The sequence below is a fragment of the Pangasianodon hypophthalmus genome, chromosome 14, assembly GCF_027358585.1.
Source record: "Pangasianodon hypophthalmus isolate fPanHyp1 chromosome 14, fPanHyp1.pri, whole genome shotgun sequence".
Classification (NCBI taxonomy): Eukaryota; Metazoa; Chordata; class Actinopteri; order Siluriformes; family Pangasiidae; genus Pangasianodon; species Pangasianodon hypophthalmus.
The window spans coordinates 21,226,446-21,470,238 of record NC_069723.1 but is presented as its reverse complement, the minus strand read 5'-3'; the positions used below and the strand labels follow the sequence as shown (position 1 = coordinate 21,470,238).

The window sequence follows — 243,793 nt, the reverse complement described above, 5'->3', positions numbered from 1 at the left end:
AACGAAGCTACAGCCAGCTACAGCAAAAGAACCTTGGATTAAGCCCCACCCAAAAGAAGAATCTGTAGAAACATAAGAGTGCAGTTACCAAGATTCCCATCTGGATTACAAGTAACAAGTTCCTTCCCTAACAACCCCAAATTTTATGCCACTGTCTAAAATGTAATAATGTTAATTGATTAGTGGACAGGCCAATGAATCTGATAGGAAAGGCCCTTTAGGACCTAATTCAAACTTGACATTGCACAAATGTGTGTATGAGGTATGATAGTATGTGTGTGAAGGAGCATGACCCTACTTTCACACTGGCCAGCGATAAAACGTCAGCCAACCGTTAATTTTGTATGTACATGAGCAACATGAGCTGAAATTTCAGAAACAACAGCAAGCGATACAGCGACATTGTGACAAGTGACAGTTCTATGTAAAATAGGCATGATGCAATATAGCAACAAATCCAAACGATTGGCTTGAATGTATCCTCGGACCAATCCTATGGCACGAGTGCTTTGACGCTTTTTACTTTCGCACTCACAACTTTAGTTCCCATTTACTGTTTGACACACCAAGATGGAAGAAAAACCTATAACCATGAATTTTACCATATTTTGTCATATATGACTTTTCATCAAACGTGTACCGAGACATTACAAAGAAAAGTCACGCTTGGAAGGAATTAGTAGAGCTTGTTGGTGCCACTGGTGAGTACACGTTGCTAGGACAGTCAGCTTGCTTTGCTAATCTGCTAATCTACTAGCCAGTGCACAACCACAAGCAACAACCGTAGCATGCTCTAAAGTGACAAACTAAAGCGTCACAAGCGACTTATCTCTTTGGACAGATATTTTGAGACATGTATCTGTGCAGCCCATAGCCAGCTCCAAAAAGACGGTACAGCTCCAAATGTGTGGTACAGCTCGATTCTGTATGCTATCTTCCCTAACCATAACCCCCACCCATCTAGCTCTGATAATAAAGATAATTTCCCTTATGATCTCCATGTTTTAATAAATCTCTGAAACATTCATTCACACTTGTGTGTTTTGTGTTCTTGAGTTGCTGGGTTTGAGTTGCTGGTATGTATATATATATATATATATATATATATATATATACATTATATATATATATATGAAATGTGCTAATAAGTAAAAAAAATACTGACTTCACCATTATAAAAGAATATTTCACAACAACATCATCACATTTCAGCTTGTTTTTATTTCATATCAGTCACAGGGCATTTCTAACAAATCTTTTCTAACAAAACTCAAGCCTATGTATTTGATCAGCTAAAGAAAGCATTGCATTTCTGAGCTCATCCATGTGGTTCCATGTGCCTGAAAGCTAGGAACAAGAACCAAGTGCAATTTCAGCAACAATTTGTTAAAATGATAATACTTTTATATCATTTTTTATAATACTAATAATTTTTTTTAGCGGTAAAGGTTCATAAAATATGGATGTGCAAATAGCATGTGTCATAATAAATCCACAACACAGTTACAAAGTGAAACAAGAAAAATGCTGCATTGCACAAAGAACCTAAAATGGATGACATCAACGAGTAAAACAATTGACTCAAAAGACTAGCAGACGAATATGCTGACTAGCTAACTTCTAAAAACATTTATCATTCCATGAGATTGCCTGTTTATCATAGTCTACTAAGAAAGATTCCTGTTAGCTAAGCAAGAATGGTAGCTAACTAGCTTAATTAGCTCACTACTATCTGGCTGGTTTTAAGTAGGTCTTGTTACCCTTGTACTGAAAAGACAAAAATTAGCTGGCTGATCTAGTTACCAACTAAATGATATCAGCTATGTATTAAAAAAAAAAAAGTCATCATATCACTTAGCAGCATTCAAGCTTGAGAATTGTCTTGGTGTTGTCTTTTAAGTTGGTTGGAAACTATGTGCCGATTTGATGACTGTTCTTAGCTGTCTAGCTAGCTTGCTATTTTTAAAAAATATTCATAGGGTTTTGAACCCCATTGGAATAGTCAAACAGGAGTTTCAATAAAGTATATGCAGGTTTGCAGGAAACCTGAAAATTTTCTAAAGTTCTAAGTTTGCCTGTGGTCTTTGGAGATTAATTCGAGACTTACAAGCTGAGACAAGTTGGGATTTTCCTGAGGACGACACAGTGGAACAGGACCTTGTGTCGTCTGTAGGCTTTAACAAGCAAAACCACAGTCATGATGCCATTGCTTTATTGCCTTCTAATTTCAAGTAGATATTTTACCCAAACTGTCCAACTGTGATCCCTCAGCATCCACTCCATGGAGATGTACAGCATTTCTGGGATCCGCAGCATCCGTAAAGCCCTGGTGCACACCTTAACTTTCTACCAGCATCACAAAGGTTCCTGTCTAAATTCCTGAGCCTGAGGTGAGTACACTTCAACCTCCGTCAGGGTCTAGAGGTCCTGGAGACTCTAGCAGCCACACAGCACCATGTTCAACTGGGACCTCATCCGGGTTTGGCTTCACTCAATCTGGAGAAATTCTTTGACTGGTCCCTGGCCGTCTATAATGCTCCTGAAGAGTCATGTAAAGTGTCAGAGGTACTTTGACATCAAGGAGTTTGAGAACATCCTAATCCGCCAAATCCCGCTGCGCACTCTGAGATGCACTGAGTTCACCTCGTCTATAAAACCAGTGCTTACCAATCTACTGCCCTGGTACAGGAACTGTCTATAGGTGAGCCAAATGGAGGAACCATTCCATATTAACATAGCTACCTACAAATGAAATGCTCCCTGCTTTAGGTGGTAGTGTGAATTTCCAGCTCCTTTTTGTTACTCTACATATAGAAACTCTCTCTGGATCTCAGTACCTGTCATGACACCATAGATGAGGAGCTGCTGGAGGTGGTCACCATTTGTAGCAACCTCACCTACCTAGAGGTCTTCCTCGATATCACCTTCTTGGAGAATTCTCCAAAACCGCCTTGCCCTTGACACCATAAAGGTACATTTAGCCTGTGAATGTTCGCAATTATGTTATATTCACTGTATAGTACATCAGTTCTTTTAGCATTGTACATACTCAGTGCACAAACCAAAGCTGTGTCTCAATTTTCTGACTGTTCCAGTTGTGTGAAGCAATGGACTGACCTGAACCAGTATGCAATGTAGAACGAAAAGGGACAGGCTGTAAATCTGCAACTGTCAAATACAACCTGCGCATGCAGAGCAGCATTAGCATTCAGTAGCGTTACACTGAATATTGAAAGGATAATGTGTGCTGAATGCAGACAGCTTTTTCGTGTAAATATCAGTGTTGCTATGTTACAGGTGCAGTTCAACATCATCAGATATGACAACGCTGAGGAGGATGAGATGCTGGAGCTGGTGTTATCTCACTCCAGGCCACTCATTGACTCACAGCTCATCTACTCTGCCATGACTTATCCCATGATTTAATGTCAGAGAGGCATAACGTTCCAGCTTATGGAGGCTGAGACACTGTGATTTACAATACAACTGATGGAGCATATAAAAACTGTTGTGCAGCCTGTTTATCTCTTGTTCACCCCTCAACTTTCACACTAACATCAAATTTTCCATTTTATAGGAAGACTTTATATAGCCTTTAGATATTGCATTAAAATGGCCAAAACCAGTGCAGCATTCAAGAATGATTTATTTGCTATTTTATAGTTTTACACTCTGCAAACGAGTGGTTTATTCCTTCAGAAGTCGTGAATGGTGATTGGCTGACGGAGCTGAGTGCAGATCACTTCGTCTATGTACAGCGAGTTTGATTTGACCTGGATCTCCTCCTCCAGGAGCAGCTGGCTTCTGGTCAGGGCCCTGAGCTCCATCTCTGACTCGGAGAGACCCTCTTTCAGCCTGTGATGCACAGAAACAAAGAGTGTGAGGGTTTGGGGGTAAAAATTCACTTCACACATGGAATAAAACACTTGGGGGTGTGCTGTTATAGGAAAATAATCAGTAACAGTAGTGTGATGTGGAGTTACCGTTACCATTGATTGATTCTTCTCCTATTACAGCACGTCCTGAAGTGTTTTATTCCTTTTCTACCACAGCAATTTGGCAACAAGTACAAGTTTTCATTTATTAATGACACTTCAATGGTTTGTAGTTATGTTTAATGTAGTGGAACGTTCGTTAAAAAGTGCAAACTCCTATCCTTCAGTTTTTACCGTCTGACGGCTACAAAGTGCTGACACTGGAGACTCCTTCCTTAAACGCTAAATAAACATCTCCTAACAGAAAACATCACCAAATCAACAATTATACATTTTTTTTCTTAAATCACACTTTATTATTTGTTTATTATTAGACTTAGATTATGTAGATCATCCACTGTACAAGTCCCTGTGAATGAGCTGTTACTATAGACATGGTTTTAAATATAAATCTGAAATACAGCAGGTTTATATATCTTATAAATTTATTAATTTATACTAATTTATTAATGAATGTCACATCATATTTTTTATCAGTTTATAGTTACATTTAATGCCAAACTTCCATGAACCAAGTTAGTTCCTCTTATCACTTATATACATTATAAACACCATTAACTGTTATAAAGCACTGACACTGGAGACTCCTTCCACAGATGTTTTTAATCTGTTTATTATTAGCCTTAGATTATGTTAAGTTTCTATCATACAGGGCTATGTGAATGAGCTGTTACTATAGAAACAATATTAGAACAACTGCATTAATTTTGAACTGTGATTTGCAGTTGCGTTATCGTCAGAGCTGCTGTTATGGAAAATTAATCAACACCTTCACCAGCTCTGTGGTATGAGGCTATTTAAAATTCACAAAGTCACCAGTCTAACTCATCAAACTTGGATCAGCAGTTTACACAATAGCTGTGCATTTCAGAAAGCTGTGAATCTGCCACTGAGCTACCACGCTACACAGTAAAGCGCTCAGTGAGTTCCTCTGTCTTTCACCTGGTGATGTGGCTCGTGAGCTGCTGCACTTCAGAGAGCAGGCGTGTGTGAGCGTGATCGTTGCACAGCTCAACTCTGGGTCGCTGACTGCGTGCATGCAGCCGTGTCTGCGCCACCTTTAGCGGCCCTTCTTTATCAGCAACGGCCACTTTCAGAGCATCGAGGTTCTGTTCCTGACTCGCAATCTCCGCAAGCAGCTTTAAAAGACAGGAAACAGGAAGCAGTACTGTTGGTTATTATTTAATTCGCATAATAATCAGTGTTTAGCTTTAAGCAACGGTGTGATCATACTCAACATAGATAAGAAAATATTTTAGATTTCTATGAAAAAAAAATGTTTAACATTTGTTTATTGTGTGCAGTCATAGCTACCTACTAACAGTAGTTACTTTGAACTATTTTGCAACGTCAATTGAGGTTTAAAGGTTTTGGAAGAGCTTGCACTTTAATTTTATAAAGGCTTCCCCCAAAACAGACTTTTTAAAATCCGGTTATATTCTCTATTAAGTCTCCTGTTTTGTCCTGTATTCATGTAATGAGAATAATAAGAAGAAGAACAAATAAGGTTATGAGAATCATACATAATGAAACAAATTAAAAGTTAACGAGCCGTAAGTTAAATTAAAAGATGCGTAATGTGTGCGGGCTGATGTGCACCTTGCTCAGCTGATCTTCCAGCTCCGCTTTAGCACCTCTGGTCTCGTGTATGCGCAGTGTCAGGGCCGAGCCGGTGGCCTCGTGCTGCCTCCGCATGTCTGCCGCCGTCTGCACCAGCAGGTTCTCCACCAGCGCCCGCAGAGACGCCGAGTTATTCCTCTCCTTCTCCGCCTTGCCGATGTTCACGTCGGAGAACGTCTCCCATTCCTGAGGAGTCACGGCGAGTCTGGAAAAAAAAAAAAAGGAATCAGTGATGGAAGAAATGGCAAAAGCAACATATCACAATACTTAAAGATGCATAACAGTTTTTCTTTGCTAATTAATCGCCATAATTAAGTGCCATAGTGCATAATGCATTTACAAGACTGAATACAAGGTTGTTAACAAAGTTAAGCCTTTTAAAAAAGTTTAATTGTAAGTAAGGAATAAAACACTTGGGGGCATGCTGTGATGGGAAAACAATCAACAGCAGAATGTTGTGATGGAGCAGAGTTACTGTTACCACCCCAAAGTTGATTATTTTCCAACAACAGCATCTCCCGAAGTGTTTTATTCCTTTTCTACCAGCAGTTTGGCAACAAGTAAAATTTTTCATTTATTAACGAACGCCACGTCAACATTTCAGTTATGACAGTTAAACAAACAGTTATGTTTAATGTAGTGAGACGCTCGTGAAAAAAGGACAAACTCTTATCCTTCAGCTTTTACTATCTGAAGGCTATAAAGCGCTGACACTGGAGACTCCTTCCATAAATGCTAAATAAACGTCTCCTAACAGAAAACACTTTATTATGACACTTTATTATTTGTTTTTTTTTATTATTAGACTTAGATTATACAGATCATCCACCATACAATTTCCTGTGAATGAGCTGTTACTCTTTTTAAATGGTTTTAAATATAAACCTGAATTACAGAGGTACTACTATTGGAACTGCTGTTATAGAAAATTAATCAACACCTTCTGACCAATCAGATTTGAGAATTCAACAGCGCTGTGGTATATAAAAAAACTATAATACATAAAATATGATATTAACATAATAAATTAATATGAGATACTTGTTACTGTGCGGTTCTATTCTGCTGTTTACTATAAAACAGTTACTAAAAATTTAAATAAAAAAAAATTTAAAGTAAAATGCAGTTCATGAGTGTTTTTTAAAAATACAGACAATACCATATTATCCTAAAATAAAGCCTTACTCCACAGAATGTTCTTGCAGGCTGCTGATTTTATATTCAGTTGTACAGAACATTAATTTCTAAAGCATTCTGACAAGGACAAGTTAGTGTAGTGAATATAAATTCTCCGTAGGTCTTTACCCTCCATCAGCACACTGTCCCGCTCCAGCCTGCTCCTCAACGCTCGCTGCGGTGCTGCTGAGCAGGGAGCAGAAATCATCGATGCGTTCGGCCTGGAATTTATCCCGCAGATCTTTCTCCAGGTAGTATTTGGCTGAGCGGTTGAGTCTGGAATGAGAGCGAGCAAACAGAAATACAGCTTCAACCGCCATTCTCCATTCAGGTTCATCCATATTCGTACACAACTGCAGAACACGAGACGTTAAAGTAAAAAAAAAAAGGTTAGTAAAGATTAATTTTTCTTATTTTTGTGGACCAGGCATGCTTGTTCACCTGATCTGCTCAATGATCTGCTCCAGAGTGCGCTGGAGGAGAGCCATCACTCCCTCAATCACGTCCTTCTCCTTCAGGAGCTCCTTCTCCACCTCGTCATGGACCAGGTCTATCTCCACCCGCTTCTGCCTGAGGAACGCTCACAGATATCAACATTCTCAGAGTGGACAACTAGCTGAACGGTGAGTTATTTGATTGCGAGCAGTGATTTGTAAAAACGTACGTTTGAACTTCCTCGCAAGTTGGATTAGCGTCTCACCTCTCGTTCAGACAGTCCAGAGTGGCTTGGAGAGGCTCAGAGCAGCTCCTCAGAGCTCTCTCTACTCGGTTCTTTATAGTCTGGAGCAACTCGATCTCCTGCACCATCTCGTGCAGTTTCTGCTCCAGCTCCTGCCTCCAGAACTTAATATCTTTGAGTCTCTTCTCTGAGAGTAACACACACATACACACACACGCCCCATTAGATATCAGACAGCATCGCCCAGCAGCTCTATAGTAAAATAAGCTTTGATTGCTTTCATGGCACAGTTACCCAGCCTGTTGTTAGCATCCTGCTGCATGCGTCTCACCGACTTCTCGCTGTCCTCTATCAGCCTCTTACACTCGGCCGTGAGTCGCTCTGAGCGTGCTCGCTCGGCCTCTGCGCTCCTGAAGTGGACGTAGTTCGCATGTTTCCACTCAGAAGGCAGAAACTTAGGAGGTGCTTTTAATACCTGAGACATTACACTGTGAAAAAAAAGGAGATCTCATGACAAAATGGTTTCTGTTGCTGGAAAGTTCATAAATATATAAATAATAATAATTAAAAAAAACTCCTAATAAACAACCAAATATTGTACATATTTTAATGATGATTTCTTTTCTTTTTTTCTTTTTTTTTTCTGACTGGACACTGGACTTCACTGGACACTGTTTAAAATAGTGAAGGCTGTTTATTTACTATTTTTACAGAATAATTGAAGCAGGAACAGAGAAAACACTGATGACTGCGACTGTTTATAATAATCCGGTCTTGCCAGATTAAGTTTTTCTGATTGTTAGTCTGATTCATGGTTAATAATGTGGCGATTTTTATAATCATATTATAATCAAGAACTCATAAAGTTTAAAAGAGGATTAAAAGGATTAAAGGATTAAAAGAAACAGTTTACAGTTGGTAGTATTTATTGATTCAAGTTTAATTTTAATTCAAGGTGTCTTGCATCACTTCATTTTAAATTATAAATATCTTGATGCCTGATTAATATATTAATATCTTATTAAAACCTTGACCTGGGATTAGTTTTAATTCAGGATGGATTCTCCAGTTTAAGAAGGTAGACAGTGAGAGTGTTATTAGTGTGATCAATAATTACTGATACTTTTGAGTAAAAACAAGCTTTTTTTTTTCTTTTTTCCTTTTTTTTTTTTGTTTTCAGCAATCCATCTAATATACAGTATGCTTTTTTTTTTTTTTTTTTGAAATTGAAGCCACCTCAGCTACATGATTAAAATAAATCCCTACTTTAAATTGAAAGTAATGGAATTAAAATGGTAAGTTTTTAGCAGTAAGACAATATTTAATCCTGGTTTTAGTTTTAAAGGATGGCTTAAACCCTGCAACCCTGATTACTGATAAATACATTAAAGTGTAGTCAGACTGGATTACAGAGATAACCTGATTTACAGTGTAAATTTTGTTGGTTCATGTTTTTAATGAAAAGTTCAGGTTATAATCACTGTAAGCCTGAGATCAACAAATCCTAGGGTTAGGATTAGGATACAATTCCTTCCTGATTTGAGTTTATTTGAGCCAGAAGGCTAACTTGCTTGAAAACATTAGTAAGAACTTGCAATTAATTGACATTTAGTTAGTTAAAATGACTAACTACACAAAACTAACATTATATATGACATTCTTTAGGATTAAATTCACCTACCTGGATGATTAAAGTGTGTAAAAGTAGCTTAATTCTGTAAATATCCAGGCGCTAATCCGAGCCCACCTTTAACTCAGCCAGGAAACAAACGGTTGCCATAGCAACATCACTGTCCGCTCCGGATGGGGGCGGGACCACAAAACGGTTGCTGTGGAAACCAGTGTCACTCACGGGCATGGGGGCGGAGTTACGACAAACTAACGTCCGCCTACAATGTTTTTATTTTTTAGCCATTTAAAAAGAAATATATTAATATAGAATTAGGAATTAAATTATGCCAAAAATAAAAATTACTCATAAGCATGAAACATATTTCAGCATGTTGTTATGTATTCTCGCACATCTAGAAAACAGCTTAGTTTATACAGATAAAGAAATGTGAGTTATAATTTATATCTTTTGTACAATATAAATTATAAATACAGTTAAATGTCAACAAATCAGTCTAGTCATATATTCAAATAACCCTACACATTATGTATAACCAAAACATCTGTAATAATGTGGACACATCTGGCACATCTGGCTTGACACAACATACTAATAAACACAGAAATAAAAGTAATACAAGTAAAATAATTCTCAGCCAATAACAGCATATATCATAACATAACATAACGTTACGCATTGTACAAACTACACATTTTGTGTCAGTGAAATCAGTGCAAAATAATATTTTTCTACATTACATTCTTCCTTTGTAACAGATTTAAATAAATGTGACAAACTAATAATAACACTGATGACAGGGATTACAGTATATCATTAAAATGGAGCTGAAAAAAAAAGCAGTTAAGACACCTTAAAAATCTTACACTCTCTACAAAGCTATATAAATAAAATGTACTCCTCAAAATTGTTCCAAATTAAAGTTTTCTTTTAGACTCTGTGTACAAGGTTTAAAGAAATTTTTATAGGCTTGTAGTTAAAATAATTATAGGGCCAACAAATATCACTGGGAAAAAGGCAGCACAGGAAAAGTTAAGACACAAAGGCAAAGAAGAAAGAAGAAAACCGGATCAATTTGAAAAAAAAAAAAGAAAGTTTTATGCTCGGATAAAATTGCACTTGCTTAATAAATTCTTCAGGTTTTTTTTATACGATGCAGAAGGAGCATCCAACACTGATCAACTTCAAAATGGCTCCTTCATGTGGTCCTAACTGGCCAAAGCCTGGTCGAGTTTGTTAATATTCTCAAGTAAGAATCCCTCTTCAATCGCTGCTCGTGACTCGTGAACCTACAAGATAAAATGTGGAGGTTAACCCAAAACTATTTAAAGTACTATGAAGATTACTTTTCATATAGAAGTATTTACAAGTGCTTATGTACTCACTTTGAAGGGTTCACTAATACCCACAATGCACTGCAGGTTACTACTGTAGTAGCACAGTACACAGTCCCCACCTAGAACCGGGATTTCCTCCTTGCTCACATAAACCTGTAAACAACAAAAACAAAAAAAGCAGATAGATTTATTATAAATTCATCATCACAGTATAAGTATTGATTGCTTGTGGCAGATTTGCACCATGTTACCTGGATGAGCTCATTACTGAGGGCCACCTGGTCATCTTTTACCCAGGTATAGGTGATGTAGTCAGAAATGCTCTGGAATCCAACCTGAAAAGAGAGAGAGAGAGAGAGAATCTTCCTTAAAAAACACAAGTGCTTTAACAGGTTAATTGTTAATTGTTAACAAAATTAACAATTCATTTTTAAGCGTGTATAAAACTCCACCCTGTGCCCAAACCTTAGAAAAGTCTGTGTATCACTTTAAAATTCACAAATTCAGTTCTCAGTCTGATCTTTAGTGGGTTTTTTAGTAGAGATGGCACCGATCTGATACCCAGCATCAGCACTGAGGTTTATATGATTAAAAAACGGTGGATCGGATATCAGAGATATCGGATAAGCGATCCTATAAAAAAATATCGGATAAGCGATCCTATAAAAAAATATCGGATAAGTGATCCTATTAAAAGATGGTGAAAAAAATCAATTCCAAAAGACTGGAATTGATTTTGGAAAAGAAATCAATTTCGAAAAGATTTTGGAAATGTTTACATATAAAGAGGCTTTTTTTGGTTTTCTATTGTTAGGATTGATTTTTTATTATATTTATATTTTATACCATGCTATTATATTTAAAGTGTAAGTGATGTTTGTGTGGAAGAGTTTAAGTGTGAAGTGCTTCAGTATAAATAAATAAATAAATAAGCAAACATTCATTTCAAAGCTTAGTAATTTTTTTTTTTAAAAAAAGCAATATCAGATGGGTACTGATACTCAAGATTTCAGTATCAGTATCGATATCTCCTACTGCCTTTCATCTCATCTTTCAAATTAATCAAACAGATCTTTTCTATCTGAGCAACTGACATGTTGGCTCAAAAATGAATAAAGCTCATCCGTCACTCCTCCAAACACGAGTTGTCGATCCTGACCTTATAAAGGCCAATCCAATCCCAGGCGCTGGATGAAAACTGCTCCAGAGGGCTGTAGGTCACCAAAGCGTCCAGGTCTGCACTCCATTCACCCTCAGCACACACATGCACCAGTGGAGTCTCGTATACCTTCCTCAGCTGCAGGGTTAAAAAAAAAACATACGCACATTATTATATACTGGCATACTTCATAAAAATAATGGTATAAAATAGATATTACACACAATAATTAACTATTTATCTTTGTTCTAACATGTATCACATTACAAGTATATTTTTAAATGATGACTTTTTTTCCTCAAAATGATTGACATCTACAAAATATTTTAAAATAAAATACAAATTGGAATTCTGGAAAAAACATTATTATTATTATTTTTCTTTTACTTTTACCTTTTTTACTTAACTTTCACAATACAAACATTTTCTCTGAGTATGTAGCTATATTTAAGCCCATTACCATGCAAAAAAAAGCATGTTCAACACAAAAGACAAAATATTAATTGTAAGAGTGATGATAAAAAAAGGTAAAAACATGTTTCAGTAAAACACAATGTGGACACAATGTCCTTGTATGTTTGAGTTCAAAATCTCACTACATGCATGTGTAATTTTGGTGCATTTTCCTGAAGGGTGCCAATACTTCTAAACAGCACCGTAGATCATTATAGAGATATAAAGACGCAGCATTACCTCCAGTCTGAAGATGCCAGTGACGGGTTTATGGTCACTGATGCTGTACTCCATGTTGCTGGTGTAAGTGTCCTGCACTAAATTGAGAGGAAATTCATCCAATGGCTCCTCAAGCTGTTTCTGCTTCTGCTCTTCGTCATCATCACCATCATCATCACGCTCTTTATCTGCATTCTCGGGTGGAGGTTTGGGGTTCATGCGCCACAGGATCCGATCGCACCATGCGGGCTTCCGCTTTTTTGCACTGGTCAGTCACATGAGTATCGAGAAGAGAAGAGTGTGAGCTGTGAAGAGCTGCTGCTGATCTTACTGACTGTTTACATCGCTCTACTCTTTCCTAAAAAGCCGTATAGGGCCACATTTTTTAAAATAATCTCTGTATTTTGGGTGAATACGTTATCTAGCGGTGCACCTGTTGTGATATCCAATCAAACTGGCTCATATCATTCCCTTTAAATCCAGGTTTACATTAGTGACTCAGCACGGTGACATTTTTGTAAGGAAATACAGTACATACAATTTAATTTTACTGGAACAAATGTGAGTTGTGTCTTCTTGTATGCTTTTATGGGTGTTTAGTCTAACACAGCAATTATTGTGTCAATGGAGGACTAGTGGTTAGGCCACAGCGCTCTCACCGCTGTGGCCCGGGTTCGATTCCCGGCCAGGGAGCCAACCCCAGCCAGTGGGGCTGCGTGCAACAGTGCACTCTCAGTGCCAGTCCCACGCCCGGATAAAATTGGGGAGGGTTGCGTCAGGAAGGGCTTCCGTTAAAACTGTGCCAAATCAAATACGTGGGCCAATGAGCTGCTGTGGCCACCCCTAACAGGAGCAGCTGAAAGACGAACAACAACAGTCTAACAGAGCAATTATATCGGGTAATTCCTAGTCTCTATGACAAATACGTCGCCTCTGCGTTTACATTTTGAAATTTTATGCATTTCCTTATGTCTGTGCTTAGAGGGGATCTTGACTGAAATACCATTACAGCAATTTTAGACTGAAGTAGGTTACAATTCCACTGATTTTCTATTACTATTACTCCATCAACGTGCACAAAAATAGCGAACAGGTGAGGAAAGGGAAAAACTCACACTCATCCACATTAAAAAGGCCAGCATTGTTCTACCACATTATACTTTAGTCCACATGAAACCAAAGCCCAGAGTGCCAAGGTCACACAGGTCATACACTGTATATCCCCTTGCTGTTATCAAGATAACAGGCTTACCTTTAGTTATGCAGCCAGTTGTATCATTACTGAAAAGCACTAAATTGTAATGGATTAAAGACACACACACACAACTAAACAGGCTACAGACTAGCATGTAGTGTGTATGCACAGTTAATTACACACACACACAAGTGCTACTAATATAATGCATGATTATTAAGTAATCACTGAGGATAAAATACAAGAAAAGAGGTGAAGTGGCATTTTTGATGTAATGCATCTAATATTAGTCAAGTCAAGATATTACCTTTATAATATATAATATAATTTCAAGCTATTATATCAGTCAAGATATTACCTTCCTAGAACAGGAATAAAATAAGTTAAAAAGAAATAAATAATATACATTTAAAAAGGGACAAACAAACAAACAAATAAAATTTTAAAAAGAATAATAAACAAACAAAATAAATAATATTTTAAAAAGGGATATACAGTATAAATATTTTTAAAGAGGAATAAAAAAAGAAATTAATTAAATATGTACTTTAGTATTTTCTTACTAACTTACGTACTTGATTGCTTAATTAATGAATTAATCCTCACCACTTTAACTTTAGATTTATAATTTAACACTGAATCAGGCAAATTGTTACAGTATGTTATTAACACCATTCCCTTTCATACTTTATACTTCACCTCTTTTATTCAGGTTATACCTACTTATATAATTTATACTTTTCATATTACAATTTCACACTATTATTATAAGTATTAGTATAATTGTCTTATGCACCCATTAATCACGTAACACACAATGAGATTGTTAGCACAGTAATGTTACAGTAAGGGAGAGATCACATGATGCTTTGTAACATGGCGTATTATATACTAATGTAGCTAGTTTAGTATGAGGAGACTTTCAGCTCTGACCAATTGGAACTGTGCACTGTGTCCATCAGTCAGAGTGAAAGTGGACTTCAGAAAAGAGTGTTAGTGAAGAGGGTTGCCTGTGAGGGAGTTTATTTAAAAATGCAACTCTTACATTAGACCAAACCAAGCCGTCTGTAGCCTGTGAGCATAAGAGAGGACAAACCTGAGTAACTGTAATGTGATATTGCTGTAACACACTACAGAGGCGCTCACGTTACACCCACCTCGAGTCATATTTATCAGAGTTCAAGTCGAATTTGTAGGTAGGCTGAAAATCAAGGGGTCCTTCCTCAAACTGCTGCAGTCTGGGAATCTTCTTCTTCATCATAGTCAGCTGAAGAGACAAAACGAGGATTACAAGGCAAGTCAAAATACTAAACGTGTCACACGTGTCTGTTTCTTCGGGAACAGAACCATGCCTCGGTATCTACCTGGTCTTTAGACCAGAGCAGGTTGAAATTCTTGCTGTTGATGCAATTGCGAATGAAGTGCATCCCATGGTCTTCAATACGAAAATTCAAGTCTCCAAACCAGAAGAGGAGCCTACGAACAGAGCAGCATTATTAGCAACTTCATGACAACAGGGTATGGCGCTATGGGGCACTAATCATTTAATCGAATCCAGTTTAGACCTGGTATTAACTTCCACATGGGTGCATTGTCAGGGAAGCATACAGCCAGTTAATATTTGAAGTGTGAATGCCGGTGCATCTGCAACAAAAAGAACAAAAACCTCTCCCACAATGCTCGTTCAAGTTAGTGATTAATGTGCATGCTGCTGTTTCTGCTGTTTATTTGAGAAATTGAGAATCATAGCAGTAAAGCCCAGTTTAACTAAAACTACTGGTGTCTGCTTAATTTTTGACCACATAACATTATATCTGCTGACATTATCAGTTATTCTACAGGGCTGTTGAATTCTCCAATCTGATTGGTCAGAAGGTGTTGATTAATTTTCTATAACTGCAGCTCTTATAATTATTCCAGCTGCATGTGTTACATTAATGCGCTTGTAATATGTTATCATGTCTAGGTGAATAATACATGGATTAAAATGTGTAAAGAAAACTATAAAATCGTTGATATGGTGAAGTTTTGTGTAAGGAGACATTTATTTAATGTAAGTGCCTTGTTCGGTGGACGTTTCACAATATTAAACGTAACTACAAATGGATAAAAAGTACAGAAATAAGAAGGTTGTAATTGCTGTGGTATGAGGAATAATCAACTTATAAATAATCAACTTCTAGGTGGTAACAGCAACTCAGCTTCATCACACCACCTTATTGGTTGATTATTTTCCTATAAGAGCACAACCCCAAGTGTTTTACTCCTCACATATCACAGCTGGGCATCGGTATCAGTGATTTCTCATTTTGAACAGGCCCTGTTATATACAGCATGCTTTGCATCATACTCACTGCACATTACTGTGCACTCACTTGTGGTCTAAAACAGATGGAGTGTTTTTGCCATCAAACGTCTGGGAGTTGAGAATGTGCTCAAATTCCTCCACTCTTTCAGAGGCGTTATGGATGTGGGCTGCCAGGTGACAGTTGAGGAAGCAGAGCGAATGACCATAGAAAGAGAGACGGATGCTCACCCCTCCTTTATTACCCTGAGCAGGAAGGAGATAGTGATAGTTAAATTTATAAAATGAGTATCATTATGTTTAGTTTATGGAAAATTCCTAAACAGTTTTCGAACACAGTCTGATATTAGATCTCTGAGAATCAACTGATTTTTCATTTTAATAATGGTGAAAGCTGTGTGTGTGGACACCCCATTTGTCCTTATTTTCTTTCATTCAAGTAAATGATGAGCAGTATCACAAATCACAAAGTAACATGGCATGAATTTAAAAAAAAAAAAAGTCAATGGATCAGATCACAAATCCAATCTGATGACCAATCCAGGCTGAAATCTGTTTAATACAGATACTCTGCATCCCATCCCTTCAAGCATTAACCAATATTGTAGCCAAATATGAGCAAAATATGAGTAGGAATGAAAATGAAAAATCCCAGACACAGGTAATAGTGTCCAGGGGAAAATATAAAATACAGGTTTCTGAATTGGAAGAGCATCTCTTTAAACCCTTACAGAACAGAAATATCCTGTGATATAGTGAGAAATACTGTGCAATATGTTTACTAATACACACTTACCCAGTATCCATAGATCCCAGTGCGAGTGTATGTGGTCCGGATGTCTCTGATAAAGGGGACGTGCTCTAACTTAGAAAAGAACAGCAGAAGCAGACCCTGCATCCTCACAGAGGACACCTGAGGAAAGAAAGAGAGACATCATCTGCCATTCATTCAGCTTTAAAATACTGCAGCCCTGATCACATTACTGGTAAGAGATCAGGTCCAGATCAGTGGGGAAATTGTCACTGATATAAAAAGGTTTAAAGACGTTCCTGTTCAGACAGCATCCAGATTAATACCTTATTTTCACCACACTTACCTCCACTGCACTTTGCCTTTGTCACCAGCCTGACTAGATCACTCTAGGTCCTGAACAAGCTCTCATTTGTCTCTCTTTTTCAGGTTATTTATCCTTGCAGATTCTCTAAAAGCTAGGTGTATCACTGTGCCTTAAATGGTTTGCACAGTTTGCAAGTCTATTTGGATAAAATGTCTTCTAAATGTAATTGTAAATGTAACTGGGGTGAATATTACAACTGAGAAAATCCTAAAAGTTTTCAGAAGATATGAAAATTGATAGGAGCAGTTATAGAGGCAAAAAAAGATGAGCATACGTTTTATTAGAAAATATTTATATTATGTTCAAAAAAGAACTTGCCTATTTTTGTACTAATATCATTTTGATTATTTCAGTAATAATATTTGAACCCACTGTACATTATTTGACCATTTTTCATAATAAAGGAAAATCTGTGAAAATGTCTTGTTGGTATAAATTACTTTTAATGTATTCTTTATTTTGTCTTAGTGGTGTGCAAACATCTGCACATGTCGATTGATGTAATTCCATTATATCAGGCATTCCTTCCATGTTACTCAAAACACTCTGCTGCCCACCTCATTACCCTCCATCTCAACATCCAATTACTCCTGATCTTATAAATCTTCGCTGTCTTCCCATCAAGGCTCATTTAGATGATAAAGTTCTCCTCTGCGTCTTCAAAGCACATGAACAGGTCTTCTCCTATCTCTCTGACCTGTATTACTGGACACTTTCTCCTGTTCTCTCTGTTCCTCCACTGTCTGTTGGATGTTGGGCTTTCTATCGTTTGCCAGCTTAACTCTGGAATACTCTGCCTCCCTATATCAGACCCAAAACTCATGTGCTCATCACAGCTTTCTCATAGTTCTCGTCTCATTCTATCTATGTGTTGCGTTTTGTCTCCCTATTCTAACCTGTTATGTGCGGAAAGACGCAAACAAATTAAACGGAATAATGCTGATAAGTCTGTAGAACCTCAATATTGGTTTGGTTTATCTGTTATACTAGTTGGGACTGAGTAGAAATAAAAGAAGTCGTACTTTAATATAGCCCAGAGGACTCAACGTGTTCATGAACAAGCAGCTCCATGAATCTCCAAAAGCCAGATCTGTGACGAACTTCAGAGGTGCTGCTCTCACTTCCTGTAAACTGGGAAAGAAAAACAGAACAGCAACAGTGGCTTAGACAAACACCTTTGTATATACGAGGAATTCAGAGAATCTAAACTTCAATCCAATCTCCTGCCTTTGCTTGAACTTGGTGCCGTGACCCGGATGCCACATTTCTGGTGAGTAATGCCATTACAAGAGAAATAAACTGGTCCAGTGGTTTCACTGTCATAGCCAACATTAGCCTTGTAGGCTTTTAAATGGAAAATTGTACACTTCACTTTTTAATCATGTTTGAAATATGAAAAAGCCTTTTATGTAAGAACATTTGAGAACATTTGAGTGCGAAAAGCCCGTCAGCACCAACCCGATCACATAGAGGTCTGCTTTCTTCGGGGCATTAAGCTGCAACAGGGACGCGATGTCATCAGGAGGCTCTGCTGTAGCCACATTCCACGTGACCATGAAGAGCCTGGAGGGGAAAAAAAAGGATATAAAGAAATGAATTAGAAGAACGTAGAAGAAAAGAACACAGCAATTCAATTAACCTTCGTCAAATCTTAATGCTCTAATTTATAACACAGCATAATTACACCACTTTTCCACAAGTCTTACCTGACCCGCTGACCTGCTGTGATTAACAAAAAGCACTTCAACTAATCAGCAAATCAAATACAGAGCAGTGCGTAGTGTATATTTTTAGTCTGTACATTAGCACCATTTCATTCGCACAATCACTCAAACACACAATTCATGATCACTAACATCAGTAGCACAACACGATGAAAAAGTCTTCAGCAGTCTGGCTCTTATTCAAAACCAATTTAAATTTGCGTTAACGAGCAAAATGCAGAACAGAAATCAACAAATGATTTCAGAGTTAGAGAAAGAGGAAATCTGCAGGTATCCTTTTTTTAAATACTTTCTTAAAATGTAACGCAAGACCAATATTCCAGCGATGTACCAAACATAAAAAAAAACCCTTACACTTAAGATAAACTGTAATGTGTTGGTGCTTATTTTGACTTGAACTTTTCTGTGAGTACAAGGAACTAGGAAAGCTTTTTCATTTAAGGAATATAGCACAGGTTAGACCCTATCTACAAAAAACTGATCCCACGCGTTTTGTTTCTTCACCCAGATTACCGTAATTGCAAAATCCATCAATGTGTAGCTTTTGCCATATTATACTTTTATAATATTATATTCTTTTATAATACTTTAGTTTCTTTATCATTTATACATTATTATGCTTTCATTTAATCAATACTTTTGAAAGTCATTTTTCATTTATGCATTATGAGCTCTTATTACATTTTATATTATTATGCTTTCTTTTACAATATTTTAATTTTTTATTTTTTATTTTTTTATTTTTGCATTTTTGTTCCACTTTCAGTTTTGAAATCGATTTTTATTCCACTCACATCGGACACATTTATGTTGTGTTTTTGTTTGTGCATCTATGTCACACATAAAAACAATAAAAATCACTTTCTATATGCTGTGACCTTTGTTTAAAATCAATGTACCACCTACAAAGATGCCAGGGTTGGGCAACCTGTAGTTGCACAGCAAAGTGTTTATACAGTAACGACAGTCATGAATAATTACAGACATGAAAAGCATGAATAAGTTTATTCACTGCCTCACTGTCACGTCACGTTTTCATGAACTGCGCTGTAATTACAGCTGGACAAACTGCTGCACATTTGGCTGTTAGGTTTTGTGATTAAAATGCAGTGACTGTCGTGTGGGAACTGGTGAAGTGTTTATCGAACTTCTTGCTGTAATCTGCTGCTCTTGCAACATGTTGTGTGTCAATTCAGAGCAACTGCAAAGCATTGTGAGCACTTAGATTGCTAAAAACTCACTTTAACTTACTGGCTGCTAATGAGTTTTGTCTTTTGAGAAATTAGGAGAGTTATTTACTTTTTGTTCACTTGTCAGTAAATTAATTTTAATATTAATATTAAGTTTGCTTGCTTGTTTTAGCTCACTATAAACCTGTGTGTATCTTCACTCCAGCTGTGCTTGCATTGTTACAACCCCGGGTATGCAAATAAAAGGCAAATCTTTCTCTCTCTCTTTCCATGCTGTTGAATGGGATGTTAAAATACGCAGGATTCATTTGTTGAACTGAAAAAAACTGCACCAAGTACAAATTTTACATTTTCTCAGTGTGGATGAAACTCAAAGAGGCCAGTTCAGAGGTTCTTAATTTTTTTGTCATCAGGCACACCTTTAACTCAGCACATTTATTTTTCTGAACATAATCCAACTATTCAAATATTATTAGCCTCTTGATTTAAATGTGTATGAAAATAGTTTAGCTATTTATTGAGCCATGGAGTTTTTCTTTCCTGAACAGTCTGCCAACAGAACACATTAAGTCCAAGCTGACATTATTTCTATTTTCTATTTTTGATTTATTGAGGTGTGGATTTAACCCATTCCGTGAAAGTGAGCAGTCAGACTGTTTAATAACTATATATTATTTTGTGATTTTCACCACTGTAACTAAATTAAAAAGAAAATAAATAAATAAATCACACACATCCTGGCTATGATTTGGACCCCACTTTCAGAAACACCAGAAACAGAGAAAACAGAGAGCTTTCACAGATTTTTTTAGTCCCTTCGACACCAGGAACTTGACCAATGGGCGTTCCAGAGCACTAAATGTAACTATAAACTGATATAAAGTATGATGTGTTGTTCATTAATAAATTAAAATTGTAATCATAGGCAAACTGGTGTGATATACGAGGAATAAAACACTTCAGGACATGCTGTTATAGGAAAATAATCAACTTAAGGGTTGTAAGAGTAACTCATCACACCATCCCATCCATGATTATTTTCCTATAACAGAATGTTCCCAGGTGTTTTATTCCTTACTCATGAAGGCTAGTATTATACAGTACTGTTAATGTTCTATAAACAAAGCTTGTATATATGAAGACTTAACTACTTATTAATTAAATAAAGCTAATAAGTGTACGTGAACATATACAGAAAATACACATACCTAAAAGGCATTCTTTACAATGCACAAAAAAAATAATAATAATAATTAAAAAAAGATTAGGTTCTGGTCACCAGGAATGATAAAAACAAGCATCATCACTCTTTCACATTATGTTTTACTTGCATCACCGAACATTAAAGACGACATGTGACCATGTGACCCTGTGAATGAAGCCAGCGCACATCGACCGTGTTACACAACCTGCATGGTGTTCCCATAAACCACACTTCACCCCTCTAAACAACAGCTTAATCCACTTGTTCTGCCTGGTGTGTGCTGAGAAACATAATCCTAATCCTCTGCAGCTTTCTTTTAGGCCAGAATGAAAGAGTTTAGTGTTCACACTGTGAATCCAGAGAGGGGATTACTGCAAAAGACGTTCATGAGACACAACGGCACTCAGACACGTGACACAACTATGTTCACGACATATTACTATACAATAACAGCGTTTACATCCGTAATCACTTCCAGTGTGACTGCAGCACAATTATTCAACTCTGAGCCACATTTAATGACTGAGGATCATCATATTTATATATCAAGAGCATTTTTAGCCCCAAACTAGAAATATAAGACTCAGAGACATGCTGTTATAGGAAAAAACATCAGCAACAGGCCCGGTGTAAGCAGAGTCACTGTAACCACCTTGTAGTTTTTTATTTTCCAATAACAGCCCAAGATCCCAAAGCGTTTTATTCCTCTTATTCTAAGTCCATCTCCAGAAAAGTCCAGCACAGTCGGGTCACTTTAACAAACATTCATCCGACTCCATCTATCACTGCTTTAATAAATTAATTAATTCATTTAAAAAAAAAACACACTAAAAATATATATTTTTTGTAGCAATTGTAGCATTTAGCTAGTTTTTTATCATTTGTCTTGTTTTTTACTGCCATGTAATTATTAATAATTCAATTATTGTACCTTTATTCGATTGTTACCCACATTTTTATTATATATTTGTATATTTACAGATTACTATCTTCTATATTTGTTTTATTTATTGTTTTAATATTATAATATTACTTATTATTATTATTAAAATTATTATTATTATTATTATTGTTGTTGTTGTTGCTGTTGGTGGCAACAATAATAATAATAATAATAGTAATAATAATGATGATGATAATAACAATAATACACTTACTGAATATTTTTAAACTTTATAATATGACTTGAGAGAGGGATAAATCGCCAGACTGTGGCTGAAACATACAGAAACACGGTAAAAACAGATAAATGAACCTGAAAGTGTCGATGTTGTGCCTCTTCTGCTCCAGTCTGAGAGAGTTCAGTGCTTTTAAAGTTTCCTGCTCCATCTCATCACCTGAAAACACAAAAAAACTGAAAAATCAACTTAATAATAATAACAATAATAAAAACAACAACAATAATAGTAGTAATAATAATAATAATAATAATAACAATAACAATAATAAACAAATAAACAAACAAACAAAAATATAAAAATTCCTTGATAAGGAGAGCAATTTGGACAACTTTGATAAAAAAAAAGTAATGCATACAACTCTAATAAAAATATATTAAACACATTTATTAATTAATTTATTTTTTTGTAAATATTCTTTTGCTGGTCACTTACTGGATTAAAACATCTTCTAAAAACAGAAGCAAGAGCCATACCACTGCATTATACTGTACACAGTACATTTAACTCCAAATATACACTCTGTGCTGTACTTTACTGAAATGTAAACTCTAAACCTGTCTAAAATTTACGTTAAATTTTAATCTAATAAAATTAAGCTTAAGTGTCCTGAACTGAAAACAGGATGCGGTTAATGACAGGAAGAAAAAACACAGTTAACTGCTAGTGCGTCTTACCCACCTAGCACCTAGCAACAAATTTAAAATAAAAGATAATAGAAATAAAATTTTGACACACAAATAATTACCATAAAATACAGAATAATTCCGCATCCAGTCCCTCCACAGCCTGCAGGTCTTTACTCCACTGGTTTAGGACTGTAGTAAACTCTTTAACCGCACCGCCCACTTCCTCACTGTTTACAGTCGGACGCTATCGGCTCACTCCTAAATCGCGCGCTGCTCCCTATATACATGCACTATAGTAGGGAGAACGTAACGGATTCTACAGGCTACCTAGTGCACTTCATTTACTATAGTGATGCATTTAGAATTCAACCTGCGGTTACACTCATAGAGGAAATAGTGAAAAGTTTTCAGCAAAATGGCCACCCAATTTCAAAATAAGAGTCCAAAGATTACGTGGGGTCATTGAAATAAATTAGTAAAAGTATTTAAATAATTATATAGCAAACGAACATTTCGAGGTATATTTAATTATTTACATTTAATAACACTTGGGATCCTGCTCTTATAGAAAAATAATTAACTAACCACCCCATATCCCCAAGTGTCTTATTCTTCTTCTCGTTTTCTATTCTTCTTCTTTTAACATTTACGCTGCAATTTAACTCTTTTAACTAGAGGCCAAAAAAATTGAGTTTCTGCCTGTTTTGGGGTGCCCATGTTCAGCATTAATTTTTTTTATTTATTTTTTTTTTTTTGTGATGTCACACTCCACAGTAGTGGTTAATGGCTCATATGAAAGTAGACGGCTTTAAGAGTTTGCAGTTTTTCATAAGTATTTCTTTTCACCTAGCCTACTTGGTTTAAATATTATAATTTTATTGTGGCAGTTGTATTGTAGCAGTGATATTGTTGGAGAGGTGTGAGTTGTTCCCCCATCAGGGGGCTCACACCCCTCACATTTCCCATCGCCAGATAGACACAGAGTCACGATACTCTACACACAGGAACCCAACAGTGTCCTGACTAATCTTATAACAGACTTGTGGCAATAAAATGATTTATTTGTTTAGACTGAGTAAGTCTATTTCCATTCCGCTGGCGAAATAAAATGCCAGTGTACTGCTAGAAAAGGTTAAGCTTTGTATGATTTATTTATTGCTCAATTAAATTTTAAGTAACCCCTTCACATTCCTATCACGAAATTTACATTACTTTTTGGAATTTTTGGTGAGACTCACTTACACAAAATTGTACCACTCTTTTTCTAGTATAATAAGCAAAGATTTTGTTTTATTTGGTGTTCTGTAGACCAGAGACGAGACAAAACCCTTCTTGAGGGATTATCAAAGACTAGCTAGGCTAGACTGCTGTGTCAAAATTTAGCCATGATACGTGTTTTTTAAGCATGACCAATTTACTCAGGTGGAAAGGCAAAATGAAAAGTGACATAACCAACAAAACCGCACTTGCTTTGCATGCAGCCCAGATTCACTCACATTATGAGGCAAAACGAAGTGTCACAAAAAAAAAAAATCAACATTTCATTTCCAAACCTAACCATTTCAGCGTGTTCATGCACACGAGCGGTGATGTGCAGTCACAATGGCATGTGCCTTGCAAATGTATTTGATGAATTTCTTGCACATGTTGCTGGTTTTTACATCCGTTTTGGTGCAGACCTGGGGTCAAAATTATAACCAGCGTTCCCAGGTCTCAGCAACATTCCCATCCCAGATCCTTAAAAAAACTGCACAAAGACACCTGAAACTATCCCAGAAAATTCAGGCTGTAAAAGTATTTTCTCAGTACTTGCATGGGAACAGCAGTATCTGGTGGTTTATCATTGCCTAGTGCAGACATTATCCACTCCATAATCCCTCATTCCTTCTTCTCATCTTTATAATAAGTGTATCTTATACACTGTCCGCACTTACACTTTCCCTTTGCTTGTCATAGTCTACATTTGGAGAAACTGATTTTATTTAATTCTGATTATTTGCTTTAAAACAAGATCTTGGCCGAAGACTATTTCAAGCTAGCAACACGTCCATCCTGGTTCTGCCTCCTTCATACACGGCTAGTCCTCTACTTTCCTAATATGGTCAGTATTTCCTGTTCTTGCCCATCTTCCACTGTATTTGTATGAAAAGTCTGTTTAAACTCACAATAAAGCGTCTGCATTTTTGAACGGTGTATTTCCTAGTCAGGTTTTAGTTCCTAGTTTCTGCTTGTCATATTTCTCTGTTCTAGTTTTTTACTTATTTCTCTTTCACTCGGGTATTGTTGTTTTTTTTTTTTTTTCATTTCTCTGCATGATGTACTTGGATGAACATTAAAGGTGCAATAGTGGATTTTTTTAGTCTATACTAGAAATCATTATGAATCAAATTTTGTGTGTTTATAGTGTTATGAGTGTTATAAGGCTTGGCTTTCGAGCAGCTGAATGGCCTAGTGCTTAGCTAATGATACTAACATGCCACGCTAATACCGGCGCTTAGAGCACATAGGAGCTTAAGAAAAAAGACAGCGACTAGCCGAATTTTGTGCGTTTATAGTAGTGCAAGTTGTCTTAGGAGCAGGTGAATGTCCAAGTGCACATGAAAGTGATGTCATGATGTCAGTCCTTGCTAATGCCAACTCTACTCGAACCGCCGTAGGTTCTGGGGGCGGAGCTTGATGTACATTTGTGGGAATGGGGGTGGGGGGTAAAAAAATCCTTCAACTCTTATTCGACTCCACATACTTTTAGAGACCTTGCCAAATTTGGACAACGCACCTTGAATACACACTCTTCATATATGCATTTGCATTCCTTTTTCCTTTAAACAATATACTGCAGCATCGCTGCACCTGTAAACCAGGCACTAACTTGCATACCCTGCGCCGCCGTGGTTGCTCGTTAACGTGACGTTTAATGTCCTTGTTTTGTAAGACTAAGTCTTTACTGGTAGTAAACAAATGTATCAGTGTTTGTGTGGTTGTTTTCCCAGGATATTTCAGCTCTGTGGCTAACCACCAACCAAAGCATGTCTTTGTGCAATAAGTGTGCCAATAAAAGACCAAAAGTTTAACCACGCTTCCTAGTCAAGCTTCTTTCTCGTCAATGTCACAATGCACCATATTCCTCCACACCAAGACATTTCAGCTTCTTTTCTTTCCATCTACACACATCCTACTATCCTCCTATCATATATCACCTCTTTGTCCTTGTGAAGATGTTTAGCACAGAAGCTGATTGTCCAAAATCCCCCTAAACCTCATTCCTTTATGACTCACAGCCCTTGAGGCAGATTCAGATTAACTGTCCGTGTAACCAGACAGCGATCTGAGACAGCACCACATTCCAAGTGTGTGCATCATTACAAACCTGTAATCCTGTAAACAACCGTGCACGTTTTCTACATTTCTTTGTTTTGCTTTGTCCTGTTTTCAATACATACCTGCTAAATTCATGGTTGTCGCCATGTAATAGTTTAAGTCTAGGAGTTCTGTCCCCGCATCATAGCACTCAGTGTGTGTGTGTGTGTGTGTGTGTGTGTGCTGCTATCAGGACATGTCCTCACGTGCATCACGGTAGATTTCTGAATAGCTTAACACTCCAAATAGTAACATTCAGAACACAAACAACTGATTAGCTTCTTCTTCTTGTTAAAAGCTGCATCCTAGCAGGAAAAACCTTCAGCAAAAAAAAAAATCTACAGTGCTGGTGCTTCTTTCAGAACCTGCTTTAAATGTTAATAATGCTGAAAAAAATGCACCAAATGTTGATTAGAATACAGAATGGAATTATGTACAGTATATTTCAAGAATATTATTAATATTTGTGTACTAGGGATCATACTATGTGTCACTTCTGGTGTAAAATGTGCAAACCCAAGGTTCTAATTCGTGTCCACTGCAGTTCAAGACTTTAACGAAGTTCTTTTATATTTTGTCACGTTTTCTTTTGAAACATTTTCTTTTTCAGTCCAGATGTCCTCCTAAATGACAGTTAACAAAAACAAAAAAAAAAAACACTGGTCTTAAGCTTTAAGTATTGGACTGAGTTTAAGCTTTAACCTGGATTAGATCGAAGTTAATTAAAGTTTATTGTTCTATCGACACCCAACATTTAAACCCTGTTTTAAAATAAACAGGATTGAACAGAATCCATCATTTAATCCTGGCTTCAGTCTTACAATAATCATAGATTAACTTTAATTGCTGCATTTGTTCTCAGTCAGAGATTTTTATTTTAATGTTGGTTTGCATAAATTTTAGAAATGCCACTATAGGTTAGCTCAAGGTTTCCCCAAGAGTTACATAAACTGCAAGACAAAAAAGAATGTCACTTCCCAATTTTGAAGGATGTTTAATTAAAAAAAAATAGTATACTATAAAATACTAGTACACTAGAGAAGGAAAAGCATGACTCATCAAGGAAAAAAGGAAGCAGTACTACATATTTACTACTATACATAATTTTTAGTTGCTTTAGTTATTACTGTAACTATAATTACTAATATGACTCAATATCTGTTGCAATACACTTATGCAGGAACGAGATTTGCGTCAAACTGTCTCAGTCTCTATTATTAACTAATCTATTCATTTTCAAGCTAAATACAGTGTACATTATATGCTGCAATATAGGGGCAATTGTTGCTGTAAATATTACTTCAGATCCTGTGCATTACATTCTTTCCATCTAATCTTGTCCACTAAAAGGCTTAAATTAAGATTATTGAAGATGGGTAGTGCAGGTGAAAACGTTGTCTGAGAACCACAGGATTAGACAGATTGTGGAAAACAAACACAAGGAAATTATATCGAAGTGATTTTTTCATGAGAAGTGTTTCTTAAAAATGATCTTAAGAGGAGCATCATAGAGGGACAGAAGTTCATTAGAATAAATCCCAAATCAGAGATTAAGGTTTTAATTGGAAAATTTGGTAAATTATGTGGTTCAGCACAACGTAAAGATACTCAGAATAAAAATTTAGATCAACAAATACTTATTTAAAACTTTAAACTAAATTGTTTAACATGTTGCAATGTAGTTAATCCTAAATCTTCCCACTGAAGCTCATCCTGTGTAAGATTTCTGTCCCTGAGTGGTTAAGTGATCCCAGACCTGACCACATGTTGAAAAAATGCCCGAGATGCAATTTTTTCGTAGTTTACTTTGCAAAGCCGCAAAAAGTCCAGCAGCGTATTCCACCTCTCTGCCTCCATGTGCTATCTTGAATAACGGAGGAGTCAGCATGAGTTACAAAACTGTCCACTTTACAAAATTTAGCTTCAAAACAGTGTTACCTCTCACTGAGGTCATTACATGCCATGTTTTTCTCTGTTGTTCTTTTGTTTGAATGGGAAGAGAGGAAGTGGTCGTGGTACTTTTTCATGAATCACAGTTACTGTCTAGAGGTATAATGGTGATGCTGATGCACCTTTTATCATAACCATCCCGTATACAGTATCAGTGGAGTCACTTTTCATAGAGTTTATGAACAACCTGCATTTAAGCCTGTGATTTATTATCATTTATTCATCTAAAAGCATATAGTTCAGTAACTACAGTGAAATTAATTTATAATTACAAGACTGGGGAATGTAAATCTGCCATTTTAAGGGGTTAATATAAGACATATATAACAGTTGCAGTGTTTTGTAGCTCAAACTTTTTTTTTTTTTTGCCATTTCTGTGTATTAACCCCTGACCCACTAATCCTGGATTAGTGACACAACAGCAACGCTTACTCAAAGCGGCGTGGCAATGCATCACAGTCATGAGGTGCAACTCTGTCTGGAAATGTTACTAATGGATGTGAAGATGGCATCATGATCAGTCTCTAAGGAACGTCTGTCTAAATTAAGCAGAAGGGTATTCACAGACAATCAGAAATGTGGTCTGGTTTATTTCAGCTTCAGGTATCTAAGCAATAAAACGCTTAGGAGTGTGCTGTTACAGGAAAATAATCAAATACAGAGTAGTGTGATAAAGCAGAGCTACTGCTACCACCCAGGAGTTCATTATTTTCCTAAAACAACACATCCTGCAGTGTTTTATTCCTCTACCTTTTAGAACATGTCATACTTTTTATCTGTTTATAGTTACATTTAATGTTGTGGGACTCCAGCAAGACAAGATAATTCATGTTATTAATTATGTTGTAGCAGCAAAGTCCTCTGTTCTGAAAACTCTCCTGCGGCGGAAAGTTTAAAGTTGCAGTTTTAACTGTTACAAAGTGCTGACACTGGAGACTCCTTACATAAATGATAAAATAGATGTTTTATAAAGGGCTCCTGAATGGCACAATAGAAATGCGTTTGAATCCCAACAATGTAGCCAAGGGCACTAAATTAGCCATTCTCTCTAGGCAGGTGGGAGGGGCATATTCTCTCTCCCCTGTCAATCACAGCGACAATAGCCAATCACAGGCATCTGTGAGCTCATGTATGTAGAAGAGGGTAGATAGTGCTTTCCTCTGAGTGTGTTCTGTGAGCAGCGATTCTAGAAGATGCAGTAGGCATCACAGGAAGCATGTGTTAGCCTTCACCCTCTCCAGGTGGTAGCTGTCGTGTGATAGGAGAGAGCCAACTGGTGGGTGGGAATTGGCAGGTGACTATATTGGAGAAAAAAATGGGGGAAACTGAAAAAAAAAAATTAAAATAAAAAAAAAACATCTCCTGGCAGAAAACTTCACCGTATCAATGATCATTCATGTATTATTAATCTGTTTATGTGCCGTTTACGTCCCTGTGTGTTGTTACTATAAAATGATAACACTTTACAGATGCACCATTGTCAGAGCTGCCGTTATAGGAAATTAATCAACACCTTCTGACTAATGTGGTATAAATAAATATGACAACATAGTTTCTTCTAAATTCTAATAAACTATAATTATGAGCAAGACTCATGTTTTGTGAGCAATATGAAATCATTCAGTAAACTTCAGTGATATAATTGTACATTCTTTTCGAAGAATCTTTTATAAACCACAGAAGTGCTGCTGCCTGCACTTTTCAGACTAGAAGGAAGTCCCCAGGGTACTTTTACATGAATCATGACATGTTAGTGCCGGAGAGGTGGGAGAGCACTCAGGTCAATATAAAGGCCCTCCAGACACAGTCACTCACAGAGGCACACAGTGCAGAAAACATGGAGATTCTAGTTGTAGCTGTACTATTAGTGACTGTGGGACAGTCGTTTACCAAACCCGTTCCTGCAAACAAGACGGACACTTGGCTATTAGGAGAGGTGAGAGAAACATTTTGAAAGATGGCAAATACATTTGTTCTTTTAGTCTTTTAGTCAGTGGGGTGCAATAATATCTGGGCAAGTGAAAATATCTTTTACATATTATATATATATATATATATACATATATATATATATATATATATATATATATATATATATATATATATATATATATATATATTATGTTTAGTTGTTTGAATCTTAGTGATGGAAGAAGGCTAACAAATATTTAACTGTAAATTGTTCCAGATCCAGAAATGCGTGAATGTATGCCTAATTTCTAGAAACTTTTTTATCACTTTGAGGATTGAAATTGTCTTGGCAGATAATTTTGCTTATTTCTAGAAATAAAGCCTTAAAAATGATCAAGCTTGAAATAACAAGAAAAAAATGTCTAGAAATAGGTTTAATATTCTGTCAGAATTAGAAATGTTACCAGAATTTGTCTGTATTCAAAGCTGATACGTACTAGCATTAAATATTTGTCAGGGTCCCCCCATCGCTAATTTAAAAACAAGAAGAAAAGAAACTTTTTTAAATTTAACACTTATCTATTTTATCTGTTTTGATTGTATATTTCTGTAAATGTATTTTTTTTTCCTCTACCTAGAGTACATTCTTAATTGTTTTTTGTTTTCAATTTACTATTTGCTATTTTATTTACTGATTATTCATAATATTTTTTAAATGATGCTTTATTTTATTATACATTCTAAATTTGTTTTTAATGTTTTAATATTATTCCTTTACTTTCTTTGATTTTTAACTGTCTCTTAACTCTTGTTTCTCTTTTACATGACATGTGTAAAGCACTTTGTGTTACATTTTAAATATATGCTATAAAAAAATATGCTATAAAATTGTATTATTAATATTATAAAGCCATATAAATGTTTTATAGGAGGCATTGCATCTGATATGAAAGGTTGCTATATCTATATACATCACTTCTATAAAAATATGGTCCATGTTTACATTTTCTCTTTATTTCTCTTTATTTGTCCTGTGTTCGTGTTTAGCGATATCTCAGACGGTTCTACGGCATGCAACCCGGCCTGCTGGGAAACCCCAAATCTTCAGATGTGATGACTGAGAAGATCCGCGCCATGCAGTCATTCTTCAAGCTGGAGGTCACTGGGAAGCTGGACGACAACACACTGGAGGTCATGAAGAAGGCCAGATGTGGTGTGCCAGAAGTAGCAGAGTACAATCTCTTCCCCAGGAAGCCCAAATGGCAGAACACGCTTGTGACATTCAGGTTGGTCTTGTTTTTGGTAAATTTGTATTGTTTTGCTGTTTTGTGTATGATTTTTTTTTCAACAGTTATCCATTATCGCACAGGGTAACAAACTACACTCCTGACCTGGAGAAGGAGGATGTGGATCGAGCCATTCATAATGCCCTGAAGGTCTGGAGTGTTGTGACTCCTCTGAAGTTCAAGCGGCTGCGTGAAGGAATCGCCGACATCATGATCAGCTTCGGGAGACGAGGTAGACTCACGTCACGAGGATTCAGTTCCATCACAGAAATGTTATAACATTCTCAGACCTTTTTTCATTTGTCATGTTTTGGTGTGGTTTAAATGACAGAACATGGAGATCACAACCCCTTCGACGGCCCTGAGGGACTCCTCGCCCATGCTTACCCACCAGGAATAGGCATCGGTGGAGACACACACTTTGATGAGGATGAAATATGGACAAAAGATTCACATGGTAACGTACAGTCCTTGTTAAAATCTGAGTCCATTAATTTGTTTTTTATTACACAGTTATACCACAGCGCTGCTGAATTCTCGTTTCTGATTGGTTAGAAGGTGTTAAGTAATTTTCTGTAACATTAGCACTGACACAAGTTCTGGCTGAAAGGCAAATCACAGGTCTATATTAATGCATTCATTCTAATATGCTATTGTTTCTATAGTAACCGCTCATTCACAGGGACTTGTATAGCAGGCAGTCCATATAATCTAAGACCAATAATAAATAGATTTAAGGACGTAATGTTATATAAGGATGAAAAGCATATAACTGTTCATATGGTGAGGTTTTCTGCAGGGAAATATTTATTTAACATTAATGGAAGGAGTCTCCAGCGTCAGCACTTTGTAAAATTCAGTACGTTTTCCACCAAAGTCTTCAGAACAGAAGGCTTTATGGTCTACGTTCTTTCTCTTGGTAACATAATAATAATTAATAAAATAATATAATTGTATAAAATATTTCGGGATGTTCTGTCAGTGGAAGATAATCAACTTTGAGGTGGTAACAGGAACTCCACTTCCATCACACCACCCTGTTGTTGATTATGTTCCTATTACAGCATGCCTCCAAGTGTTATTACTTACTTATTAAAAGAGACTACAACATCTTGAAGATAGACAAAGGTTCTACCAAGCTAACTTTTTTTCTGAATAGTGCAGTTCTAGGATCCTTTGGTTCTAAGAATGTTCAATCTGGATGATGTGAGAACATTTTATATAACAGTTAGCTCCGGTCCACTAATTTGATTGGTCGAGTGGCATTCCAAGAGTGCCTATATTTCCTATAACCGCACTGGGATGTTCCACTGTGTGTATCACTCGGCTCATCTGTGTTTGCCATGAAAAATTTCACTTCCTAGTTTGAAACGATTACTACAATAATGTAAGTGACATTTTCAGTGGACATGGCAGACGATATATTTTTCTTAAATATAACTTCTGACTGAAAATTTGAAAGCTAATTTCACTAGAAGCACCTTTAACAGGAATGTACAAATCAATGTGAGCCAGGTAGCCAGCTAGCTGATGGGCTGTAAAGTGAGTGAAGCTTCTTCAGGATCTATTTCCTCTAGCGGAGCAAAATTAAACAAAATATTTGGCCATATTAATTTCTTGTTTATAGAACTGTTGTATAAAAGCAATATCACACTGGCAATCATGCTGTTATACTAAACATCGGCGTTATTCAAACTGTTACTACATTTACTACGGGCAAATCAGGGTGTCTGCACGTTGGCATGGTAACACACAACACACGCAACATTTTCACAGAACTGTTGTATAAATGCAGGGGGGCATGGTGGCTTAGTGGTTAGCCTCGCCCCTCCAGGGTTGGAGGTTCAATTCCTGCCTCCACCCTGCGTGCGTGGAGTTTGTTCTCCCTGTGTTTTGGGGGTTTCCTCCAGGTACTACAGTTTCCTCCCTAGTCCAAAGACATGTATCTTAAGCTGATTGGCATCCTTAAATTGTCCATAGTGTGCAAGTGTGTGTGATATTGCCCTGCGATGGGTTGGCACCCCGTCCAGCGTGTCCCCCGCCCTGTGCCCCGAGTCCCCCTGAGATAGACTCCAGGCTCCCTGCAACCCTGTGTAGGATAAGCAGTACAGAAAATGGATGAATGGATGGATGTATATGGATAAGAACAATATCATTCTCAGAATTGCGCTTTTATACTGAATATCAGTATAAAATATATTCAGTAAAATAAAATAATATTCAGTACAACAGCACTCTTGCTCTTACGGTATTGCTTAATTATATAACACTTATAAATGTTCCTACAATGTCGCTGCAAGATTTTTGGTTTCCATAACGTTTTTGTCTATCTGGGAATGCTGTGTGAGTAATAACAATGTGGAGTATAAATAATATATCAAAATGAAAATGCTTATTTGTTGTGGACTTTTAGATGCTACTGTAGTATAACTTGTGATATGGTGGTGCAGTGGGTAGTGTTGCTGCCTCACAGCTCCAGGGGCCTCAGTTTGATCCTGAGTTCGAGTTACTGTCTGTGTGAACTTTTGCATGTTCTCTTCCCAAAAACATGCTAGTAGGTGTATTTGGCTTCACTGAATTGCCTCTAGGTGTGAAAGAGCATGTGAATGTGTGTACATGGTGAGCTGCGATGGACTAGTGTCCTATTCAGGGTGTATTCCCGGCTTGTATACCCAGTGCTCCTAGGATAGCCTCCAGATCCACTACAGTGATATAAAGTTGATTGAATAAATGAAAGAATCAATGAACAGATCTACTGTGACTACATCATAAAAAAAGATGCATTTAAATGAGAAGTGTTAATGAGTTCCTCTGACTTCTCTTGCAGCATATAACCTGTTCTTGGTAGCGGCTCATGAATTCGGTCACGCTCTCGGCATGGCTCATTCTAATGATCCTGGCTCGCTGATGTACCCGGTTTACTCGTACACCAGTGGGTTCCCTCTGTCTGAAGATGACATCAAAGGCATACAAGAACTCTATGGTAAATACAAGAGACTGGTGGCTACGATACAACAAATGGAACAGTATACAATATACATTTCTTTTGATTTTGATTGCACGTCAATCCAGATGTAACCATTTTTTGTGTTTCTGGCTGATTCACAGGCCCCAACCCAGATCACAAGAAGGTCAAACCCCAGCCTGAGGCTCCAAAAAAGTGTGACCCTGAGTTAAGCATCGATGCCGTGACAGAGCTCCGTGGAGAGGTGCTCATTTTCAAAGACAGGTGCTTAACGATGAAGACTTTCTTCAGTGATTCTGTCTCACTCCAACTAATGACTTCATCACTGCACCACTAGTTTTTAACCCAACCCTAAATTTAAATGTGTTTCTACTCCTCTTGGCAGATATTTCTGGCGTGTACACCCACAGTTCACTGAACCTGAACTCGCACTCATTCAATCCACATGGCCTCAACTCCCAAAGAAAGTAAACGCAGCTTATGAGAACTCAGAGAAAGACATCGTCATCATATTCAGTGGTTTGTGTTTCTTTTCACATAACGTACTTAATGTGTTGTCACTGTTCATGATGATAAAATTATAATTACAGTATATTATATTTGCACCCCATTGGACACACACTTCAGCTATTTTCGCTTCTAAATGCCAAAAATAAATAAATAAATAAATAAATAAAAGCACAGTTCAATTAATTTATTTAGCACCATTAGCTGAGTGAGCCAGCTATCTAAACATGGCACTGAATAACACTGTTCTGCCTAGCTAGCAAATGTTACACTAATGCACATTATGTATTAGTACACATTATGTACTAATGCACTAGCTAACATTATGCTAGATATAGAATGCTAACTAACATTAAGCTAACTGTCATGTAAACCAGGTTCGATAGTAAGCTAGTAAATATTAGGCTAACAGTTAAGTAATTAAAACCGTAACCCAGGCTTGCTAGTAAGCTAGTTAACAATAGGCTATGTTCACTAGCAAGCTAGTTAACATTATGCTAACTTTTATGCAACTAAAGTCATTAGCAAGGTTCGCTAGTAGGCTAGCTAACATTAAGCTAATTATTATAAAATTAAAATCACCTCCCTAGCAAGCTATCTAACACTGGACTAGCCGTTATACTGAGTTAATTAGCCAAGTTCACTAGCAAGCTATCTAACAAAATACAAGCTATTATATAAAAAAGGACTAACTAATGGTCAACAGCAAGTTGGCTAATGTTTGGCAAGCTATCATGTAAATAAGACCAAGCACTAGCTAACATTGGGGGAAACTATTTTATAATTAAAACCATTAGCCAGGTTCGTTAGCAACCTAGCTAACAAAAGGCTAAATATTGTTCTGCATAATAGTGGGCAAGTTGCTAGCTAGTGCTAGCCTTCATGGTCCCAGATTATGCAATGGAGGGCGAAAGAGCTACAACTGGCCTCTGTCTTGTAATAACTCAATGTAGTATTAGTATTATTATTAATATTATGTATATCTGTATATCATAGTATTATTAATATTATTGTTATACTCATGTTTATTGGATTTTCAAGGTATCAGAATGTGGGCCCTTAACGGTTACACCCTGGTGCCAGGCTACCCAAAATACATCCACACTCTGGGACTCCCTAAATCCATCCGCAAAATAGATGCTGCGGTTTACATTTCTGACACGGGCAAGACTCTGCTCTTCACTGACGAGGAGTACTGGAGGTGAACTGAATTTCTTATCTTACATTCACACCAAGGCGTTATTAAATGTCAAACTCAAAAAACAGTGCGTGCAGAATGTGGAGCTCACTGAGTTTGATTTCATCCACAGTTACAATGAACAGAGTGGCACCATGGATCACGGATACCCCAGGTCCATAAAGGACGACTTTCCTGGGATGCAAGAGAGAGACGGGGACGAGGTGGACGAGGTGGATGCTGCCACCTACAAGAATGGTAAGGGCGGCTTTTTCATGCTATACGTAGCTCAAAGTGTGTTTGGTATGGGATATGAAATAAAACACGACCGGGGTGTGCTGTTATAGGTTATAATCACTGACAGGGTAATGAAAGGGAGTTACTGTTACCATGCTGACATTTTCCTATAACAGGAGTGTTTTATTCCTCTTATACCACAACAATTTGTCAGTATTTACAACAATTATTAAAGAATGTCACATCATAATTTTAACTGTTTATAGTTACATTTAATGTTGAAGAACATCCATGAGAGGAGTTAGTTCATGTTATCACTTCCCACGTTTTCTCCATTCAATTAAAAAAAGAAGAAGAGAAAGAAAAAACACAGCTTGTCATGTTACAGGCCAATCAAAAATACCTATTTTTCTCTCTGTGCTTCATTTTAAACAGGATACTTGTACTTGTACCATGAGAACCTGCAGTATGAGTACAGCTACAATAGACGGAAAGTCGTACGCATGATGAAAGCCAATGACCTGCTGAACTGCTGAGCTCTTACAGTGCACATGTCTCAAAACATTTACTTTATTACTTACTTTTTAAAACAAAGTGTGATAGTTCATTTTTTTATTTGTGAATTTGTAACTACTGAGCTGGTTCGGTTAAAAAAGTAGCAGTTCTGATTATTTATGCATGTATTTATAGTTTGGTGAAATTGTACCTAAGGGCAGTGTTCATAACGCTACATAACACCAATATAATCCCTTTATGACAGGTGTCAGGTGTCATCAAGACCTCTTTTCACTTGTCTCTGGTGTAGTATGTACATTTGACATCATAATTGGCAAAAGCGCTGTTTATAACAATTGACATAAGTCATCAGATGTCATATTGTCAGTTTAGATGTCACCTAACTCAGGTTTTATGTCAACTTGATGTCATAATTCACAAAAGAAGTATAGCAATTAACATAAACCTATATAGATCTTATTCCAGATAAAGGCTTATTCCAACAGGTGTGTGGTGTTATAAAGACTGTTTTTGTCAATTATGATGCCATTTGTGTCAGGTGTTATAACAACCTGACATCATCATTGACAAAAACAGTCTTTATGACAATTAATATAAACTTTCATGTATGTTATGTCATGTACTGATTTTATGTACTCATAAAGTCAGTCATAATGTCAAGTTTACATAACACCTGAGTCAAGTCACATCATAACTGACAAATAGTCTTTATGTCACCTGTTGGAATAAGCCTTTACATGGAATAATATCTATGTAGTTTTATCTCAAATTCATAAAGACGTCTTCTGATATAATGTCTGAGTCAATGACATAGAATTTTGATGAAGTAAGGTTGTGTTATGACATGTTATTACCAACAAGGTGTCTAGTACAGGACACATTACCTTTAATACCTTTACTTTAATAACATTACTTGTCATCTTATGTCACATCTTCATCATGAATTACACTGAGCTACAAAATCAGGTGTCATGACATTCTAATGTACTGTAAATCAGCTCAGAAAGTGACATAACACAACGCCAACAAAAATCTACATCAGTTTATAACCTCTATAACTGACCTTTATAACCAGCTATGTAGGTTTCTTGTAGCCTTCTGAACACTACCACTAAGTAAAGTTTTACATACAGTTTCATGAGTCTGGAACCATGTTGAATAATTAAAATTGTGAAATGCCTTTCCTCTAAATCTGACGTTGATGTGACGATGAAATAAAGTGCTCTGTGTTGATTCACGGACAGTGAATATTTAATGCATTATTTATTAGTACTTTAGGAAGGTTGAAAAATGAAATAAATTCTTACATAAATATTTTTGTCTCAGTGTATTTTCTCTTTAATTGTGATGTTTTTGGATTTACATTTAGTTATTTGACTGACGCTTTAATCCAGAGTGACTTACACCTGAGGAAGGATTCAGTCCAAACACACTATCAGTGGCCCCTGCATAGTAATAATATGATTCGAGTACACACTGATAGCAGGATGAGTCGAGGACTACACCAGGCCACCAATGTTACATCAGATAGCATGATAACAAGAAGTGAAATAAGTAAGGAATAACTCAATTTGGAGCATGCTGTTATAGGAAAATTATCAACGACAGGATGGCGTGCTGCAATGGAGTTACTGTTATCACACCAAAGTTGATTGTTTTCCTATGACACCATGTCTAAACTGTTTTATGCCTCTTATACCACTGTCATTTTTTTGTTTTGTTTTGTTTTTTTTGCCAACGATTACTTTAGTAGAACAACACAATAAAATCATATTTTTTTTTTTATCAGTTTATAGTTGCATTTAGTATTGTGGAAGTTGCTGTTATCGCTTACTTTCTCTCTCTTGAAGTTAACAAGACAAAAAACACACCTTGTCATGTTACAGAGAAACCAGAAAGTATAAACACTTCATTCCTGAAGACTTAGTGGAAAACTCACTGACACTGGAGACTCCTTCCATAAATGTTAAATGTATGTCTCCTGACAGAAATCTTCACCATATCAACAACTATATGTTTTTCTATGTTAAATAATGATAATTAGCTTTGAGTTATGTGGAGCGTCTACCTTACGAGACTGTGAGTTGTTGCTATAGAAACTATAACATGTTAGAATGGATTGGAGTAGATTAAAATACGTAAACCTATGGTAGGAACTACTGTCAGAGCTGCTGTTAGAGAAAATTAATCCACACTTTCTGATTTGAGAGTTCAACACTGCTGTGTTTAAAATATACTTGTAATTATGCAGCACTCTTTCAAATCTAATTTATGATTTTGTCATTCATACTCACATGGCTGGTCGTCTTGATCTGATCACGATCTTAACACAGGAATCTATCTGTCCCTGTTTTGGTTTAGTTTGGAAAGCACTAGTGTTTGAGATGCTCTTTTTCTTTCTTTGGATGTGAAATGTTTATTCACTGTAAGTTGCATAAGTTGCACAACATATCCTTATTTCCAGAAATTGCACTAAACTCACATCCCAAACCTCACTTGGCAGCTCCATGTGTTTGCTTAAAACCCACACACACACGATGAGCGAGAACTCAACCACAAAAATTTGCATATCTGTGTGTGACGTTTGTCAGAACTCAGCCTGTTTCTTTTTCTCACTACCGATCTGGGAACTCAGAGACCTTCCAGTATTTATTAGGCTTATTAGATCTAAGCAAGTTTGTCCTTAAAGCATATTAATTAAACATTTCAACATTTCAACATCGATGGGAGGAATGTGCTCTAAGATCCCTCAGTTTTGGCAGGAACATGAAACTGACACACAAAGCCACACACATCAGGTCAGAAAAAAAAAAGTTTTTATTTATTTACTGTGTAATTTTAGCTGTTTGTTCATGTTTATATCCAGGCCCAAATTTCATGACTCTTATGTCAGTCAACATTCGACTAGTACACCGCTAGTCACCTTGTCTATAGGATAATATACTGTACATAATAACTCAAAAACATCGTGACCATGTTTAAATTGCATAGATTTGCATATCTATAACCATTTTTTCAAAAATGTTTTAAATACATTTGCCTCTTGGATCAAGCACAATAATATTGGAGCTGTTTCCTGTGAGATTTGAAATAACACTTGAGCTAAAGCTTAATAAGGAAATGGAAATTGCCCAAGAGGAAACTGGGAAGAAAAGTCAATGACAGCGTGATAAAAAAAACAGGACTGTTGTTATTTTATTTATGTCCAGGGGGACATAATTTTTAGCTTTTATCATACATTTTCCACACAACCAGAGAGATAAACTTAAGCAAAATACAACATCATGCCATGGTTTCCAGCAGCAGGTTTTCATGGAGAAGTTTTCCCTAGTGATAAGACATTTCATACTGAGCAGATGTTTCGGCACAGGAATCATTTCAACAAGATGTGTTTTTATTCAGCGAAGGATTTTGTGTAGACGTTAAATTTAGCAAGGTGAGTTTAGGCTACAGTTTATCATCATTTCCTGAGTCTTTATCTTGACTTCAGCTTTTTGTTGGAAGTTCAGTATTTGTGTAACTTAAGTCCATTTTCCTGGTCTTTCTCCACTCTTCATCTGTCCACTTTGGCCAAGCCTGTGCTCACTGTAGCCTCAGATTTCTGTTCTTGTCTGACAGAAGTGGAATCCGATCATCGTCATCTTCTGCTGTTGTGCGACAAGATTCAGCGTGTTGCGCATTTTGAGATGCTTTTCTGCTCATCACGGTTGTAAAGAGTGGATATTTGAGTTAAGTAGCTGAAAATTGGAGCCAGAGTCTGCACAGTAGAAACCTTGGAGCCAGAAGATGTGCAGTAGATATGGCCGGACAGACAGTGGGTCCGCCTCTCACCCGTCCATGTTAGTGATGGACACGGTACGTGAGCGTGCATGCTGATATTACCTTCAGATATTACCTTTATCTGCAACTTCAGATGTGCATTGGCTAACTCAAAGTGACAAGTACAGTGTTATTAATTAAAATGGATAATTTTTGCAGGTATATCAATTTTATCATTGTCAGGAAAATATTTTAGAGCTTTGAGTCATGACTGACTGAGCTGCCATTTGCTAGCTAGCTGACATTATCTATCATTTTAAGTAATGTAAGTATAAGTAGCTAATGTAATGCACCAGCTGAAGATATAAAGATCAGTCAACTTTTACACTCAACACATTTTCATCTAGCTCTGACACTTGCAGTAGGTTAGCTATCTGAATGGAGAAGTGCGCTCTTAATGCTTTGCTCCTTCTGTTGGTGGAGCTCATTTAAAAAGGAGAGAATGGCTAACCTTATCGAGATATTCTGTGTTTGCTAAGGTCATACAGCAAATCGTAGATTATTATTAAATTCAGTTAGCGTTAGCTGCCGTGGCTTGTGCCATCACTTCGTTTACACACATTGGTTTGGAAAATCTGCAAAGAACTCCAATCTGACAGTCTGTTAGAACAGTTTACAGTAGAACAAGAATTGGCTTTCCTGCAGAACCGTCAAGCGCTTCAGGTCTGTGTTGGAAAGTGTGTGTGCGTGTTCATGAGGTGATCATAAAGACTTCGATCACCTAATTAGCCATGCCTTTTTATTTATCACCAAATAACTCCAATAAATACAGAGCCCCACACATGACATGAGGGCAAAAATACTATATATCATGGCCAGGAAATAAGAATTTGTTCCTATGATTTATTAATACATGAGTATGTTTTATTAATTCATTCTCTCCTTTTAGGTAAATTGTGGCCACGTTGTATTAATTCGTTCCCTTGTTTTACTAATTCGTTCCCTTGTTTTAAAAGGACGATAGATTTATGAAATGGCGGGCACAAATTGGTAAAATAAGGGAATGAATTAATAAAACATGCTCACGTATTAATAAATCTTGTGAACGAATTCTTTATTCGTGGGCACAATATATTGTTTTTTTACCCATATGTCATGTGAGGGGCTCCGTAAATAAAACATATTTGCTGTGAGGAAAAATATTAGAGTCATCTGAACTTGTAAAAACGACAAAACATTATTCCTGAAAATAATTTGACTAATTGTCAATTATGACTAACCCTGACTAGCATAGGAATGGGCAGGGTTAAATATTGTACTACAGCCAGCCACTAGAGGGCCTCAGAGACATTATGGCTTCACATTTAAATCCCTGATAAGACGTCCACCCATATATATGATCACTGTACTGCAGACTTGCACTGGTTTATCCGGTCCTTTCCAATATGGCGGACGTGTCGACGCATAGCTTTAGCGAGCAACTCGGCTAATATGGCGTCAAATGTTTCTTGGTTAATACGAATGGCCGTCAGGTGTCAGTAGAGAGTCGGGTGTTACTATTTCACACCCACGAAGAAAACAACTTCCGGCGCTCCGACTGTTTCGTTTTCACTAACCGTCGTTCAGACTGTTTACTGTTTCTTCCTCTTTTTCCACGAACGTAGATGATTGCTGACTGACTTTCTATTATTTTAGGTAAATATTACACTTAAATACCTACAACCAGGTCGTTTATTATCAGAAATGACTCCACAGACCGGTGGACTTTAGCTAGGCTTGTAAACACTGGTTAGGGATGAATCCTAAATAGTCCCTTTTTGTATATAAAGTGCACTACGGAGTGCGCGGAAGCCATTATTTCACACCCTATGTAGTGCACTCAGGTAGGGAATAAGGGGATGTTTGGAATTCAGCCATGTCCAGACGAAGTAAACGTGTGTGTATATGAGCTTAATAACAAATAGACAATAAATAATTGTGAATCTTATTTTAATTTAAATATAGAAGATTATTTGTAAATATAACTGGCCGTTTAATTAACAGTTTCCATTAAATAAATTGTTAAAAAAAAAACAACTTTTCAAAGGTTGAATAGTAGTTTGTAGCTACTGAAATTGACTTTTAGGTTCATTTCCATTCCAGAGATTTCTGTACTGCTGCTGGAATCATAATGAACACACACACACACACACAATATTTTTATTACTATTGTTAACGTCCTGAAACATGTAAGGCTGTGTGTGTGATTAAAGGCTTTATTTGTGCTAACTGCAGTGAGTGTGTGTTTACATGCACAACATCATTATCTACTCTAGCTCTAGATTAATCACATGGTCTCGTGAACAGCATGCTGAAATCTGATTAATTCAGCAAGCACAAATAAATCTTTTAAAAAATAAATGTAAAATAAATCTTTACTGATGTTTATTCGATGTCTAGATTTCAGCAGCAGTGAAAAATTTGAATGCGTCTCTGCTCATATGTCGGGAAAGCAGTAGGATTTTAGTGTTTATGTACCACTAGTCTTATATCAGTTGTCCTTCTGTATCTGTGCGAATGATGTACTGGAGAGAAATTGCTTGTGTATAAACAGTATCGCTGTGTGAGAACGATGTTTTTGCTCTTCGTTATTTCTGCCACCTATTTTACAGGTTTTACTGGGATAGATCAGCGAAACAACAGCATTGTTATATTTTCAATAAATCAAACACTTCAAGCCTGTAGCAGCAGAGCAAGTTACTATTCTAACTATTGATAAAGTTAAACATTGCTCAAATTTGTCACATCGCTCACCCCGCCCACTTCGTTGCTGGAATTCACATGTGCTTGATGAAAATAAATGCGACTGACTGCATTAGTGGCGTCGCTGTCGGTTTGATCGCAGGGTGATAGAGGAAAATTTGTATTAAAATGTTTCACTGGATTTCCAGCAAACCTCAAACATTTCTGTATGCATTCTTTCCAGATGCCTAATGTTACTCCAACTGGATCTTCTCCTCCACCTGTGAGTGGAAATGTCGAAGATCCACAGCAGCTCGACCAAGCTGAAACTGTGAGCTACAGCAGGACTTTTCCAGAGGACGCTCCTGATCCTGGACTTCCTGGACTTCCCGAACAGCAGAGCGTGTTGGACTGCGTGGAGGTGGTGGAGTTGAATCACAGCCCAGAGAAGCTTAACACAGGTGAAGAGAAAACCTTGGGAGATGACAAGCGAAGCAGAGAAGAGGTCGTTAAAGAGATCAGCATCAGCAGCGCCGCTTTCATCGGCCCGGCATGTCGACCGCAGCCTGCGATAGAGAATGAACTGAGCGAGTTTTATAAAGAGCTCGCGCAAATCGACCAGCAGGACACTGGAGATGGGAATAGTGAGAATGTCTCTCAGTTCTGCGCTCCACCAGACACTGTAGATGGGAAAAGTGAGAATGTCTCTTGGTCCTGGGCTCCACCAATCAACCCACCAGCCGTAAAAGAGAAGGGAAATGATCACAGGAACACCTGCAGGCCCTATCCAGCTACACGGCCACAAACAGACTACAGGAACACACCACAATGGAGACCGCAGTCTTATGACATGACCTGCAACTGGTCAAACTCACACAGCTATCAAAATCAGTGGCAGCTTCCTCCACCAAACTTCCACTCCTATCCTCCACCTCGACCTGAGAATCCCACACACCCGCCGTACTTCCAGCCTCAGGGACACCAGCACAGTCAGCTTGAGAACAGCAGCTTCCCTTCGTTTCACAGTCCTGCTTCATATGCTCCATATGAAGCGTTTGAAAGATGGCAGCATGAGAAGCAGAGTTATCAGACCGTGAACCAACACGAGCGTAACGACGGTCCGTCTTTGGTGTTGATTTTGATGAGAGGAGTCCCAGGTTCCGGGAAATCAACTCTAGCCAGGTGAGTTTTGTACGTGCAGCTGAATAAAATACAGTATTGTGCAAAAAAAAAACTATTAATCTTTATAACTATAATGTGATCTTCAATGGTGTCCAGGATTTATTTTGTTAAATTTTTTTAAGTTAAACTTCTTTCAACAACGTCACACTGGTTTCAGTTTGGTTGCCAGGTTCCTACATTACCCATAATGCCGTAGTGGTGCAGTGGGATATTTGCTGCGTTTGACTAAAGCTCGTAACTCGGAATTTCCGACCTCAGATTAGGAAAAAAACAAAGAAAACACTCCCTCAACTAGGAATTCCTGCTGGTTTACTCAACCCTGCGTTTAGCAAGTGAGGTCATATCAACATGGCCTCTTGCAGCATCCACGGTAAACGAAGTCGCACTTTTTTAAAATTAATTATACAAGTATTTGGTTTAGATTAATCAAGATGCAAACATATTAGTTTGTCAAGTCTATAACACTGACTATGCAGTTTTGAGAAGGTGAATATACATCACTCATCACGGTTAGGATGTTGCTAACAAAAGACATTAATGGAAGTGTCTGTGTTTTTCCTCACTATGTAGTTTGAATGCGTTGCGCTCGAAAATGCCGTAGTTCCGACTTCAAAGTTAAGATGAACGCGGCATTAACTCTCGCTTCATCCCTACTTTAGGAGAGCGATGCAGCTGCGCTTTAGTAATTTAATCTGTCCTCATCTGTACACTCTGCTCAAACAGATCAGATCCCAAAGCTTCAACTTTCACTCTAATACCACCGGTAATGCCATCGTAGACAGCACAGATGTGCTTCTCAAAGTCTTCGCTTTGCGTCAGTGGATAATCTGCCCTGGATACTGGATAGATTTTTATATATCGATATGTATATATCTGTTGTAATAACACAGAAGGTTGTGCATTTCTCAGGCAAATATCGGCCAGCGGTCCGAGTGGACTGATCCTCAGCACAGATGATTACTTCTACCAGAAGGACGGCTACCACTTCGAGCCCACTCTGCTCGGAGCCGCACACGACTGGAACCAAAACAGAGGTACGTGAGTCCTGTGAAATCCTAATTCCAGACCAAAATACCTGCATGTGTTCACTGAATCATGTCTCTATGCTGATGTTTCTAAAGATCTGTGATTTGTTTTCTTTTTATAGCCAAAAAAGCCATGCTGAATGGGCATACACCGGTTATCATTGATAATACTAACGTTCAGGCCTGGGAAATGAAGCCATACGTGACAGTGGTAAGATCCTTCCACGTGAATGCAGCTTTTCTAGAGAGCACACTGTGTACACTTTTAATTCATGTATCAGTTCTTTGCGCTTTCTCTGATCAATTTTATTTCTTTCTTCCTTTTATTGTTTTTCAGGCTTTAGAGATGGGATATAGAGTGGAGTTTGTTGAGCCTGACACCAGCTGGAAATGTGATCCTGTTGAGTTAGAAAAGTAAGTCTGCTCGTGGTTTGGATGTTATAGGCATTTTAACAGCATGTAGTGTTGTATCCTCGCAGCTCCAGGGTCCCCTGATCAATCCTAAACCCGTGCTAAGGGCTGATTATGCCTCATCAGAACTCAAATGAGCTTTTGTAATCTTTTAGATCAGTACAAGGATCTCAGCCATTCTGTCAAGGCGTGTAGTGCAAAAGCTCATGTTTTCAAATTCTGTTTCTGCAAAAATCACATCATCTAAAGGAAATTGTTTTTTGACTCCAGGCTTTTGAGCTTTTCGCAGTGATTAATTAAAGCCATTAACGTTGTATGACTCCTCCATTATGATTTAGATTGTTGAATGAGTAAACAAAATTAAATATAAGGACTGACCTAATTGAAAAACATAGTAGCTTAGTTAGCTGTTTAGTTGCTTTAGTAGTTTATTCTATAAACAGTGTAAACAGTTCCACTGTGCTAACCAACCGGCCTATTAAGTAAGGAATAAAACACTCGGGGACATGCTGTTATAGGAAAATAATCAGTGACAGGGTGGTGTAAGGAGTAGAGAAAGCAGAGTTACAGCTGCCACCCTGGTGTAGGTTATTTTTTTCTATAACAGCACATCCTGAAGTGTTTTATTCCACTTATACCTCAGCAGTTTGCTAACTATTATATTTTTTTTATTTATTAAGGAATGACACAAATGTACTTTATATCCATTTATAGTTACTTTTAAAGGAATGTCTGCAAAGCAAGTTAGTTTCATACAAACAGTCATTACCTCCTCAGCCTTTATTTATTTATTTATTATATGTAACTGTAATCAGTGTTGGAATGGTAACAGGAACTCTGAGTATAATGGGGCTGCATCACACCAACCCTTGTTGATTACTTTCCTATTACATCAGGACCCAAAGTGTTTTTAGTAGCGGAAATACACACTACTGTGTTTATTTTACACTACAGTGTTTATTCTTGCATATTTTTGTCCATAATCTTTCTGGAAACTCCTTCCTTCGTGTCACCAGGAGGAATCATCACGGAGTCTCGAGGGAAACTATAGCAAACATGCTGGACAAATTCGAGCTCCCGATCAGCGTGGACATTGTGATGAATTCCTGTGAGCCTGCTCATAAAAGAAGAGAACATCATTCTAGACCATACAGACACAGAAGATGACAAATAACCAGAATTTTCTTATTTGCTGATTTATAAACTTTTAACAAGAATGGACTTTATTTTTTTTTTAGTGATATTTATAATGACACCATTTTAAACAGTGTTTACTTTGGGGTTAGCTTTTTTATTTAAACATGACTTGATGTCTGGTTTTGAATGGATTGTAAAAATAATTATGAAGTCATTAATAGTAATGATGCTAATTATAAGTCACTAATGTTAATAAACTGTGGTCTATAAAGTCATAGATCTTCAGGAAATCCTCTGAAATTCATTTTATGCTTGAGTTTATTTTTCGAATTGTAAGCAGTGTTTTATGGAAAGGCTTGTAAAAGCTTTGTATGGGACGTCAGATGCCAGCTTTTCCTTTCTACGTAAAATCTGACTATAACCCAGTGTAATCACAGACACTGATTAAATACCAAGAGCTCACTTTACTTTCTTTTTCCTCTGGAGAATTTCATCTCTCTGATCTGATATAAACACTACCAAGGAACCCTCAGGTGAAATGAACAAAAATCCTGAAACAAAAAATTTTTTTTTAAAATGAAAAATATTTAATGACGACTAGTACATATTGTTCTACCTTCCTGTTCAGAATTTGTTATTATGAATGTTTATTATGTTTAATGCTTTGTGATTATATTATGCTATTATTATATGCTGTGTTTATAATACTATTACAAAAATTTTGTACGGTAGAATTGTAATAAACACATAAATGCATTTCAAAAATAGTGGTAAAAAATTTGGTATTATTTATGGAATAAAATGTTGAATTGTTGATCAATTAATATTGTTTTAAGTAAGAAATGCTATTATTATTATTACATGATGCTAATAATAATAATAATAATAATGTGATATTTCAGTAAAAGAATCAATTTTTAAAAATGTGTCTATTATTTTTTAGCACATGTTATTATTACTAAAATATAGTATAATGAAATATATAATATAATATAATATAATTCATTCATTTGTCTTCAGTAACTGGTTTATCTTGGTCATGGTTGCGGTCTCCTGTCCCAGGAACACTGGACATGAGGAAGGAATACATCCTGGAAGGGAGATAATATTCCTGGGATGCGTCCTGGATCCATTGCCATCCTGCCCAGGATAAAAGCGCTTACTGAAAATGAATAATATCATGTCATAACCAATCAGATCATTACACACTCACAGTAATCGCTTTATCCTGGGATGTCTGGGATGTCTGGATGTGAAGCAGAAATACACCCTGCCTAGGAGGTCTGTACATCACAAGGCACCATGCACAGACTCATCCACTTTTTCACACCTACAGGCATTTAATCTTAGCAAATCAGCATACTGACATGTTTTGGGGAGGTGGGAGGAAACCAGAGAACCCATTAGAAACCTGCATGGACGTGAGGAGAACACGTGAAACTCCACAAAGACAATAACCTGAGCTCAAGATCGAACCCCGGACCCTGGAGCTGTCAGATAACAGCGCTACCACCACCATGCTGCCATAATGTAATGTAATGTAATGTTAGAGTATTAGGAAATTTGCTATTATTTGTTTAGTTGGTTTTTTTTTGTTTGTTTTTTTATTGATTATTTGAGTGTACATTATGTTTTTATGTTTACTTATTTAATTAAAAATGTTTTTGTTTAAAAAAAAATCATCATGGAAATCAGCTAAATGCCTCCGCAAGGTCAAAATTGTCATATTGTAATACAACAAAAAAAGAATGAGTCACATGAAAACCTTTATAATTTTATTTTGCATGATCAGGTTCAAGATACACTACATGGCTGAAGGTATATGGACACCTGACCATCATGTCCATATGTGCTTGTTCAGCATCTCTTTCCAAAGCCATGGGCATTAATATAGAGTTGGTTTGCTGTTATAATAACCTCACTTCTTCTGAGAAAGCTTTCCACTAGATGTTGGAGCGTGGCTGTGGGGATTTTTGGTCATTCAGCTACAAGAGCATTAGTGAGGTCAGGCAATTTAAGGAAATTTAAGGCGGCTCATTTAGGGCTAGGGGCATGCACTAATTTAGGAGGCAGCCCATTTAAGGAAGCAAAGAGGTTACACTCCATGCAAGGGTTTCAGAGTCTGCAGAGACTCGTTTTGTTTTTGAATTGCAGCAGGTAATGAGTCATTCCTCCTCCCCTTCTCCATTTTCAAATTTTTTATTTTTTAAATTATTTATAAATCCCATATCTTTTAATGTTCTAATGTTCTATTTAAGCTCTTCTTGTATTAAATGCAATATCGTTTTGCCATTTATTCTTTTATTTTTTATATAATTGTCATTTTGTAAGTCTCTTTGAACTGCTTATTTGTATGAAAGGTGCTATATAAATAAAGACATTATTATTATTAATTATTATCCGCATCATCATCTGCATCATCATCACTGTCACTATTATTATTGTCACCATTATTATTATCTGCATCATCATCTACGTCATCATTGTCACTATTATTATTATTATTATTATTATTATTATTATTATTGTTGTTACTATTATCATCTGCATCATCATCATTGTCACTATTATTATTATTATCGTTATTCCCATCATCATCTGCATCATCATCATTGTCACTATTATTATTGTCACCATTATTATTATTATCTGCATCATCATCTACGTCATCATTGTCACTATTATTATTATTATTATTATTATTATTATTATTGTTATTATTATTATTATTATTATTATTATTGTTATTATTATTATTGTTGTTGTTATCATCTGCATCATCATCATTGTCACTACAATTATTATTATTATTATTATTATTATTGTTGTTATTATTATCATCCGCATCATCATTGTCACTATTATTATTATTATTATTATTATTATTATCGTAAAGTGTGTGTGTGTGTGTGTGTGTGTGTGTGTGTGTGTGTGTGTGTGTGTGTGTGTGTGTGTGTGTGTGTGTGTGTGTGTGTGTGTGTGTGGCCAGTAGAGGTCAGTGTTGGCCTGTGCTTTGTGTGTGCGCGCGCGCGTGCAGTGTGGATTGGTGCAGCTGCAGGCAGGAATTGGCGCCATTTTGAAGCGCAGCGCGGATCACACAGCGGCGGAGTGTGTGTGTGTGTATGAGAGAGAGAGAGAGAGCGCGAGAGATAGACACACACACACACACACACACGCAGAGACACGGCGGCGGGCTGCGGAGCTGATCAACACTCAGGTACACGGCTCTATCTGGACGTTTTACCCGGCAGAGGTGCACTTATTTATACACATATACACTGTGTGTGTGTGCACGAGATTCCTTTCCTCCTTTAGTGAGGATTCCTGTAATGGCGGTTTTGGAGCTCGAGCTGGTGGATAGTAGTGGAAGATTAGCTATAGCATGGCTAACACTCAGAATATCCATTCTCTCTCTTTATCACAACTGCACCGCTTTTCTAAAATGCTTGACTGGAAAAAAAGATCATTTTCCCCTCATCATGTTTTCGTGTTTGTGTTGATGCAGAGAATCTGTGTGCTTCATTTCAGGTATTCTTGACGGCTGCTGTTTGTTTGTTGTAGCTAGGCTAGGCTAATAAAATGTAGCTGTTTATCCAATAAGGCTAACAGCACCCCGCGTTAGCAGCGCCGAGCTCGCGCGTGGACGCTGCGGTTCATCTGCTTATTTCTGCCATGCTAACTAACAAACATTCAACTCATCTGCCTTGTGATTCTATTAGTTAGCTACGTAGCTAACACGAAGTCCTTGCTAGCTTTATGTGGACGTCCATTGTGGGGAATTTCGTTAATATTGTTAAGTATGATTAGCATGCTAGCTGTCAAATAGTCCTCCATGCACTGATTGTGGTTGTGTTTAATTAATTAGTTAGCAGTTAATCAGCTCCACGCCCCTTGTGAGTGTGTGCGCGCGCGCGCGCGTGTATATATGTGTGTGTGTGTGTGTGTGTAGACGAACATTTGGGGCTGTTATGGGTCATCAATCCAAGTGCTTGGGTTATTAGAGCGTTATAAAGCGACATGAGACATGCATACTGTGTAACTGATGGTGTTAGTGTCACGGTGTGTGTGTGAACATTTTATATTGTTATGGGTCATCAAACTAACTGCTTGAGCTATTAGAGTGTTATAAAGCAACATAAGATGTGCATAATGTGTAACTGATGGTGTCAGTATCACTCTGTGTGTGTGTGTGTGTGAGAGTGAGTGAGACTATTTGAATTGTTATGGATCATCATACTAAGTGCTTGGGTTATTAGAGCGTTATAAAGTGACATAAGATGTGCATAATGTGTAATTGATGGTGTTAGTATCACTGTGTGTGTGTGTGTGTGTGTGTGTGTGTGTGAGAGAGAGAGAGAGAGAGAGAGACCATTTTATACTGTTATGGGTCATCAAAATCAAGTGCTTGGGTTATTAGAGTGTTATAATGAGACATGAGACATGCACAATGTGTAACACTGTGTGTGTGTGAGACTGTTTGGATTATTATGGGTCATCAAACTAACTGCTTGAGCTATTAGTGTTATAAAGCGACATAAGATGTGCATAATGTGTAACTGATGGTGTTAGTATCACTCTGTGTGTGTGTGTGAGAGTGAGTGAGACTATTTGAATTGTTATGGATCATCATACTAAGTGCTTGGGTTATTAGAGCGTTATAAAGTGACATAAGATGTGCATAATGTGTAATTGATGGTGTTAGTATCACTGTGTGTGTGTGTGTGTGACCATTTTATACTGTTATGGGTCATCAGTTCAAGTGCTTGGTCTATTAGAGCGTTATAATGAGACATGTATACTGTGTAATTAGTGGTGTTTAGTATGTCTCACATGCTGGTTATGTTCATGAGAGCTGAATTAACACCACCTCTTCTTAATTAGTTGCATTTTTGTGCTTCTGTTTTGATATCCTTGTTTGACCTGTAAATCATTTGGATTATTTTACCTTTTATAATATTCATGGTGATATTTATATTTTTGATGATTCTCTGATCTTATAGTGTTGGGGGGAAAAAATTGCATGGGATTGTTGGAACTCTGAACCCTGAAACACGTTAAAACACATTTCCACTGATGATGTGTTTAGAGACAATGATGCTGATGTGTTGGTTGGTGTTGTGTTCTCGTTATTCGGGTGAGATGTTTGCGGTTGTGCACCGCTCTGACATCACGCTGTTTAATACGAGGATAAAAATTACCCGTATCCCTATTCATACACGTCTCCTCAGTGACAAACCTCCCGCATCCAGGCGGCAATAAAGCGACCACAGGACGAGGGAGATTCTAGCAGGTTGTATTTTCTGCGAACACAGATGTTTGCGTCACTTCGCATCATTAGGTTTGTAAAGAACCGGCTGTAATTAGTCATTTTTATTAGAACATTAAAAGCTGAAGATATTGTGCATATGTGAACATAAAGTAATGTTTTATATCTGTAGCTGCCGTCATTAACGTTGTATCCAGATGGGATTAAATGTACATGAGGCCCTGGGGTAATTTATTTTACAGGTGCTACTCTGTGATTTTATTTCCGTCCTGATGGGCCATGTCGGTGTTTTTCTCTGTCCTCCTCTGAGAAAATTACAGGCCGAATGACCTGCTGTTTTTCCCCAAACTCAGCGGTGGTCAGAGTTTGAGTCCAGATACACGTCTGTGATTTTTCTGTGCAGATTTTCTCCTTGCATTGGAATAAAAGCTGTTTACCTGCTGGTACTTTCCGTTTTTAATCTCGTAACACGTGTATCAGTGACCCTACCCTAGATATTAAACACTTCCCGGGTCACGAAACAAAAAAATGAATACTTTGTGATTATTGTGTTGCTGTGTTTTTCCAAATTGTTGCTGGAACTTTGGTTCATCCCAAACTGAAATAAGATTAGAGAAGAGATGCTGGCTCTTCTCCATCGCCTCTTCGACCGCACAGACGCCTTGTCGTGAACAGAACGTGATCATGTGACCACGTGACGCAAACAGCCAGGTTTGTAGAAAATACACCTCGCTCCTCCTGTGGATATTTTATTGCTGTCCGGATGTGAGGGTTTTATCACCGAGGAGATGTGTAAAAATTTTATTACCCGTGTCTCTCTGATAAACTAATCCAATCTGAATAGTAGCAGAAGTGGTGGAGATATTGGAGATGATGCAAACGTTGTACTCAGGGTCCCAGAATGCAATGCAGCGATACGACAGTTGTGCTAAGAGACTCGGCTCGGGTAGTCGAAATGATAAATGATATGGCGTGCACACTCACTATATCTCAACCCAGTATAACACCTGTGGGAGATTTTGGAGTGACGTGTTAGACAACACTCTTCACCTGGGATGATGATCTTCATCGCTCAGATGCTTGTAAAATCCATGCCAAGCTCTGCTGAAGCTCTTCTGGTGGCTCATGGTGGCCCAGGACTAAGTGCATACTTCGTGACCCGCCTGTGTCACTTGTTTCTGCAGTGACAGAATACTCCAGGACAATTTCTGCAGGAAGGGATACTATAAAACCTAAAAGCCTACCTATGATAGGTTTATATCTGTATTTATTTTGGCCAAATCTATCCATTTGACTCATATATCATTATTGAGCATGTTGTCTGTAAATAATTTCCCTCAATTAAGTTTTTATCTCATCGTACATAAAGAAGCAAGCCTTTTATCTGATAAAATAAAAATCACTTTGTTAAAATGAACAAATTAGCAGAATATTAAGGTCAGTCAGTTACACCTACACACACAGTCTGAACAGAAAGTCAATCAGGCACTTGTTACAATCCAGAAGTGCATTTTCACCAACACTATGACACGCATTGTACACAATGTCTGATATTTTGAAACAAATTTTTTTTTTGGTCCTGCTTGTTTACAGACCTAAGACCTGGTCCATATCTGATGCCCATGTTTATATCATTTCTCTGCCAAAATGCTCAAAAAAAAAAAAAACCAGTAACCTCTTACCAGTAGCACCACCATGTTTGGAGAAAGGAGGAGAGAGTCCTTTTCAGCTGAGGTTATTGTGGTTGTTGGCCTCTGTGTGTTTTGCCTTAAGGTCTTTCATTGGAGCCAGGACCGACTGTATCCTTCCTTGCTGCGATGGTCGGGGAAATGTCCTTGTAGGCAGCAGGGTTTCTGTAACCACCCTGCATTTTATCGACGCATTGTATTCACTCCAGCTTGATAAGACAGTTCCTTTATAATATGGACTCCGCTGACTTGCGTCATTTATCATTTGAGCACCAAAAGATGAGTTTGTCGCACAATGCTGAAGATTAGTTCAGAATTAAAGGCTGATTTATATGAGAGTGAGTCAAATTAAAACCTTAATTTGTTTTATTTTGTGCTGTTTATTGCAAATTATCACACAACCATATCATTTTTTTTTCTCCATACACTCCATTTCGTTGAGTGCAACAAAGGATTTCCAGGATTCCTCTGGAAAGATATTTCAGCCACTGATGCACCATCTGTTGCGCTTCTTCATCTGACTGGAAGGTCTTTCCACTCAGTGGTCCAAAAAACATGGAAATCACTCCGAGCGAGATCTCTAATTTCTAATTTCTCGAATCCCTAATTTATGTTGCACTTTTACATTTTTCTTTTGAATTGCCCAGCATTGTTCACACACTCGCATGCAAACGTTATGTACATTTGAAGAATTAACGTGACATCCCAGAGCCAAAACATCTCTGTCCTTCAGGTTTCCAAGCTGAACTGTATAGTGTTTAGCGGTTTCATACACAGTGATGCACACTGTGCTAGCTCTCACACACTTACAAGCTCTGGTAAAACTTTCTGCCGTTGTTGTGATTGTTGTCATGAGTCTCAAATTGAAAACTCTCTGCCCTTATATACAAAACTATTTGCTGATCTAGAAAATTCAGAAGTCTTGTATGCAAAACAGATTTGAAGGTTCGAAGGATAAGTGAATTGTTTTTAAGATTCAAACAGTAACTGTAATAAGAAATCCGGTTACTCAGAAACAGTCTAGAATTTTGCGAGTGTACGATTTGAGACACGGTTTGTTTAGGGGAAATTTCTGTTTTTATTTCTGAACACGTTTGCTATGATAGTGGGGGGAAAAAAGCATATAGTCTTAATTAAAATGTTGCTTTATTGAATGTGACTCCCAGTAGCATTTTTAAAATATTATCACACAAAATCTCTTTTTATAGTTGGAGCAATATTTAACAAAACTCTTAATCGAAATAAATGAATGAAACACAAGAGGAGATTGTGACCCCATGTCTGAGAACACTTTATCTAGCAGCGTTTTGGGGACGCCCGCCCAGGCGGCTGTTTGGGGATATCCCAGATATCAGATATGTTTCAGATACAGGATCTCATTTAAATGTCACCTGTGTGTGATGTGAAAAAATTTGATGTGAGCTGTTTATGCGATACGTGTCGGAAGTCAGGGGATGAAATTGTTTGGCAATGGAAGATTGCGATGAATTGTTCTGTTATATACAGTAGTGTCCACACTTATGGACGAAAAGTCAGGAACCAGTGAGAGTACCAAGAAGGACTATCTCTCATCTTTCATCAAATATTATTGCCATTCTTCACCTGTACAGGAAAAGAAAATATAAAAATAACTGTAAATAAACATTAAATATAAAGCCATGTATATGTCGTTTAACTCGCATTGGTTCCTGATTTTTCAGGCACAGTGCAGTATGGTGGCACTATATCTTTACTATGTTTCTACATAAAATTTAATTTAAAAAATTAATTAGAAGAATATTTTTGTGCCAGCTTACACTGAAGGCGTTAGATTTTTTTTTTAAAAAAATTATCTTTTTGAATATAGATTTTTTAATCTCTTTTAACTGTGTAAATTTTGTGCATATAAAGAATTTGTTTTAAAAAAATTATATTTCTTGTTAATGTTAAACATTTTTGTTTAAAAGATGTTTGTCCTGTTTTATATTTTTTACTCATGGTATTCCTACACATGGATAGAGAAGCTGGATATGCTTAAACGTAATTTATGGAATTTATGAAAGGGTTAAAAAACATCTCATCTTGAAGGTATTGTGGGGAAAAATGAGCTTTTTAGAGAATCGGTTCGAACCCTGATCACAACGAGGTTTTGTTTTCCTGAGGGAACTTGGCTACAGATGGTCAGGGAATGAGTGAGCAGACCACCAGAGTGGTTTTTAAGCTCTGGACTTGAGTCTTAACACCTCATTATGATGTAAACATGTACGCGTACGCGCGCACACACACACATACACACACACACACACTAAAAGGACTCATTTGTCCAAGTGCAGCATGTAGAAAACATTTAGATAGGTATCTTAGTATTTCTGTTTTCCAGAGCGTAATTCTTCATAAATATGCAGCAAGTGCAGGTGATTTCGAGGTCAGACTGAGCGCTGGAACAGCTCCTGTGATTTATTAGCCTTATTAGGCTGCGATGATGATGATGATGATGATGATGATGACGATAAAAGAAGAAAAAGGAATAACCGTTGCAGTGAATTAATGGTTTTTGTGGTGGTGTTTGATATAAATTTTTTCAAATATTTTCCCATCAGTTTGACCCAGGAGACAGTGGAAGCTTTTGGTTGTAGAGGAAAATGTCTTGTTTTTTCTTTTTAAGTTAATGTGTCAGGAAATGTTTTCCATTTCTCAGTTTTACATTCTTTGTATTGAGCTGCACATTAGGGCTCAGTGATGTAATATCGATATTGTGATACATTAAGTATCACGTAATACACTTTTCTGAAATCTTGGATCTGTTTTTGTAATTTTTTTTTTTTAAAGAAATTAAATAGAAGCTAACTGGAAATAGCTGATTTGATGTAAAAAGTTTGTGCTTAATAATTAAAATAGTAGAATTTTAACATTTTTCTTTGTTTTTTTTTATATTAAAAAGTGGCACATTTATAGACAAAAAATACAATGCATTTATTTTTGTTTGCAAAATATAAATCTTTGAACAGATATTTTAAATGAAACCCTGTGTATCGTAGAAGTGTCTTCGAGAATCATGATATGATATTTTTGTCATATCGCCCCACCCCTACTACAAATATTTTGAACTATGTATTTGTTTGATTGCTGACGTGTTTAAAAACTCACTGATATGCAAATGATTTTCAGATAAAATTGTTACGTGGTGTAGCCTGCGTTTACGTCGTGGGTCTTGATGCACAATTCCGATATTTTGGCACAGACGTGGTTGTTGTGCTCCGCTGAAACCAGCTTCACTCTGGGTGGGAAACGGACGAGCACTTCTGTTGTTCCCTCCGTGATTGTGCTCTTTTGCCTCTTTGTATTTTGCCTTAACGCATTTAATTTGACGTTGCCGTTGGAGCCAGGGTTGACCGTATGCTCGCTCTGCCCCGATGGCTTGAGAAATGTCCTCGTGATGGCCTGGGTTTTGTAGCTACACTGCAGGTGATATCGCAAGCACGAGTGGTTTAATGTTTGTAGGATTTATATTGAATTATCTTTGTAACCAGCCGATGAACTGAACAGGATCAAGGTCAAATCTCCGATTGCTTCCTTCCTGCCTGAAGAATATTTTTTAAGGGTACTTCAAATTAGCAATAAGCAGAACTAGACTTGCTGGGGGCCGAGGCATTCCTGTACTATCCCTGCCCAGATTTATAAAAACGACTCCACTGACTGCCCTCATTTTGAATTTTGGCCCTTATGTTTTGGGTTTAGAGCCTCATTTGAATCCAATATCGGATGTGAAGAAATCCAATCTTTTACGAGCGCGCACTAATATCCGATCTGTGTCAGAAGTCAGCGAACAGCTCTGAAATGTAAGTGCGGCCATATTGCTTAACAGCTGGCTCTTTTAGCTCTGATGTGTAGTGCAATAGGCTGTTTGTTGAATATGGAGGATTGAATTCTCAGGGACATGCGCCGTGCTGTCAGGCCCGTTGTCTTACATGCTGTTCGGAAAAAAGTCTCTGTTGTAGAGTGTAACTTGTTAATATTTTACCAGAAAAATGAGCTGTCTCTTTTTAATTTCGTCATCCATTCAACAAATGCATTTGATTTGGTTTGCAAAGGCTGGGATGGAGGTCCTCCGTTCAGTGGGTTGCGACTGTTCTCGGTGTTTTGAGCGTCACATTTCTGTGTAACATCTGTATCACAAATCCCTGATCTATAACTATGAGTGTTAATGTAACTGGACATAATCTAACGTGCAAATTATAATTAACAGCAGCCAGTAAAGGGTGGGATTGGCATGGTTAGGTTACCTCAAGGCATTTAAAATTGCGCTCTCTCAGGATTTAAGGAAAAAAAAAAAAAACGCCAGCAACATTCAGACATAATGAATTCAGTTTTATTGCTTTGTGTGTGTTGGATGTCATCACGGAGGAGCGTTTGGGAACGATGCACGTGTGTCGCTTGAGACGTTTTTTAGCAGTTCAGGCAGCCGTGAGAAAAGTTTTGTGTGATGCTTTCATTTCAAGCACTTAGACCACAAAGAGCTTGTTAGTCACACATTGTGGCTAAACCAATCACGTTACTGAATGCCTGAACCCACGGGGTGGATAAATGATATTCATTAGCTACTGGAAATGAGCATGATGTATTAACACATGCCAAGGTAGTTAGCTAGTTAAGTGCATTAATACAGAGGGAAATGAAAAAGTTGATGAATTCCTGGGCAAGGCCCATAACCTCTCCTGATGAAATTTGTGATGTAGTAAGTTGTCTTTGCGTCCACTTTGACATCTTTGACCAATGTTGTGGCTAAGAGGTGCACATCTCGTTTAAAAGACATTATTCAAGTATCGTTAGTATCTTTATTTTCTCTCGATATGTTGAACCGTGAGCTGACGGTGTGTAACTGTCACAGGTGTAACTGTCAGGAGAGTTTATTTTTATGCATTTTATTTTGCTCAGCTTTGTCAGTATGTTCACGTACGTGTGTGTTCCCGATTCTAAAAATCATCCACATCATCCATGTGTGCTAATTAATAAAAAAGCTTAGATAATATTGTTCTACGAAAAAGCCAAAGTGTGTATTACGGCAGGATTTGGAACGAGAAGCGTGTGTAATTACAGCATTGATGTGCACCGTAGCAGTGTATTCCATCTGAACACAACGGTCAATGGACAGAGTAGGTATTTTTCTTTCAATGGTTGGGAATTAAAATAAAAAATAGAGAGAAATAAGAAATGCTGGTGAGTGCTGTATCAGCACAATATGAGCCTGCTTGTCTTTTGGGCAGCGGGAACATGTTTTCTGGACCACAGAGAGGTTTGAAAACACTCATTATAGTTCATTTTACAGCCGGAACTACTGACTAATCAGATTCGAGCACTGATCCACGCTGTGATATAAAACATTTTAAAACATTACATTTCATTTATCATTCATTAATAAATTAAACATTGTAATCCGTGGCAAATTGCTGTGGTATAAGTGGAATAACACCGGCAACAAAGATGTTGCTGCGCGTCGTACTGTCATCACTCTGGCGTGCATTACTTTCATACAACACACGGTCTCTTCTGTTATTCCATACACGATGAAGTCGCTATGAGTTAACTAAACATGTAGTATCTGTAAAATACACAGTCATAAAATCAAAAAGGTCAAATGCAACTGGTAGCTGAAACCCGTGCCTTTCCCGTGTGTGACTGGAAGACTGAAAGTCAGTTATTGTAGAATCATAACTGACTGTCCTGATTATCTGTTAAGTAGGAAGTATAATGGTTTGATAAAAATAAATAAATAAATAAATAAAGAAGTAGAATGTTTTTGGAAGAAAGAGTGAGAAAACATTGCCAAGTCAAGCTGTGCCACAAAGACTGAGTGGTGGAATATAATCAAAAGGTGCTTCAACAATGTGTTAGATTAGAGGTGTGCACATTTATGCAAGCAGGTTGTTATAACTTTTTTATTTTTCCTATTTTTTCCCCGAAAATGTTTGATTGTTTTTCAGTTAATTTTTATACGTTGTAATTTCACCTTGAGGGTGGAAAAAGGTCTGACATGATTTATCTTTTTTTTTTTTTTAAATAAACATCACAAAAACCTGCCATTTTAACAGGGGTGTGTAAAGTTTTTATATGCACTGTATGTATTTACACCTCTCCATCGCTAATGTAAATGGGTGCCAAAGTAAAACCCTGCTTTATAACTTCCTCTGAACCCACCCCCTTTAAAAAAAAAAAAAAAAAAAAAAACTCTTTTATTTTTCTCCTCTCCCCCATTCAGGGTTGGCATAAGTAGTCTGTTAGAAGTGGCCTGGAAAGTAAAGTTTTCTTCTCATGACTGCTATAGTGCACACTTAATAGGTCGAGGTTATATATCAGGTTGTAACTCTATGTAAATGTGTTTTTCGCCCCTCAGCGTGCACTAGTCGGAGAGCATGGCTCACTCCAAGAATCGAGCCACAGATGGCAAGATCACCTACCCGCCGGGGGTGAAGGAGATCTCCGATAAAATCTCCAAGGAGGAGATGGTCCGGAGGCTCAAGGTAAACACTGATGGTGGAGAGTCATTCTGGTTAGGATTTCTGATTATTCTGTACATTACTAGATGATGTAAACGGATTCACTGCTGAATTTTGTAGATGGTGGTGAAGACCTTCATGGACATGGACCAAGATTCAGAGGAGGAGAAAGAGCTGTACCTGAACCTTGCTCTGCACCTGGCCTCAGACTTCTTCCTGAAGCACCCAGACAAAGACGTCAGGCTCCTGGTGGCCTGCTGCCTGGCCGACATCTTCCGTATCTACGCTCCAGAGGCTCCCTACACGTCGCCGGATAAGCTGAAGGTACAAGAGCAGAGAGCTTTGTGACATGAAAGGGTAGCAGTTACCTCTGTAATAGATCTTTAAGCCTGGTTTATACCTCTGAGAACATCTGGAAAGAAATTTCTGAAAGACTGCAACACATGCTTTACGCTGCATTTGACTAAAGCTCTTGACTTGGTATTTACGACCTCTGACTAGGGAAGGGAAAAAACAAAAAAACACAACACCCACTTAACATGAAGGTCTCGAGGTCAGCATATGACATCATGTCAACATGGCCACTCTCCCACAGTCAGCAGTAAATAAAATATAATGTCTTTACTTTAAAAGAGTTTATATAGTATATACTTTAGATCAAGTTCGTTAAATCTAAAACGCTGACCATACAGTTTGCTGTTTTGAGAAAGTAAGTAAGTACATCGTGAATTTACGATTGCTAATGTTAGCTGGTTAACTTGTTAACGTAAGTTGGAATAAGATAAACTTTATCGAGCATGAAGGAAGTTCTTGTGCCGATTACTGAAGACAATACAGAACAATGAATATTCTGTAAAAACTGTTCAAAAAAGTGACCAACATGACAGTGTCAGTAAAATGAAATGTAAGTGTAGAAATATAAGTGTAAATAAAAATAGTTTTAGAGAGCAACTTCCTGCAGAAAGGGGAGGAGTTATACAGACTGAGGGGTTTGTTCATCGAGGCATTCATGTTTTTAACGGCTCTTTGTAGCTGAGTTCAGACTTCCCACTTCAGCATTAAGTAAAATGCAGCGTTAGCCATGTGTCTCTCAGACACTGAAGAGAGGTAGTAAACAGGAAGTCGTACTAGATGAAAGTGCACCTTTTGTTAAATCTTGTTAAATACAATTACATTGACGGTGATGAGGATGTTGAAATGAGACCTCGTATAAACAAAAACACTCTTTCCATAAGAACAGCTTCATTGCTTTGACTTCCAGCCAACAGAGAATAAATTTCTTCTCCGATTGAATCTGATAGATTAAAAATGTATGTATATTGTATAAGCTAAGTAAAAAATATTCAGCAATGCTTTCATCTCGCTAGTGAAAAATTGCTTTGGATCATGTAGCCAGGTTGCAGTGCGTCTTGGACAAGCTCACCTCAAACCTCGAACACTATCGATTCATCACGGCTGTTGGCAATCTCCACCCCTTCATATGTCACTCCTGGGGAGAGGGGCGGCCCGCTGCGAGAGTGACTTTCTCCAAACTATTTTCTTCTCCAAAGTGGTTTTCTGACCTTGTTGGAAGCACTGAACTTTCACTCATCACTCGGCTGCTTCTTTTAATATTAGGGCTTCAATCTAACAATTATTTTCATCAATTGATTGGATAATTACATTTTAAAAATATATTAAATACAAAAATATTTAATCCTGTTTATTTGCAGCATTTTATTTTGCTAGCGGGTACCACAGAACTCATAAGTAGGCTTAATAAACCCTTTCATGCATTGCGTCCATGCTGATGGACAGTCAGTTTAAGGCAGTTTTGGGGAAAATCTAAAATGTAAATCGCCTCCAGATCACTTAATGGTCTAACTACAATACAGCATTATTGATATTTATCAGACAATCTGATACAGCATGAGAATATTATCAAGAGCTCATGTCAGCCAAATGAGGCATAAACTAATGCAAAGTGACAGTATTCTGTACATTTTTACAGTTCTGCACACATTTCTGTATTCAATTTTTCTGTATTATGGTTATGTAGACTTTGAATATGTAGTTTGGGTTTAACTGTTTAAAACACACTTCAGTATAAATCTCATGAACAAGGGTTACGTATCAACATTTAGCTTAAAGATGCATCTGAAATGTACAAAAGAGTTTCTCATGACACTGGCTTCGCGATTCGATTCAGTTTGACTCTCAGATTTTTTTTTTTGCAACATTTGAATGACAAGGCATTTTTTAAACAATGATCAATTAAAACATTATGAGCTTTGTAGCAGGATTATTTTTAACCAGAAATAGAGCTCCAAAGTTGGCTAAAATGTCCGACCTCCATCACCTCATTGTTGTGTAACCATATAACCTATAATGAATGTCAGTCTTTGTGATCTGGATGATTCCCGGTAATAGCACAGGCTTTTCATGAAAAAATGTGTTCATGTGACCAGTGTGCTCTCTGTATATTTTAACTCTATAGGTTGGGATTCCTAGTGTTTAAACAGTGCAGTTACATTAGATTGAATTATTAATAGAATGCTGATTTCCTCAACCACATTTTCTCATTTTTGCATCATGATGCATCGTTACACCCATATCGTCTGTCTGTCCAAGATTCCCGTTAGCATGATTTCTCAAGAACGAGTGGTTGAATGTTTGTAGATTTTTATATGGAATTATCATTGTAACCAACATATGAACTGATTAGATTTTGAAATGGAAAGGTCACATGTCTGAAATAATTTATCTTCAATAAACGTTGTTTGAAGTATATTTTACCGGTAGTTCTGGCAAACAAATTAGTTTGTGAGTGACATTCCCCATCCACACTGTTGGTGTCGACTTGTGCTTGTTGAAATTAAATGGTTTTTACATTTTTCTCATTTTATATCCTGTGTTGCACATTTAGTGATGCCTTAATCCAATTGAACACTAAGTATCTTTGCATCCGGAGGTTTTAAAATGTCAACCTAATGCTTCTGTGCTCCTCTTCTCCTCCTCCTCCTCCTCCTCCTCTCCTCCCAGGATATATTTATGTTCATAACACGACAGCTGAAAGGATTGGAGGACACTAAAAGCGCCCAGTTCAATCGATATTTTTACTTACTGGAGGTACGTGTCATGGTTTTCCTTTTTATTGATTTATTTTTAGTAAGTAATTTACTGTCTCATGTGCGACATTCTCATTATGTTTTATTTTTTTTCTCCTCTCCTGACAGAATATCGCTTGGGTGAAATCCTACAACATCTGCTTCGAATTGGAGGACAGCAATGAAATATTTACTCAACTGTACAGAACACTCTTCCAAGTAATCAAGTGAGTCGCTGCATTCATGCATGCGAAAATCCTTACCCCCCACACACACACACGCGCGCGCACACACACACACACACACACACTCACACACACACACTCCCCATGCTCATAATTCAGAAGGGCAGGTCTGTAATTTACAGCGTACTGATGTAAATGGAAAGCTCTGGCTTATTTATTGTGTTGTAATGAGCTGTCAGCTTCCACTCCGCCAATATTACACTTCAGTATGACAGTTGGTTGGGTGGGTGTGTGTGTGTGTGTGTGTGTGTGTGTGTGTGTGTGTGTGTGTGTGTGTGTGTGTGTGTGTGTCCCAGGTGGGATTTCTTATTGGGTGTGCTGTGTATTAACGGTTAGTCATTTCAGCTGGAAACGTCCCCTCTGAGGGAAAACACAGTGGCGCAGTGATGAGCTCATGTGTTGATGAATAAAAAGAAACTGCAGATGCCTCCTACACATAAACACACACACACACACACACACACACACACACACACACACCTGCAGAAACACATCTTGTGTGCAGATTATCGCCATGTTCTAGATATAATGATTTGTTAAGTGCCAGACAGACGTAAGTGCATCGTGACTCATCTTTGTTTGCTTCTTTTCTTAGTACGAGATAACGAGAAAATTCTCTGCGTGTGCTGGAAGAGGTTTCAGTGTTGCTGAAGAGTGTGTGTGTGTGTGTGTGTGTGTGTGTGTGTGTGTGTGTGTGTGTGTGTGTGTGTGTCTCTGTCTGCAGTAATGGACACAATCAGAAGGTGCACATGCACATGGTAGACCTGATGAGCTCGATCGTGTGTGAGGGAGACTCTGTTTCTCAGGAGCTCCTGGACACCGTCCTGGTCAACTTAGTTCCAGCACACAAGGTACCAAGCACAGATCAGCTGTTATCATGGAGGAATGATTAATCACCTTATACGTGTTAATCAGTGAACCGTAATTGACTGTGATAGTGGTGAGTGTTTATCGAGTCAGCCGAAAGGCTCCGGTTCATTAAAGCTCGCTTTGATTGATGGCCTTGTGTGGTGCGTTCTCTATATTTCATTTATTCTGTCTATCACATAGCTATGTCTCTCTCATTTTGTTGTTCTGTGTATGTGGTCTGACGTTTGGTTTGTGTTTGTTACTCTGTCACTGTTCTTTCTGTCTAACATTCAGGTGTTCTGTGTGTCTCGGGTTCTCCTTGTCTTAAGTTCTGTCTATTTAGTGTTCGGACATTCTGGCTGTTTCAGTCTCATGTTCTAGTGTTCAGTCTGTCTCATGTTCTGTCTGTCTATCGTTCCATCAGTCTCACATGTTCTGTCTGTCTCAAATTCTAGTCTTCTGTCTGTCTAGCATTCAGTCTGTCTGGGGTCCCATCTGTCTCAAGTTCTAGTGTTTTATCTCTCTAGGTTTTTGTCAGTCTCAGTTTCTAGTGTTCCATCAGTCTCACGTTCTCTGTCTGGTGTTCTGTCACATTCAAGTTCTATTGTTCTGTCTGTCTAACATTCTAGCATTCTGTCTGTCTCATGTTGCCTGTCGCACGTTCTAGTGTTCTGTCTCACCTTCTACTGTTCTGCCTGTCTAGCGCTCTTTTAGTCTAGCATTCAAAATATGTCTGTCCAGTATTCTGTCTGTTTCATGTCTTAGAGTTCTGTCAGTCTAACATTCTGTCTGTCTCATGTTCTAGAGTTTTATCTGTCTCATGTTCTAGAGTTCTGTCAGTCTAACATTCTGTCTGTCTGTCTCATGTTCTAGAGTTTTATCTGTTTCATGTTCTAGAGTCCTGTCTGTCTGCCTAGTGTTCTGTCAGTCTAGCATTCTGTTTGCCTGTGTCATATTCTGTGTCTGCTTTGTGTTCTGTCTTTTGTTCTGTTTATTTATCTGTCTATTTATTTGTGTCTCTCTTGTTCTGTCTTTCTATATATACCATTCTGTTTATTTAAGGTTCCTGTCATACTTTTTAATATGTCTAGCATCAGTCTTGTCCTGTTTACCTCCTTATCTCTTGTTCTGTTTGGTTTTCTAGCGATTCCTATCATTTTTCTTCGTAGCTCTGTTTTGTTGTCCTATCTCTGTTTCCTATCCATGTTTCTATTATTCTGTCTGTTGTAGTGATCAAGTGATGGACCTGTTGTTCTGTCTGTTATCTAATTTAGTTAGTTGTAATGAAATTCAGTTAAAGACTTTGGGTAAATGACAATCCATAATCATGGTGTCAGTATTGACGAAAATAATTATTAAAAGCCATCCTTATTATCTCTCTTTCACCGGATATGTAAGAGTAACGCTTCTGAAATGATTTTATTTGCAGAATCTGAACAAGCAGGCGTACGACCTGGCCAAAGCGCTGCTGAAGAGAACCGCGCAGGCCATCGAGCCGTACATAACCAACGTGAGTGGGGGTTTACTGCCACAGGCTTTCTGTTACATCATTCAGTGTTGTGTTTTGAATTCTTAACAAGCTCCTGCGGTTTTAACCGCAACCTCAAGCGACCATGCAACGATTTGAAACTCTTTCACGCATGTAGAGGAATCTCATGAACCCGTGGTTAGACCGTAATGCGAGGGAACGCTGGCCCACGCTCATCCTCATCACCTCCCACAGGAGCAGGACGTGCTGTGATGCGCTGGTGGTCCTCGCAGACCTCGTTACAAAGAAACACTCGCTGCGGTGAGCTAGCGGAGATGTAGTGATTAGGACAGAAGACTCGAATCACCCTGGTCGCTATGAAGCGAGCGCTTGTGGACTTGCACCGTCCATCCAGGGGTTTTTAGTTCCCGATGAGAAACTTCACATGCTTGGCTTCATTAACAAGCTACCTGCGCTAGATACTAGATACTAGATACGTTCACTCACCAGACGATCTCTGCTGCTTCTTTCCCAGCATTATTTTACTTCGTAATGTCTCTGTACATATTTAATGAGAGGTCGTATATGACAAGATGAAATGAAACCACAGTTGTAGGCTCTTCTTCCATTTTTTTGTGTCAAGAATTAATAGCGACTACAGGAATAACGGGAACTGAAATAATAACGCACCACACGCACTATAGGATTGGTGAGAGGATTCATTCAAGCTTATCATTTGGATTTGTCGCTTTACCTCTTCATACCTGATTTGCACAGACTTCTGAAAATCTCAACTCACCTGTCACTGTACGTAGAAAACAGACGTCACCTGTCACGTTTTCACTTGTTAATATGAACGCAGGGTTCAAGCGCCACTGTAGTGTCTTTAAGCAGCATCTTTAGCTGTCAGCTTCTGTATGTTTGCTATGGATTGAGCATAGTGAGGAAATGGCGTCTATATCTGCACTGATGGCAGAAATACTTCAGAGCTGGTTATATTAGGTTTATTTAAGTCTAATATTTACAGCTTATTGTATGTATGTTGTATTTCTAGATTTAATACAGAACAAATAATTTACTGCAGAAACTATCTTGAATATGGATGCATTCATTTGATATTCATCATGAGATATTGATGAAGATGTTGATTATTAAACCTATTTCTAGACATTTTTCTAATTATAGTTCTTTTGTTCTTTTGGTAGATAAGGAAAAATATCTATAAATAGTCTTAGTATATTAGTTGTATATTTGTTTTATCATAAAATCGTATGAAATGTTAGATAAATGTATCTGTATTTAAAATATTTGCGCTTGATGTGTTTTTTTTTTTTGTTTTGTTTTGTTTTTTTTGGAGTGTGGTGTAGATAGTGAGTTACTTATAATGAGGTGATGAGCAAACTCATGTAATTTACCGTCTAAAATCGTTTACGCCAGTCACCAGTTCTGTTCTGTATTGATAGTGTTGGGTGTAAAGCTCCTGATCTGCCATTATAGGCGCGTTTTGAACACACTGCGGCTGCCATTTCCTGACAGTGATGGATGGAGGTGTTTGAAGTCTGTCTGTGTTTTATTTTTGTTTCTTCCCCCCCTCCGCTCAGTTTTTTAACCAGGTGCTGATGCTGGGGAAGACGTCAGTGAGCGACCTGTCAGAGCACGTGTTTGATTTAATCCTGGAGCTCTACAACATCGACAGCCATCTACTCCTGTCTGTTCTGCCTCAGCTGGAGTTTAAACTTAAGGTACGACAAAAGCCACTCATCTAAAAGCCACCAGTGGGAGGATGGCAGAGCATTACGCGACAGATGTTTGTTTGAGCAAGCGCTCGTTCAAAACCCTGACTTGCCCATAATAATTAAAATAACATTACCAGCACAGCATCATAACTGGCTGCTTGTGCAGTGCAAAGCTGCAAACCTGACAAGCCTCATCATCTTTGCCTCGTTTTCTCTGCACATATTTCTGACTTCTGTTAGACCAAGGGCTTGTTTCTGTTGATGCGAGCCTGTTTTGTGTGTAGGGGTAGTCCACATTCATCACATACCCCCGGGCATGCATTATTTTCATATAAGCCCATCTTCTGTGGTGTGTTATTCCTTACTTAATCACAAGTCTATCGTAAGAGGAGCTTCATCATGAAATCTGACATGGAGAACACACACAATCACACTGAATTAGTCCAAATGGTGTGATAAGTAGAACAGACTTAAGACCACTCTGTTCTCATCAGCAGGTTTATAAAAGGATGCAAGGTAATACTCTGCTTCCCTCAGGCTGCCTGTTTCATACTGATAAATGTGTGTGTGTGTGTGTGAATTAGCATACACATTATGTTGGCTGTATTGCTAGGTCAGGTTTTTCATCTAATCACTTATTTCTTTTTTATCCCATGCTTCAACAAGAGGCCGTTTTCAATTTTTGATGATAAATTGTATTCCTTCGATATATGCATGCCTTATTGCCTTTGCATAGACTTTCATTGTGTGTGCAGATGTTTTATTTTTATGCAAAATACAATAACAAACGCTGAATAGACTAAATGAGTTCACAGCAGAATTAATTGGCTTAGGCGTTGCTTCCTTCAGCTTAACTCCGAAAGGAATAATCTCCGTATTTGTGTGTGTGTGTGTGTGTGTGTGTGTGTGTGTGTGTGTGTGTGTGTGTGTGTGCAGAGTAACGATAATGACGAACGGCTTCAAGTTGTCAAGCTTTTGGCCAAGATGTTTGGCGCTAAGGACTCGGAGCTCGCCTCCCAGAACAAACCTCTGTGGCAGTGCTACCTCGGGAGGTAGAGCTTCCTCGTCTCTCCTGCATCATAATAATAACAATTATTATTATGTTATTATTATTAGTAGTAGTAGTATTCTCTAATCGTTAAGTAATGAAAGTTTTATGTCTTTGAGAGAGCTGTTTGGTTTTCATTGACATTCTCAGGTTCAACGATATCCACGTTCCTATTCGACTGGAGTGTGTGAAGTTTGCCAGCCACTGCCTGATGAATCATCCGGATTTGGCTAAAGATCTCACAGGTGAGGGATGTGACTCCTGAGAGCACATTAGATTAGTTTTAGTCTTTGCTTTCAGACCAAATTCACTCTCGTATGCTACTCAGATTTCACAGGTGTTTAAAAAGGTTGATATTGTGAGGTCTTTGAAGATCCCATGTCCTTTGTCGAGTCACTGTAAAGCATGACAGATGGACTGAAACTGAACCAGGTCTGAATAAACACATCTCGGATTTTCACCTTTCTTACAAAAGCAAATTTTCTAGTTAAATACAGAAAGAACAAAAAAGGAATGTAAGAGTAAATAGTTCATTAGATTATTATTTTGGCAATAATCACAAATTATGCAGTTCCTTTGTTATAGCTGTTTTTTGTAAGAATACATTACTTTCAAATGCAAATGTGGGCTCAAATAAAAGTTTTGAATCATTTGAAACAGGTTTGACACATTTTCTGGGGTGTTGTTACCATTAAAAAAAAATGTGTGTGTGTGTGTATGTATATATATATATATATATATAAAACATGTTTTCATATATATTTTTTAATATATACTGTATGCACGTGTGTATGTATATATATATATATATATATATATATATATATATATATATATATATACATACACACGTGCATACAGTATATATTAAAAAATATATATGAAAACATGTTTTATCGTGGATAAGTGATTTTGTCTTATTTACTTTCATTAAGAAAAAGACAGTGTTTGTCTTCTGTTTTACAAAAACATAAGCATACTCTCTCTCCCCTGTCAGTCACAAGCTACGTTTACATGGACACTAATAATCCGATCGTAATTGGACTAGAAGCACAATCAGATCTAAAAAGTCACATGTAAACACGTCAATCGGAATGAATTGGCCAAAACCGATTAAAATTTCATTCGGATCGTAAGGGGTGGTTTAAACCTTTTCTAATCCGATGGAGAGGACATATAAACACTTCATCGGGTTGAAAATGAAACCAGGTAGTTCTGCGCATGTGCAATGACATACAAATCACGTAATGACGTATGACGCACGGCTGTCAGCGGTATTGGGGCTGTGACCGTAGCCTCACCAGGTGCCATGTTCCCCTCCACCATTGAGCATAGTGTCATTAATGACTGTCGTGTCATCCTACAATTCTCCTTCCACTCCTCGTCTGTGAAGTGGTGCAAGACGACGTTGTCCCACAGGCGCCTTGTTCTGGGCTCGTGAAGGGGCATTTTAATTGCTTGATAAATACACGCAGTACCGCACAAAACATCACGCGCTCGTCGTCTTCTAATTAGCAGCTGAAATAGGCAAATGTTAAGTCTGCTTTTTAAAACGAAAAAAAGAAGCAATGGCAAGAGAGTGGCTGCTAGTATCTGCGTGTTGGAACGGCTGGAAATGTGTAATCTTGCACTGTGCGCATGTCAGAAGATTCTGTCATGTAAACGCGCATATCAACCCGATTACTTTATTCAGCGCTCTTGTAAACACTGCGATCGGATTAATCAATCTAATTTCATTCCGATTGAAACAAAAAGTGTCCATGTAAACGTGACTACAGAGACACTAACCAATCGTTGGTAGATAGCGCTTTCCTCTGAGTGTGTTACGCTGCGCTGTGATGCAGCATGAGCAGCAGCTGGAAGGGTTGCAGTTGGCTAGGTTCATGTATCTCTGAGGAAGCACATGTTTGCCTTCATCCTCCCTGGCTGGTGTGTGGAATTTGGCAAGACCAATTTGGGGAGGAAAATGAAGGTTTAAAAGAGTGCCTCTGATGTGTAACAGTGTTGGTGTATGGTACTATGTGGATCAAAACTGTGTTGTTTTAACTTTTTTTTTTTTTTTTTTTTTTTTTTTTTTTTTAATTTATTGAAGTGAAAGATTTGATGGATTTTCTGAGGTTGTTGCTACAATATAAAAAAAAAATATAGAAAATCACAGCATGCATCTTTTCATCGCTGTGGATTAAAATCATGATTTTGCCTCCTAGTTTCCTTCTTTGATTAAGAAAGCGACAGTGTTCATCTTCTGTGACTAACGTTCACTCTCTCTGTGACAGCATTTTATTACAGACTCAGTAATATTAAAAAGTAAATACAATTCAGGTGTGTCCATTTTATGCTTTCAGAGTATCTCAAAGTGAGATCTCACGATCCAGAGGAAGCCATTCGGCATGACGTCATCGTGTCCATTGTGACTGCGTCGAAGAAAGACCTCTCTCTCGTCAACGATCACTTGCTGAACTTTGTCAGAGAGAGGACGCTCGACAAGAGGGTGAGTTCTTCAGTTGTTGGGGTTTTTTTTTTCCACTTCCACCATCAGTGGGGAAAAAAAACAAAAGCAAAAAAAAAAACAAACAGAATATTGGGGCGCTGTTACCGTGTGACATCAGTGCATTTGCCTGGCCGAAGCTCATTAGCTCTGCGGTTTCTCTCAAGCTCCACTCCATTTCTCTTCCTAATCTAATCTGCAGCCTCTTCGGGCCTCCAGGCAGAGGAGGCCAAATGAAATATCGAACCATAACTCATTCTCCAGTCTTTTCAAATCACATACACAGGGCAAACCTAACTGCCCCTCATTCTGTACACCTGCATAAACGATACAACAGAAGACATTTTACATCTCTGTTTGTCCTGCACAACACGTTCAAATGAAAGCTGAGGTTTTAACAAAACAGTGCTGCTTCAGTACCAGCTATTTTTACCTCCAGAGATTTTCATCATTCAGATTTGCCAATTCTGAATGAACTGTTTATACGTATCCTGATGTGGATACTCTGTAGAACAGATGAGCCCCACTGCGTTGTGTTTTAAAAACCCCACCTTCAACCCTGTTAGGACAAAAAAAACAAACAAACCATGTCCAATTATTGCCTTTTATTAACCGGAAAATAAAATTAAATAAAACAAGACCACACTAAGGAACATTTCGGTACATTTTCAATTCTTTCTTTACTTCTTTTATATGTTGCTTGTTTAATGGTCTAATGTCCCTCCTCAATGGTTTCTGCCCGCTGCAGGAGAGCAAAGCAAACAAGCAGTGTTTTAAATTACTCTCCAATTCAAATTATTTGTAAAGTATTAGATTTTATGTTTTACTGTTGTAGAGCTATTTAATTTTTTTGTTTGTTTGACTAAAGTTTTTGACTATTTTCAGCTGAAATATTTTGGGTGGCATCCTTTATAAATATAGTTAAATGTTATATAGTCTACTTATATGTTGGTTAAGTCACACACACATTGATGAATCTTTTCACATTAATAAACCCCAAAAAAAGCTCCATTTACCGTGAAGCTTCATTTACCGTGAAGAGCTTATTTCAAGCAGAGAGCTCAAAACACCTGCACGACTGTCAGTCCTTCCGGATTCACGTGTCAGTTGACTCATCTGTCGCTTTTATTGAGGGGGAAAAATGGACACTGATCTTTTGGCATATTTTTAGGTACCATCGTTAAAATGCAAAATTCCTACGCAAAATATGTAAAGGTTGGCTGGTCTGAAACTGTTATTTGAATATTTATTTTTTTTAGGATTTTCCATCTTAGCCCTCCTAGTGGGGCGTGCCATACAGTTTGAATACCTCTGCGTAGACAATCCTCATTTAAATGCACGTTACATGTAATCTGATCCAAATTTATGCGCATGCGTGGGGTGAAAACGTGCAATGTGTGAATCTAACTTTTTAGTGGCGCTGCTCGTGTCTTTAATGAGATTCACGTCTCAGCAAAACGTCACCTAAGTTTCGTTATTAAACAGACAGAGAGAAAAGGAGTGTATGAGCTAAGAAAAGTTGCTCATTATTTCGTATTTGTCCGACAGTCAGGCATGCGTCTGCCTCAATATGTGCGTCTGATGTCCATCCAACCTCGCAATTGTTTTCACGATTAAAATGCATAACACGAGCTGTGTGTTCAAGTTTAATTGCACGAGGGGCACAACGTTGTCTATACATACGTCTATACAAACGCACTCCTTTCGGCAGTGAAAGGAATCAGACGCAAATATTTACATGGCTATTATTTGTCTATTTAACAGATTATAAAAATGATTATCTGAACGTTTTCTTTTCTGATTAACGGATATTAAGCTTCATGTAAACGTAGCCAGTAATAAAGAAGTGTGGATGTCTTTCAGAGATCTTATCACTTTTATTATCATAAGGTGCCAACATTTACGGTTTGGCCGTAACACATTGACTACAGAGATGTCAGAAAGCTACCCTTTTCATCTTTCTCGATTAAAGCAGCTATCAAGCGAAATGCCTATAAAATGCGCCTGGAACACCAAAAAAAAAAAAAAAAGCCGAAAACAACATTTTTACTGAAGTGGAAAAGAGGTGGGATGTGAAGGTCGCATTTGTTTTGAGTAGCGGTGCTTTCCCTTCACTTTATCTGGGTGAATTTGGAAATGTGTGCTCCAATTTAAAAAAAAAACACACACAAAGGCAGGACCTTTGAAAAGAAAGAGCTAATTACTGTTCACACTTGACCTTTGGGTTTGTTATTGACGTACATTTGGAGGGAAAAAAAAGGTTCTTGCACATTCTCTTCACTAATCACACCTGCAATACTGATGATCTTTCCCACTTGGCTGTGCCACATGATCTGTTAGTTCTGCTAGTTACACCAGAATACCAGATAGTCATTTCAGTAATAATAGGGTAGTAACGATACACTCTGGTCACGATTCGATTCACAATTCTAGCTTCACGATTTGGTTCAGTTCGATTCTCAGAATATTTTGAACAAAATGTCAATGATGTAAGATTATGACTGAAAAGACTCCTTTTTTCCATTTCTAACACAATGTGCATTTTTGTCGGTATAAAATTAAATAAATATTTTTAGGAACAGAGATTGAATATTGTAAACAAAATGTACTACAGGTACACCACATCTTAAAAATAAATGAATTTAATAAATGCTCCCAAAAACCTTGATTGAATAAACAAAGTCTCTGACCCGGGGAAAATGATCCACTGAAACATAATAAGCTCTGTAGCAGCGTCTTTAGGGATTGTTACACCCCTAAATAAACCCCTAAATAAAAATATCTTTATCATTTCTGATCATTTTAATCAAAAAGTAAAAAGATCATTTGTAAATATCTATTAACAACCAGTTTATATGAGCAAAACTCTGCTTTTGCTTTGGAGAGGGAAGATTTGTGCATCCTGCTTCATTATTTATTCCGCAGGAGCCAATTATTGCTTATGAATGTGTAGTTTTTTCCCCACAGTGATGTATCGTGAGTATGTTTCCTCAGTACATATCTTGTCCCCCCACCCCAATGCCTGTGTTACAGTGGAGGGTGCGTAAGGAAGCGATGATGGGCCTCGCACAGATCTATAAGAAGTACGCTCTGCAGGCGGAGGCGGGGAAGGAAGCAGCCAAACAGATATCCTGGATTAAAGACAAACTGCTGCATATCTACTACCAGAACAGTATCGATGACCGGTGAGTGACTTTATTTATTTATTTATTTATTTAAAAAAATTTTGTGGAGTGTGGCAATATATTAAAATATGTGACATCATCCGACATCCAACAGTGTGATAGTACAGTGCTACTGCACACCCAGGCATCATTCTTTTCTGCTCATGCACATGTACAGCCCAGGGGAGCTGTGTTAACCAAGAATTTCCCATCATTTACGGATTTTTTTTTTCTTTAAAAGCATTGACGGAAAATTCTGAAGGCTATCCGTCATTTTTACAGATTCAAAATAAGGCATTCAGTCTAGGCGTGTATGGTATTCTTAGTTTTCCGCCACAGACCTTTCTACCGGCTGAAAGTGCCGCGGCATGTGTTTATCCAGTAGCGGAACGTCCGTGTTTGTAGTACACAGAAGTGTATGTAGCGGAAGTGTATGTAGTAGCGTTTCAGAACCTCAGGTGAGATCATGTGAGCAAATCACTCACAATTTCTGCAGCGCCCTGAATGCACAAATAATTTATACAAACCTCCGTACTTGAGCTTTCATTTCTTTCTTACCGATGTGCAGGTGAGAATGTAATGGCTAGTAATATTTCACTGCTTTAATGTCCTTTTCAATCATCAGAAAATACATTGATTAGCTTTAAAAGTGCATTATGTGAGTCCCAAGATTAGGTCCAACCTAACAGTTAGCTGGGTTCAGCATTTAAAAGCTTCCTGTCCATGTTCACCACGCCCCGCCCCCAGGATCTATACAATATGTATAAAACGACTGACAGGAGGCACATCCAATCACAAACAAGCATTCCGGACTGGAAGTCTGTTTTCCAAATGGGTAAGACTATTGCACCTGTAATAGGCTTCATGAGGAGTTTTTGTCTTTAAAGCGTTTTCTTATTTCAGAATTTGCATTGCCTTGTAAAGAGGATCCGTATTTATGCTGAGATAAAAAGACCACCATCAGGCCCAGATGTTCAGTTTGTTTTTAGTCACTTTGTTTGTGCCTGTAGAGATGCTTCTCATTGAGGAGCTGTTTTTGTCTCGTGAATCCTGCCATCAGCTCCTTTGCTTTCTCGCTATTGCACCGTGCCAGGGCTGTGTGTGAGGGAATAATAATGATGATGTAGAGTGCTATGAATACACACTCCCCCCGCCCCTGGAGGGATGGAGTAGCTGCAAGGAGAAGGCACGGATATAATCGGTAAAATGCACACAGACTCGGAGCGGAGATGAGGAGGGGGAGAGAGAGAGAGAGAGAGAGAGAGAGATCATCCTGACAGCTTCTGGCTTTGTCACTCATTTCCTGTTTATAGTTACAGACATTTCACAGTGTTCTAGCACATTCTCTGTATTTGTGTTGCATTTCAGTGTTTGTAGGATGTAGTGAAATATAATCACAGTGAATATGCTGAGATGCCCATCAAGCTGTATAGCATTCCCACTCGTGTAATATTTTTATAGATATTTTTATTTATGTAAAGCTAGATAGATTTTTGAGTCCATATGTCCGAGATTTTCAAACAAGTGTTTGTAGGACTTATATGGATTTATCATTGTAACCAGCAGATTTATTAGGTTTTGGATTTGATCCAAATAGGGTCAAAGAAAATAAGGTCACAGCAAGGTCAAATGTCTGAATTTATTTCTTTTCTTCAGTAGCTTCCTTCCTGTTAGAAAAATATTTTAAGGGTATTTCTGCCATGCAAATTTAATAACAAGAAGGACTAGAATTGTTGGCGTTGGAGTCATCCCTGTCCACACCATATGCCTCGAGTTGTACTTATTATTTAATTGTTTATTTAACCAAAGTACTCACAATGGGCCTCATTTATTAGTCTTTTAGGTGAAGAAGTGTGTTTTAAAAAAAAATAATAATAATAAAATTTGTTATTTTACAAAATCAAACTGAAAAATTTTTTTTTTGCAGGATTTACAAAAGTTTTGGAAAGGCAGATTTTCTTCATACTTGTGCACGTAGTTTGATCTTTTGTAAAGTGTAAAGCGCGTTCCTGACACATCCTCTGGTTATACAAGTAGTGACGTCCACAAAACTGCAAAGAAGGTCAGGTGCACAGACAGCTGGGAGCACGAAATAAACAAGGCACAAAGGCAGAAGTGGAATTTATCCAATAAATGCCAGTAAAAATATTTAGCAGTGTAACAGCACCTGAAAAGGTCAAAATCTAGAGACACATTGATGTGAATTAGGTGTGAATCAAGTGAGGTGAAGAAAATGGAGGAGGAAAAAAGACCCAGATGATCATGGACCCTGAGCAGGTCACACAGGGAAACCGCCAGCTTTCAGCTTCCGGGGGGGAAGAAAATCATACTGAACTTTAAGCATCCTTCTCTTAATAAGCGTGACCCTAATCTTCTGTCAGCTGGGATGTTTTGTTTACGGCTCTGCGCAGACAGACCGGCCCGTCCTCTGCTTATACACCGCCTTTTCTTTTGTCATGATTGAATGCTTAACTTTATTTGTCTTAATTTATTTTGTTTATTTATTTATTTATGTAATAATTTTTATTTTTTATGTTCTTTAGTGAATACCAGTAATATAAAATGATTGGTTTTCACAAAATGTTGTTGATGGTGCTCTTAGTCTGTGACCTAGTGAACTAGCATGAGGATGTGTTTTTGACTCTGAAGCACTTCTACAATGCGCTCTGGATAAGGGCGCCTGCTAAACTCTGTAAACATATTAAAAATAACTCAACACTATAATCAAGATATAAAAGTGCAGTAATCCATGCAAGTTATATGATTTGATGATTTCTCTAAGTCATTTCTTAATGATAGGGCACTATAGAAAAAAAAACCATTTAAATTGGCTGCCAAATAATCAAGTGTTAAACTTGTATAATGGGATTTTAAAATTATGGTATTAAAATATTCGTACATATGTATCAGACTAATTTAAATACAGTCATCGGTGACTTATTCTTTAAAGAGTTGAAGTGCTTAGCTCTGAAGGTAAAACATCCATCACTGCATGTGTCAGCTGTGGAAAGAGAGTTGAAAAATCATGTTCTACTGTTGCTATATTGCTCGTCACTCACTCGTATGATCTTATCATCTCGTCTTATTGCCAGTCTGCTTGTGGAGAGAATCTTTGCCCAGTACATGGTGCCTCATAATCTGGAGACTGCAGAACGGATGAAGTGTCTGTATTACCTGTATGCTACGCTGGATTCTAACGCAGTAAAGTGAGTCCATCATTTCCTTCTCTACGCTCTGTTCATTTTGTATTACACCACAGCGCTGTTAAATCCTCTAATCTGCGTGCGCAGAAGGTGTTGGTTAATTTCCTAGAACAGCAGCTCTGAGAGTAGTTCCAGCTACAAGGCAAATTTTAGGTTTATATCAATGCAATAGTTTCTATAGTAACAACTAATAATAAAGGGATTGCTATAAAAGTGTGCTGCTGTTTAACACAGTCTATGTAAGGAGTCTCCACTGTTAGTGCTTTGTAACAGGCAGTAAGTTTTCCGACACGGGAAAGTCTTCAGAACTGCAGAGTGTGTGTGTATTTATTCTTTTCTTATTAACTTTAAAAGAGTAAAAAGAGAGGCTGGTGATGGTATGAGTGTTTGTAGCTGTAAGAAAACAAGTGATAACAGGAACTAAATTGTTTCGTGGATCTTCCACAACATTAAATGTAACTATAAATGGATAAAAAGTATGATTCTTTCATGAATAAAAAATTGTTGCCATTTGGCAACTGTATCAGATGGTAAAAGTAACTCCTCTTAGGGATGGGCCACATCACACCATGCCATCACTGATTATTTTCCCCATAACAGCATGCCTCCTGGAGTTTTATTCCTTACTAAACTTTTTTTTTTTTTTTTGTAATTGGAATGGGAATAGTTTATATGTTGATGAGTCTGAAGTGTTAATATTGGCTTAACGTTTTATTCCTAGAGCCCTGAACGAAATGTGGAAGTGTCAGAACATGCTGCGACACCATGTCAAAGATTTGTTGGATCTGGTTAAACAGCCGAAAGTATGTTCTCTCTGTTTTATGTGGCAATAATTTCAGCACTATTGTGTTGTTTTGTGCTTCACAATTAAATTGAAATTGGACTGGACTTTTCGTCTTTTTAGTCGGACTCCTACAACAAAGCGGTCTTCTCAAAGGTCATGGTCATCACAAGTAAGTCTCACGTCGTTGTAGTCCTCGTGTATCACGTTATAATAGAGTAGGAACAGCACGACTGCACTGGTGCCTCTACTCATTTTTTATTTTTAGGAAACTTGCCTGACCCAGGGAAGGCGCAGGACTTTGTGAAGAAGCTGGCGCAGGTTCTGGAGGAGGATGAGAAGATCAGGAAGCAGCTGGAGACGCTGGTCAGCCCGTCCTGTTCCTGCAAACAGGCCGAGGTCTGCGTGGTAAGGACTTTTCTTTTACTTTCTTTCCTGGTAAATTAAATAGATTTAAGCAACTGCCTAGTTCATAGGTTACAACTTTTTGAATTTTTAAATGTAACCAAAATTTTCAGTTTCCAAATTGACCACTGAAAGAACCTAGACAGAAATCATTAACTGGAGTTTTCATAAGTTACTGAACAAAGCAATTTTAATTCATTTTTTTTTATTAGGAACTGTCAAGTACAGTGAAATAAAGCAAACCAATAGATAGTTTTCCCTTGTTTACATCCAGGTCACTGGAGGTGTCTGCCATTTTTTTGGGTCAGTCACTAGATAGCTTTCCAGCTATTTTTGTCATTGCCAATAAATGACCCTTATGATGCTCGTTTCTTGCAGCTCAGCATGAAATTCTAAGTTTGGGGTAGCTTGGCTAGCTAGTCAGCCGGTGAGCATTATAATTGTATGATAGTAAAATATTTATATAAAATGTAAACACTGACCTGAGGACTTAAAATCCTTTCTGTAAATATGTGCAATCCATAGAATTTGTTGTCTACTCAGTTCCTCTGTTCTCTCACCTTCTGTGAGTGAGACAGCTGGTATGGACAAAGACTTTGTTTTAACTTTATCATCTGACCTATTTCAGTACCCATTGACAGTACTGGTATAACCCATAATGCCCAAGGGCTGTTTTTAAAACAATTTTTAAAAATACTCACACCTCATTAATCCTATTGTTTGACCCACAAAATGGCGGCCATGCTATAAATTATTTCAAGTGTCACAAACATAACACTCAAACTATCTATATACAAAAACAACTTATATAAATGTCCATGTAAAGCAGCCTAAATGATTTTTTTTTATCTTTTCAATGTGCTGCTTTTGTTTGTCCCACAGCCGCTTTGGTTTATTGATGAGTGTGCTAAACGTGTCGACTCAACATGAAGATAATACAGAGGAGATGCATTTTATTATGAATGCTCCCTGTTCTATAAAATATAGTCATTTCAAAGGCTTTGTCAAATAATATTCTAAATATAATAAAGGTGTAAAGGGCTAGTTTATTTCTGGTGCTGTGAGTGGCCACTTTGAGTTTACGTCAACTGCTGAACTCGGAGGAACTCGGAATTGAGCAGACCGTCCCGAGTTTCCGGGTAGGAATTCTGAGTCGAGGGGGCGTTTTCTTTTTCTTTTTCTGGTCGAAGGTCTGGGATTACGAGTTATGGCCCCTAGGCGAAATCAACAGTTTGGGAGTGTTGCCAGGATCGCCACTGAGCAGAAAGACTTTACTGGAAGGACTTTGTATTTAAGGCACATCCAAAGTTAGCAAATTTCTACCAAGGATCGCTTAGGTTGTGTAGGTGTCTGGGATTCAGAATTCCTTCATAATTCGTGCATTAATCCATTCTCACTCTGCTGAAGTGCACAAAAAACACCTCTGTATTTTTTTTTTTTTTTTTTTTTTCTTTTTTCTTCTTTTTTCTCTCTCCCCTGTTCGGCTTATGGGTGTTATAACCCAAGTCTTGTGGTCATATTGATTTTTACAGAAAGAGATCACAAAGAAACTGGGCAGCCCCAAACAGCCCAGCAACCCTTTCCTAGAGATGGTGAAGTTCTTACTGGAGAGGATCGCTCCCGTCCATATCGACACAGAGTCAATCAGGTACAGTGCGCTAACACTGATCCCATCTCTCATCTGGGCATTTTCTCCTTTCTGAGTCTGACTGTCTGTCTCCCTCTATGATTTTTCTTCCACAGTGCACTTATAAAACAGGTGAACAAGTCCATAGAAGGAACAGCGGATGATGATGATGAAGGTGTTCCCACGGAGCAGGCCATTAGGGCTGGGCTGGAGCTGCTCAAGGTATCCATGGATTCAGTTGTGCATCATGGTGATGCTGAGAAATTATTTTATTAGGTTATAATTACATGCCTGTTATTTCTTGACTGATATTTAACTGATTTAGTGAGTGTAAGACATTTTATTTTTTGTACACTTTTCTGGCCACGAGCTTCAGGATCTTAAATGTTGCAATCTGATTGGTTCAGTGGAAAGCACCTCTTATTTCTCCTCTTGTTTTGAGAAGTTTATATTTGATCATCTTACTCCAAAAGAGTCTAATGAATGTGTCGTGTCGTGTCCCCAGGTTTTGTCCTTTACTCACCCCGTGTCCTTCCACTCAGCTGAGACGTTCGAGTCTCTGCTCGGCTGTCTGAAAATGGACGACGAGAAGGTGGCGGAGGCAGCACTGCAGATCTTTAAAAATACCGGCGGAAAACTGGAGGAGAGCTTCCCACACATCAAATCGTGAGTGTGCTGCTTATTTTTATTTAGATTCAGTAAATTAATGAAAACTAAAAGCACTGTAAGTACCATAAATTTTTATATATATATTTTGCATTGTCTGTATTTATTTTCTGTGTGTATATTGCTAATCTTTTTTTTGTGTAATCTGGCTGCCCTTATGCTCCTGAGACACACCCTGTAGTTTACATTTTTTGAATACATGCAGTTCAATCCTGTAAAAGTTATTTTATTTAATTTATTATTATTTTTTTTTTTTGCCGCCTCTAGGGTTCTTTTACCGGTACTACAACACAAAGCCAAGAAGGGACCTCCTCGCCAGGCCAAGTACGCCATCCGCTGCATCCACGCCATGTTCTCCAACAGAGACACCCACTTTGCACAGATTTTCGAGGTGAGGTTTTTAAAAGCAGTCATCTGTTAACACCTGTGAACTTCCGCCTCAGCCCTATTCTCATCTGTTACACTGCACTCAGCCACGTGAGGAACACTTCGTTCACTTTACGTGCGCAGGCACTGTAACACTTGGACCTGTACACGTTGTCTGGACTTCTGACAATGTAAAAGTCCTGAAGGACGATTGCCACCTATTACCACTGGAATAATACATGAACAGTGGTAATTTATGCCCTGTCTACTGACAAGACTCTGTCCTGTGCTTGAAGGTTGTATAGTCCATTGTATAGTGGTGTGTATAGTTTGTTATATAGTGGTGTGTAGAGTCTATTGTCTGCTACTGTTTTATGTAAAATGTAGCACTGCGTCCTGGAGAAACTACATTTCGTTCCTCACTCAACAAATCTGTGATGAAGGAATGAGAATCAAGTTGACTTTGACAGGATCTTAGAGAATATAAAAATATGAATATATTTTGGGACAAACTTGGAACAAACCTTCCTAAGCTTTCCATCATTGTATGTCCTGAGCATCAAGTCTCACCATACTGTAATACAAGCCCTTATAATAAGAGGAGCTGTCACTAATAAAGTCTTGGCTGGTGTATGCATCAGTGGAAAGTTGATGCCAGTTTAAAAAAAAAAAAAAAAAAAAAAACAGTTTGTATCATGCTGACTAAGCCTCTCCTCGGTTGTAGCCTCTGCATAAAAGTCTGGACACGGAGAACATGGAGCAGCTGATAACTCCTCTCACTACGCTGGGTCACTTGGCTATGCTGGCACCCGAGCAGTTCGCCGGGCCGCTTAAATCACTAGTGGCCAACTTCATTGTGAAAGATCTGCTAATGAACGACAGGGTGAGTGGAACAGCACAGCGTCTTATTAGAAACAAATCTCCTGTCAACCTGTAAGTGCACGGTTACTGAAGCGTCACTGACTTACACAATCAGGGTAGTCTGAAATGCGTCTGTGTAATGATCCACAGGCGTCCTAAATAAATAAGCTAATATCACGCACTGTAAGAAACACCGGATAACAGCACACCTGTGATTAGACTTATCCACCAACAATAAAGTGTTTTAATACATACTGCGGAAGCAACACATCACTTGCTTCCCAGCTATAGGTTTGCTTACATGAGCATTTTTTTATTTGCACAGAGAAATACTAGCCTTCTATTCTCTCGATTCTTTACGTGTTTGTTAATTTTGTATAATAATTGTAAGACGCACTTGATGCAGACTGATAGATAATCCTAGTGCTGTTTCTTAGCTGTATGTAATGCTTGTAATGTTTTCTTGGGCTTCTTGAACTACTAAAGAATGATTATTTGAGCTAATCAGACAAACAAATATATAAAAGTAAGCAAAAAAACTTATTAACTTAGAAATTATTAGCTATAAATGGAGTAAGAAAAATTCATACATGTGGTTGTGTGAGAAAAGAAAAGTGCAGCCTGATGGAATAGTTTATGCTATGCATAATGGAATGTTAAATTAACAATATATCTTGTTGTTTAGATTTATGTTAATTTGATTAGTCATTTTATTTTATCTAGTAGTGCTTTGCAGTAGGGATGGGTGAAAAAAAAAAAAAATCACATCACAATCACAATATAAAGACATTAGAATACATGATGTGTATCATACGATGGTAGCTTTTCATGATCATAGGTTTGCTAACAAACTGTCAGCAAAACAGTAGTGTGAAGTTCACTTAATTTATTTTATTTGCTTTTATTTTAGGTGATAAATTAATTTGGCACCGAAAAGGAGTACAAATTAAGCAATATATGTAAAAATGTGCATTTCACTGTACAAAATATTATTAAAATAAACTGCTTCCAATTGGTTTTATTATTAAGGAAAAAAATCAAGTTTATAAAAGATATTGTGTTACCTGTGATATCACACACAAGTCATCACAATATCAATATTTTTGTCCTATTGCTCTTACTTCGTACCACTGTTTTTCACATTGTTACAGCCCTTGGCAGACTTTAACCTGCTTGACGTTTGTCTACATATAATGCTTTGATATTTAGGATTTGTGTAGCGCTACTGTTGTAGAGCATTAAGATCTCTTAAAGTGGCATTAAAACGCTCTTAAAAAGCATTAAATTGAAGGTACTGAGGTCTGGAAATACCCTGATCTGAGAAGTAAGTGATAAATCTCCTCGCAGTGCATGTTGGCACACACACCCTGCTTTTGAGTGCCAGATGATTTTTATCTGAGGTTTTTGGGGTTTTTTTTCTCTTTTCCAATCTTTGTCTCAAAGATTCCTGGCAAGAAAACGACCAAGCTCTGGGTTCCAGATGATGAAGTTTCCCCTGAAACACTGGCGAAGGTAGGCCACACCTTATAAACTGCCGAATGCATAGCTGTTATTTTACAGAGAAAGATGAGTGTTTCTAAAACAGTTGGCAGCGCCATATAATTTATAAAATGTCCAACAAGTCACATAATATCCGTAGCTGATGAGTTCTGCTGATATTGTTTTCAGTTTAGAGCATTTTCTTTTAGTGTGAGCTCGAGACACAGTGATTGCCTCAGACAAAGTTATTATCTCACACGGTTGTACTAGCGCCACAGTGTATTGTTTCATGACATTGATGAATCGCTCAGCGATTGATGATTCTTTCACCATAATAAATATTTCTTGTTTTATCAAACGTGTCTGTTCTGTTCAATCTTCTTTTCAGATTCAGGGCATTAAGCTGATGGTGAGGTGGCTGCTCGGAGTGAAGAATAACCAGAGCAAGTCGGGTAACTCCACGCTGAGGATGCTCACTGCCATACTGAACAGTGATGGAGATCTGACTGAACAGGGCAAGATGGGGTGAGTGCGTCCCACAGTGCTGGCACTGCAGGAGAACCAGCTACAAATAAGATGTCCTTCGAGCTTGAGTAAAATTGTAGTTTATTAGCAGATACAATCGGCTGATGGAGAAGGAGCAAAGCACTGCTGTGATCATTTCTTTCGACTGACTATATAACACCGATCAAATGACAAATTGTACCTATAAATAGTAGTGCAGACATAATCGCTTATACAATAGTGCAAAACCATCCAAACTCCAAGTCACAGCCTGACTGTAAGCCAGTAACACCCCCTTCTGTCCAGCAGAAGTCACATCCTGCGAATACTACAGTAGAAAAATCTCCATGATTGGAACAGCTGTCGTATTTTATAACAGTAATGCTGAAATAACATTGCCTTGGCTTGTTAAGTAAGCAGTAAGACACTTCAGGGTGTGATGTTATAGGAAAATAATCAACAGCTGAGTGGTGTGATTAAGCAGCGTTACCGGTTACCACCTCGAAGTTGGTTATTTTCCACTAACAGCTTGTCTCGAAGTGTTTTATTCCTCTTATTCCACAGCAGTCTGCCGGTGATTACCATTTTTTTATTTATTAAAACATGACATACGTACATTTTACATTTAATGTTATGGAATATCCGTGAAACACGTTAGTTCCTGTTATAACTTATGTTATATCACTATGTTATAGCAAGTCTTTCCCTCACCAGCCTCTTTTTTTTCCTCTCTCGACATTTAATAAGATAAATAAAAATGCAGCCTGTCATGTTACCGAGAAACTGGAAAGCACAACGTCCTCTGTCCCGAAGGCTTCCATGACACTGGAGACTCCTTCCATATACGTTTAATGCCTCATTAAAGAAAACTTCCCCGTTTGGACGGTCCTGTTTTTGTTTGTTAAACATTTTTCATCCCGCTTATTATTAGGCTTATTTATTTTGGAGCGTCCGTCGAACAAGTCCCTATGTATGAGCTGTTGCTATAGAAACGATAATGTGTTAGAACGAGCACGTTAATGTATACCTGTGTTTTGCAGCTGCACTACTGTCAGAGTTGTTATTATAGAAAATTAATCAACACCTTCTGACCAATCAGAATCCAGATTTCAACACTGTGGTTTTTTTTTTTTTTTTTTTTGTCTGAGTAATAGATTTTAAAAGGTCAAAACCTTTTAAAGCAATGTCTAATGATTTATAATTAATAGAATAAAGTGTCCGTCCTAGTGGTTTTTTTTTTTTTTTTTTTTTTTTTAAAAAGGAGCATTTTCTAGTTAATGATTTTATTCTGTGTGTGTTCAGGAAGCCGGACATGTCACGTCTGCGCCTGGCGGCGGGCTGCGCGGTGCTGCGTCTGGCTCAGGAGCCTTGCTACCATGAGATCATCACCCTGGAGCAGTACCAGCTTTGTGCTCTTGTCATCAACGTAAGATTCAAATGCCACTGCACTGTGCTTCATTACAGGACCGAAGCTCTTAAGTCACCTTTAATAGGCAGCTTTGTCTGTTTTAATGATGAGTAATGGTACATGGGGAGCTGTGTATCAAAGAGCTGTGCTGAATCATTCTGTCAGTCCTGCTGCTGGTGTTATGAGGCCATATGGTGGTGTTTTAGCTCGCTGCAGGTTGCTTTGCCTGCCTGATTGCACACTTGATCTGAAGAGAGGTTCACATTGTCCTGCACGTCTTCAATTCCAGTCATGCTAGTGGTTACCTCATTCATTTCTTCATTCATTCATTCATTCATTCATTCACTCATGCATTATCAGTCATTGCGCCGTCTCTGTCCTCAGGATGAGTGTTACCAGGTGCGTCAGGCTTTTGCTCAGAAGCTGCACAAGGGCCTGTGTCGGCTGCGGCTGCCGCTGGAGTACCTGGCAGTGTTCGCTCTTTGCGCCAAAGACCCGGTGAAGGAGCGCAGGGCTCACGCTCGCCAGTGCCTGGTCAAAAACATCAACCTGCGCAGGGAGTACATCAAGCAGCACGCCGCAGTCAGCGGTGAGGCCATGTACACACACTTACTTTCCTCCATCACACTGTAGGTCAGGGAGTTCTAGTCTCAGTTCTGTATTAGCCCATCTCTAACTCATTTTATAACTCCACTTTTAAGAAAACATTTTAACAAATAAAAAAAAAAACTAAACTGCATGTTATAACCCTGATATTTCATAAGGTCATTCTGCACAGCCAAAACGGCATCCATGAGCCACATAGATTTTTACTACAAAAAGGAATAGTTTTTCATAATAATTGTCAATGTTCTCCTCCCACTTCTTCCTGCAGCACCCAGGCTCTCAAAATCCAGCCAATCAGCAGAAAGAGATGTCTCAGTTACATCCTCTGTCAAATCAGAAAGCTGATTTCTGTGGGCGTGGGCTTTGGAGGGAGGTCTGAGAAAGAAGTTTTATTTGTACATTTTAAATGTTGGCTTAAAAACAACTTGCTTCAGCGTACTGACAAAATTACAGACTTTATTCTTTTATTCAGTTTAATTTTAATTGTATAGCGCATTTCACAATAGAGTTCTTCACAAAGTAGAATAAAAACCACGACAGATGCTTTTGCTAAGTGTTAATAGCACCACATTAACCCAAAATACTTAATTAATTAAGCTGGGGATTTACTCGTATGTCAGGAACTGGTGAAATGCTCAAGCAGGAGGAGTCGTATTAGATGTATTATATATTCCCGAAACGAAGCGGAGTCACTGTTACGACTTCAAAGTGGATTATTTTCCCCTAACGGCTCATCGTGAAGTGTTTATTCCTCTTATACCACAGTAGCTTTCCAAAGATCACACATTTAACTTGTTTATGAGTGACACATTGTGCTTTTTAACCATTTATAGTTACATTTAACATTGTGGAACATCCATGAATGTTATCTCTTACATTATAGCGCTTCTACTACCTCCACTCTTTAATTTTTCTCTCTTGATGTTAATAAGACATAAAAATGCATCTTTTTATGTTACAGAAAGCTTACAGGCCTTTACAAAGTGCTAGCACTGGAGACTCTTTCCATAAACGTTAAATAAACATCAGTGTAACAATATTTATGTTTTTTGAAATTTGTTTATTATTGATCTTGGATTATGTGCCACATCTGCTGAACAAGTCCCTGTAAATGAGGTGTTACTATAGAAACTGTTCTGTGGCGTAATGTGTTAATAGTCGTATTATTACATATATATCAAGGAACAACTTCCACTTATCTTGGACGTAGTGTTTAAAGGATGGAATCAGTGAGCCGAATGACTTTGGTATGTCTTTCCTATCAAATTAATTTCTTGGCAGATGTTTTGGCCCTTCATTTTGTCATGCTAAATTAATTTGAATTAATTAGGTTGTCATAATGGAACACAGTACACGCCTCTTTTTGTAATTCACTCCGCATATCAGCCTTGCAGTGTGAGTGTGAAAATCCCCATCCCTGAAAAAACTCTGACTGATTCCATGTTCATGTCTGAAATAATAATAATAAGACTGAACGTCTGTCTCTTGTAGAAAAGCTGATCTCCCTCCTGCCGGAATATGTGGTGCCGTACGCCATCCACCTGCTGGCTCACGACCCGGACTACGTCAAAGTACAAGACATAGAGCAGCTCAAAGACATCAAGGAGTGAGTCTCTCTCTCTGTGTGTGTGTGTGTGTGTGTGTGTGACAGAGAGAGAAAGAGACAGGCTTTTACAGATTTCTGTGTGCTTTAAAATGAAGAAAAGCCAGAGAAATTGATTTTTCGCAAGTGCTCTGGCGTTATTGCTGGAAAAATGACTTTTCTCTCACTCTCTGCGTCTCTCTGCTCTTTTCATCTTCAGGGCTTTATGGTTTATTTTGGAGATCCTAATGGCAAAAAATGAGAACAACAGTCATGCGTTCATAAGAAAAATGGTAGAGAACATCAAACAGACAAAAGATGGCCAGTGTCCAGATGATCCGAAGATGAACGAGGTGAGCGCCTAAGCCATTCTTTTTTTTTATTATTATTCTTTCAAGTTCTTTTCTTCTTCATTGTGACCAGTTCTGATTGATTAACGAGTAATTGATGTGTTCATGTCATGATGCTTTACCTCGTAATGACGTAAAAATTCCCTAATATTTTACGAAATCCTTGTTCTTTTAACTTCTCTCCTGTTAGAAACTCTACACAGTGTGCGATGTAGCCATGAATATCGTCATCTCCAAGAGCACCACGTACAGCCTGGAGTCACCGAAAGACCCCGTACTGCCTGCGCGCTACTTTACCCAACCTGACAAGGTGAGACTGCCAGCCACAAACCCAACACATTCGTTAAAATAATTTATACCACAGCACTGCCAGTCAGACAGAAGGTGTTGAGTAATTTTCTGTAACAGCAGCTCTGACAGTAAAGCAGCTGCAAATCACACTCACTCGTACAAATCACACTCATTCGAATACTTTTTCATTTCTATAATATCAGCATAAACCTCTATAATTGTTGATTCTGTAAAGGGATGTTTATTTAGCATTTTTGGAGGAAGGAGTCTCCAGTGTCAGCTCTTTGTAACAGTCAAAGGTAAAACTGTAACTAAGTTTTCTGTCACTTGAAAGACTTGAGGACTTTGCATTTTCCGGCTTCTCAGTAACGTGACAAGCTGCATTTTTTGCAATATTAACTTCAAGAAAGAGAAATAAATGAGAAGATGGTGAGGAATAGATTGTTTATAGCTTTTTATATCGTAAATGATAAAAGTAACTAACTTGTTTTGTGGACGTTGTGCAACATTAATCAGTGACTATAAACTGAATTTTGAAGGTATTGAGGTGTTGTTAGCATTGGCAGATTGCTGTGGTATAAGATGAATATAACATTTTCTTTTAGTCGCTGTTCTACAAACTCATTAAAGCTCCTTTTTTGTTCTTGTCTATCTCACAGAATTTCAGCAACACAAAAAATTATCTTCCTCCTGAGATGAAGTCATTTTTTACCCCTGGGAAGGTACACCTCCATTACTATCCTTTTTTTTTTATTATTTTTTTTAATTTTTTAATTTAATTTTTTTTTTAAATCATTAAAACAGATGTTTTTTCTTTTTTTCAAACATCTTGCATATTTCAAATACTAGAACTGGCCCAAACAGGAAGCAACAGAATTTAGGGATTAGTTTTCAATTTCAGTCAGTTTGATAGCATGTTCACAAGGATGTCAGAAAAAGCACAGACGTTTCTGTCAAAAAGAAATTCGATTAAGGACAATAACAGTCCAAAATAATTACTATATATGTCACATTTTATAGACTATTAATGAAGAGAAAGGGGAACGAAGAGAAAAGGGAACTAAAAAAAACAAAACAAACAAACAGGACAGAGAAGGGGAAAAATATTTGCACATCAACGAGTCAAAAAACAAAACACAGTTTGACAGCAAAACAAGAATGCATGCATTAAATAAAAGAAAGCAAAAATACAAAGAGAAAAACAATACAATGAGGAGAAAGAGTGCAAAAGATACCGAGTAGAAAAAAAAATACAGCAGAGATGAGTAGTGGAGCGGACAGATGTACAGAATGTACTGAAGGGGTGTTGTTCAGTTAGGTGTGTGTGAGAGTTAGTATAAGCTAATACACTCGTTGTCCACTTTATTAGGAACACTTGTACACCTGCACATTCATGCAGTTCTCTAATCGGCATGTGAGCCTGTGCCCATGATAGCCTCAGACTCCAGGGGCTACAACAGTGGAAGAACCCAATGTGGTCTTCCACTGTTGTAGCCCAACCACCTCAAGGTTCGATGTTTTGTGCATGCTGAGATGCTTTTCTGCTCACCGTGGATGTAAAGAATGATAGAGTTACTATATCCTTCCTGGCAGCTTGAACCAGTCTGGCCATTTTTTCCTGACCTCTCTTATTAAGGTGTTTCCACCCACAGAGCTATCGCTCACTCCAATGTTTTTGTTTTGTTTTTTTTCTTCACTTTTTTTTTTTCCCCCCTTTTTTCCCTTTGCACCATTCTGTGTAAACTGTACAGATTGTTGTGTGTGAAATTCCAAAGAGTTCAGCGGTTTCTGAAACACTCAAACCAGCCCATCTGGTACCAACAACCATGACACGGTTAAAGTCACAGCGATCACATTCTGATGTTTGATGTGAATTTTATCTGAAGCTCTTGACCTCTATCTGCATGATGATATGCATTGTGCTGCTGCCCCATGATTGGCTGATTACATAACTGCATGAATGTGCTGGTGTACAGGTGTTCCTAATAAAGTGGATGGTGAGTGCATATTAGATCCTGTCTTAAGAGCGTTCCAAAATATACACAACTGGAAGCTTTGGTACTGAACTGATGATGTGGAAAAAGCAGTTTATTTTCATGTGCCAAATGTCCTAGTACTTTGTGCAGTGAAATAAAAAGCTCCAAGCAGGTGCTTTTCCTAATAATTCCTGCTGTCTCTTTGTTTTTCTTCCCTCCTCCCCACATTTCCAGCCTAAATCAGCGAACGTACTCGGAGCCGTGAACAAACCGTTATCAGCTACAGGCAAGCTGCAGACCAAACTCTCTCGCATGGAGACCATCAGCAACGCCAGCAGCAACTCCAATCCCAGCTCGCCGGGCCGCAGCAAAGGAAGGTAGTAAACCTGCAGCACTATCATTGTGTTGGTGTGGGTGTGTGAACATTCTTTTGTAATGTTATCCTACTGACTGTGGAGGATTGTGTATTTAACCGCCAGAGAACTATGAAGTACTTCAAAAAGCAACACTAGTGGAATTCTTTTATTAAAATCTTTTATTTTAGTAACATCGTAATCTAATGTTCCTACCATGTTTACCATGTCGCGAAAAGGATGAAGGATGATCGCATGCTGTGATGTCACCATGATCTAGAGAAACACATCGTTGTGTTCATCTGTTTCTCAAACACTCTCGTCTCTTGGACACTAGCTAGTAAAGTAAACTTCTGAGGTGAAGCCTTGTGAATAGAAATGGCTTTGATCCGAAACCCAGGATCAGATAACGGAGAAAAGAGAATGAATTTGATCCAAACAAAAGATTATAATTGGGTTTGGAAAAGGTTTTATGTACATCATGTTTTAGCTATATATTTTTCCTGTATTTTTTGTGGAAAAAAAAAATTCTATCATCTCTGGCTGCCTGAGACAAGCAGATTTACTTATCCATGCTATTTTTTTTATTTTTTTTCTTTCTATCAGTTTCCCCAGTGGACTTCTTTTTTTTATTTATTTATCCAACTACCAGAGAAAGGAAGGAAAATAAAATATTGACGCTTCATATTTAAACACAAAGAGAACTTTTCATTTGATAAAACGTAACACGCACCCTTCGGTTCCTATATTTCTCTTGCCAAGGGCACAAACACAATGCTTCATCAGCAGAAACAGGAAAAGGACTGTCGCTTCGTAAAGTCGGCTCTTCCAGGAGTCAAGTACTATACAGTGCAATATTAATGCACATAATTCACTCATGCTTTTGAGTTAAATTACATTATTTGCCACTTTATAGCCTAGTTAATTGCACTGGGCAGCTCATTGCCGGGCGGGGTCGTTAATGAATTTATGATTTGTCCACCCCTGTAATGTGCTTGTCCCAGCGCCTAGATTAGCAATTTGTCCTTCTCTCAACCTTTCTTCTGAGCCGTACAGATGGCACACAGCCTTTCCAAAAGCCAAAAAAAAAAATCCTTTCCTGTGTAGTTTAAACTCACAAATGAATAGAAGCTGTGAAACACTTGGATCCGTGAGGTCTAGACACGGGTGAAAAGGTGATTCAGGCTGAGCTGAATAGGGCTGTAAATACATTTGCATCACAAGGCCATAGTGATTATAGCTTCACTGCATCCGGCTCGCATCAACAGAGCACTTCAGCTTGGAAGCAGGAGACGCTCGGAGACAGAGAACCTCTTCAGTGAACCAATTGAGCTCAGCACAATATGATTCATTACCATCCTCAGACGGGTATAATCAGGAGAGCAGGCTGTGTGTTAGTAAGACAGTTGGGATACTGGGGACACTAACTGTTTCAGAGACGGATGAATATCAAGAGCGTTTGAGTACATCTCTTTTTTAGCTTTTTTTTTTTTTCCCAAACTAATTTTCTTAATACATGTTACATTTAAATTATAATAGGTAGGATTCAGTTTGTGAGATTTCACACAAAAAAATCAAGCTTTGAAATGTGTTTCTGATGGGGCTGATTAGAAATGGTGAATTTTTTTTTTTTTTTTTTTTTTTTTTTTTTTAAATCAGATATAAAGTAGTAGTCAAATCTAGTTTCATGTGCCAGGATTTCCATCGCATGCTTTTACAATGTTCACAAAAATTAATACAGAGAAGGAAGGAGAATAAAATATTTTATTTTGCGTAAAAAATATATAATGATATATATTTTATCATCCATTCTGCAGCTGCCGTGAGTTGATTTGGTTGTTATTAAACATATTGACACCCATGATTTTGTAATAAATTACAACGCAGTACCTTATTTTATAATGTTTTATCAATAAAATTAAAAATAAGCAGAGACAAGAACCTTTCATGGCTTAGTTCTAGGCTCATTAAAAAAGCAAGGTTCTTATAGTTTAGTTTGAGTGATTGTGTTAATTATGTGCCATATTTTCATGTTAATTGTGAGATTAGCAAAAATAATATCAGCTAAGAAACTGACCAATTATTCAGCTGTCCGTAATTATTATTATTATTTTTTTAATTATTATTAGAAAACGTGTCCTCATAAGTAGGCAGTGCAAAATTCAGCAAAACCAAACAAGTACAAATTGGAACAAGTACTAAAACGTGCCACAACAGATTATGCTTATGTTGTTAGTAGAGCTGTACAATATATCGGAATTATCGAAATATCGCAAATGTAAATATCACAATATGCATATCGCATATGCGATAACTGAATGATTTTAGTACTTCAAAAAGTTACGAAAAGTCAGATAGCATGTATGTTGGTTATATCATTTTAAGTTTATATATATATATATATATATATATATATATACATAAAAACTTAAATTTTAATTGATTTTACACACTGACAGCTTTATCGTATCGCATATCGCAATTTTCTTCAATATCATGCAGCCCTAGTTATGCAAAGCATGAAGTAAAATAAAAATAAAAGAAGCTGCTGTAAGTACTACATGTAAACATTATAAAAACATTTATTTTAATGCCTGTATCTACACATATACAGTGTTTCTGAAAGCTTGTACCCTGATCACTTATGAATTATGGTGCTCAGCTTTAATTGTTTGATTTCTAAACTGTCCACCCCTTTTTTCTCTCTCAGAATGGACTCTGCTGACGTGGACCACAGCGAGAACGAGGACATCTCCATGAAGAGCCCGTCTGAAGGAGACAAGCCCACTAGGGGACGCAAGCGAGGAGCCGCGACTGGACAGGAGGACAAGGCCCCGGAGCCGAAAGCCAAACGCGGCCGCAAGAAAGCAGCCAACACCAGCACGGAGGACACAGAGGAGCAGTGGACGGAGGACAGCAGCATTGTCGACACAACCATGGAGACAGAGGACGAGCAGAACAGCCCGCCCAAGAGGGGGCGCCGGGGACGACCTCCCAAATCCGCCGCCGCCAAAGAAGAAACCGCCGCCAGCAAGGGGAGGAGAGGACGCAGGAAGGCCGCGCCGCCGCCGGACGAGGACAACGACGACGAGCAGGAGGCAGAGGAGGAGGACGAGGAAGAAGATAGAGGCAGTGAAAATATGGAGGAAGTTAAGCCTAGAGGCAGGCGAGGACGCAAACCGAGGTCAGCTTTCACATTAATAACCTCTAAAACTTACTAAAATAATCAGACGCATTATAATCAAATGCACTCATGTGATTCTCCTCAGAGCGGAAGTGTCAGAGGTCACCAGCGATTCTGTCGAGTCCACGCCACAGAAAAGAAGAGGACGACCTCCGAAATCACAAACGGCAGCTAAAAAAGCAGGGTACGCAACACCTCATTTCTGAGTCACCTGTTTAGGGCTGGACAATATGACCATAAAATCAACGTTGTGAAAATTTGTCACTGTACAAGTTTATTAAATGTCACAGATATCATTTTGCATATATATATATATATATATATATATATATATATATATATATATATATATATATATATATATATATGTATATATATATAGGACCAAGAATATGTGGTTTTTTTTTTTTTTTTTAATACATTTTTTTTTTACATTTACAAACTGTGATTGGAATTGGCTGATTTGGTGTTTTGTACTGAAGCTTTACACCTGCAAAATGTTAAAAAATTAAATTGCAATTTTCAAAAGTGTTAAATTATTTATTGTTGTAGCCATAAAATAAAAAGCATCAGGGAGCTCAGTTCTTCAAAGGTTTTTAGTAAATGCTATACTGCTGTTTTGCTGGCGGTGATATCATGTATCACAGAAATGTCTTCACGTATCGTGATATGATATTTTTGTCAAATCGGAAATTGGGATTATTATTATACCACTGAGATTGAATGAATTATCGCATAACCATACACTACATCAGTAATGTCATCTGGCAGTAATGTAATTTAGACAGTGAATTCTGCAAATTAGGCCTGGACAAGAGCTTAATCCAGCACAGTTTGATGTCCCACAATTCTTGAGCTCTGAACTGATCTTTTTGGGGTTTTTTTTTTTCTTTTCTTTTTCTTTTTTTTTTTTCTTTTTTATATTGTGATAATAAAACGCTTACTGTTATAGGTAAATAGTCAGTGATAAGGTAATGTAATGCAACCTGACACAAAGCAGAGTTAATGTTACCACTCTGAAGTTGATTATTTTCCAATATCAGACATCCTGATGGGTTCGTCCTATAGCAATTTGCCAACAATTGCGGTTTTTGTTGATTTGTCTCTGTATTTTATTTACAGTTAATGTTGTGGAACACTTGCAAAGCAAGTTAGTTCCTGTTATCGCTTGTGTTATAGCAGCTGTAAACAATTGTTCCCTCACTTTCTTTTGAAGTTATTAAGACAGAAAAAAATTAACGTTACTGAGAAACAGCTCCTCATAATTGTCCTGAAGACTTTCTTATGTTGGAGAACTTAAATTACAGAGCTACTGTTACTATAGAAACAGTAACGTATTAAAACAAACACATTACTATAAACTTTTTCATTTTAATTAATGAACACCTTCTGACCAATTAAGCGACTAATTTAAACATCACCATTGTCTGGTCTGTAAAAGTGAGTTAGTCTGTGTACATTAGTTCTAATATTAAAATTGGTAATTAGGAGTGATTGAGGAACGAGTTATGTGATCGTGTCTGTGTTAGTGACACAGATTTTGGCAGATGACCTGCCCTGAGCACCAGCTGTCATGTATGTATACGTCTGGGGAAAATGATTTGCTAAAGAGGTTTTTAATTCCATAGTGTCATTAATGCATAGTGCCCCTCAGTTATGTGATCTAATTCACTTAGATTTAATCTCAACTCTGCTGTAGTTGAGAGACATGACGGATTATTACTAATTCCTGGGTTTGTTTTTTTATTTGCTCCATGTTACAGAGGTGGAAGGTCCCGAGCAGCAGTGAGCCAAGAGGACGAGTCTGAGGAGGAGATGGAGACGTCGCAGCACAGTGATGAGGAGGCAGAAGAGGAGCAGTCACAGGACTCCTCACCTAAAGTAAACCACCAGGCTGAAAACTGGCCTCATCTTAAAATAACATAACTAACAAGTGGTACAGTGCCTTTCAGAGGGGTATAACACTCGGACGATTAGGATTAATACAGCGATTTAAAACTCAACAATTGAAACTAATCGAGGCAACAATCCTAAATATATTATTAATGATTATAAATCGATTATTATTGAAAAAGGACAGACTACTGGTGTGTAAAATATTTGATATTTTTAAACTGATGCGTAAACTGACTAGTAAGGTGATTTGCCTGTAACTCTGATACTTTTAAAATAGTGCTTCTCTACATCATTCACAAATTAACAGTAGGCCGTCCCCAGATTCTGAGCAAAGTTGGTCACATATCGCTCGGAGGATACTAAATCATATATATCATATCGTATCAGATTCAGTAAAATCATCAAACATCGAATCGTATCGTAGTTGATTGAGTGGTATCGTCAAATATCAGATCGTTGCCTTAACAATCGTATCGTATTGTAACAGATTCAGTTGTGCTGGCTTAAGAATCAAATCATATGGTATGGTTTTGTAGCTGATTCAGTGGTATTGTCAAATATTGAATTGTTGTCTTAAGAATCGAATCATTGTATCCTAGCTAATTCAGCGATACTGCCAAATATCGAATCACTGGCTTAAGAATGTAATTGTATTGTAGCTGATTCAGTTATATTGCCAAATATCGAATCGCTGGCTTAAGAATCTAACTATATGGTGTGGTTTTGTAGCTGATTCAATGGTGTTGTCAAACACTGAATCGTTTTCTCAAGAATCGAATCATATCGCCTCATAGCTGATTCGGTGATACTGCCAAATGTCGAATTGCTGGCTTAAGAATTATAGAATCATATCGTAGCATAGCAGAATTAGTGGTATTGTCAAATATCGAATCATTGCCTTATGTATTGAAATCGCATCGTATCGTAGCAGATTCAGCGGTAGCATCAAGCATCTTATTGAATTATTGCCTTAAAGATCGAATCATATTGAGTGGGTGCCTAAGTCTTACACTCCCAGACTGCTGTAGAGACTTGAAAGCTCAATAAAAACTATTTAAACTTAATTTGAAGTAAGGGGGAAATGTTAAATCATTTTTGGCTGAATTTATTCCTTTAACTCTTAGATAAAGCAAAAGAAAGTAAAACAGTGTTAACATATTTTATTTTGCCATCATTTCTTACCAGAGTTTAAAATCTTGTGAGAAACTCACTTGACTTGTGAGTTTCCAATTGAGAACACAGCACAATGTTTAAGATTACATTTTGAATATACAAAGCCTTTCTTTAGAGATATTTAGAAATACAGAACTTCTTATTCATTGATGTTTGTTTTTAGTCTAGAAAGCTTAAGAAAGTGAGAATTCTGGTGGCAAATAACTTATTTCTGTTTGATTGAGGTTAATTAAGTTTAAGAGAAATACTTTTACCATGTGTTATTCTGAGTAATTGAAATAATCCTGACAGTGTTGAGTGGAGTAGCTCGTGTGCTCAGTGCTCGTTGTGCTGTGTGTAGGTGCGACGGAAGGCTGGAAGGCGAGAGCGGAGATGAGGGAGCTGACGTTCTCCCTTCAGAGAGATTCATCATGGCAGAGCTTTGAAAAGCCCTGGAACTCATCAGAGGGATTTTTTTTTTTTTTTTGGAGCGTTTGGACTTTTTCGGAGCCATGCATCTGCTTCAGCTGTATTTTGCTGTCTTTTCTGCCGTAAGCTTTCGCAGCGTCGCTCCACCATGACTCGTGGTTTGTTTCGCATTGTTACACGTGCTGACCATGTGAAAAATCTTGGCTTAAACACACACACACACACATACGCTCAGACACAAACTGTAAATAGTCTTTGTTCTGTTGCCCCCTGATCCTGAAATCCCCTCCACTTTAGGGAAACTGTATAGCTCTTACCCTTTCGGATTTTAAGATGTTGCATTGGCTGAATTTGTTCAAGTATTAAAGGAAAAGCGACTTTTAGCAGTACTGTATCTGTCCAGTGTGTTTTCTGTATCATTCTGTATCGAGCGACATGAGGTTTTTTTGTTGGTTGTTTTTTTTTTTGTTGTTTGTTTGTTTTTTTGTTTGTTTGTTTTTGTAGTTCCATTTTTATGTTTGTCATTTTACTCTTTCCCTTTTTAACCCTTTGTCATTTGTGTAATTCTTGTGTGCATATTATTGTGGATGTGCAAATGTGCCTCTGCAGGAAAACAAAAACGATAAAAAAAAAAAAAAAAAAGAAGAAGAAAAAGAAACACTGGTCTGATGACAAAATCACGTATTTGTAAACTTCTCCTGCCCAGTATTTGTTTTTATCAGTGTTTAGAAAAAGGAAAGTATGGTACAAAGCAATCCGTTTTAATATTGGCTGTGTGTTGCGGAACACTTGCGGATTAAAATCGCCCACTTTTTCAGTCTGCTGAACCAATAAAATATTCTGTTTAAATAATTGGACTTGTTCACTGATCCATCGCTCCGTGTGAGTGTCACATTTCCTTGTTTTGTTCGCTCTGTAAGAATGAAAGCCTTCATGTTCCCCTGGAGATATTTATGGTGTTGCTGAAATGGAAAAATGAGTCATTTAATCACGGCAGTGCTTTTCTCATTCACTGTTGCTTAAAAAATTGCTGTTAGGTGTGAGTGCATTGTGTATTTATCTTAGTGAGGGGAAAAAAAATGGCACATTGTATGTTTTATATTCAACTTAAACTCCTCATGTGGAAAGGGTAATATGGATTCTTGCCCTGCTGCCTGTACTGAGTTTTAACTTCATGAGCAAGACCTTAAATACGCTATATGGCCATAAGTTTGTGGACCCCTGACCGTGATACCCATATGTGCTTGTTGAACATCTCATTTCAGATTTATTCCCACTTTGTTGTTATAATAACCTCCACTCTTCTGGGAAGGCTTTCCACTAGATTTTGGAGCGTGGCTATGTGGATTTTATGATCATTCAGCTACAAGAGCATTAGTGAGATCAGGCGCTGATGTTGGTGAGGAGGTCTGGGGTGCAGTCGGTGTTCCAGTTCATCCCAAAGGTGTTCAGTGGGGTTGAGGTCAGGACTCTGTGCAGGACACTCGATTTCTTCCACTCCAACCTTAACACACTATGTGTTCATGGAGCTTGCTTTGTGCACGGGGGCATTGTCGTGCTGGAACAGGTTTCAGCCTTTTAGTTCCAGTGAAGGGAAACTGTAATGCTGCAGCATTCAAAGACATTTTATACAATTGCTCCCAATTTTGTGTCAACAGTTTGGGGAAGAACCACATATGAGTGTGATGGTCAGGTGTCCACATACTTTTGGCCATATAGTGTATTTTACATCTGGTCACGTTTTTTCCTGGTAACCTTTCTATTTAAATGTGTCTGATCGGTTTCTCAGAGATATTCACAGCCACATTGCACCAAACTGGGTGTGACGAGCGATTAATGATTAATCAGGATGTTACAGAGTCAAAAATTAAAGCAAATAAATGAGGCTGTTTATAGGAAAATGATCAACAGTGGGGTGATGTAAAGGAAGCAGAGTTACTGTTACCACCTGGAAGTGGCTTATTTCATGACACTTTATATGTATTTATTGTTTCATTTAATGTTATTGAACGTCCACGAAACAAATTAGTTCCTATTATCACTTGCATTATAGCAGCTGTAAACAGTTGTTCCCTCACCGGTCTGTCTCTTTCTTTTTTCTTAAAGTTAATAAGACAAAAATGCAGTTTGTCATGTTACCATGAACACAAAGTGTAAACCGCTCTGTCCCTGAAGACTTCTGACGGTAAGAAAAAGCACTGACACTGGAGGACTCCTTCCATCAATGCTAGACATCACCATATAAATAATGACACTTTTGTAGATCATCTGCCATACAAATCCCTGTGGATTAGTTACTGTAGAAATGATAAAGTACTAGAAAGAGCCTGAGAGTGATCTACAGATGCCCTCTCGTTGGAGCTGCTGTTATAGAAAATGAATCTATTGACCAATCACAATCGAGAATTCAGCAGTGCTGTGGTATAAATATACGTAAAATGTAAATTATGTATAAATAAACATATACAAATATTCACTAAGTGCGTGTTAGCAGTTTGCACTAAACCCTAGAGCTGTAACTCAGCAACGGAGCTTGCTACACCTGACCCCTGTGTATGTGTTGTGTTTGCCGTCACGTGACTTCAACTGACCAATGACAGCAGCGAGATATGACGCCGCGAGCGAGCCGTGTTCATTTGCAGTTCACGGGTGTTTTTAATCCGCTCGTATTCCAACAAGTCCCGCCTCCTAAGCGACAGGATTGGTAAATTAGTGCCCCCGCCTTCTGTGAAATCATGGATTGGTTCTCGCTCATCTGATTGGCCAGTTTAGACGTCGTTCACATCGCCGTGGCAACAGTACTAAAACAGCGGAAGTGTCTGAGAGTCCTGAGAGAAAAGCCAGGCCTGACCGGTGCTTTTTTTTTAAACCGAATTATTTTTGTTTTTAACCTTTTCGCTGGATTTTTTGCTTTAATTTTCTGTGTCGATATTGTACTTTTTTTTATCCATTTTCATTGCGCGATTTGCTGACCAATCGGAATGCAGTGGGCGGGGCTTATGGGAATACGGATGGGGAAAACATTAACGTGTCGTTTGGAGCTGCGGCTTATCCGTCACTCAGTGGGAACAGAGGGGATTTTCTTATCAGCGCTTATCGCCTCGGAATGAAGATGTGACTCCGTGCAGTGAAGATGAGGCTGTGAGTGTCTGTGTGTGTGTGTGTGTGTGTGTGTGTGTGTGCGCGTGTGTACATAAGCAGCACCTAAGGGCTCCGAGGTACGTAATGTTGCTGCAACGCTTTTAGGATGTGTGTGACGTCAGAACGTGAATCCCTAGTGAGTATGTGAACTTTCCCACATCAGAGTTTCTGCTCATGATCAATGCATTAAAATCTGATTTGAAAAATGAACAAAACAAAACTGCAGGCAGAGCAGTGTGATTGCTGTTTTACCTGTAAAAGTCACTTTGCATGTCTGAACCTGCAGCCTGTACACTCCATAGTGCTCTGTTTTGCTAGATAAAACAAAGAAATGAGAGAGAGAGAGAGAGAGAGAGAGAGAGACAGACCCTGATGTTTGATTATTTTCCTGCAAAGGTTTGCATCACCTGTCCTCTTGGACTCCTGTATGTTTCGCAGTTATAGGAAAATAATCAACATCATGGTGGTGTGATGAAGCCGAGTTACTGTTACCACCCTGAAGTTATAGTAGTTTCCAATAACTGGAGTGCTTATTCCTCTTATACCACAGCAGTTTGCCAAGAACAAATACAACTTTTTGTTAATTAAAGAACAAAGCTGTATTTTTTATCCATTTATAGTTACAGTTAATGTTGCGGAACGTCCACGAAACAAGATATATGTGAATATATATACAGTATAGTATATATACTGTGAAGACAGTAAATATCAGTCGCTCCCTTGCCAGCCTTTTTTATGTGCCAGAATTATAGAGGTGAACATTGAGTGTAGTGCACTCAGAAAATCCCACAATGCACTCCTTAGGGTTAGAGTCCAAAACCCCACTGGGCTCCTCCACCACACATTCCTGATCCTGGTCCTGGAGAACCCCTTGTCCTAAACATTCTTGTGTTTTCCTTGCTTTAACACACCTGGTTCAGTTAATCAGCTAATTAACAGCTGTTCTTGATTGTAACTGGGTGTGTTAGAGCAGGGAAAAAAAACCTAATATTCTGCACAGCGTGTACTCCAGGACCAGAGATGGGAACCTGTGACCTCCACCTGTGTGGAGCGATGTGAGGACTGACTGATGCTCACCTGGGGAACCAAATGATTTCCTGTTTCCTGTATAATGCTACATTTTACTAACCTGGGAAGTGGGAAGTTGGAGTTCGGAATGACCTCCATGCATTCAAGCTACAAAGTGGGGGGAAAAAAACATGCACACCTCCTTATTCATCTTTTGTTAGCCACAAGCGAGCCAGCTAACTGTGATGAGTGACGTGTATTTACGTCCTCAAAACAACGATCTGTATAGTCACGGTTATAGATTTAAGTGAATATGTCTGTATGTTGATTGATCTAAAGTAAACACTTGTATATACAGTACAACTCATTTAAAAGTAAGAAGTGCTACTGATGCTGTGAACAGCCATGTTGTTTTGTTGAACTCAGAGTTGAGGAGATCATCCTGAGTTCCCGAGTAGGAATTCTGAGCCGAGAGGGCGTTTTCTTTGGGTTTTTCCTGGTCAGAGTTTGGGAATTATGAGTCATGACCTCTAGTCGAATGCAGCTGTAGGTAGGCTGACAAGACGTCATGTATTCCTCACGTATTTCAGTTTCGTTTTGTTTTCCGGGGTTTATCTGTCCTGTATTTCTGATTAGGTGGAATATTGTGCACATTAACGCACACTGATGAAGATCATGTGGGTGTTACAGAGTGAAATAAGCCTCTCCACTCACTCAACTGCCTTTTCTAAGAGAGATCTATTATTCTTACACACTTCATGCAGAATTAATTAATCACCTCTAGCTCATGTTTCATTTAAATAATCACATTATGCAAATCCAACCTTGTCTGATGCATAATTGGATACATCATTTCCACCGATTGGTGTCCTCTTGAACATCTGAGGTGGTTTTGATATGAATTTTCATCTCAGTATGGAGTTGGAAAAGAAAATGATTGGCTTGGAATGGGTTTTTAAAGTCATGGATAACAGAAATGTTCTGGGAAAATTAGTGAGATCCTGGCAAAGTGGACCACTGAGTCACGGAGATATTTTAGGGATGGTCACTTTGAAGATCCAGCCACCAAGACAGTCTAAGTAATTTTATAATTTTTTTTTTTTTTTACCCGACTGATAGAAACTCTGATGCAAAAGAGACCTGACCAAGACATTATGGCTTTTGGTCCATTTTTAATTTTATAAAGGGCTTTTTCTTAGGTATCAGATTTGTCTTACTGATTACAGACTGTATATACGATCCATCATATCATGCTTGGTGGAGAAATCACTTCAACAGTGAATGAGCCTGTATAATATTTCAGTAAATCATTTGATCAAATGAGAATTAAATGAGGGCGTGTGTAAGAAGCAAAACTCATACGGACATGCAGTTCTAGAAAAATAAACAATGCCGGGGTGGTGTAATGAGTTCCAATGCAAAGTGGAGTTATGGTTACCACCCAGAAGTTGATTATTTTCCTATAACGGCACATTAAAAGTGTTTTATTGACTTGCTCATTAGTAAGTCACGTGACTGTAACATGGCTGTCAGCTGTACCTGTGCTAAGAACTCAATAACCCCCTGAAGTGTCATTAATTTCTTCTATATTTTCTTGTTCTCTGGTTTTAAACTCAGTACTTGGTTTTGTTTTGGTTTCAGCAGGAGACAGTAGTAAAGCGTGAACACTTCTGGACTGTCTTTATACTGAAGAAAAAGTGCAAAACCGTTTTTTTTTCCCTACAGGATGTAAAGCAGTCTGTACCAACATATCAGTTTAACAGTTCAGACGGAATTAAATCCTAGCAGTGCTCTGGTAACAGCCACATTACCCCACCTCCACATGCAATACGAATCCAATCCAAATAGAGCTTTAGTGTAACACGAGTAATAACCGTCTCCGAATCAGCTGCACAAGCGCAACAGCACTGACACCTAACCATGAAAAGTTTTTATAGAAGTGTGAGACTGAGGCGATGTTTGTTCTTTTAGAGAAGATGAGTCAGTGTCGTTTCAGTTCACCGTCACATAGACACCGACATAAATATAGCAACCTGACTCACGGACAGAAAAGAGGGAGAATGAAATAAAATGGCCTTTGTACACAGCAGGGGTTTGTTCACAGCGGCAACAGTGAGAACGATTGTTATAGTGTTTGTCAGTGACTTCATTTTCAAAATGTGGTCAAATGTGAGATCTGGACTAATTTGGACACCTAATAATACATTTCTCAAAAGCAAGGCATCTACATACTGTTAAACCCTGTTTTTTTTCCTAGAAACCACCTACAGTATATTCTGCTTTAAAGGTGCATTTGGGAACATTGGGCAAGTCTTTATAATGGATTTACTGTTTCTTGTCGTTAAGCATAGAGTGATTTTTTTCACTCACAGGAGAATTACCTGGCTGCGCTGGGCTCTTGCTGATTTCAGATTGAAAGGATTTTCTATAAAATGACTGACAGGAGGCCCATCTAAACACAAGCAAGCACTACGGATCAAAAGACTGTTTTCCAAATGGGTTTTCTAAGCCATGTAATACACTTGTACTGAGGCCATGGATTAAACCATCTCTTGTTTTTAAAAAATTCTGCATATTTTTCCACGTTAGTTGTATTAGTAAGAAATAAAAATTATCGACTATTGCACCTTTAAGGAGAGATGTTACATGTTGATAGGAGCATTAGTTAACACAATAGATACCACAATCAGGCTTCGACAGATTGCTGATATGCTGCTGATATTCTTTATAGGTTTTTTTTTATACTGATGCTTTTTTATTTATACAAATGAAGCTTCATGTAATTCAATCTGCATAAATTTGCATATTAACAAAAACGAAAAAAAAAAAAAACCTGTCTTTTGATGTTGCTCTCAGGGAAAACATTTGTTGGAAAATCGGTTCTTCACTGTTTAGTGCACTATTAGAAAAACAATCAGTGCCATTTTCAGTATGAAATATAACCTAAATCCAATAATAATCAAAATTATTGGGAAGTGTAATATGCATCAAATTAGTGATGAACATATAACATTTCATGAAAGCAGCTCATCTAGAAACTACAGATGTTTTAATTCTGAATAGGAAAAAAAGATTTCCATAAATACAGTGTGGTTTATTGTGTTTCCACTCTAGTTAGTGTGATTTTATAAGGTTTACAAAGGAAATTGACTTGTATATCATAATGACACATACATATATATCAGGAAACAAGCTTTTCAGTGATGTAACGTATGCCATGATTGGGAAAAGAGGGCGGAGCTTAATCCTTCCTCAAATTCGCAAAATTTCAGATGACGCAGTGGACGAAAACAGTGAAATAAATACTTTTCTGATTAGTTTTAATCATTTTAATCATTTTAAGAGAGGACTTGTTAAAGATGTTAAAGATGCAGTTTATCCAAATATCTGAGAACTGATTGACCAACATTGTTGTCTCTTCCTGTAGTGTCTTGCCTCAAAGCCAAGATTATTCATTTATATTGTTTATACGTAGAATATATGCATAAGTAAGATTAGCATATCGTGTATGGTCCATGTAATGTGCGGTCGGTTGAAGGGACACAGAAATGCCATTGTGACTTGGGCAGAAATTGAGTTTCACATCCAGTTTTATGTATATTATATACATAATAATGATTAAGTAGCTTATCAGCACTGTAGAGAAAATTTATCAGGTGTTTTTGCTAAAACATCTTTCTTTGCGTGTGAATTTTACATGTCGGATAACACAGCTTATTCTGCAGTGCTGTTTAGTTTGTGATTCTGATTGGTCAGATGGTCAGGTGTTGATTAATTGTCCATAACAGCAGCTTTAACAGTAATACAGCTACAAATCCCAGGTTTATATTAAAGCACTTGTTCTAATACATTATCATTTCTATAGCAACAACTTACACAGGGACGTGTATGGAGGACATTATACATAATCTAATTCTAATAATATTAAGATTGAAAAATGTGTCGTTCTTTAACAAAGAAAAACATATAATCATTGGTATGATGAAGTGTTGTGTAAGGTGACGTTTATTTATCTTTTAGGGAAGGAGTCTCCAGTGTCAGCGCTTTGTAACAGTCAGTAAGTTTTCCGACATGAGAAAGTCTTCAGGATAAAGGAGTTTGGATTTTTTCATTGCTCTGTAACATGAGAGGCTCTGTTGTTTTTGTGTTTTTAACTTTAAGAGAGACAAAAAAAGAGGCTGGAGAGGGAAAGACAATTCTAATTTATAGCTGTTAAGTGATCATTTGTTGTAATTTGTTTTGCAGACGCAGACGTTCTATAATGCCAAATGTAACTCATATATATATATATGAGTTACATTTGACATTATAGAATGTCTGCAAAACTAATAGCGTGTGTGTGTGTATAAGTATCTTTCATTTTGGCATTCTTTAATAAATAAAAAATTGTAATTTTTTTGTAATTTTTTTTTGTAATTCAATTGTAAATTGCTGTAATATAAGAGGAATAAAACACTTCAGAATGTGCTGTTGTGGTAAAATAATCAACTTGAGGGTGGTAACAGTAACTCTGCTTCGTGTCAGGCCACTTCACACCACCGTGTCACTAATTATTTTCTTATAACAGCACACTCCCAAGTGTTTTATTCCTAACATAATACACTGAACGTTTTCGCCGCATGCACTCTGACAAAAGAAAATAATCCCTAATCATATTTGGTGGTTCCAAATAATTATACCTCATTCTGTTTCAGTCTTATTTTCTGACTCGGGGTACATGTCCCTGAGAGAACATCAGTGCTGAGAGGTTTAATTAAGTCTCTCAGCTCACTCAGAGCCTCCATCCTTCAGCTGCTAACACGAGAGCAAGAAATTTTAATATGAGTGCTAAGATAATAACGCATCTGATGTTGCAGTGCTTTAAAAATTGGATTCATTTATTGTGAAACTTGTTGGCGATTGCAGCTCTGGTCTTCTGTGAAAATATTGGCTGTAATGAGGGACCGCTGCACAGTCTGGCGCTGCCACCCACACGACCTGCGCTGGCTCAGAATAGACTACATTTGCACATCTCTGCATGACATGCATCTCAAATCCAGATGACAGTCCTGGAGAAATTGCATCATCACGTCTGATAGATGAGCTCATGGTTTTTTTTGTTTTTTTTTTTTGTGGCTGTCCTGAAGAGCCACCATCAGAACACCATCAGAGACATCATTAGGAGTAAGATTGTGTAAAATCACTTCACTCTCTGAAGAGGGACAGCATGAAGGATGAATGCTGAAAGATAACGAGACAAATGGTTCTCTGCTAACCGTGTCTGATCCTGAGTGTGGTGGGTGGTTTTCTTTCCCAGACGTCAAGGTTAAAAGAGCAGTAGCCAGCCTGCAGGGGTTTTTATATGACTGATTATAATAAAAATGCTGCTTTATTTATATAGCGCTTTTCCCAAGCCCAAGGCTGCCACATAAAGATAACAACAACACGACACGCTCATCAGTGCGCAGCATGAAACTGTGAAGGAGAACAGGAGGTAGAGAGATAAAACAGGGTGAACAGATGAGTTTGTGATTTGCAGGATTCAAATTCTGGCTTGAGGGAATTTTACCGTTTGTGATCCATGACAGTCAAAGACACGAGGCAGTTAAACACATTGAACTCGGTGTAATGATGGTGAGGGTATGCAAAGGGGTGCCGATACTTTTGTTTTTGTGAAGAGAGTGAGAATGTTGAGTGCAAACGACTTTTCTGTAGCTGAATTGTGCATGTAGTGCACTAGGTATGTTCTACAACACCATTCTGTTGTACTTTATATAGTCAGTAGGGAATAATACACTTGCAGGTTTGCTGTTATAGGAAAATAATCAACGATGGGGTGGTATAATAGCACATCACGAAGTGTTTTATCCCTCTACTACAACAGCAATTTGAACACTTCCAATTTTTTGTTAATTAATGATTGACATAGTTTTTATCAGTTTATTGTTACATTTACCTATTTGTGGAATGTCCATAAGACAAGGTCCTATCTCTTACATTCTAGTCCCTATAAACAGCCATTTCCTCATCTGCCTCTCTTTCTTTCTCTCGCTTTCTTGAAGTTAATAAGACAAAAAAATTAGCTTGTCATGTTACCAAGAAACTGCAAAGTGTAACCTCCTTAGTTAAAGACTTACAGCTTTTACCTCTGACTGTTACAAAGCGCTGACACTTGAGACGCCTTCCAAAAACGCTGAATAAACATTTCCTTACAGAAAGCTTCAGCATATCGACAATTACACAATTTTTTAAAATTAACATTATAATAAGCGCATTTATATAAACCTGTGATTTGCAGCAGCTCTACTGTCGGAGCTGTTGTTATAGAAAAGTAATCAACACCTTCTGACCAATCAGAATCCAGATTTCAGCACCACTTTGGTATAAAACTGTAAAATATTGCTATTAATTATGATGAATTATGTCATAGTACACTTACCTGAGACATTGCAGGGATCACCTGTACTTTTAAACAAGCAGCTGAAGCATTTTTTTGTACTGAATATTTATTTTTTTTTCCATTAAATAAATAAGTTTCACGACAACGATGGAGAGTGTCCATTGGGCCTCATTGGATCTGATCTCCTTATCCAGGACAACATAAGGGTTGATTAGAGAAAGTAATACATCTCTGATTAATGTTAGTCTATAATTATCATCAGATTTATAACCAGCCTTTCAGCTAAGAACACTGCTAAAGGTCAACATCTCCAGAAACGCTGTTGTTGCCATTTATCAAGTATTAGGTTGCAAGCGTAAAATCCCTTTATGCGTCTAAAATATAGCAGTGGATTATTGATGATTTGGTGCTGTTTTTATGGCTGTTGTTCCAGGGACTCTTGTGAAGATTGATGGTAGGCTTGTGTGATATTGATTTTTTTTTTTCCCTGCTGGCAAGTTACCGTTTTTTTAAAAAATCTTGATAAATGATTTATTAGTCCAGAAATGATAGCCTACCATTTCAGGTGTAAGGAGAGTATGGGAGGATGTTAAAAACCTCCAAGTTGTGCAGTCGGGAACTGCTTGTTGGCAGTGGCAATCGCAAAACCTTTAGATGATTCTGCAGTAATGCCCGGTAAGCTGGGAAAAAAAAAAAACAGTACATTTTCAGTATAATTCTTTTGCAAATCATAACTGACATTTTCACTGTAAATCTGCTGCTCAAAGTGCTTGGATGCATCTGAGCATTAACTGGAGAGAGAGAGAGAAAAAATGCAGCGTATTTAATCACTTTCTAATTGTCATCAGTATTAACAAATGATTTCGAAAGAGTAAAAAGACCTCCAAATCAAGAGCACATGCAGGGGAGAAGGGGGCGGGGCTTCCAGACCATGTTAGTTAAGCTCATCACTGATTATCGTGGCAGTGTAATATTGTGTAGAGACGGACACATCGCTACATCGCACAAGCTAAATTGATGGCATCACGAATGCTGCTGTGTACAAGGATTTTTAACCCAAAACCTGGTTGCCTCTGCCAGAAGGTTAAGACTTGGCTGTAGATGGATTTTTCTCCAAGCATACACACAGGAATGGTTGGGAGACACAAAACGTTTTGCATTGACCATCTTCAGTCTCCCTGTTGAAAACTTGTGGTCCAGATTTTCGATGATGTCCACTTCAACCAATCCAAGAACGTGATGGAGCTTGAAAAGTTCTGCATGCAGGAGAGTCCAAGATTCCTCTACAAACTATTAATTGTAGGGGTGGCAATAACGTTGAGTCTTGTGTTTGAGAAAATCTGATGATAAAATTAAAATAAATCTAAACATTGTCCCCATATGTTAAAGCTTAAAATGTCACCCGTTGTTTTGTGTTGTTCATTTCATATATTAATTTTGCCTGTTTTCATGAAGGGTGTATAATTCTGTGTCTATGTCTTCAAATATTGCACTATGAAATATCACCTCTAGTTGCAGTTCAACTGATTTGATCTCCAGACCATGAAACTATTATCCAAATATGCATTAATGGCACTTGGTGGATTTTTAAAATGTGATTGGTGTCTTCAAAAGCCTAAGGCTTAATTTCTGTTATCATTTAAGTGAGTGGTGCAATCAGTTTTTTCCTCATCTGACCTCCAAATGTATCTGTCTGTTTCTCGTTTCACGTGTGTTGTGCAGTCGGGCTCTTAAAAACGGATCCTTTTGAACGCAGTGTAACTAGGAAACATTTATTGGTCATAAATAAGATGCATATCGTTAGAAGACTTGCACTTTACGAACATTCAGCCTCATTTAACTGGATACAAACAAATTTATTTTAAAATCGTTTGCAGAGGATATGTGGTATTTGTGAAAATCCAGTTAGTTAGAACAATGTTGGTATCCTGTAAGAGCCCCAGTGTTGAGTTTAAACCTGGACTGACTGGCTCGGATAATTGACAAGTTACTGCAGTTTATATACGAATTGCGCTGCAAGCTAAAATCGCTTCCACAAACTTAACAAACTTCTGTGAAACTCAGTCATTATTAATGACTTAAAAGAAAGTGAAACAAATACTTAAATTAAGAAAAATAAGAGTAGCCATTCAATTAGGACAAATGTAATAGTGCAGTATAACATGAGGAAGTGTTAGTGCGTGTCTATGGTCGCCGATGCGCTGCAGTGGCTGAGCTGCATTACTGGAAGATTTAGTTCACGCCATGCTCAGAACGTCACCTTTCACTTGCCATTTTGTCATTTTCAGTTCTCTGTGAGCATTGCCTTTTACGGAGTTTGTTGGCGTCACTAAATGTAAGTCAGGTGTGCTTGGTAATTTACAGCTGTTTTATCAGCATTTTATCACCATGCTCATGAGTGCATCACAGGAGAGAATCAGCATTACTGAAATTTGTAAATCTGGCAGGAATTTTTAGTCCAGTTTGTCCTGCAAAAATATTTACACATAACCTTAATAAATGATTGATTAAATGGTTAAATGGGGCTCATTGTGTTTATTACAACAAGCTCCATGTGTCTGAGGTCATCTGAATCTGGTTTGTTTGGCAGATCATCTGTCGGGAAATACAAAAATATTCAGTGTTCACAGTTCAGTCTTTACACTTTTTTTTTTGTATTTCAGTATGTCTCCATTTCTATTCAAAAGTGACAGAAAATAAGGCCTGGGCATGGTCCGGATAATACTTATATATTTTTTCTCTCTGGGAGCGAGTGTATTGATGTCATCAGTGTCACAAACTCATCAAAACATCTGGACGAGAACGGGATTTGTTTAACTTGAAAAATACACATCGTATAATTTTCAGTATCCTTTTTTATTTCCAGAGTTTATTTAAAAAATGTGGGGTTTTTTTATTTAATTTATGTTTTTAATTTATTTATTTTTTGGTCAGGGTTGGTAAACTAGCTTTATGGTGCGTAAAGAAGCAGGAGACATCACCTGCAGGAGATACACGTCTAGCACATGAGCTAACAGATGAAGTGAATTATAAAATACTTTTATCAGTTTTATCTTACACTTTCATGGATTACAGTATAAACAGATGATAGAAAATTCCCATGTTATTGAGAATTCTACAAAAAAATTTTAACAAGTGTGTCAGATTGTAGCTCCAAAAAAAGTGCAAGACATGTATTGTTTGCTATTAAATAACTCTGCATGAAATTTCCATCTTACATTAACCATATCACACTACTAAGCCAGAGAACGATCCTGATTTTACAGTATCTACTTTTACAGTTATACAGTTTTAATTTCAAGAGACGGAAAGTATGCTTTTATTGATAAATCGCTAAATAATCTGCTAGTGTTTTCATTTCAGGTAACATAGTCTAGATGAAGAAGACTAGGTGTGGCATGTATGAATTTCTGTGTAAGATGTAAGAAGCCGATGTGAGAAGCCACACAGGGCACAGAAGGGGCTAGGGTTGTAAGGGTTAAACAGATTCTGAGCCGAACAGGAGGATGAGGTGGCTCTTCTGAAGAGGCCGTTGAGCGTGTGTGTGGGAGTAGGATCATTAGAGAAGGCACTCTGCGCTATTTCTGAAGCAGGATGATGTTGTCCTAGGCGGTGAGGTAATTGGTGTGCCGCTGTGAGGAGGAGTGTTTTATGAAAGACCCTGTCCTCACCAAGGACAGAGTGGGTGTCAGCAACACTGCAAAAAAATAAATAAAAAATCAAAGTATAGAGACTTCATGTTTTTTTTTTTTTGTCTAAATGATAGTTTAAGAGCAGGATGAACAAAAAAATCTGACCAGTTTATAAATCCGATTTGAACAGATTTGCCCTATGAAGTCTGTTTTGTTAGCATATGCATGGGGAAATAATAATACAGTAATGAAGTTATGTGTTGGAAGTGTTGGAGTGTCCTGAGCCACTCCCGCACATGCAAGTTTCAGCATTCTGACAAAAAAAAAAAATACCCTACACACCCTTAGAAAAGTATTGTGTAAGGAATAAAACATGCTGTTATTGGAAAATAATCAATAACTGGGTGGTGTGATGTGGTCCGACACGAAGCTAAGTTACTGTTAGCACACTAAAGTCGATTTTCCTGTAACAGCATGTCTCAGCTTGTTTTATTCCTCTTACACTGCAGCAATTTGCAATTTCTGTAAATTAAAGAATGTCACGTCATATTTTTTATATATATATATATTCATTTGATGTTGTGAAACGAGACATGTCACGAGACATGTTAGTTCGTGTTATTACTTACGTTATAGCAGTTATAAAGAGTCATTCTCTCACCCTCTTTTCTGCTTTTCCTTCTCTTGAAGTTAATAAGACAAAAATAAATGCAGCTTGCTGACAAGAAGCCGCAAGAGCTGTCCCAGTTGCTGTTATAGAAAAGTCACACCATCTGCCCAGTCAAAATCGAGAGCTTAACAGTGCTGTGGTTTAAAAATTTGGTCTAGTCTCATGAGCCAGACGTCCAGCTGTTGCTAGAGTTTTTTTAACTGAACATGGCCAGGAAGATTAAATTTGATTAACATTGCAAACAACAAACCATACTGACTAAACGTTTCAAACAAAGCTCTTAACGTGTCGGTGTGTTTTTCAATGGTATGACTGTACTACAATGTTATCTTGCCGTCAAAAACTCATTGTGTCGCAGCATTCAAAATTGATTGTGTTTTCGTGTCAGAGACAGTTCACAGAAGTGTGTATACACACTGTGGATAGAATGTAACCTTCTGGCCAGCTTTGTGTACAAAGTTATCAGCTAGTCCAAGAGCCGTGGGCAGTGTGTCTGAGCAAGTTTTCCCAAAGCATTAGACAGACTTTAGTCTGAGTCTCAAGCAGCAGCAGCAGCAGCATCAAATAACTTTCTGTTTTCTGAGATACCACTGATCCTGGCTCTTGCTCTCTGGACCTGCCTTCTCCAGCCTGCTGCCCTTCTTCTGGTTGGAGTTCTCATCTCATGGAAACCACTCGCTGCTGCTGAGGATAGCCGTGTATGGACAGCCTAAAGACACATGAAGATGGCTTTGGACTGCACTTGCTGCGATAGCTTTAGGACTGCATTTGCCACGAACTGCTTTGCACTCAGTTCTCCATCAGTGAAGAGTTTGACAACTTCAACAAATTAGACTTCATGTGAAAACTGATGATGATGAATTTCCTGGTTACACATTTACACGTTTGGCCATGTAGTACACAGTTATAGAAGGAAATTATTTATAATCGCACTATCCGGTGTTGCCCGGATGAGGATGGGTTCCCTTTTGAGTCGGGTTCCTCTCACGGTTTCTTCCTCATGTCGTCTCAGGAAGTTTTTCCTTGCCACCATCGCCTCTGGCTTGCTCATTAGGGATAAATTTATAAATGTATAAATTTAAAAATTTATATCCTGAATTGATATGTTGTTGCCAAGCTGCTTTGTGACAGTGTTAAAAACGGATGATATACAAATAAAATTGAATTTTTACAAGTATGCAAAAAAATCCTGACATTTATTAGCTAAAAAGTACAAGTATGCCAGAAAAAAAAAATCCCAGAAGTTATCATCTGGAAAGAAAACATTATCGATTATTTTGAAATCTTCATTGTTTTAGACTTTTAACTCTCCTGGAACTTAAGTCCATGATTGCGTTCTAAGTTGTTTGTTTTTCTGGGCCACTGTATGCAGTACAAAGTGTGATTATTATTGGTCACCTTCCAATGTCTACAACACCTGTTTCAGATTTTTCTCCCCTTTTGGCATAAAGGGGGCGGGGCTAATCTCGAGTAAAGTTTGCGTAAAGCGTTTTAACATTGAGTAATTCCAGCGGTCTTTACCGATAATTCCTTGTCACCCTGTACGAGATGACAACATCTAGGGTTGACAACTAGATGACGACTAGTCTAGGGTGTCAATCAAGCATGCTCATTAGAAGATTACACCATACCCACGTGGACAGGTGTTAGATGGGTCCGATCAGTGATTTGAGTTTATCTTAATTACTGTTTTTACAGCTCCCCATGTCCCCTGGCACTTTAAGATTTTGTCAGGCTGAATTTGCAGCCAAACTGATGGTGCAGGGAAAAGGCTGTTTGTCAAGAAGGCATCCTGCCGCACTTCTCACAGGGATAGATAAGGAACTGTTTCTTTCTCTCTCTCTCTCTCACTCACTCTCTCTCTCTCTCTCACTGTCTCTCCTTCTCAGCGCGCTGAGGATGCTGTGCTTGGCTAATTTGTGAGCAGCATGGACGAGGCTGCCAGCCAGCTGGAGAGAGACCATGTTCACAGCGTGTACGAGAGGATTGCGCCGTTCTTTAATGACAGTCGCTACAAGGCTTGGCCAAGAGTCAAGCAGTTCCTGTTGGAGCAGGAGCCAGGCAGCATCGTCGCTGATGTGGGTAAGGACACTGTATTACGTCTGATTACCAGCAAAGATGAGCATTCTAGCTTTTCTGGGTTTGAAATGTCCTTGCTTTGACCTTCTGTCCATCTGGATTCTTTACGCAAGTTAAGTGGTGAAGTGGTTTCTTTTTTTTTTTTTTTTTTTTTTTTTTTTTCCTTCATTAAAAAATGGTGACATTTATTTTTAAGATTATGAGCCTTTTCAGATCATGAGCTCATTTAGAGGACAGCATGTCTAAAGCTAAAGGCTTTTAAGAGTGTTGTCTTGTTCAGTTTGAAAAATATCCCGCTGTTATCATAATGAGCTCAAGATTCTCCTCCGGTTTGACATTTTTGGAAATGAAATACAATTTGTCAGCTCATAAAACGTAAAGAGCACAACTGAATTATAAACAGAATGATCAGAACGTGACCTGCCTGACTAAATAAACTAGACGAGTTGTTTAAAGGAGTAAGCAGTGTTTCTGTAAAACTGCAATGTTTTGTGTATTGTTTCTTGTCTTTGTGTAGTTGTTGTCTCACCTTGTAAGCACCTTTTAACTAATTTGGCATACTTTCCAATGTGACAGGATGTGGCAATGGGAAATACCTGCACATTAATGAAAGCATCTTTAAAATGGGCTGTGACGTTTGCCGCCCATTGGTGGATTCGGCCTGGAGTCGAGGTCATGAGGTTCAGCTGTGTGACGGTCTGCGTTTACCTTACAGAGACGGCTGCTTTGATGCCGTGCTCTCAATTGCAGGTAATCCACACCAGGTTCTTACTCCTGCCAGGTTCACAATATTCTGCAGATGTTCACATATCATCTAGGATTTGGTATGGCACGAGAAATTAAAGGTGTCCACATTTCAGACTGGGGGATGGGATTGGGGTTTAGGCTGGGGGTATACTTGGGGTTTCAAGCTCGGGGTGGACCTGGGGTTTTTGCCTGTAGGAAAGAATTGGGGTTTCAGACTATGGTTTGAGATTTTGGTTTAGGATTTTAGAGTGGGTTTTGGGATTTTGGTTTCAGAGGAGGGTTTGGGATTGGGGTTTCCGAGTGGAATTTGGGTTTTCAGAGTGGTGTTTGGAATTGGAAGTTCAGAGTTGGGTTTTTCATTTGGGATTCAGAGTGGAATTTGGGATTGGAGGTTCAGAGCAGGATTTAGGATTGTGGTTTGTGTTTTGAGACTGGGGTGTGGGGTTTCAAGACTGGAATTTCAGGACTGGGACCAGATTGTGGTTTTGTGTTAGATTGAGTGAATGTGTTAGATAATCATACTGTCTTCCTGTATTGAGTGTGCTCATTTAAACAAGGTTTTGGGCTAGTGTTTGGGGTTCAGGCAGGCGTTTCAGCGCTGGGGTTTGGGGTTATGAACTGCGGTTTGGGATTTTGTACTGGGGTTTGAGGTTGGGTTTAGGGGTTTAGACTGGAGGGTAGGATTGAGGTTTCAGAGTGGGGATAGGATTCGTGCTTCAGACTTGAGTTAGATAGGTGTTTTGTCCTTTGATTGTATTTGAAGAACCACAACCAAATCATATAGTCTTTCTGTGCTGAGTATACTAATTTAAGCTAGGTTTGCATTGAGTTTGGGATTTCAGAATGGGGTTTGGGATTGTTGTTTGGGTTTTCAGACTGGGATTTGTGGTTGTATTTTCAGAAATGGGGTTTAAGACTCAGGTTTTGCAATGGGCTTCAGGGTTTTATATACAGCTAATTTTGGTTTGGGGTTTGGGTTTCACACTGGGGCTTGGTGTTTTGGACTGGAACGTGAGGATGGGGATTTGGACTGGGTTTGGGGATGGAGATTCAGATGTGTAGCATTTGGGTTTCTTCTAATACTTTCATTTCTCCTGTTTATGCTCGGATCATTACCCTGAGCATTATCTCTGAAATATGATTTTAAAAAAAGAATGTTGCTCACATTAGTAAAATAAAAACAATCAGCAAAGATTTCCATGCCTTTAATAAACTTGACTCACCGGGTGCGTAGGTACTTAATAACTTTAAGGCACCAGCACAAAACAGGAAACAGTGACTCACCCGCTCTTATGAACACTGCTGTGCTATTTCAGTCTGATCTCATGAAGAATTTGTTAAAATTTAGATGAACAAGGGTGAGATTGTGTTTGGTTGTAAGAAAAGGTACAGACACTAACCTCAACTAATCTCAACTGTCCTAATTTATCAAATGGCTTGAGGCATGCGATTTGTTGTTGATTTTGGCCATAATCTAAGGTTGCCAGTCGCACAACATTTTAATCACAGTAATTCTGATTTAAAATGAAAACTGGCCTTTCCTAGTTGTATAAATAGTAACATTAAACATGTTAGCACCTTGTAGTCATTACAATCCTCAGGCCTTAACATTTCCTCTGATTTAGCTTGCTTTTTACACTTTGAACGTTGTATTTATAGTTTTCTTTATGGATGCATTTACCATTGCATGTTTATCTTAATTTATGTCTCATTAATTATCTAGTTCACTGTTTCAATCAGCCAGCAAAACATTTAACAAAATGTTTTTATATTATGTACCATACTCTTGTTTTAAATTTGGTTCATTCTTCACACTGGGAACTTTTGCTGATGCTTTATTTTCATGAAATCACAAGCTTCAGATGAGCAAAATTTTTGATATTGTTGCAGATTTAGTAAAAACAGAAGCTTTAAGTAAACTGGCTATGTTTCCACTCCTACACAGCTGTTCACTGTTCACTTTAATGAAACTTCATGAGTTTATGTATTACCCCATACAGCTCTCCCACCATCTGCTCGCCTTCTCTGTTATTAATTGTAATATTAATGCCCCAGCGCATGTCTTATGGCTTTATTAAAGGAGGATGGAGTGTTCAAAACAAGCTCTGTTACTTGGATACGGAAGATTTTCCGTGTGTGTGGGTCACCTGGCAACCCTCGGTCATCCTCAGGGAGGCGATTAATTTGACCATTTGTCAGTGCAGAGGGTCATATTGCTAATTGAATGCTAGTGTGCATGAAAGTTATTTTCTCCTCTGTCTTTTTGTCAGAGTTGGGTTTTAAATAGCTTACAGAGACAGGACATTGTAAAATTGTATGATATTTTTTATTATAATGCACATAATTTACTCATTAAAGTTGCATTGAAAAGAGTGTAAATTTGTGTAATTCGTATGACATCAGAACGAGTGGGGATTTAGTAATTAATGGCTCGGCTTTGGCTGTGTGAAGACAAGACTATACTGTGTGTGTGTGTGTGTGTGTGTGTGTCTGTGTGTGTGCAGTGCTGTGCAAAAATCTTCAGCACTTTTAAAGAAATTGTGTCTTTGCCTTCAAAAAGTAAATGAAATAGTTCTAGGTATTAAAACAGTTACTATGTTGGGCAGTAAACAGTAAAACAACCAGTAAAAAATATATAAATTGCAAAATTATTTACAAATAAAAGAAGTTGTGAATGCATAAGTATTTACCCCCCATTGCTGTGAAACCCCTAAATTAGTTCTGGTGCAACCAGTTTCCAAGAGAAGTCACATAATTACTTTAATGGAGTCAACCCTGTGCAATTAAAGTGTCATGCATTCTCAATATAAACACACCTTTTTCTGGAAGGTCCCAGAATTTGCTAGAGAAAATACCTACACAAACAGCATCATGAAGAGTTTTGAGCTATTAAACCTGATCTTGCACAAGGATCAGTCAGGGTTTGGTTATAAATATATAACACCCTGCAGAGCATCATTTAAAATATTATTAAAATGGAAGTAAAAGTAAAGAGGGCATTAGTCTGAAAAGCAATCATGAGGTCAAGGATAACTTTCTCAGCATGATGCTTCCACCACCATGCTTCACTGTAGCTATGGTGTACTTAGGGTGTTGGGTTTCCACCAAATGTAATGTATATGTGACCAATAAAGGCATCTTCATCTACTTCAGAGTAGTGCTCTACTTTGTGGAGTATCCCAGCTATGATTGTACTGTGAACAGCTTCTCCCGTCTGAGCTGTAAATCTTTCCAGCTCCGTCAGTGTTACTGTTTGTTTCTCATTGTTTTTACTCGAACTAACACCCTCCTTACACGGTCACTGACTTTTTGTGGACGGCATCCTCTAGGCAGAGCCACAGTTGTGCCGTGTCCTTTCCCATAGTAGTGCTACAGTATTATGACAGTATTCTGGTATAATTAGTATAACCCATTTAAAAATAAAACCAAACGTGGCAGATGTTTTTACTGTACATCTCTGCAAATACATTTTCATCACTGAAGCCCTTTTTCCCTTCCAGTCATCCACCACATGTCGACCAAAGAGCGTCGCGTCAGGGCGCTAAAAGAAATGGCACGCACATTGCGAGTCGGCGGTCGAGTCATGATCTATGTATGGGCTATGGAACAGAAAAGACGCAAGTTTGAGAAGCAGGACATCTTCGTGCCCTGGAACCCCAACCCTCCCTTATCTTCTGCCTCAAGAGGATGTCTCCGACCCAGGCAGCGTGGCAGTGGAACCCAGAGCGTTAGTGATGCCCCAGAGTCTGAAGACATGCACAGGAACACAAGAAGCACATCATCAATGGTGGATGAAGAAGATCCAGGGAGCCCCGCACAGCAGAGGAAGCAGAAGCTCTGGTTTTTCTCCAGGTCTCTGGACTCCGTGCTGGATTTAAGCAGCCTGACCGTGTCTCGCTCTTCGTCCAGAGAGCTCAGTGCTTTCTGTAGCCCCACCGACGAACCCGAGGTGAGAACCCAAGCGAGAAGCACAAGAGGACGAGCCCTGATCAGACAAGTGTCCAGCTTTTTCACCAACCCGTCCTCCAGGAACAGCCTAGAAGAGGATGTGTTCGTCGCAGAGCCGCATGAGCAGCTGCAGAAAGCCGAGTGCAGTGACGGGAACGGGACAGTTTCGGTCGCACTGGTGCAGGACTGTTCGTCAGTGCCGTTACCGGATTTGGTGTCTCGACAGAGGGAGCGCTCCGGTAGCGAACGTCTCGGAGAAGATGATGGCGGAGATATTGGACAGGAAAGCGCAGTGTCCCTTCAGCAGCAGGAGGAGTGGAGTAAAGACAAGCTGAACGAGTCATGTCTGCGCTACTACCACGTCTTCAGAGAGGGGGAGCTGACACAGCTGATCGAGGAACATGTTGAGGAACTTCATATCCTGCAGACCTACTTGGATCATGCCAACTGGTGTGTGGTGGCTGAGAAGGTCCATGTGTGGAGGGTTTGAGTTTATTTATTTATTACAATATTTAATTTTTTTTAAGTGTGTTGCTTTTTTAAATTATTTTAATGTTTCTTTTTTAGGGTTTGAATCATTTTGACTGCAGTGGTCATATCCGTATCCATAAACATATTGAGGTTTGGTTATTATGGATCAGGGCCCAGTTTCCCAAAAGCATGGTAAAGTTAAGATCATCTTATGTGGGAGAGAGAGAGTGTTCAGTGTGATGCTCGCTCAGCCGTTTAACAATGATCTTGGTGCTGTGATGCTTTTGGGAGCAGTATTACAAATTTCTTATTGGGTTTTTCTGGTCTAAAATAAAGATGATTTTTTTTTGTTTTAATTGTATGTTTGTTCCTAATTTTTCCACTAACTAAGGCAATTTAAAAGGATAAAAGTTTACTAATATCCCTTATGGCACTGATTTTCATGGCAAATACAATACTGTTAGCTGTCTTAAGCAATTCCTGCCTGAAACGGATGTCACTGCACATCGTCTTACTGAACCAAACATCGTGAGCACATAACTAGCATTTAAATAGTGAATGCTCCCTTCTCAGGAGTTTGTTTTTCTCTCGTGTGATAGTGGCGTATTGTGTTTTATGTTGAACTGTTTACCTAAGATGAACTGTCATATTGCTGCTTGGTGGATTTCAGTAGGTTGCACAAAAATAATCCCTTCCTCAAAACTTTTAAAGAATTCCATTTTAACATTGGCTGCTGGTGTTGATGAACATTTTACATTTTAATGCTGATGTACTGTGTGTCTACTTATTGTGCTGTGCCACGGGTCTTACATTACATTTGTAAACTTGAACCATGTTTTTTAATTTATTAAACTGTGTGTTCTTACTGTATATTTAATAAATACTGTAACTGAATGAGTGTAAGTGAATAAATAGGCTATATTTTATTCTCATCTACTCGGATATTCTGTGATCATTTCACATCTTTCTTAAGAACATTGTTAACAAACACATCAATTATGTAACATTATTTTTAAAATGACTGACAGTTTGAGATCCAATTTAATAATTTCATACTTATATAAATCAGACATTTAAAAAAATCTAATTGGTCAAAAGGTGTTAATTAATCTGCTGTAATAGTTTATATTATATACGTTATATACGTTATCGTTTATAGTAGTAGTAATAATAATAATAATAATAATAAACTTTTTTTTCTATAGTGCCTTTAAAAAGGCCTCTCAAGGCACTTTACATAAGAGTATATAAACATGTATCAAAAAAACAGTTAATAATAAAATACAATTCCATTATTAATAACAATAATAGTAATAACAATAATTAAATAAGAAAAAAACAAAACAAAGTAATCAAGTAAAAGCAATCCTAAAGAAATAAGTTTTAAGAGAAGATTTAAATACACTAAAAGACTAGGCTTCTCTAAGATCAGATGGTAATGAGTTCCACAGTTTTGGAGCATAAGAAGAAAAGGCCCTTTCACCCATAGTACACAAACGAGTCTGAGGGACAGTTAAAAGACCAGAATTGGAGGAGTGGAGATCACGTTTTGGGGTGTAATGGGTTAAAAGTTCAGCCAAATACTGAGGAGCCAAACCATGCAAAGCCTCGTATGTAAGCATAAGAATTTTAAAATCCACACGAAACCGGACAGTGAGCCAGTGCAAGGATTCCAACATAGGAGTGATGTGATCACTTTTCCTGGACTTTGTCACGATTCTAGCTGCAGGATTTTGCACATACTGCAGTTTATTTCTTGTAGACTTAGAGACCCCGGCAAGGAGCACATTGCAATAATCAATCCGAGAGAAGACAAAAGTGTCAACTTTTCAGCCACAGAAAAAGATAGTCAAGTCAAGTCAAGTGGAGTTTATTGTCATTTCAGCCATATACAAGTACATAGTGAAACGAAACAACGTTTCTCCGGGACCAAGGTGCTACATAAGACAAACACAGAACAACACAGAACTACAAGGAGCTACATCCATGGTTAAATTTAAAGAGCCAGCTTTACGAAGCTGGTGAGGAGAGATAGTGAGCATGGCTACAGTCTTATTACTGTTAAGACAGAGAACAGCTCACATAAGCAGAGACTAATAATTGTTATTTAACAAAGAAAAGGTGGATAATCATTGATATGGTAAAGTTTTTTGCAACTTCTGGAAGGAGTCTCCAGTGTCAACTTTGTAAGTTTTCCACCATGTGAAAGTCTGGTTTCTTTGGAACATGACTGTCAGTGTATTTTTTTTTTTTTTTTGGTCTTATTTACCTTAATCAGAAAAAATGAGGCTGTTGAGGGATTAAACATTAACCTGGTTTAAATCAAATGTTTATTCAGTAAAGTTATTAATCAAGTTGGAAACCTTAAACCTTGTTTAAGAGTAATGTAGATTGCATTCAAGCCACCACTTTTTTCCAATTTTAGTTTTACAATTAAACTTAATTAGTTGAGTGAGGTTGAGACAAATGAAGACCATAAAAGCGTGACAGAAATTAGAATTTAATTACAGTTTTTTTTCTAGAGGAACCTGGACAGTCATTAAGGGCTGGAATACTGAATGAAATGCAGATTATGTAGAAAAAATCATGCACTTTTGTGACACATATAGTAATAATAAATTACTATCACTAAACTATTTAATTAAGCATTCATTTTAACCCTATAATGAGCAAGAACACTTAAGAGAATTAATTCATTAATACTTTTTAAACGTTTTTTAAAATTAGGGTTCAAATTTTTGCATTTTTGCATTTTCTTTTTCAAAGTATGACATTTATTTTCAATTTTCAACTGCGGCTGAGTTACTGTACTTTTTCAAATTCATAGCTAATAATAATAATAATAATAATAATAATAATAATAATAATGATAATAATAATAATAATAATAATATAAAGAAGAAGAAGAAGAAAAAAACAAGAAGAATAATAAGTTGCTTTACAAGCACAAAGAGTTAAAAAGGTTTAGTGCTACATTTACTCAAAAATAAATATCACTCAAAACAGTGTTAATACAGCTTCAGGGTAATCACTGATATGTTTGCGAAGGACAATCCTCTTCATGCCTTGTCTATAATCGTTTCAGAATACAGTTGCAAAGCCACACCTAAAGCTAGCTAAAAGCACCAGTTGTGCGTACTGGCTGGTCTCAACCAAATTATTTATCAGCAGTAGCAGCAGCTTTCAGAAAATGGACCCTTCTTGTTTTTTTTTCTTTAATTTACAAAGAACCAAATTCAATTCTGAGAATAAAACTGGATTTCTTTTTCGTGTATCCTACCTGGATTTTGAAACAGTAATCAACTAAACATTCGTGGGTGTTTTGTTTTGTTTTTTAGTTCTATTACTGAGACGAATAAAATGGCCAAAAGTACAGACCCTTCACGTTAACTCAATTACTGCTTACTTCTGTAGACCGGTGACTCGATCATGGCAGACTGCAACATCATACACCACAGAATGTAGCTGTGACTGGACTGTTAAAGCAATTCTGTCAGCCTGCCATCAACCTTTATGGCTTCATGGCTTAACTCCCAGGAAGCTTTCAGAAAATCCATGTCCTTTTCAGACACCACGTTTTATGAGGCTAACTGTCAGTTTCACTTGCAACTCATTAGCTTTGTGTGTGTGTGTGTGTGAGAGACAGAGATGAGAAACACATGTGGAGAGATTTTTCTTGTTCTGTATATCAACATCCATATGTTCAGGTCACACTGCTGCTTCCTCTTTCCACAAAAACACATCTGGATCATCCTTATAGATAGAAGAATGTATAAAAGTGAAGAGTAATGAAATGCGTAAGGAATACAACACCACCAGGATGTCAGTTTGGTTATGTTCTTACAACAACATGTACAGAAGTGTTTTATTCCTCTTATACTACAGATATTGCACTTTATTTATTTATTTATTAAAAATGACACATCATACATTTTTTTTTCATTTATTATTACATTTAATGTTGTAGAACATCCATGAACATGCGGTCATCTTGTACTTTGGTTTTAACAGCTGTAAACAATCCATTTTGCTATTTTCTCTCTCTCGAAGTCAATAAGACAAAAATAAATAAATTCAAAAAATGCAGCTTGTCATGTTACCTACAAACTGCAACATCCTGAAGACTTTTCCTGTGTTGGAAAACGTAAAGTTACAGCTTTACCTCTGACTGTTACAAAGCGCTGACACTGGAGACTCCTTCCACAGCTCCTTCCCTCAACAATTACATGTTTGTTGTTTTTTAAATCTGTTTATGTGCCATGTCTGCCAGACAAATCCCTGTTTACGTTGTTATTACAGAAACAATAAGGTATAAGAGTGAGTGCATTAATATAAACCTGTGATCTGAATTACAGCCGGCACAAGGTCATCTTTACTGCCTGGCCAATCAGATTAGAGAACTCAAAAGCACTGTGGTGTAATGAAAATTAGGATAGGGTTTTATTTATTTGTGATACTGGGTACAATTCAGAATACAAATATATGATATTGTAATTCAAAAAGTCCACTTTCGATCTCTTTATATTTGTAAAAGAAATTGTAGTCTGAAACACACAGCCATTAATTCCACCTTCTGTAATGGAGCATGTAGGGCTCAGGCCAGAGCAATGCCAATACAGCAGACGTGTGTACTGCTGAAAGATAAAAGGCTGTTCCTTAGTGATATTTTTAAATATTTAAGAAAGACAAAAAAAATTTAAACATTTTAAGTAGTATACTGATCAGATTAGGAATCTACAAATGTTTCCACAAATGAAAACACACATTTGTTTGTAGTTTAAAGGATTTGCTGTAGTCACCTTTTTTGTGAAAAAAGAGAAATTAGGTCATTAAGATATGGTTTAATTTTTATGCCATTAATTATGCCATAATAATAATAATAATTTTAAAACATGCTGTGTTTCCTTTCTTGAGCTTGCCATAACATGGCTGAAGGTGGATTGGTAACTCTAACTTGCCCCTAGGTGTGAATGAGTGTGTGAATGTGTGTGTACACTGTGCACCCATTCAGGGTGAATTCCAGGCCCATGCCCAGTATTCCCGGGATAGACTCCGGATCCACTGCAAATCTGACCAGTATAAAGCGCTTACTGAAGATGAATGAATGAATGAATGATAGGATATTTTGGATTATTATAAAGTTTCAGAAGGGAAACTGTTTTTTTCTTGTATCAGTGTGCACATGCCAAAGTGTTTTGGATTGATGCTGAGAACTGAGTAAGAAGGAAGACTGAATGTGTAAGTGTACTGTAACTGTTTTCATTTCTTTCCCTGACGAGATAATAGATTTTTATATGATGCTGTAATGCGTTTTGGGAAAATATCATATGTATAAAAAGAAAGGGACTGATTATAAGCCAGATTTTGAACATTTCCTTCAGGAGATCAGTGTAGCACTACAATACAAAAAAAAATTGTAATAAAACAAGAAAGATAAAAGCATTTTAGATTTTTTTAAAATTGAATATGGTTTAGTAATGGTTGTTTGTACTCTTTGTTTGTTGCTGTTGTATATGTGTTCACTGGAAATAAAAATGTTTAAAATGGCTCGTGGGAGTTGTTAGGTGTATGGAGAATGTACAGAGGAACTGCAGGCCTGAAGGGTTTTTCCTTTGGACAGTGCTGCCCCCTGCTGGTGAGGAGCTCCATCTGTTAAACAGGTAACAGGCCCTGACTAGCAATATGTAGTGTAGCAGTATGAGATACAATGTATGTATGTTGCACAACAGAACTAATATATTCTAGCTGATATTCCTGCATTCACTGTGTGGGCAAAACTTACACTTCCATTCAAATAATTGTGGGATATCAGTGGACTATAAATATACTTATATAAGTAAATCTAAGTATATGTATATATATATATATATATATATATATATATATATATATATATATTTATATAGGTATAGGTATAGGTATGTATTTATTATTATTGAGTTCCAGTTATTAGTCTGTTTTATTTCTTGCTTGATTAGGTTTAATCCAAACCAAAAAACTCAAAAACAAGTCAGTCTATAAATAATGTCAAATTGAATGTAATAAAATTTTAATTAAAACAAAAAGGGATCCCTAAGTGCAAATTTCAGAAATAAAAATCTCTAATAAACAGCCAAAATGTTATTGTGAGCCTAATCGTTGAATAGTTGGATTATGTTTATAAAATAAATATGTACTGAGTAGGTGGGATTTAGGGTGTGTCACAGACGATTAGACTGTTAAGGTATCTGGTATCATCTAGCTGTTGTTCTGTCATGTTCCTGCTGTACGCTAACTACATATATCTGTTTCATTTTGTGCGTGTGTGTGTGTGTGTGTGCGTGTGTGTATGTGTTTGTGTTTTTACGGAAACTTTAAAGCTGTCCGTTTTTTCAGACCTGGAAACGTTTTAAGGGGGAAAAAAGTTTGCTCATATAACCTCCGTAAAGCATAATCCTGTTAATGTTTATTTGTCATACTTGTTACAAAACTCTGACACTCCTTCCAAAAATGCTAAATAAATGTCACAGAAAATTTCACCATATCAATAATTATATGTTTTTAGGTGGAGCATCAAGTCCCTGTATAAGCTGTTACTATAGAAACAATATTGTATTATTACATGTGTGTTAATGAAGTGAAGTGACATGTAGGCAAGTATGGTGACCCATACTCGGAATTTGTGCTCTGCATTTAACCCATCCAAGTGCACACACACAGTAGTGAACACACACACAGTAGTGAACACACACCCGGAGCAGTGGGCAGCCTTTTTTTTGCTGCGGCGCCCGGGGAGCAGTTGGGGGTTCGGTGCCTTGCTCAAGGGTCTCACCTCAGTCATGGTATTGAGGGTGGGAGAGAGCGCTGGTCATTCACTCCCCCCACCTACAATCCCTGCCGGACCCGAGACTCGAACCCACGACCTTCAGGTTCACCTTCGGGTTACGAGTCAAACTATAAAGCTAATATAAAGCTAATATAAAGCTTGCTGCCAGATCTACAGTCAGAGCTGCTGTTATAGAAAATTAATCAAAATTCTCCGACCAATCATATTTGAGAGTGTGATTTTTTTGGCAAACAAAAATGCTATAATATACAGTAAATGGTTTATCATTATCGAGTCTTCATTTATCAAACTATTTTACACATACCTGATGTGATGAATATGACAAATTTACACTTATTATTGATTGACTGATTTCTGAACTTGATGTTTGTCTTCAAGCCATTATGGATAGGAAAATGACTGATATGTGTTTATGCACACAGAAAGATGCATTATGCTCAGTGTTTCTGCAGGATAGAGGGATCGTGTCATGTTTTTTTTCTGCTCTCATCTCAGCCTCCAGTGCAGCAGAGGCCTCTTGTTTACAGAGGAGGCCCTCAGTGTTCCATGCCTAGCCCAAGGCTGTTGGTTTTGATCCACATCCCATTCTTCAGATACCTCTAGCATTGTATCATGCAGCCAGCTCGTGCTGTGCATCTGTTCAAGCAGGCCGGTGGGATTCTGCAAACGCCTTTCACACTGAACTGCCATCAAATGTGCAACTCACTCAGATTCATTCAGTGAAGGAGAAAAGTCGGTAAACATAAAACAGCGTATTACAGCCAAATTTCACCTGAGCCTAAAGTGCGGTCATGTGTAAACACAAAACTATTTCATGCTAGATTTTGTGGAATCAGAGGCGATTATTGTCTCTTTGAGTTTTCCTAAACTTATCTTAAGGATAGTATGTTTGCGAGTAATATGGTGCTGAGAGAAAAAAACATCACTGTCAAATTTTTTCAAAATGCATTTTTATTTTAATTATTTGCCCATGTTCACGAAGCTCCGCCCCCAGGATCTACAGTGGCCTGTCGAATCTCTATAAAATGATTGACAGGAAGCACATTCTGGACCAGAAGTCCATTTTCTAAATGGGTTTTCTTAGCGACTTAATACACTTTTGCTAAGGCCATGACTTAAACCATTGTTTAAACCACAATTTTTTATTATCATATTTTCCAGGTTATATGTAGAAGTAAGGACTAAAAAAAACAAGTACTGCACCTTTAATATTTGAATGCCAAAAACATATTATAATGAGCATGAATGAACTATGCATTTGTACCTCATAAAGACACAGAAGGTGAAAACTGTGTCGCTTTGAAAATTACAGAGAGGCAAAAAATCACAATTGTATTTTAAAAACACTAATGAATTCTTGATTCTGATTGGTCAAAAGGTGGGGGGGCAGTCGTGGCCTAACGGTTAGAGAGATGGACTTGTAACCCAAAGGTGAACCTGAAGGTCGTGGGTTCGAGTCTCGGGTCCGGCAGGGATTGTAGGTGGGGGGAGTGAATGACCAGCGCTCTCTCTTCCACCCTCAATACCACGACTGAGGTGAGACCCTTGAGCAAGGCACCGAACCCCCAACTGCTCCCCGGGCGCCGCAGCACAAAAGGCTCCCCACTGCTCCGGGTGTGTGTTCACTACTGTGTGTATGCGCTTGGATGGGTTGAATGCAGAGCACAAATTCCGAGTATGGGTCACCATACTTGGCTTCACTTCATTTCACTTGTTTTAATCACATTTTACTGACTACCAGCTGCTATGATGAGAAAAAGGATTAACAAATTTTCCCCGTTTCTGTCTGAAAGTCAGATGTGCTGTGTACCAGAGGTTTACAGGAAGTACAGGAGGAAAAAAAAAAGAAGTGTAGGGGTTTTATAAGATGAAATGTTATTTTCCTCTATTACTAGCATGTTATTTGGATAATTTATAACTGTATAGATCACACTGGGATATTATTTAGCATATTTCTGCATCCCACCTCTAATATTTCTGCATCCCAGCTCCAGTGTCCTCACTTTTAGAGTCATTCAGCTTGTGTGCTGGTTACAGAAAGAATCCAGTAATGTACAATGATCAGGTTTTACACAGTGGCATTTCATAGACTGGAAAAAACCTTCTTCCAAGTGGTCAATTCTCTTCTCAGAAACATTTTTCCTTGAAGAGAAAGCTGGTCTTGAAAACCGCAGTAGTAAATTAAAATCTTACACCACAGCAGGGTTTAGTAGCGTTTTGGTTTTAGATGTAGCCTGGATGCTGTTTTTGGATGAAACATTTAACCACTGGATGCTTTTATGACTCTTTTTACTGTGTTGTTCTCTAAGCAGTAATCAGATCTGTTATTTAGCTCAAACAGCATATAACAGTGATCCGGAACATTCACTTCAAACCACAGCAATAATGATAATACATTTTATTTATTGAGGTTTTCAGAGACTCAAGGTCACGTTACAAGCCAAGGATAAAAATAAGCATATATAAATAAAAAAACAGTAGTATAAAATCATGCATGATGGGATGAACAAGACACATTTGAAAGAAAAAGAGAGTATGAGATGCTAACAGGAACACTAGAGCTTTTATGATGTTCATATTTTGAAGCAGTGGTGCTGTAGTTTAGCTCTTCTGCTGTAAGAATTGGTAATAATCTAATGCAAGCTTTCTCCCTTCCTTCAAATGATCAGTCAGTCAAAGCATGTTTGGTGTCTGAAGATGGCTTCTTTACTTTTGCACTGGAGCTCTGCTGATAGTTATATAAGCTCATAGCTGTTAGCTTAGCATCATGCAAACTATATGTCTAAATCATCATTTTTACCTCAAACAGTGTCAACTTAGTCATCTTAATTAGACTTGTTTATGCAGGTTATAACACTACGTGACTATATTTTCTATTAAAAGAAATAGACAAAAGGACATCAGAGACTTTTAAAAAACAGTCGTAGCTTGATCTTTTTCAGTCTGATGTTACTTTACAGGTTGGACGTGTGGCCTAAAAGATTAAAGGTGGAATTGAAATACAGATTTATTCTGCTATTTTAGAAAACTGTCAATGTATTATTGAGCTGAAATCCTCTGAGGCGAATGTGTAATAATATAAGCACAAACTTCATTATACTAAACTGCTACCTTTAAGCTTAACTTACTTGTTACCTACATTAGCCTCGTAGCCTCATAGCCTCTAACTAAAGAAAGAAACAGCAAACATGTCTTCTCTTTTTCCATTCAGTTCTTTTATGTGAATTTTGAAAACATGAATTAAAAAAAAAAAAATGAATGAATGGAAAAGGCTGAAATCAAAATACCTAAATATCTAAAAGCCTGAAAGCAAAAAGACCTAAATAACACACACACACACACACAAATAAAAAATTCTGATATATTTGCACATTTAAGCTTGAAGCAGAATTATATCGTCATGTGCGTAACTTCATAGTACAATTCTGCCTTCGAATTCCAAGATGGCCGCCTCCATAACATTTCAGTGTTCAGCTAAGTGATGAAGTATTGCTCATGTTTATAGAGGACAGTAAGTCTCACTGTGTCCTAAAACACATCAGGAAGTCTGTAAGTGGTGTGAGGAAGACATTTCTGGAAAAATGTTTAGAGGAGACAGACCTCCACTGCTTGTTAGCATCATTAGCTTTGTGCTAAGCTAAAACAAAGCAAACTTCTGACATGTCTAAACTAGTCAAATACATTTGGGGTAAGTGTTTAAAATAGGATTTTTTTTGTATGATTTATTTGAACCCCTTTTTTGTTCTTTTATTGTAAATACAAGTCTAATGTAGAGTTCGGTGCAAAAGTTTGCACCCCCTTGCTTTCCAGGTAAGGAAAAATCCACACTTATGTTTTATCTACAAAACAGAATTCAGTGTTCACCCATTAGAACATATACAGTAAATCTAGTTCAGGTGTTTATGCCTCTTTAAGGTGTCCAGTGGCTTAAAACGCTCATTTTTTAAATTTTTTATTTAAGGCATGAAAGGTTCACGCTAAAATTATGTGAGAAGTTGGGTTAAGAGTGGATGAGAATCAGAAAAACAGCTCTCACGAGACCTGAAACAGAAAAGACTGAACTTTTACAGAGCCAAAGAAAGGGATAAAAAGACAATAAAGGGTTTAGGGAGAAAATGGATAAAAAATTTTATTCAGAGATGGAAGAAATGAACACACAAAGACACAACCAAATGAAATAAATAAAGAAAAGAGGAGAAAATAAATAAACAAACAAAAATATAATACAAATAATTAAAATAATGCTTAAAAAACAGGCAAAGAGATTTGCCAAACCAACAGCAGGAGATATAAAAACATGCTTAATGGCAAGTGTAATACTAAAAGTCCATCATTGCTGTATATCGCATTATGTCTTGTTGGTCACCATTTCAGGGTAACGCCGTGCAAACCTTCGCACTTTTTATCTGTACATTCTGGATTTGTTCAGCTGACACTGACAGAAGAAGCGCAATCTAAGAGGATTACTGTCTGTTTCCTTTTTTACATTAAAATGATAAAAGTATCTGTGTGTGATTAGTATCTCTGTTTGCATCTCTTGAGCATCTTTTGTATTCAGTCTCCTCTGTGCCATGATTTAATGAGCCTAATCCCCATCCTCTCCTCGACTGTGACCGTTCCCCTGGGTATTTCCTCTGCCATATCCGTCTGCCACACACACACACACACACACACACACACACACACACACACACACACACACTAATGTGGCTGATTGAAGGGGGTGGACCCCTGTCATGGACACAGCACTCGGAGCACTTTATTGTGATTAGATTGAGGAAGCTGGTCTCATAAAGAGGACACTGAACCACAGAGAAAATACTACTGTTATTATGGGGTAAGAAAATCTTCAGTGTTTATGAGTGATACATCAGTTGTTGCTAGGAAATGTTGATGTTTGCTAAATTCTGATACCATGCAGATTAATAATGGACCGGTTTGTAGTGTGCTTATTGCAGAATGCTGAATGTCTTTCTGTTTCTATTGAATGTACATTGAATCCTGAGGGGGTGTAAACTTTTGCACTCGACTGTATTTAAGACTGGCCTGAATTGGGAGATCATGGGCTACAAATTCTGGAAGAGTGGCAAAGCTTTACACAAATGTTTCACTTAAAACCTAACAAAGTAAACAGCAGCATTCAAATAATTTATTTATAGCCATTAAGCGGACGCAATTGTTTGATCTTGAGAAAAAAGAAAAAAAGATGTTAAATATTTAGAAATATTATATTCTAATATTAAATATTTAGAAATATTATATTCTAACATCTGGGACTGGTGTTTCTTGTAGAAAACCTGTAAAATTGAGGTGCATTTTTCATTATCCTGAAACTAAGGGGAGCACAAACTTATGCACTCAACTGTACATTTAAAATGATATCAGCCCTAAATTCTGGAAATACTTCAAAGGATTATTTTGATGCAGAGTTTGTGAAGAAAGACAAAGTGTTGGATTATGTTCAAGTTTGCTTTATACATCACTGATTGTTCATTGAAGACCAGATGCTAAGAAAGTAAGAAAAACAGACATTAAAGCAGCTGTGCTTATGCATGTGCTCGTGCTTGTGTGAAGCGTGAGGTGTGAGCCATGAGGCTTGTGTTGTCAGAGATGCTTTGAAGTGCACAGTCATTGTCTATCAGCTCATCCTTGGCCTCAGGTGTACAGTGTTCTTGTCATTAAGCCACACAAAACACAAGGCTGCCAATTCAATTAGTACCACATTCACTCCCTATAAGCTGCACTTCACTTAGCACCAGACAGTGAACATGACCATTTACATCCACCTCACAAACAAATCGTTCTGATTATGGTGTATATTTTGACAGTTTTGGTTGCTGTTAAACAAATTACTGTGAATATGATTAGACTAATGATATTGTGGTATTTAAGATGGCAAGACGACATGGTGGCATTTCAACTCACATAAAGGCACATATTCGTATAACCGGGTGTTTTTAGTAAAGATAAATAAGTGCATAGAGATGTTTGTAGTCATTTTAGTAGTAGGAGTGTAAACCTCAAGCCTCCATGCAATACAAAATCTATTCTTGATGCAAATGTTAGATATTTGGCGATACGATTAAATCTGCTACAATACGACATAATTTCAGTTCTTAAAGCAACAGTTTGATATTTCGCAATACCACTAAATCTGTTGTGATGTGATACGATACAATACAATCTAGTTTCGTCTCTTAAGGCAATGATATGTTGTTTGACAATACCACTGAATCTGCTATGATACAATACGATGTGGTTCTGATTCTTAAGCAAACGATTCAATAATTGACAATACCACTCAATTGCTACAATCCGAAATGATTCAATTTAGTATCCTCTGATTGATATGTGACCAACTTTGTTCAGAAACGATCAGGTTTATGGGCAAATGACCTTGTTGGCCTATGATTTGTAAGACAATGAATCATTATTTGATGATACCACTGAATCTTCTATGATATGACAATTTTATTTCTTAAGGCAACAATTCAGTATTTGACCTCTAAGTCTGCTATGATACAATGCAATAATAAAATACAGCTTTGATTCTTAAAATCGATTTGATATTTGACAATGCCACTGAATCTGATATGATATGAGACGGCTTTGATTCTTACGGAAATCGTTCCGTATTTGACAGTAACACTGAATCTGAACTGATACGATATGACTCTGGGATCTAGGGTTGGCCTACTGTGAATCCTAAATCATAATTCATAAATTATGAAATAGAGAATGACTATTTTAAGAGTTAAATCACCTTGCTAGCCTATTTACACATAACTTAATAAATATGAGATATTTTTACAAACTAGTTCTCTGTTCTTTTTCAATAATAATCAATTTCTACTCAATTAAAATAAATAATGATTTCATTTCATTTCAATCATTTTCTTTAAATCATCTTATTGTTACACCCGAATTTTGAACCTTTAATAAAACATAACAAACAATTCTTAACAATTCTTCAATATTTCCATAGGTTATTTTTAATGATTTAAAAAGCTATTTTAAGTTTTCCATTTTTCACTCTTAGGATAAACACTTCTATGTTTATTCATCCAGCTCCCCCGCCGATCCAGAAGCCCCTACTCCAACTCCCAATCCAGTCCGGACTTTACAACTTTCTAACTCACCTGCTTTACAGCTCTAACACACCTGCTTCCTGTTTTCTAGTTAATTACTCAGTTTATTTAAAGAGTGCAAAGTTCTTCTTCAGGTTTTGTCGTTTCATTTTGAGTTGCGATTCTGAGAGGCTTTCCCTGTTTGTCCTCCTGGCCCTGATCTTTTTTCTCCTTTCTGTTTTTGATCCTGTTTTTCCTCTATCATGCTGTTTGCATGATTGTTTGAGCTTAATTTTGAATTTTGAAGGTTGCATCTATCTTTCTATCTATCTATTTATCTGTCTATCTATTCATTTTCAAGGACAAGTAATAATAATAAAAAAATAGCAGTCTTCTTATAATATCAAAACTGGCTTGTAATCCTATCACCATAGAGACATGAGATAAATATATGCACTCTTTAAAATAATGTCTGTTCAAGGGCTCCCTGGGTAGTTAAGTGTTCATACCTGCTTGTTCTACTCGGGATCCTTTCTAACAGGTAAATACTTGGATTTAGGTTTCTACATAGACGCTTTAAGGTTTTCCCCAGTGGAACAACTGAAGAACCTTCTAACCTCTTTTCTAAGAGCACACATTAGCCTCAGCATCTCTCTCAGTAGCTTAGTCATATCAACTGTAATTTGTTTAATCTTAATTCTACTTCCTGAACTGTCATTTGAAGAGCCATTTTTCATTTTCATTAACACATACATTGCTAACAAGCTCTTAATCTGCCGCCATGTCCATCTCCGTTTAGACTCTGAAGAAGACACAAGGCGTGTGTGTGTATTCAACAGAGCTGAAAGTCACCTTGTATTATTGTCCCCTGTGGCAGGAAGTGGATGTTGGAAATGTCCACATGACCTGGCAGCAGCCATTGTGGCGTTTTGTTTACCACTGATAGGAGCGGAATTGGGGCTGTAATTAAACAGATGTTATCAGCCTGTTATCAGGACCAAGTGGCGCTTTAGCAGGTCCACATTATTTGTCTGGGCACGAGTACAGCACTTGGACGTTACAGTTAAAGGAGAAGTATTCACTTCCTGTGTGTTGGCTGTGATTTGCTGCTTTGGATTGGGAGAGCAGGGGAAGAACGATCTTGGAATAATTTAAGCATGGCAGAGTTTTCTGCTATCCTTATTTTACCCCAGTGTTTCTCAACTGGTCTCGCATCAAGACCCCATTTATCCTTAATCATCAAATCACCATGCCAAAAGCAACTTTCTGATCTTTTTCTTTCATTTCACAATAGTGCATTAGGTTACGCATTCATGCAACTGCTAAATGCCTAAGCAAATAAGTAAGGAATAAATCCCTTGGAGGTATGCCGTCTTAGGAAAATAATCAACAGCAGAGTCGTGTTACGCAACGAGATGCAAAGCAGACTTACTGTTAGCACTCAAAGTGGATTATTTTCTGAAAACGGAACATCCCAAAGTGTTTTATTCCTCATACATGCATCTATCTGTCTGTCTATCTGTCTATCTATCTATATGTGCATGTGTGTGTGAAGTTTTAATTTATTAGTCAATGATGTCATAATTTTTATCTATTTAGAGTTGCATTTAATGATGTGGGACATCCATCTCCTTCACTTTTGAAGATAACAAGACAAGTAAAAAAAGAAAAAAAAAAAAAAATTACGGAGAAACCAACAAATTGCAAACTGCTCTGTCCTGAAAACTGAAGTGCTGACACTGGAGACTCCTTCCATAAATTTTAAATAAACATCTCCTTAACCATATAAGGGATTGTATGTTTTTGTTAAATAACATGTTTTTGATCAGTTTATTATTAGTCTTAGATCATATGGAGCAATCCTGTGAATTAACAATAATGTATTAGAACGTGTGCATTAATATAAACCTGTGATTTGCACCTGAACTACTGTCTGAACTGCTGTTACAGAGAATTAATCAACACTTTCTGACCAATCAGAGTACAGAATTCAACAGTGCTGTGGTACAAATAAGATCAAATGTTGACCCTTCACATATATACTATACAGTACAGTATATTATAGTATTACAGCTTAAATGATAAGTAAATAATGTGTCTGCCTGTATTTCTGTAAATACACTGTTAATAACATCCAGCAGTAAAAACAGAAAAGCTAAGTGATTTAAATTCAATTATGATTTACTATCTGCCCCCACAGCACTCCAGATTCATGTCTTGCTCTCTGTGTGAGGCCTTTATCTACACTTAAACAATGGTAGACTTAGCGAACTAAACCTACCGGAACCAGACGCAGCTTATCTAATCATAAACCTTGATGTTTTTATTGAATCTATAAGGACATGAGATGTGCATCTACACGTGTGTGCGTGTGTGTGCGTGTTGATGAAGCTAGGGCTTGTTTTACATTTACATTTATAGCATTTAGTAGATTCTCTTATCCACTTACAGACTTACAGAAACCTGGTGGGTTTTAAACTGTAACCTGTATGTACAGTATGTGTCATGATAGTGTTGAAATCTGTGCCGGATTACGCTACCCATCAGCCCCTGAAAATCACATAACCCCTCTGATTACACACCCCTATTCCTGATTGCACCTAATGTGCACTGTATTTAAGCCCTGGATTTTGTATGTTCCTTTGTCTAGCATTTGTCGTGTGGTTACCTGCTCTCTCTGTATTGCTCGCCTTGTTTCTATAGTCTATGATTCATATTTTGTATGCATAGTTTTTTTTTTTTTTTTGCATAGTTCATGTTTAGACTCCTAGTTTTTGTACTGTTTATGTCCTTTTGTGTTTCACTTGCAAATAAATCACTTGCACTTACTTCTGACTCCCAAATCTCTGACAGTATGATAACCGTACAACCCCATATTACCAATATCATAGTTAAATAAATCTAAAAAAAAAAAAAATAGTAAAATAAAACTCATGATAAAATAATTAATGCTGTTGTCAGGAAAAAATACATATATATTGCTAGATGGGTTGCTGTACACACATCACATTTATCCCAAATGCAATTGAAGATAAATTTCTGGGTTGAGTTGTTTGGCTTTTTAATATCATTTCATTTTATTAAAAAATAAAATTTGGAGTCAGACAATACCTCATATATAAATTGTAGTAGTTTATCAAAACAATATATACATTCAATGTTCATATATTTTCTCCTTTTTTTAAACAAAACATAGCTTAACCAGATTTTAAAAGCATTGAGCATATTTCGTAAGATGTGCTGCATCTAGAAATAATGATGTATGGGACATCCATTATCTATGCTGCTTTATTCCAAAGCGCTGTTGAATTCTCAATTCTGATTGGTCAGGAAGTGTTGTTTTAATTTTCTATAACAGCAGCTCTGACTCGTTCTAATATTTTATTTATTTACTCGTTCTAATATTTTATTTCTAGTATTACATAAAGTGATAAAGGGCAAAGTCTTCACCGTTGCTGTAGGTGTGTTGGATTTTAAGTTACATCTTAAATGACAGGAGGGAAAGATCAGCTAATTACCCTGGAGGCATGTTTTAATTTTTTTTTTCAATTTAATCTCATAATTTTAAGATTTGGCAGTTGCTGCACACTGCACGGTTCGTGTGGTCTGAATGTTACCAATTTGTACTTCTGTGTGAACTTGTTGAGGGAATGAGAAGCAGACTGTGAAAATATGAGCGTACATCTGTGTGTATGTGTTTTGATGCAACATTACATAAGTCATCCTAACACGGCCCAAGCCTGTGACTGCCATATGCAGAAAGAATTTGCTCCACTTTCCATGCATTTACTGAGCAAGTCATGGCAGGCGAGACTACAGCATGTGCTTGAGTTTAATAAGTGACAATTCTTAAAGAAAACCTGTTGATGGGTGCCAATAATTTTGAAGTTGAACTATATTTATAGTAGTTGTACAGAGTTGAGTTAAACACATTGGTCCTGTATACATCTGGCCATTTCATGTAGTTTGAGTATCAGGATTACATGTGGATAGGTGAAATACACATACATACACATATACGGAAATGTGTGAATGTATGTTCACCCTTTAAGGTAAGCACCCTTAAACTGCTGATCGCTTAAAGAAGCTCCGAGATGCATTATAGGAACATGATATATTGATAATGTTAATAATGCATCAGTCTCTCCAAGCCACATTCGACAACCAAAACCCCTCCCAAATCAATTTGCTATAATACGTATGATCCATGACAAAGTTTCTGCTTTTATGGAGCTTGGGTTACTGTGTGTATGGGGTTTTGCATGTTCTTTCCATGTCCATGAAGGCTGCCTCTGACTTTCCAAAAACACCATCCAGGATGTAATCCTGCCAGTGTTCCTGGGATAGGCTCTTGATTCACCACAACCCTAAACAGGATAAAGCGCTCAGCTGCCACCTTAATAGGAACACCTACACAACTTCTCAATCAATCAATTATCCACTCAGCCAATCATGTTGCCCATCTGCCTCACAGTAGCCTTCCTGTAGAAAATCAAAAACACAATGCATAAAATCATGCAGATATAATTCAAGAGCGTCAGTTAATGTTCACATCAAACATCAGACTTTGACAATGGCATGGTTGTTGGTCCCAGTTCGAATATTTCAGAAACTGCTGATCTCCTGGGATTTTCACTCACTAGAGGTTACATAGAATGGTGCGAAAACCCAAAAACATCCACTGAGTGTCAGGTTCTTCAGGCGGAAATGCCTTGTTGATGAGACTGGTCAGAGGAGAATGGCCAGACTGGTTCGAGCTCACAGGAAGGCTGCTGTATTTCAAATAATCACTCTTTATAACCATGGTGAGCAGAAAAGCATCTCAGAAGGCACTAGGTGCCAAACCTTGAGGTGGATGGGCTACAACAACAGAAGAACACATCAGTTTCCACTCCTGTCAGCCAACAACAGGAATCTGAGGCTCCAGTGGGCACAGGATCACCCAAACAAGACAGTTGAAGACATCATGCTGCTTCCACTTCACTAAGATCGCATATATACAATATAATGTGGGAGATTACAGACTGCACTCTCTCTGACAGTTTAACATGGATAATCACACTGCTAAAAAAAGGTTACTGCCTTGTTTTTATCTTTGTTTATGTGCTCAATGCCAATGGGATGACTCGAAAGTCAACTTCCCCGCTTCTTCCTCCACTTACGCACAGCTCAAGGCATGCATATGTACTTTATCCGATCATGTCATGTCATCCTGCAACCTGGCCACTGTGTCCTAAATATCTCCCTCCTAGTGAACCATACTGTTTTAACCAGGTTCCTGAGGTTCACTCTGAGGTCTCTCAGTTTTGCAACAAATATAAAGAACTTCAAGCTCAGTGAATACAAATGAGGTATTAAAAAAACATATCTGAGCTGTCTGGGATGTCAGCAACTAATTACACTGAAATGAAATTTCAGACACACAGCTTTTGCAATAAAGCACAAGTCAATAATATATCTATGGAGATGTGTTGACACACAGCCTGGTTAAACTACAAGACCTTGGAGACTTGAGGCATTGCTGGAGAGCACCCAAAAATGAAGTTTCTAGGAAAACATATATATCAATGTAGACATCCAGTTAGCTGGAAAAGCTGGTGAGAGATGAACAATGGCAGGTTTGAGTATATAAATATATATATATGCTGGATTTCAGCAAAATTTCACTAATAATGTTAGATCAGTGTGTCAAAATAACACAACTCTTACACGCAACTGTGTGTTCACCCTTGTGAATGTTCCCATTGTCAGTGTATGATTGTAAGCCTCTCTGTATGTGAGCTATGAATGCTAATAATGGCAGTAATGCTAGTAATGCGCATTCATGAGCAGCCGGACTGACTCTCACAGCTGCTGGTTGATGTAGATAAGACGTGTGCTGTCGGCATAAATTAGCGAGACCAATCGCCGGAGGTGTGAATTGTGCAGACTAGTAATCTGCAGCCCCCTGTGGCTCGAACCCGACTCTCTTTGTGCTCGGGCAGTCTAATATACTGAGCCTCTAATGACTGGCCTCTCACATATGGGGCTCGAAAAGCATTAAAATTGGCCTGCTGTGTATTATTATTATTTTTTCTCCATCTGATCTCATTAGAAATTCATACAGATTGGAAAGGATGAAAGTGATGTGGTTGGATTTTGTTCAGTTCCTTACAATTAAAGTTAAAAGGAAAAGAATGAATGTTAAACCCGATCATACAGATCATACAGGCATTATTCAGATTGTTATAATTACTCATGAAAAGGCATTAAAGTTTATATTAATGTTTGTAATGCATTTTTTAAATTGTTAACAGAATGCATTATAAGCAGTTTATAACACATTATATCAAAACTAAATACATTCAGGCAACTCTTTCTGTGAAGGCCATGTAAAATGACTTATATATTCATAACATGTTATAATGCATCCACAAAGCATTGTACACATCATTATGATTATTTATGAAAAGGCAATACAGTTTGTAGCACTGCTTATAATGCAATTATAAATTGTGTGCAAGTAGTGCTTATAGCACATCATATCACCATTATATCTTCTCATAACGCACCATGCAAAGTAGAGCTTGGTGATATAACATGTTATGAACACTACTTATAATGCATCATGTTAATAATTCATAAATATCAAGATAGCTATAAAGTGTCATGATTTTTCATAAATAATTATACCAATGTGTATAATGCCTTATGAATGCATTATTACATAATATGACCATGTTCATAGATCATATATATATATATAATGACCTTCACAGAAATCGTTAAGGCCCCAGTTTTATAACTGCTTGGATTCTTTGGTAATTCCATTATAACATGTTATGAGCGCTACTTATAATTCATGTTAACAATTCATAATGCATAATAAATATTGCTGTAAAGTATAATGCATTTTCATAAATATTTTTTAAAAATGTGTATAATACCTTATGAATGGTTTATAACGTGACATGAGTATGTTCATAGTTCATTATAACTACCTTCATAGAAAGTATTACCAAAAAACATATTGAGTTTAGTCATTCTTAATCAACATCTTATGATTCTAGTGAAAATGTCTTAAATATAATTAAATGTATCTAGCATTTCCTATTATAAGATTACAATAAATAGATGATTATTACTGTAAATCTATTTATAGACATTTTTAATACTAATTTCAAGCTTGAAATAGTCTTGTTCTATTGGCAGTTAATTTTTCAAAAAAAAAAAAATTAATAGCATTTATTTCTCGAATAGAGGAAGAGAGTAAGAAAATATAATGCTCAAGACAAGTAAAAGCATCTAAAATAGGCTGAATAATCTTATGTTTCATTATAATAATATCATACATTAGATTAGTCTGCCCATATTCAAGATATTTTCACTTGCTAAGATATCATTTTTTGCAGTGTGCAGCATTCACTTTAATATTGTTAAATGCATTTGAATTTGCAGCTCTTGCTGATCACATATGATTGATAAACACAAACACATGTTTTGTTTGGATAACAGTAGTTATTTAAGAAAAAAACTGAGAACATAGAACTACAGGAGTGTGTTAGATGTAATAATATGAGTTAAATCAATAGTGTATGATGAAGTGTGTGACCAGCCTGGGTTAAATTATCTGATGGTACACACAGACAAACCCTGACAGAAAAAAAAGGACCTAATGTGAACCATCTGCGCCGGCTTCACGGAATGCCTGGAATCTGCATGGAGAATGGAAACGCGATGGGAATATTGAGCCAAAGATACAGGAATCGCTGGAATGTCCTAACACACTGTGGTATCGGCATTGCTTCAGATAGATGATTATTATTATTGTGTGTCCTTTCGTCTGAGACAGTTAAATGTTACATAAGTGTCTGAGGTTGAGGCGAGGAGCCGCAGGTTAGGGTGTTTGAGAGTGGCAGCAGTTGAAATTCCAGGCTTAAAAAAGAGGCAATAAAACTGTTATGGAAGAAGTTGATTGGTGGTTTTAATTATTCTTACTTTGAAGTACATGTTTTCTGAAAAAGCTACAGCTCGAATATGTAGACTTCGGTGCATTTTTCATGTTTTTTTATTCTGATATTGAAATTTAATTGCGCAATGAACCTGGTTGTATTATCTCCAACCTGATTGGTTAGAAGGTGATGATTAGCCTGCAAATCACAGGTTATTACATTTATTAATGTACTTGTTCTAATACCTTATTGTTTCTATAGCAACAGCTAATTCATAGGGTCTTATATGGTGTACGTGCCTCATACTTGGATTGAAAGAGGTGTAATTGTAGATATGATGAGGTTTTCTGTAAAGAGATGCTTATTTATCATTTATGGAAGGAGTCTCCAGTGTCAATGCTTTTGCAGTTTACGGTTACTGAGTGATTTGTTTTATCTTTTTAACCTCATGAGAGGCAAATAGAGAGGCTGGTGAGGGAATAAGTTCATAGCTGCTATAAAGTGCTAAATGATAACAGGAACTAACTTGTTTTGTGGATGATCCATAACTTTAAAATGCAACTATAAACGGATAAAAAAGTATGACGTCTTGTTCTTTAATTAATATTAAATTCTAATTCGATAAGAGGAATAAACACTTGCTGTTATTGGAAAATAATCGACTTCCGGATGTTAGCGTTGACTCTCACTTTATCACACACCAGTCTTTGATTATTTTCCTATATTAGCACACGCTGTTCTGGTTTATTCCTTATTTACTGTCTTCTTTTATCTCTGACACGCAGACAGAGATAACACCTGACACCTGGAGAGATTTCTCCTGTAAGAAAAGTGAAAGTTTATAGTGATATAATGACTCTCTTTCAGACTAAATTCTAACCAGAGATTTATAGCTCTGGTTAGTTGATTGCTTCAAATTGCATTAACCACAAACACTATGAATTTAGAAAAGATGCAATTAAACAAATATTCCAACACTCCGGTTAAATACTTGTCACAATCGAGTACCACAGACCACACCATGAAAGGATTTGTGGAGAATTCAGTGCACGAGTATGAAACTGCATGGTGTGAAATCCAACAAAATCACCCTCGCTCACTGGAATGCCTATGAAGTTTGTGTGTGTGATGAGGTGGGAATTTACAGCATTAAGCCGAGCACTGAAAGAAGGCTTCAGGTTTTTTTTTCATATGAGAAACACCAACCACAGAAACAGCAAATAATTAAAGCAAAGTAAAATAATTGCATTGAGTGGTAGGTTGTCATGTTTGAGAAATCCCACATAGCTTCACGGAGGCGGAAAACATTCCTTTGTTTGCTGGTTGGATTTGAGAATGGCTTTTCCTAGAAATGTGGCGCAAAAGGAAACAAGTAGCGGCATTGATCCATACCTTATTGAGGAATGTAAGCATGTTTACTCATAGCAAGATGAGCTGTGCTTGAGGTGTGTGTGTGTGTGTGTGTGTGTGTGTAAAAGACTTTCTTTGAAGTATTATAAATATACATTCATAAAACTTGACATTCGTAAGGCATTAGATACATTGTTGTAATTATTTATGAAAAAGCATTACGGTTTATATTAATGTTTATAATTTATTTATAAATTCATATAAGCAGTTATAGCACATTATATCACCAATACCAAAGAAATAAAGTCTCAGTTTTATTTAGTTCAGTTAATGTATGATTTTTCAGAAGTTGTGAAGTTTTGTATTGAGTTCCTGATAAAAGTTCTGCTATAATTCATGTTATTGGAAAAAAAAACCCCAAAAAAAACATGATGCACTATACAAACTAAAGTTCACAAATACAACTTATAAGATTATTTTAATTAGGTTATAATGTTATATGTATGTCAAATTATATAGGCATTAATGAAATGCTGTTTAAAATACAGTAATTCTGTCTATGAAAGTCATATTTATAATAAATGATGCACATGTTCATATCGTGTTATAATGCATTCATGAGGCATTATACTCATTGTTATAATGATGTATGAAAAGGCCTTACAGTTTAGAGCATTGCATTTATAAACTGGTAAAAGAATACATTATAAGTAGTGCTTATAACACATTATACCGCCATTATACTGTATCTTCTATATCTTCTCATAATGCACAATGCACAGTGGGGCTTGGTGATATAACCCCAACTTCTAATGCATCATGTTAATGATTCATAATGCATAATAATGATAGTTATAAAGTGTAATGCATTCTCATAAATGATTATAACAATGTGTATAATGCCTTACGAATGCATTATAATATAATATGACCTTCATAGAAACTGTTAGCAAAAAACACTATTAATAAAATCAGAGCAGGTCTCAGTGATTCTATAACATTATACTGTATGTAATGTAAATAACACTATGTAAACTGATATGTGTGTGTGTGTGTATTGGTGATATAATGTGTTATGTACATTACATACAGTATAATGCATCATGTTAACAATACATTATGCATAATACAGATAGCTCTAAAATGTAATGCATTTCATAAATAACTATCACAATATTTATAATGCCTTATACATGAATGCATTATAAACATGAGGTATAAATGCGTTCAGAGTTCATATGACTTTCATAGAAAGTGTTAGAAAAAATGTTGCAGAAAGCATCCTCTTATATGGTTCCAGTCTCTGAAATAAAATTCAGAGAGGTATAAAATGGAGGTTTGGTCATTTAACGCTTTAGTGGAAGGGTACATACAGTATACTGAGCTTTCATAACACATTCATAAGCATTGCTCAAAACTGTGGTAACACTTTCTTTGAGGGATATTTGTAATATGTTATAATAATAATAATCTAATATATTGTTGCATAATGTGATTAATTATTACATTAGTGTACTGGCTAGTAGGCTAACTATTTCATGCGGGTTGTTTATGTGTAGCTACATTTTTAAGCTTTTTGAGTTAAGACTGATGGATACTGCATAGTTTTAATGCACCATTCCCAAGTTCACTAGACTTTTTTCCTGACCTATTTCCAAACCAGCATCCCGCCTAAAAAACTTTGTTACACTTCACCGACTGATTGTCTGCCTTATTGCATGTTTGGTTGAAGGATATGATGAGATATGATAAGATTTCCCAACGTGCACGGCGGCTACGGGCCCTGGCTGTGGCATGCACATCTTGTTTGGCAGTTTGATTTGGCAGGAACTCTTGCCCCCTGGCTCAGTCCTGAGATTGTCACTCAACCTGTTACTCAGTACATCAGGGCACGTAGCCGGATTCCTATCAATTACACAAAGCAAATATAGACTGGCGCTGATTTTTCGAGTTCAGGATCCTGCTTTGCTGTCAAAAATCACCAATATACCAATGAACTGGTCTCAGGAACTACATTTAGCCCATGAAAGTAAGAATTTGGTTAACCTAGTAACTTTCTATTAACTTTCTATGAATGGCATGCATATAATGACCTATGAATACATTCGTGACCTGTTACAATGCATTCATAAGGCATTATAGACATCATTATAATTATTTATGAAAAGGCATTACAGGTTATGGTAACGTTTATGATGAATATACATTATAAAATGTAATATATTATAAAATGTTAACACAACATAGTGTTATTAGCAGTGTTTATAACACATTATAATGCCAATACCAAATAAATTCTGCCCCATTTTATTAGTGAATTATGTTTAGTCATAGAAATACTGACAGGTTCTTGCTAAAGTTCTTGACAAGAAGTTTGTAGTATGATTTCCTGATACTCTTTCTGGTATCATTGATTTATTGACCAACAACAACATCAACAACAAAAAATTAAGTCAGTTCTCATAATGCACTACACAGAGGTGCTCATTTCTTTGGTAGTGGTGTTATAATGTGTTATGAGCAAGAGGATGACGACGTAACCTATAGATTATCTACATAACTATAAATAAGTACATTATACCAACATTTCAAGATATCATTCAACATTAATCTACTATAAAAATGTGACCAAATATGCACAAATGAAGAACAATTTGAAGATAAAATGACTAAAGCCCATTCAAAAATGATAGAAAATGCCACAGACCCAGTGGAACCCAGCTCAATAATCCACTTAATAATCCCAAACAACGGAATAGGAAAGTAAAAACACATTTAATGCAGAATTAAGATTATAATGGAAAAAAGGGTTTTGCACATGGCTGACGCTGCACTCTGACTCTAACTTCCTAATAAGCTTGTATACAAAAAGAGTAGAACATTTCACTGTACTGTATTTGCATATGCGACGATAAAAACATGTTTTTCTTTCTTTCATGTCATCTGTCTTTTTGTGTAATGTGTACTCTGATTGGACAATGTGTACTTAGTCTATTTACTTCTAGTTCCTCCACTAAAGGTATTTTGAAAAATGGATTCTTGAGTAAGTAAGTAATCATTCATGTTTATACCTCTCAATAACATACTTCCTGGACTGAAAAGAAATCCAGCCGAACTACTGCATACCATTCTGGAGATCTGTAATTGGTTTCACAAAAGTTCTAAAGGATTGGCTTCAAGGTGTTACAGCAAATAAAAAGATGGTGGTGAACATTAAACCTCATTTTGATATTCAAGATGACAAATGCTACTACATGTGTTTACAGGATGTTCAGTATGAGCAGATTGTGAATAAGAGTCCTGGGATGAGCACAGGACAATCTTTATGATTACAGCAGCTTTTTCTTGAAAGAGAGGGAAGGTTTCACCCTGCTAGCCCATTATACTATGAAGCCTGGTTAGCAAGCTGTCAAGCGTTATGATAAGTTGCTTACATAACTAATTAGGACACATTCACGTCTCAGCCTCGATTTCAAACAGAAACGTTTGCAGAATTTTCAGCTAAAAACACATGGCTGAAACTTCAGAAATAAATATCTGAAAGCAATATTGTAACATCTAGCCCAGACTTTTCCCGCTCCAGACCGCCAGACCCTCCCCTGAATTTTAAATCCCTTCTTCTGTTGAACTGCTATGTAAAAGACGTGAATCTGAACTTCACTGCGAAGTCTTGAAGTTTGTCGGCCAATCTTGTGTGTTCTGAGCCGTGTTTTTGGATGGATTCTTTGTGTTTGACCTTGCCTTGACTCGTTTTTGCCTTTGTCTAGCCCTTCTGTCCTGATGTTCTTTTTATTTTTTTGGTGTTTGACCCTGCCTTGCCTAATGACTTTGCCTTCCGATATCAATTTATTCATATCTGTAGTGACTTTTCTGGTAACGACCCTGCCTGTTCTGACGTGTTTTTGTACCAATAAACTTCATGCATATGGATCCTTACGCCGTGTCCCTGAGTCCTGCGCTACAAAACATACACTGTGTTAAAATGCAAAAAATGCACTTCATTACACAAAAAAATAGCTGCACAGTCATTTCTCAATAAGAATTAGTGTACAATTTATTCTGTAAAAGCCATGCTTTAGCAGACATCCTCAACAGCAGAAGTCAAGTGCACACAAACTCCTATGTTGTCTTTAGAAGAAACAAAACAGCAAACCTCGAAGAAGAGGATATGAAGGCTGACAAATTGAATTTCAGGTAAATTAATAGATCAGCAAACACAAATGATACTTTTGTTTTTGTCTGTGAATATAACAAAGTTCATTAATGTTAAATGCACAATTTCTGCATCTTCTGCTCCGTTTTCTGCCACAACACTAATAACATCATGGAGTTTGACACCGAAGAGTGTAATGCTGGAGAACCCATATTTGAGCTTTACAAGAAACAACAGGTTACATACTGTAGATCTGAGGAATGGCCTAGGCTTCCTGGATAAATCACTTATTTTACAGATTTTATCAGTTTTTTTAAATTGAAAATTTTATTTATACTCTATCTTTCCATTTAGAAAAAAATGGAAATAGAAACAAGCTGTTCCATTTAAAATAAAAACGTTTTGGACAGAATTGTTGCGCTTGACTAGAGGTTGTAACTTGTAAGTCTTGACCTGAGACGAGAAAAAGCCAACGAAAACTCCCCCTCAATTTGAAATTCCTATTTGGGAACTTGGGGTAGTCTTCTCACCTCCGAGTTCCTCCGAGGTCAGGGAGTGACATCAAATCAACATGGCTGCACACAGCATCAGGAGTAAACAGTAGCATTTCAACATACAGACATTTTCGCTTGTGAAATCTATCACACTGAGTATACAGTTCACTGTTTTGTGGAGTTAAAAAAAAACACCACTCATCACAGTTACCTGGCTAGCTTGTTGCTAACAAAAGATGAACATGGAGTCCATGTTTTTTTCCCCACATTGTGTCTGCATGGACGTCGAAAATGCCTTCTTTCTGAGCTGCCAGGGTAAGTTCAATGTACATGGACCCACAAATCCCGAGTCGCAGTCCTTCTGAAACGTTCAAAGGCACAGCTCTTTCTTGATATAAGCGGTCACTTAGGAAGACCAGTGATTTTTAAAATAGATATGCAAAAACTTCATGCACACTTTACTATCATTTTGATGGAAAGGTTTACGTCAGGCAGTAACAGGGGCAGCCTTGTGGTGTGAAATGAATAGAAACGGCAATTTACATAACTAAATAAGCACTTCATTAAGCAGTAGGTCTTTAGTCATCATTTTTTCTAAAGCTTTTCGGACATCTAGGGGAAGTTCATTCCACCACCTAGGTGCTAGAACAGAGAAGAGCCTTGATGCGTGCCTTCCTTGCACCCTGAGTGATGGTGGGATCAGTCGAGCAGTGCTAGAGGATCGGAGGGAGCACGGTGCAGCGCGGGGTGTGATAAGTGCTTTAAGGTAGATTGGTGCTGGATAGAAATTGACGGATCCTTCCGATGTTGTAAATAAGAAATTGACATAAGCGTGTCAGATTAGCAATGTGAGAGGAAAAGGACAGTTGATTGTCCATGGTTACCTCAAGGTTGCATGCAGTGACCGAAGCTGAGATCTGAGAGTTGTCCAGGGAGATCACAAGATCCTGATGTGGGGATGAATCACCTGGGATGAACCGCAGTTCAGTTATTGTTGGGATTAAGTTTCAGCTGATGAGATGTCTGCTAGACATGCTGAGATCTGTGCAGAAACATGAGTGTCTGAGGGATGAAAGGAGAGGATAAGTTGAGTACAATTACAGTACTTATAATTCTGTTCAGATCTATTGCAACTAATAAAGAAAGATTACAACCAATGAAGAAATAATTTTCCTGAGTCTGAACCTTTCATTAATGCTAATGGTCTAATTGTAAATTTTTGAAATATTTTGACCCCCCTTGACTACGTTGGAGTAAGCTTGTTGAGTTATGTTCAGAAACGGCCCTGTGCAAAGCTACTCATGAATGAAACAACACTTACATTTATGGCATTTGGCAGACGCCCTTATCGAGAGCGACTTACATTTAATCTCATTTTTTATACATCTGAGCAGTTGAGGGTTAAGGGCCTTGCTCAAGGGCCCAGCAGTAGTAGCTTGGCGGTGCTGGGGATTGAACTCATGACCTTCTGATCAGTAGTCCAACGTCTTAACCACTGAGCTACCACTGCCCACTTCTTGAGAACAGCAGCAGGGCAGAGGACTGAACACCTCACAGCACTGAATGAATGTGTGTCTTTATCTGCTGTATTACAGAGGAGGTGATCCATCATCTATGTGTTGTAGGAGGAACAGAGTTAAGCTAAAATACAGCTGGATCTCCACCAGGAGAAAATATCCTCCACTCGATCCTCCATTCTCCTCTATAAGAACTGAAGTCTTTCTTCCGCATTAAAAAAAAAAAAAGTTTATAGACCAGGTTTATTTGGTTACTTGTTCAGTTGCTCAATTTGCAAAGTTTTTTTCTTTTCTTTTCTTTTTTATTTTTATATAATCCTCTTATTACATCCTTTTTTGGAGGACAATAAGGACTTTGTTAGCGATATATGCAGACACATAGTTACATAAGTTACATTTTTATGGATAATTAAAGCCACTCCTTTGAGAGGAAGGGAAAAAAAGAGAAGACAAAAATGTAAGAAACAAAAAAGAAAAGCAGAATAAAAAAGAGGGGACAATATACTTTTGTGCAAAGACATTATCATGATTTGTTTCCAGGAGGCATTATAAAGGGGTGCACATGTACTTCTTTTGTTTGAATCTATATTCCTATTTTCCTTACTTTGCTCAACCACATGCCCATTTGAGCAGAAACTGATTACTACTTATTTTGAGGAGATTAAGGTAATTAATTTGGCTGACACATGAGCTTTAAAAGGAGGTAAGGTTGTACAAGCTACACATTATATTGAAATAGTGCTTATTAATAGTTTTAATTGCAAATGGACCACCAATTTATTTGAAAAACATCCAAATTCTATGTAGATGCACTGATTTCCAAACGATATAGATAAAAGAGATGATGGATACTTCGTAGAAGATTGCTCGACGTTTCATTAATGTGCTATTAGTAAGGAAAACGAATAATTTGCAGATATAGATTTTAAAAATACAATGCGGCAATCTCAAGTAGTTGACCCATAATGATAATTATGGCTTTGTTCCCTCTTCTCTAAGTGCCATAAGTGATATAAGACATAAAACATTAAATGTCAGCTCATAAGTGTTGACAATGTTAAAAGTGTAAAACACTGCCTTATAAAGGGTTTATTCAATGCTAATGAATGTGTTATGATAGTCCAATGAATGGTTGACAAATACATTATGAAATCATGCTCTATGTTGCTCTAACATGCCCACTTGAACATCAGTTAGATAACGTTACAAAGGTAGAATAAGGTGAGCTAAAGTTTTCTTAATGCAGCAGTGTGTTAGGTATCTTAATTTTTGTTTAAATGTAGAAAAATATTCATTAGATCAGGTTCAATATTTAACAATACAATGCTGAAACATTTCAGAGTGCAACATGTAAAAATGTAGGTTACTTCCTTCAGAGAAACGCAATCAAGACATTTGTCTTAATTACTTAATTACTCAATTATAATTTATAATCCTTCAGGTAGGAAATAAAGTTATTGGTCTATTTTTGTCAGAGATGTGATTAATGAGACAGTACAAAATGAGTGGAGACTAAAAAAGTATGAGAGACACTAGTATGAGAGACACTATGAGAGACACTATGTGAATGAATGTTTTCTTGCCTTCATGTAAATCCAAAAAGTTATTTACGTGTCATTTAGGGGCAGCAAAGCTTCCTATAAGGAAGCACGTTATAGATGAATAAAATGTCATCTCAATAGATTACCCTAAATGGGTTTGAACTGACAGTAACTCTGCCAAGCCCAACCGAACCAACAAGAAAAACCACAACACGTTTCGGAACTTCTGCATTCCCTCTCCATTTACAGAATGCATTTCAGTTACAGTATGAATAACTCCATATTATTAGAGCACTTTAAATCAAAGTGAAGCCCTATTCAGATGGCATTAGGTTTATGTGGTGTAATTTTATTTCTGAGAAACCCACTGTCCTGAAGTTTTTCCTGGAGCTGAGAACGTAAAGTTACAGCTTCACCTCTGACACTGGAGACTCCTTCTGTAAATGCTAAATAAACTTCTCTGTTCAGAAAATGTCACCATATCAACAATGCAAAATGCAAAAATCAGAAGGACAAAAAAAAAAAAAACCCTGCAAGACAAGAACTGTTGCGAGTGGACATCTTTTTCCAGAGACACAGTTCATTAGTTCAGATTGGTTCTCTCCATTTACTGCTCTGTGCAAGTTTTTTTTTTGTTAATCCTCTTCTTCTCTCTCATTTTTTTGTGTTGTTTTGTTTTGTTCTTGCCAAGGTGCTTGTCAGTATTGCGTTATCAGTGTACCCTCCTGTCTAGAGCAAGACATCAGATCCTGCAAAACATCAGAATCAGTCAGAATCAACATAACATCTTTTAATCTGTTTATGTTGAGCGTCTTCCATAGAAGCCCCTGTGAAACGTTGTAACATTGAAATTTTGCTGCCTCACATCTCCAGTGTTCCCAGTTTGATCCTGAGCTCAGGTTACTGTCTGTGTGATGTTCTGTCATGGGTTTCCTCCAGGTTCTCTGGCTCCATCCCATCTCACCAAAACATGGTGGTAGGTAGGTTGGTTGGTGACTTTAAACTGCCCCTACATGTGAATGCATGTGTTAAAGGTGCTGTGCGACCCATCCAGGGTGTATTCCTGCCTCACGCCCAGTGTTCCTGGGATAGGCTCTGGATCTGCCATGACCCTGACCAGGATAAAGCACTTACAGAAAATGAATGAATGACATAACATCTCGGGGAAAAAAACAAATCAGCACAACAAAACAAATGATAGAAATGTTTAGATGAGGTGACAAAATAGCTCCATAACCATACTTTGGAGGTTCATGGTTCATGGTTCATTTGGGCAGGAGTTCAGTCTCACTGATCGGGTCCTCGGTGTCCTGGATGTCACTCAGTTCCCGCCCACTCCCTACTCCAGTGCTGCATTTACATCCAAATATACTGAGCGCACTGAAGTGCTTGTTTACACAACTGTATCTCTCGCTCTCTCACCCTCTCTCTCTCTCTCTCTCTCTCTCTCTCTCCTGAACGCGGCTCCTCCCCTTCCTCATCATACACACACATTTACACACTCCTTGGCTGGCTTTGCACTCCTCCTCTTCTTGGCTTAGTCAGTGCATGCTGAAGCTTTGCGTTGCTTGTGGCGATTCTTTGGAATCTGTGATGATAGCACTCTCGCTCACTGCCTTCTGTCCTCACACAGAGACACACACACACAGACACACACACACACACACACAGAGAAAGCAGGGAGAGACACTGGTATGTCTTCACCTGAATGGTTCACCTCCTTCACTATGAATGGCACTGGACTATCAGACACAAACTAAACAGCAGATAAGGTGAGATTTGATTCAAACTTCTGTCTTTTCAACAGGTTTTAGTTCGAGGGATAGAAGTTTGTCTCAGAAAAGCTTTCTTTCCATATTACTGTTTTTCTGAAATAAATTTTATTTCAACACTGTAAGAATTATTTCACTGTTATTATGCAAGGAAATATTAAAACATCTCACACAAAATAAGTGTTAAAATCATGCAGATTCATTTGTAACAGAATTTGATACTTACACTTTAGAGATAAAAATGCTTTTTACTATAGGTGTGGAAATAAAATATGGAAATCATTTTTAAAAATCTGCTATTTTAGTCATTTTCACAATGCACAGCACCTAATTAAGTGCATTTTTAAAAAAAAAGCATATTTATGACAGCATAATTAGTTTTATTTGATTATTTTTAATATATGAACAAATGTCCTTACTAGCAGGTGACTGAGATATTCGACATCATCTCAGTCTAATTAGAGTTGCATGTGTTCATTCATATGTAGATGCATATCTCTATATTGAGATATTCCGAGGGAAATCGAGGAACTGAAACTTTCTCGGCAGTACTGTGTGTTAAATGAGATTCCTGTTGATCTTCCTGCGGTGGCATCCTCCGTTTGGCTGTTTTGGCTGATCTTTCCTTCCCTTTTCTATAGCTGTGAATAAAGGAGGCCCTCTTTCACAACGGATTTAGAAAGAGGGGCTGTAGGGGAAGAGGTGAACTGAGTCGATCTAATCAGTCTTAAACCAACGTTTCCTGTGGAAGAGGAATGTATTACTTGTTTCCTTTGGAAAGGGAAAGTATTGATGGTGGTCGCTGTGTTTGTTGTACAAACACTGTAATGTTGAGGTTACATCTGTTTTAATTAAATAAAGGAGCTGAAAGGTTTCGTGCACACACACACACACACACACACACAGGACGGACAGTTCAGGGGTGTGAGAGTGTGACCTTGCTTCTGGCCTTGCTCCCTTATCAGCTTCTGAAGGTTAAAGCCCTGAGGTGTGTTATCCTCTCAGTTCCAAGGGACTGCATGTGTGTGTTTGTGTGTTTGTGCACGTGTGTACATGCTTGATAAGACCTGTCCAGCTGGCCCTTTCTCACATTTGCTATATCAGAGGTAGACAAAAATGCATGAAGGGAGAAGAGAGATATAGGAAAGATCTTGCCCATTTTCCACTACTTCTCCATGCATGCTTGAGTCAGCAATCTTTCACACCCTTTATCCATGGCATGACATTCTGACTACTAAATGATGCAGAAAGATTGAGAATCCATGCCTCTACACCTTTTTTTCTAAAGTTTGAGAGTGATCACTGTACCTTTTATGAGTGCAGAATGCTCTTAAAGAGCCACAATGCTCCAAAATGTCCACTTTGACCTCAGTTACACTTTTGCCTTTTAATTATACTTGCAGCTGTTTCTGTCAAAATGGTCATATGCTTGCAAATTTGTAACAATTCGTGTGACAATTTGCATGAAAATTTACAAAAGTTAAAGTTGGGTTTAGGGCTGGGGGAGCGTTTGTGAGAAAAGAAAACACAATCCAGCTGCGTCGAACGCATGTGTTCAGATTTGCACTAATTTCTCAAGAGATATCTCTCTCCGGTTCTTTTTCTGCTTTTTCTTGCTAATTTCCTTACTCAATTCTTGTTTCTCCTTGTTAGCACATGTTAAGCCCAACCTGTATACATAAAGAATAAAATACTTAGAGGTGTGCTGTTAGAGGAAAATAATCAAATATGGTGTTATTATCACCCCAAAGTTATCACAAAGTTGATCATTTTCTAATAAGAGCACATTAGTGTTTTATTCCTCTTACACCACAGCAACTTGCCAACATTAATGACAAGGTTTTATTTATTAATGAATAACACATCATACTTTTTATCCATTTATAGTTACAGTTAATGTAGTGCATCACCTACAAGACGGGTTAGTTCCTGTTATCACTTGTGTTATAGCAATCGCTTTCTCTTTTTTTTCTCAGCTTTTTTCGTTAAATCCAGCCTGTCATGTTACCGAGAAACCGGAAAGCAAAAATTGCTCTTTCATGAAGACTTACTGACAAAGTGCTGACACTGGAGACTCCTTCCATAAATGTTATATAAATAAATAAACATCTCCGCACTGAAAAAGTCAGCATGTCAATGATGATATGTTTTTCTTTTGTTAAATAACCAAATTTAATAGGAACAAGCACACTAAAATAAAATGATTTGAATTACAGATGGCACTATTGTTGACTCTGATGTTATCGGAAATGAATCAAAACCTTCTGGCCAATCAGAATCGAGAATTAAAGAACGCCGTGGTATAATGGCTTAGCTTTTGTTGGCCTGACTCCGTTCTTTGGATTAAACTCTTCAAACACTCACTCACAGACCTTTTATTACAAATGCTTATTATAGAGACGACAATGACTGCCTACCGTATACTATGTAGGTAGGTGTACGACAAACAAGTTGGTTCTCCTTCAGCCCAAGGCATCAACAACCAATTATTATATAGCTGTGGCTTATCCTGTCATCCCCTTGAGGAAAAGCATCCTCCTATTTGACACCCCCACTGTCCCATAGCTGCACACATGACACACTTTAACCGAGGTGTCAGAAAGGAATGCTCCTTCATTTCCTACTAGTGTCGTGTCTCCCATGGCCGAATGTATGTGTTTTGTTGGGGGTAAAGCTGTAATGAGGGGGTTAGTCAGCCTGCTAACCACAGCTTGGCCGGTGCCCTTTAGCTGCTCTGATGAATGGACTGGTGCATTGTAAATCAGCCAGTGGGGGAAGAGACGCTGGATTCCTCACGCTGCTGATGTCACTGCCGTCGTGCCTGAAACAGATCCAGACTTGAACACCTCAGTTGCAGACAGATGTTCAGCCTCAGAGATTTTCTCTTCCCCCTCTATAGATCTCTCGCTCATGGCCATATACACAATCAGCCAAGAACTATTTTTTTAATATGTCTTGAGGTGGAGGGGAAAAAAAACCTACTTTATTTTCACTTTTACTTCAGCTCATATTTGACTGTATGTTTGATGTAACACATGACTCATTCCTTGTATTTTTAACGATTCTAATGTGTAATTAAACTTTGAAAATGCTCACACTACACTTTTCTTTCTTTTAATATCACGAAATAGTTTTTTTAACATTATTTTAAATATTCAAAGCCTTATTTATACAATAGTAAAATTCACACTTTCTAACAATCCATGTCCAATGCATATTGTTAGGTGCCCTGAATGAAGCGTATCACCGGCTTGTGCTGAAAAAAGTGATACAAGATGATTAACGTTTGGTATGAACAGAAAATGCGTTTATGTAAGAGCCCGGAAAAAAAATATCATTTACACTTTCTATGAAATTCATAGGTACTGTATATGAAGGTCATATGTAACCTGTGAATACATTTATAAATGATGCATTTATAAGGCATTATGACAACATATGGGGGCTACAGTGCACACACCTAAACACTGCACATTTTTTCCACTTAATTTTTTCAAATAGTTTTTTTTTTTTTTTTTTGTTAATATAATTTGAAGTATTCCAAGCCATAGTGGTGCTAAATTCCTTCACGCTTCACATTTTCTGCAAATTCAAACAATCCATGTCCAATGCATTTTGTTATTGGTGCCCTGAATGAAGCATATCACTGGCTTGTGATGAAAAAGAAGATACAACATTAAAAAAAAACAGGAATAGCAAAGCACATTATTGTAGGGGCTTCAGAAAAAAAATCAGAATGCCGTATGTATAATAACCTGTGAATACATTCACAGCATGTCATGATCAGCCAATAACAAAGAACCTCAGATTGCATAGTGCGTTATGTTATAAAGCCCCTGAAACCTGCCCTGATTTTATTAATATAAGCGTTCTTAACATTTAATTTATGACTGTAGATTATAGACAGATATACAATATCCTAACCTAATTATAAGTTGTATTTGTGAGCCATTTGTGAGCCTTATAAGTTGTATTTGTGAGCCATAATTCATAACATAATGCATTACTACATGGTGTTTGGAACACAATATATGATGCAACGTTAAGAATTCATAATGCATAATAACATTTGCTATAAAGTGTAGTGCGTGTTCATAAATAATTATATGTGTATAATGCCATATGGATGAATTATAATATGTTAACAAAATATCCAGTAACACTTAATGATGGTGCTCATGGGGGCTACATGACAGCTACATAAACATTTATAAAGCCTTATTCCTAGTGCTAGCTTTATTTTGTCAAGCTGACATAACGCCTGAGCCAAGTGACAGGTTTTTGTTGACATAAAGTTGTGTTTTAAGCTGATTAACATTAGAACCTCATGATAACTGACTTTGCTCAGTGTACTTCTTATGTCACGTGATGGCGATGTGACAGTTCGCCCAGTGAGGTTAATTGAAAAAAATGTAACAACATTGAATACTTATAAAAGAAGCTCTACAGTGTGTCATGTTTAGTATGTAGCACAAGGTGGGAACATCAACCTGAACATGAAACATGAAAACCTGCTATATTTGCAAATTCCTGCTTATGAATGCTTATGAATATTCATATCAATGCCATTATACTACAACAGGTTTGAGCAAGTTTGGTTTTAAAAGGTTGTATAATTATCATCATTATGTGACTCTGGTGTAACAGAATCACACTGAGCTAGAAAGTCAGTTGTCATGAATCAGTTGTGATATGGACTCATAACACTATATTATGTCAAGTAAACTCACTTGATTCAGATGTTAAGTGAACTTATATTATATTAAATTTGTCAAGCACAGTTTTTATAGCAGACGTGTTGGAATAAGCATAAATGCCTATGCACTTTTATGCCAGTTATCATAAAAGGCTTACAGAGGTGTCATCTAGCCTTATGAATGCCACCCTTAATGTTACCTGACCTTGGTTTCCTCTAAAGCAGTGGTTCTCAAAGTGGGTCCATGAAGCAGAGCCATTAAGTCTGGGTTTTTGTTTTCATTTTTTCCCCCCAATTTGTTACAGCGTGTTAGGTCCCCAAAATCCATTACTATCACAGTTTGTTATATGTATTATTTATTTTATTATTGAGTTCTTATAGTTATTAGCATATTTGACTGGATATTTGAATTGGATGGGTTTAATCCAAACCGCAATAACCCAAAAACAAGGAGCACTGTAAATAACTTGAAACTAATGTTTTTACTGGCAGAAATTTCAGTAACAAAATACTCCATAGCTCCAATAAAAAAATAAAATTAAATTAAATACATTTAAACAATGAGCCTAATATTTAAATATTTGGGGGGTTGTCTGTGTAATTTATTTTACAGTTTAAAGGGTCCGTGGCTGTAAAAAGTTTAAGAACCCCTGCTCTAGAGTCTTGGTCTCAGACCCCATTCCTGAAGCAGTACTGTTGAGTTTCATTCTAAATCATTTAACATACCTAATTAAGCCAGTAAGCAAGACCTTCATGGGCTGAATTTGGTATGTTTGAAATTATGCACCCCTGCTTCACAGGATTTGTTGATAAAGTACCTTGCCTCTAGATATATTAAAACAAGAAATAGCAGAATATTCTCTTACAGTCACTTTTATAGTGACTTTTCTTTGTTTTTTGTTTTTTTATTACAGGCAAACCTCCACTGATATTTTCACATTTTGAGGACCTGCATCGTCCAGATGTTTAAACATGCTAAACACACCAGGACTTGGCTTCCGACTAAGATTCTTCTGGATATACCTTGTGACTAGTGCTGGACTATAGAACAAGTCATGGAGGCTCTGTCCATGGTCACAGAGGAGGGACAACCAACCTTGTCAATGACACCTCCCGCCAAAATGACCTTTTCTGTACAGAAGGCTGAGATGGACACGAATGGGGATGGACATGAGCCCTTAAGGAACACTGGTGTTAATGCGGTGTCTCAGGTGTCTCATGAGATTCGTGGCAAGAAATGGTTCTGCCAAACCGCAGAGACTAAACAATGTTCCTCATTAAACCAAAACACTGGTAATATTTATTCTCTTCCACCAGTACAAGTCTGTGCTTCACAAGATAACTATGTGAAAATGGGATGTACTCCAGATCTTCCCCGGCCAGCACAGGAATATGTCAATGAAACTGGAACTTCTGTAATCGAGAAGGCATTTGAGAGCCAAGATAGATGGAAAGTGGAAAGTAAATCTGAACATGATCTAAATGGATGCTACCGATTTAGGTGTCCATCATCAGAAGACAACCACAACCTGATTGCCTCAGATGTTCAAATAGTAAACAGTCATGATGTAGACACAGGAGCTCCATCCAAAGATGTCACAACCTCCAAGTTACACTGCACTTCCCCCTGCTCTCCCCTTGTTTTACTCCCAGAGAGCTCCATCACATCTGCCAAACCCCTTCCTGTTCCTTCCCCATCCAGTGGAGGAGCTGAACGTCCCCGAATCATCAAACACAAGCCCAGTTCTATCACTTTTGCAGATTATGACTGTACATCAGGTCTCAATCAAGGGGTTCATGAGAGCTCTGATTGTGGTGAGTCTTCCTCTGAAGAGGATGATGATGATGTCTTTACAGAGATGACTCAGATCAGGGAGATCAATCATGGCTGGAGACCCAGGAGAGCTGTACGAAGGAAAGGAACTGGTGGAGGAGGAGGACTAGAACATAATGGAGATGGAGAACTGGACTCCGTTGTCAGGTTCAGTACCTCCACTGGCTATGAGGCAGAAGAGGAGAACAGCAGCAGGGAGGTAAATGCAATGATTTATGTATCAGGCTTGGGATTTTAGTATGTAGCTGGGGCCGTGAGAATGCTGAGTAGCATTTTTCTTTTAAATGTATATCAGTTCATGTACAGTAGGGCAAAAAAGGTTTGAAGCCTCTACAAGGCTTCAAAGGCCTCTACATGCCTCATCTCTATAGTTAGCACAGAGTACATGAGCTATCTGGCTAATGTTAGCTAGCTTGCTAAAATACAAGTCAAATGGGTTTTTACAGTCATTTTTATAGTCATTTTGCTGTCATATAACTCATAACTAAAGAGAAATGGTTCAAGTATAATGTTGTTAGCAGAGAGATTGTAGCATGAACTAGCCAGGTAACAAAGCTAGCAAGAAAGTTAAAAGGCAGTCTGGAGAACAAAACTCCACTGTACATTATTTTTGTTCTATGTATATATTGTTATCTGATATGGGTGCTTACTAGCTAATATTAGCCAGCTAGCTTACTGTCACCTGTTCAGTGTGAACCTGGCAAATTACACCAGACTTGGTTCTGAAGTGTTTTTTCTACATGGTAAGTTTATTATTGTTTCCACAGTGTCTACAGTGTGAGCTAGCATTTGCTAGCTAGCTAAAACACAATCTCCTTTTAAAGGATTCTTTTTGCATGTTTATTATTGTTAGCAAAGAGTCTGTGATGTGAACTAGCCAGCTTTAACTTTAGCTAGGTAGTTAAAAGAACAAAACAAAACTCACACAGAGTTACAACTAATATTCTGTATTTCCATTATCCATCATATTCTGTATTTCCATTATCCATCATTATGGGGGCAGTCGTGGCCATGGTCGGGGCAGTCGTGGCCTAATGGATAGAGAGTTGGGCTTGCAACCTGAAGGTTGTGGGTTCGAGTCTCAGGTCCGGCAGGGATTGTAGGTGGGGGGAGTGAATGACCAGCGCTCTCTCCCACCCTCAATACCATGACTGAGGTGAGACCCTTGAGCAAGGCACCGAACCCCCAACTGCTCCCCGGGCACCGCAGCCAAAAAGGCTGCCCACTGCTCCGGGTGTGTGTTCACGGTGTGTGTGTTCACTACTGTGTGTGTGCACTTGGATGGGTTAAATGCAGAGCACAAATTCAGAGTATGGGTCACCATACTTGGCCACAAGTCACTTCACTTCACTTCACTTATTCAGTATCTATGTTCTCGGTCTATTTTGTCATCCAATTTGTGCGCTTACTAGAAATATTACTTGCTGTCATCTCCTCAGTGTTAAGCTGGAAAATTGCACCAGACATGTTTCTGAAGTGTGTTTTTTCTACACAATTAATTTCATAAAATTAAGTTCTCCTCTACAAGTTTTTTATAGTTTGCAAAAAAAAAAAAGACTGAAGAATGAGCTAGCTGGATAACATTAACTGGCTAGCTAAAATGCAAGCTCATTTTAAAGGGGAAAGGGTTCTTTCTGCAAGTTTATTATTGTTAGCAAAGAGTCTGCACTGTGAACTAGCCAGCTAGCAATATCCACTATCCATTATTTGTGTTGTCTGTATATTTGTGTTCTTTGAATTGGGTGCTAACTAGCTTACGTCGGCTTAGCTTGCTTGCTATCTTTGGCTCTGTGAAAGCTGACAAATTACACCGGATATGATTTTTGAAGTGTTTTTTTCCCCTCTTTCCGTTTTAACAAGTGTTTCAATCCACATCAGCTGTGTTCGAGGCGCATAACATATGAGTCTACATATTCCGCTGCTTTTGTCTTGGACATTGTCTTTATTTTTTTTCACTTCTGTGAATAAGTAAGGTGTAATCTCCACAGAAATCCAACGGAATCACACAATTGTACATCATATATGCAGTGAACTTAAATAATCCAAAAGATGTCATTATTTTCAACCTTGAGTTACATATCAGAATGTCTGCTGTAATTGTGTTACACACAAAAAACAAGTCTCCATGCCTGATTTATAATAATTATATATATTTGGCAATGCCAAAAGCAAAAAAAAAAAAACATTACCACCTACCCACAGGCATATCAAGAGAACTAACAAATTCTTAAACTGTAAAGAAAGAGATATATCAGATATCAGTATACAATCTCTGACACAAGACCAGACCAGTACAGATTTATGTTCCATCATTTAGCCAGCTTTTTTGCTGAAGGCTATTGAACTACACATTAGCATTTCGATAGAGTACCTGTGATGTAAACACAACCTCAGTAAAGGAATTCAGTAGCTGTCTCCCTCATCTCCTTCGTCTCCTTCTGTCAAACCAGATGGCTATATTGAGCAGTGAACTATGCCTTCCACTATTTACAACTCCCTTTAGTTGCAACAAATCCAGGAAGATTTGTGTCTTTTTCCCAACCCCTTTCCCTGACCTGGTGATTAGCAATCTGTGACCTTGTACTGCTCGTTTTTACTGCAGTGCTTTAATGAATAGTAGCTTATGTATATGCAGGGTTTAGGGAGGACTCTTGTTAAAAAAAAGAAATGCAGATAAGATCCACAGCCAGAAAGCAGAAATGAGGTCTGACAAGTAGAGTCCAAGTAGCTCATATTTTTTTAAGTACACAGGTTATATAAGGACATCAGTGATTCTCAGTGATTCTGTTTTGAAAATGGAGTTCATCAATAATAGAGATGAATGTGGAGGCTGTAACTGTGATCAGTGTCCTGGATTTTAACTCAATTGAAATGCGTTTTAACAGGAATAAAATCCCGTTGCTAATTTTCCACTAACGGCACATCCCGAAGTGTTTTATTCGATTATTATTTGATATTCTAGTGCTCTAATTTGCCTCTATTTATGAATTATTACATTGTACTAAATCAACTAAGAAACTGATGCACATTGTCTAATTTGCTGTTCAGTTATATAATTGACCTGTAACATCTTTCTCAGAGTTCATAGTTGATTTATAGTACACTGCAAAAATTTGCAAGCTTAATGGTTTCAACTGAAAAAAGTAAAATGTGACTGTTTCTCACAATTGATCTACATTTAAATAGAATCCTAATCAAAAAAGTACAAAATCTAAGTTAACTTTTGACAAATTGTTTGAAAAAAACAAAAACAAGAAGGCAATGTTTTGTCATAGCTGTCTCCATCTCCAGACATGATCTTGAATCCAAACTTTGAACTGATATTATATATTAAGTAAGGAATAATACACTTTGAGGTATGATCTTATAAGACTGTAATCAACAACTGTGTGGTGTGATGTCAAGAGCAAAAGTTTGTATACCCCCAGGCAAAATGAAGACAACATGCAATGCAATGCAATTTATACCAACAACTCACTTCACAGATGTTCATTCATTATCAAACAATTCAAAAATGGCTAAATAGTATATTATAATATATCATATTTATACCACAGCGCCAGGGAATGCTCGATTTTGATTGGTCAGAAGGTTTTGATTAATTTAATAGCAGAAAGTGGAGTTACTGTTACCACACCAAAGTTGCTAATTTTCCACTAACAGCACATCCCGAAGTGTTTTATTCGATTATTATTTGATTATTAAATTAATCAAAACCTTCTGACCAATCAAAATTGAGCATTCCCTGGTGCTGTGGTATAAATATGATATGTTATAATATACTATATGGCCATTTTGGTAGTTTTGTGATAATGAAGGAACATCTGTGAAGCGAGTTATTGGTATAAATTGCATTTTAATGTTGTCTTCATTTTGCCTGAGGGTATACAAACTTTTGCTCTTGACAGTGTAAGGGCTAGAATCAAAGCAACTTAATGGATCATATTATTATTTGACATTGGCCTGTGTGGCACAGTGAGCTATCAGTCCATCATTTCTTTCTTTTTTTTTTCAAAACAGAAAAGAACTCCATCAGTTTCGATTTTCTGCTTCATTTCTTTCCATTGAATGGCTGTGATGGTCCAAAACATCTTTGCAATGATCCTAAAATAGTCTTAAAGGAAGTACAAAATGCATAAATTGTGCAAACTCTTATTTCACCCACAGTACACAGTGCAGTGCAAACAGTGCAAAATTTATAGGCTCTATTCATCTGGGTGATTTTCAATTCTTTTTTTCTGTACGACTCCCAGCCCTGCTTTGTTCCACACATGCTGTTCTCTCTCCTGCTGCTCTTTCTTTGCTCATACGTGTTTTAAGAATGTGTGAAAGAATGCCGTACCTTTCACAGACACGTTGACCTTGCCTCGTTTGCACCTACTCCAGACATTCCAGTGCGAATCACTGAATACAGAGTCTCTGTTTGAAAGGAGCTTTAATGTAGAGGATATGTTGTGGTAACCGTTTCACTGAGTGATGTTGGGTTTTTGAATTGTACTATTGCTGGTGTTGGTATTAAATTACGTATGAAATTTGGAGCATGATTCACAGAAATCAGGGTTAAAAGGTTTCACCTTGTAGCTCTATGTGTAGCTCTGTGTGATCACCATCTGAGGGCGCCATTAGCAAACATTGCTCACCTTAGGAATTGAAAACAATATCCTTATAGATAAGGATAACTATATCAAATTGGTTGATATTAATATAATGACCCATTTTCACCCTAGATATTTGTAATTAAGTAGAATTAAATTGCCTGACGAGGATGGTGCTCTTTGCGAAGCATCCTGAGTGACTTCATCTTCTTAAAATCTTCCATGACCCAGATCTGATGCATTTAAACTAGCACGTAATGGCTGGTGGCCTCTTTTTTTGCTGCATCCTCCTACCTCTACACAGCGTCCTGACACTCTCAGTGGGTGGTATGGCCATGGCTGGCAGCCCAGAGCAGTGCCACAACCAGCCACTTAACTCCTCATTTACATGTCAAAGAGCCAGCAGTGCAGTTTCCAATGTGGCTAATTTGCAGTGATACAGTTATGGCCCTCACTCATTCTGTCCTCTTCTGAAGATAACAATGATGACTTGATCTGGAGAGTTGACTCATGCCAACCCTGTTGCCATGGCGAGTGTGTGTTTCACGATTGACAAGCCTGAATAGGGGGTTGAAATGAATCGAGGCTACTGTCTCAACTCCAAGGATGAAGCAATGCTAAAATTCCGGTCATTCCGTACAAGAAATGGACAGATTCCGAGAAATGCTTTGTGTGGCTTTTGTATTGTTTCTCTATTTGGCTTCAGTTTGTGGAAAAGCTTGACAATTTGCCTAATGATTTCTTTGTATTAGCCCCACCCAGGTTACATGTTTAAATACTATTTATAAAATTGGTATTTTTTTGTACCAAAATCCGATTTCCTGAGTCATGTTTGAAACTGTTGTGAAATCTTCGATATAGACACAGTGTGACAATAATTGAATTCTGTATTAATGTACTATTTTTTAAAACAAGAAAACTGTTACACTGTCCATGGAATATCCAAATCTTTGTCTATGTTTATTAGCAACTAACGCATAATGTTAACAGACTACATTGTGTAATGGAAGAATTGTTTATTATGAGTATCATTAATAAAAAATGTAATTATTTATTAAACACCACATTTTATCATATTGTTTTTGTTGATGTCCTTCACGTTGTCCCTATAACATCCTTGCCTGTGATAAGATCACTGTAATGCAAGCCCTCTTGTGGCTTATTGCTTTATTATAAAACTGATTTGGTAGAATTCAAAAGAGCAGTGTGATGTGGTTGGAATTTGGTCAATTTTATACCAGTTAAGTCAAGAAATGATATAAACACTAACCTAATCCCTAAAACTGAGCTTAACCTTTGTATCCTTCGTACAACCTGAGTCATGTGATTTGGTGTGGATTTGGGAAACCATGTTGGATTTATTGCTAGAAAACAGCAAACACTCAAGTGGCAGTTTCCTTCATTCTTAAAAAATGACATTGATTATGTTTCCATCAACGTCCATCTAAGATTAGCCAGGCGCCCCATGATTTAGCCACTATAAACACGTCTATTCTTTTGTCTTGTCAAGGGCTTGTCAAGTCAAGGGCTTGTTGGTTAGTCTCATAGAACTAAGACAGAGTGACGCTAACTTCTTGACAGAGGTTGACTTGAACCTCCCCTTACCAGCTTTGACCCCAGACCACCCTGTTTCTCAAAAGTCAGTCTGGGATTTCGCCAGCTTTTGGTCATTCCTGCTAGCTTCAGCTTGAGGAAGCTGCTTTCGCCTTCTGAAGGTCAGGCATCTGACCCTTGAAGAGAGCCTGCTCCCTGTTCAGTATGCCAGATCAGGTTCTCATGGCCACACAACAAGCATGGCTCCTGTCTTCTATGAGTTATTAAGAGTCGCAGAAACCACTGAAAACATACAGCAGAGTTGAAGGAATCCTGGAGAGCCTATAACTGAAATGTTGTCTTCTCTCATTCAATTGCAAAATTTGCAAAATTAAATTTCCATGTGAGATTTTTGCAACATTTTATAGCATTTTATGTACATTAAAGTTGCCACAAGATCAAAATGAGTCAAAGTAAGTGAGTGTTTAACTGTGACCAACCCCCCCTCCCCTCATGTCCACTCAAAAGGAAGCCCTGTGTTTGGGGCCTAATTGGTTATGCCTCTTAACATTGCCACATTCCATGGGAATATACAGGGCTTGTAGTCTCAGGCCCTCGACCAAGCCTTGTAGCTCAGCTGCCTCTGACAAATGCGTTCCACTTTGGCATGATACCCATCAAAAGCATGATTGTGTATAGATGAGAGCGAGCATTGATGGGCGGAGAGCGCTTTGCCCCAGGGCTCACACAAGCATGCTCACCCACCCCCCCCCAAACAAATTCCAGGAAATGCTCTAACATCCCTGTCTGTAGTATGTCCTTGGCACTACAACTATTGTGAGATCTTCCTTATAGTGAGATAGTTCATCCTCTTCCTCCACTTTCACTTACTATTTGAAAAGAGAAGGGGTCAGCCATGTTGATTTATCGCTTGGTGACTGAAGTAGCTGTCTCTAATTTATAGCTGTGGACTCCCCAGATTCCCAAACACAAGCGATGTCTCTGTGCTTGATGGGGGTAGCCTATTTATACCCTTGTCTGCGGGTGTCTGGAGAGTAGTGAAAGCAGTCAGGGGAGGAATGCCAACAGGCTATACATGGGCCACATGGCAGTCAGTAACTCGATGTTTGTTTTGGTCTGATCACATTTCTCTGCAGTGTTACATCTTATATCGACATGGCTAATCTAACATTCAAAACTGTGTTCTTGGCTAGTGAATAAAAAGAAACCCGAAAGACTCCCATGAACACCCCAAGCAATAGAAGGACACCTTTCTAATGTGGTTTTCCATCGTAAGGATTAGGATTAACCAGTATATGCATTCCTGAAGTGTTCACAGTTCTTTCTGCCTGCAGGAGTCTCCTCTTGTCCTGCTGTCTCCCTGGTCTGAATCCATGAACCAACTCATGAAGAGACTGGACCAGCTCAATCTGGACATTGAGGAAGCCCTGAGCGCTAGCTCCTCCCCCTCAGACACACCCTGCACCACCCGGAGACAGCCAATCAGTGATAAAGCTTCTCACCAGGTTAGCAACAGACTCTCTTTAACTTTTGGTTTTCATATATAACCACTGCACAGAGATTTATATTATTTTGGAAAGATTCACAGAAACATATTTGTATCAAGGGGTTTATGGGAAAAGCCCATCGCAGCCCATCTTCTCGCAGAGGCGGGGAGCCAACATACACACCTCCAAAAACTGCATTTTGTGATGCTCAGTTTAGACCTAAACCAAAACTAGCAAAAAAAAAAAAAAAAGCAAACAGTAGTTCAAATATTAATATGCAGAAGATGTGTAACATTATAAGCATCATCAAACCATTACCAAAACAATGAAGTGAATCACTAATTCTCAGAAAGAGTTATTGAAAACCTTGGGGAAACATGATACAAGATAAACCTTGGGAGAATGTTACATAAGATAGACATTGTAATATTGCCACAAATTGGCAATATCTGTTCTGCTTTATGCCGAATAGAATCTAATTGTTCAGAAGGTGTTGATTAATTCTCTATAACAGCAGCTCTGGCAATAGTGCATTTGCAAATTACATTAATGTTCTTGGTAACATGACAAACTGTGATTTTTGTCTTATTAACCTCAGGAGAGAGAAAAGAGTGGCTGGTGAGGGAATGAGTGTTTATAGCTGCTATAACAACTGATAGCAGGAACTAACTTCTTTTGTGGATGCAACATTAAATGTAACTATAAAGGAATAAAAAATTCCTGAATTTGTAATTTTTTGACAAATTGCTATAGTTCATGAGCAATTTATAATGAATATAATTTATAATAATAATGAAGCAATTCAGAATGCTGCTATAGGAAAATAATCCACTTTGGTGTGCAAGTGACTCCACTTCACAACTTTGGACCCCATCCCAACACCCTGTTATTGATTATTTTCATTCCATTTCGTAAAACACTTCTTCACATGCAGAAGCGTAAAATAAATTCCAACTCGAATATGAATAACAATGAATATGAGTGAATGGATGTTTAAATTTGTGTTCTTGCAACATACTGTGTGTGATACTTCTTCAAGACACTCTGTCTTGATAGCAGTCACTCCTGGACCTCACTACGATTATTTTGAGATAAATTGCAGTGCAAATCACATTTTTAAATCATATTAGTGGACCGATAGGGGAAGTCCAGAATGAAATGTCTCTAAACAAGTTTCTTTTTTTTTTCTTCTTTTTTTTGCTAATCAAATCCAGTGAAGCAAAATACACCAGTGTGTGTACAGATTCCATTTCCTTTTCCATTTTTCTCTCAAACTGTTTGCTATATTGAATAATGTCAGTCCGTGCGTTCTGGTTATAAGGGCACGCTATTAATTGGGTAATTGCTTCAGTGTATGTTTCAGTCATAATCAATCCATAGTTGGTCTGAGAGCATTTGTATGACTTCACATATAAACTGGTGGATCCATCATTGTCTTAAAAGCACAGTGAAATCAATGACACCTCACTGTTATTAAATCCTCCAGCAACCGTAAAACTATGTGAATGCCGTCCCGTGAAAGAACCGCCATGAAGTATTGATGCAGTGCTCCAGTTCTTCAGTATTCTCGCCAAATGTCGCTCACAAAGCCAGTTTCTAACAGGTCACGCTTGCTTGAACTCGAATCGATTACTAGAGTGGTATGAAGTAGAAATCTAGGTGGATTATGCAGCCTTTCCTCAAACAGGTGGCCCATAAAAGCTATGCATATAAATCAACAGCACAGTTACCGACAGACATTTTCTACACTTTCGTTTTCAGTATCAGCCCATAGAAATATTTCAGATGCCTAGACGTGTTATTGATATTCATCCCATGAGACTGTGTCTGGAAGGGACATGACTTTTGATACCAAAGTGTGTCAGATTTCTCAGTTGTGCCATTCCATGCAGACATGGTGTCCTTTTTTTTTTTTTTTGCAATGCCCTCAGATGACATGCTACAGTCTGGTAAAGATTGCACAGGACTGCAGGGACTGAGACAGAGGTCCATTGTGTTGTCAAGCTTCACCACTGGGAACTTTCAAATCTACTTCTAAAAAAACCCGCATTGAAGCTTGTGACACGTCCAGCCCATAAACCAGACTTCAGAAGGAAACAAAAGTGGCTTTTGGTTCCTCATGAGTGTCCGACAAAGCGCCCGTTCTTCAACCAGAGCTCTGTTGGTGTGTTTGTGTCATTCTGTCCACTTGAGATGCTTCGAGCCATACACATCTCAGAGCCACTCTGACTGGCATTACTAGTTCCCAGCAATCTCAGCTCTATTCTGAGAAAGGTCATATTTGCCAGCTTTTTATCTATTATCTATTTTTTCCTCTCAATCGAATCTTTAACTTTTTTGGCTCTGGGTCTGACTTGGATTCTTTCCCTCGTCACTGACCTCTGTTCTGATTTCCTCTTTCCCATTTCGAGTCCTCTCCAGAGTCCATCCTGTCTCTGTGTGTGGTGACTGTGGTTCTGCTGTCATTACAGAGTGCAACAGCGTGGGGAACAGAGGGAAACCAAACCCTGAACAATAACAGGATTGCTAGAGGACCAAGCTGGAAGGAATGCCATGGCCAGGATATCTTCTTACCTAACTCTTCCTCTGTGACCAGGGCACGTCCCAAAAAGACAGAAGTAAGTGGATGATCACACTTTATTGAGATTTGACTCTCTTTGTGACCTTTGTAACAATGCGTAGTCTGAGCAATGTTCTGGTCCTGTCTGATAAAATAATAATGTCAGGAAATCACATGGTGTTGATCTTTTAAAGTGTCATCATGTGGTGAATTAAATCTTGGAAATATTTATTTAGTAACCTAACCACAATGTAGCACTACAGAAGCATTATAAATTCTTGAATATTGTCAAAGTCTGCCACAGAAAATCAAAAGACAGTTAATGTAAATACAATCGGGATTAAAATTATGTTATGACTTAAATATAAACAGCAGCATGTTGATTTTAAGTCATGAAAAATGATCAGTATCTGTTTTGGAGAAAACATATAAAAATCAATCTATGGCATTTTTGATTCTCGGATTCGGTGTTAGGGTACAGTAGTTATTAGCTGGCTGAGATAGCATCTGTTTAATTTCAAACTAAGATATATTCAGGAATGACCATGTGATGAGACTCTTAGAGTCTCTGGAAACTCTGGTAACAGTTTCTATGATGCCCATATTTATAATTCATTATGACTGAATATAACTTCACTAATTCTTGTGTAAGTTGGCAATGATTTTAACTTAAATAATCATAAGCATTTTTATAAACTCTAATACATCATAAAGCTTAATAATATGCTATAAATAGTTTCTTGACAACTTGTAATCATGTTGTAATCCAAGTGTTACAAATCATCAAATAATATTTGTGTAATAATTTATATGTACAATATTTATTTATAAAAACATTATAAAAATTCCCTTACAAGCACTAAATTCCAGATGATTACAAAAACATAGACATATTATTGTATCTTTGAAAACCTATCAAAAATATTAATATGGAATCTTAATTCTTAATTATTAATAAAATACATAAACAATGGGTAATTAATCTACAATAATGGGTAATTAACAACCTACAATAATCTATAATAAGGAGGAATTTTACATATGCACTTGATCTCTTGAGTGTTGAGATTTGAAATGTTTATAATGTGTTTATAATTGTTAATCAATATTACAGTTGCTTTCTAATTATTCACGGGTCGTAATTAGTCATAAAGTTTGTTCAATACAGCACATGGCATTATGACTAATAGTGACACTTGAGTTAGAACAAGATTGTAAGTTGTTGAGACATTTCTAGCACATTATTGGAGCTTTATGAGGAATACTTGGCATTTTTTAAAATGCAAACTATGAATCATGACCTACTCACAGACAGTTATAAGCACAGATATGATGATTTATGAATAAGGGCTTCATAGAAAGTGTTCCAGCGAATAATGAATGAATCCAGAGCAACGGTAAACAGACTTATTTGCGAGGGTTGTGCAAGGCCATCAGTGTTTGGATTTTAGAGCAATTCATGTTTTTTTATAGCCAAATTTTGGATCCGTGACCTTTGGTCATTCATCTCCTCATACTGCTGAAGTCAGATGATAAACGAAGGTCCGTTTTCAGAGCTGGAACACAAAGTCGATTATTTTTACTCAGTGAAAGGAAATGCGCTTGTGAAATTTTGGAGAGAGAGCATATAACTGGATTAATGGCTACTACTGGTCCTTAGCAGCACCATTTTATATTAAATGTCATTTACAGACGCTCCACAGCTTATAAATTTCAGTTGGAGGATTCGCAGTGACTGTATGTTATCTGCTTAAAGAGGAAGGAAAGAATGAAGCACTGGTGAAACATTTAGCCCGTGTCATACAAAGCCAAGTCTGTATTTGCAGTTTGCGTTACGCATGTGAATGGATCAAGAATCTACATTAGAGAGTATTGAAGGCTTTGCCAGATCTGGTATTTGCAAGAGCATAGAAGATTGCATTTCATGCACAATATAAATTTACTCTACCTGATTATTGATGTCTATTAAAGTAAAACTCCCCTCTGAAACACATTAAATATGTTTATATTGAAATAGTGATTCCTTTACTAATTTGTTGGTTGGTACTGTATTTTCATTATTCCTGTGAGAAGTTAACACTTATGTGCCATGCTGATGTCACAGGGGAGACATTGTTGTTGTTAATGCAATTAAATTGTGTTTAATAGGAGAAAAAAAGAGATTTCAGGGATCTCAAACAGTCAGTTTTCCCTGTTAGCACCTGAAATGAAAGCATAAGAGCTTCTTTTCTCACTCATCATTTCCTAGCGACTTTCAATTTCATATTAATGGGAAATCCGGCACAGAAGAAGTAGAGACATTGGTGCAAACCCTGGAGCCAAAGTTCCTGTCAATGAAGCTAAATAACATACATAGTTGTGCTCGGCTAGTTACTGATCTACAAGATGATGAGTGTGATGACATTGACGATGGTGTTAGCATGAAAGTTGAAGCTTTGGAAGATGATCTGTATGAGCAGAGTGTATAGATGAGGAGGTGAGAGAGCTGGACAGATTGAAGGACTAAAGCCCCACTGCATCACTCTCTTCAGTTAGAATCCCATGGAGACCAAAATCATCAGGGAGTCGAAAGGCATTATAGGTAATACAGGAAACTGGTTAACATGGAAATTCATTACAAAATAAATTTTGGACTCCACTAAAGATCGCATGCTAATTACAAAGATTAATATGCAAAACACAGGATCGAGGACTTTAGCTGGGTTTTGAATATTAAGTTAACTCTAATTTGGACACCCATTAAAGTAGTCCATAATGTAGAATAATACATTGTTTATGAACAAAGTTGATCCAAACACCAGTCTATATAACCAGCATCAACTGTTGAACTAGTGAAGTTAACCGTTAAACTAATAAACATTCCTTAATAAACTTCAAGATTAATAACTGTATAATAAGCTTTGACTAGTTATGAAAAGGGTTATTTATGTAAAAATCACATTTTGAGTTCAGGAGCACTATTTAAGTTTCAGTATAATAATTTCTAATAATAAAAAAACAGGAATTACAATGAATGCATTCAGTCTATCTATCTGTTTATACTCTGTGGGAATCTTACACACACAGAGTCATGCACATTTTGTTTCCGGCCACCAGAGAAATCCAGTCCTTGTTACATTGTGTTTCCCCTGGTGTTGTTTCCCGGCGGGTAAAGGTTAGGCCATTAGCAAAGCTACAGAGTTTACAGCTGCTTCACTTCCAACTCCTTTTGTCACTTCATTTCAGTGCAAAGGCTTCAAAAGCTCTCTCCCCCATGTTGTTTCCCAAACACTATCAGATGAGCAACGCTGAGTCTCAATGAGTACGATATCTGTGGGAATCCGGTTCTTTTCCGTTCGGCTGGAAAGCAAGGCCAGATGTGTTTGTTTAATCTTGGAATAGCTGAGCAGTATGGCACTGCTAGGTAGGTTTTTTATTTGGTGCATGGGAACACGGCTAAAGATTTCTGGAAAGGTCTGAGGAGGCCCACTAGTGTGAGAATATATGTGTGTGTGTGAGTGTGTGTGTGTGTGCAAGCATTTGTATTTGTGTGTGGCAGTTGAAGAAGGTAATTGGCTTGGAGGGAGTAATAGAATGATTTGGCTTTGGGCCCTCTGACAAAATGAAGTCTGGTTCTCAGAGAAGCTTAGCAGGTCACAGAGCTCCAGAGCCGTTCCGAGGCTGTGGAGTGAATGAATAGGGTCCGCCACTCACAAATGAGAAATCTGAAACTCTTAAGGCAGAGCAGTGATTTTTACCAATTGTAGGTTCAACTGGATTTACTTTACACAGCCAAGTCTCACACAAAGCTGGGTGCCTGCCATCCAACGCTGTCTAACGTCACTGACTATTGCTTGTAGTATTTGTGGTAGTAGTTGGCTCTTTTCAGTGCCTGTCAGGTGCTAGTGTTTGAGGCGAGCATGAGAACAAGTTCTCTGAATGTATATAAGCAATGATAACATTTTTTACATCAATTTTCTACTTATTGTCTACTCCTTTACACCGACTTCTGCTCATCTGCTATAGCTAGCTATATATATATATTTATAATAAAATAGTCCAGCAGATGATTTAAACAGATTCACATCAGCATAAAAACAGTAGCTAGGCTAGTTTGTTTAGCTATATCCCTGACTGGATACTATTACACTAAATACTACAGCAAAATAGTACACTGCTGTAGATAATTATAACAGCAAAAGAAGAAAGCATATTTTGAGCATTTTAACCCACCTACAGTAGCGAGTACTCTGCAAGTGCTTATTTGGAATTTGTTAACAACTTCCTTGTGGAAATTACAAAATAATGTACTGTAGTGTATATTTCACTCTCCCTAAAATTTTGATGTTTTGTGTCACATCAGTTCATCTATAGACATTGATACTGTCTTAACTGGGAGCCTGTTATTAAGAAAAGAGTAACGACATACAGAGCTTCTCCACTTCTCCACCTACCGATAAATCGGCTATTACAACCTAATAACACTTATTAATCTCAATTAATAATTAATCTCAGTTTATATTTGCATATGAGACAATATCACGATGTTTTCTATTCATGATCCAACAAAAAAGTGTGATGCAAACATTCGGGTAAAGGTTGCTAGAAACTGTGTTCATTCACTGTCTAAAGAATGGTGTTCATCCCTCCAGTACAGTTCATTTGTAGAATCAACGTCAAAGTGAACTGAAGCTGTTCTAGTGGGTTGTGGTGGTCCACCACCTCACTAAGTCACTTTAAGGTGTTTTTTCCTTTAATTTCATACCTGTCTGTATGTTTGCTTTGCCCATTTTGAAGGGTAGAACTGGTCAAATATGGATATATAGTATGTTCATAATCACACTGGTCTGGACAGAAATAACCTTATGGTGCTTTAGAAGTAATTTAGCCACAGTTTGAAATCATATGCATTCAAGAGATGGTTTAAATCCATGATTAGATTGGAAACAACCCATTTCATTTAGCAGCTCTGATTTCTATCACCTCCTCTGCACATATGTATCTGCTTTACAACAGTCCTAACTTCGCTGATTTGACAACCTGATTCAATCAAGGCAACATTGTTTGTCAGTAACCAAGATGGTCAGGGTTGAGGTGGATCTGGAGCCTATCCCAGGAACACTGTGTGCGAGGTGGGAATACATCCTGGATGGGATGTCAGTCCATCACAGGGCACCATTCACATGCTCATTCACACTTATCGTAGCTAGTCCACCTTCTATCATGTTTTAGGAAGGAAGTTGGGAGGAAACCCAGAGAAAACCCAGAAGAAACCCACATGGATATGGGGAAAACTTGCAAAACTCCACACAGACAGTAAACCGAGATCAGGATCAAACCGGGGATCCTGGAGCCACTCTTAAATAAAGATGGAATTTAAATATTTATATTAGTGATGTCATATAATGACATTGATTCAGAGACAAGGGGATGGCATCTGTTTGTATCCTCCCTCAGATTTTCAGTTGCATTTGTTTGGAATTTAGTTTGTCAATGGTCCTTTTTTCACTTTGCAATCAGATTATCTCAAGATTTGCTAGCCTCTCTCATCAGGTAAGGGATGTCCTCTGCACACTTAGACCGAGAGGTTATGTCTCACCAAGCTGTCATCAGCTTGAGGAGGTTTTAATGAGTGTAGGATTGCTGTCTACGGTTATGGCACCAAAGTGGACCACACTCTGTCTGTCCCCAGCACTTCCTCCCAGGTGTCTCCATGCACTTGGAACATTTTAGTCATTCAGGCCATTTAAAATGTCTGGTAGTAATAAGTCAAGGTGACTGAACTGTTCCACTCTGGCACATATTCAAGATCTTCCTGATTACCTTAATTTAATTCTACTAGGAATTTTAATTGAACTGGATGTCTGGAAAACCTGATAAACATCTAATTTGTGTGTCTAAGCCAATCCTTAGTTTATTTTCCTTGTTTTCTTATCCTAATTAATCAGCCAGTTTGGTGTACGCATTTGTTATTGGGAAATCTGATAGCCAGGCATTTGATTCTTCACCATTTGCCTACATTATGTTGAAATCCAAGAGTTAGAGGCCAGCAGCTGGTCCGTATCAGAGTGTACAGAGTGTGTATGTTAGTTCTCAGTCCACCTGCAGGTGTGTAGGGTAGGATAAGTGCAGAGAGGAAAGCAGCTCAGCTGGATGGAGATAGATTACAGAGCTGAGAGTAGCTCAGGAGGCCAGGATTTGTTCTGCTCCAGCAGAGGTTAAGCTTCAATGCGGGCCATGGGGCCAACAGCACTCCTGCAAAGTGACAAAACACTGCTGGGTGGTGAGGTCAACCTGCTGGACTTTCTCCTATTTTATCTCATTACTGTATTTCATTCTCTGTTTTTTATCCATTGCCTTTTTTTTCAATCTTGTACGATTTTCACAAGACTTTTTAATTTTCTCTGCAGCTTTTATGAGAAACTTCTTTCAGAGGTTCTTATTCAACAATGATGTTAAGTCTTATGGATTTGCCTCTTGTGCACAGTAACTGAATTCTCATTTTTCAACCTGATCTCTGTTTACTGCATACAGTCAAGTCACACAAGCAACTCCTTCTCTTGATCTAATGCCTCCAGTAGTACAGTAAACACAAACTGCAACCTCAAATCTATCTGCATTAATGATAATAATAAAGCTCATGTAGCAATACTAGCTAAAACTGGTAAGAGTGTTGTAATGGTTACCACTTACAGTGGTTTTGTCATTTTCCTTGAATTTTTTTTTTATTTGAAATACTTACCTATAATAGATGTCTAAGGGCAGCTGCTCCATTCAGTCAATAAATATGTAAAATATGTAAGTGCAACAAAATTTTTCGTCAGAAAAAAGTACTCATCTCTGAATGAATGAATTATCCAGATTAAAACCTAATTTACAGATAGATTTGACTAAAGAATTCATGTGTTTTACAAAAATGTAAGAATATAAAAAATATATAACGCTGAAATAAGCTTGCCCGTGTTCCCATTCTGTACATACAGATACATACAGAGATTATCAAAATATTGGCCTTTCTTGTGTTATGTTAAGTATCCTTGCTTATTCTGGTGCTATAGTGTTTTACTTTTCCAAGGCAGGCCAGCACAGGAGGTTTTCATGGAGTGTTTTATGTAAATAATATGTATAAACATTTTGTGTAAATGGTATGTATTTCCTTATGATGCCCATCCTGTACAGGCATGTTGGTCATAAAGTCATACAGAAGGAGCAGATTCTCTCCTCATCTTTTAACTTTGACTGTTACTTATATGTACAGTGGAATTCTTGGAAGTGTTGCGCAAACACGCACTGGATAAACGAGTAGTGTTGTTTGCTGACAGACAAAGCGTGGTGCTTCATCTACAAGAGCATGTGCATGCTTAGGACAAAATCCATAACACAATGTCTTGAGGATCTGGGTCTCTTACAGTGCATACACTCATATATGTACATAAAGAATGACATGCATACTGTACTCGCATGGTTTAGTGATATGTGATCCTGTTATGGCCATCAAGTGTGCTGGCACGGAGCCTAAAAACTCTCCTAAACATGGTAAATGCTTAGCCTTCTTGAATGTGTAATCTGAGGTCATTGAACAGGCCACATACAGGCACAGGCTCTTCAACTCCACAAACACAAATCTCTCCCAGTTCATTTCACCTGCAGAGGACTGTGACAGTGAAAGATTCAGGTTTCTGCAGAAGTGCTTATCCACACGTCTTCCCCAGGCCGTCTCTGTCATAACACAGCCGAGGCCCTGCACTGGGCTCAGCACATAACCGCATTCCTTTCAAGTCCTCTGGGTGGTTGGTTCAGAAAGCTACCTCTTTCCCAGCTGTCTAGAAAGTGTGGTATGATAGATAGAGCTTCGTCTAATAGCATCAGCAAACCTATCAAAGTAGCTCCAGTAGCCCCTTAAATTTATAACCGGACCAAAAGATTTAAAGGTGATGGATAAAGTATGGAATGTATTGAAGTCTGAATGTGAAAGGCTGAACAGCAGCTAAATATAGAGCTGTACTCACACAGTTTTCATGCAGGAGGAGATGAAGAATTGTTTTACTTGACCACATCTGGGTTGGTTGAGGCCTCTGGGTGCACTTTGAAACAGATGCTGTGGGCATTGTTCTCTTGGTCTTCATGTTTTCTCTGCCTTCCATTTCTTTCTCTCGTACACAACCCACACTGTCCCCATTCTATCTTTCTCTTTTCCCTTCTGTTTTGCTGTTTTTTTATTACCATGCTGCCTTCTCTTGTACACTGTAGGCAGGAGTGGGCAGCTAGATATGATCCTCTCAGGACAAAGAAAGGCCATGCTTGTTAAAATGGGAAAGTACTACTTGCTTGTGTGGCAACGTGTGACACATTTACCACAATCATTCATTCATTTTCAGTAAGATAATAACTGCAGAAGCAGGTGGGATTAGTCAAATTTTCTGTAGGAGTAGGCATGATTGGTCACTTCTTTCTGCAGGAGTGGGTGGAATTGGTCAAACTTTAAGTGGGAGTGGGCAGGATTGGTTAAACTTTCATCTGGGGCAGGTGGAATTGATCAAACTTTCTGCTGGAGGAGGTGGGATTTTACAAAATGTCTGTGGGAGTGGGAGAGATTGGTCAAACTTTCTCCTGGGGCAGACGAGATTTGTCAGATTTTCTCCAGAAGTTGGCGAAACTTGTCAAATTTTCTGGAATTGAGTGGAATTGCTCAAACTTTCTGTGGGATCATACTGGATTGGAAAAACCTTTTGTAGGCATGGGTAGGATTTGTCAAACTTTCTCCAGGAGTGGGTGATATTGGTCAAACCTTCTATAGAAGTAAGCGAGATTGGTCAGACTTTCTGCAAGAATGAGTGGAATTGGTCAAACTTTCTGTAGGAGCAGATGCGATTGATCAAATTTTCAGCTGGGGCAGGTGGGATTGATCTAACTTTCTGCTGGAGCAGAGGGCATTGGTCAAAATTTCTGTGGGAGTGGGAGGAATTGGTCAAACTTTCTGCTGGCTTGGGTGGGATTTGTCAACCTTTCTCCAGGAGTTGGTGAAATCTTGCAAACTTTCCGCAGGAGTGGGTGGAATTGGTCAAACAGGAGCTGAGGTTTGGTCAGTCCTTCTGCTGGACCTGGTGGGATTGGTCAAACTTTGGGAAAGAGTAGAATTTTTCAAACTTTCTCCTGGAGTGGGTGGGGTTGGTCAAATTTTTTGTGGTTGTGGGCAGGATTGGTCAAACTGTCTGTGGGAGCAGGCGGAATTGGTCAAAATTCCTTTGGGAGTGGGCAAGATTGGTCAGAATTTCTTTGGGAGTGGGTGGGGGTGGGATTAAAAACAGTCCTGCACACACCTCTAGTGTGAGAATTTCCAAATATTATGAGATTCTGAAGCTCCATTAAACTTTGGCTTTCTCTGGGTTAAGGATCAGCACAAACGGCCTGGACTGAGATGACAAACTGCAGGAGGGGGCCTCAGAATGCCTTCCCTGTGATTTAAGTTATATAATCTGAGGCATTTATTCATGGATCTCTGGTGTGGTTGGGGATAGACAAGCCGGCCAAATATAACAGTACAGAGTGAATTGTAAGGGGAATTCCACACATAAAAAATGTTTCATGGGCCATGGGGACTAAGAGCAGAGAGAACGTAAACACACAAGTTAAAGTAGAAGGCCATCTTGGTGTATGATGGGGAACACTGATGGTTATGTAATAAGTGTTTTATGACCTTTGTACACAAATCCAGCTCAACTGAACAGTCGAGTGCAGTTTTGCACACCCTTTGGACAAGAAAGCATTTCGTTGGTAGGCTTTATCTCAAGTAACAAACCTATTTCTGATATATGTGTCATACACTACTTTCTGGAGATAGCGACAGTCATGGCAAAACCTCTTTGCAGGCTATTTTTTTCTTATGATTTTTGTCAACAATTCTTTTGATGTTGCAGAATTCACCCATATTTCCTTTGAACTTTATTGTTTTTTCAAGAAAATGTAACTATGTAACTAATGTAAAAAGGCTAACTTTTGCACTCAATTGTATGCACACTGTGACAATTGATATTGGCAGGCCTGGCAGATGATATTCTAGTAGGAATTTTTGCCATTGTTATGATTGTTCCCTACCCATCTGCCTCTCTTTCCTGGATCTATGGCTTATGCTTATCAAAAACAAACTTGTTTGCACTATACTGTATGCCTCAGGGATTTGTTTTCTTCATTTCAGTTTGTCACATCACCTGAAACAAAAGTGGGTTGAACTAACCCAATCAATAATAAAAAAAAATTTATAGTGAAAACATCAAAACATTGAGGTGTTTTTTTTAGGTGTGAATGCAGGACATTCCTCTGCGCATGACTTGTACGTAAATATGTACGTGTGCTGCTCTAGGGTTACAAATCCTACAGGGATTTGATAGTTGAGTAAAGGGATAAAAATTTCAGGTTGCGGGTGAAAAACAGGACTCCCGTGGATTAGAAACACAACCCCGTCTCTAAACAAGTAGCACTTGCCGTCTGGGCTGGACCAAGGACACGTTAAATCATGCAGGCCCAGGGTCAGCTCACTGATCTACAACTCTGTGGTAGAAAGTGCAGTGCAGCAGTCAGTTGATAGCTCGGTTCACAATGATGGGGGGTTAGTATTATTAATATGTGTTAAAATGTAGAGATCAAGGAGCTGAAAAGAATTTATAACACAGACTGAGTCTGGTCTGACCGACTTTTAGACCCCTTAAAGTGGAGCTCCGCTTTGATGTACAATAGTAAAGCACAACTCCTACTCTGTCTGTGCTTCAATACACGCAGTTTGTGATAACCAGAGGATAGAGTAGTGTATAAACATTTAATCAGTAATGCAAAATATGTTTAAACCTAGTTTAAAGACATTACTGTATCATTTTAATGGCAAAAGGGTTAGGGTTAGAGGTTAGCGATTAGGGCAAAATTGACAAATAATGCCTATTAAAATGGAAGGCTTTCAATAACTCAGTTATAGTTAAAGTAAAGTAAAGTAAGCCTTGTATTAAAATTTCCTGCATTTCTATATCACTGTTGAGTTGAGTTGATGTGTGTTGAATGTATCATGTTGTGCCCAAACACCAAGAATTTTGTCCTTAACTGGCAGAAACTGATTTCCGCAAATTTAATACCTGTTCTTCAGTTGTATTAATTTCAGGAAGAAAGAAATCACATTGCTGGTGCTAATTTTTTATATTTCTCCCTAATTTATTCTTAGCTAATTCCCACCCACTAATCAGCTCTCTCATATCACATGACTCCCACCAACCGGGGAGGGTGAAGGCTATCACTTGCTTACTCTGAGACATGTGAAGCCAACCAATCACATCTTTTTGAACTGCAGCTCATGCAGCATCACAGGGAGGCATAACACACTCTAAGGAAAGCGCTATCTACTCTGTTCAGCATGCATGAACTCGCAGATGTCCACGACCGGCTAGTGTCACTGTGCTTGACAGGGAAGAAAGAATATCCCACATATTCTTTCACTGTGTCATTATCAGGATTGGTAATGCTGTGGCATTATTGGGATTTGAACTTGAAATCTCTGGGTGATAGTGTGAACACCCCAAAACGTACAAGACAGCATGCTATTTTGCTCATGCAAAAGATGCAATCCTCCGTAAACCCTGTTATTAAATTAGTTAGCGCATTCTTTTGCAGGTGTTTTCCAGATAGAGTGTGTTTTCACACACAAACATTTAGGAAATCAAGGCACAAGTCTCAAATGCCAAGACAAGTCTCAAGTCATAAATAAGTAAAACTAAGTCAATTTGCAAGTGTGATCTACTGTAAGTCAGAGTAAAGTACAAGTCCAGGGTGTCTCAGTGGAGTCTCAGTGATGTAATTAAAGCAGGGATACTCATGGACTGTACAGATGAGTGTAAATATTTGCCTTACCCAGTTTTCTGAGCAAAAAAAGTAAGCACTTGAGTCAGCAGTTTGCTTCATTAGCAAACTGAAAAGTATACATTCCTATTTCTAGGAGCTGGAGAAGGAAATAAAAGATATCACTGTGTTTTGGGAAACTGTTACTAGGAAAAACCTAAAGAACAAGACACGACCAAAGAATGGGAGAAAAAATAACAGAAAGGAAACTTAATAAACTTAAATCCTCAGAAGTGGAAGAAATGTCAAATGTATATATTCTTAAGAAAGACCATCTTCATTGTTTCAGTATTAGTATAATACAATATAGTAGTAGTATCATTTTAAAATCATTTTTATCATTTAAGTAAGGATATGCACACCATTGAACTTAATTGCTTAATTAGTATCAAGATGAGAAACTCAACCATAACCACCTGTTCTGTCTCTTATTTCTAGATGTCAACGAAGAGAAGGCATGGAGGAGCAGGTAAGAACTGGCTTTCTTTAACTTCGGCAAGCTGGGCTTACAGATGTCTCTTGACAACTGGCCTTAGCATATAAACCATTAAGTTGATGTGTTGGGTTCAAGTGGAAGCTTTTTCATCAGGGTTTCTAACCTACAGCTCTTATTAGAAATCCAAAACCATTAGCGGTTAAAAGGTTCCTCGGTGGTATTTTCTCACAACTAGTTTATCTGTGAGAGACAAGAGAGGCCATGTGTGTGACACAGTGTTTAATCACATTACATGTGTGGTGTGAGGTGAAGAGAGCCTGAGCTTTCTCTGACACAATTAAATTACAAGAGTGTACTATAATGGGACAGATAAAGCCTAGATGACAGTGAACTCAAGAAGGAAACAAGTTTCAGGCTTCAGAACTCATGCTGTAAAAAGTTCTTTGGTTTATAACTCTAGCCTCGGACAATCTGTGCCCTTTTTTGTTTCCTCTGGACTCTAGCTCATGTCTGAGTTAGTAAGGACAGACAGGGACAGGTGTCTGTGTGTCTGGAGTTTAGAGAATGCAGGAGCACGTATCCCCCATTTATAGGCGTATCTCAGCGCAGCGGCTTGGTGTGAGGTACAGTTTACATGTGTGGGGGGCGGCATACCAGAGCATTGTTACTGTTATGGCGATCTGAAATATTTGGCGTGGCGTGATGTGGCCCAAGGGGGCAGCTGTGAGATCTCGCCTGGGCATTCTGGGATTCCATTTTGGGCTCAAGTTGCTCTCTCACATGACCCCGAGGTCGCATAGCAATGTGGCACAAAGGTACATTATAGCACGTTGACACGTCTCACTTTCAGTCTCACATCAGTCCTGCTGTAACTGTGTGGCCTGAATGACAGCCAGTTTGTGCCGTGCAGACAACAACAGCAACAACAATACATGTCAAACTCTCAAACACAGCATTACCTCATCCCGAACCAGTCTGGAGTATGTATTCAGTGTTTAAAGGATCACTGATATTTTAGTAACACTTTAGTTGAAGGGTATCTACTGTACATACCACATTTATTAGTGTTACATAAATCTTTTATACAGCAATGCTGGGGAATTTGTCTGAGGTCACACTAAAGTTTTTTTTTTAAATAGTCTGACTTTGTCTTTAGACAAAAATGGGAAGAACCTTTGAGTATCATTATGTCGTATCTGTATTTTTTTTAATCTTTACCTTGCTATAAGCTATAAGTTTGCTTTTACGTACAGTGCAATCATGAAGCTTTTATCATGTCTTATACTGTATCTTTTTTACAATACAACTTTATGTCCGAAGCCCATATTAGCCAAATTACTCATTTTGATATTCAATTTGTGTTTATAACATTGTTACAAAACATTAATGTATACTTCAACAAATGCATATTTAAAAAGCCCGTATGTCAGATGAATGTATGGGAATGGAGTGAATACTACATAGAATATACTAATATGTTAAACATTAAAAATTTTTACAGTAACAATCTTGCCTTCTGTATTTCATGTGAAGACAAAATATGTAAACTAATGTAGACGTAATCTAATGTAAACCTCAGTCCACCATCACTGATTAATAAAAGATTATATAATTATAGTTTATAAAGGCCTAACTTATTGTAGGTTACTGAAATATCAACAGCCATTTAAAATCCCAAATAAATGCTTCAGGCAAGGTTTATATAAGAGACAAAAGGGATAAAACTCAAGAAATGGGGCCTGTTTTCGTTCAGATGTAACAATAAATGGATAAAAATATGATGAGTTTTTCTTTTATAAATAAAAAATGTCTTTGCGTTTACAAAGTGCTGTGGTGTAAGAGCAATAAAACCCTTCAGGATGTGCTGTTATACTAAAATAATCAACTTCAGGATGGTAACAGTGACTCCGCTTCATCACACCACCCCTTCACTGATTGTTTTCCTTTAATAGCACATCTCCAAGTAATTTATTCCATATTTATGGAAAAAATACACTAACGATCTTTTTGAATCATAACGATAATTGAGGTTGTTCTTTCTTGTCTTTAATGCACAGACCAAATCATACGCTGTACGAGATTTACGTGAACATTTAACAAACCTCCAACATTACGCAACGCTTATGAAGTTGTAATGTAGAGACTCTTTAAATAAAGTGCTGCTGATAATCCTTTGGAAAAAAAGCATCAGATGGTCAGATGGTTATCGTTGATTGAGCGGTCGCCAAAGTGGCTACGTTGGGAAGTTGTAGTTGGAGGGTAAATCATCAAAATGACTTCATTTCACAGTGTTTATTTTGGAAAAGTGTTTCACCATGTGTGGGATGGTGCCGTTATCCGTATTAACTGTGCATACTTTGGCTGGTAAGCCTCACTCGGTGTCACAACGTGTTACGTTCAGCCACGTGTTTCGAATCGAACAGCCACGCTAATGGCAAAAAAATAACGATGATGCCATAAAAAGTCCAAGCCCATAGAGTTTGTGGCACATGATATAAAAATTCCCCTCTCATATTTTACTACTGAGCCATAGAGGCTGCATGATGTCAGCGTACGTTGCGGCCAGATGGCGAGCAGACGCTCTGTAGCGCACTAATCGTCTCATTACAGTGGTGCTCTACAGTGAGAGCAGTGAAATGTACAGCAAAGGCTCCAGACCACAGCCAGAGTTACCGCGAGGTCGGCCATCGCCGGTTAATGATCAGCTCTAAAATTAAAACGTGGTATTTACTTTAATCCAATATAAAGGCTGTTATTTAAGCTCCTGCATTATGTTATCAATTAAGTTTGTGGATAAAAGCCAGGACACAACCAGCTGGTGATTTTAGATATTTAGTGGCCTTTTTTCTGCTTTCTTAATAATTTCTGTGTAAATGCACTTCTGTTGCATTGTCTATTGACTACAGTACTGCATTTATGTTTAAGCATATTAAAGCAGTAGTTACAGTTATATTTACTGTATATTTACTGTGTTATTTTTTTTGTCCATGGGTTGAGTAGTGGAAGTTTTTCATACATTAGATCCATTATTATGAATGCTTTTCAAGCCATAAGTATGATAGAGATTTTTTTTTTAAATGTAATACAATTACTTTGTCACTATAAAAGAAAAACAAGTCTCTACTTTCTCCTTTTTTTCTCTCTCATGATGTTAATAAGACAAAAAATATCGGTACTGCTTTACCTCTGACTGTTGCAAAGCCCTGACACTGGAGACTCATCTCCTCACAGAAAACGTCACCATAGCAACAAATACACACATTCCTACTGTAAGTTTTTATTATACAAACTATAATGTATCTGAACAATTACATTAATATAAATCTGTCACAAAAATGGATCAATGTATTTTTGGCTGTTCTTCAGACATAAAGTGAACCTTTGTACTTGCTGCTACCTATTTAAAAATTTTTGTTTTAGTCCAGACTTTATAGTAAACATAGCCCTTTACCCTGAATTTACCACTACTTCAACCTTTATATTCCTAACCAACTGGACCACCATTGAACCTTCTTTTCTATTCCTGCCAGCTCATGTCTTTAGCGGTCTGGTTCCTGCGCCCAGCCGTGGGACAGGGTCCCATAAACAGATGTCTCTCTGATCCCATAAAGGGACATTAGCTCTGAGGCGAGTTAGCGCCAGACCCCTGGGAAGAGGTCGAGAACAAACAAGACCCAGTGCGCTTTTTAGACTCTCAGAGAATACAGGAGCTCCTCTCATCCGCCAAACCCCCTCCAGACCCCCTCCAGAAGGTTGGATGTTTGATCTCTGGCTTCAGAGATCCTGGACGTATCTCTGTCTAGACTAGGCCGTTATCGATCGGCGAGCATTTACCGTCTGAAGGAAATTAATAATCTGTGCTTTGTCCTGTTGGAAACAAGGCTTAAAGTACCAGGAGTCTGCAGCAGATTCCCCCAATGCTCATGTTTAGGAAAAGGAAATGGGCAGAAACATATGGAAAAATACTTGAACTTGTTGACCTTTATCATTTTTTTTGTGTTGTTTGTCTTCTTGGATATAAACAGAACTCCCCTGCTAAAACCCTACATGGAGAGACACTGGAGGAATTTGTTTAGCATCATTATTACAAAAAAATAGATGCAGCAATTGTTCATCCCTCCCAACATTTTTTTTGTGGAAATGTTGTCTTAACAAGCATCTGATGAATTAGTAGGGATTTATGAAAATTGGGCTTCATTTATCAATCTTTTATTAAAGTTATTTGTAAATGTGTTCATAAGCCAAACAAAATTAGAATACTTGCCGGATTTATAATTTTTTTTTAAATTTTATTTGTACTCACGTATGTATGTTGAGAAATGCCAATCAGCCGTAAATTACCAGGTGTATTCATGTCACAGCTGATTTCCATTTAGTGACACCCACAAAACTCCATAAAAAGCAAAGTTCAGAGAGAACTGAAAATGACAAAATGAGGACTAAACAGTGAAAGAGCACCTCCTAAGCGTGCAGTGCGCTAAATCTTAACGCAGCTCAGCCATCGCAGCGCATCAGCTACCACAGACACACGCTAACTCTTCCTTCTGTTATATGGTGCCATTACTTTTGTCCTAAATGATTGGCTAGTCTTACTTGTCTTTATTTTTTTTATAGATTTGTTTTGGATTGCTTTTTCCAAGTTATTCATATAAAATGGCAGAGTTTATCAAAAATTAATCTAAATTTAAACTATACTGTTTGAAGTCAGTCAATCACGGTTGGCATTAGTGAGTCTAATTATACGTATATTTACACAACCTCAGATTCTCTTGCAAGGATATGAACGCTTTTTTCTTCTTGTATAAATGCTCCTGTGAATGTTTTGTGAATACATTTGTTTGCATCCAGTTTCATAAATGACCTTGTGACCTGTAAATCAAGAAACTGAAAAAGAGCAAATGACCAGTGCTTTATGCTAATGAACTAGCACTTGCACTAATGATCAATTTATCATTATCATGCTGCTTTGTTCAAGGTGAAACACATTTGTTGAGGTTTTATAAAAACACATAGCCATGTCTATGTGTGTACAGGATGCTATTATCAGGGCTGTAGCATTCATGGTTCTTCTGTGTACTTGCCTTGGGTTGATTTTTTTTGTCTGTATTCTGGGAGTTTTGGATGTTTTGTATATATTAGGTTACTTACATCAGTATATGGATTCATTTTAGTGCATTCTCTGCTCCCAAGATACCTAATTCAGCTAATTAATCGCACTACCTTAGATGAAGTGAGTGTGTTAGAGTGGGGAAAACACTATAATGTGCAGGACAGGGGGTACTCCATGACGTTCAAAATTGCCCCTTGGTGTGAGTGTATGTGTGCAGGTGTTCTGTGATGGACTGGTGTCCCATCCAATGTGTGTTCCTGCCTCGTGTCCAGCGTTCCCAGGATAGACTCTGCATCCACTGCAATCCTGACTAGGTCAAAGTGATTCAACTGAAGATGAATGAATGGTATATTAGTAGAAAAAAGGTATTGAAACGATGGTAAATGGATATAAAATAAAAACTCTATATATGGCAATGAATTGATTTAATCACTCTCATAGGTATGCTTAATTTACATATAACAATATGTAAGATAATAATATAATACCATCTAAGAACCTTAATGTTTAGGAAAACAGCTTTACTGAAAAATGTATTGCACAGTAGTTCTTTATAAATATTACAATATATTTGTAATGCCTTTGGAACTGGACTGGTTTTATTTACCATTTTGCTGGTTTTTAGGCTGAATGCCTATTGAGCTGATTTTGTCACGCAGACCTGGCAACCCTGGATACTACAATGTCCCGGCGTGGCTATAACACTTTGGGGGTTAGGTGTGCTCTATTCGCCCTTATTCCGTGTGTGTGTAGTAATAACCGGTAGCTCTCTTTGTTATGATAAAACTCACCTTGTCAGACCTCCCGTCTCACAAAAGCTGACATAACTGAGAAGCTGAGGCATGGTGCCCCAAAACTGTCACCCAGAGGCCACAGATGCTGAAGCCTGAGACTGGATTGAGAGCCTCAAATACGACCCAAATGCTTCTCTCCTGTCTCTATATAAGGTTATTCCACCCTGACAAGGCGCATCCAAAACCATTCAGTATGAGGAAACAAAAGAAAGACTGTGGGAGACTGGAAAGCACCCTCTCTCAGGTCGGAACGCTCTGTACCAATATATTAGCATTAGCAAAGGAAGCAGTCCCACATGCCTGACCACATTAAAGCAAATGTTCCTCAGGAAACTTTTTATTGCCACAGGGTTTATTTTATTATTTTTTTAAGTAAATCAAACTCCACTCACATTTCCTTAGTGCATTTTTTTTATTTTCTGAAAGGATGTTGGACAGCTTGCATTTGTAAACTGAAGTTCTGGATTTTGTCACATACATGAATGATTCCTAGAAAAAAGATTTGATCGGTCATTCTAGCAAACGGATGTGAGATGGTGAAATTTAACAGATCATCATGTGCAGTGAATGATTTGTGTTTGTATTTTTCAGCAGTGCTGCACTCCTGCGCTGCATCAGTTGAATCATGGTGTGCTATTTCATTTGGAGATCTATACTATCGAGCCTTCGGAGCTTAAGCTAATTTTGCTAATGTGCTTTTTGTTGAATGGATGATGCCTGGGGGAGCACTTAAAAGCACAAATTAATCATCGGTAACACTCCCTCTACTGTGTGTTCATCTGCATTTCCTTCTCAACCTACACTCTCCCCCACACGAACATTAGTCTTTCTACAGATGCTACGCTTAGGATGTTACAGAAACATCCTAATTCTTAATTCTGAAATCTTTCTTGTTTAGTAGCCATAACAATTTCAGTCAGGGTCTCGTTCAAAGAATGAAAGTTTCTAAGTTCATGATATAATTTCAGCTCAAATTCTCTTAAAAGTGCCAAACTTTAGGATAACTGCACTTGATCTTAACTTCTATTTTAAGTTTCTCTTTCTATTATTAGCCAACTGTGATAAACAACTGTGACAGGTAGTGTAATCTTAGCTTGCCTACTAGCGTATGCTAGCATAACGGCGTTACATTTGAATTGCAAAGCTGTGAATATACAGTATGAAGGTGCTTATTTACTGAAATGCTTGTAAAGGTGGACTGAAAAGTAAAGTATATATAATTATCAGTTATTTGAGTCCTCTAGTCTTCTTCTGGAAAAAATAATAACCTGAATATTTGGATTTTATATGTGGATAATGAAAGATCAAAATTCATTTTAATAATTTAATGAAAGAAATATAATAGGCTATGGTTTTAGAACATGATTACAGCCAAAAAAACAACAACCTAAACAAAAAACAATCTAAATTGTGTTTGTAATGTGTGGACCACCATGATCCACCAGAACAGCTTCAATGCTTGGCATCAATTCTACAAGGCTCTGGACTGTACTAAAGCAATGATTCTTCCAAAAAGATAATACCTCAGGTGGTGTATTGATTATGGTTCTGGTGGAGAGCACTTTTAATCCAAAATCTTCAATAACTGTTCAAAGAACACTTGACTGTGACCGTGAAGGACATAGCATATGATTTATATGATTTTTATCTTCATCAAACCATACAGTAAGCCCTGGTTCCCTGTCCATGGGGGCGGAGTCATGCTAGAAGAGAGGACGCCCATCAGGAGAGAAATGTTTCATCATAAGATAAAAGTGATCAGGCAGAAAAACTTAGGATTGGTTTGCAGTGATACTTCACTCTAATGGACAAGTGAAGCTGAACCATAGTAGCAAAAACCAGTTTTTAATCAATTTAATTTTTCACCTGGCAAGAATGTTGAATAATTTCGGTTTTGGGGCTGTTGGTTGTTCTTGTTGAGGCATTTCCATTTAGCACAAACTGTTGGATTTGAGTTCTACACATTCACGAAAGATTAAAGTATAAGTCTTCAGTTAAGAAATTGTTAGATTTTAGGACTAACAATTATTAGGACTTAAAATAGAACGTTTCTGTAATACAACCCGCAGGACCCTAAATCAGACATTTCTAGTTCTCTGGTCCACTGGCTGATTTGTAAGATTCCTTGAGTTGCAGAGTGGGTTTGGGCAAGCCTTTTTCCACTATGTATCCTCCCCTCGGGCCATCTGCTCTCTCAGGGTCTCTTTCCCATCCGGAGTGGCTGACTACCGGTGGCCAGAGGGGCGACCCCAGACAGCTGAGGCTGATCAGCACACAGGCCAGTCTGGCAGAATTGTAGCTAAAGACCCTGAACTGTGCACTTCTACAGATATTTAGGTAGCAATTGCTTTTATAATTGCTACCAAAATATCTTTATAAGTGCACAGTACATGGAAATTACAAGAAATTTCTTGGCATATTGGATTTAAATGTACATACAGTAGTTAAGTAAAACTGTGGCACTTACATGTAACACTTTACGCATATTTTGCAAGTTCATCACATCTAAAAGTTCACAATACTAAATACTCAGACATAACACAATAGTTGTAAATAGCAACCAAATGTCTATAGAAATTACACTGAAAAGACTAGATAAGTAAGGAATGAAACACTTGGGATTGTGCAGTTTATGGGCAAACTGGTGTGGTGTAAGAAGAATAAAACACTCTAGGATGCGATGTTGTAGGAAAATAATCAACTTCCTCTTTTACCACACCAATTCGCCCTTGATTTCTTATTTATTAAAGAACGACATGTCATACCTTTTGTCTGTTGTGGTTGCAATTATGTTACATCATCTTGTCTTATTAACTTTCTTAATATCTTTTCTCCTGAAGTTAATAAAACAAAAACAGCTCATTACAGAGAAACTACAAAGTCATTGTTACAGCTGACTGTTACAAAGTACTGACACTGGAGACTCCTTCCAAAAATGCTAAATAAATGCTCTCTCTTTTTGTCTATTAAAAATTATGCAGTTGTTGTACAGTGCTACCAAAATGTTCCTTTTAAAGACTTAAAAGGAAAAAAACAACAACATTTTTTGTTAAGCCAGCAATTTGATCTATATTGAGCACAAAAAAATTAAATATAAATATTCAGCACTGGTGAGCCTTTTTCCATCTCTCCCTTTGTACACAGAGTACTGAGCCATCCTGCCATCTCTATTCGTCATATTTCAAAAAGCAAATGAAAGGGTTCACCTAAAGTTCAGATGCCAGATGAAGCTCTAATATCCAGCCCATGTTTATAGCAACATCACCACCATTTAGTAAAGATGTCTATAGTTAGATTACAGATCAAGCATATCATATAATTTCTTTCATACTTTTAACTTTGAATCTTCAATGCTTAGCCTCCAAACAAAATACAATATGTGCCATGTTTTCCTCCTAGCCGCTCAGGCAACCTCCATTCCATTATGTGATCATTTGCAGGCTCTGTCCCATGCAGCATTGCCCAGATCGGTGACATCATGTGTTTAAACTTATAAGCGGGTGGTCATGTGGCAAAGGCTTTAAAGAGAGCCGCTGGCATTGCGACTGCATGAAAAATTCCACATGTGGAGAGATCCAGGATGACTTGTGGTTTCCTGTGGGCCTCCACTGGTGCCACCGGATCTTTGGAAATCTAAAATTCCAGAGAGGTTATAGACTTACAGTTGTAGTAATTAGACAAAGACAAAACAGAGAAAGGTCAAAATCAGGAAGTACCATGAAAATAGGGCTAAGAAAAAACAAGCCTCGGAATGAACGACAATAAATGCACAATAAGACTGTGGCAAAACTAAAAAGATGAAATTGTATAAAGACGAACTAATTAAAACCTAACATAAAACAGGTGAACACAATCAGGTAACAAACTGACGACATGATAGGGGCGGAAACAGGACTAGAACAAGAACAAAAACATAAGCACATGATGCTTGTTGCCAAGGGAAAAGCAACATGAATGGGGGAATTTTGTCACAGTATCTATTTATGGCTTGGTAAACATTTCTGTTGACACATCTGTCAGAATAATTCCCATAAAGCAAGACTTATATTACCCCATATGGAAATGTGCGTTTCCATATACAGTACGACATACATTGGCACATATCGATTTTGCTTATATGTCCATATATGACACAATGTGCTAGAAATGAGCCATTTTCATTAATTTGCAGTAAGAACGCACTCTGTGTGCTTTATCAGGGTAGTCCATAATCAGAATTGTAACACAGGAATAAAAAAAAAAGCAGGACTAAAACAGGACTCAGAAAATGAGGCTAGGACTTTACTCTAAAAAGCAGCATAAGACTTTGTGACAAGACATAGAAACACCAAGTATATAAAGTAGAAAATCTAATCAGGGAGTAACACAGAACAGGCTGACACAATCAGGTAACAAACCAAATGACAAGACCGAGATGGAGACTGGACTATAGCAAAAACCAAAACATAAGCAAATGGGAACTGCAACACAAAGACTAATCCATTATATTTTAAATTTACAAACAGACTATATATTAAACAAATGTGCCACATGATGGTTCTGTGGTTACATTTTGTACTGAAGTTAGAATTTCAGTTGGTCATTATGTTACTAAAAGAGTCATGTTTAGATTTGTAACCAATGTCTGCATTCTACAACAATGTCTAAGTACTGTTTAAATCAACAATTCAAGCATTAATATTCATTAAAAATATTTAAATTAAATAAATGTAATAATTCTTAAAAAGGAATTGTAGTACGATTAGTGTGTTTGCTCTTAGAAAAAAAGCTTTTTTTAAAGGTTCTTTGGATAGTTAAGGCTTCTTAGCTTCTTAAAAGCATTCTTCATGGAAGCCCTTCTGATACAGTAACACTCTTCTGTAAGGTTCCCCAAAGACTCCGTAAGGGTACTAGATTTGACTTTTGTTTCTAAGAGTGTATAAATTCTATTTATACCACAGTGTGGTTGAATTCTTGAAACAACATTGATTTGCATTAATTTTCTAGAATCACATGGTTTTTCTAATAGTTCTGGTGCAGGAACGACTGTTTATAGCTGCTATAATGTAAGTAATAACAGGAAATAACTTGTTTTATGAATGTTCCACAACATTAAATGTAACTATGAACATTTAAAATGTGCCGTTAAAATGGTAATATTTGGCAAATCACTGTGGTATAAGTGGAATAACACACTTTGAGCCATGCTGTTATATGAAAATAATCCAGCTCAGGGTGGTAAGGTATCACACCACCCCAGTGTGGATTAATTTTGCATAACAGCACAGTCTGAAGTGTGTTATTCCTTGCGTATCAACCACACATCCACATCCACACATACATATATATATATATATATATATATATATATATATATATATATATATATATATATATACATATACACACTGCATAGGACAAGTTGAAGTTTAGGTCAAGGCCCAGGCTGGTGGAAAGGAATTTTTTTAAAAGTCCTCCATAACTTGCTTAACTCATGCTTGCCAGAGTGTGATTTCTCCTCAAGGATAAGTGGCTTAATGGGCTTGAATGGGCAATATGTTTGAATCGGGCTCTATTGTAAATGGCCTGTCACTTCTCCAGTCCCCACCAATTACATGCAACACTCTGCAAATCTCAGGAGGTATTAGTGCCTCAGGACAATCAGGCTGGAATGTTCTCCAGGGCTCTCTCTTTGTGTTTTCCAAGTTAAGTGAAAGCAAAGAAGTGCGAGCAGCCCTGTCAAGTGGGCAAGCAGATCACAAGACTGCCAGCACCACCAGCGTGTACTCATATACATACACGTATGTGTGTGTGTGTGTGTGTGTGCCAAAAAAACAGACTGCGTATTGAAACAGGACCCCATATTTAGGAATGAGCCCATGAGGACCTGCTCATATTTCATGGTGCAGTGTGTGAATATTTGTGTATGTATATGAATCATCCCCACACTGCACATGACTACTGTTTCCTCTGTTCCGTGTTGGGATGCTTTGTGTGTGACTCAAATTTTCTTTTACTGAATTCCAGGAGACTTTTCATGCAATAATGTGCTGAAAACTGCTACTATACACTTCATTCTATAGATGGCTATTTTCCAAACCAACTATTGGGCTTGTCTGATGGCATGGTACAGGTGTGTTAAGAGACCAGAGAAAGCAAAAATGTGAAGAATCTGGGCTCATTAAAACATTTTAAAAATTCACCAAATGCTTCTGTAGGAGCATTGCAAGGAAACTACACTCACGGTATAATCACAAAGGTGAGCCAGATTAGTTCATCCCTCAGCAGCAGGTAAAGTCCAGTCTAGTCAACTTGTATTATCATCAGACATCTCTAAATCCTAGCTGATCCCAATCCTTAAAATACTTTATAGGAATACACCAGTTTTTTTTTTAACCTAATCTTAATTTACTGTATCTACAGCTTATATGTGATTGCCATGGATTTTGTCAATTTGACAAATTTAAGAATTTTTACATTTTTTTCTATACTAAGAAAAGGAAAAGAAATCTGTTTCCTCGAAGGGCAGTTGATGGATTCTGGCAGTAAAATCATCATTTAAAAATAAGAATATACTACAGTAAAGTGTTAATTCAAACCTATAAACATTACACTCTAACACATTTGGAGTTCTTAAGGAGGTTTTATGTAAACTTTCCAACACTGTAGCAATACAATAAAAATAATAGTTCCAGGTTACTTATGTTTTCCTCATTCTTCATTCTGAAAAAGTAGTTCCTTCTCTGCAAAGGATTAAGAAACTGGTATTGGGTATTGATCCAACACCATGCTCATTTACTCATACTCCTAAAAAAATACTCTGATACCAACATCCAATACTGTGTGACGTAAGCTTAGTGTGTGTTGTCAAACTAATAAACAGATCTGAAGCGATCTGAACATATTTCACAATTGGTGATGCTAATCAGCACAAAACAGACTACAGACAGTACTCTGGAAATATCAAAAGAAGGAACTAAGGCATTTTCTTACAATTCAAGCAATGCAATAAAACATCTTTATGGCTTTTAAACAGTATCTTTACCAGAGAATGCGAGGGCAATGGCATGCACAGCAGTATCAATAAGTGTGGTTATTAAATATGAGTACAAGATACCATGAATTTGTGAAACACAAAGGTATTTGTGAGCGTAGAGCAGTGAAGCGAGCGTGCAGAGGAACTCATGCGTGTGGGAGCATTTCACTTCTGCGAGCACTGAGACACGCATGCTTCCTTTTTCCTTGCTCACCAGAATCTACTCTTTGTTTATGATTAAAGCTGTAATTCACGGCACCTTGAGAGCGTTTGTAGTGACCACACTCTCTGATATTGCTCTGCATGCTTAGGTCAGCTATTAAAGATACTGTTTAAATGCTAAAACATCTTAAATATTGATCATTTATAGTATGATATTGCTCTGCATGCTTAGGTCAGCTATTAAAGATACTGTTTAAATGCTAAAACATCTTAAATATTGATCATTTATAGTATATATTTAATGCTATAACATCTTAAACTCGGAAAAAAAAACCCAGAGCTAAATAAAATGTTCCATGATGCCACTGGTTACTTAATATTAAGTAGGTTAGTAATTTTGGTATCTGTATCAATGAGTACCGAAAAACATGTGCACATACTCATTCTGAAAAAAATGGTATGGGTGCATCCCTAAAAAATACATTTCATGTAAACATTTCATTGACTTCCATTCTAAGTGTGTTTGGAGGAAAAAAAGGTTCTGTTCTTTTTTTTCAGTATAGGGAAGTGTTGAAATTCTTGTCTATGGTAATCAGACATGCACTACAAAAGTGGTGGACGGAGAATAGGCTAAAAAACATTCAAATATTCTTGTAATTATTATTTTACGTTCTACTACACTGTAAAATAACAACTCAGGACTGGTAAGTCCATCAGTTCCGTGCTGATTATTTCCCGTGTTGACTGTACGCAGCAGTTGGGGTGCAGTTTGGTCTTGCAGCTGGAGCCACCTGGCTCATTTTTGAAGCTTGCTTTAGTGCTTATAAATGAGTCCTGTGCCCCGGAGCAGTCCAGCACCACTGTGTCTTTCTTGTGGTTAAGTGCTGATTAAACAATTTAGCATGGCAATCAAAGAGGTGAAGGAAGAGGGGCAGAAGGTGCAAGGCTTTATTGGGCTTTCTGGCTGCATGACAGCTCGTCTGATCCTGCTCACCTTCTGTTTCATTTTATTATAACAGCACGATTAATGCGGCACATTCTGTGTAGCTGAGAATAGAGAGTGAGAAAGAGGAATGGCAGGCAGCCTTGGGTCGGGGTGAGCGCCGGACTTGGCAAGCAAAGGTGTTTTCTTTTTTGCTCAAGCTAATTTGGGAGGAAGGTGACACTAGACTGAACTAGACCCAAACTAGCTGGGTGAAATAAGATGAAAGGAAAAAGTGAACATTTGGGAATTGTTTCAGTCAGGAAAAGTTTACAGACACTGCTGTGGCTTCAATGCTTCATATGAAACTGTAGCTTTTTAGTGCTATAACATGTGCTGGTATTATGATTATTTTTTTTCCTTTGAAACTGCTTAAGCAGTAACCATGTACCCATAAGTCATTTTTAACATAAAGTTAAAGAGTCAGAGATAAACATGAATAAATGTAGACAAAAGCAAACAGACAAATCATTACAGGAAATGTTTCTTTCAGCTTACATTTGTCAAGCACAACTGATATAAACCTACATAAACATTTATAAAAGCTCATTCCAGCTAGCATCAACGTTTGCAAAGATTGCTTTTGCCAGTTCTGATGTTATGTGATGACACCTGAGTTATATGACATACATTTTTTTGCTGATTTAACATTGGATTATAACACTGTTTGGGCTGACATGTTATAATGTCATGACAACTGACTTTGTAGCTCGATGCACTTCTGGTATGTCACACCAGGAATACTCTGAGCTTCTGATAAGTCATGCTGCAGTCATGTATATACAGCATAACTCATTTAAAGGTAAGAGTCATTATCACTCATTTAAAGGTAAGAGTCATTATAACTCATTTAAAGGTACTTTGTCTAATGCTGATGCTGTGCGCAGCCATGTTGATTTGATGTCACTTGGAGGAACTAGGAGTTGAGGAGACTATCCAGAGTTCCCAGGTAAGACTTCCAAGTTGAAAGGGTGTTTTCTTAGGGTTTTTCCTGGTCAGAGGTCAGGATTTACAAATTACGACTTCTAGTCAAATGCAGTATCAGACATGAGCACATAAATCATAGCGTCATAGTATTGTCATGAGTATTTCTAAAAATGTTTCTCATACCCAAGGTCACTAAATAAGGAGTAAACCACTTAGGTGTGCTGTTATAGGAAAATAATCAACAGTGGGATGGTGTGATGTAGTTCAATTTGCCAATGATTACAATTTTTAATTTATTAATGAACGACATGTCTGCTTTTTAACCATTAATGTTGTGGAACATCTGTGAGACAAGTTAGTTCCTGTTATCACTTACGTTATAGCAGCTATAAACAGTCATTCCCTCACCATTTCTTTTTTTTCTTGAAGTTAATAAACAAAAAATATGCACAGCTTGGTATGTTACCAAGTAATCGAAAAACCAATGACTTTCCCATGGTGGAAAACTTACTGAGTGTTAGACTTTGGAACTGGAGACTCCTTCCATGGACTCCTTCCATTTTCAATAAACATCTTCTTACATAAAACTCCATTATATCAACAATTATGTATGTTTCTTTTTGTTATATAACACATTTTCTTTTGTTTTTTTAGCCTTAGACTATGTAGATCATCTGCTGTACAAGTCCCTGTGAATGAGTTGTTGCTATAGAAAAAAATCTAACATTAGAATGAACTCATAAATATAAAAGTTAAATCAGATTTAAGAGTCAGTAGTGCTGTGCTAAAATGATTTATAAATATTTTGATTTCAAGGCTTCATGCCAGCTCTGTCTTGTGTAAGCTGCACACTTTATGTTAGAAATGACATACAGTAAATATACACAGTATGACCCATGCAACAGAAACGTGCGAATCCAAGTTAAGAAAGAGGAATGGCTTCTGTGATTAAGTCTTCCAGCATCTCTCTATCAGCAACTGTCAGCGGGGAACCGTTGCTTGACCTCCACTTTGCCAAGATTAAACTCAATGCCCTCTTTTCTTTCCTTTTGTATCCTGGGAGCTTGTGTGAAAACTGGACATGGTGAACGCTGTTGCTCTGGGGTGGTATTAACTTTGTGAAATTGTCATGAAGGTGTTGTGAAGCTTATATTATGCTACACTTAGTGTGGACATTTATTTATCAAATCCTATCCGAGTGTGTGAATTGTGGAGAAGTGTGCTGGCATACGTGCGCGTGTGTGCTTGAGAATCCCCCCCTCCTCTTCTAATAGAAGCCAGGTGGTGTGTGGAGACTGTAAATGTTTTCCCATGGATTTCTGTGGTTGGCCGAGCCTTAATAGATTCTGACTTGACGGCATTACATGCTTTGTCATACAGCGAAACAATAGCGTTCACATCCCCCCCAAGTCTCTTCCTTCAGCCTCTCCTCATAAACTGCTGGGCTTTTTGTGTGCTGGTTTAGACGAGCTCTCTGTGGAGATGGATGGTGCATGCTTCAGGGGCAAACCGCAAGCAACTTGCAATAATGTCATCATATTATTGTATTCTCATATCCACTCATCCGGTCATTCAGTCTCACACTCCTTCATTCACTCTTTCACATCATTCGCTTTATTAGACGTCTACACAATCTTCATTAATTTAAACTGACACCTAAACAAAAACCGGAGAACTGTAGCTTTAAGACATTTCCCTTCCTTCCCATCCGATCCCCTCATCTAAACCCAGATATATACCACATGTGTGGTTTCTCCGGAAAACTGGAGGCACGGCTTGGGAATATTCGCTCAGGAAATTTATAGCGCATGCCTCAGACAGGCTTGAGTGGGACGGGGGGAGGTTCCACGCCTTGAATCCATTAAGACGGGAGAGTAATCCCCCCAGGATTCATGGGGCCTGTCATGGGACCTCCAGACCTCAAAAAGACGGCCAATCAGAGCTCGGAGAAATCAGGCCCTGAACATCTGGGCATTTTCCCATTGAAGCTCATTGGTCAGTCCAGAGCTCTGGGCTCAAAGGCATGCAGGCAACAAGTAAAAGTGATCAGATGGGATTTTATCTACTTTTTATTTTAATAATATCTCCTGGATGTACATCAGCCAATTTGAGCTGCCCATGATGAATGCATATACATTAGCTTTAAATGTTTTTGTGGATAAAAAAATGGCTGGACTGGCATTCCATCAGGGGTTAATTCTGCCATGGTGCACCCAGTGTTCCAGGGATAGACGCCGGATCACTCTGTAATCATTCACCACGATGAATGAATGAATAAAAAAATGCCACAGCTTGACACAATTTTCTAAAACCCTCAGACCTCCTAAAAACCATAAAGCACCCTGCTAAAAATGGTATATCCAAAATAAATTAATCATAAAGCGTTAAATCTCTGACAGGTTCTATGTAGAACCCTACAACATAGTGTTTCACTGCCTCTGTATTCCAGGTAGAACCCTTTTAAGAGTCTAAGGCCTTTTAAGAGGCTAATTATCCAGGAAACCCCTAAAAGAGCCCTTGAAGTACCAAGACAGTTAACTAAATTAGAAACACCTGACAGGTTCTAGGTGTAAAATAATGACCAATAATTTGGAGTTTGTTCCACACACTTATCCAGTTAATACATGCTGTATATTCTGAAAAACAAAATGGTTATTTAAGAGTTCTTTGGATGATTAAGGGTTTTTAGTTTCCAAAAAAATGCTCTACTTGTAACAATTTCTGATGGGAAACACTTTGTTGTGCATGTGTTTTCTCTGGGTGCTCCAGTTTCTTCCAACCTCCTAAAAACATGCTGGTAGGTGGATTAGCTGGTCTAAAGGTGGACTAGCTTGTCTTCAGATGTCCCTCTCCAGGAACCCTTCAGTGTTTTATGTAGAACCCTACAAGAGTGTTTACTATAAAATTAATTAATTAATAATAATAATAATAATAATAATAATTATTATTATTATTATTGTTTACTTTTATTTATTTATTTATTTATTTTTTGGGGGGGGGGGGGCTAAGAACCCTTAATTATTAAATGAACCCTTAAAGTGTTAACTGGGTAAATCTGTGGTATAAACTGCAATGTTGGCCATTATTTTCTTATTAATACCTAGAACCTGTCAGGCATTTAAAATTTAGCTAAATGGTCTTGGTACTTGGTAAACTCTTGGGAAAATGGTGTCTAATGAAATTGATGAAATGTTTTGCAACTTTGTACCTAAAGTATACATATGCATTGTCCACAAATCTACATAGAGCTGTTCATTTGCAGAGTATTTTCTCCTTGTTGAAATAGTTTTAAAAGAAAAATACCAGAAATGTCATTTTTTCGTAGATATCCATGTCTTTTGTTGTACAGTCTATGAAAGTGGAGCACCTGTTGGTTCAGATAGGAGTCAGCGACCTTGTGTTGCCAAGATAGGAACGTTTTCCATTGCCATTCCACTAGGAAAGAAATAAGCCGTGTCTCTATGTGTCCATGTACTGTATATAGACATGTAGAAATTTCTAATTCAGTAACAAATCCTGAAAACTCCTCGAGTCTACCAGTTCCTCCTAATCGCAGTTTGAATAAAACCAGCTTCTGACTTTATGTTACTCCTACAATAGCACTAAGGAATATGAAATCGTGTAACTTAAATGTGTTTGTAGGAGAAAAAAAAACAACAAATTGCAACAAATGAGAATGTGGCCAGCAATTATCATATCTGAGTGCAAAAGTTTGCATACCCTTAGAACAAAAGGAAACGATTATTGCAAGGAATAAAAATGCTCCAATCATGTGTCATTATAGCAATAGGAGAACCTTAGGAGATGTTTTCAAATCCACTGTAAGGTTTGTTTGTTTATTCGGAACAACTTTTAGATTGTAAAATTAACTTCCTTTTTCTTTTCCCCCAAATCAATTGGGATGCATACTTTTGCATTCAGGTGTATACTTATAAAGAGGGATATATTGAGTATATTGCCTATATTTCATGCCTGTATGCAATGAGGAAACAACTCACTTATCCTTTATAAGCTTAAACACGTTAAATGAAGTGACAGTGATGCCTGTTTGTGTCCATAATTAGGCTGAAAGAGAAAGAAATGTGGTGTGTGCTCAAAGAGTTTGTCACTGTTTAGAGAACAGATAAATGCGTGATTGGGTCGTGCCAAAACAAGCAACCCCAGTGAGATGGAGCGGAGAGCCATTCACATGCTGATGGCCACTTCCTGCCCTTACATCAACTATTGCTTCCTCTGTGTCTGTTCTAGAGGCTGTGGTCTAGCCATAATAATCTTCTCTAAGATAACTTCAGTCCATAGCTTATGTACTGTGGGGTGCAGAACATCAAGGACCAAAGAAGGATGATACCACTGACTTGTTGGATGTCGCCACGATAATGGGAGAAAAAAAACCTGTAAACTTCTAAAATCGAACAAAGGAGAGTTGTGGCTCCTTTGATTTCATGTGAATTAAGTCATTAAAAAAAGGAATGAACGCCAGCGCTGCTCCTAACTCTAACGTTATACTTTGTAACTTTTAATATAAATTGATTTTTTATGAATTTGCAAGTGTGAAATCATGTGAATTTTTTTTTGGAAGTCCAAAACTTTATCTAGTTGCTTTATTTGTGGTTTCCTCATCACAAAAAATACATACTGGCAAATTGATTAAGTGTTTTTTTTCCTCTTATATCACAATCGGTTTGCCAGTTTGCCAAAGTGTTTTACGCTTCTTATACACAGCAATAGGCCAACACTTAACATTTCTTATTTCTTGAAGAATGATCTGTCAATTTTTTATCTGTTTATAGTTATATTTCGTGTTGTTGAACCTACAGTACGGGAAAAGAGTTAGTTAGTTCCTGTTATCCCTTATGTTATAGATGCTATAAACAGCTGTTCCTTGCCTGTCTCTTTCGTTTCTCCGTTTCTCTAAAAAATCTGCAGCTTGTCGTGTTACTGAGAACCCACCTGAAGACTTTGCTGTGGGGGAATATTTTCCTTCTGAGTGTTACAAGCATTGAAACTGGAGACTCCTTCCATAAATGTTAAATAAATGTCTCCTTACAGAAAACATCATGTCAGTGATGACACAATTTACTTAACATGTTCATGTGGAAGGTCCACCATAACAGCACAAGTCCCTATGTATGTTATTATAATTAAGATTAATCAACACATTCTGACCAATCAGAATCAAGAATTCAGTATTTAACCAAAGACTTTCTGTAAGATGTGTCGTCGTGTGGCGTTCACTAGTGGTTTGTGGCTGATGTGTGATCATCTAATGGAAATGTTCAAGTTGAAGGCCACTCTAATGGACATGCTAGGCAGGAGTCCAGCCGCTGACAAGACTGTGATGTGCAGCTCTGGGATCTCGTCAGGTTCTCTGATCGAATGGGACAGGTTGTCTGGGTGTGCGAGAGCTGAGCTTTGCACTACTCCATGTCCTGCAGTCTGTCTGCACCGAGCAAGCAGAGCCCAAAATAGAAAGCTGGAAGTTCTCAGTGGGGAGGACTCTCTCTGTCAGGCTGACCTCAAATATTTCTGTGTTACCAACTTGATCTGAAGTGAAATTCATCTGGATTGTATTGAGAGACTGTTCTGTGTAGTCGCACTAACCCCACCCCTCATACTACTCTTAACCATTCGAAACTTTGCGAATTGTAGTATTCTATTCGGCTATTTTAAGCCTGATCCAACATGGTGTCAAGTTTTATAAAAAGATTTCAACGTTTGAAAATGTATGAGCTCTAACCCCTCCCTTAACCTTAACCTTTGTAACTTTTCATACTAAATGAGACATGAAAATTATTAAAAATTTGCCAGTATGAAACCAGAACATTATGAGAAGATTTTGCATTTTAAAAAAAAAACACCGTTTTGAAAACATTAGTTCTTTAGTTGGAAGTTAACAGCTAGCAATTTTAGAGTAGCAGAAATTTAACAGCTAACAAATTGAGATTAGCAGAAAGTTCACAGCTAACAATTTGAGATTAGCAGAAAGTTCACAGCTAACAATTTGAGATTAGCAGAAAGTTAACTTGTGTTTCTGAAACCTTTTTTTTATTCTAATACCTGATATATTTTGAGACAGAGCTACTCCTTCCAAGACTCCAAAGCTTGGCATTTATGGACATTCTGTCTTTTCCTCTAAATAAATGGATGCACTGAGTAAACTTGTGTGTAACAATAACTTAATATAGTACTGACTCTGTACGTCCTGTTGAAACCTACAGAGCTAAAGTAATCGAATTGACCTTTCTTTTTTCTAAGTGACCAGCCGGTGCTGTCTCCAAGCCAAACATTCCACTGCAAATCCCACATGAGGGGAAATGTTTGGCCCCAACCTTTGACCTTTGACACATATACAGAGGCGAGGCAGATGCCGTCCATGTTCTCCCAGGAGGTTTTTCCATCAGATGACTCTATTACAGAATAAAGCAGAGACGAATGATTGCAGAATGATTGGCAACAGGATCTCAGACATAGAGAGTGAATAAGCTGCTAGTCATTTCTAATGATGATTACAGAGTGCATTGGGAAGCACGCCCGCCTCATTTTCTGTGAACAGCGTTTAGGGTATAGCACACCCTATATCACTCACGTTAAAATAATGCATATCCTTCCCCATCTGTCTTCTGTTTCCGCTCCAGGCTGCTTTTTTTCTTCCTTTTTTAAAATCCCAGCCAGCAATCTCTGCTTCAGCCGATCTCTGCTTCAGCCCTTCAGATTAGAGAAGTGAAGCTTGTAACACACAGCAGTCGACCCTGTCTTATAAACTAATTCAGGATAAGGCGCTTGTTAGGAAGAAGGCAGGTGTGGAGCTCCACGGGTTCAGTCATTATACCACCTGCCCATCTTTATTACCTGAGCTTCAGTGGCAAAGGCAATTCCATTTGAAATAAATCAGTGGAAAAAAACAAACGTTTGCAAAATTGGAAGCAGGAAAATGTCTAAAACTCCAATCAGTTAATATTAAACAATTAACACTTGAGGGATTGATTACACAGGGCCTATGTCTCAGGGACTTCAGGGAAAAAATATATATTACTTGTATATATCATAAAATATATCACTCTATATATATATATATATATATATATATATATATATATATACACATGTGTGTGTTTGTGTGTGTATATATATAAAATGATAAATTGTTGTTGTTGTTATTATTATTATTAATATTAATAATAATATTATTATTATACTGTAGATAATGATGTTTCTGTGTAAGTGCATGCTGCTTTAGTGTGTGTGTGTGTGTATAAAATGACAAAATATTACTATTATTATTATTATTATTATACTGTAGATAATGTTTCTGTGTCAGTGCATGTTGCTTTAGTGTGTGTGTGTGTGTGTTTGTGTGTGCGTGTGTGTGTGTGCGTGTCAGAATGTCAGTCACTCATGGCACACACAAGTAGGTAGTGGAGCAGAGAATGTGAGCGGAGAGAGAGAGAGACAGAGAGAGAGAGAGTGTGTGTGTGTGTGTGTGTGTGTGTCCTGGCTGAAGTAGAAACTTCAGAAAGTGAAGCTCGAGGCGGTGCGCGTGTCTCCCACTCGGATAATCCACCTCTGAGGTTTTCCTTCGTTCTTCCAGAGGGACTGTATGGCTTTGCGCGTGGGCTTTGCGGGAACCCGAACCGCGGCGTGTTGCGGGTGCGGGGCAGTGCGGAGTCATGCGGGTTTTTAGGCGCACGCGAGCGTTTGAGGAGCGACAGCGCGGAGGAGTGAAGCGGCTTTACAATGACAGCGAGTGAGCTGAAACTGCGGCGCTCCTTCAGCCAGCAGCTCCGCTTCTCCACATGCAGAGCCTGGGCTTTACTGGGCAAAAAGGGCCGCCAGAGGAGACTCGCAGGTCAGTGATGAGCAGAGCCACAAATCATATCCTCATGGGTATGACATGCAGACCTGTTAATAACCTCATGCAACCTGATGCACTTCATACATCTTCTTCCCAGGATCATTTCTGTATGCAGTGTTACTTTTACGCATCTGAATGTAGCATTTGATCTGGAAATTGCTTCTCATAACATCATGCAGGTGTTGACTCTTAGAAATAAAGATACCAAAGTGTACTTTTCCTTGTTGGTGCATGTTTTGTACCTTTATTGTGTACCTTTTTTACCTGGGAAGGTGCATGTGCTCTACCTTTAATTAGCTTTAAGAGTAAAAGGTACAAAGGTATGAAGATAAAGCAGGGGCACTTGATTGTAGGAAAAGTACAGTTTTATTTCTGAGTGTTGAGTTAAATAACTGAAGGTCTTCACCAAACCTTTGTACACATTTTACTGAATTAACAAAGTTCCCTTACTTTACTTCGTGACTAAAGCATACACAGCCTAGGTGCCATTACAGAAGTCATACACTCTGAGTCATAAAGGTACTTTCCCTTGTGGCGGTACCATCAAGGGTACATGTTTTGTACCTTTAGTGTGATTTTTCACCTGAAAACATGAATATAGTGCACCTTTAAAAACCTAATCTAAGGTACATCACATGCACATACATCACATTGGTGGTACCACTCCAGCGACAAGAAAAAGTACAGTCTGCTACCTTTATTTCTCAGACTGTTTCCCATAACAAACGGATACACAGGCTGCTAAGGAGATACAAATTGGAAAATGTGTTAAGAATCCCTTGCTTGAGTGTTGCAGGAGGGAACTGGAAAATTGTGTCCTTTTTTTAAAACCCACATGTCAGTCATTATGATTCAGGGCACAGTCGCTGCATCAGCTTGTTTTATTTAGAGGAGGGTTAATCAGAGGTGTAGTACAGCAAAGCCTTTTTCCTAGAGACAAGACTATATTTCAGGCAGCCTTGTCCCGTAATCCTGTCTGGATCAAAACAGGATCTCAGTGTGATTTAAAGGAATATTGATGGAAACACATTTTTCCTGTTTTCAAGATCATATTTTTATGTTTATCCTCTTGTGTGTGTGTGTGTGTGTGTGTGTGTGTGTGTTGGGGGGGGTATGTTTTTGCTATGTGTTTTGGAAGCATGCAGTAAAATTTCTGTAATTAATAATACCCAGGGGTCTGAAGCTGATACAGACAGTTACACCATGGTGTTAGTGATCATGCTCACTAATAAAAAGAATAAAAAACATGAATGCACTAAAATAGACTGGAGTTCCTTATGACCACTAGATGTCAGTCAGTGCAATATGGTGCTTTCTTGGCAAGATCCTGAGTGTTGAGTGTTCAGCCTATGTGACCATGTTTAAAAATACTCTATTAATTGCTGATTATTATTTTTAGCAACAGTCTGTCAGTCCTAAGTCCTTACACACACAGCATTCATAAATATTCGAGGTAGAGCCCTACTACAGAGTGTTTCCCTATGTAAAAGGGCTCCAAGAAGTCTGTAATTATGCAGTGAACCCTTAAAGAACCCTTGTAGGACCCTTTTTCGAAGGGTGTGTGTGTTAACTGGGTAAGTGTGTGTTGTACAGACTCCAAATTATTACTCATTATTTTCGTCTTAATACCTAAAACCTGTTGGGTGTTTTAAGGTTAGCTTTGGTACACTCTTAGAAAATAGGGTTATTTCGTAGTTCATTGGAACTTATTGTGTAGTCCAAGAAGTACCAAAGTTGCAGTTTAGCAAAATGCAATCATGGTTCTAGGTATTTAGAATAAAATAATAACCAAAAATTTAGAGTTTGTACCACATACCTACACGAGTATACAAACTCTTTGGAAAAAATAGAGTTCTTCAAGGGTTATTTGAGGATTTTTTGGATAATTAAGGGTTCTTAAAGGTTCCAGAAAGAGTTCTCTTTGTTGCAGGGTTCTGCAAAGAACCCCTTTAAGTGCTTCCCCAGAGGGACGAGTGAACTGTTGATGGTTTGTGCTTGTATGGTCCATTTTATACTTGAGGTTCTGTACTATTGTTGTCTTCATTTATTAATCCAAAATGATCCAAAGTGAAGCCTTCAGCTCTCCATAGATTCTTTTACCATGGCGCTGCTGAATTCTCAATTCTGATTGGTCAGAAGATTCATTTTTTATAACAGCAGCTCTGACCGTAGCTCCAGCTATGAGGCAGATCACAGGTTTATGTTGATGCACAGGTTTATGTTAATGTTATTGTTTCTATAGAAACAACTTACAAAGGGACTTGTATGGCGGACAAGTGTGTAATTTGCTGTGAAGTGTTTATTAGCATTTTTGGAAGGAGTCACCAGTGTCAGAGATTTGTAACAGTCAGTGGTAAAGCTGTAACTTTTTCAACATCTTCAGGACAAAGGAGTTTACACCTTGTAGTTTCTTGGTAACATGACAAGCTATGTTTTTTTTGTCTCATTAACTTCAAGAAAGGAAAAAAGAGAAGCTGGTGAGGGAACGTTTGTTTGTAGCTGCTATATCGTAAGTGATAACAGGAACTGACTTGTTTCGTGGAGATAAATGGATAAAAAGTACGTGTCATTCTTTAATAAATAAAAATTGTTAGCAAATTTCAGAGGTATAAGAAGAATAAAACATTTAGTTGGTATTATTTTCCTATAACAGCATGCCCCCAAGTGTTTTATTCCTCACGTAGTCACAGCAGTGTTACAGCAGATCTACAGTCCTTCTGACAGTACTATAAATATTTTCCCAGAATGCCAAGCGAGGTGATGAATCAAGCTGTAAAACCTGTTAAAAGCATTGTACTGGTTTAAATACAGTATTTTATTGTAGAAATTACAGAAACTTTGTACAGTGCACCAAACAAAGGTGGCTGATGGGAGATATCATAACTGACTAATGTGTATATTTGAACCTGCACTATTAAAGGATATCGTCACTGAAGACTATTTTGGCTGTGATATGAACATGGCATCCTTCACATTGTCTGCCAAACAGCTAACAGTATAAATAGGAGTGTTAAATGGGTTAAAATAGTCTTTCTGTCACAACGGTAGAGCCAAAGGTGAAGCAGCTATGTTGGAGAGATTATGGAGATGATGCATCACCTGGGGAGGACACAGGAGCTCTATTTAAAGACCTTTATTTCTTGCACGCAGGCACTTTTACCAAATATAGTTACGTTAAAGAGCTGATCTGATTTTGTCCTCCTGAAAATGGCAGTCAGGAGAAATTGCGCGAAATGATTTCTTTTGACAGATAAAATGTGTGCTTCAATCAAAATGGAATTTGGAGATGGCTGTGAAAATATTTTGCGAGGCTGCTTTGAGTCAGAGCAGCAAAATGTAATGCACCTGCTGGTTATATCTGGCACAGACGCTTCCCAGACAAATATTATACCCGTTCTTTTTCCCCACTGGCTCTGTTGATCCACCTTTTCTCTCACCAGGTTCCAGTGATAAAGAGTCGAAGCAGATTTTCAAAAGGAGTTGAGCTCAAATCTGTAGCTGTTCAGTATGAATATCACTTTAAAAAAAACTGTAAGGCAAAATGTAAATAAAAAATGCATGCACCTAGCTTACCTGTTATTAAAGAGGTCCAATTGTTATTATATTAGTACGGAACACATGTTAATAATGTTTATAACCAGAGACTGTGTGTATCTTGTCTTTGATTTAGAGAAACGTACTATGCAAAAGTTTGCACACCCTCTGGACAAAATGCAGTTTAATGACATTAAATTTGTTCCAATTAGTGGTGTAACACAGTGCCACTATCTGTATCTGAATCTCCAAATATCCATGTCTGTATTCAGAAACCTGATTTGCTGTGGCCTAAGCCAGAGACACTGGAAAATGCTGGAAAAAACCTCAGAGGTAGAAAATTCAGCAGAGTCAGCATGGTGTGTGAATTCTGACTCTGACAGTTCCTCAACCTCAGCTTCATCACTCGAGTTCATAATTGGTCTCAATTGGAAATTTAAAAAAAAAAATCCTGCTCACATATATATATGTATATATATATATATATATATATATATATATATATATATATATATATATATCTTACCACTTACTTACGCTGACATGAAGTCAACTTTTTCTCAGGATCCCAGTCCTGTTGCACACCTCTAGTCTCAACTAGAGAAGTAGAAGTCCACATTATCTGTTCAATTCAAATAATGTATTCGTATTCCGTTACATCCCTAGTGTTTGTGTGCGTGTGTGTGAGAGAGAGAGAGAGAGGGAGAGAGAGTGAGAGACATGTGGAATGTGCATTCTTTGGCAGGCAGTAGGTGGCCTGCTCTCTCCTCCGTGTTTGCATACATTAATTCTTGGAGCTGTCAGCTATTTGCCATTGGCTGTTGTAAATAGATGAGGAGAGACTTGGCACAGGCCTGTCTCTGCACTCAGACTGGTCAAATTCATGGCTGTGTTCTGGGACGCTGGCAAAAGCCCTCTCGATTATGCGCTCTTGGAGAGCTTTCTGATCCATTTTTACTCAGCGAGCACTCTTCTTAATCACTCTGTGGGTTCATTTGTCTAAACCTGTCAGTATGACATTGACTGAGTGGATTATGCATGAGGTATTAAATAAGAAAAGGAAGCATGTTTGAGCCAGAGACAGAATTTAGATTTACATTTGAATACAACCACACAGAACTGGCACAAAATTACAGTCTTTAGTGTCATCTTACACAATAAAATTCATATTATGTAGCCACATATCTGTGCAATCACAACGTTCAGAACTTGCGACTAGTTTCAGTTGCACAACATAAAATTAGCCTTGCATTATAACATTATATTTTATTAACCGAGCATAACATCAGCTAGGTAGATAGCTACATATTAATGTCAGATTCCACCTGCTGGAGAGCTGCATTAGCTAGTGTTAATAAATAAAACCAGTATTTTATACTAAACACTATGTCAAGCACAAAGAACTAAAAGAAAGCTAGAGCTAGAGCTGGTTTCAGTATTGAAAATAGCTTTGCTGTGTGACCAGTGCTATTTTCGGCTGGGAGCAAATACACATTCTAGAGAAATATTTACCATTAAAACACATTTATCATCATCATACTTATATATATATATATATATATATATATATATATATATTCTGGCCATCACACCCATATGTACTTGTTCAACATACCATTCCAGATTTAGTCCCCCATTTGCCATTATAATAACCTCACTTCTTCTGGGAAGGTTTTCCACTAGATGTTGGAGCGTGGCTGTGGGGAGTTGTGGTCATTCAGCTGCAAGAGCATTAGTGAGATCAGGCACTGATGTTGGGTGAAGAGGTCTGGGGTGCAGTCAGTGTTCCAGTTCATCCCAAAGGTGCTCAGTGGGGTTGAGGTCAGGGCTCTGCGCAGGACACTTGAGTTCTTCCACTAACCTTAATACACCATGTGTTCATGGAGCTTGCTTCGTGCACAGGAGCATTGTCACGCTGGAACAGGTTTCAGCCTCTTAGTTCCAGTGGAGGGAAATTATAAAGCTACAGCATACAAAGACATTCTATACAATAGTGTGCCCAGCACTTGGGTAAGAAAGTTATTCTGGATCAGGATAAGCTTTCCTTATCAAAAATATAACTATCAGAGACATAGAACTGATCACAGATAAGTGGAAGGCAGTGACTGAGTTCTCTAAATGGCTCATGAAACGTGAAAAATAAGTCTTCTTCAAATGGTCTGTCACTCAAAATCAGTTGGTAGTGTCTACCTGCTCCAGTGAACACCACAAGCACAGAATGTACCTTGTTTGTCTGCTCGAGCTTAAAGCCAATAAATGAAATCATGTGATGCTTTTAGAGAGTGTGTGCGCAAACACATTAAAGCTGTCTGAGAGGAAGAACATGGCCTTCACCCGCAGCCTGGTGCCAGGCTGCATGTGCAGCAGGAAAGAATATGGACTGGTTCAGGTATAGCGGGCCGCTAAACACACCACGCTGAATTGTGCTCTTTGTCTGGTTCTACTGTGAGTGGTATGTGCCAGTCAGGGAATGAAGGAGGGGAATGTGTTTAACTTGGTGCTATGCCCATTTGTACCTTATTCATATAGCTGCATAGTTTTCTTTCTTTCTTTCTTTCTTTCTTTCTTTCTGTGTGCATAGCTTACTGCTAAATAAGATCTTTTCAAGGATACACACTATTTAATATTTTTATATTAAGTATAAAGTATTTAATAGTGTTAAAGTACTCCTGGACTTACAAACGTGATTTTTAAGTCATTCTTTGACTACTGTGTCTGATTCTAAAGTTTGGTGTTTGGGATAAATTTGCTAATGATAATGATGAGCACAATGTAGGGTGAATATTTTTGTCTCTGTTAAACAGAAACATTGATGAGAATTTATTTCCTAAATTGGGACTATTACTGAAATCCCACTCCTGCCAATCTGGGACAGATGTGAATTTGTTTACTTGCTGGTTAGCTAGCTAACTTGAATGTTAGCTCTGGATATTGTGGTATATTTGCTAAGTTTAGCTGCTGTTAAATAAAACATTGAGAATATGAGAGTGTAAATTGAGACATTTGACACTGAAATTTGACACTGAAATTCCACATGTATCTACATGTGACAAAGCAAGCCAGTTTACTAACAGTTAGCTAGCTGGCTAATTAAGTTGGCTAGTGATATTAGGCATTTAGCTTTGTATATTCATAGATCCTATGATCATACAGAGCTGGGATAAAAATGTTTTAGGCATTTCTTGGGCTTAAATAACATAAAATGAAATTAATCTTCTACACATTCGTATGGTTTAAATTAATTTTATTTTTTATATCTGTGAGTTAAATTTACCTCAGTCAGAATTTGTTTGCTAAATCTGCTTTTTAGCGACTTGCCCTTTCCTCAGAATGTTTTTCTCCTGTGTTGTGGACTTTGTAATTCCACGCTGAGTAAGCGTCATTCACAGAGTTTTCATTCTTCTTATTTTTATTTATTTATTTATTTATTTTTTACTGATAAGATGTATCTGGTGATAAACGCAGGCGTGCTCCTGCTGCATTAATGAATGCCATTGATTGGGGTTTTCCTGTATGGCCTATTCTGATGCGTGAAAGCCCATCTGGATCTTTCACAAAGGTGAAAACCTGCTCTGCTGCCTCAGAGGCGAGGTGGGGGCCTCAGGTTAACCTGGTTCACTTCTTACTCAGCCTGAAATTGCCACACTGCTCTGCATTTACCTCCCCTCACTCTCTGTCGTCAGCTAACACACTCCTCCTGAGTAAACTTGGCACCTGCGTGGGGCTTCACAGCGGCAGGTTTGTTCTTTTAGACCAGGGTGGCGTCTCGGCTCGTGCTGTTTTTCTTTACCCTCCCATGCACCATCCACCCTTCCTCCCCCCATTTTCTCCACACTGTCAGCTCACAAGCATTCCTCTGGTATTTATATTTCCCTCCCTCAACTTGCCGTGCTCACACAGACCTCGGATTCAGCTCGGCCTGAAGGGACGGCCCCTGTATCCCGCCTCCTGTTTGGTTCCTGAGTAGTCACGTGGCTGAAAAGAGGAGGCGTCCCTGGCGCTTCTCCCGGATTCTGTCCAGATTTTCGGTCTCATATCTCACACGTGCAAGGCGCTTGGTGGACACACTTGTACAACGTGTGTTTTTATTTGTGGTGTTTGCTTTACGAGGAGAAGAGCCTATTGTGGGCACAGCTTGCCGTAACCATGTTCAGGGAGCTGCCCGAGGCTGAGAGCAGCGAGTGTTTGGGCAGTATGACCCCAGAGACGCAGGACATCTACCTGAGGATGGACCACCTCCGGCGACGTTCGGGGTACAGGCTGGGCCGAATCATCGCCCGACAGCAGCTGCTCAAGAGGATAGCTGCAGGTAATTAGGACCAGGTGGAGGGTGTGTTAGGGTCAAAGTCTGGTGTGTTGCTCTAGAGCATATTTACATTGCGTTTTGAAAAACGTAGGTGGCTGGAAAACAAGAATTGACATGGTTTTTGAGGTTTCAACCTCTAATTGGGTTTGAAATCTTTTAAAGAACACATTCCCATCAATAATTAAAATGCATTCTTCTGTCATGTGTAAGTGTTATATTAAAGTTGAGATGATTCAACAGATCATGAAGTAATCAGGCTTGGGAGTTTCTCAGAATGTTGACACCTTCGGCCTTTGCCTTCAGGACAATAGTAGGGAACCTGAGCAAACACCACTTGACCTCTCAGGTCCGCCCGTGGGCTTTGTCCTAATCAGCATGGATGCTCCCCTGGGGGGTGGTGGTGGTGTGTGTGTGTGTGTCTGTGTGAGTGTGTGTGTGTATGTGTGTGTTGGGGTTTCTCCTCCCACCCTGATTTCTCTTTAAACGCATATTTTCTAGGTGTGACTCTAAAATCCTGAGGTTCAAATGCTATATATGCTGCATTCTATAAATCTGATGCATTTCGCATGCAATTCTTTTACATTTAAGAGCTCAGTAGCTCATAAACTGTCATTATATTTCTTGTTGCCAATTCTCCTTTGATTTAATTTAAAACTGTAAAGTAAAAAAATGGCCTTCGGAAAGTACTGAGTTGTCTGACATGCGTGCATTATCAGTCATGCTATTGCTTATTCTTTCACTTGGAGGCGTCGTATGGAATCTCAAGGCCCAGGCACAGGCATGTGGGTCTCTCACACACACACACACACACACATTCTGGGGATCTTGATTATCTCTGATAGGACACAGGAGGACATGCGGGGTCTTGTAGTTAAGGGTTTCACGTCAGAGTACTCACTCAAGGAATTTAGATTGGATGTGCTGGAATTATGATAGTCGATTTCTGAGGAGAATTATTTCACAACATGAACCTGTGCTTGAGAATTCTTATGTTCCAGATTTTCCTTGGTCCTTTTTTATGACATTCTTCTCATCCATGTGGTGCATGTGTTTGCTAGAACTTTAACTTCTTTAACTTGACTCTGGACTGGTGTTCATTTTTATAGGTATTTACAAGGCTGAGCTATTACTGTTTAATCATATATAGTGTATGTGGTGTAGCTCTGTGCACTTTGCACACCTGACCCCAGAAGACAAGAAATGATGTATTATTCTTTATTAACATAGTATTATGAAATCATGCAGTATGCAATTCATATCCCTGTTTGACCTTTTGAAAAGTACATTAATTCCAGTTGGCTGATATTTTTTGGTTGTACATGTATTTGTACTTGTGTTTCAGTATCTACATGTTACATTTATTACCTTTTTCACTGCTATTGCACTTTTAAAGTGCTTTCAGGTCATTCGTAATGACGTCATATAAAAATAAATTCAAAGTAACTCACACATGAGGAAAATGATCTGTTTATTCACTATTTATCCTACAGCAATAAAATAAAATACATACATAAAGAACTACAACCTCTTGCGGAGAAGTTACACCTCTAATGTTTGTTTTAAAAAAAAGAATTGCAGTGCAGTGTGTGTGTGTGTATAAACATATATATATATATATATATATATATACACACACAGTATATATACAGTATATATATACAGTTAGCCTCAGTTTAATCCCTTAAAGACCATATGTCTACGTTGAGAATTTAAGGTTTCTAGGATCACTTTTCTGTTCCAAATTAAACATTCTTTACCTTTGTAACTTGACACCTTTTGTACATTTTTTTAGAGTTACTGAATAATTCATATTAGTTACTGAATAATATGTTTAAAGTGTATAACTGAATAATAAAGCACACACCACTGCTCATGTGAGTGGCCCCTTATTATTCATTGTTTTTAAAGTCTCATGAATGAATCTGGGCAAATTTGATATCTGACCGGGGCGATGTGGTTAGATTTTGTTCCAACCACATTGCTATCTAATGCTTAGTGCACGTGAGAATGAGTAATTTTGAACAAGCAGTTATTTTTTGGCCACAGTATTGTTTTCCCAAAAGTGTCCCTTCCACAGTGTGAAATGGTAGAAAGTGGTGTATGACCTATGACCTTTATATCATTTCCATCATTTTGTTTTTTTGGGGAGCATGAACATTAAACACGCTTTCTTGCACATACCAGCATTGCCTATGTACTATACAAAGTAGTCAAAGATGAACTTTAAATAACTATACAGATACTATAAATAACTATACAGTTATAGATGGCATCATATCATCGAAAGTTTTCCCTGATCCACACTGCATGGTTCAAAAAGTGCTTTCAGATTTATCCACTTTGGATGTCTTTAGACATGTTTTTTCAAATCACATGTGTTAGCGTGGACTAGGACTAAGCAAGGATGTGAATGCTAACTCCGCCCCTAACCTTACCGTAAACCTTCATGTCTTTTCGTACCACATGAGTGGGTGGTGCGAATTGCTACGAATTTGCAATTGTCAGACCATGTTAATGTGTGCCACATAAGACAAAATCACACAAAACAAAATCCACAAAAACTACACCTTATTAAGAATAGCCTAAACAGTTTACTATCTAAGACAATGCAAATTCGATTTTAATAATGTACCATGACTTATTAAAGCCTTTAATAAGTATAATCACATTTCAGACATTTTCTTACTTACGATCAACAGAGAGTCTGAATTAAAGAAAAACAATTGCAAAACAAATAAACAACCAAATTACAATTTAAAAAATATGGCTATGTGAAAATTTAAATTCTATTAAAAAAAACAAACACCCTAACTCCGCCCCTAACCTTACCCTTAACCTATTTGTCTTTTCATACTATTTGATTCAGCCCTTTGTTAGAAATTGGCAAGCGTGAGATTATGATTAAGGCTAAATTCCAATATAAGACAATGTAATACTTATTAAAACAATCATAAATACGTATAATAAGGAAGTAATGAATGACAATAGAACATGCTGTTATATGAAAAATAATCAACATGGTAGTGTGATGCGGCCTGAAGTGTGTTACCACCTGAAGGTGATTATTTTCCTACATATACTAACAATTATTATTATTTTTTTTTAATTTATGAAACGAAACATTATATTTTTAACCATTTATAGCTACTAACATATACATACTAACATATACATACAGAAAACTTCACCATAACAATGATTATACACTGATTTTCAATTTGTTTGCGAGGAACGTCCACTTTACAAGTTCCTGCGTAAGTTTTTACTGTAGAAACGATAATGTCTTAGTACATGCGCGTTAATATAAACCTGTGATTGGAAGCTGGAACTCCTGCCAGAGCTGCTGTTATAGAGAAGTAAAGTTCTTCCAAATCTATAAATGCAATAAATATCCATTACATTACATCTTCAGTACAGTGACATCTTTGTCCATATAAATCGTTCCACTCGCATAAGGTGCGTCTGAGCAGCTGTAAATCATCTTTATTGGCACATGACTCAGAGTGTGAGGGTTCAGTGCTGCGCTGGAGCGGGAGAAAGTAAAAAGGTCGGTGCTGTGACCCTGATCACACGTTCCTGCATTCCATCCGGTGTGGCGTGTTGACAGAGAGAGCAGCGAGAGCAGAGAGAGCAGAGAGAGCAGAGAGAGCGCTCAGCTCCACTCAGAGTCACTCACCCATGCCTGAGTCTGAACTGCCACACACACACTCCACTCACACACACTCACACACTCACACACTCACACTCGGCCTGGCATGGCTTCCATTACAGAGGCGAGAAGGCCTTCCTGTGGAGAACAACCCGATGTATATACATTACAGAAAGGCTCCAAGGTTAAAGAAGTGTGTTAGTTGATTTTGTTCTGCTAATTTTACTGTGCCACTTTTATGGACGTTTATTCAAGACTCCTGTCCTTTCATTCAAATTTTTTTTGTACTAATTGCAATCCTTTTCTGCTATGTAAGCGGCAACTATTTAAAATGTTTAATCCATGTAGGGGTTAGTGGTTAAATTTCAAGAAATTCCTTTCCTTGCATTATTCAAAAGACAGCAAGTGCTGCATTACTTCCACGCTTTGGCATCTCTTTCCTCCGATTTCAGTATGCAACCATCTGGTTGCCAGACAGACAGGATCATTGAGGATCTACACATCTGTTACTGCTAATCACTCATACACACACAACCACACACACACAGAGAGAGAGAGAGAGAGAGAGAGAGAAAAAGATTTGTGTAAAATGCTCCCTAAAGCGTGTAAAGCACAATAAAGTATACAAGCCAGACAAACAAGTGATATAGTATAGTACGCTCACACTCACACACTGGCCACTCAGTGCAGAATCAATGAGCTATTCATGACTTCATGTTGAGGAAATTTCCTGCTGAAAATTTTTTCTGACCCTCTCTTGAATTCCTGATTGCTTTCTCCATTCACTCACTCGCACACACACACACTGCTATATTCAGCCCGCGTTTCCATCCGCCATGGAAATTCGTTCTGGAGCCAGAAGCTAAACGCGGCAGTCAATTTAAATTGCTTAAGTCTAATGAGTATGATGAGTCTGAGTTACTCTAAGCCATGAAGCCTTATGATGCAAAATTATAAGACTAGTATCTACTTATATTAACAAACACTCGTTCTAATACATTATTGTTTCTATAGAAACAATCCAGGAACACAGGGAATTGTATGGCGTTTATGCTCCACATAATCTAAACCCCATAATAAATGGAATAAATGGATGGATTAAAGAATGTGTTACTATTTATCCAATGCGTAATCGTTGATATGATGAAGTTTTTTTACTTAGCATTCTTTGTAAGGAGTCTCCAGTTTCAGTACTTTGTTACAGTCAAGTGGCGGTGGTTTGTAGATGTGCCACAACATTAAATGTCACGGACAAAAAGTACAATATGTTCTTTAATTCATAAAAAAATGCCAGTGTTGGAAAATGGAAATGTGGTATAAAAGGAATTAAACACTTCAGGATGTGCTGTTATTGGAAAATAATCAACTTCTAGGTGGTAACTGTAACTCCGCTTTGTGCTGGGCCGCATCAAACCACCCCATAGTTGATTATTTTCCTATGACAGCATGCCTTGTTTTGACTGGCAATGTATGCTGTACAATACATGTTATAATTTCTGTTTTACAGAGTCTTTACTTAAAGAGCGTTTCATTGATTTGTATTATTTTATTTCAAATATATCCATGTAAAATTTAGTAAACAGAAATCTCTGCATTAAGGTGATGTTAAGTTTTAATGTTCAGTGTCCTGTTAAGCTTTTGCAAATTCCTCATTCATGATCTGCACACTATCAATAAATATTTAACCCTCCCCCCTAGTGGTAGGAAGAAAAGTATGCCAGAGGTCATCAACATCAATATGAGTTTGTGGATGAATTTAGAAACACATTCATCCTGAACAGTTTGATGAACCCATCACTAGAACCTAATGTAAATCCTGAAGTTCAGAGCCTGGGGTTTTGTTTCTATCCGCTGAGGTACGGTGAAGTGTTTAGAGACTTGAGTCTAAAAGAGGATGAGTGCTTGAGTTCCCCCTCTCTCCTTCACTCAGTGGGCGTCCTTCTTTAGCGTGGTTAAATGTTTGCATATCTGAGTGCCGGCTTTTGAGATCTTCCAACGTGGAGGGGTTCTTGAGTGTGTGAGTTCCGTCAGAGACTGAATTCTTTGTCATGTATTATTCATAGAAGGATGAAGCACACCAGGGAGTTCAGATTATAATAGACTTCTGGATTTTCATCAGATTTTCAAACATGATCATTTGCAAATTGTTCAGCAAAGGTTTTAGAGCAGATCACAGACTGTTACACAAGTGGAGAAATGACTTAGAGATTCAGAGAGTCATTTATTACAGAGATGACTCAGAGATTCAGAGAGTCATTTGTTACAGAAATGACTCAGAAAGCAAACACACTCGGCAGGTAACTGAAAAGTGGCCACAGTCCCATTGCTGCTTTTCACACACTCTGTTTAAGTGTTTTTAGAGTCACTTTGTGTTTCTGGTTTGGAGAAAAAATCATTTTTTAACTCTCTCTCATGGCAACATTGTTGTTTTATATAGAAAAATGATATTAAACTAATACTGCGAAGTCTGATGTAAGAGCTTATGAAAAATCTTTTTTAAATATTGGCACCTATTTTAAATTCAAACTCTCATCCTTGAAAAAAAATGACTCTAAAAAAAAGGCTATTTGGAAAGAATGCACAACAAAAATTCTCCTTGGAGCCTCACACAAAGTGTAGCGCATAAGCTTCACCAGATGTTAACTGGAATTGTGTTTTGTGGTCACATTTTTGTTAAAAGCATACAGCATGCCCTTAAATTTATGGTCAAACTGTCACTCGCATTTTGACGAAGGGTGCTGATAATTTTGGAATAAATCCTTAATACGTATATACCTGTAGTTCAGGATTTAACGGATATATCTGATGGCAGATCTTGTTGCTGGACGTGCACACCTGTTCAGAGCTGCTTCAGTGACTCACATGGCTAATCATTGACATGCGTCAGGAGTATGTGAAAAGGTTTCAGTGTAACACACCAAGTCAGCGATTAACAGAGCCGTGGGCGTACGCCGTTCCACAAACTCGTGACGAACTGCATTAATCCCAGAACAATAAAAAGGTCTCAATTAAATGACTTGCAAAGTTAAATCCAGTATTAAATCAGCACTAAATTTAAATGTACCTCATCTTAGATTTTTTAAACAGACAACTGTTTATTTCTTGCATAAGTTGCGATTCCTGCCACAGCAATAAGTAACATTTGAATCAAGATTTTCACAATTTTATGCAAAGACGTCATAAAGAGACAAACCCCAAATAATTCCGGCAAATTCCTGGGAACAGGAATGTCATGTTTCATCATCTGCTTCACTTGGTTCTTATATAAATACTTTATAAACCGAAGTAATGTAAAAAATGTACACATTATACAGTAGATTGACAGTTTCTCTACTAACAATTGTTACCAGAATATAAAGGGCTGTACAGGCCACGCCCACAAGCAGTAGCCGTCGCTACAGACCTACAAATGACAAACCTATAGTTTGTCATGTTAGTGATAAATAGCCTTTTTATTTTTTTTAAAGTGTTTTATTTTTATATTGTATGTTGTCACTGTACATTTGGTCCCAAATACAAAAAAAGTGTTGGGAATTCCCGCAGACACAGTGATTAAACGTAGCGTACATGATATTCACATGCATGATAGTCCAGCTAATTCTTAGTTCATCCAACAAACTAGATGTTTATGTACAAGTTTATGTACAAATCATTTCATTTGTCTACACTGTGAAATGCCTCCTACATGTATTTGTTTACCCACATCTGAGTTTCCCACCATTATTTAAAAAAATCCTGTGTTTGAACCCATCTTCTCAAAGCTTCACATAGTAATAAACTTTGGTGTTTTGACGATTAGTGCTTTCACAGCAGACATTTACATCGTTGCTCAGTAGCCAGAGACCCTTCATGCTGCTGTGTTTAACTCTGAGATAGTGGAAGAAAGATGATTGAGGATAGTTACATCAAGGGCCGTGTCAAATGTTTTATTCCTCTTATCCTACCGCCATTTGCCACTGATTACAATTTTTTATTTATTAAAGCAGAACACTTCATACTTTTTATCCATTCCTAGTTACATTTAATGTTGTGGAACGTCTGTGAAACGGGTCAGTTCCTATTCTCACTTACGTTATAGCAGATACATATAAACAGCCATTCCCTCTCCAGTCTCTCGTTTTTCTTTCTTTTGACATTAATAAGACAAAAAAATGCAGCTTGTCATATTACTGTGGAACCGCAAAGCCTGTCAAAATAATTTAAATAGTCCAGGCAGTATCGATCTGGAGTTTAGAGCGATCAGGGGGCCAAACACTGCATAAATTCTTAAACAAAACCTTTTTTGTTGTTGCGACAATTTTTTTGTAAAATCATCTGTAGCAGGAAGTCTAGACTGGATTTGTGGTATAACCTTGAATGTTTTCGACAGTCCTATAATGATTTTAATCAGATCATCAGCCCATCAGCTTAGTGTTGAAATGCCTAACTCAAGTCCAGGCAAGAGGCAGAACAACTGGATGGCTCCATGGCTCCTGTTATGAAGACAAACCACTCAACTGAATAATGTCACATTGTAGATTTGCGTTAAACGATTGTTCAGCAGATAAATAGTAACATGAAAAAACATAAAGTGTGTTAATAAACTGCAGTGCTTCGTGGAATGAACTCTACACGTCTCTGGAACTGGAACCGTTCTTCCAAAAGATAATCCTGGAGTTGGTGTTTTGATGATTTAAAACGTTGCTACAAAATCTCCCATAGGTGTTCAATTGTGTTGAGATCTGGCGACTTTGAAGCACATTACATACGATTTACAGTACTGTGCAAAAGTCTTAGGCACATGCAAAGACATGCTGTAGAGCAAAGATGCCTTCAAATACAATGAAACTAAATGTTTCTACATTAAAAAAAATACTATAAAGAGCAGTAAACAGTAATAAATGAAACAAAGTCAATATTTGGTGTGACGATCCTTCGCTTTTAAAAAAACAAATAGTAGTCTCAGGTACAATGTGTGCAGTTTTATAAGGAAATGAGCTGGAAGTGTTACTGAGCATCTTGCAGAAGCAGCCACAGTTCTTCTGGAGACTTTGACTGTCGACTCGCTTCTTATTTTTGCAGCAAAACCCAGCAGCCTTCATTATGTTTTTATCTGAAAAGTGTCTCTTATGTAATCTGCTGCTTTCCTTACTGACATCCAAACATTTTTCTGTAACATTTCATTTTGTGCTGGAAAACTAACGTTTGGAATCTAAAATGTTTTTGTACTGAATCAGTAATGTAGAAGTCATAAAATAAACATCTGTAACAAAGTTTGTACTAAAAAAATAGGGTGCCTAAGACTTTTGCACAGTACTGTATGTCATTTTCATCCTCATCAAAGCATTCAGTGAGCCTGGGGTGGAGGCGGAGTTATGCTAGAAGAAACCACGCCCATCAGGATAGACATATTTTATCATAGGATAAAGGTGATCAGTGAGAAGGATTGGTTTGCAGTGATTCTTCCATCTAAAAAGACAAGAGGAGCCAAGCAAAAATAAATTAATGCCCCCTACAGCTTAACAGAGCTACTGTTTTTTCCTTTAATTTGTCACTTGTATGTGAGTTACAAATCTTTATTTATTATTTATTTGTCAGCTGGCTTGCTACTAGAACAAATATGCTTATCTGTAGGTTTCCACTCTGCTTCTTGTTTACTTTGAGCGTGTGATTTGACTCTTGACGTGATCTCGGCTGACAGGAGCCCCCTGCTGGTGAGTGCGTCAGTCGCTCGTTTCTGAATGGAGAGAAAGACAGGCCTTGTGCTCTTGTGCTAACGGCAGAAGTTCAGCTGTTCAGCTGTTCGGTTTCTAACATGCCTTCCTCAACGGAACAACAACTGTCTGAATGTAGACACATTTGAATAATAGTCCACTGTGCGACATGTGCACTGTTGTTAAACAGCTCTGTAATACTAACACACACTCACACACAAACACACACACACACATAGAGCTCAGACCATACAGGACTGTAATCAGATTTTCCATGTAGAACTTGTACATGCTGGTGAATGTAAACCATACCACTGTGTGTGTGTGTGTGTGTGTGTGTGTGTTTTCTTTATTATAAAGCAGAGGGAATTACAGGATACACAAGCAGTAGTTACACAACAAGCGACTATGTGAAAGACTGTTCCGCCATATCGTTGGCCTCGGGTGAATTAACTTGCATGACATGTAGACATTATTACAGGGTGGGTGAGACTTTTCACACACAGAGACACACCACAAGTGGAATATACACATTACACACTCATCACTGCATAAAGCTTAGACAGCTTTGAACACATCAAAAGTTTCTGCAGCTTCGTCTGGAGTGAATAGGTAAAATGAGACTCTTATGACCACACAGAAAAATATATACGTGTGAGAGAAGATTTTACGTCAACAGTGGTCATGACTCACCTGATATATAAAAGGAGTAAAACACTTAGGGGTGTGTTGGTATAGGAAAATAATCAACGACGGGGTGGTACGATGTGGCCCAATTCAAAGCTACTTTGCGTTACTGTTGCCAACCTGAAAATGATTATTTTCCAAGAACAGCACATTGTGTTTTATTCCTTTTGCTCCATATCAATTTTCCAATGAGTACCATGTTTTATTAATTAAAGAACAACATGTACTTCTTATCCATTTAGAGTTACATTTAATGTTGAAGAACATCTGCAAGACAAGTTAGTTCCTGTTATCACTTATGTTATAAAGTCATTTCCTCACCAGACTCTCTTTTTTCTTTCTCTTGAAGTTAAAATGCAGCTTGTCGCATTACTGAGAATCTGGAAACTCCCGAAACCTTTCTTTCCTGAGCAATTTCCTGAGACGGAAAAAGTTATAGCTTAACCTCTGACTATTACAAAGCTCTGACACTGGAGACTCCTTCTGTAAATGTTAAATAAACATCTCTTCATAGTAAACCTCACCATATCAACTATTACACGCGATTTTTTTATGTGTCCACCGTACCTGTATTGTTCCTGTATAAGTTGTTACTATGGAAACGATAATACATCTGTATAAGCACATTATTATAAATCTGTGATTTGAACTGGATTCAGAACTACTGTTACAGTTGCTATTAAAGAAAACACGTACTGACCAATCAGAATCGAGAATTCATAACCAATGTGGTAAAAATTTTTCCTAACTTCAAAAAAATGCATCATTTTTTTTCATGTATGTTCCAACTCAGAGTATTGCCTTATCCACTGCGTGTTTATCCCACACATCTTTCCACATGTCTTTATATTCTCACCCACTATTTGAGGATTTGGCGAGAAAAATAAACTAAGCTAACACAACAGGTTTCACCAGTGCTGAAGAACTAAAGACGAGAGATCTTCTCAAATCCAGGGTAATGTCATCTGTCAGGGAGAAAGACATAAGCGTTTGCTAAAGCCTATGAAATGGCTGTCAAAACACTTCAGCATGTGTGGGAAAGTGGCCGTGGGCCAGCATCTGGAAGTGTTTATCTCGTGTGCAGCGTGTGACTGGGAGATGTTTAGCAGCGACTACTTCTGATTGATTTCTTGCTGTGTTCGGAGCCTCCAGCCCGTGTGAGGCTCTGAGAGGTCTTCTCTGGACTTCATGTTGAAGACACCTTGCCTGTTATAGCAGCTTGCTCAGAAAACAGTGTGTGGCAGTTGTTTGAAACACACATGCTCAAGGACTAGACCTTGCCATCTGACCTCATGTGGATTCATAGTACAGGAAATCGCTTTGCTTTGATGTCTTTAAAGCCCGTGAAACACCAAGTCGATGATGAAGAACCAGATCTGGAAACCTATGGATGACTGATGGTCACCTCCTGTCATGTTGTCTCACTGCATATTTAAAGGAAATATCCACCCTGAACCACTTGCATATTAATCTTTAAAATTAGCCTGCGATCTTCAGTGGAGTCCAAGAGTTATTTTGTAATGAAATTCTGAGTTTGAATGTTCTTTAATCTACATTACCTACAAAGCTGTTTGACCAACTACTGATAGTGTTATAGTTTAGCCTTTGCTTCATCTTTACCTCAAGAGAGTGATGCAGCGGCGCTTTAGTCCTTTAGTCTGTCCAGCTCTCACCTCATCATCTGTACACTCTGCTCAAACAGATCAGCTTCCAAAGCTTCAACTTTCATGCTAATACCACCATCAATGACATCACGCTAGTCATCTCGTAGCTCGCTAACTAGCCAAGCTGAACATTCAGTACATTCAGTGTCCTTGATCCTAAGAGCCAACATCCTAAGAGCCAAACAATGTTAGCTGGCATGACTTCTTCCTTTAGCTGGGACTTTGGGGGATATTGAGGTTGTGGTGTTGAGGATAGCTGAGGCTAGAAGAGGCTTAAGTTGATTAAGTATGAAGGTTTATATAAAGTCTATAGAGCAGCAGTTTGGTCTGTAATTCCCTGACAAACTGCAGAGTGGCAGCTTTCGGGCTTTCCACAAAATACACTCCAGACCTCTTGAAAGATTTCTGCTCCAATTTTTTTTGAGACTGTAATGCATTGAATTATTAGCGGAGCAGATGGTGAAAACATAATTCTTATTCCTTTAGACCCTTGTACGGAGCCCTGGGCATATTTTATACAAATCATGCCTGCAATGAAAAGCACTTAAATATTATTTACTAGTCTAGAATCTTCCACCATGTGGTGAGCAGAATCTTTCAGGGGTGCGTTCGAGGTCCCGGGTCATTGTGCTGTAATTCATACATTATATAATGTTTTTGCAGCCATTTTGAGATTGTTCAGTGTCATCCAGTATCTTATTGTTACTATTAATGAGACGTGCTTAAATTATGCTACATATTCCTTTTATTAAGCACAGATTAATATGTGGCACAGCTCGATAAAGGGGAAATATGAACATATCAGCATGGGTTAGGCTCAAGGCGAGGTCACGGGGTGAGCTCACGACAGAGATGAAAGCTGTAGATGTTGCGAGCATCGCTCAGACGTGTGTGTGTGTGTGAGTATTGCCACATCTGCTGTAGCCTTGTTTACATTCATGTCAGGGATTTTTGAAGGAAAACACACCTAGTGACTTCTGCCCTTTAGTGCCTTATCAGCAGTCAGCTACTGTTTTTTTTTTTTTTTTGCTCTCTGACTCAATATATACTTGCTCTTTATCTTAAAAGGGCTGCCTGGATTCAGTGTTTTTAAAGGTCAGTCAAAGAAATGCTACTTTAAAAATTACGTCCATAGTAAAGTTGGTTTATGTTCGGTGAAATATTTGGTGTATTTCTTCGTCATTAGTAGTTCCAGCTATAATTTGTCACTTCAGGGGAAATTTGAAAGCCGGTAGCTTAGCATTGTGAGTCATATCAGTAGTGTCTGGCAAATCTTGCATATTATTTTTTTTTGCTCAAGGATGTTACTCTTATACTGTCAGATGTTTCCAGTTATGGAAATCACAGTGTCTCATCTACAGTCATTATTCTCATGAATGCTGTGTTGCAGCTCTCTGTTGCAGTAAGGCGTTTGTTTTTCATTTATTCAATTCCCAGATGCTTTCTTCTCACATAGGGTTTGAATTCTGGTTTTTGAGGTAATGATCACTGTGATGATTGCAACGATCCGTAGGTAGGATCAGTATCAGACATCAATACATTCAGCCTATTTACATGGACATTTTAATTTATATAACAGGTACAGTCAAGAGAAGGTATGGAAAGAGTAAATTTTGCAGGTTATAAGATTATTTTCCTTGTAACAACACATCACAGGGTGTTTTATTCCTTTTATACCACAGCAGTTTACCAAGAATTAATTTTTTTTTATTAAAGAATTTCATCATACTTTTTTTTATCTGTGCATAGTTACATGTAATGTTGTGTAACCTCTGTGAAACAAGTTAGTTACTGAGATTACTAAAGAAAAGATAATGTATTGGAGCAAGTGCATTAATATAAATATATTATAAAATATTAATTCACACCTTCTGACCAATCAGATTTAAGAATGCATCAGCACTGTGATATAAATCAGGGATAAAAGATGGCCACATGATGAACTGTGCAAAGGTCAGAGTGTTAATGAACTCTGTGATAAGGATAAACATGACTGACATCCATATGGCATCATATTTTTAGGCAAAATAGCAGATTGTACATTAGCATATGTTTAGGTCACTATATGTCAAACATACATATTTTAAGCCAAACTTTCTAACATTTATATATTTGTCATTTGAATTGAAACTCACACAAACCCAAAAAAACTTTGATTTCTTGACAGCTTGAAGTCTCAAGTGACACTTGCTTCACTCAAACACCTTTTTTGTTGCTGTCGAAGCAAAACGCAGCTTCATATTGAAGTGCCCTGGGTCACAGTTACAATGGCGTGAGAATGGCACCGCATTATTTCTCAGCCCGGGTTTTAATTAACACACGCACCCCTAGTGGGCAGGCATGCTAACTACTAAAGGTCTCGAATGAAATGAACAAGAGCTGCACTCCATAATCTAAAGAGATCGCACAGCTCCAGTGGGCATGAGGCAGGAATTCTGAGCACCATGTCACAGCCAGACAGCCGCTAGCGGAAATTACACTTGTAGGAAAGTATGTGCACTAAAGCGGGTTGAGAGATACGGGACGATTATTCTCGGAGAGACAAAACTGGATGGTGAGCTGGTGATTGGAAAGTTGTGAGGTCAAATTGCTGGATTGCCGAATGTCCAAATTTTGGTGCGAATTACGGGAAAACCAAGGAGAGCTCAGCTTCCAAGAAAGGAGCATGAGCCATTCAATGAAATGTAGGGGATGCACGTAGTTAACAATTTCTACAGAGTTTAAAAATAAAAACCGAATCCTGTCTAACTCCTCAACTCCCCAAGTCTCTCTACTCTGACGTGAATCCACGAATCCTGCCACTGTGCCTTAAGCTGAACGGGTGTCAATGTTAAATTTTATTAATTTTCTTTGGCGTTCATAACTGTTCAGTAACACTTTAATACTCATCTCACCACACATGTACACATATCTATACATTACCTGCTATCTAACATCTAACAGTGTTAGATATACTGTATGTTGTGAGTAGGAAAAACTGATGGATGTAGATTTACGAACTTCTCATCTATAAATCTGTCCTTTTCTCTCGTTTGTTTGAATTTATTTGTGATATAAATTTTGCCTACACAATAGGACCTTTCTTATAGGTACATGACTGGAGTAATCAGTAAACTCTTTGTCATTGTTTTCAAGTTGGAATAATGCCAACTCAGTCATGTGTCACACCTGTTTAATGCCACTGTCATGCCTTTGCTACCTCACGTCTAGTCTGTATGGTGCATAAACACACATGCTTAATCTCTTCCCATCAATCAGCTCATCTCATCTCAAGACGTTGAGGCAACTAATAGTGCTTTGTTTACAGCTCTCTGTTTTTTTTTTTCCATTTGATCATAATTTACAGTATCAGAGTCGAGTCTAATGCAGACTAAGAGTCTGATTCATTCTCCTGCCTGGTTTGAGTTATGCAGAGGGGGGTTTGAGGCAGACATGTCTGTAAAGACTGTAGCCATTTCCTGTAGCTTACCCTCTTCATCATGATGTAGTTTACCTAAAGCCATTTTCGGAATAGAGGAGTGAATTACATGAAGTGGTTTATTAAGAGTACCTGCGTCACTGGGCTTTTATTGTAAACCCAATACCTAAACATGACCCCTTTAAAAAAACATCGTGTTTTCTTGTATCTCAGGAAGTGGCACAGTATCAGCTGGAGTTCAGGTTCATCATAGCCGAGTGTGTAAATTGCCGCAATGTTCAGGTTTACTAAAAATTACACACTATTTTACACACTGCTAAAATTTTAATAATGGTACCATGTAACTTAGTTTCAACAGAATTTTAAGTTTTAACTAAAACTGTAAAATTAAAGTTAAAATGGCTGTTCAGTTTGCCAGAAAGACATACTTGACAAAAATAAACAAACCTGATCTTGTGAAAAAGTCATACAAGTCAAGGGCAATTTAGTTTTATAAGGTTGTATAAGGTATAAAGTTGAAGCGAGAAAAGTTACAAGTAGTAACCTCAACTTTGTATCGTTTCACACAACACTGTGCAAATTATTATGCATTTTATAAAAGTAAGTGCTTCTTTTAAGTGTTTGATGTTACTGGTTATGAATAGTGTAAAATACTAAAGGTCTACTAAAGTACTGATACTTCTTAAATATGTTGTGGTGTTATTCTATACAGTGCTAGGTTTATGCTAACTACTCTCAGCATATGGTTTGGAAGAGATACCTTGAGCAGCGATCCTACTTAATTCCAATTGTTATATTGGAGACAGCTTGCCAATGGGATGTTGGTTGTGTAAGGAGTTTTATTTTAACTTGAAAACTAATCAGACGTTGTATTCAAAACTTCAGAAGAAACTTGGATTAATTACGACTGATTCATAACTCCTTAGCGGTGGCAGAGCTGATGTCTTCGAACGCAATACCGAGGATATTATATATAAGGAATAAAGAAATGAATAGAGTAAAACAATTTCCTGTTTAGCTAAATAATCAATGAGAAAGTGGTGTGATGTGGCCCAGCATGAAATGGAGTTATTGTATCGTTACCACCCTGAAGTTATTAGATTATTTTTCTGTAACAGCATGTCCCAAACTGTCTTATATTCTTCTTATAATACAGCAGTTTGCCAACAATTTGCTAACATTTAAAAAAAATTGATTAAAAAACGACACATGATAGATTTTATCCATTTATACTGTAGTTAAATTGAATGTCGTGGGACGGCTGCAATACATGTTAGCTCTTGGCATTATTATCTCATAATAGCAGCTATGATGAGTCATTCACTCATCAGTCTCTGTTTATTCTCTCTCTTTCTTATGAAGTTAAAAAAAATGCAGCTTATCATGTTACAGAGAAAACGGAAATCACAAATTCATTCGCCTGAAGACTGTCAGAAAATGTCAACTTACAGCTTTACCTCTGACTAAGATCTGATCCTGGAGACTCTCTCTATAAATGTTAAATAAATGTCTCCTTATATTAAAAAAAAAAAAAATTCACCATATTTTTAATGCGTTTATGCGGCACGTATGACATTCGGGTCCCTGTGTAAGTTGTTACTATAGAAACGTATTCTAACGTATTAGAATAAATCTAGAGCCGGAACTGCTGTTTGAGCTACTGTTGGAGAAAATGAAATCAAAACCTTCTGACCAATTAGATAAGAGAATTAAACAGTGCCGTGGTACAAGCATACAAGGGTATCACATTATGTTTGGATCCAGATTTGTCCAGTTAACAAAGATGTCTCTTTGACTTTAATGGAATCTTTGGTGGCATTTTGCGAGCTGCTTGTGCTTTGTCCTGCTTGTATTGTCGGATTGTTGTGGCTTCCGCCCACATCAGGTCATCCAGTCAGGCCACAGACTCCGAGCTGGTGAGTGAGGAGGCCAGCAGAGAGCTTATACAGACTGGGCCGAGGTGAGCACGCTGCACTGGCAGCAATGGGACACACTGATTCACTGGATGGTGGTTGCAGGGGTGTGAGGTCATGTTTTCCACATTTTTTTGAGCAGCCCATGTTTTTCCATCCCTTCTTGCTGGAACTGAGGTCTCTCTGAGAATTCCCAAATTTTCCTTCCAGCTCTCCTTCCAAGCAAAAATGTCCACATTTAGCATTGTTACTGTAACAAGCCAATCAATCTCTTTCGTGAAACTAAAGAGGAAGAATGACACCCGGTTTCGAGTGTGAAGCCGAGCGAAGAGACTGCAATGATGACGTCTTCTTAGTTCGATTGCGTCAGACAACGGGAAGATAAAAAAATCCCAAGTTACGTCGTGCCACAGTGGCACACAGCCAGGACAGCATTGCCAAAATTGTGTTAAGAGTGCTGGGAAAGAGTTACAGCAGTTTTACTGGGAGAAGGAAAAAGGGGGTAGGTTTGAGAGCAAGTCAGGGAGGGGAGTTGCTGGGGTTCATGTATATGACTGGAGGAAGAGTGAGGAGTTTAAGAAAAGAGGGGAAAAGAGAGGCAGAGTAAACAAGAGGGGCCGAGTCAGGGGAAAGAAGTAGATGAGATCAGGAAAAGAAGAGGAAAAAGAAGAAAGAGAGATCCTATAAAGTCAAAAATAGAAAGAACTTGGTTTAATCATGCTAGCAGAGCTTCTTGCAACAGACCACTAATGAAAATCTCTCGTAAGTACATTTCCACACTTACCGCTTCAACTTGTTTTATTTGATATCATTGTTGAAATATCTGCATGCTCGGAGGAGGAATTATCTGCACATACTTCTCTGAAAGAAAAGCAGAGCGTGAAATATGGCTCTTGGCTCTACCTGAGACTGGCGCATATTTTTAAGTCTTACAATCCATCAGACTATTGGCAGATGAATTGTGTCATTGAGTGATGTGTTGTGTTAGCTGAACATCAGGAAATGTGTTGTGTTAGCTGAACAACACACTCAGCATGCTTATGCATTATCTAAGCAGTGCTAAGGAGCGAGCTTTAGGCCAGTCCAGTCTGTGAGGAGTGTCAGTTAGACTATAGATGAAAAAACTGAATGATTTTCATTGCTTTGTTCAGTCTAATTAGGGACGGATATAGAGTACATCTTTCCAGGATGTACTGGAAGGACTCCTTCCAGTTAAAAAACATATATATATATATCCACAAATGTGATCACAGCACTACTGAAGCCCTGAACCGTAAGTTGTGGCAAAAAGGTGTTGTCATTATTATTAATCATTATTAATATCCCATTATTCTGACTTACTAACTCTTCACTTCAAGATATTGTCATTATTTTGACTTAATATTTCATTGTTTTGACATAATAACTTGATATATTGAGCTAAAATTTCGTTATTTTTACATATTATCTGATAATTTTAACTTGTTTTGTAATTTAATAATTATAGCTTGCTTAATTTCAAGATGCTGTCCTTTTTTTGACTTAATATTGCATTGTTTTGACTATGTTTTAAACCCTACGTTGATTTAGTGAAATTCAATTGACACACATATACAGGACGTCTAATGATTGCTATTTCATGTCAATACATTCAGGTATGATATGTCAAATCCAGAAGGTCAAAATGGCCGTTACAACTATTATGGAATTTTGTGAATCTGTGTTAGGAGTCAAAATAATATATTGAAATATTAAAAGAGCATATCCTCACAGCACCTTTTTACTGATTCAGGGCTTCTGTACTGTACAGCACAGATCTATCTTATTAATGTAATTATGAGCATAGCTATTCATATATTCATAAGGCACATTAGACAGATATGCACTATTGCTTTTATTTATTGCAGCTATTAGAGGTTTCCACTCACAGAACCCAATCCAGTTATATTTTATTAAATGAAATGTATAATATCAACAGCACTTTTACTAATTTTACTAAAACTAACACTTTTTTAAAATTGATATTTATAGGTTATTGTGTTTTATATTTAATGCAACCAGTTCAATTAACCAGTCAATTTGGTTCACACTTATAACAGCTATGACTTTGATAGTGGTTGAATGGGAGCTAAACCAATTACCATGGCCAATGGATAATAAAATTTATCAGCACTGATTAGGATTTAATAGGATATCTAATACACCACACCAGTATGCTGATGCTCTTTCTGTGGCTATTCTTTTTTACTCTAATATTAATAGTTAAAATGTCTTCCTTTTGTTGTTTTAAAACCCAGTTTTCTCCTGAACTAGTCAATCATTCATCTTCAGTAAGCGCTTTGTCCTGGTCAGGGTTGGGGTGGATCCGGAGCCTATTCCGGTAACACTGGGATTCAACCTGGATAGGACACCAGGTCATCGCATTTCTCCTAATTTAGTCATAGACAGTTCTCACAGGGATTACTGTGGTATGTGGATTCAGACTTGCCATGAAGTCTTCCGATGACACTGTGGTGAATTGCTTATACTACGGCACCACTTGAGATCTTTTTGCTACTTTAATCATAAAACAAGTACAGCTAAAAGTTGGGCAATGGACATGCATCTATTATTTTTCACTACAGTTTTTTGTTCCACTGAATGTATTGCCTGAAAGGCACACCTGATTGCTCTTCATGGTCAGCGTGGCAGTGGATCCAGAGTGTATGCGGGCAACACTGGACACAAAGCAGGAATTGAATTGGACACTAGTCTTTCACAGAGCACCATGCACACACATATTCACACCTTGGGGGCATTTTAGCGTAGTCAATCCACCTACTCATATGTTTTTGGGAGATGCGAGGAAACCAGAAACTCAGAGGAAACCCACATGGACACAGGGAGAACACGCAATACTCCACACAGACCGAAACCTGAGCTTAGGATTGAACTGGGGATCCTGGAGTTGTGAGGTGCCAGTGTGACCCCCTGCACCACCGTGCCGCCTCTGACACAATCGTGACCCCTAATTATTGCACATATTTCTCTTCCCTTAGACATCACAACAAGAGGGGGAGTGTGAATGCAGGATGTCATGGTATATGGTTACAGAAAGTAGTACATCCCCAAATCCCCAGCTCAGGTTTAACTGCCAATTACTCTCACGATTACTTGAGACAGCACTGCTAGTCTGATAGAAAAGAGGCTGATCTCTGCATCTGCGTTTAGAAAGACTAATGGACGGTGATATGTTAGCTCTAGGTGGTGACCTGGCAGGCGTCCGGCTGAGTGTAGGTCACAGTTCATTTGCGCTCAAGGACGTCGTTCTGCCAATATTTGCTGAGCGGAAACATTCTGGTGTTGGTTCAAATAAACATTTCCTCATGTGAAGGTTAAAAGAAACCATCCCTCAACTTTCAGAGAAAGAACACTGATTTATTGGCTTATACCCTGCAAAGAGGTTCATACTATCTAAACAAGCATGTATCTGATGACGGAGTCTTCCCCAGTTTATTGATGGTTCTTTTGGAAGCGGTGGGACAACAAGCTTTGGATTGAGGATGATCATTTTACAGAGGTTATTGTGTCAATGTAGGGGAGATGGATGGGATCTCAGGCATCCATTCAAGTGCTGGCATCCACCCTGAAATAATCTTCTGTGTCTTTTAATTTGCCCAAAAAGGAAACTTTAAAGGAGAGGGTCGGCTGTGGTTGTGGTTTGAGTGATGCTGAAAGAGGTGCATGTCCTTGAGAGGGTGGGTTTTGTATACTTGTACATTTTTCATATTCTGTATACAGTTTACTAGCTATTTACCAAACTCTTTGTCTAATTTACACCAGATGATTAGAAAGGAAGGAAGCTTTACAAGGCCTGTCAGGTTCTTCTCTCTCCTCTCTCGTTGGTTATTACTGTTGTGCTCAGCTTTTCCACTTCCCTCTTCCTCTCTTTGCCATTCCTCACTGTGTCCTTCATCTTTCTGCTCCTGGGTCTGACTCTGAACACGGTTGATGTTACATCCAAACTGGAAACAAAGCACCCTGTTTTTCTCAAAACAGCTTAATAACCGAAATGTGGAAAATCTTTTAAATGGGACCAATACTTGGAGGCTCCTGAAGTAAAACCCCTGTTTAACAAATACTGTATTTGCACTGATCTACATCATTTGGAGGTGACACAGTGATGGTAGCATTGCCACGTCACAGCTCCCCGGTGTGATCCTGAGCTTGGGTTACTGTCTGTATGGAGTTTTGCATGTTTTTCTCGTGTCTACGTGGATTTTCCATTGAGTTCTCCAGTTTCCTCCCACCTCCCATAAACTTTTAATTTGGATTAACTACTCTACTCTGTGAATATCTGTGTGCATGGTGCCCTGAGATGAACTGGCATCTCCTCTAGGGTGTATTCCTGCCTCCTGCTCAGTGTTCCCAGCAGAGACTCTGGATCCACCATGATCCTGACCAGGATAAAGTGAAGATGAATGACTGAATTTATGGTTTGATATATCTGTAGAAGAATGATACTCAAGTGAATGAGCTTGAAACTACAGTTTTTGTTTAATCGTTTTATCAGGGGTCGTGGTGGATCCAGAGCCTATCCTGAGAGCACTGGGTCTGAGGCAGGAATGTAAGAATGATTTAATAATAATTTTAATTTAAAAAAATAATGTACAAGAATGAAATTAGTAGCTGAATAGTTATTACGACTTATGATGCGCTATACTAGATTCTTATCTGTTTTGTTAAGGTATAATTTCTTCAAATCCGTCTTTCAGGAAAGTGCTAATGGAAAACTGCAAACGTAGGTGATGGGAAGATTTACATAAGACATGTTAATGTTCACTGAAGGATGTTGACTGAAGAGACTAGAGTTTACACAAAGAGATCATCTGATTTTGTTTTTTCAGGTGGTTTACACTATAAACCCAATTTCCCGGTTTGCTGTTTTGCTGTCTACACACACACACAACGCAATAATTTCAATGTCATGTGCACTTATTATTATGTTAAAGCCTGTCACATATGACTCATCTGACTCACATTCTGGCACTAAAATGCTAAAACGAGGTAAAAGCAACCTTTGTTTATTATATTCACTACAGACTTCATTGGTCATAATAGGTGTGACAAAGACTCTTTTGGTGCGTCAATCAGTGTCTCCTGGGAAAGCGTCCATAATAGCCTATAGTCTTAAAGAGTAACAGATATCTCCCAGCAGATATCTGCGTGTCATCTACAGGATCTTAAGCGCTTTGTCTAACCACATACCAGTCTTTATTCGCACAGTGACAGGGAGAAAGAAAAACAGACCAGATCTGGCTCAGAACTAAAAATAGTTGTGACAGTCGGCCTTTTGCGGGAGAACAGGAGTTGTCTCGAGTTGACTCTGTTCTCGGTTATGAGAAATCTTGTTTGGAGAATCTGAAGAGGTCGGTTTAAAAGTACAAGAAGAAGTTTCCATCACAGCATGATGAAATGTTATGGAAAAACGGACGTCGTTGAAGACTACATCTGTTAATATGCGATGACGTAAAGTGGTACAGCATTATGATTCGCATTTCTCCACACAGGCTGGACTAACAGTAGATGTCGTGTTCTACGCTGTATTGTTCTGAGACCTGGACTATGCCATTGTGGCTGTGTGTTCTTATTTTGTATCTAAAACATCCTGATAACTCTGGAAACGAAACAGTTCCATAACCCTAGTTCACACTAGCAACTGACAAGTCGCTCGTGTCATTTGTAGAGACCAATATTGTTATTGCTTGTCCAGCATTTGTATTTTTTTTCTTGTAAAAAAGTGTGGAAGTATGTAAGAAAATAACAGAGATTGGTGTTTTGGTATCGCTGTTATTGTGGTGAGAAACAGCACAAGAAATATCTATATATATATCACCACAAGAACAGCGATACCAAAACACCAATCTCTGTTATTTTCTTCTAAACTTTATTTTTTTGGTAAAGTCTCTATGCACATTAATGAGAGGTTGTATATGACAGCATAAGAGAAAAAAATATATAAGTTATAAGTTCTTCTTTTGCATGTGAAACAGTAAATAGAGACTAATTGAAGGTTGGAGCTAAAGTTGTTAGTGAAGAACATTGCACAGCATTGATCCTTGGAATCATTTAAGCCAATCTTTTTTTTTTTTTTTTTTTGCATAGCCAATTTGCAGACAGTTGAGAAAATCTCACTGAAAATGAAATGCTGAAATGTTGCTTGTCGCTTTTTTAGTCTCGCAAGGTTAAGGCTAACGAGGCGACTTCAGGGAGCTAGCTGTATATGATTTGGAAGTGAAATGTGAGTGTCATTAGGTGTAGTTTTGATGTAAACTTGTCAGATGCTTCTGATTAAGTATTTACAGAAAAAAATTGTTGGTAACACGTTACTGAAGGCTGGTATTAATATGGATACATAACCTCTACATGAGCACTGTATGATAATGGATATAAACCTACATAAACATTTATACAGCCTTATTAATCTTATTAACAGCCTTGTTAACAGGCACAGCAGCTGTCACAGAGCGTGCTTTTTATTAATTGTCATGTTAGGGTAATGTAACTCCTGTGTTAGAGTGTTATGATATAAGATTGTTATAACACTTTCTAACACAGCTTGAGTGTGAGAATCATTATGCTGTAGCAATATGCATGTTCTCTGTGTTACCTTAGGTACAGTGAATTTCATAATTTTGCTTATAGGAGTTTTATGAATAATTATAACAATGTTATGACACTATAATGACCAAGTTTTATTTTTCGTCTCAGCGGTTTGGTAGATTTCTCTTTTCTTGGGAGTTTATGTCATATGACTCTGACATACCAGCTACAAAGTCAATTGTCATGATGTTATAAAGTAAGTCATCCTGAAAAGTGTTATAATACAACTTTATGTCAACAAAAATCTGCCTCTTGACTCAGGTGTTACATCAACTTGGCAAAACCAGTTTTTATGATAGCTGACACTACTTGTTATAAGCCTTAATAATGTTTGTTAGAAAGGTCAGAAAGGGTTTATGTAGGTGTCATGAACAACAGTGTAAAATAGCTTTAAATTGTCATAATTCATAATTCAAATGATTATTTTTGAAGTGAAAATGAATATGATTTTAATGTCAATGGAATTTTTCAATGCAAACACAAAAATATCCATGAATAACGGCTTTGCAGTCAAGTGTCGTGTATGAATCTTAAAAGAATTTTTTTTCTGTTGCAGAGATCGAAGCAAAGGAAGCTTGTGAATGGCTCCGAGCTGCAGGTTTCCCGCAGTATGCGCAGCTTTTCGAAGGTAACCCTCCACAAACACGCCAGCCATGTAAAAACTTCAGAAGTTGTCACACCCTTAAAGTAAAGCCATACTGTACTTACATTTACTTTACAGAACCCTCAGAGTGACCACATTCAGCCTTTCAAACGGCCGCATGACGTCACCGGCTCACAAAGAGCGTAATTTTAGACCAGCATTGATAGTTTTGGAAGTTGTTTTAGAGAAACTCGAACGTTTAATAGGGACTTGAGCTCATTCATTCGTCGTGTGCTATGTGCTGGTGACTCATTGCTATTTCATTTATACAGCTGCTGACTGGGGTCTGGAAAAAGGAGTAATGTTAAAGTTCTTTACCGTTAGCGCTGACAGAAAGGAGGACGGATTTTGGCCAGTGCGACTTGTTCTAGTTTAAAGTTACAGTCCAAACATCCTACAGTATGACACGCTCAAAGAGAAAGGGCATGGGAACAACCTCGTTTCATCAGCACTGCAAAAACACAGGCTTCCGCTCAAAACCTTCATGGCCTGTCCATCTCTTTAACGAGAGGCTTCATCCGGCTTAAAGACTTTCAATTAAACTAAGTAGATGTGGGCTTGGGTATTACAGGGGCCCTGTGCTTTTAGTGCAAAAAAGTAAAATGACTTTTTAAGTCTTGAATACAGGAAAATTGATTTTGGGTAATTTCACATTTAAAATTGCCGTATTCCACAGTGCGGTTGAATTCTCGAATCTGATTGGTCAGAAGGTGCTGATTAAATTAATTTAGTAGTAGGTATAGTGCTATAGTAACAAGTTACACACAAACTTGTATTGTGGAAGTTCCATATCATTCAAATCTAATAATAAACATTTCTGGAAGGAGTCTCCAGTGTCAGCGCTGTGTAGCAGTCACTAAAATTTTCAGTATGAGAAAGTCTTAAGGACAGAGGCACTTGTGCACTTTTTAGCCGCTTGTTTTTTTCAAAAGAGAGAAAAAAGGCAGGTGACGTAATGTTACGTTTTTAGCATTGGCAAATTGCTGTGGTGTAACACACTTTGGGACATAATGTTAATGGAAAATGATCAACTCTGGAGTGGTACAAGTAACTCCATTATGTGTTAGGCTGCATCACACTACCCCTCTGTTAATTATTTTCCTATAACTCCATGTTTCCTTATTTATTCGATTCAATTTTGGGCCAATGGAATAATATTTGAGAACAAATATCTGGAAATACATTGAATCTCCTTAGAATTATTTTATAAAAATCATGTAACAAAACATATTAGATGCAATTGAGTGTAAAAGTTTGTATACTTTTAGGACAAAATAAAGACATTACAGAAATGTAATTTACAGTAACAAGTGATTAAGTGTGTTAGGATTCACAGACGTTTCTTAACTATCTCTAGTAACAAAATGGTCAAATAGTTTGTGTTATAATATGAATAGTTAAGAAGTGATGTCAGTTCAAAAGATTTTGACATTTACTGTTTTGTAGATCATTTTTAACACAGAGGCTAATTTTACTTGCATCCATGGGTGGAGGCAAACTTTTGCAATCACTTCCTAAGGCTTTTGGGAGTTGTTGACATGGTGACAGTTTTTTTTCTAATGAAATCAGTGGATAAATTTCTGATATTTCATGTCTAAAAAGTCAGACACGCTTTAAAATAGTGAGCTCATTGTGAATTCATCATGAAGATACAGTATTAGTGAATAAGTGTGTCTTTCTGAGAAAAAAAAGTTGCTCCTCAAGGATTCATTGGACAGGAAAAGACTGAATGGGTTCTAGGTGGAACCTTTTCTGAAAGAGAATCGCAGGTTTTACACAGAACATTTAAGGGTCAATCAGGAGGAACCAACCAAGAACCCTTTAGGCTATATTATTACTAATATATTATCCAGGATTTACAAATGCCAGGTTGAATAAATCTGATGGACAGGTAGACACAACCACCCACCCACCCACACACACACATACACACACACACACACACACCATGATTCATTCATTCCATAAGGAATGTTTCTACATATTGAAACGATGGACTGAGTTGAGACAGCACGTCTTTTCATCCACATTGCTTTGGAGTCTCTACTGTTAGAGCAGCCTGGCTGTGGTTTTACTTTAATGTGAAACGCAGTGCCGTTTCCTCAGAGAGTAAAAAAAATAAAAACTTAATTGCACCCATGGAATGTTAGTTTTTAGTAGAGTCTGGATCTGGCCGTGCTGTTGCACAAGCTTGGCGCCGTGTTTCGTGGAACACGTAATGCTTGCACAAGGTCCAAGCTCCTTTTTGGGGGGTGAACCTTGCCTTTTTTAATTAGCATGCAGATTTCCAAAACAAGTTAGCTGCTCCGTCGGTCTTGGCTATCACTTGCGGAAAGAATGTGGTGTTTTTTTTTTTTTTTTTTTTTTTTTTCTAGAGGAGCTCAGTGCCTCTGTTTTTAATGTGAACATGCAAAAACATTTAATCTCATTCTATTAAGGAACAATTAATAGCTCATTGTCAGAATGAAAAACAGCAGGTATGTAATGCATTGTAATGTTTGGTAAAGGGCATTTTGATGTTTCTTTGTAGATTCACAGTTTCCCATCGACATCACTCCTGTAAAGAAAGATCATGACTTCTTGGATAAAGACCTTGTGGAGCCTTTATGCCGGTAAGAAATGATTATGTATAGTATACTTAATGCAGGGCCTGTCCTGGATCGCCTGTGATGAAAAGCTTGTGCAGGTTTGCATCAGTCTGTGCTAAAGCATGAGTGTAGAAATGGATCTGTTCCCAGACTAACAGTTACTCAGATACTACATAAATGACCAAAGAACTTGAGTTCAACAAGTCAAGTAAATTGAAGAATTTTTTCCGTAATCTCTCTTTCTTTTGATCTTCACATTTAAATCATTTACAATTTCATCTTATATAGCATATAATGCATGTGTAGAGTGTTAAATTTTAGGCAATAGTGAGTTTGTGTGCATATCCCCCGTATACATTCTTACTCATTGTAAGAGTGACATTTAAGTAAAAGGAGAAAACATGTGGAAGAAAGAATGGAGTAAGAAAATAATAATAATAATAATAATTAATAACCACAACAGCAACAGTAATAACAATGATGAACACAATTTAGTCGCCTTCTAAACCCAACTGCAGCTCCACATGAAACAGGAAGACAGACAGACAAGACATGTCCCACAAAAACTCGCTAGATGGCTCAATCTTAAGTAAGTAGTGCACTTAGTGTAGTGCACTATAAAGTCACTACAGTACTTCTGATCATTGCTGGGCTGTCCTTTTAAATTCTTTTTTATAAATTTGGACATTTATTTGTCTGCGGTTGTTATCTGGGTCTCTAATCATAATCAATGTATTTAACGTTGACGAGCATATCATGTAAGAGCAGACTTCTAAATAACATCCCATGTTTATTTTATTTTATTTTATTTTGTTTTAATTGCTTCTCTCATGGTTCATTACACACACTGATTACACGCTGAAGGGTCATAAGGGACTATAATATCTATGAGCTGAGCTTCTCTTGCTTTATTCAGTGCTTGGTTGTGCATATACATATTGATGTGAAAAGAAACAGTCCAGCGATTCTGGTCGTCATGGAGACCGGCACGGTAGGAAAGCATGGGGAAGGAGAGCGAGACGTGCTTCACACAACTCACTCCGCTCCGACTCTAAACAACCCTTCAGCAACTCATCGAAATTCCAAACCAGCTCGCCGTTGTAACCAAACAATGCCGCTACCTCCCGCTTCTCGCCTTCATTCACCGTGACTTTTCACTCCTTTCTCAAATCCTCAGGGAGGCAACAACTTCATTCCAGTGTGTATAATACTGAGAAATCTCCTCTATAACACACTGTTTAGGCATCAGAGGCTGGGTCAATAGTGTGATCTTTAACTTGATGTCCAGTCATGCCTGATATTAGATATTACAAACACTCTGCAGCTTGTGTGTGTGTGTGTGTGTGTGTGTGTGTGTTCAAAATCGAATTGCTTACGTCTCATCTGGTGTTCATTGTATAGAAATCTTCGGCTCTTAGTCTATTTCTATGCGCTTAAAACTACATCAGAAGATCTCTCTACAGGGTTCGTACAAATGCTTGAAAGACATAAAAAACTGCTCCTAAAAATGCTTTTAAAAAAATTCTATTTTTTTTTCTCACGGATTGATGTAATTTTGATTAAGTTCCTAAAAAAATTCAAAATTTTCTTTACAAGTAGTCTAAATACCATTCAGTCGGGGAAAAAACAGTTTTGTAATTTAACAACTAGTTACGTTTTCCTTTTGTGTATTGCGTGTATTGAGCCTTGTTTAGTAAAGCTGTGCTGTAAATGTTATCGTCGGCCAAACCAAACTAAACATTCCTGCTAGATTTCCAAAAGTTTCAGGAAAGCTGATTTTCTTATACTCAAGCACATTCACGGCACAGTTCAGTTCAATTCAGTTTTATTTTTATAGCTCTTTTAACAGTGGACGCTGTCACAGAAATCCGGATACAGATTTCAATTTTTTAATTTTAAATTTATCCCTAATGAGCAAGACACTATAAAATGTGGAGTCAAGCAGTACTAAGTGTATTAACGGAAACCTGAATATGAGCATCAGAGTCATTAGATTTAATTTAATTAGATTTTTAACTTCACATCTGATGTATCAAAGTGCAGCCTTTAGGCTGTCCAAAGAAGAACATCCACAGCCCTCTTTAGGCTGTCAGTGTGGTACCATCCACCGTAATTTAATGGTGAACTTTAGGCTATAGTATATAGTATAGGATAGTGTGATTTACAGTTAGTGACACCCACAAAACTCTATAAAAGGCAAAGCTCACAAAGAGGACAAAAAGGTGAAAAAGCACCTCCACCAAGCACAGCATTCACTAAATCTTCCAGTAATGCAGCACAGCCATAGCAGTGGCTATAATACCATACTCTTTTTATAGCGTGCCATTACTTTTGTCCTAATTGAATGGCTAGTCTTATTTGTCTTAATTTATGGATTTATTTTGGATTGCTGTCTTTCAAGTCTTTAATATGAAATGACTCATTTTCACAAAACGTTCAATAGGTTTGTGTGTAATTGAAATAAATACGTGATTTAAACATGACAGTGTAATCCATATAAAAAAATCTCAGTAACTCATCACCAATTATATGATATGAAGCTGATCAAATGATTAGTGAGTCTCCTTACATGTAAATTTACATGAACTCAGGAGCTTTAGTAGGATATTCACATTTTTTTCCAACTAATTGGAATTTCATAAACACCACACTTCTTCTATAAATGTTCCTGTGAGTGATTTTCAAATAAATTCATATCCAGCCTTGAAAATGAGGCCCATGTTGTGGGTTTTGTGTACCAACTGAGCGTGCATTGCCAAAAAATGATCTCTCGAGGGAGTGAGACATAATACCATTACGCTCCTGCTGCTGCTTAAACTTAAATTGGATAGAAAATGAAGATTACAGACTGTGGTGATTACAAAGAACATCAAATAAGCTTTCTGTAAGAATACTGCAAGTTCTACATGAAAGAAATCTGCTAGATCTACACTCTGGCATTTGGCAATTTGAAATAAAATGATACAGTAAAATTATGTAATGCACTGACAGTTAGCTCAATAATCTAGTATTGTTTCAGTCTGTTTATCATGACCTAATGATATCCACTTTTTTGTAATAACAAATTTATCTTAAAACTCTCCAAATAATTTGTCTGTATCAAAAAGAAGAACAATAAGAATTTCTTACATTTATAAAAACAGTACAGGGACCCTTTAATGCCTAATACGGCCTGGGTTAGCACACCATATTTTAGGATTTAGATCCTTTCACATGACTTGTCTTGTTTTTCATAAATCCTTATCCTTGGTTCTGACAGTTTCCAGTCATTTCTGCTTCTATAGCATTATATCTCATTGACGTTACCATTTATCTGCCTTGTTTTAGGGCTTCACTGTCATCAAACAGTCAAGAATCTTTTTCCAAACAATAATTTGTCATAAAAGCCATAATCAACATACTATAAATCCTGCTAACCTCCGTTTCCTTGCACATGCCCTTTGCATGGAATGTGTCATCACTGTTTCCATCTTTACTGCTGTTGTTTTCAGTGGCTATTAATACCTCGAGCCAGCTTTCCCACAAAGCCTCAGCAGCCAAGCTCCAAGAGACCGAGGCTCTCTATTTACTGTTTATTAGAGATATTGTTAAGTCAGGAATAAAAACACTATTACAATTATTTATTTTTTAAAGTATGACATGTACTTTTTATCTTTTTATAGTTAGTTAGTTCCTCTTGTCCTCTTACATTCTAACAGATCTAAACAGTCGTTCTCTCACCAGCTTCTCTGAGTTAAAAAAAAAAAAAGAAAAAAAAAGAAAAAAGAGAATAAAACTAAACTTGTCATGTTGCTGAAAGAGCGCTAAGGCTTCATCATGTCAGAAAACCTGCCTGTCACTGGAGACTCATTCCATAAATGCTAAGTAAACATCTCCTCTACATGTTTTGTTTATCCTTTTATGTGCAGCATCCACCATACACGTTCCTGTGTTAGTTGTTCGTCTGTTAGAAACTATAATGCATCAGAACGAGTGCTTTAATAAAAACTTTGAAGCCAGAACTACTTATTTACAGAACAGCCTCTTTTTTTTTTATAAATGGCTTCAGAGAAAACGTTTCCAGCTCTTTAGAAAAAAGAAACACCAATAATCTGTCTTGTCAGATACACAACAGAAGAAGTTTGTAGCACCATATTAAAAGCTCTTCAGATACTTGCCATAGCTGGACAGCTGCTGCTCAGCAGGCTCTACCAATTAGAACCGGAGCATGGAGCTGATTTCTACGACTAATTGGGTTTACTGCTAGCCAGAGCTAGTGTTTGGGCAGGAAGAGACGAGCTCTTTATCAGATTAAGTTAGAAACAGTTTTCCCACTGCTGCTGTATCTCACGTGGAGCACGGAAGGCTTGCTTTTCAAGAAGGTTTGAGGAAATATCAAACTTTTTATCTTTGATTTGATTATACATTTTTCTTTTAATTTCTTTCTTATGCAGGCGACTCAACACGTTAAACAAGTGTGCCTCTATGAAACTGGACGTGAATCTTCCCAATAAGAAGGTAAGTGTAACTGAGGTTTTTTTTTCCGTGATTCTATATGGCTCACATGACCACATGAGCTTCAAATTTCCTGGTTATTATGTGAGTGGAAGAGCTATTTTTGCATATTTAAAGAACCCCATTCCTTTTCACTCAGTTTCCACATGCGCTTTTCATCCTCCTCGTATAGATTCTGTGATATTTGATAATCCCTCATTGTATGGTGGGAGTTGATCAGGGCATTATCCCTAACAAAACACCTTTAAGCAAATTGTTCTCCCTTTTATATGACAGAGATTTGTTTTACATTGTTAACGTCACTATAAAATGGAACAAAAGGCACTGACAGGAAACTGATACTTTTTTGTTACATAGCACTTGTTTTACAGTTTAGCTTAGCTAGCATCTAAATAATGGTATTTTTAATTAGTTT

At 37.7% G+C, this 243,793-nt stretch overlaps 7 protein-coding genes across 15 annotated transcripts in view; 5 read left to right on the top strand and 2 right to left on the bottom strand.

Moving 5' to 3' along the window:
• Positions 1 to 3,628: 3,628 nt before the first annotated feature.
• Positions 3,629 to 9,308, bottom strand: tekt1 (tektin 1). Its single transcript, XM_026934970.3, has 8 exons — positions 9,152 to 9,308; positions 7,765 to 7,958; positions 7,492 to 7,657; positions 7,233 to 7,361; positions 6,921 to 7,067; positions 5,595 to 5,820; positions 4,938 to 5,134; positions 3,629 to 3,855 (listed from the first exon to the last, which is right to left on the bottom strand). The coding sequence occupies exons 2-8, from the start codon at positions 7,952 to 7,954 to the stop codon at positions 3,696 to 3,698; spliced, it is 1,215 nt and encodes a 404-aa protein (XP_026790771.1). The 5' UTR covers positions 7,955 to 7,958; positions 9,152 to 9,308; the 3' UTR covers positions 3,629 to 3,695.
• A 155-nt stretch (positions 9,309 to 9,463) lies between these two features.
• inpp5ka (inositol polyphosphate-5-phosphatase Ka) lies at positions 9,464 to 23,075 on the bottom strand. Of its 2 annotated transcripts, XM_026934923.3 has the most exons (14): positions 22,931 to 23,075; positions 22,260 to 22,341; positions 18,345 to 18,449; positions 17,909 to 18,017; positions 16,565 to 16,681; positions 15,839 to 16,014; positions 14,828 to 14,939; positions 14,621 to 14,730; positions 14,509 to 14,535; positions 12,290 to 12,533; positions 11,597 to 11,734; positions 10,689 to 10,772; positions 10,486 to 10,590; positions 9,464 to 10,389 (listed from the first exon to the last, which is right to left on the bottom strand). In XM_026934923.3, exons 1-14 carry the CDS (start codon positions 22,953 to 22,955, stop codon positions 10,309 to 10,311), a joined length of 1,515 nt encoding a protein of 504 aa, XP_026790724.3. In that variant the 5' UTR covers positions 22,956 to 23,075; the 3' UTR covers positions 9,464 to 10,308. The 2 variants fall into 2 exon arrangements, with proteins under 2 accessions (XP_026790724.3, XP_026790725.3); XM_026934924.3 differs by lacking the exon at positions 14,509 to 14,535.
• Positions 23,076 to 29,850: 6,775 nt separating this feature from the next.
• mmp13b (matrix metallopeptidase 13b) lies at positions 29,851 to 38,034 on the top strand. Its single transcript, XM_026934722.3, has 10 exons — positions 29,851 to 30,054; positions 31,077 to 31,315; positions 31,399 to 31,547; positions 31,647 to 31,772; positions 34,143 to 34,298; positions 34,424 to 34,544; positions 34,666 to 34,799; positions 35,829 to 35,988; positions 36,098 to 36,222; positions 36,637 to 38,034. Exons 1-10 carry the CDS (start codon positions 29,854 to 29,856, stop codon positions 36,735 to 36,737), a joined length of 1,512 nt encoding a protein of 503 aa, XP_026790523.2. The 5' UTR covers positions 29,851 to 29,853; the 3' UTR covers positions 36,738 to 38,034.
• Positions 38,035 to 42,013: 3,979 nt separating this feature from the next.
• Positions 42,014 to 47,727, top strand: n4bp2l2 (NEDD4 binding protein 2-like 2). The gene is made up of 6 exons (XM_026934715.3): positions 42,014 to 42,171; positions 43,442 to 44,379; positions 45,289 to 45,413; positions 45,527 to 45,615; positions 45,742 to 45,818; positions 46,832 to 47,727. The coding sequence occupies exons 2-6, from the start codon at positions 43,442 to 43,444 to the stop codon at positions 46,980 to 46,982; spliced, it is 1,380 nt and encodes a 459-aa protein (XP_026790516.3). The 5' UTR covers positions 42,014 to 42,171; the 3' UTR covers positions 46,983 to 47,727.
• Positions 47,728 to 50,020: 2,293 nt separating this feature from the next.
• pds5b (PDS5 cohesin associated factor B) lies at positions 50,021 to 98,434 on the top strand. Its single transcript, XM_034310599.2, has 34 exons — positions 50,021 to 50,169; positions 60,277 to 60,403; positions 60,500 to 60,703; positions 63,401 to 63,487; positions 63,595 to 63,692; positions 64,435 to 64,561; positions 65,989 to 66,069; positions 67,629 to 67,769; positions 68,700 to 68,815; positions 68,962 to 69,056; positions 71,157 to 71,302; positions 74,333 to 74,484; positions 77,556 to 77,669; positions 78,388 to 78,469; positions 78,571 to 78,619; positions 78,716 to 78,855; positions 80,385 to 80,500; positions 80,596 to 80,701; positions 80,985 to 81,145; positions 81,413 to 81,536; positions 82,236 to 82,394; positions 83,816 to 83,884; positions 84,240 to 84,376; positions 85,658 to 85,781; positions 86,148 to 86,352; positions 87,861 to 87,975; positions 88,172 to 88,304; positions 88,492 to 88,611; positions 89,252 to 89,314; positions 90,803 to 90,945; positions 93,632 to 94,105; positions 94,191 to 94,289; positions 95,869 to 95,986; positions 97,515 to 98,434. The coding sequence occupies exons 2-34, from the start codon at positions 60,296 to 60,298 to the stop codon at positions 97,548 to 97,550; spliced, it is 4,242 nt and encodes a 1,413-aa protein (XP_034166490.1). The 5' UTR covers positions 50,021 to 50,169; positions 60,277 to 60,295; the 3' UTR covers positions 97,551 to 98,434.
• Positions 98,435 to 100,328: 1,894 nt separating this feature from the next.
• On the top strand, positions 100,329 to 120,593 carry trmt9b (tRNA methyltransferase 9B). 2 transcript variants are annotated; one of them, XM_026934733.3, is made up of 4 exons: positions 100,329 to 100,723; positions 114,302 to 114,494; positions 115,068 to 115,241; positions 118,739 to 120,593. In XM_026934733.3, the coding sequence occupies exons 2-4, from the start codon at positions 114,341 to 114,343 to the stop codon at positions 119,674 to 119,676; spliced, it is 1,266 nt and encodes a 421-aa protein (XP_026790534.2). In that variant the 5' UTR covers positions 100,329 to 100,723; positions 114,302 to 114,340; the 3' UTR covers positions 119,677 to 120,593. The 2 variants fall into 2 exon arrangements, with proteins under 2 accessions (XP_026790534.2, XP_034166352.2); XM_034310461.2 differs by lacking the exon at positions 100,329 to 100,723 and adding an exon at positions 100,731 to 100,859.
• A 10,708-nt stretch (positions 120,594 to 131,301) lies between these two features.
• Positions 131,302 to 243,793, top strand: part of stard13b (StAR-related lipid transfer (START) domain containing 13b) — a 124,817-nt gene continuing 12,325 nt past the window's right edge. The window contains exons 1-8 of one of the 7 annotated variants that reach the window (XM_053239502.1): positions 131,302 to 131,320; positions 157,919 to 159,037; positions 166,322 to 166,492; positions 168,946 to 169,092; positions 181,329 to 181,359; positions 236,210 to 236,281; positions 238,827 to 238,908; positions 243,318 to 243,381. In XM_053239502.1, the coding sequence (XP_053095477.1) occupies positions 158,060 to 159,037; positions 166,322 to 166,492; positions 168,946 to 169,092; positions 181,329 to 181,359; positions 236,210 to 236,281; positions 238,827 to 238,908; positions 243,318 to 243,381 (1,545 nt within the window). In that variant the 5' untranslated portion in view covers positions 131,302 to 131,320; positions 157,919 to 158,059. Of the gene's footprint in view, positions 131,321 to 152,078; positions 152,309 to 157,918; positions 159,038 to 166,321; positions 166,493 to 168,611; positions 168,749 to 168,945; positions 169,093 to 181,328; positions 181,360 to 203,746; positions 204,163 to 209,342; positions 212,012 to 229,583; positions 229,795 to 229,814; positions 232,749 to 236,209; positions 236,282 to 238,826; positions 238,909 to 243,317; positions 243,382 to 243,793 lie in introns of those variants that run through there. The other 6 variants (XM_026934853.3, XM_053239503.1, XM_026934856.3 and 3 more) reach the window with 6 other exon arrangements.

Bases quoted from the DNA above. Each gene is read 5' to 3' on its own strand.
- inpp5ka (XM_026934923.3), bottom strand. From the start codon at position 22,955: ATGCGGAATTATTCTGTATTTTATG. The intron at 16,682-17,908 runs GTACGACTTCTT...TTCTTTCCTCAG, and splicing joins GTCCTCTGGGCTATATTAAA to GTGTCCTCTGTGAGGATGCA. The intron at 14,940-15,838 runs GTGAGTGCACAG...CTCTGTTCGTAG, and splicing joins CCATCTGTTTTAGACCACAA to GCTCCTCTTCTGGTTTGGAG.
- tekt1 (XM_026934970.3), bottom strand. From the start codon at position 7,954: ATGTCTCAGGTATTAAAAGCACCTCCTAAGTTTCTGCCTTCTGAGTGG. The intron at 7,658-7,764 runs GTAACTGTGCCA...TGTTACTCTCAG, and splicing joins GGATGCTAACAACAGGCTGG to AGAAGAGACTCAAAGATATT. The intron at 5,821-6,920 runs GTAAAGACCTAC...TTTTTTTTCCAG, and splicing joins GGACAGTGTGCTGATGGAGG to ACTCGCCGTGACTCCTCAGG.
- n4bp2l2 (XM_026934715.3), top strand. From the start codon at position 43,442: ATGCCTAATGTTACTCCAACTGGATCTTCTCCTCCACCTGTGAGTGGA. The intron at 45,414-45,526 runs GTACGTGAGTCC...TTCTTTTTATAG, and splicing joins CGACTGGAACCAAAACAGAG to CCAAAAAAGCCATGCTGAAT. The intron at 45,616-45,741 runs GTAAGATCCTTC...ATTGTTTTTCAG, and splicing joins TGAAGCCATACGTGACAGTG to GCTTTAGAGATGGGATATAG.
- pds5b (XM_034310599.2), top strand. From the start codon at position 60,296: ATGGCTCACTCCAAGAATCGAGCCACAGATGGCAAGATCACCTACCCG. The intron at 80,501-80,595 runs GTACAGTGCGCT...TTTCTTCCACAG, and splicing joins ATCGACACAGAGTCAATCAG to TGCACTTATAAAACAGGTGA. The intron at 88,305-88,491 runs GTGAGCGCCTAA...CTCTCCTGTTAG, and splicing joins ATGATCCGAAGATGAACGAG to AAACTCTACACAGTGTGCGA.
- trmt9b (XM_026934733.3), top strand. From the start codon at position 114,341: ATGGACGAGGCTGCCAGCCAGCTGGAGAGAGACCATGTTCACAGCGTG. The intron at 114,495-115,067 runs GTAAGGACACTG...CCAATGTGACAG, and splicing joins CAGCATCGTCGCTGATGTGG to GATGTGGCAATGGGAAATAC. The intron at 115,242-118,738 runs GTAATCCACACC...TTTCCCTTCCAG, and splicing joins TGCCGTGCTCTCAATTGCAG to TCATCCACCACATGTCGACC.
- mmp13b (XM_026934722.3), top strand. From the start codon at position 29,854: ATGAATCATGACATGTTAGTGCCGGAGAGGTGGGAGAGCACTCAGGTC. The intron at 30,055-31,076 runs GTGAGAGAAACA...GTTCGTGTTTAG, and splicing joins ACACTTGGCTATTAGGAGAG to CGATATCTCAGACGGTTCTA. The intron at 34,545-34,665 runs GTGCTTAACGAT...TCCTCTTGGCAG, and splicing joins GTGCTCATTTTCAAAGACAG to ATATTTCTGGCGTGTACACC.